A 235,377-nucleotide genomic window follows, 5' to 3' on the forward strand; every position below is an offset into this window, starting at 1 on the left:
TCATAGGCATTTCCCATGGGGTCTCTGAAACTGTTAGAGGACGCAGCCACCTTTTTATCCTAATTTCCAGGCTGCATTTCCCTTTCTCTTTCCCCATTGCCTGAGGTGCTTGAGAGGTACAGACTTGCCAAATCAACTAATAGATCCCCTTTCTAATGTGTTCTCCCACCCTTTATTCCTTGTGTCTCTGTTATTTTTCTCTAAATCCAGAGACATAGCAGTCTTGAGTAACAGTCTGTGTCAATTAGTGCAATTTCTATGGAATTTATGGTTCCCCCCATTGCTTCTATCACCTCTCCATATCTGGCCTTATCTACCATCAGGCCCACAGTTTGTTTGTAAAGACACCTCCTTGTCATTCCTTTCAATCCCTCCTCTTCTTATTTTCTCAGTAATTGTCTTTGCAAACCTTAGTTATCATTGACTTAACTTTCTGGTTTTGGGTCCTTTTTGGTTTTGCAATTATTTGCAGTAACATCATTTTCTGTCCTTTTGCAGCCATTTCTGGATCAGTAGGCATGGCTACTACTTGCATCCCCTTGATCACATGTTGAATAAATTGCACTAAGCGAGGGATCAAAGTCTATCTTTGACACCTCTATCTTTGCAGCCTGATCTACCTGCTTGTTGTTTCAGTGTTCCTCATTAGCCCTACTCTCGGGGACATGGGCATCTACATGGCACTTTTACAGATAGTTTCTCTACCTGGGCAGCGATGTCTTTCTACTCTTCAGCGGCCCAAATTGGTTTTCCCCTATGCTGCCAATTAGCCTTTTTCCACTTTTCCAGCTATTGCCATCAAGCACTGGCTACTATCCATGAATCAATGCTGAGGTAGAGCTTTGGCCACTTCTCTTTCAGCAATGTCCAGGGTCAGTTGAACGGCTTTGAGTTCAGCAGGTTGGCTGGATCCACCTTCCCCTTCAGTAGCTTCTGCAACCTGTCATGTTGGGCTCCATATGGCTGGTTTCCACTTTTGTTTCATCCCTACGATACAACAGGAATTATCAGTAAAAAGAGCGTAGTGTGTTTCTTCTGCTGGCAGTTGGTTGTACAATGGAGCTTCTTCAGCACGTGTCACTTGCTCTTGTTCCTTTTCATCTGTGAGACCAAAGTTTTCACCTTCAGGCCAATTTGTAATTATCTCCAAAATCCTAGGGTGATTCAGTTTTCCAATACGGGCGCTGTGTAATGAGAGCAATCCACTTACTCCATGTGGCATTGGTGGCATGGTGGGTAGAGGGAACCTCTGCTTTGAACATTCACCCCAGCATTGGTAGTTGGGGTGCCAGGAGGAGTTGTGCTTTAGTTCCTATTACCTCTGAGGTGGTTTGGACTCCTTCATAGGCTGCTAAAATTTCCTTCTCTGTTGGAGTGTATTTGGCTTCAGATTGTCTGTAGCTTCGACTCCAGAATCCTAGTGGTCGGCCTCGAGTTTCCCCAGGCACTTTCTGCCAAAGGCCTCAGGACAGACCATGGCTCCTGGCTGTAGAGTAGAGCATGTTCTTCACATCTGGTCCTGTCCTGACTGGGCCAAGGGCTACTGCATGAGCGATCTCCTGCTTGATCTGGGCAAAGGCGTGTTGCTGTTCAGGGCCCCACTGGAAAGTGTTCTTCTTGTGGGTGACCAGGTAGAGAGGGGTCACAATATGGCTGTACTTAGGAATATGCATTTTCCAAAAGCCTATGGCGCCTAGGAAAGCTTGTGTTTCCTTCTTGTTGGTTGGTGGAGACATTGCTGTGATCTTGTTGATTACATCAGTGGGAATCTGATGCTGTCCATCTTCCCACTTTACTTCTAGGAACTGGATCTCTCGAGCAGGTCCCTTAACTTTGCTCTTCTTGATGGTAAAACCGGCTTCCAGGAGAATCTGGATGACTTTCCTTTCTCAAACACTTCAGCTGCAATGTTCCCTCATACAATGATGCCCTCGATGTACTGCAGATGTTCTGGAGCCTCACCATTTTCCAGTGCAGCCTGGATCAGTCCATGGTAGATGGTAGGATTGTGCTTCCACCCCTGGGGCAGTCAGTTCCAGGTGTACTGCATGCCCCTCTAAGTAAAGGCAAGTGGAGGCCTGCATTCTGCTGTCAAAGAAATGGAGAAAAATGCATTAGCAATGTCAATAGTGGCATACCACTTTGCTGCCTTGGACTCCAGCTCATACTGGAGCTCCAACATGTCCAGCACAGCAGCGCTCAATGGTGGAGTCACTTCATTCAAGGCACGATTGTCCACAATCTCCATTCTTCTTCAGATTTGTGTACAGGCCAAATGGGGCTGTTGAAGGGTGAGTGGGTTTTGCTGACCACCCCTTGGCTCTCTAGCTCACGGATCACCTTGTGGATGGGAATTACAGCATCTCGAGTTGTTCTGTACTGTCAGCGGTGCACTGTTGAAGTGGCAATTGGTACTTGTTGCTCTTCCCCTTTCAGAAGGCCTACTGCAGATGGGTTTTCTGATAGCCTAGGCAAGGTGTTCAATTGCCTAATGCCCTCTGTCTCTAAAGAAGCCATCCCAAACACCCACCTGAGTCCCTTTGGATCTTTGAAATACCCATTTCAGAGGAAGTCTATGCCCAGAATGCATTGGGCCTCTGGGCCAGTCACAATGGGGTGTTTCTTCCACTCATTTCTAGTCAGGCTCACATCAGCTTCCACTAAGGTCAAATCCTGTGATCTCCCTGTCATGCCAGCAATAGAAACAAATTCTAGCCCCACAAGTCTTGATGGGATTAGTGTGCACTGTGCATCAGTGTTGACCAAGGCATCATATTTTTGTGGCTCTGATGTGCCAGGCCAACGAATCCACACAGTCCAAAAACCACGTTTTTTCCTAGCCTCTACCTGGATAGAGGCAGGGCCCCTCTAAACCTGGTTATCCTTCCTTCCCTGGGTGTACATTTTAGAAGTTCCTTCAAGGAAATTGGACATATCATCATCATATCTGGCAGTTCGGCTACAGGCAACTGGAGCTGCTTCCTTTTTGGTGGAACTTCCTCTCTGAGTCTCGCTCTCCTTTAATTTATGCACCCATTGCGCCAGAGCAGCAGTAGGTTTTCCATCCCACCTCTTCATCTTTTTCCCACAATCATGCAGGAAGAACCACAACTTACCTTGTGGGATGTACCTTCTCTCCCTATCTGGTGAACATCTGCATTTGGTACCAGAATCTCTCATCTGTACTGCTGAGATTTGGAGGTCCTCCTTAATCTCCTCTTTGAATTTCTTGTGATTCTCCTCTATCTTATTGTCCTCATTAAGGGCAAATTTGGGAGAAAACCTCTGAATAAGGTCTCTCTAGGAAGCAAATTTAAATGGCCCCTCCCCTAACCGGTCTGGGAGAAAATCTCCTCGGAGAAAATCTCCTCAGAGAAAAGTGGAAAAAACTATTTATTTAACAAAGTGCTCACAAGCACAAAAAATGAATAATGTGAAATAATAAAACCTCTCACTGCTCTGAAGAGAGATGGCAAAATTGAGGAAGTCCTAGTTGTGGGTGAAGCTCAGCTCGCTCAGTCTCTTATCAGTCCCAGTCTTTTCGGTGCTGGAAAATGCCGTCCTGGGCCCCAGTGGGTCACAGGTGTGAGCTCCCAGTGCTTTCTTGGGTTTTCAGTTTAGCACAGGTTTAAACAGTCCAAAGAAAAAAAAACCAAACAGTCCAGGGAGCTTCTCTGCCTCAGCTAGCTAAAACTAACTAAAAGCACAGGAGATCTCTGTCTTGCTGTCTCTCTGTGTTTCAGACGAACACAGTCCCGGAGGCAGAATGTGGAATGTGTAGGAGTGAATGCAGTTTTTGTAAACAAACTGTGCATTTCTTCTTCCCTCCCTTTGCTCTCAGAACCAGTCTTAAATGTACAGAACATAATATCTAACATAAACAAAACAGATGATTGGGGATACAAGCATCATAAAGTCACCCGAGGACACTTCTAATTCTTGCAGACGTGTTTCCACAGCTACAATTCTTGCATGTGTGTCAGAGTCCAGGGCATCCCTCTGGGCACCCTGGAAAGTCACAGACCACGGTAGAGAGGCCTGGGACCCGAGAAAGAGGGTCTGGGGTCTGTGCAGGGGGTTTGCCTGGCACAGAGCCAAGGAAGACACAGTCTTTGATTTTGGTCCATGAGAAAAACTTCTAACAGAGAGAAGAATTACAAGTCACAAATGTGTAACAGACAGTAGTGTAGTTTATCACTGTGTAGAAGATTTTGTAGTTTTGGGATTTTTAGAATGTAGATGCAAGGAGACAAGATGGTGGAATTAGGGTGGAACCCTGAGTCCTTCTTCTTCTCCCTTGGCATCTATCTTCTGCAGTGACGTGGGCACAAAGTAGTTTAAGGGGATTGGGTCAAAGTAGAAATGACCCCTCTAGTATAGTTACTAGGTATTGGTATGAAATTGTTAAAAATGGGCGGAGATAATATTTTTCTCCTTAAAATGCCTTTATTAATCAGCTCTTACAAGGGTGTCTCGAGGGGCCAGCTGCCGGGTTCGCCCTTGAGGAGGAGGGTCCTGGTCAGCTTTGCAGCAGGAAGTTTCTGCAGAGCTGGAGAACTCTACCCTCTCCGGGAGTCTCCAAGGAGTTCTGATTTCCCCGTTTGTTTGCCTCGGGGTCTCACCTTTTTTTTGGTATCTTTAGGTTACAGCGAGTTACAAAAATTGTATTAATCAGCTCTATTAATACTCTAGGGTATACACAGCTTAGTACTGTTTTTTTTGGGTTTAAATCTTACTTGGATTTATCTTTATAGGGGGTTTTTGGTGTTAAAAAGGGTCCCAGATTGCATTGGGATTCCTAATTTACATGTATTACGGGGTTGCCCGGGGTGGGGCAGGGGCTGCAGCAGCCTCATGGTGGAGTGGAGTTATTTCACAACTGGCATCAGCGAGATGGCCGCGCTACACAGGGAGCGGGTGCCTCGGGGGTCCCGCAGTTTCGATGGGGGGGGGAGGCGCCGGTGGCGGCGCCTCGGCGGCGATCCGCCGCAGCTCGGGAGCGGGTTTTTGGAGCGGGCCGGGGCGGGGCAGGCCGTCCCGTTGGTAGAGCTATGCTGTTGGCAGCAGCGGCGGCGGCCGCCCGGGATGGCCGTGCGGGCTAGGAGCCGCAGGCTGCCCCGTCGGCAGGGTCATGCCGGGGGGGGGGGGGCACATGGCATAGCTTCGGCGGCGGCGGGGGGGAAGGCGCGGGCAGCCGGCATTTCGCGGGGGTTGCAGGCTCTCTCAAGGTGGCGGGTGAGCCTACTCCGGGGTCTGGGGGGGGAGGTGCAGGCTTTCCCTGAGGTGGCGGGTAGCTCGTTCCGGTGTCGGGGGGGGCTGCGGGCGGCGGCAGGCTGCCCTCATCGGCGGTGCCATGGCAGGGGTTGGGGCCAGGACGGCCCACTTCGGTGTCTGTGCAGGCTTTCCCAAGGGGGGGGGCTGTGGGCGGCCTCCAGCGACCAAGCAGCCCCCCCTCACTGCCCCCTCCCAGGGGGACCACAGAGGTGGCTCCTTACTGTTACATTACAATTTAAAATTATTACATTTTAAAATATTAATACACTTATTTTATGACAAGGGTTTCAACTTTTCAAATTTTCAACATTCTAATTTTCATTTTTTTCAAAATGGTAAATAATAAGTACGTAGTTATCTGTATAAAAGCAGAGTGACCTCCCATCACGGAGGGAGTCACATCATGTCCGAGCTGCTGTGAACACCTTGGCCGGACACAAAGAACTTGCAAGATAAGAATTAATAAACAACGCGAGAAACCAAGAAAACCTAGACCTTGAGACTCCACATCATTCTCGCGCCGAGCACAGACACAGACCAAAAACCTTCAGAGGTCAGAGAGGGAAAAATACTCCCACGAGCCCACCAGAACCACCAGCCTGGAATCTCGGGTGAGAGAAAGAACCATAAAACCTGAGACGTGTTGGGCCATGCACGGTATGTGCATATGCTTGGAGCTTCTTCGCCATATCAAACATGGTCTCATTTCTTTCATCCCACTTTATCATTGCTAAAGCAGAAGAGTATTCTTGTGGCCCAAGTTGTACAAGTTTTCACTACATTATGGGTGTACATGTTACTAAGTTTGGATTCTTAGGCATTGTTTTGTCTTCTGAGAAAACAATCTCTGCCACCACCATTTCTCTCAAGCGTTGAATCCCTTGTTCTATGGTCTTCCACTGGGTTTGTTGCATATAGAGATCATCTGCACACAGATATCTTTGTCCCACACTTCCTAGGATCCATTCCCAGAGACTATGAGGGTCAGCCCCCCTTACCACTCCCTGGTTGATAACTGGATTATTTGACAGTGATCTCAAATGCCTCACTTCAGTACCATCCAGAATTGTAGCCTCACCTGTAGCATCTCAAAGACGGACTAACCAACTAATTGTAGATTTATCAGGTCGTCAAGTGTAATCCTTTCTTAGGCCACAAAGGTCCTTCAGGGAAAAGGACTCAATAATGACTTCTGATTTTGAGTCAGTTGCTGGAGCTGGCTTTGAAGGTCCTTCCGCTGGATCACCATCGTCCACTGCCCAATCAGTTTTGGTTTTGTGCTTCTTTCCCGCGGTAGCAACTGCCAGTCGCTTAGGCTCACTGTCTGGTTTAGCTGCAACTTGAATGACTGGGGTATCTGCTGCAGCAGGGATGCATGTCCTGGGGTGACTTTACGATGGTGGTATCTGAAACACTGCAGAAAGAACTCTACAACTAATAATAGTTCTTAGAGCGGTATGTATTTATCGACATCAAGATGCATGGGAAATAATTTCAACAAAGACATGCATACCCACCAGGAACTTGCCCCCTTATTATTCCCTGAGGTCTTACATATGCATGACATTCCATGGTCCCCCTGCATACACATTCATTCCTTGACACTGCCCATTCTCGCTTGGTATGGTAATTAACTCCACGTCCTTCTGGGCATTCTCAGTCCATTGTGGTGGTGGTCTTTGGGCGTTTACCTCTTCACCCTTATCTCTCCCATGGGTGCTTTGGCCCTCTTGGCACGTTTTCAAGGGAACATATCATCTTAGAGTCTGTGTTCTTTTCTTTATCTGCATCCTTAGCCCTGTTATTCTGCAGTTTAGGCTAGTTCTTCTTCTGATTATGCCAAAGGTTTCCCATACTTGTGGTGCTTAAAAATATACAAAAGGGTAACAGACACAGCATTCGGTGTTCACTAAATGCCATCTCATATATTCTAAAATACTACTTGGAATACATTCTAACATACAGTATATGTTCTTTAATTTACTATAAAGGATCAGCCGGGATTTTTCAAATCTATGTCTCAGTATCCCCATTGTCTGTCTTTTTGCTCAGAAATGGGTCCTGCAGTTTTAAGCTAGGCCCAGAGAGACAGAGAGGATGAAGAGGGGGGAGAAGTAGCACACAGTTTGTCTGCAGAACCTTCACTTTACTCCCCTGGAATTCTTCTGTCTCATGGACTATGCTGCCTAGTCTGGACAGCAAGAGAGAGATTAAGGCTCTCAGTGCTCTCGGAGTTCTCGGCTTTTGCAGACAGGGAGTTTTTCTTTGCTTTTTTCACTGGTTTTACTTGTTAGCTACGTCAAGAAAGGTTTTCCCTGGACTGTGCCTTCTTCTGAGACTGTTCAGCTTCTCTCCAGTCCAGGACATCAGGAGAATCGCCCGGGGGCCCTCCAAGCTCCACACCGGGCCTGCCCTGCCATTGGGCTGGGTCCGCTGGGCCCTGGGAGCGGCTCTAGCCGCACGCTGCTAAGTCACCTTGCTGAGGGGCTGTCCCGGTGCCACGGAGCCCCGACCAGGGCCGGAGTGGGGCCAGTGTGTGGCACAGGCCCACTGAGATACAGGCCTCTTGCTGCCACCGCTGGGTTCCTGCACAGCCCCCTGCCCCCAGCGTGGCTGCCAGAATCATGCTGCTAAAAAAACCCCCCAAAATCTGAGGGAAATTATGCAGTTGAAATCAACTCTGTGAGCCTCAGCGACCATTGCTCAGCAGAGATTATGTGACCAACAACAAAAGGCCATTTCCTAATGCAAGGCCTGGGTGTGAGAAATCAGGTTGTGATTTGTGTCAACAGAGACCATGGGATTATTATAAAGAAGAGTTTTAAATCAGCTAAGTAAGACATGGAAGTGAGGTTTAACAAGAGAACTATATAACAGTAGGCTTTTAGCTAACAGTTTGTTTTAACAACAAAATTGTAATTGTTTAATTACCTTGTATAAGTTTTTAACTGTCCTTAGTATAAGTATAGAATTTGTAATCATTTAAAGGGGAACTGGGACTAATATAAACTGAGAGGCTTTACAGAGATATTTTGAAACATGCTGATTTTGAGGTTTTGTAACTGAGAGAGGAGCCTCATGCAGACAGGTGTTGGGGCCCTGCTAGCTTTGGGTTGTGTAATGACTGAAAGGAGGCTTGAAAAATGTATGCTGACTAACAAAATATATATGCTTGCTTAAGCAAACTATATAACCAAAAATAATGCTAGTGGAAAAAGATATTTTAAAAGACGAATGGGGGTGGCTGGAGAGACATCAGAAGACCATCTCGGACCACCTCCCCAACAGACCTTCAAAAACCACAACCGCTGATTATGAAGAAAAGCAAGCAGAAAATAACTAAAAACTTGGGGAAGTGAAGTGCCAAGAATGGTATAAGACCACTGCTCGAGAGCTGAATTTGTGCATTGCTTGGGGTGGTGATCTCCACACACCCAGCACTGTAATTGCTCACTCTTTTATCAAACTAATTAATAAATTGGCTATATTGCTTGATGCATTGGCAAGTCTAGCTTTTCACTTATACAGGTAAGATTACCTCTTTCAGTGCTATAGAATTCCATTTAAGAACAGTAACAGATAAACCTGCGGACGCCAATTTTCTCCTGAGTCAGAGAAGTTTTCCTTGGACCGTGCCTTCTTCTTCTGAGACTGTTCAGCTTCTCTCCGGTCCAGGACATCAGGAGAATCGCCCGGGGGCCCCCTGAAATGCACGCCGGGCCTGGCACGCTGAGCTCAAGCCCCAGAGAGATTGAAAGACTGAGACATACCCACAGAATAACTCTTTCTGAATTTCCCATCTCTTCAGAACAGTGAGAGGTTTTATTGTTTAATATTATTAATTTTCCATGCTTGTGAATACTTTCCTTGCTAAATAAACAGGTTTCTTCTACTTCTCTCCAATGAGATTTTTCTCCCGAATCGGTGGGGGGGAGGGGCTGCTGAATTCTGCCCTTTAGGGAAACATCCCTTTGGAGGTTTCCTCCCAAATTTTTTCCCAAACCAGGACAATGGTAAAAAAATGAGTTGCTACAGCACGTAAGAGGAAAAAAAGCATTCGTTTAACCCATAGCCCACCAGGTAACCATGAAAACATGCCCCATTCCCATCCTTTCCACGTTTGGACTGGTACATGAGCTAATTTTCTTATTCCCTTTGCAATTTGTTTCACTACTTTTCCATTGTCATCTATTTGTCAACAGCAATTTGAGTCATTTAATTTTCTACACACTCCCCCTTCTGCTAATAGATAATCTAATACCATCTGATGCTGAAATATTGCATTCCTCATCTGAATGAATTGGTCAGCAAGAAGGTCAAGAGCTGTAGCTGTCTGGTTGGTTATTATTTCAAAGACAGCTTGTAACCTATCTGATTTAAATTATAAATGGGTTCTCTGGCACCTGATATTAATTCATTAGGATTCTATGTGGCTGGCCTGTAGTGTTGCATGATTCACTCAGGTGCCCATTCATCTTTTCCCCACTTTTGGGTGCTCCCTCCAGCCACAGATGTATGAACTGACCTCTTTTTTCTAATTAGATCATCATATACCTTGATTCCTAACCTATTTCCCTGAGCTTGTGGTAGCAAAAAAGAACAACAGTTTAATATACCCTACATAACATATCCCTGACCAGTTTGGAGGTAACCTGCAATAGGCATGTTGGCCACCTATGGCCTGTCGTCAGATCCTCCTGGCCTTCTGCAGACCCAACAATTGCTAAGGTTAAAGTGTTTTGCTACTCCTCCTAGGACTAAAAAAACAATTCTCCCACCTCTGGCCCAAACCTAACTGACAATATAAAGGTAAGATTATTAAGAAAAACATTCTAATGATGTAATCTAATTTCCTAATCTAATTCTCATGTTCTCTTCTGCACCATCTGTGGTGAGTGAAGGTGCAGAAACAACTTTAACATAAAGAAAACAATGACAGCGAGGATTAGCCCCCAATGACAGGAGATCCGAAAGGAGGGATGCTCATACAGACTATTTCAGCAGACAGTCTGTGGGTAGGCACACAAGGCTTTCCCCAATGTCGACGCACTGGTTACTGCTCCAGTCCACTCCTGCGGAGTGTCAGTCGTGCCCTCCCATCCTTCTCCTCCAGCTAAGATGCCCAAATCTCCAGGGCCTCAAAGACTTTGGTACAAGTGCGATGGGTCCACCCATGTTCAACTGACGTGATGGCTGTTTCTACGGTCAGTAACACCTGGAAAAGTCCACACCGGTGTCCCGGTTTAGGTTGAATTAGGGGAGAACCTCCAAAGGACTCCCCTAATCTACCACCCCTCCCCCAGCCCTGGGTTTGGGAAGGAATTTCTCAAACAAAGTGGAAAAAACCGGTTTATTAACAAATGAATAAACACCCCCCGACACAAGGGAAAAAAAAAAGAAAAAAAAGCTCAGGTTACTGTGAGGGGGAGGGCGCAGAGCTTCTTTCACGGGCCCCGGAGATCCTCGGACTTCTCCCGTCAGGTCAGCTCCGGTGCCGGTCCTAAATCTTAAAAAAAAAAGGGGGGGGGGGGGGGGGGGAAGGGAAGAAGGGAAAGAAAGGGGAAGAAAAAAAACCGGAAACACCGAAGATGAGCAGTGTAAGGAAAAATAGAGGGAGAAAGCGGCAAGCGGAAAAAGCAGTGAGCTAGCCCAGAGCAGCGTAAAGCCAAGAGAGTGAAAAAGGGGGGGCGCCCATGCCTGTCCAGCCAACAGGAAAACAAGGACAGCTGTTAGACATAACAAGGTAGTCCACAATATGGGATAGGAAGCACTGTCAACCCAGGACATTCCACCCCTTATCCCATATCGTGGACACACAATAAAAACTTGCATCTCACTTACTCAGACCTTCGACACTTACACATTTCCATTCATCTTACTTGCTCAGACCTTTGACACTTATACGTTTCCTTCTGTTTCATGTCTGAGTGATCTAATGTACAGACAATGATAGTAACATTCAGCACATATGAGTTTCACCCCACATTCAGATCTCCCTGAGGTACACATCGTGTTGTTCCATCTTTCTGCATTATCCACCACGTATGACCCGGTCCTTGAGCAGAGACAATTCCACGGATGGGTTTGCCGGTACTCGAGGCAGGGTTGATCCATACTGTCTTTCCCAACAAACCTCTAACATGGGCCACTGGAGCTTTATCTCCATCTACTCTATTAAGGAGCTGGGACTGAGCAGGACCCGCTCGGTTGGTAGAACCTCGGGTGTTAACTAGCCAGGTGGCCTTTGCTAAATGTTGCTCCCAGTTTTTTAAGGACCCCCCACCCAATGCTTTCAGGGTGGTTTTTAACAACCCATTGTACCTCTCCACTTTACCTGCAGCTGGTGCATGGTAGGGGATATGGTACACCCATTCAATGCCATGTTCCCTCGCCCAGGTTTTAATAAGATTATTTTTAAAATGAGTCCCGTTGTCTGACTCAATTCTCTCGGGAGTACCGTGCCTCCAAAGGACCTGCTTTTCAAGGCCCAGAATAGTATTGCGGGCTGTAGCATAAGACACAGGGTAGGGTTCCAACCATCCCGTGGTGGCTTCTACCATGGTCAGCACATGGCGCTTGCCTTGGCGGGTTTGAGGCAGTGTGATGTAATCAATCTGCCAGGCCTCCCCATACTTGTACTTAGACCACCGCCCTCCATACCAGAGGGGCTTCATCCACTTGGCTTGCTTAATGGCAGCGCACGTCTCACAGTCATGGATAACTTGAGAAATGCTGTCCATGGTTAGATCCACCCCTCGGTCTCGTGCCCACTTATAGGTGGCATCCCTACCTTGGTGACCTGAGGCATCATGGGCCCATCGTGCTAGGAACAACTCTCCCTTGTGCTCCCAGTCAAGGTCTATCTTCAACTCCCCTATTTTTGCAGCTTGATCTACCTGCTGATTGCTTTGCTGCTCCTCATTAGCTTTACTTCTGGGGACATGGGCATCTACATGGCGAATCTTCACAGGTAGTTTCTCTAACCAGGCAGCAATATCTTTCCACTCTTCAGCGGCCCAAATTGGTTTTCCTCTACGCTGCCAGTTGGCCTCTTTCCATTTCTTCAGCCATCCCCACAGAGCGTTGGCTACCATCCAAGAATCAGTATACAGATAGAGCCTTGGCCATTTCTCTCTCTCTGCAATATCTAGGGCCAGTTGAATGGCTTTGAGTTCAGCAAATTGACTGGATCCACCCTCTCCTTCAGTGGCCTCTGCGACCTGTCGTGTGGGGTTCCATACAGCTGCTTTCCACCTCCGACTCATCCCTATGACGCGGCAGGAACCGTCGATGAATAAAGCATAACGTGCTTCCTCTGCCGGCAGCTGGTTGTATGGCGGAGCTTCCTCAACCCGGGTCACTGGTTCTTGTTCTTCATCTGCGACACTGAAGCTTTCACCTTTGGGCCAGTTCGTAATTACTTCCAAAATTCCAGGGCGATTCAGTTTCCCAACTCGGGCGCCTTGTGTAATGAGGGCAATCCACTTGCTCCAGGTAGCACTGGTGGCGTGGTGGGTGGAGGGAACCTTTCCTCTAAACATCCACCCTAGCACTGGTAGTCGGGGTGCCAGGAGGAGTGGTGCTTCCATACCAATCACCTCTGAAGCAGCTTGGATTCCCTCATAGGCGGCCAAGATTTCCTTTTCTGTCGGGGTGTAGTTATCTTCAGACCCCCTGTAGCTCCGACTCCAAAATCCCAGTGGTCGGCCTCGGGTCTCACCAGGTACCTTTTGCCAAAGGCTCCAGGACAGACCATGACTCCCAGCTGCAGAGTAGAGCACATTCTTCACATCTGGTCCCGTTCTGACTGGGCCGAGGGCTACAGCATGAGCAATCTCCTGCTTGATCTGGGTGAAAGCTTGTTGCTGCTCAGGGCCCCAATAGAAATCGTTCTTCTTGCGGGTAACCAGATAAAGGGGGCTCACAATCTGACTGTGTTCCAGAATGTGCATCCTCCAGAAACCTATGGCACCTAAGAAAGCTTGTGTTTCCTTTTTATCCATTGGGGGGGACATAGCTGTGATTTTGTTAATAACATCCGTAGGAATCTGACGCTGTCCATCTTGCCACTTCACTCCTAGGAAGTGGATCTCCTGAGCAGGTCCCTTAACTTTACTTTTCTTAACAGCAAAGCCGGCTTCCAGGAGAATTTGGATGATTTTCTCTCCTTTTTCGAACACTTCTGCTGCTGTGTTTCCCCACACAATGATTTCATCAATATATTGTAGATGTTCTGGGGCCTTATCCTTTTCTAGTGTGGCCTGGATCAGCCCATGGCAGATGGTGGGGCTGTGTTTCCACCCCTGGGGCAGTCTGTTCCAGGTGTACTGCACTCCCCTCCATGTAAAGGCAAACTGAGGCCGGCATTCTGCTGCCAGAGGAATAGAGAAAAATGCGTTTGCGATGTCGATAGTGGCGTACCACTTTGCTGCCTTGGACTCCAGCTCATACTGCAGTTCCAGCATGTCTGGTACGGCTGCATTCAGAGGTGGAGTCACTTCATTCAAGGCACGATAATCCACAGTCAATCTCCATTCTCTGTCAGATTTCCGCACCGGCCAGATGGGGCTGTTAAACGGTGAGTGGGTTTTGCTGACCACCCCTTGGCTCTCCAGCTCTCGAATCATCTTGTGGATGGGGATCACAGCATCTCGAGTGGTTCTATATTGCCGCCGATGCACTATTGAAGTGGCAATTGGTACTATTTGTTCTTCTCCCTTCAAAAGTCCTACGGTGATCGGGTTCTCGGACAGTCCAGGCAAGGTGTTCAACTGTCGAATGCTTTCTGTCATCACAGTTGCTACTCCGAAGGCCCACCTGAACCCTTTCGGGTCTTTAAAATACCCACTCCGGAGGTAATCTATGCCCAAGATGCATGGGGCCTCTGGGCCAGTCGCAATAGGGTGTTTCTTCCACTCATTCTTAGTCAGGCTCACATCTGCCTCCACCAATGTATAGTCCTGTGATCCCCCGGTCACACCAGCAATAGAAACCAATTCTGCCCCTACATATCTCAATGGGATCAATGTACACTGTGAGCTAGTGTCAACCAAAGCCTTATAGTCTTGTGGCTTCAATGTGCCAGGCCAACGAACCCACACAGTCCAAAACACACGATTTTCCCTAACCTCTACCTGGCTAGAGGCAGGGCCCCTCTAAGCATGATTATCCTTCTTTCCTGGGGTATATGTCTTAGAGGTTCCTTCAAGGGGATCGGACATGTCATCATCGACATCATACTTGACATCCTGGCTGCGAATAACTGGAGCTGCTCTCTGTTTAGTGAGACTTCCTCTTTGAATCCTACCTTCCTTCAAATTACGTACCCGTTGTGCCAGAGCAGCAGTGGGCTTTCCATCCCATCTCCTCATGTTCTCTCCAGATTCACGCAAGAAGAACCACAACTCAGCTCGTGGGGTGTACCTTCTCTCCCCATCAAAGGAGCGCCTGCGTTGGATACCAGGGCCTCTAATTTGCACAGCCGAGATTTGGAGGAAGTCCTCCTTAATCTCTTCCCTGAGTTTCCTATGATTCTCCTCTATTTTGTCCTCTAATTTCTGCAGTCGTGTTTCCACAGCTGCAATTCTGGCATGAGTTGGGCCATGTACAGCGTCAGCATATGCTCGAAGCTTTTTCGCCATATCGAGCACAGTCTCATCTGTCTCCTCTCGCTTCATTATTGCTAGAGCAGAAGAGTATTCAGATGGCCCAAGTCGCACAAGTTTCCTCCACATTACAGGTGTACATGCTACCAGGTCTGGATTCCTAGTTGTTACATCATCTGAAAAAATGAGTTCTGCTACTGCCATCTCTCTCAGACGTTGGATCCCCTGTTCTATGGTCCTTCACTGTGTCTGCTGCAAATAAAGGTCATCTGCACACAGGTATCTTTGTGCTACACCGTCCAGAATCCGTTCCCAGAGGCTGTGAGGACTAGCCTCCCTCATCATGCCCTGATCAATAACAGGGTCAAGCGACAGAGATCCCAAATGCCTCGCTTCAGTGCCATCCAGAACTGTAGCCTCCCCTGCAGCATCCCAAAGGCGGACTAACCAACTTATTATAGATTCATCAGGTTGTCGCCTGTAATCCTTTCTCAGGCCTCAAAGGTCCTTTAGGGAAAAGGAGTCAATATTGGCTCCAGAATCTACACCCCTCGATGTGGTTTCTGATTTTGGTGAAGGTCCTTCTCCTGGATTATCATCATCATCCTCCACCTTGCGATCGGTCTTAGTTGTACACTTTCCGCCTCTTCTATTAGCAGCAACAGCCCTTGGTTGAGCCCTACTGTCTGATTCAGCTACTGGCCTGGGGCCTGGGATATTAGCTGCAGCCTGAGTGATTGGGATAGTAACTAGTTTATCTCCTTGTTCCCTGTCTTCTGTCTGCTGCCCTTTCAGTATCTAAGAGAGTACGATAAACATATGCCAGGGCCCAGCTCACTGTAATAATCCTTTTCTCCTTGGTATTACCCTGGCACTTCTCTTTCAAATACTTTGCCACCTCAGCTGGGTTCTGAATTTGTTCAGATGGAAAGTCCCAGACTATAGGATCAGAAAATTCCTTTAAAATTTGGCCCATATCTTCCCATTTCCCACTCCACTCAAGATTTCTCCTACTTGGCTTTGCCCCTAACTCAGAAGTCTCATTAGCCCTTTTGGAAATCTCAGCTTTCATTTTATATAAACTGCAGACAGTATAGAGAACACTTACTAAATTAAATGCCAGAAAGATGGTCTCTTTAACACTCAGGGGAAACTGAATATTTTCTAATAGAGATATAAACAATTCAAAGGAGAAGAGGGAAAACAGAGGCTGAAAAACCTCTTCCCCTGCTTCTCCCCTAACAAACTGAGTGCCCAACCATAACAACGAATCATCAAACATATTTACAACCTTCTTGTAAACAATCACAAACAATCCAAGCCCGGTCAAAATTCTGGTTAGTGCCTCACGGCTACATAAATTACGTATAAGGAGAAATGCCAAAGCTATCTCCGGGTAAGGAGATAACCCTAGACACCACAGAGGTAATAAAACCTCAAAAAACCCTAGGGACCAGAAATATTGGCAGGCTTTCACCCCGAATGCCATTATGAGTCCAGAAAAAAACATCCTGATACACCCACAAAACAATTAGAACCACCAATATTATTATTAAGGTTTTTTCCACTTTCTTTGACTCGGGTTCCCGGGCCAACGCACCAAAAGGTGTCCCGGTTTAGGTTGAATTAGGGGAGAACCTCCAAAGGACTCCCCTAATCTACCACCCCTCCCCCAGCCCTGGGTTTGGGAAGGAATTTCTCAAACAAAGTGGAAAAAAACGGTTTATTAACAAATGAATAAACACCCCCTGACACAAGGGAAAAAAAAAAGAAAAAAAAGCTCAGGTTACTGTGAGAGGGAGGGCGCAGAGCTTCTTTCGCGGGCCCCGGAGATCCTCGGACTTCTCCCGTCAGGTCAGCTCCGGTGCCGGTCCTAAATTTTAAAAAGGGGGAGGGGAGGGAAGGGAAGAAGGGAAAGAAAAAAAAACGGAAACACCGAAGATGAGCAGCATAAGGAAAAATAGAGGGAGAAAGCGGCAAGCGGAAAAAGCAGCGAGCTAGCCCAGAGCAGCGTAAAGCCAAGAGAGACCAAGGGGGGTGCAGCCCGTTGCCTGCCCAGCCAACAGGAAAACAAGGACAGCTGTTAGACATAACAAGGTAGTCCACAATATGGGATAGGAAGCACTGTCAACCCAGGACACCACTTTGCCACTAGTGGTGCTTTTCTTCACTCCTTAACTAGGACCCAATCTTCTGGTTGGATGTTATGAACAGCAAAGTCCAAAGACAGGGTCTGTGCCAGCTGAGTTTCCTGTTGAAGAGATTTCACAAGAGACAGTATCCTGGCCACATATTGTTTTAAATACACATCACTTATTTCCACTCCTCCACTAGGTTGAGAATTAAAAAGGAATGGAATTCCAAACATCAATTCAAAGGGAGATAATTGAATATCTCCCCTGGGTCTGGCCTTTATTTTTGCCAAAGCCAATGACAAAAGCCGTAGCCATGGCATCTTAGTTTCTATCACCAGCTTCAAAAGGTGTTTTTTTATTTCTCCATTCATTCTTTCAACTTGGCCTGAGCTCTGAGGGTGCCAGGGGGTATGGAGGTTCCATTGTATTCCTAAAGCAGTCGTAACTCCTTGAAGAATTTTTCCTGTAAAATGAGTTCCCCTATCTGGGTCTATTGCTTTCACAATCCCTTATCTTGGAATTATTTGTTCCAAAAATACTTTAATAATTTATCCCGTACTTGCTGAAACAGTTGGAAATGCTTCTGGCCACTCTGTTAGCTGACATACTATTACCAGAAGGTATCTAAACCTTGCCACTTGAGGCATTTTGGTAAAATCCACCTGGCATCTTTGGAAGGGATGTACAGCCCAAGGCCTCCCTCCCCTAGCAGTTTTCTTTGTAACTCTGTTATTGGTTTTAGCACAAATCAAACAACCCTCAATAGCTCGCTTTGCTAAAGTAAAAAGACCCACAGTAACATACATTTTGAGGAAGGCTTCTGCCAGTTCTTGAAAGTCCTAATAGCTCCCTTCATGAAGTTGTTTTAACAACTGTAAGACCAGAGCTTTTAGTATCCACTGCTTACCATCCTTTGTAAACCAATTATCCCCTCTTTCCTCTGCCCCACTCTTTTTAATTATCTCAAGCCCCTCTGATGGAAAAGAGTTTCTCTGGCAGTGGTGGGGTTACTAGGAGCAAAGGGAGGATCTTAGAGATTTCTGACAACGATGCAGCTTTCCAAGCTTCTTCGTCAGCCAGTTGGTTACCTATTGCCTCCTCTGAGCACCTTGCCTGGTGTCCCCTAACATGTATTATTGCCACCCCTTTTGGTAAATTCACCACTTCCAATAGGCAAGAAATTAAGCTCTCATGAGCTAATGTTTTTCCTCTGCAGGTTAATAAACCTCTTTCTTCCCATAATTTCCCAAATGCATGTATCGCCCCATATGCATATTTAGAATCAGTAAAAATATTCACTATCTTGTCCCGATATAATTCACAGGCTGTTACAATTGCATACAGCTCTGCTGTCTGAGCTGATCATGTGGATGGAAATCTCCCTCCTTCCTTTAATTCCTTTCCATTAATGATAGCATATTCTGTAAATTGCTTCCCTTCTACCACCCTTGAGGACCCATCAATAAACGCATTTTCTCCCTCAGGCCAGGGAGTGTCTCGTAAATCTTCTCTAGCCTGGGTCTGGAGATCTATCACTTGAATGCAGTTATGGTTTTCTTCCCCACCTCCCTCTTCAGAGGCTGGGTTAAACCCTTCCCCACTTTTCAATTCTAAGTCCTCCTGTTCCATTAAACAAGATTCATACTGTAATAACTGAGTGCTGGTCATCCACTTAGAGGTGCTTTCAGTTAACAAAGCTTTAACTTGATGTGAAACTTTAACAATCAGATATCCTCCTACTGTCAGTTTTTGGGCCTCAGTTACCATCGAGGCTATGGCTGCACAGTTCTGCAGACAATGAGGCCAGCCTCTGGACACTGGGCCTAAGAGCTTAGAAAAATAAGCAGTAGGCTGCTGTGTTCCCCTGTGCTCTTGTGTGACGGTTTTGGCTGTACTAAAATTCCTTTAGCATGGCCTTGTTTAACATCCACATATAATTCAAATTCCTTTTCTGAGTCTGGAAGAGCTAAGACTGGGGCATTAACCAATTTGTCTTTTAATTTTCTAAAGCTTTGCTCTCCTTCTGGTGTCCATAGCACAACATTAAGACTGTCTTGGGTTAAAAAGTCATATAAAGGTCTGGCTACAACAGAAAAATCCTCAACCCATGCTCTGCAGTACCGTACTAACTTTAAAAACTGACGTAACTTCTTGTCTGGAGTAATGGTACTTGTAAAATTCCTTGTATTCTTTCTGGATCAATACACTGTAATCTTCCAGTCAAAATGTGTCCCAAGTATTTAACCTTTTTCTCTACCAACTGCAGCTTCTTTCCAGACACTCTAAGCCCCTTTTTAGCAAGAAAATTAAGCAGCTTCACAGTAGCCTCTTCAACCACCTTTTCCTGTTTCCCTGATAGAAGCAAATCATCCACATACTGCAACAACCTAATTCCTGAGGGTGGAGTAAACTCTCTTAATATTTTCTGCAAGGTTTGCCCAAACAAAACTGATGACTATATCCCTTCAGGAGGATTGTCCATGTCAATTGTTGTTTTACCATCTTCCCTCCTTCCTCCTGCTCCCACTCAAAGGCAAAATACTGTTTACTGTCCTTAGTAATCGGATAGTCCCAGAAGCATCCTTCAAATCCAGTACTGAATAATACTGATGTGAAGAAGGGATTTGATTCAGGATGGTATAGGGATCAAGAACTGTGGGATGCCTTGGTTTGACAAATTCATTTATTATTTGATCCTGCACCATTCTGTAGGTTCCATCCTGTTTTTTAATCAGCAGGATAGAAGCGTTATAGGGAGACATCCATGACTCCAAAAGACCTGCCTTTAGCAGGGACTCAATGACAGGCTGTAACCCCTTCCTTCCTTCCCTTGAAATAGGGTATTGCTTTTTAGACACCACTTGTCCTGGTTGCTTCAAAGTAATTTGGAGAGGCTCTATAGCTAAGCTTACATATTTCCCTGGGGCTGCTCACATTTCTGGGTTTATTTCAGCATAAGCCTTCTCAGACACTTTACACAAAGTTACCACAGTGTTAGACTCTGTATCATTTTTCACAATACTAATTTGCATTCCCACTTTAGCCATCAAATCCCTTCCCAGTAAATTACAATCACAATTAGGAACAAGCAGGAATTCATGCATTTCAAATCTATCCCCCACATCTACTAAAAGCAGTTGAATAAATGTACTCTCTCATCCTTTCCACTCACCCATTGAATAATCAAAGATCTTTTGGACAATTTTTCCCCGTTAAAGATAAAATTCAAGGCAGACTGAGAGGCCCCTGTGTCTATCAGGAAACACACCTGCTCTTGATCTGGACCCACCTTAAAAGTTAGCAAGGGCTCCAGTGTGGTGGGTCCCTGGTATAATGGGAGCCCCTGACACCCCTAAAAATCTATCTCCATTATCCTATGGACTTCCTCCTCCTGAGGATCCTGCTATCTCTGTGGACATTCCTGCTTCCAGTGTCCCTCTGCCTTGCAGATAGCAGACTGATTCTTTCCCAACCATTGTTTGGGTTGGCTCTCCCCTGCTGAGGAGGGAATGTTTCTGCCACTTCCTTGTGGCTGACCCCATCCCTTCTATCCCGGGGGACCCCTTGGGTCCTACGGTTTATCCCTCTGGGGCCGTAAAAACTCTGCTATCACCTTTGCCTTTGCTTTCGCCTTTTCCTCATCCCTTCTTACATACACTTGTATCTTTCTAACCAGTTCATCCAGGGACTTATTCTGTTCTTCCTCTAGTCCCCCCCGCTACTGCCTGTGGGTACTCATTCTCCCACAGCTCAAAATCATTTGTTTCTCCAGTGAACCAAACAAAATCCTTAAAAGAAAATCCTAATCCTTTCATGCACAATCTGCATTTCCCAGATAGGTCCTCCTCCTCCTTGTGCTCACTCTCTTTATCACACAATGTATACCAGAGCCAGTCCCTGTCCTGCCGCAGTGTTCAAATGGTTCCTCTCCCCCGGCGCTCCTGGCGGGTAAGGCCGGCAGCACCACAGGCAGCCGGGGCGTCCCTCAGCCTCATGGGGGCCAGTAGCCACTGCCGCCCCTGCCCGGTGGTGGCGGGGTCAGGCACTGCCCGGCGCTGAGCCCCAGCTGCCCCACAGCCCCTATAGGCCCCCACTCCGTGCTCCCGGTTCCGCACTTTCGCGTCCACTCCTGCTGCTGCTTGCCTCAACCATGTCTCTACATTCCCCTTCAACTAATCTTTTCTCAACATATCAACACTATTTGTCTATCTCCTGTTGTCAAGACTCCTCGACTCCCCTTATTGCCCCCCCAGGCATGGATGGTCGAGACCCTTTTTCGACTTTCCCTTGTTGCCCCCTTTGGGCATCCATGTCTTTAATTACTTCTGGAAGAATGTGTAAAGAAACTCCACATTCTTCCAAGGGATTCTTTGGAGATATTTTGGGATCGTGATCCCTTTTGCTGGGGCCCCTTCCCAGCTTTACCTTTGCTACCCTCCATGGGTGCCCTCCCAGGTTTACTCCCCGAAGATCCCATTTTACTCACCGGTGAGATTTTCAGTGGTCCTTCCCTGTGGACTCTTCACAGACCCCTCTGGTCTGCCACTCGGTCTGTCTCCTGGACTGTCTCGGGAACCCAATCAGTCTCCCGGTGCCAGCCGCCACCAAGGGGAGCTGATCACCGAAACTGGGCAAGGCACGCCTTCAGCTCTGCTCGCTGCCTGCTGCCCCTGGATGATGGAAATATCCCGGACAAGAGCCCCCAAACTGTCAGGAAAATTAATCCAGAAACACAAGAGGTTTATGTCCAAAAAGGAGACAGAGGAGCTCTGTAACTTTATTTTAATAAAGAGAGAAGTCATGGGCATTTCCCATGAGGTCTCTGAAACTGTTAGAGGTTGCAGCCACCTTTTTATCCTAATTTCCTGGCTGCATTTCCCTTTCTCTTTCCCCATTGGCTGAGGTACTTGAGAGGTACAGAATTGCCGAATCAACTAATAGACCCCCATTCTAATGTGTCCTCCCCCCCTTTTTCTTTTTCCATGTGTCTCTGTTCTTTTTCTCTAAATCCAGAGATGTAGCACAGTCTTGAGTGAGTAACAGTCTGTGTCAATTAGTGGCATTCGTATGGAATTTATGGTTCATCCCATTGCTTCTATCACCTCTCCATATCTGGCCTTATCTACCATCAGGCCCACAGTTTGTTTGTAAAGACGCCTCCTCATTCCTTTCACTTCCAGCTGGAATGACTCTATTTATTTAATTTACATCGCCTGAATTTGAAACTTATTTATGTTTTATTCAAGTTGCTGCTTGGTTGTTTCCTGCTGGCATAATAAATTTCATCAGTTGTAACCATGTCAGAAAGGAAACACATTGGAAGGAGGCTTCTGTTTGACTTTAAATAATTCCTGTGATAGTTCTACAGTAGCTTGCTTGAAAAAGAGAAATTAGACAAGTAGCCAGATAGTTATCTCAAACAGATAATTGCTTCTTTAAAGTTACATTAAAGCAAAAGTGGTATTTGCATTTAAAGATATTAATTGAATATCAAGATCAGAATCAAGACATCATTCCTTCTTCAAATTCAGGTCAAGCAAACATCTAGCCACTTGATTTCTGAGGGTTCTTGATTCTACCATCAAATCAAGAGGGCCGAGGGTTTTTTCATCAGTTAAGGCTGTTTCTCTTTAGTTTGGAAGGATATCAAGAAAGCAAAATTTTCTGGGACCAGAGGGAACCTGGTTCTCACACAAAGCTACTCAATAGCATTCAAAGCTTCTGTAAGAGTTCAGCCATTTTATTTCTAACCAAACTAGGTGGTACTTTAAAGCATCCAAAAGGGCTAGGAAGTTTATGTACAGCTGTGACCAGTACCTCCTGATCTCTGGTAATATGGTTAGCATAACTAATGCCATTTTATAAGGTAAATGGCCATTCTCTGTGACTGAGCTGGTCACGTATCGGTCCCTTTTTGCCTCCTCAGGATCTTCACACCATGCAGACTTCTCCCCTTCCCTATTGGCCTCCAGATTTTTGGGCACCATGCTGACGTCTCCCTGCCTTACTGGCTTTGAAGGTCCCAAGGCACCTTGTCAAATCTTTATTTTCATTTCTAGTAGGCATGATATAAATTATTGAGACCACACAGTCAATAGGAGCTAAGAACATTATTAGTGTATAATTGCCAAATCATTATCTGGAGACCCAAGACACCTACTAAGGGCAAGTGATCAACTAAATTAATTTTTGCAAGAACAGAGGTTTCTTATTTGAAGGATCTATATGTAAGAGAATCATAAATTGCTGATGCCTAATAAATTTGCAGAAGTTAATGATGGAAATATCTGGATTAACAGATAAATCACAAGGATGCTGACAGATAATTATACTACACTACCTACAAAATACATTTTTGTAACATATGTTGTTATGCTGTACCACGTTTATGATTAGACAATTAGAAATCTGCATTAGTAGGTGGATGATTCATATCAAACCTCCTAAAAATCCCTTGTTTGGCTTAGACATCTCATGCACTTAAATAAATACATACCTTTGTAATTCTATACTTTGCGTCCTAGCCTCTCTCCTCAGTCGTCACGGGCCAAATTTGTAACAGGATATCCGTAGCTGATTTTTCTTTCTTATGATGGCTTACACATTTTCTTCCCTATGATGGCGAGAGGGCACTGTACAGCCACTGGCTCCCAAGGCCTGTTTAAGGAAGCGGTACCGCTGCCTTAAAGCACTGTGGTCACTTCATGAGGCAGCACTAGATCCACCGCGGTGGGTGGGCGGATGGGAGGGGAAAGAGGGACATTCACCACCCCAGAGCCTCGTGGCCTGAGTTTGGAGAAGGGCTAACAGCCAGCCAACTGGGGACAAGCCCACAGTACTCTCCGCTACGACGCCACTCCTCGACGGAGCGCCGAGAGACGGCAGTGGAGGAAAAGGAGCGCCTGCGCGGTAACGAGTAGCGGTGAACTAGGTGGAGAATTGCTTCCTGTGCTCCTGTCGCAGTTCGGAATTTGCAGTGCGCCTGCGTGTTGGTGGAAGGGAAGAGGGCGGTGTCCGGTCCCGTGTTTTGAACGTTTCGATACGGGTAGCTCACTATTTGGCAGGAAGGTGAGGAGGCCTCTATCCTGGTGGTGAAGTTCGTGTACGGAGAGGAGGATCCAAATGTAGCAGAGGCGAATTAGAGGCAGCAGTGTTGACTGCGGAATGAGACAAACGAAACGAGGGGAGCAGCTCCCCATACTGCTGCCGCAGAGAATCTGAGTGGCCTAGTGAGACAGGAGGACCTCTGCAGCTGCAGTGCTAACGCTTCTAGACTATCCTCCTGGCATTCCCAGGCGCCCATCCTCCCAGCAGGTGAGTAGTGAATGAGGGTGAAGGGGGAAGGGAAAGGAAAGCGCAGCCTAGGACCGGGTAGAACCGGAGGGAGTCGCTGTGGAACGAGCTCGGAGACGCTGTTCGTACCTTTACCTCCCCTCCTCCTTCCCTGCGGCTGATGTTATTTATATACTTGCGGTGTTCCGTCTTTGTTAACCCTTTCTTCTTCACTGTTTGCCTCAGCAACTCGCCTAAAAGACACGGGAGGCGGGCGAGAGTGGGGGCCCTTGGGCTTCCTTCCCACGTAGCACCCCGACTCCTTGGCAACCACCACTCTTTTGGGCTCCGGGGGACTGCTGCTCTCGTTTGGCATGGCCCCTCCTGGTATCTACCCCGCCCACATCGCGTCCCTTGCTGGAGAGAAGAGGTTGCAGCTGCACATTCCCCCTTCCTCTCTGTGGATCTATTGTACTGTGGGCTGGGGCCCGCTAAGGGGCTCCCAGCAGATAAGCCTCTCTGTCGATAGTGCACCTTGAGGGAGACAGGTATCTCTGACCTGTTATCTTTTGGCTCCCCTCATGAGGAAATGTGGTGAAGGGGATGTGAGGGTGGTGGCCGGGCTCGGCCGCGCCTCAGTAGCCAAAGGCTGGAGCTATGAAAGTTGCTAACGCGTCGGGCTGGCAGCACTGGAGTTGCACACGCCACCGCTGCTGTCCGGGACACCCAGAGTATGTGGACGTATGCGCGCGCTTTGCTCGCGCTTTTCTGGGTTCCTTTGTCTGCTACTGTCGCCGCTTTCCCCTCCTCCCTCGATTCCCTCTCTCTCCTCCCTCCTCTCCTTTCTTTCCCCCTCCCTTCTTTCCTCTCTCTTCCATACTCAAAACGCTGCTGCAGCTGCAGGTTTGTAAATACTGGACTAACACACACAACATGGCTGACGTTCGCCCTGCTCCTTCAACGGGCTCTCCTCTTTCTCCCTCTGTCTCCACTGCTTAGCCACTTCTCCATTTAGTCTTTTGTTTCTTTTCATTCATCTCCCATTAAAAAAAAAAAAAGAATTCACCCTCCTTATTGCGCCCATGGCGGGATTTCAAGGGTAAGGATCGTCACTTTGGAGGCTTTCTCCTTTCGTTTTGCCGTTTACAACAAAATCCAAACCTAAAATCAGAGGGGGTTTGGGAACCTAGCAAGGCCTGGAGGGAGGGCGAGAATTGGCTGAAACCTGCTGAGAGAGGCTCGGTTGGAATGCACGTATCTCTTTGGGGGGAGGGGGCTGGTGCACTTAAGTGCTGGCAGAGATGAAATACTGTATTATGCTTGCAAAATGATCTAGTAATTTCTTTCATTTTGGGCTGTAGCTCAGTATAAGAGATCAACTTGGCACAGTCTAATTAAAAAACCTGAGCTACTTATGTTAGACTAGGCATTGTGTAATGAAAAAACATAGCATAGGTTTTCTTGGCTTTCTCTATATCTCCTTGTCGATATCTTAAATAGCTCACAGATCACAGGATATAGAACTGAAATTAACACTTGCCAGGTCTCTTTGTGTCGCTAGTTTTCTGTCACGGAATTATTTGCCCTATTGATGACAATAGTATTAATAGAAGTGTGTCGTTTTTGTTGTTAATAAGAGCATTTTTTATTAAAAAGGAATGGTATTGTGAAGTGCAATACTGAACTACACAACAGCATATTTCTGACTTCTAACACAAGACAAATGTTCAGTTCAGCACCTACCAACCTCATTTATTCAGAGTACCCTCTTCTGACTTCAAAGAAAACACATATTTTATTGGGTGGTTGGGGGTTTTTAATAACATAAAGCCAAGATAACATTTTAATTTCTTGGGCATACCTAAAATGATCTGCTGGGGAACAGCATATCTAGGTTGTAAGGATGAGTACCCAAGGTGCAAAGGATATGATGCTTTCTATTGCTTTCTAAATGTGTTACTGTAACTCATAGTCAATGTTTCATTTTCAAAGATTATATTTAAAAGCACAATATGTTCAAAGTATGAACACATTGATAGCCATGGCTTCTATCAGAGCAGTGCCCTAAAGTAATGTCCTAACTTTTTTTGTTTGTTTGTTTTTGCTATTTTGCTTTAGAAGCTTCTAGTGGAGGAGCACTGGCATAGCATAATCATAGTTTTTATTGAGTTAGAAGTAGTTACTGCATTTTAATGCTAGAATTAAGTATCATATATTAATATGTTCTTTAATTTTTTTCCCCTCCTGCTTTTTCCCTCCACATTAACAAGTGTTGATTAACTGGAGAAGACAAATTATAGGATCGAGCTTGCCACAATGTAAAACTTAAGTGGAGTAATCCAAATTGCATTTTAAAATATGTATTCATGTCATGGCTCCCAAGCCAATTGTAATATTTCTAGATGTAAAAATTTGAGCAAAAGTCTGTAACTTGATATATCGGTGAATTTGTGCAGCACTCAGTTACTCTATCATTAAGTAATCAAAACATTAGTTAACTATTTTGTATTTTATCTATGAACAGTGTAAAGTGGGCCTGGCATTGCTAAAGTAATTTTCAAGTAAAGGTGAAATTATTTAATTGAATAATATACAGTACTTATTACTTTTTTTCACGTGACAGTGGTTGGATTTAACTTTCTCTTTTAATCTAAACTGTGAATTTGGTGATGACACACAGAAATGTAGGAGGTGAATTGATTTGACTATTTGAGAGGTTGAGGAGAATGTTTTCCTGTTCTTTGACCATGTTGTAGCTGATAGTCCCCTTGTATTAACAGTGCCAGCTACTTTAATTGAAGTGCTTTGGATTCAGTCCCTGCACTTCGATTTCCTGGGAGTGATGAGTGGTGTGTGGTAACCTGGCTAATCTTAATGTTCCTTTCTGGAGGTTTTGCCTTGTTTGATTTTGTGTCAGAGTTCTGGGGAGGCTATCTGGTTGCTTAAGACTGCTTGTATCTGCAAGTTTGGAAGTGCTTTAGGATAAAAGTGCTCCAATAAAATATATTGTTAATGTTTAAGCTCACTGGTTGATCTCTCATCCTTCTGTTTTCAGAGTCTTCCTAGTGGTTCAGAGGTAGTCCTGAATACCAAGTTCCCTATGTAACTTTGAGTATAGCCTATCAAGATTATAATTCCCTCTGAATGTGTACCTCAAAAGCTGTTTAATTCTATCCACTCTATTGCTTGGTGGGGTTTTTTTTTTGTTTTCCCCACATTACTATTAGGTCAGAACAAGTAATGAATATAGGGAACATGGATAACTATTCTCTTTTAAGATTACTATGATGACTAAGTTATAAAGTATAACCTTACCTAGCAAACTGATGTCTACCACTGGTGCTGCTTCTTAAGGTGATATTGCTTTGCCCAGATGTTGCCAGTCACTTTCTAAAATGAAGAAGTAAGCTTGATATTTTCAGTAATGTTCACTTGATTCCTTGGAGTGGCTACCTAGAAGAGAGGCTAGACAGAATTAAAAGAATAAAGTAGATATTTATTAAAGACCTTCAATAGATACACCTTGGGCAGTGCAAAAGCCTCGCAGAGACTACGCCCAAGATGGGGTTTACTGTTGTTAGGTGTTTACTGTTGTTAGATATTTACTGTTGTTAAATGCTTACCACTAGTGGATATTTAGTATAGACTTGACAAGGTAGAGGCCTTGTCAAGCCTCTAAAGGAGGGGAATGATGCCTTAAGTTTTAGCTTTTATATTTTTCAGATCCTGTACGGCATTAGTGTATAACTGAACTCCATATAGAGTGTTAGTAAGCTCTCTTCACATTTTGGTCAGACAAAGCAATCCTTATGAACCTGAGAACCAAGGACACCATCTGCCTCAGGCCCTGAAAAGTATAAACAAAAGTGAATGGGGGGAAGCAAACTGGGGGAATATGACTTCATTACCTGAAGCTATAATTGGACAATTAACCTCTGATATGCAAATAGACCAAACTTATATCCATCTGAGAAACTTGTGACCATCGTCCATCTTGGGCATAGTCTCTGGCTTTTGCACTGCCCAAGGTGTATCTATTGAAGGCCTTTAATAAATACCTACTTTATTCTTTTAACGCTGTCTAGCCTCTGTTCTAGGTAGCCACTCCAACAGTAAATATCTATTTGATCTAAAGCATACTAAGCTGCAATTATGCTAATTTCTGAAAAAAACCTTCATCTATCTACACCTTAAGTTGACCCCCTTTCAAAAATATAAATTACTTTTTTCTTTTTTTCTGAACCTGTCTTAATCATATTTAAATGTAAAAATGAACTTTACTAGATCATGACCTCTTACTCCAGGAAGCACAACTGAAAGATATATCAAACATCATATTTCTGGTCTGGTATGTGTTAAGATCAAATAATAATTTTCACAACACAAACAGTTTCCTAGTTTATTATGTATTTTCTTTATTAAAAATTCTTCCCTAGTATGTTCAAAAAAGGTAACTGCACTGTATAATTTCAAGCTTGCTGTTGAGATTTTTAAATCTGGAATTTCCCAGCAGCATAGAAGAAAGCATGTTCTAGAATAGTTCTCTTGTGATTTTTTTTTTAATTGGGTATAATTGGCAAAGTTGGGGTGTAGGGGGAGAGCAGAGTGTGGCTTCACGAGTGACCTCTGTGGGAGAAACTTGTTGACTGCCCTGTACTGGTTAGAGTTGGTTCTAGACAGCTCATCAGCAACCCCATTGCAAGTCAAAGATGAGCCAATCAGTAAACTTTGTGGTGCCTCTGTGAAAATAAAGCAAGGAAGGGTGGTAAATGCTGAGAAAAGGGAAGAAAAGAAATAACAGCAGAGCAGAAGAAAGAGGAGACAAGACCATGCTGGAACAGGAAGAGAATAGGAGCTCAATCGGTAGTCTGAGCAGGAGCTGAGAGGCCTGACTCTAAAGGGACTGCTACCAGTACAGGAACCACCACACACTGACCCAAATTTCCTGAGCTGTGTCTTGCCCCATCAAAGAGACTTTTATGTGTGATAATGGGATTGGAGAAAGAACAGAGGCAAGGAGAGATTGTGCAGAGACAATGCATGATGAAGTGGATTGAAAGCTGTCTGAATGGCTGGACCCAGAGAGTGATGATCAGTAGTACAAAGTCTAGTTGGAGGCCAGTAGCTAGTAGTGTAGCCCAGGGGTCAATACTGGATCCAGTTCTTTTCAACATCTTCATTAATGGCCTGGATAGATGGGGCAGTGTACCCTCAGCAAAGGAGAGAGTGACTAATATACCAGAGTTGTACTGCTACCCAGAGGGACCTGGGCAGGCTGGAGAAATGGACTGACAAAAACCTCATGAAAATCACTAAAGGAAAGTGTCAAGTTCTGCCCCTGAGGAACAACTTCATGTACAAGTACATGCGGGGAGCAACCCATCTGGAAAGTAGCTTTGCAGAAAAGGACCTGGAAATCCTGGTGAGCACCAGGTTGAACATGAGCAAGCAATGTGCCCTTGTGGCAAAGAAGCCTGATGTTATGCTTGGCTGCATTAGGCAAAGTATTGCCAGCAGGTCAAGGGAGGTGATCCTTCCCTTATATTAAGCACTCATGAGGTTTCACACGGAGTACCATGTCCAGTTCTGGGCTCCAGAGTACAGTAGAGATATGGACATACTGGACAGAGCCCAGTGAAGGGCAACTAAGATGATTAAGGGACTACAGCATCTCGCATCTGAGGAAAGACTGAGAGCTGGGAATGTTTAGCCTGAAGAAAAGAAGACTTGGGTAGAATCTTATTATCTAAATAGCTGAAGAGAGGCTGTAATGAAGATGGAGCCAGACTCTTTCCAGTGGTACACAGGGACAGGACCAGAGGGAATGAGCACACAATGAAACACAGGAGATTCCATCTGAGCATTAGAAAACACTTCTTTACTGTGAGGGTGACCAAGCACTGGGACAGGTTGCCCAGAGAGATGGTGGAGTCTCTGTCCTTGGAAATATTCAAAATCTGTCTGGACATAGTACTGGACAACTGGCTCTAGGTGGCCCTGCTTGAGCAGGGGGATTGAACCAGATGACCTCCAGATGTCCCTTCCAACCTCAACCATTATTATTTTGTGATTTCTGAGGGAGAATGAGCATGGCTTTTTGTTTATTTCAGTAAGAGAATTGGTAATTTGAAGTTTTTAATTGACAACAAGTTAAATTGATTGAAATTCCCAAAAAAACAGTAAACCTTTTTGCTCATAACACATTTATGTTGTTTTCCTGTTATCCTTTTTCAAATACTGTGTCAAACAGAACTAAAATTCAGTACAGTTCTTAGGTGTTGGAGTCCAGGGCATCCCTCTGGGCACCCTGGGAAGTCACAGACCTCGGTAGAGAGGCCTGGGACTCGAAAAAGAGGGTCTGGGGTCTGTGCAGGGGGGTTTGCCTGGCACAGAGCCCAGGAAGACACAATCTTTGATTTTGGTCCATGTGAAAATCATCTAACACAGAGAAGAATTGCAAGTCACAAAGGTGTTACTGAGAGTAGTGTAGTTATCACTGTGCAGAAGATTTTGTAGTTTTGGGTTTTTAGAATGTAGATGCAAAGGGACAAGATGGTGGTTTTAGGGCGGTGCCCTGGGTTCTTCTTCTTCTCCCTTGGCATCCATCTTCTGTAGTAACGTGGGCACAAAGTAGTTTCAGTGGATTGGATCAAAGTAGACATGACCCTGTTAGTATAGGTGATAGACATTGGCATAGAATTGTAAACAATGGGTACGTAGTTATCTGTATAAGAGGTAGCGACCTCCCATCACAGGGGGAGTCACCTCGTGTCCAGGCTGCTGTGAACACCATGGCCGGACACAGGAGGGGAGTCGCCTCGTGTCCAAGCTGCTGTGAACATCTTGGCTGGACACAGAGAATTGTAAGATAAGAACTAATAAACAACGCGAGAAACCAAGAAAACCAAGACCTTGAGACTCCTCATCATTCTCTCGCGCCGCACCAGACTCAGCACAGAACACAGAGACACAGAGTCAGACAACAGACCCTAAATCCTTCAGAGGTCAAGAAGGAAAATCACTCCGTTCGTGCCCACACGAACCACCAGACTTGGAATCTCGAGTGAGGAAACAACCAGATTAAAACCCTGAGACTTAGGTCTCTGGTATGCTTAGATAATGGACATCATCATACCGATGACCATTTTTTTTTTAGTTCTTCTGTACATCTGAAACTTATCTGGTCTTCTACTTGAATTGTAAAATGTTTGGAGAGTAAACTGACTTTAAATTTTCTAGGAATTATACAAATAATGAGAATAAGGCTTGAAAAATGTAGTTTTCCTAACACATCTTGTACTCAAAAGACAGCTACATCTATATGATTTGGGATGGTTGTTTGCCTATCCTGTTCCTTAATCTTCTGTATTTTGGGCAGTCATAAGATCTCTGTCTTAATGTTGAAAGAAGACACAAGGTTTCATTATTGGTTGATTTGCCATCAGTGGAACTGCAGTTATAGGATATCTGATCTGTCAAAATATCCACTGACAGGAGTGTCTTCAAAAAACAGCTTAAGAGAAAATTCTTTCTCTTGCGTGGTACAAATACTTTTCAAAAATTTGACTCTTAAATGCTTTTGGAGTTAGGGAATAGACAGGTGTTTGACATATTTGGAAACTGGAAATCATTGAGTACTTATTGCTTGATATTTAGTGAGTAGGGGGAGCATTCACAAAAACTGCCCTCAGGTCTCGTAGAGTCATCTCTACTAAGGAAAAGGCTTTTTCTAGAAGGGACTCAAAATAGAAATCTCTCTTGGTCCACTGACTGCTGAGGGCACCTCAGGTGACTACTGGCTTATTTTTATTTCTAGTATTTGTGAATGAAATCTCTTTTGATCTTTTATGTGTGTCCTCTGTCCCCCCCATTTTATAAGTATAAACATACTTTACTGTTAGGTGTTAACCATAAGACAGAGCAAGCAACCTCTTTTCTGGTTTATGCGCTGTCCTAATACCACTGAAATTGGCTGGAATAATCTTTCTTAACACAATTTGAAGCATTAGAAAGCAGGCATTCTTTATCTGAGTAGAACACACAGAGGATCTCTCCTTATTCTGTGTGTATGATGAGACTTTACAACAAAGTATTTATCCACCATCATCATCATACATATTTATTACAGTGTATCTCCTATCTGATACATAAACATCACTTTCCTAGAACTAATTTGCATGCATCTGCCTCCTACTGGAAGTCCTTTTATGGTCCTGGAGGGTCATCAAAAGGCATCTCTGGTGGTTGTATTCATGGAATGCTTCAATATTAAAGGTGACCATTCCTTGAACTTTTTCTTTGGGCATGTGCTGTTGCTTCTTGTTACATAACTTGCAAAAAAACCTACTGTAGGCCTCTTTATCTGGTTCTCCACTGGTTCCAGCTATGTTTACCATCCTGTGTGCATACCTTTACATCCTTTTATCTTTTTTTGCCAGTTAGTCTTGAAGCTCTATTCAGCAACTTCAGGGAAACTGAAAATTTCTATTCTCTTTTATTTATCACTAACAATTCACTTGTTTAAAGTTGAGGGGGAGAGAGGGAGGGATTGACTGACCCTCAGTTATAGCAGTGTTGGCTTGTATAGAGACGATGATGAGGCAAATTTAATTCATATGACTAGAGATGTAGCTATTAATGTTGTATGAAAAATATATTTTTTAATGGTAATGACTTGAGAGAGGATTCTTTGCTGCAAATAAACATCCTAGTTGTCAGTCATGCTGAGGCCTCTAATCACAATTCTGGGAGACTGTATGTTTGGGTGGGGGTAGAGGAAGTTTAAATATGAAGCAGGAATGTGATGAGAGAAAATAGGAAGAACAGGAGCAAGTTTTGTGCGTCAAAACAAAGACAAGGAGATCACTTGCCAATAAACTGCCATGAGCAAAACAGACAACTTGGGGAATTTAATCACCAGAGGAGTGAAGTTTTGAAAAAGCTTAATTTATTGCCAAGTCATATATATATATATATATATATATATATATATATATATATATATATATAATTACTAATCTAAATATTGGGAAACAGAATCAAAACAAACATTTAAAGACTTATGGAGAACACACTTAAGAAAACACTTTTCCTTCCCCTTTTCCCGGCCTCTGCTTTATTCCAAACTCTTCCCCTTGCCCCTTATCTCTGCAGGTTACACTCAGTCCCTTCAGTGATGCAGTGTGTGTATGTGTAAGTTGTTATGGTCAGCATATAGCAGCTTCTCTGCTGTTCATTCCTTGTCACTTTTTTTCTGTTCTGACATGGGCTCTCTACAGGCTATAGTCCTTTCAGGAATATCTGCTCTGGCATGGGTTCTCTGCAGACTTAAGTTCTTTGAGGAATGTTTGCTCTCCTATGAAGCTCTTTCTATTCTGACCTTGGTGTTTCCTCTGTTGTTTTTCACCTCTTTTTGATCCCTTCTCCCATTTTTAAATGTTTCCACAGAGGTGCTGCCAGCTTTGCTGATTGGTTCAACTTTGGCCTGTGATGGATTTGTTGCTGAGCAGGCTGGAACTGGGTGTGGCAAGTGCAAGGTAGTTCCTAACTTCTTGCCACATATACCCAATGGACTATGAAAGGCAGAGGGAGGTGTCTGTTCTTGTGCGTGCTCTATTTATCCATAGGATAGACTTCTAGGAAGCCTTACTTGTATATAAGGGGAGGGATACCCTGCTTTCTGAGATCCTAACTTTCTCCCTTTCTGTGAGTTTTTTTGTTTGTTATTGCCAATATATATATTTTTGCAAAATCTCAGGAAATCCAGGACATCATTAAGTGTTTGTGTTGTTGAATCCAGTTCAGGTCAGACATAAAGCTTTCTGCAAAATTTTTTCAAGCTAAGAGGAGGAGGATCTATCTCTTGTCCCTGCCAAAAGTTCTCACTCTGAAGTCCTATCTTGGTGAATGTACTTTCCCATTTCTTTTCCATTTGTGCCACATGTACAATAAATAAAATAATTTAGATGCAAGATTTTAAAATTAAAATCATTATCAAAGTAAGAAATTAATGCACATTTTTTGTAGGACAAACAAGGTATGCTAGGGAAAAAAAAGGTTTCAAGATGGTCTTTGTTATAAACGTAACGGCAAAAATCAGATTAACAAAGAAACAATTTATTAATAAAACGATCCCAATCACCGATAAAAAGAGAAAGACCACAAAAGGATTCACAGCGCAGCGCCGGGTGGAAGAGAAGACCGCACTCTCAGGCACGATTTTCCCAAATCCACACCGAGCAAGTCGCAGCTCGGGGTTTTATAGGGGTTTTCGTGTCCCGAGGTGGAACAGGTGCCCAGGATAGTCCAAATAGTCCAAATAATTTTCGGATGGGCTTCCCGGATTTGCCGGACTCTGCAGACCGTATTCCGGGAAAATCCTTTTCACATGCGGATGGAGCTCGCCGGCCCATGTTTATTTCAATGTGTATTCCTCGGCGGAGAATTCTCTTTTTCGTTCGGAGAGGAATTTCTCTGTCTGGGTGCGATGCCGATTCTTATCTGGGTTAGCTAGTGTCTTTGTTTCTCGTAATGGTCCTCGTCCTGTTCTTTTTGTCTCAGGACTGAGGACCGTGGAAACCTGGGGGGGAATAGTTTCTACGGACCATGCCTTTTTATATTAACACCAATCTAACATATCTTGCTATATTCTTTTATCACGAATTTTTACCCAATGTCACATTTATCACAGTCTTCATTCTTAGCGTCTTGGCTTCCTTCTTGCCATATCTTTTCACCTCTCTGCTAATACAGGACAAGAACTAAATGTTTGAGGCTTATATTTTGCTTGTCTGTAGAGGCAATTCCTCAAAGTCTAGTTACAGACAGTCCTTCCAGTTATATAATCTTTTGAAGTACAATAACATAAAATTACCTTCTTTCTCTGCTGAATTCTCACATCTGAAATTATTCTAGGTGTTGGTAAGTGCTATCAAATACTGGTCTGGTTCATAAGGGGAGTGTTGTTTTCCCCAAGATGCTAGGTATTTTGTGTTCTGAAAAAACATTCTAGCAAGAGGGGATAGGCATAGAATACAGTGTGAATTCTTGAGCTACAGGTTGGTTTTGACAGCTCAGTTAAAAGAAATTTAAACCAGTTTTGCTAATTTCTGAAGAAAAACTGTTCATATACTTACAAACTTATGCAGGTGTTCTCTGAAAGTACATTTTTTCATAGCCCAATATACAACTTTTCACCAAATAACTTGAAATGTTTATTCTTCCTCTTAAATACTTCCTTAAGATCTTCTGGTTTTCATTTATTTTCATGGATATGCAAATATGCATTAGTTTCACAGCCAGTTCTTTGTGCATTTTTCCTCCACTTCTTAAAGCACCAGCAGTATCATGATCACTGTTCTTTGTTGTTTCCTCGGGTTGTCAGTTTTACAACTTTATTCCCCCCTCATTCCTTTTTTCTTTCTTTTTTAATTATGCTGGATGTTACTTGTTTCCATGAAAAATCTGAAAGACCTGTATATAAATAGAAAATAACATACTGTGCTATGATGCTGAGGAGTAATCTTTGTGTGTGTATGGGGAAAAACCAAACTTACAACACACCAGTATAGTAAGCAGTTTAAGTTTTCATTTGCCCTTGCTGATGATTTCAGTGTTAATTACAGTATTTAAATTATCAGTATTACAGGGCTATGATTTCTTTTCTACAGCTGGGCTACTCTTCTACAATCAACACTTCACTTTAAATAACTATTTTTCACTGACCTTTCAAATTTATAAATTTATAGAATATTTAGCAGGGCTACTCTTAAGGAGTTTTTCTCCCAGTCAGTGCTCATGTCTGGGATTGTCCTGACCCAGATGGAACACCTTGCACTTGGATTTGTTGAAATTCATGAGGTTCTCATGGGCCCAATTCTCAGGTTTGACCAGGTCCCTCCGGTTGGCATCCTTTCCTTCTGTTGTGCCAGCTGCACTGCTCAGCTTGGTGTCATCTGCAAACTTGCTATAAAGATTAAAGAGCACAGGTCCCAAGAAAGAGCCCTGAGGGACATCACTCATCACTGGCCTCCACCTGAACATAGAGCCATTGACCGCAAGTCTCTGGCTGTGTCCATCCAGCAAATTCCTTATCCATTGAATAGTCCATACATCAAATCCATGTCTCTCCAATTGGGAGATAATGATGTCGCATGGGATTGTATCAATCCAAACTGAAATAAAACTATCTATGTGGAGGTGGAGATGGAGGGGGGAGGGAGGGAGGGAGGAGAAGGAGAAGAAGGAGAGACAAAAGGATAGAAAGGGTAACAATAAAAAGGAAGATGGCCTAAAGGCCCAACAGCACTTTAACTTAACAGCACTTTAACAGTATTTAACTTAACTTATAACTCAAACAATTTAGCAAACGATTCATATAGGATTTAGTGTACCACAACAGTAATTTACTTACAGGCCTAACTTAGAAATATAAAGTACTTAAGAATCTAGGAGAGCAGCATTTATCCCACATTTGATATAGCATATGCACACCTGCATGAACACATAAAGAGTCTGCACAATGTACCTGTGAAAAATTCCCCTTGAAGGTAGTGAGATACTCACTTCAGATGCCTTTGGATCTTCTCAACTGGTGAAGGGTTGAGCCTTGAGGAATGGGGGTATCAGCCCAGGATCTGTTGTCATTTGCTAGTCCTCAAGTATAGCAAACTTGAGAGTTCACTGACTCTGAGAGGTTCCACTCAGAGGGAGGTTGCTGGTTGCAGCTGCTGTGGTCCAGGAGAGCTCAAAAAGTCTCAGTTTGGACTGCTGTTTATAGGCTCGCAAGAGAGTGGGCTTTGGTCATAAGTGTTTCACCCTGGCCACACTTCAGGTCAGAAACTCTCTTTGAAAGTGTGAGAACAAAAATATTATTCCACTTGACTTGTTATTCAAGCAAAAAATTTTTTCAAGGCTGTTCATTAAAAAAAGAACAGGAGCTCATAAGCCAGCACTAGTTCCTGGGAGCAGACAGCGTTTCTGATAAGCTCAAGAGGAGCTGAGCCCATGTGCTGTTTGTCAAGCCCAAGGGCTAACAAACGTTTATGAGATCATAGTGCAGCCTGGTAGAGGTGGGGGATGCACCACAACAATGAGTAAGGACATAACACTTGCATTCTACTACTTGAAGTTCACTTGCATCTACCTATTATGGGTTGACCTTGACTTGCTGCCAGGTACCTACTAAGCCATTCTGTTACTCCCCCTTGTCAACAGGATGGGGAGAAAATAAGATGAAAAACTCATGGGGTGAGATAAAGGCATTTTATTGAAGAAAAGCAAAGGCTGTGCATAGGAGCAAAAAGTTTCATTTTCTACTTCCTATCAGCAGACAATGTCCAGAAACTTCCTAGGAAGTCCTCTCTAATTTGATATCATTCTATGATAAGGTCACCCACCTAGTGGATGAAGGGAAGGTGGTGGATGTAGGTTTTCTTGGATTTTAGTAAGGCTTTTGATACTGTCCCTCACAGCATCCTTTTGGACAAGTTGTCCAACTTTGAGCTGAGCAGGTTCATGGTACGCTGGGTGAAGAACTGGCTGAAGGGCAGAGCCCAAAGGATTGTAGTTAGTGGGGCGACATCAGGCTGGTGACTGATCACTAGCAGTGTTCCTCAGGGCTCAATTCTAGGGCCAGTTCTGCTCAATAGTTTGATCAGTGATCTGGAAGCAGGAGATGAATGCACCATCAGCAAGTCTGCAGAGGATACCAAACTGGGAGGGACTGCTGACTCTCTTGAGGGCCAAGAGGCCTTGCAGAGGTATATATATATAGATTGGAGCATTGGGCAGTCATTAATGGCATGAAAATTAGCAAAAAGAAATGCTGGATTCTGCATGAGGGACAAATATAAATTGGGAGAGGAGTTGCTGGAGAACAGCCCTGCAGGTAAGGATTAGAAGGTGCTGGTTGACAACAGGCTCAGCATAACTCAGCAGTGTACCCTGGCAGCCAAGAGGTCAAAATGTGTTCCAGGATGCATCAAACCCAGCATAACCAGCTGGTCAAAAGAGGTGATTATGCTTCTGTATTTAGCATTGGTGCAGTCTCACCTTAAGTATTGTGTGTAGTTCTGGGCCCCACAAAATGCTGGAGTCAGCAGAACTGCCACCCTGGACTTCTGTAGGGCAGACTTTGGCCTGTTTAGGAGACTGGTTGAGAATTCCTTGGAAGGCAGTCTTGAAGGGCAAAGGATTCCAGAAAGGGTGGACATGTTTTAAGAAAGAAATCTCAAAGGAGCAGGAGCAGGCCATTTCTATGCTGAAAGAAAAGCCAGCATAGAAGACAACTGGCATGGCAGAACAGAGAGCTTTAGCTCAAACTCAGGGAGAAAAAATGAGTTTATCACCTCTGGAAAAAGGGGCAGGCAGCTCAGGACTACAAGGATATCATGACATTATGCAGGGAGAAAATTAGAAGGGCCAAAAAGCCCAGCTAGAACTTAATCTGGCCACTGCTGTAAAAGACAACAAAAAGTATTTCTACAAATACATCAGCAACAAAATCAGGAACAAGGAGAATCTCCATCCTTTTTTGGATGTGGGGAGAAAAATAGTAACAAAGGATGAGGAAAAGGCCAAGGTATTGCATGTCATCTTTGCCTCAGTCTTTAGTAAGACCAGTTTTCCTCAGGTGTCTTAGTTTGGAAAGACAGGTGTCTGCCAGGGAAAAGCCAGAGCTTCCCTTGGAATGGAGAATGTAAACCCCTTCCCTCTGAATTATTATAATTTTGAAATTAAGGGGCTTTCAGGCAAAGATATGGGAATAGGAATAACAGTTCTTTACTAGGAATATTAAAATTAAAAATGTAATAGTACAAAAAAAGTAAACAAACAAAAAAAGAAAACACTGACAGAGTCAGAATACAACCTGACACCCTACTGGTCAGGGTATCGGTAGCAGTCCAATTAAGTCCTCCTGGAGTGATAGATGTGGTTCTGTTGGAGCAGAGATGATCCTGTAAAAGGGTGTAGTTTTCCTCTGAAGGTCCAGTGGTAGTGAGATGGGTCCGGTCTTCCTCTGGAAATCCAGTAGAAACAGGCTGTCCTGGTGTTCTGGATCTCAGGTTTTATCCAGGCAGAAATGCTTGCCTCCTCCTGCTGGGTGGAACATCTCACAATGGGATGATGTAATTTTAGCAGTCATGTAGTGAGCCTTAATGGCCCATTAACAGAAAATATCCCTCTGGTGGGAGAATGGGTCCTGGAAGAGCTAGAGTACTGCTCCACCTGGTTTTAACAACTGGCCCATTAATAGAAGACAACTGCCCCCTCCCCCCCAGAGTCACAAGGAATGGGTCATAGAAGAGAAAAAACACTTCCCCAACCAGTTTCAACAGACAGTAATATAATACATACTTTTGGTTGCATCTTCCGTTTCAACCCAAGATATCAGGGTACCCAGCCTCCTGAGCTGGAAGACAGAGACAGGGAGAAGAATAAAGCCCCTGTAATCCAGGAGGGAATGGTCAGTGACCTGCAGTGTCACTTAGACCTACACAAGTTGATGGGGTAGATGGGATTCACCCAAGGGTACTGAGGGAGCTGGCCGAAGTGCTTATCAAGCCACTTTCAATCATTTACCAGCAGTCCTGGTCAACCAGGGAGGTCCCAGGTGACTGGAAATTAGCAAATGTGACACCTATCTATAAGAAGGGTCGAAAGGGGGATCTGGAGAACAACAGGCCTGTCAGCCTGACCTCAGTGCTGGGAAGGGCACGGAGCAGATCATCTTGAGTGCCATCATGTGACACATACAGGACAACCAAGAGATCAGGCCCAGCCAGCAAGGGTTTATGAAAGGCAGGACCTGCTTGACAAACCTGATCTCCTCCTATGACAGTGACCTGCTTAGTAGATGACAGAAAAGCTGTAGGTATTTTCTACCTAGACTCCAGTAAAGCCTTTGCCACCATTTCCTACAGCATTCTCTTGGAGAAATTGGCTTCCCATGGCTTGGACAGGTGACATCTTCACTGGGTAAAAAACTGGCTGGACGGCTGGACCCAGAGAGTGGTGGTGAATGGAGTTACAACCAGCTGGCAGTCAGTCATGAGTGGTGTTCCCCAGGGCTCACTACTGGTGACAGTTCTATTTAACATCTTAATTGATGACCTAGTGTCAAGGCTGGTGAAGGGTCTGGAACACAAGTCCTCACAAGTCCTATGAGGAAAAGCTGAGGAAGCTGGGGTTGTTTAGCCTGGAGAAGAGGAGGCTCAGGGGAGACCCTATCACTCTCTACAACTACCTGAAAGTTGGTTTTAGCCAGGTGAGGGTTGGTCTCTTCTCCCAGGTAACTAGCAATTGGACAAGAGGACACAGTCTTAAGCTATGCTAAGGGATGTTTAGGTGGGACATGAGGAAGAAATTCTTCACAGAAAGGGTGATTGGGCATTGAAATGGGCCGCCCAGGGAGGTGGTGGAGTCACTGTCCCTGGATGTGTTTAAGAAAAGACTGGATGCGGCACTTAGTGTCATGGTCTAGTTGACATGGTGGTGTTAGGGCATAAGTTGGACTTGGTGATCTCAAAGGTCTTTTCCAACCAGATTGATTCTGTTTAACCTCATCTAGCAGCCAAGCCCCATGCAGCTGCTTGCTCACTCTCCCACCAGCAGGATTGGTGAGACAATCGGAAGGTTACAAGCTAGAAAACTCATGGGTTAAGATAAAGACAGTTTAATAGGGAAAGCAAAAGCCATGCACACAAACAAAGCAAACCAAGAAATTAATTCATTGCCATCCCATGGAACATGCCTGTGAAACATGGGAACACAGGGATTCCACCCCTTATTCCATACCATTTACATTATGCTCAGGTCTGTTATGAATGGAGAGGGGAAAGCTTAGACAAATCTCTGCCTTTCCAGGTTTCTGGCAGTAGCCAGTGGCTTTATTGAGGCAGCCAGCACCCCAAAACCCACTCTCACAAGTTCTTAATAATGACTGATCAGGCCTATTACAACATGAATTATTTATTTGAATAGGCCAAGGAAACACACATAAGACTTAAACAGATTACTTACTACACAGGATAATACAAAAGAGCTACTGGCAGATAAAAAATACAGTGCACGATAATAATAATAAAGGTACCATATGTTACAGCTAGCGAAGGAATAGCATAGATTAGGAGTCAATGTCACTTACCAACGAATGATAGCAGTGTGCAGAGAATCTCCTAATTTCTCCCAATCCCAGGGAAGTAACTCAATGTCAATGTCTTAACATCGAGGAGGTCTCCACACACTCAGAGTGTGTATAAGTGATTTCTGATTTCATGAAAATCATAGTGGTCTTTTATAGTTGTAAAAATGCTTTTGTTCTGCAGTCACTAGTCATTTTAGGTTTTCCTTTCTCACCATTCAAGACAGGATGTGTATTGCTGGCTAAGGTAGTTCTCAGCCAAGATAATTCATCATATCACAAATCATTCTGGCCTAACCTAGCCATATGTTATGGGGAAATAAGCTTTTGCTGTATCAGGGGTGAAAGGTCCTGCCACATGGTCCCACCCTATCCAATACAACCTCATTACCCAACACCCCCTTCCCATTCTTTGATATGCTATACAGATATTGGTTTTTTAGTCTATGGACCACCCCTGAAAAATGTCCATAAAATGTCCACAAAATGTCTGTTGAATTAATCTTATTCATGACTTTGAGCTCCATCTGTTCTGGTGGCCACTTGGGGCAGGAGAGGTGTTGTGCTGCTTGGAGTTACTGGGCACCAAAGACAGCTCAGGTCAGGCCACTGCTGCACCTGCACTGCTTCTTGTAAGGCTTCTCCTCCATTCGTTTGGGTGGTTCCTGCTGTAGTAATTCCTGTAGGATCCAACTCAAATCATGGCTTACAACAATTTAGAGGCATATTGTCTTGGTTTGAAAGACAGGTGTCTGCTAAGGAAGACAGAAGCCTCTCTTGGAATAGAAAATGTAAACCCCTTCCTCTCTGTATTATTATAATTTTGAAATTAAGGGGCCTTCAGGCAAAGATATGAGAAAAGGAATAACAGTTCTGTATATGTGTGCGTATGTATAACGAGGTAAACAACAATGGTAACAACAACAAAGAATACAAAACCCAATAAATAGTCTCTTCCTGCTATTTAAGCACTTTCCCCTTTGGTGTAGTTACGGTCACAGCCTGCAGGAGCACTGGTGACTCCCCAGCCGGGCAGGGTGGGTGCGATGACTCCCCCTCAGCTGCAGGGGACAATGTGGCGCAGGTCCGGTGGTCTTTCTCCACGTGGAGGATGTGAGACGCAGCTGGCAAGAACGGATGGAGGACAGATTTCCTTTACGAACCCCTAGGGGCAGCTGATCCTGGTGCCTCTTCTGGGGAGCAAAACAAGCTGTAGCAGGAACCTCAGGAGAAGCAAGCTGGAATGGCAGAATTTCCCAGTAGGCAGAGGGTGAAAAGCTGAAGTGTAGCACAAACCTAGAGTAATGGTAGAGGTACGGTGGTGGTTGGGCAGCAGCAGTCCAGCTCCCGAATGCAGTAAAAGGCTCTTTGGGATGTTCTCACTGGCGCTGGCTGGTCCTTCAGGTCCAGGCTGTGTGGAGGGTGGGGGGGCAGCCCCCCGGTGGGAAACGAGGGCGGTCCCGGGTCCTGGTGGGACACACACTGGCTCTGAGCTTCCTGACAACAGAGCAGCAAAAGAAGCCCAGCCGGCAAGCTCAGTCACAGTGCCGAAGCAAAAAAACCCAAAAACCGAAATGAAGCAGGCAAAACCCACAGAAGCAGCAGGATCCCTGGTCAGAGATACAGGCCACGTGTGTCTAGTCGAACAGCCCACCGAAAAGGAAGGAGCTTCCCCTCTTCCCGTCCCCAGCTCTCCCCAGAAACCCCAGCTGGGCTCTCATCACTGTAGTCCCAGAGCCAGGGAGGATGGAGGGGGGGAGGGGGGGCAGCCCCAGGAAACAAAACAAAACAAAACAGAACACCCCCCCCCCCCCCCTCCCAAATGATATGGGATAATAAACCATCCCCAAGACACATATCCATTACAATCTCCACCCTGGTCTTTTTGAGGACAGGTTATAGGGTTTGACATTGCAGCAATCTCCTCCCCTTGTCCCCAGCCTGGCTGCAACAAGGGGTTCCTGTGATAGTCCACCATTAGTATAGTCACATCCTAGTCCTCCATGGACTGCAGGGGAACAGCTGCTTTACCATGATCTGCACCATGGGCTGCAAGGGAATCTTTGCTTCCCCTGCTCCAGTGTGGGGTCTCACCCATGGGACACAGTCCTCCTTGAACTTCTTCAATGTGGGGTCTTCCTACAGGCTGCAGTTCTTGATGAACTTCTCCAGCATGTATCCCCTGTGACATCACAAGTCCTGCCAGCAAACCTGCTCCAGCACAGGCTTCTCAGCATGTCTCCTCCTCCTTCAGGCATCCACCTGCTACAGTGTGGGCTCCTCCACAAGCTGCAGGTAGATCTCTGCTCCATCACGGACTCATCATGTGTCATAGTTCCTTCAACTTAAGTTCACACTAGAGTTCCAACCTGTTTGGTACAGGAGCACAGAAAACAGCAGCACTGCCCTGGCCATCTGCCAGCCCAGGCACATCGCCCTGGCTGTTATCAAAATGTTCCCAAGCACAATTCGGTAAGGTGATAAACAGTACAGCACTACAACAAGCAGCAAAAGCAAAAAGCAACCACTAACAAGCACAAGACTTTAATATACAATCAAGAAAATGAGTCCCAATGCAAGTTCAGGAGCCTGCTCATTGCTATCTAAACAGCACTAACAGATATAAATTCAATCTAGCATAACCCCATCAAATCTGTTGTTATCTTGAACCCTTTGAGCTCCACATTGGGTGCCAAAAAGGACTGTAGTGGTTTGACACTAGCCAGCGATTAAGTACTGTGCAGCTTCTCACTCCCCTACCAGTGGGATCGGGGAGAGAATCAGAAGTGTAAAAGCTGGAGAACTCAGTGTGTTAAGACAGTTTAATAGGGAAATCAAAGCCATGCATACAAGCAAAGCAAAGCAAGGAATTAATTCACTGCCTCCCATGGACAGGCACGTGTTCAGCCATCTCCAGGAGAGCAGGGCCCCATCACACATAATGGTTATTTGGGAAGACAAACGCCATCACTCCAAACCTCCCCCCGTCCCCCCCCTTCCTCCTTCTTCCCCCCACTTTATATACTGAACATGATGTCATATGGTCTGGAATATCCCTTTGGTCAGTTTGGGTCACCTGTCCTAGCTGTGTCTCTTCCCAACATCCCATGCACCCCCAACTTCCTCACCAACATGGCAGTATGAAAAGCAGGAAAGGCCTTGGCTCTGTGTAAGCCCTGCTCAGCAATTGTTACGTGAGGTCTTGGGTTGGAGACAGGCACACGACACAGTACACACAAAAGGGTCATCAGCAAACAACCTGTTTTATTGTTCGGAACCTTCTTATATAGTGGGTTCAAAACTCCTGGGTCCAGACAACTGATTGGTCTGGGTTTATATACTGTCCAGCTCCCTGACCAGTGATATGTCTGTCCTCTGAACTGAACATGATTGGCTGAGGTCCCTGTATGTGTTCACTTAGGGACTTGTTTATCGAACTAGGAGAGCTGAATTTGGTTTGTTATGGCCAGATTTATCTGTCCAGCTACAGACTAGTGTACTGTGACAAGCAATAGCAAAACCATCTTTATAGTATTAACTGTGTTCAGCAGAAACCCAAAACACAGCCCCATACCAGTCACTGGGAAGAAAATGAACTTTACCCCAGCCAAAATCAGTACATCTGGATGAGGGGATCAAGTCCAGCCTAAGCAAGTTCTCAAATGACACAAAGTTGTAGTGTTGGTTACAGCTGGCTGAATGGTAGCCAGTATGGGCCCAGGTGGGCAAGAAGGCCAATGGCATCCTGGCTTGTATCAGCAATAGTGTGGCCAGCAGAATGAGGGAAGTGATCATTCCCCTGTAGTCAGCACTGGTTAGGCTGTACCTCGAGTACTGTGTTCAGTTCTGGCCCCCTCACTTCACAGAGGTCACTGTGGGGCTGAAGCATGTCCAGAGAAGGGCAACAAAGCTGGTGAAGTGTCTGGAGCACGTCTTATGAGGAATGACTGAGGCAACTGGGGTTGTTTATCCTGGAGAAAAGGAGGCTCAGAGGAGACCTTATTGCTCTCTACAAGTACCTGAAAAGAGGTTGTAGCAAGGTAGATGTTGGCCTATTCTCAGGTAACAAGTGTGTCTTGGTTTATAAGACAGGTGTCTGCCAAAGAAGGTGGGAACCTCCCTTGGAATGGAAAATATGACCCTCTTCCCTCCAAATTATAATAACTTTGAAATTACAGGGCTTTCAGGCAAAGATATGGGAAAAGGAATAAAAGTTCTTTACTAGAATATATATATAAAACAAGGCAAATGAACATCAACAACAGCAACAACAACAAACAAAACCAGAAACCCAATAATGGTGTTCTCTCAGCTGTCAAGCACTTTCCCCTTTGGTGTAGTTATGGTCACAGCCAGCAGGGGTGCTATTGGCTCCCAGCCAGGCAGGGCAGGTGCAATGATTTCCCCCTGCCTGCAAGGGGCACTGTGGCACAAGCTCAGCTACCTCTCTCCACATGGGTAATGGCGGCTCAGCTGGCGGGGGAGAGAGAAAGGGCTTTCTTTGCAAACTCATGGAGGGGCAGCTGGTCTCAGTGCCACTCGGGAAGCTGAATGGACTATAGCAGGAAACCTCAGAGCAACAGGCTGGAACAGCAGAGGCAGGCACACCTGGGTTGACAAAGTGTAGCAAAGACTCTGGGGCCATGCCAGAAGCCGCAGGGTGTTCAAGTGTCAGGTTAAAGTGTAGCAAGAAGCTCTGACCCAGCAGCAGAAAACAGCAGGGCTGGGTGGGGAATCACTCCCCTGGATAGCTCACTGTAGACGGCTCGTCCTGGAGTTGGGCTGTGCAGAGGGAGTGGCCCCAGTGGGGGACGGTGGGCTCCCAGTGCAGCACGCACTGGCTCTGGGCTCCCAAGCAAGCAGAGGAGCAGAAAAACAAGCCAGCAAGCCCCAGTCACAGTGCCAAAGGAAAAGAAAAAAAGAAACAGGCAAAAACCACAAGACAACAGGATATCCAGTCAGAGGCACTGTGCCACAGGGACGCACGAGACAATCGCCCCACTGGAAAAGGGAGCAGCAGCCCCCTACCCTCACCCCTTGCAGGATCCTGGGTTGGTTCCCACTCATTGCAATACTCCTGGAGCTGGGGGAGGGGGTGCGGGGGGGGGCTGGCTGTGAGGGAGTGACCATTCCAGACAAAACAAAAAAATGGATATGCTATAAAAAATGGATATGCTATAAAAAATGGATATGCTATAAAAACCATCCACAAGACACAGTTACAGGACAAGAGGAAGTGGCCCCAAGTTGCACCAGGGGAAGTTCAAATTGGATATTAGGAAATATTTCTCCACAGAAGGGGTTTTCTTGCATTGGAACAGGCTGCCTGGGGAAGTGGTTCAGTCACCATCCCTGGAAGTGTTAAAAAAATGTGTGGACATGGTACTTGGGGACATGGTTTAGTGGTGAATATGGTAGTGGTGCTAAGTTGGCAGTTGGACTTGATCTCAGAAGGCTTTTCCAACCTTAATGGTTCTGTGATTTAAAAAGTGTCTTAAGGTCCTTGAATGCATCCAGAGGTGGGAAAGAAGGCTGGTGAAGGAACTGGAGAGCGTTTCCTATGAGAAAGACCTAAGGACACTGAGTTTGTCTAGATTACAGAATATGGTGAGTTAGAAGGAACCCACAAGGATCATTGAGTATAACTCAGCCCTGCACAGGACAGCCACAGGATTCACACTATGTGCCTGAAAGCATTGTACAAACATTTCTTGAGCTCTGTCAGGCTTGCTGCTGTGACCACTTCCCTGGGGAGCCCGTTCCAGTGCCTCCTTTGGGTAAAGAACCTTTTTCTAATATCTAACCTAAACTTCCCCTAACATAACTATAGGCCATTCCCTTGGGTCCTGTCACTGGTCACCTGTAGTGGGTTGACCTTGGCTAGATGCCAGGTGACCACCAAGCTGCTCTATCACTCCCCTTCCCAGTGGACTGGAGAGAAAAGTAAGATGGAAAACAACTAGTAGGTTGAAAAAAGGCAGTTTACTAAAGCAAGAAAAAAGTGAAAGTTTGCACATGCATAAGCAAAGGGGGAAAAAAATTAATCTCTACTTCCCATCAGCAAGTGATGTTCAGCCACTTCCCAGGAAGCAGGGCTTCAGCACACGTAGTGGTTGCTCCAGAAGGCAAACACTGTAAAAAAATGAATGACCCCCTGTTCCTCCTCCCTCTCTTACCTTTTATATCTGAGCTGATGTCAGATGGTATGGAATATCCTTTTGGTTAATCCCCTCCCAGGATCTTGCCCACTCCAAGCCTACTCATGAGGGGGGGAGTGTTGAGAGAGTGCTGATGCTGTGGCAGCACTGCTCAGCGGTAGCCAAAACACTGGTGTGTTATCAACATCTTCTAGCTCCCAATGCAAAGCACAGCACTGTGAAGGCTGCTAAGGGAAAATGAACTCCAGCTCACCCAGACCCAATGCATCACCACAGAGAAGAGATCAGTGTCTGCCTCTCCTCTTCCCCTCACAAGGAAGTGGTAGACTGCAATGAGGTCATGAGGTCTCCCCTCAGTCTCCTCTTCTCCAGGCTGAACACACTAAGTGACCTCAGCTGCTCCTCATATGGCTTCACCTCAAGGCCCTTCACCATCTTTGTTGCCCTCCTTTCTTATATTGTGGTGCCCAAAACTGCACACAGTACTCATCTGGGTTTAGGACAATTTACAGGGTGGGCACTCCAAAATGAGTTACCTCTCCTTTTAGTTTTAACCACTCCCCTTTCACCAATAAGGAGAGATGAATTTGAGAAGATTTAAGTGGAAAAAAGTTTACTAAAAAGACAAAACAGTAACGGGCAAAATAACAGTAATAATCACTAGATACAAAGGTCTCGAGTCCTGTGGACTCCCTGGAAACAAAGAAAACAAAATGGCAGAGAAGCCCCTTCTCCCACCATGGCACCATCCTTAGACAAACACGTAGTCCAAGGAATAAAAGCAACATGGCAGATAAGCCCCTCCCCTAAAATGGAAGCTTCAGTAAAAGACTGTTGTCCAAGGGAGAAAGGCAAAATGGCAGAGAAGCCCCCTTCTGATCACATGGTTGAGAGAAAGAACAAAGAGAAAAAATCCCACAGCAACTGAACCTCCATGATTATAAAACTCCATCTTCCCCTAAACAACAACCAATAGGGAACAAGGACAAAACAAAAAGAAACCTGGAGTCCAAAAACATATAAATGCCCCTCAAGCCATTTGCTTCATGCCACCCAACAGTGCCTCTCCTGATGGTGGCAGCTCCATCAACAGTGGTGGCTGGAATTCGGGCAGCTGCTGGAACTTGGGAATTTGGGCAGCAGTGAACCTGCAGTGTCAATTTCTCTGCTTCTATTTTTGCCAGCTGGACCCAGTTTGTGTTGGCATGTTAAATGTGTTAGGGTGGGGAAAGAAACGGTCTTCCTGGACAATGAAACCAGCACCCCCTGACTGATGGCTCCAGCTTCAGAGATGGGGGTTGCCCCTGGCAACCACAGACAAAAAGATGTTGATAACTATTCTAAAGGTACAGGAAAAATGAAAGTGAGCCTCTGTCTAATGGTGGGAATGAAAGAGAGACTCATCCTGAGTGTCTTGTCTCTGAAAGGCACCCTGGCATCCCCTGCCTCCATGATTCTGTTTCTGGCCCCTGGGTCTTAAAGGGACAGTAACAATCTTGGGCAAATGGCATAGCATAAATATGGAATACAATGCACATTTTTTGGGTTACCTAGGACAGCACTCAAGGTGAGGCTGTACCAGTGCAGCGTAGAGCAGGACAATCATCTCCCTTGACCGGCTGGCAATGCTGTGCCTGATGCACCCCAGGACACAGTTGGCCCTCCTGGCTGCCAGGGCACTGCTGACTCATATTCAACTTGCCTTCAACCAGGACCTTCAGGTCCTTTTCTGGGGCACTGCTTTCCAGCATCTCATTCCTCAGTCTGTATGTACATCCAGGGTTGCCCTGTCCCAGGTGCAGAATCTGGCACTTTCCCTTGTTGAACTTCATATGGTTTGTGATTGCCCAGTCCTCTGATTTGTTGAGGTCTCTGTAGGGCCTCTATGCCTTCAAGGAAGTCAACAGACTCTCCCAGTTTTGTATCGTCTGTGAACTTGTTTACTATCCCTTCCAGTCCTTCATCCAAGTCATTTATGAAGATGTTGAAGAGCACAGGGCCTAAGATGGAGCCCTGTGGAACCCCACTAGTGACAGGTCACCAGTCTGATGTCACTCCATTCACTATAAGCTTTTGCACCTGACCTGTGAGCCAGTTACCCACCACATGATGTGTTTATCCAGAAGGATCTGTGAGAGACAGTATTGAAATATTTACTGAAATCTAAAAAGATTACATCAACTGGCTTTCCTAGATCAACTAGGTGGGTTGCAATGTTGTAGAAGGAAATCAAGTTTGACAAGCAGGACTTTCCAACTCATTCAGCTGTGCTGGCTGTGCCTGATGACTGTGTTGTCCTTCAGGTGTTTTCAATACCCTCCAGAATAATCTAGCTGTGCTGGCTGTGCCTGATGACTGTGTTGTCCTTCAGGTGTTTTCAATACCCTCCAGAATAATCTTTTCCATGATTTTACCGTGCAGTGAAGTGAGACTGACAGGTCTGTAGTTTCTCTCTTTGAATATCAGGACATTTGGCAGCTTCCAGTCATCTGAGACCTCTCCAGATTCCCAAGATTTCAAAAATTGAGAGAGGTTTTGCGATGATATCAGCCAGATCTTTGAGGATTCCCATCAGGCCCCATAGATTTCTAGGGATTGGAGAAAAGGAGACTGAGGGAGTGCCCTCATTGCTCTCTACAGCTTTCTGATGAGGGGAAGTGGAGAGGGAGATGCTGATCTCTTCTCCCTGGTTTCCAGTGATAGGACGCATGGGAGTATCTCAAAGCTGCATCAGGGGAGGTTCAGGCTTTATATAAGGAAAGATTTTTTTACTGAGAGGGTGATCAAACCCTGGAACCAGGTTTCCTAGAGGGGTGGCTGAGGTTTGGAGGCAAACCTGTCAGTGTTTAAGAGGCTTTTGGGCAATGCCCTTAATACTGTGCTTGAAGTTTTGGTCTGCAGTTGGAGGCCACGCAGTTGGACTAGATGATTGTTATAGTTTCCTTTTCAGTTGGAAATACTCTATCCTAAGTAGGGCCCCAGTATGTCTAGTGGGTGCTTTGGAGACAAATGCCTTAATAATGTTACATACCCGTGTAAGGCCCCAAAAACCTCACTCAATGAGACACTTAAAAGGGCTTACAGTTTTTCATGTACTCTGAGTTAGATGCATGGGAGAAATACTGACAAGATATTCTCAAGAGGTCAAGAACAACAAAAATCTTTACTGGTAACTTTAGAAAATCAGAGAACTTTGGCAAAAGGTTTAGAGCAGCATTTAATCAACATAAAACATTCCAGAAAGCATTAACTTAGCCCATTCAACATAGCAAACTCTAAGCCTGTCTAAATTAAAGTTACTCAAAATGTTACTCAAAACTCCGAGGGAATTAGAAGAAAAAGACAGAAAAAATATAGAAAAGAACAAATATAGCTACCACTCCTGGTTCCAGCAGTGTTCAGCTGATAGAAATTCCAAGAGGAGGTAGGGTCAAGATGTACTCACTGCATGTCCTGGGTTAAATACCCTTTGGCTTTCCTGGGTTTTTCCCCCGGGTGGGACTTCTGGTCATCGGGCCACTTAAGAGCTGGTTTAGGAGCTCCAGAGGTGGGGTGTGGAGCATTGCCTCTGGTGTGCCAGTGATTGTCAGCCACTGCAGGGCTGGGATACAGGCTCAGGAGGGGTGAGGTGTATGAGGCAGTACATTGCCTCTCCAAAGGCAAGGCCCAACCTGCTCTTTCCCCTCACACCTCCACCCCTCCGAAATGCTTCAAGCCAGAAATCTCCTCCAGTCTCTCACAGCCCCCATACCCCCTTTCACTCAGCTTTTATTGCTGAGCATGATGTCATATGGTATAAAATATCCCTTTGGTCAGTTTTGGTTGGCTATCCTGACCTTTAGGGTTGGTGGGTGAGGGGGGTAAGAGAGAGCCTTGAAGCTGTGCAAGTACTAGTCAACAGTAGCCAAAAGATTGGTTATCTACAAATACAAAGCACAGCACTGAGGACTTCTATGAGGAAAGTTAACTCCATCCCAGCCAGACCCAACACAATCTTCACCCTTTTTTTTCGTACCATTTGCATTGTGCTTAGGTCCTACATAATTTCATACATTTACATATCTTCTTATTATCCCCTTATATCTATTTCACAAAATCACAAAATGGATAAGATCGGAAGGAACCACAGTAGGGTAATCTGCCCCAGCCTCCCTGCTCAAGCAGGGTCTTCTCATTCTGGAGGTAATTCTCATTCTGGAAATCCACTCTTACTGATATTTTCAATTTATGCTATATGCTTAATCCATCTTTGTATCCAACATACAGATTTATACATTCCCATTAACTACTATTCCCTGTTTCTTAAGAGATAGGTAGATATCATTTTCCCAATCTACAAGCTTCTGCCATTCCCCCAACTGTTCATAAGAACTGACTATGACTTGGGCCCCATCTGTCAAGGTGGTCTCAGCACAGGAGAAGCAGCATGTTCGATTGTTGGGTGCAAACACCAGCTTGGTTTGAGTCATCACTTCACTCACCCAGTTCCTTGTGAAGCTCACTCTTGGTTGGTTGAAGTAGTCCTTGATATGTTACTTCCTACAACATACAACTTGCATCACAGATTATTATCCCCCAAGGTTAAATCTCCTTGAGGCACACACTGGATCTTCCCATGCTTCTGCATTACCCACCAATTACACCCAGATCCATGAATGGGTTTGCCTTTTTCCAAGGGAGAAGTCCACATTGCCTTCCCCAGCTAATTGCCTTCTGTTGTGGTTTGAAAAACAAAATGAATGTGAGGCTCCAAGTCAGAGATATAATTTAATAAGAAGAAAGGTAAAAAGGTAAAAGTAAAATAAAATAAATACAATAACACAAAGGATCACTGACAGAGTCAGAATACAACCTGAGCAGGATGGTGGAAGCAGTCCAGGTGAGGTGCTCTTCCTGAAGCAGTGATCCTGTAGAAAGGTCTGATAGTTCTGGTCCTCTGGGAATCCAGTGGATAAGTGCCCCTTGCACTGTCCCAAATCCCAGCTTATATCCAGGTGGGAATGCTTGGCTCTTCCCCCTGGGCAGAGCATCTCACAATAGCATGAGAAGTGTGAAATGGGTCCTTGATGGCCCATTAACAGAGATAATCCCTGGAGGGAGTTACCTGTGACTCATGGGCCATTAGCAGGAGACACCCCAAAAGTCATTAGCAGAAAACACCCCAAAGGCGTTAATGGGCCATTAGCAGAAAAGGCAGGGGGCTTGGGAAAACACTAGCCCACCTGGTTTCAACAGTTCATGAAGATGGTGATAGAATAAATACTTTGTGTACATCCTACACTGCAACCCAGGACACCTTCTTCCTCAAATTCTGCTAAATTTAGAACCCAGTGCCCAATGCTCTCAGTATAGTGTTTAACAGTCTATTATGTTTCTCAGTCTTTCTGGAGGCTTGTGGATGATAGGGCATGTGATAAGAGCATTCAGTGCCATGTTCCTTGGCCCAGGAGTTTATGAGGCTATTTCAAAAATGAGTTCCACTGTCCGACACTTCTCTCTGGGGTGTCTCAGAATCCTAGAATGGTTTCAGTTGGAAGAGACCTTAAAGACCATCTAGTTGCAACCTCCCTGCCATGGACAGGGACAACTTCCACTAGACCAGGTTGCTCATAGTCCCATCCAACCTGGCCTTGAACACCTTCAGGAATGGGGCATCCACAACCTCTTGGCAACCTGTGCCAGTGTCTCACCACCCTCTGAGGAAAGAATTTCTTCTGAATATCTAATCTTAAACCTGCTGTCTTTTAGTTTAAAATCATTGCCCCCTGTCCTGTCACTATCTGCCCATATAAAAGTCCCTCTCTCTCCTTTTTATAAGCCCCCTTAAGGTGCTGCAAGGCTGCTGTAAGGTGTCCCCAAAGCCTCTTCTCCTGGCTGAAAAACCCCAGCTCTCTCAGCCTATCTTTGTTGGAGAGGTGCCAAATCCCTTGTATCATCTTTGTGGCTCTCCTCTGAACCTGCTCTAACAAGTCAGCATCTTTCTTGTGCTGAGAACCCCAGAGCTGGATGCAGTACTCCAGGTGGGGTCTCACAAGGGCAGAGTAGAGGGGGAAAAATCACCTCATTCAACCTGCTGGCCACACCTCTTTTGATTCAGCCCAGGATGCAGTTGGCCTTCTGGCCTGCAAGTGCACACTGCTGGCTCATGTACAGCTCTTCCTCCATGAGAACTCCCAAGTCCTTCTCCACAGGGCTGCTCTCAATGAGTTCTCCCAGTCAGTGCTCATGTCTGGGATTGTCCTGACCCAGATGCAGCACCTTGCACGTGGACTTGTTGAACTTCATGAGGTTTGCATGGGCCCAACTCTCGGGTTTGACCAGGTCCCTCTAGCTAGCATCCCTTCCTTCTGTTGTCAGCTGCACTGCTCAGCTCTGTTATCTGCAAACTTGCTGAGGATGCACTCAATCCCATTGTCTATGTCACTGATAAAGATTAAAGAGCACAGGTCCCAAGACAGACCCCTGAGGGACATCACCCATCACTGGCCTCCACCTGAACATAGAGCCATTGACTGCAAGTCTCTGGCTGTGTCCATCCAGCGAATTCCTTATCCACTGAATAGTCCCTACATCAAATCTATGTCTCTCCAATTTGGAGATAATGATGTCATGTGGGAGTGTATCAAATGCCTTAAAGAAATCTGGATAGATGACATCAGTCATTCTTCCCTTGTTGGCCATTGCTGTCACTGTCATAGAAGGCCACCTTATTGGTCATGCACGATCTGCCCTTAGTGAAGTCATGCTGGCTGTCTTGGATCACTTCCTTGTCTCTCATATGCCTTAACATTGCTTCCATGAGGATCTGCTCCATGATCTTCCCAGGCACAGAGGTGAGACTCACCAGTCTATAGTTCCCTGAATCTTCTTTTCTTCCCTTTTTAAAAATGGGAGCAATGTTTCCCTTTTTCCAGTCATGGGGGACTTTGTCTGACTGCCATGACTTTTCAAATATCATGCAGAGTGGCTTGGCAACATCATCAGACAGTTCCCTCAGGACCCTGGAATGCATGTCATCAGGCCCCATAGACTTGTGGCTATTCAGCTTCATTGAGTGGTTCTGAACCTGCTCTTTACATACAGTGGGAGGGACTTTGCTCCCCCAACCTCCACCTAGAAGTTCAGGAACTTGAGAGATGTGGAAAGCCTGACTGCCAGTAAAGACTGTTACATATTCTTATTCCACTGGCTGTGCATTTCCTTCTTACTCCTCAGTTTGAGGAGCAGATCCCTGCTTAGCCATGGAGGTTTCCAGCCTGCTGTGGTGGGTTGACTTTGACTGGATTCCAGGTGCCCTTCAAGCCACTCTACCACTCCCCTTCCCAGATGGACAAGGAAAAGAAAATAATATAGAAAAAACCTCTTAAATTGAGATAAGGCAGTTTATTTAGTAAAATAAACTTTCGCAAAAGGGAAAGTTTGGGCAAACAAGCAAAGAAAAAAAAGTGAATTCTTTACTTTCCATCAGCGGGCAACATTCAGCCACTTTCTGAGAAGCAGGGCTTCACCATGGGGATCAGTTATTCCAGAAGACAAAAACTGAAAATAATTAATCCCCCCCCCCCATTCCTCCTACTTCCCTTAGCTTTTATATCTGAGCTGACATCATATGGAATGCAATATCCCTTTGGTAAATTTTAATTGGCTGTCCTGTTTGTGTCCTCTCCCAGGATCTTGCCCATCCCCATCCCCTTGATGGAGGGGAAATGTTGAGAGACAGCATTGATGCTGTGCCAGTGCTGCTCAGCAGTAACCAAAACACTGGTGTGTTTTCAACACCTTTCCAGCTCCCAATGCAAAACACAGCACTGTGAGGGCTGCTATGGGGAAATGAACTCCAGCTCAGCCAGACCCAATACAATCTCAACCCCTTATTCCACAGCATTTGCATCATACTCAGAACTCATATATCTTATAAATCTTCTAACTATTCCATTGTATTTATTTCTCATTACGGGAATCCCTTCTTACTCACATATACAGCTTAAACTACATCCTTAAACCATCTCTTTACCCAACATACAGATTTGTACATTTTAATTAACTACTATCCCCTGTCCTTTCACAGATAGGTATTATTTTCCCATTTCATGGGCTTCCTCCACCCCACCAGATCCATGACTTGGGCTCCATTTCATCAGGATGGGTACTCAGGACAGGAGAAGAGAACAATCGAGTGTTGAGCACTGAGACTGGCCCTGCCCAGGTCATCATCACACTCTCCTTGCTCCTTGCAAAATTCATTCTTTATCGGCTCATGTTGATTTGCAGAAAAAAGACTCCACAACCACTAAGAGTTAGTTGAAGACTAGGTATGTATTTTTATCGGCGCCAGGCATGATGCAGGATAGTTCTCAAAGGCATGCGCAACTCCTAAGAGTCACCTTCTCTACTTATTCTCTAAAATGTTACATATTTATTATGTTGCTTATACATATTTACTACCTAGCTCTGCCTAGTTTTGCTTCGTATTAAAATGAACTTGTCAGTCTTTTGTGCTTGCACAATGCCCTCTGGTGGTCGTCGGTGGTCTCCATGATGAAGTAATACAAGTCTTCCTCGGGTGAACTTTTTACCCTCTCCTCCCGCGCATGCTCATTGGCTTCTTGGTCACAGTTCGAGCTGCAAGGCTAGTCTTGGTCATAACAGTCTTTCTTATCACCACTTCAAGCAGACAGTTTCTTTCTTATCCGCTAGCCTTGCATTCTTTTCATCTTACTTTTGCAAGCAATGGCCTTGCCTGCTCTTGCAAGCACAGCAAATGTTGAGCGAGATACATTGTTCAGACTATTACCCCTAATTAATCATCCTTTTACTTTTAGCCCCTTTGTTTCAATGTCATTCCTGCTACTTTACATCCTGCAACATACAACTCACACCACAGATAATTTTCCCCCAAGGTTAAATCTCCTTGAGGCACACACCAGGTCTCCCCATCCTTCTGCATTACCCACAAAGTACATCCTGGTCCTTGGGCAAAGGCAATCCCATGAATGGGTCTGTCTTTTCCCATGGGAAGAGAAATCCACACCAACTTCCTCAGTCACTTTGCTATATGCACTACAAGGGCCTTATCTCCTCCCACAGGGTGTAGGGGTTTTGTTTGGGCAGGACCAGGGCAGTTAGCAGATCCTCTGGTGTTAGCCAGCCAAGTGGCTTCTGCTAAATTTACATCGCAGTGCTTCCATGCCCTATTGCTCAGCAGTCTCAACATAGTCTTCAGCAGTCCATTAAACCTCTCAGTCTTTCCAGAGGCTTGTGGGTGGTAAGGGATGTGATATATCCACTCAATACCATGTTTCTTTGCCCAAGAGGTTATGAGGTTATTTTGAAAATGAGTCCCATTGTGTGATTCAATTTTCTCTGGGATACCATGTCACCACAAAATTTCTCTTTTAAGACCTAAGATGGTGTTTTGAGCAGTGGCATTTTTTACAGGATGTGTTTCCAGCCAATCAGTAGATGCCTTCACCATGGTGAGTATGTAGCTCTTGCCTTGGCATGTTCATGTCAGTGGTCCAATATAGTCAATTTTCCAGGCCTCGGCATATCGGAAACCCAGCCACTTCCCTCTGTTCCAAGGAGATTATACTCATGTGGCTTGCTTGATTGCAGCACATGTTTCACATTTTTGAATTGACGCTGTAGTACACCACAACGACACAAAGACTCCGACTTCAAAAGGCTGAAAATTACTCCTTTATTCTCGGGAAACGTCTCCCCTTTTATCCCATTCTACACAGACCAATTTGATTGGTGACAAGAAGACAAACCTCTTCAATCACATTGGTCAGACCAGAGGGACATCAAGAAGAAGCCCCTCCTAGGGGAAATATGTAAACAATGTGGCCATTACCAAAACATGTCTCTTGTTTATAGAAAATTCCCTGGGAAAGGAATTTCAGAAACCAAAACATGTTAGGCATGAACCAGGGCTACATCTCACCCTTTTCTGTTAAAAAAAAAAAATAAAAAGAAAAGAAAAATGCAAAGCGTTCAGTGTCTGCTTGTGGAGGGACCATCTGAGTGATCACTCACATCATCTGCATCTGAGTCATCACTCGAAGATTCCTCCGCTTGATGACTTTCATTTTGGTCACCGTTTTCAGGTTGCCTGTCATCCCGATTCTGCCTTTGCAGTTGCAGGTCAGGATGAACACACTTCGCAGGTACCCAGTGTACCCCAGTATCTGTGGAGACACATGCATACCCATGACCTGAAGCGATAAGCTCAAATGGGCCTTCCCAATGCTTGGTGGTTAAATTTCATACCCGAACCTTCACTCGAGGCTGATGTGTCTCATCCGAAGCCTGCAACAAAAGGTGATGGTTCAAAATAACAGGATTATTTGAATTCTGAGGCACCATAAGGTGATTGATCATATACAAAGCTTTTTCCAACCAACTGTGCAGGATTTCACCCTGCAGTGAATAACCTGTGTGATGGCCTCCATGGTCAGGTACATCCCCTGATCACAGGCCCATCTGTATCTAGAATCCCTTCCTAGATGCCGTGATGTTTCATGAGCCCATTGGGCAATAAATAGCTCACCCTTTTGCTCCCAGTCTAGGTCAACCTGAACTGTTCAAGTCTTGGCAGCCTTATCTACCTGTTCATTTATTGGATGCTTTTCAGTGGCATGATTTTGGGCATTTGACCATCTACATGATGTACCTTTAGAGCCATGTTTTCTACCTGTGTACAGATGTCCTGCCACAATGCAGCAGGCCAGATGGGTTTACCACTGCATTGCCAATTGATCTTCTTCCATTGCTGCAGCCATCCCCATAGGGCATTAGCCACCATCCAAGAGTCAATATAGAGATGGAGTGCAGGCCACTTTTCTTGCTCAGCAATCTCTAGGGCTAGTTGAATGGCTTTCACCACTGCAAATTGACTTGATTCACCTTCCCCTTCAGCAGCCTCAATGACTTATCATGTAGGACTCCATACAGCAGTTTTCCACCTCTGATGGTTTCCTATCACATGGCAGGATCCATCAGTAAACAGAGCATAGCGTCTTTTGTTTTCTGCTAACTTGTTATGTGGTAGTGCTTCTTGGACATGAGCCACCTCCTCAGGCAATGCTTCAAAATCTCTGCCTTCTGGCCAGTCCATTTTCTATTCCAGGATTACTGGGCAATTGGGTTTTCCAAGTTGGGCTCGTGTAATCAATGCTACCCACGTACTCCATGTAATGCTGGTTGCATGAGCATGTTGAGGGGATGTTTCCTTTGAACATCCAGTGTAGCATGGGCAATCGTGGTGCCGAGACGAGACATACTTCTGTCCCAACCACTTCTGACACTGCTTGAACCCCCTCATAGGCTGCTAATATCTTTTTTTTAAGTTGGAGTATAGTGAGCTTCCAATCCTTGGTAACCCTGGCTCCAAAACCCTGATGGTCAACCTCGAGTTTCTCCTGAGGTCCTTTGCCAGAGGGTCTAGGTGAGGCCTTGCTCCCCAGCTGCAGTGTAGAGTACATTTTGCACAAGGCCTGTCTGAACAGGCCTAAGAGCTACTGCATGAGGTATTTCCTGTTTGATCTGCTCAAAGACCTCTTGTTGCTCAAGACCCCACTTGTGATATAATTAACCCTCCGCCCACCTCCAGGAGCTTTGGCTGGCTCAGTCCTTAGAGGCTTTGGAGGGAAATATACCAGGAACAAGACAAAAGATATCAGAAGAGGCTCTTTCCCGGGACCTTTGTCCCAGGCGTTTATTCTTCAAGGTTTCCAGGGGGGAAAGAGACAGAACAAGGAAAAGCGGGGGTTTATATAATTTTCTTCACAGGAAGGGATGTCTGGACCCCAGCCAATTAGGGAGAGAAAGGAAGGAAGGGTTAAACTATAAGGTAGGAGGTTCCAGGGGTCCTGGGGGGGGGGGGAAACCATTACCCCAGAGAATTACAACACACTTAAAATGCTTCTTTCGGGTCACTTGATGGAGGGGCTTACAAGCTGGCTATAACCTGGAATATGCATTTCCCAGAACCCCACAAGGCCTAAGAAATCTTTTGTTTCCTTCTTGTTAGCCAGTGGAGACATAGCTACTATTTTATTAACCATCTCCATAGGCACATGATGGTGTCCATCCTGCCATTTTATTCCCAAGGACTGGATCTCTTGTGCAGGTCCCTTTACTTTTTTATGTCAAGACCAGCTTTCAGAAGAATTTGGATTATTTTCTTCCCTTTCTCAAAAACTTCTGCTATATTGCCATACACAGTCATAGCATCAATGTATTGCAGGGATTTCGGAGCTTCACCCTGTTCCAGTGCAATCTGGATCAATCCATGGCAAATAGTGGGGCTGTGTTTCCACTTCTGGGACAGTCAATTCTAGGTGTACTGGACACCCCTACAAGTGAAAGCAAACTGTGGCCTGCACTCTTCTAACAGAGGAATTGAGAAAAATGCATTAGTAATATCAGTTGTAGCACCATTTGGCTGCCTTTGACTCCAGCTCATCTTGGAGTTCCAACATGTCTGGTATGGCAGCACTCAGGTGGCGTGACTTCGTTCAGGCCCCGATTGTTTACTGTCAGCCTCCATTCTCTATTAGACTTTTGTACTGGCCATATGGGGCTGTTAAAGGGTGAGCGGGTCCTACTGATCACTCCTTGGCTTTCCAGTCAATTAATTAGTTTATGGATGGGAATTACGGAGACTCGGTTGGTGCAATATTGCCACCAGTGCACCTGTGTGTTAGCAATTGTCACTTCCTGGTCTTCAACTTGCAACAACCCCATGATGAATGGATCTTCTGAGAGGCCAGGCAGGGTGGATAACTGATCTTTTCTGTATTCACAGTAGCTACACCAAAAGCCCATTGATGCCCTTTTGGATCCTTGAAGTACCCTCTCCTGAGGTAGTCAGTGCCAAGGATACAAGGGGGCTCTGGGCTAGACACAATGGGATGCTTTTCCCACTTGTCCCCTTTTAAACTCACCTTGGCCTTTAATACAGACAACTCTTGGCATCCTCCTGGAACTTCAGAGATCCAGATCCCAGGTTTCAGCACCAAAAAAGACTCTACTGGGTAGACCCTGTCTGGATGCCAAGCACCCACCAAACCCACTCTATCACTCCCCTCAGGAGCTGGACAGGGAGGAGAAAATATGACAAAGGGTTCATGAGGTTAGATAAGGACAGAGATCATTCACCAAACACTGTCACCATCACCACAGGCTCAAAATAAAGATATTAATTCAATTTATTGCTAACAGATAGCAAGATGATGAGAAGTAAAATAAACCCTTAAAAACACCTTCCCCTCACCCCTCTTCTTCCCAGCTCTTCCTCCTCCTCCCCAGCAGCACAGGGAGACAGGGAATGGGGGTTACTGTCAGTTCATCACAGGTTGTTTCTGCTGTTGCTCAGGGAGAGGAGTCATTCCTCTGCTCCAGCATGGGATCCCTCCCATGGGAGAAAGTTCTCCATGAACTTCTCCAATGTGAGTCCATCCCATGGGCAACGGTCCTCCCCAAACTGCTGCAATGTGGGTCCCTTTCCATGGGCTGCAGTCCTTCAGGAACAGGCTGCTCCAGCATGGGTCCCTCACAGGATCACAAGTCCTACCAGGAAACCTGCTCCAGTGTGAGCTCCTCTCTCCATGGGTCTGCAGGTCTCTGCCAGGACCCTGCTCCAGCACAGGTTTCCTATGGATTCACAGCCTTCTTTCAGGCATTTGCCTGCTCTGGCATGGGTCTCCTTCATGGGCTGCAGGTGGATCTCTGCACCCCCAGGATCCTCCATGGGCTGCAGGGAGACAGCCTGCTTCACCATGGTCTGCACTATGGGCTGCAGGGAAATCTCAGATCTGGCACCTGGAGCACCTCCTGCCTCTCCTTCTGCACTGACCTGGGTGTCTGCAGAACTGTTCGTCTCACATATTCTCACTCCTCTCTTCTCTCGCTGCAATTACAAGTGCACAGTAACTTTTTTCCCCTTCTTCTTAAATATGTTATCACAGAGGCATTACCACCATTTCTAATTGGCCCAGCCTTTTTAGTAGCACATCCATCTTGGAGCCGTCTGGTATTGGCTCTGCTGGAAATGGAGGAAGCTTTTGGCAGATCCTTACAGAAGCCATCCCTGTAGCCTCCTCTGCTACCAAAACCTGGCCATGCAAACCCAATACATTCCACCCCTCTCCTCTGTGAATTACATATTTAAGAATTATCACTAAAATCCACATTCATCACATAACCTGCTCTCACATCAACAAAATCAACCAAAGAAAGCCAGACAAATATTCCCCCCACAAAAACCAAAATAACATTATCACAACACAGAACCAAAGTGAAAAATTTACACAAAATCCACCCCTTGTCCCTTTACCAGAATTACTACAAAAGCTCCCCATGATCATTCTGCTCTCTAAGATTGTCCATGGAGGACCACAGGCATGCAGACTGCACCCTGTGGAAGAGTGACCCATGGACCCATGTTGCAGCAATTTGTAGAGAATTCTTGCCTGTGGGATGGACTTACATTGAGAAGTTCATGGAGAACTGTCTCCCATGGGGGGGGACCACGTGCTGGAGCAGGGGAAGGACTCCTCTACCTGAGCAGCAGAAGAAACAACCTGTGATGAACTGAATGTAATCCCTGTTCCCTATCTCTCTGCACCACTTGGGAGGAGGAGGTGGAGCTTGGGAAGCAGGGAGGGGTGTGGGGAAGGTGTTTTTAACATCTTATGTTACTTCTTATTATCTTGCTCTGATTTTGTTAGTAATAAATTAAATTAATATCTATAATTTGAGTCTGTTTTGCCCATGATGGTAATCGGTGACTGAGCTCTTTATGTCCTTGTCTCACTCCATGAACCTTTTGTTATATTTTCTCTCCCCTGCCCAGCTGAGAAAGGGGGTGATAGGGAGGGTTTGGTGGGTTTCTGGCATCCAGCCAGGGTCTACCCACTACACCTGCCTTGCTTGATTTCCTACACACTGCGATGAGAGCTCTTTCCTTCTGAGAAAAGTGGCCTTTAAGAGCTGCCAGCTCTAGTCAGCTCCTCTGTCCTTAAGGACAGTTTCCCAGGAGCTCTCATTCACCAACTCCTTAAACATCTGGAAGTTTTCTCTTCCAAAGTTCAGGGTCCTAACTTTGCTTCTGATCAGCCTCACACTTCTTGAGGTCACAAGCTCAATCAGGGCATTGTTGCTACAGCCCAGGCTGCCTCAAATCTTAACTCCTTTAATGAGCTCATCTGCTTTTCTGAGTACCAGGTCCAGTAATGCCTCACCTCAGGTTGGTTTGTCTAATATCTGGGCCGGGAAGTTGTCCTCTACACATTCCAGGAGTCTCCTGGATTGCTTACAGCCAACTGTATTGCTTTCCCAGCAGATGTCTGGGTGGCTGAAATCTCCCATCAGGACAAGAGCCTGTGAGTGTTATGATTCCTGTAGCTGGAGCAAGAAGGCCTTGTCAACAGGCTCCCCTTGATTGGGTAGCCTATAGTAGACCCCAACCACAAGGTGTCTTTTATTGGTCTGGTCCTTGATTTTTACCCAGAAGCTCTCAACCTGTCTGTGGCTGTTTCTCAGAGGCAGCTCTTCACAATCTATCCATTCCTTACCATAGAGGGCAACACATCCACCCTTCCTTCCCAGCCTTTTCTGAAAAGCTTGTAGCCCTAAATTACAGTGTTCCGGTTGAGTGATTCATCCTACCATGTTTCTGTGATAGAAATTAGGTCATCGTTTTCTAATTGCACTATGGTTTCTTACTCCTCTTGCTTGTTTCCCATGCTGTGTGCATTGGTGCAGAGACACTTCAGCTGGCCTATTAACCTCTTCAGATTTTCAGGGGTGCCCTCTCATTTCTGTGGCATGTTGACACAGAAATTGCTTTTCAAGACCTAAGATGGTGTTTTGAGCAGTGGAATTGTTTACAGGGTGTTTCTGTTCAACCAGTAGTTGCTTCCACCATGGTGAGTATGTAGCAGTTGCCTTGTCATGTTTGTAGCAGTGGTCCAATGTAGTCAATTTGCCAGGCCTCACCATGTTGAAAATCCAGCCACTGCTCTGTATTCCAGGGAGACTTTACTCATGTGGCTGGCTTGATTGTGGTGCATGTTTCATATTCATGAGTGACCTGTGTGATGGCCTCAATGGTCAGGCCCACCTCTCTCCCATTTGTGTTGCATGTCTCCCTAGCTTTCCCAATGTTTCATGGGCCTATTGAGCTACAAATAGTTCATTCTTCTGCTCCCAGTTTAGGTCCACCTGAGCCATTTCAATTTTTACAGTCTTCTCTACCTGTTTTTTGTTTTGATGTTCTTCGGTGGCATGGGTTTGGGGCATGTGAGCACTGACATGCTGTACCTTCACAGCAATATTTTCTACTTGAGCAGCCATGTCTTGTCACAGTGTGTCACGGTCCCTCTGGATCTCTCAAATTTTCAGAACAATATACTCAGTAAATTAAGTTTTATTTTATTTGCTTATAAAAGAAATATAACAAATCTGACAAAAAAGGGGTCAATCCCCTTTGCACAAACTAGTTTATCATGTGAATTCACTTATTTGCCATCATAAGGTTTCATAACTTATAACCCATAACTCTTAACTCATGCACCTATGAGCAAGATGGTTACTTAGCTGATGGTGGGAGTGCTCATCCTTCTCGTTCCATCAGTGTCCCATCCCCTGTATCACACCAGGAAGCATGAAAGCCTCAGGAGTCCAGCTGCTGTTGAATCCACTTCAAAATCTTTTTGGATAAGCTGATGTATTTATAACTTCTAACTTAGAATCATAGAATATGCTGAGTTGGAAGGGACTCATGATCATCAAGTCCAACTCCTGGCCCTGCACAGGACACCTCAAGAATAACACCATATGCTTGAGAGCATTCTCCAAACACTTCTTTAACTCTGTCAGGCTTGGTGCTGTGACCACTTCCCCAGGGAGCCTGTTCCAGTGCTCAACTACCCTCTGGGTGAAAAAATTTTTCCCTGATATCCAACCTAAACATCCCCGACTCAGCTTCATGCCATTTCCTTGAGTCCTGCCACTGGTCATGAGAGCGAAGAGATTGGCACCTGCCCTTCCACTTCCCCTCGTGAGGATGTTGACAACTGCAATGAGGTCTTCCCTCAGTCTCGTCCAGGCTGAACAGACTAAGTGACCTCAGTCGCTCTTCATATGGTTTCCCCTCCAGACCTTTCACCATTCTCATGGCTCTCCTTTGGATGCTCTCTAATAGTTTATTGCCTTTTTTTATATCGTGGTGCCCAAAACTGCACACAGTACTCGAGGTGAAGCCACACCAGTTTTCTTTGTTTGAGACAATTTAAAGAAGAATGCTCTGGAATGAGTTGTCTCCTCTAAGGGTTCCAACAATCCCTCTCCACCAATAAGAAATGAATACTAATAGATGAAAGTGAAACAACAAATGGTTTATTAACAAATAGCATGCCAACAGACAGGGGAAAACATAAATAAAAAATAACTGCTAGGTATCAAACTGCTAGACCTCACCACCCCACTGGAACAAAGAGATCTGAAATGCTGGAGAATACCTGTTCTCAATACGCGATATAAGATGGCGTCAGATCCCTCTCAGGAAGGTAGAAGCTTCATGGAGCAGTTCCAGCAACAGACAAAGGCCCGATGGCTCATCCAGCATCAACCGCCTTCCCATGGCAAGGCACAGCAGAGTGGTCATGGCAGGCAAAGCAACTGGACTGGAGCCACTTGGTGTCATCCTCTCCCCAGCCTGATACGGTTAACAGTGGCTTGGGCTGGACTGGGACATCTCCGCTCCACTTCTCTTGGCACAATGCCTCCAGCTTCAGACCAGCAGCTGCAGAATTCACCTCAAGGCAGCCCAAGGATTGCTACTGCAGCTTCTCTGAGCCGAGGAAAGGAAGATTTTTTGCCTGGGCAAAGACCAAGCCAGCAAAGCAAATACCATGCCTGAAAAACCCAGGCGGGGATCTTTTAAAAAGCGCACCTTGCAAAAGCAAACTCTACCTCACCCCCACAAGGTCCTGGGCTGCAGTCTTAGATACAGTAACAATTTTTGGGCACAGATAATTACAGAATACACTATCATTATGAATCACCCCAAGACAAGAGTGGGACAATCACCTCCTTTGACCTTGGAACCTTGGTCTATACCATTTCCATAAGCTAGCAGATACTGATGAAACTGTCAGACAATCAGTATGCAAAGATAATGATTGCAGGAGACAGCAAGCAAAATGGTTATATAATGGCCTTTTAGCTCTTTCTGGCCACCTGTCCTGCCCACGTGATACTCTCCCTTTGACCTAATGTCGCTTCTCTCAGCATGCATCAGGCCTTAGCACGAGCTATGATAGCCAAAATCTGAGCAATTGTTGAGCAGTCATTCAGTACAACAGCCCAGATGGTTTTATCTCCACACTGCTACCAATTGGTCCTCTTTCATTGCTGCAGCCACCCCCACAGGGCATTAGCCACTATCCAGGAGTCAGTACAGAGATGGAATACTGGCCACTTTTCTTGTTGAACAATCTCTAGGGTTAGTTGGATGGTTTTCACTTTGGCAAATGGTCATGTTCTCCTTCAGTGGCTTTGACATCTTGTCATATTGGACTCCATACAGCAGCTTTCCACTTCTGATGGTTTCCTAAAATACAATAGGATACATCAGTAAACAGAGCATAATGACTTTTATCTTCTGACAAGTCATTATATGGCATGAGCCACCTCCTCAGACAATGCTCCAAAATCTCTGCCTTCTGTCCAGTCCATGATCTCTTTCAGGATTTTGGGGTGGATGGGTTTCTGCAGTCAAGTATGTTGTGTGATCAAGTATGTTGTGTGATCAAGTATATTGTGTAATCAATGTTACCCACTTACTCCATGTAGCACTGATTGCATGATGTGTCATGGGGATGGTTTCCTTTGAACATCTGGTATAGTACAAGCAATCATGGTGCCAAGAGGTGTGCCTCTGTCCCAACAACTTCTGAAGCAGCTCAAACCCCCTTAAATCCTTGAGCTCAACCTTTTGTTTCTCCTAATGCTCTTTGCCAGAGGGTCTAGGTGAGACCCTGCTCCCCACCTGCAGTGTAGAGTATATTTTGCATGGCTGGTCCTGCCTGAACAGGCCCAAGAGTTACCACACAAGCTATTTCCTGTTTGATCTGCTCAAAGGCTTGTTGTTGCTCAGGGCCTCGGTTCTGGTTTTGGCTGGGATAGAGTTGATTTGCTTTACAATAGCTGGTATGTGGGTCTGTGTTGGATTTGTGCTGGAAACACTGACAATAATTCAGGGATGTTTTAGTTATTGCTGGGCAGTGTTTGCACAGAGTCAAGGCCATTTCTGCTTCTTGCACTACCCTATGAATGGCCGTGGGAGGTCTGTTGGTCCGACCTGGAAGGCCGCAACCTTCCCAGAGAGTGGTCTCGCGAGAGACAACCTTCTAGGGGTCTTGGGCAGTCCTCTGGCCACTGGGTTACCTCTGCAAGGCGCAGCCTGTGGGTGCAAGTGATCAGCTCTTAGCAGTGATTTCAGCTCTGCCTTGCGAGACTCTCCCAGGCCAACACAGAGACAGAGAGAGGAGAGTGGTGTGGCCATTCCACAGGGATAGCCTTTATTATCCAGCACCCTGTGAAGGAGGCCAGGGACAACAGCTCCCCGCTGAATTGGGCAGAAGCTGGGGTATTTATGGGGAAAGCGAGAGTAGTACCAAAGGGGAAAAACCAATGGGTTAGAAAGAATCTACATGGGTATATCAGTGTGTCCGCTATTTTGGGACACACAGAGAACAGCAGGCAGCAGCAGGTCAGACAAGGGAAAGCTTCTCTTTATTTTCTGACTCCATCAACTTACATACACTTTTTACAAAAGCCAAGGATTGGCTAAAAAGGTTGCAACCTCATGAACCTCGTTGGTCACCATCACCATCAATCAAGTTCCTCCTCCCAGAGGAGAACTATGTAAACACAGATAAATTCTAAAAATACATATAGTTTACATGAACCTGCATGAGAATCATGCTGCGAAGATTCAAACATTCGAAAGCAAGAAAATTCAGGGCGACATCTCACCTTTTACCATTAAAAAAGAAAAAAGGAAAAAAGAAAATTAACATCGTTCAATTTCTTCTCATGGAAGGGCCATCGGAGTGATCACCCGTGTCATCGACATCAGAGTGATCACTCAGTGTTTCCTCCACTGTTGACCTTCATTTAGGTCATGGTTTCTTGCTTTCAACATGGCAGGGTTAATAAAATTCTGTGGCACCTGTAAGGTGCTCAATGGCATGCAAAGCCTTTGCCAATTAAGTTTGCGGGGTTTTCACCCTGCATTCCCCATTTTTGTTTTGAAGAACCAGGCCTCTGTGGCACAACACAGGTTCCTCAGCAAATGGAACAAAACAACATTGCTGACTCCCTTCAAAATTGAACAACCCACGGAATCTGTGACTAAATGAAAAGGTTCCTGGGAAAACTTTGGAAATGCCATGACAGCAGCCCTTATTTCAATCAAATGGGCTGCCCATCCTCATGCACTTCCAAAACTTGCCCCTCGAAACCATCCTTCCAAGCAACAATGGCCTACCTTGTCCTCCCCAAATCGTCTGTAAAGACGGTGGGTCCTTGCACTAACTTCTGACTATTTTTGGGCCGCAAAAAAATTTCAAAGAATTTTGCCACTTGCAACAGCTCATGGCCCCAGAGCATTTGGCAGAGAAACACTGCTTACAAAGCTCCACTCAAATTTCTCCCAAATACCGAGAGTATGAATTTTGCGAAAATCTGCACCCATCAAATTTGCAAGCACTGTTGCCTGCATTTATTATCAATCGAGCAATGAGCTCAAACAAAATGATTGCCATCTTTTGCGGCTGAAATTGAGCAATTAGCTCAAACAAAGTAATTTTTTTTTTCGAACAATGTTTTTGCTGTCTTATGGCAGATGGGGCAGAATGACCCAGTCCAGAATGTGCAAGGAATCGGGCATTCTTCAGCCAATGATACCTGCAGGATACAAATGAATCACAATAAAACAATCATTCAGATTCACAATTGAGGATTGGCCTTTTGGAGGCCTTATGACAACCTCCATTCCCCAGAGTTCTGTTTCGATGCAGAACACAGGAAAGTCCCAGGACTGGTTGAAGATTCCAGATGATCCTGGTCCAATAGCTCCTGAACCAAGTCACGAAGGGCGACAAATGGGTCTTGAAAGAGAGTCACCTTAACACCCGTGGTGCCCATTCTCACACAGGCCTCGGCCATCTGCAAGAGTGAGGGATTGCCTGGCAGGGCCTCGATGATCCTCCTGCACTCTGCATTACAATTGCTCCTTGCCAAAGTCTTGAGCAACAAAGTTCTGGCAGCAAAATCATCCACCTGTCGCTCAACTGAAGCTGTCAGCCTCTCTGCAAACCTCAGGAAGGGTTCGTCTGTCCTCTGGACAATTGTGGCAAACGATTGCTCCGGTGCAGACATCTCCATTGTCTGTACCAATGCTGCCATGCCAGTTTTTTGGCACTGCTCCAATACCAAGGAGTCATAGGGGACTTGCTTATTTTAATCTGCAAATTCACCTATACCCAGAAGCATGTCTGGCCTGACCCCATACCTAGGGTCATCTTGATGAGCCATCCAATTCTGTGCTGCAGTGTTTTCAGCCAATTGAGTCCACTTAGACTCAAAAATATCATATTTGACCAGCTGAAAAAGAATTTTGGCCAAACACCGGATATCATAGGGAGGTAACATGTCTGTGTCTACCAGTCGTAGCACTTGCATCATCTCAGGAGACACCAGACTGTGTTTACCAAGCCTATCACGAAGATCAATCAGTGCCTGCCACGACAAATGGGCATGTTTTTTTCGACCAGCATCCCTTATTACAGGGAAAGCTTTCAGACTGGCTGTCGAAACATCATCGTCCTCCGAATCCTGTCCCGTTTTCTCCACAGAGACAGAAGCGAGAGCGTGTCTCACAGCATCTGCAGAGCTAGGGAATCCATCCCTGCCCTGCAGGGGGCGCCGTGCCAAACCATGGCCGCCCACTGCATCAGCCTTGGCTCGGACATCATCCGGAGATTAAGGAGACCTGGCACGCCGGGACCCTTTGCCACGGGGGAACACCTGCCTGTCGCCGTCTGCACCGTGCCGTCCCTTAAAAATGTACAGCGCAGAGCCGGCAGCCGCTTTCGGATCGGTGGCAGCTGCCCGCACAGTGCTGGCCCGGCGCCGCGCAGGAGGAGATCGCAGCACTGGGGGGGGGGTGTGTCCCACAGCGCCGCGGCACTGCCAAGCGCCATTCTCAGAGGCGCGGGCAATTCGGGGGGAGAGGAGACCACGGAGGAGGTGCCGCAATCGTCACAGGGAGGGGGAGGGCTGAGGGGGTGTGACGAGCTCCCAGAAGAACCAGCTCGCCAAGCTCAGAGGCCGCCCGAGAGCCACCCCACCCCAGCATTCCTCTCAGATGGAGCTGTGGCCACAGGTGGGGGTGCGGGAACTGCCCCCAACGAGGTCCCTTCGGCGACGCGGACTCCAATGGCGGCGGTCTGTGCCACTCACCCAGGGTTGATTCCTCCACTCTCCAGGACTGCGCCGCCCTCCCACGCGGGCTCAGCCGGCTGCCGTGGGGGAGATCTCTCAAGCTCCAGGGCCGCGCCCCCTTGCATGGGCTCGGCGGGCCGCCACCGTAAGGCCCGTGGCTGCTCGCCAGGCTGCCCGGAGCTATGTGCACACTAGGGGTCCCCGCCGGCCACGCGAGCCCGGAGCCGCCTCACTCAGCACCCCGGGATGGCTCGCTCTCGTGCCGTCCTGTTCCACAGAATATCTTGTCGAAATCCCACAGTGTTGGCAGTCCACCATGACGACCCCCCATCCCGATCCAAGAGCGCTCTTGGCACTTCCAATGCTGGGAAAGCATGGAGGGGGAAGCGGAGGGGCAACCCCTCGCTGCCGTCTCCGCCGCCGCTGCGGCACGGGACTCAGCGGCGCTGATGGCGCCGGTCCCACGGGGCTTCCGCAAGCCCCAAATTCTCCCACACCCCAGCGCCGACGTGGCGTGGGTGCGGGCGGGGTCTGCTCTACAGACTCTGTGCCCACCTCAGCTGCTGTGCTGAAGGCAGGCAGGCTTTCCACACTGCGCCTGCGAGGGAGAGGGGTCGGCTGTCCCGCCGACATCGCGGGCCCAAGGGAGGGGGCTGATAAAGCCTCCGCACTCCAGCAGCACTTCTGTGGGACAGGGACAGGAGCAACGACTCCAACATCTCCCCTGGCATCCAGCACGATCAGGCTGGAGCCATCCTCAGAGACCTCAAAACTGGGAGGCTGCGATTTATGCGGCACCTTCTCCAGCCTTTTCCAGGTCATTAACAATTCCAAAAACTCCACACTGCGATCTGCAATGAAAAACTGAAGCAAATGGTCACCCAGGGACTTCCACTCTGCTGTAGAAAAAGCTTTTTTAAGGCTGAAAAAAACCCCAAGAGTTCTAGCATAATAGAACAATTTTTGGAGAGCACCTCTGAGAACAGAGGCTCCCTCCCTCTGTAGGACCTCAAGCCAAAGGTCCAACATGAGGGCCTCATCATCTTCTGAGGAGGGGTTAGAGATCATTATCTCTTACCACTACTACCTCAGGCACACAGCAGGCTGCAGTCTCACACTGGGCACAGATGCAGTCCAGACACGGAGAGGTCCACCCGACATGCAGTTCAGACATGGACGGGGTCACCAAATGTGTCCACTATTTTGGGATACACGGAGGACAGCAGGCAGCAGCAGGTCAGACATGGAAAGCTTCTCTATTTTCTGACTCCTATAACTTATATACACTTTTTACAAAAGCCAAGGATTGGCTAAAAAGGTTGCAACCTCATGAACCTCGTTGGTCACCATCACCATCAATCAAGTTCCTCCTCCCAGAGGAGAACTATGTAAACACATAGATAAATTCTAAAAACACATATAGTTTAGATGAAGCTGCATGAGAATCATGCTGCGAAGATTCAAACATTCGAAAGCAAGAAAATTCAGGGTGACATATAAGAGCATGATGGGATGCCGCCATGACCAGGGAGAACAGCCTCATCTAAGGGTTATCTCTCCTGGGAAGGGTTGAGATGAGCTTATCATAGCCCATTCAAGGGACATCCCTCCAGGACAGAGGCTTGGCAAGCTTATTTGCCTCCACACTACCCTTCCAGTGAGTAGGCTGGGTGTGCACAAGAAATTGGGAGGGGACACAGCCAGGATAGCTGGCCCCAACTGACCACAGGTGTTACCAAAAATTGGTAAAAATAAAAAAAACTCCTTAACACAAATGTAGTATTAAGAAGCAGGCATTATTTATTCAGTTGGATGCATGAGGGGATATCTCCTCAAAAATAATGTGCAGGCTGAATACAGAAAAGCTCCTGTTTATAGACTATATTTTACATACATATTTATTTATTTTCCCACAATCAACATACATATGATAATAATTTCCCCAAAATTATTAACATATTTTCCCTCCCCTTTATGCATGCATTCTTCTGTCCTGGAGGTCTCTTCGGTGGTCCCTGGTGGTTGGTGGCTCCAAAGTCATACCTGACCGCCCAGCAAACTGGTAAAAGTTGGCACAACTGGGCTTGTTGCTTTTCAGTTCTTCTTACAGAATGGACATTGTGCAGTTCCATAGGCCAGTGGTTTTTGAAGAATAAGCATTGTGTTAGCCCTCCAGGTGCAGATGATTTTTCATCTGGGAACACAAGAATATTCCATACCATATGACATTATGCTCAGTAATAAAGTTAGGGGAGAGGTTGGCAGGGGGGAGCTGCTATGGGACTGGGCATCCATCAGTCGGTTGGGGGGAGCAGTTGTTTTTATTTTCATCACTTGTCTTTCTTGGATTTTATTTTTCTGTCTTTGTTGTTATTTATTATTATTATTTTATTTCAGTTATTAAACTTTTTATCTCAACCCATGAGTTTTCTCACTTTTACTCTTCTGATTCTCTCCCCTATCCCCTTGGGTGAGAGCGAGTGAGTGGGCAGCTGTGTGGTACTTGCTTGTGGAATCCTCCCATGAAAGAAGCAGCTGAAATCTGATCTTACTCTCCTTATGTTATCTCCTCCCTTGACCCAAACCCTAGACTCCTCCCCTGCAATACTCGATAAAACCCCACCACCCTGCCCCTGCGGCCCCATTTCGCCTTCTCCTCCCTCCTCAGCTCAGGGCAGGGGGGAAATAAAATGGACTCTTGAGCTTAACAAAACAGAGACTTGTTTCGTCTATTTCTCTGCTGGCGGCTGTACCTCCCTGGACACGATGATCACTGTAGCCACGCGGTGCTACACTTGCTGGTTATGGTTAAACCATGACACTCTTACTCAAAATAGTTCTTCTTTCAGGTTACTTTATAGTGAAGGCTTAAAAGCTGACTATAACCTGGAATATGCATTCTCCAGAATCTTACCAGGCCTAGGAAATCTTGATTCTTCCTTGTTAGGTGGTGAGGACATAGTTCCTATTTTATTGTTCACATTCATAGGGACGTGAGGATGTCAATCCTGCCATTTTGCTCCCAAGAAATGGATTTTCTGTGCAGGTCCATTGACATGGCTTTTTTTTTTTTAATGACAAAACCAACTTACAGAAGAATCTGAATTATTCTTTTTCTCTTCTTAAAATGCTTCTACTTTGTTGCCCCACACACTGATTTTTTTGGTGTATTGTAAATGTTCAGAGGCATCAACCTTTTGCAGAGCAGTTTGGATTAGTTCATCACAAATGGAAGGGCTGTGCTTCCACCCCTGGGGCAGTTGATTCCAGGTGTATTTGATACTCCTCTATGTGAAAGTAAACTGTAACCTGCAATCTGCTGCCAAAGGAGTTGAGAAAAAACCCAAACATATCACCTGTCTAGCTTTGACTCCAGTTCATATTGGAGTTCTGGTGTGTCTGGTATGGCAGCACTCAGTGGTGGTGTGACTTCATTTAGGCTGTACTAGTCTGCCTTCATCAGACTTTGGCACTGGCCATATGGGACTATTAAAGGATGAGTGAGTCTTGCTGATCATTTCTTGGTTCTCCAATTGATGAATTGGCTTATGTATGGGAGCCAGGGTGTTTCGGTTTGTGTGATACTGTCACCAGTGCACTGTCCTGGTTGCAATTGATTCCTACTGTTCTTTGACCTGCAGCAACCCCTCAACAGAAGGATTGCTTGAGAGGACAGACAGGGTAGACAGCTGTTTAACTTTGTGTCTTAATGGCAGCTACACCAAAAGCCCACTGGTACCCTTTTAGGTCCTTGAAGTACCCTCTCTTGGGGTGGTCTATGTTATGTATACATAAAGCATCCAACCCAGTCAGAATAGGATGCATTTGCACTTGTCTCCTGTACACTGATGTTTACCAAAGCCTTGTACTTTTGTAGGTCTGATGTTTCAGGCCATCAAATCTACACATACTGTATACCCAGTCATCCCTTTCCTCCTTCTGGCTGAAGACAGGGGCCCTTTCTGTTTCTGGATGGAGTATTCACTATCTGACCATTGCATTGCCAGATGAGAAGTCCCCTCACCAGAATCAAGCAAAGAGATTGCAGTCTTTCTTCTATGTGTGGGAGATTGACAATTGCCTTCTTGTGTCTCAACAGCAATTAAACTGATGGCCTTCTTAGATGGTGCCCTGTATTGGTTTGGCATGGCCTGGTTTTTGGTAGCAGAGGGGGCACAAAGATGGCTCCTGTGAGAAGCTGCTGGAAGCTTCCCACCATGTCCAGCAGAGCCAATGACTGATGGCTCTGAAGATGGACATACTGCTGGCCAAAACTGGGCCAATGAGAGAGGTTGGTAATACTCGTGATGACATATTTAAGAAAGAAATCAAAACAAAGTCACAAGGTTTTGCTTCCAGTCAGAGAGGAGGAGGAGGTGAGAACATGTGAGGGAAAACAACATGATGACACTAAGATCAGTGGATAAGGAGGGGGAGGAGGTGCTCCAGACATCAGAGCCAAGATTCCTCTGCAGGCCGTGGTGAAGATCATGGTGAAGAAGGTTGTCCCCTTGCAGCCTATGGGTCCACAGGGGATGCCGTGACCCACCTGCAACCTGTGGGGGAGGTGTCCATGCCTGAGCAGGTGGATGCCTGGAGGAGGCTGCGATCCACTGGGAGACCAGGTGGAGAGAGGGAGCCCCTGCTTCCAGGCTGGAGCAGCCTGTCCTTGGAGGACTGCACCCTGTGGAAAGAGAGACCCATGTGTTGTGGTTTGAAAGTAAAACGAATGAGAGGCTCTAAGTCAGAGATATAATTTAATAAGAAGAAATGTGAAAAGGTAAAAATAAAATAAAATAAAATAAATGCAATAACACAAAGGACCACTGACAGTGTCAGAATACAACCTGAGCAGGATGGTGGAAGCAGTCCAGGTGAGGTACTCTTCTTGAAGCAGTGATCCTGTAGAAAGGTCTGGTAGCTCTGGTCCTTTGGGAATCCAGTAGGTAAGTGCTGCTTGCACTGTCCCACATACCAGCTTATATCCAGGTGAGAATGCTTGGCTCTTCCCCCTGGGCAGAGCATTTCATGATGGGATGATGAGTGTGAAGTGGGTCCTTGATGGCCCATTAAACAGAGATAACTCCTAGAGGGAGTTACCTGTGAGTCATGGGCAGGGCGTTAATGGGCCATTAGCAGAAGACACCCCAAAGGCAGGGACTTGGGAAAACACTAGCCTACCTGGTTTCAAGAGTTCATGAAGATGGTGATAGAATAAATACTTTGTGTGCATCTTACACTGCAACCTAGGACATAATCCACCCCTTATTCTATTACTATCTACATCATATCCAAATCAATACATTCTTATAAAGACATGTATACACATAGAGAATAAAATGTTACACACTGTTTTCACTTAAAATTAGGTTTCCTTGTGGTACACAATGGGTTTTTCTATCTTTCTGCATTACTTACCAAGTGTGACTAGGTCTTTGAGCAAACACAATCCTACGGATGGGTTTGCCTTTTTTTGAGGTGGGATTAATCTAAACAGTCTTCTTTAAAATGCCTTTCATATGTACTGCAGGGACTTTATCTTTATTCACTGTGTGCAAGGGTTCAGACTGGGCAGGACTACCTTGACTGATAGATTTTTGGGTGTTGACTATTCAAGTAGCTTTGGCTAAATTCATTTTTTAATTCTTGAAGGTTTTTCTGCTAAGTGCCTTCAGGGCAGTTTTTAGTAGTCTATTGCACTGTTCAACTTTTTTGGCAGCTGGTGCGTGATAAGGAATGTGATATATCTATTTAATACTATGTTCTCTGGCCTAGGTGTTTATAAGGCTGTTTTTGAAATGGGTCCCATTGTTTGACTTAATTCTTTCAGGGGTGCTGTGTCTTCACAGGACTTGTTTTTTCAGGCTCAAGATGGTGTTCTGGGCAGTGGCATGAGGCACAAGGTAGGTTTCTAGTTATTTAGTGGTGACTTCCACCATGGTTAGCACGTAGTGCTTTCCTTGGCGGGTTTGGGGAAGGGTGATGTAGTCAATTTGCCAGGCTTTCTCATACTTGTACTTTAGCTATTGTCTACCATACTACAGAGGCTTCATTCTCTTGGCCTGTTTGATTGCAGCGCAGGTCTCACAGTTGTGGATGACTTGGGAGATGCTGTCCATAGTAAGGTCTACTCCTTGGTTACAGGCCCATTGGTATGTTGCATCTCTTCCCTGATGACCAGAGGCATCATGGGCCCAACGAGCTAGGAACAGTTCTCCCTTGTGCTGCCAGTCCAGATCCACCTGTGATACTTTCACCTTGGCAGCTTTGTTCACCTGCTCATTGTTGCGATGCTCTTCATTAGCCCGGCTCTTGGGTACGTGCGTGTCTATGTGTCGAACTTTCACGGTCAGTCTCTCTACTCGGGCAGCGATGTCCTGCCAAATGTCAGCGGCCCAGATGGGTTTTCCTCTGCGCTGCCAGTTGGCCTTTTTCCAGCGATTCAGCCATCCCCACAGAGCATTAGCTACTATCTACAAGTCAGTGTAGAGATAGAGCTTTGGCCATTTCTCTTGTTTAGCAATATCCAAAGCCAGCTGGACAGCTTTAAGCTCTGCAACTTGACTCAACCCACCTTGTCTCTTGGTAGCCTGTGCAACTTGTTGTGTGGGGCTTCAAACTGCAGCCTTCTACTTCCGGTTAGCACCTATAATTTGGCCGGAGTCATCAGTGAAGAGAGCGTATTGTCTTTTAGTCTTTGGTAGCTCATTATATGGTGGGGTTTCTTTGGCACGTGTTACTTGCTTTTCTTTTTTTTCAGATGATAATCCAAAATTTTCACCTTCTGGCCAGTTTGTGATAACTTCTAGAATTTTAGGGTGATTTGGGTTTCCAATACGGGCGCACTGTGTGATGAGAGCAATCCATTTGCTCCATGTGGTACTAGTGGCGTGATGCGTGGAAGGAACTTTTTTTTTAAACATCTACTTCAATACTGGTAATCAGGGTGCTAGAAGCAGCTGTGTTTCAGTGCTAATCACTTTTGAGGCAGCTTGAACTCCTTCATAGGCAGCCAAGATCTCCTTCTTTGTGGGAGTGTAGTTGGCTTCGGACCTTCTGTAACTTTGGCTCTAGAATCCTAATGGTCAGCCTCGAGTTTCCCCAGGCACCTTCTGCCAAAGGCTCCAGGACAGACTATTGTTTCTGGCTGCAGAGTAAAGCACATTTTTCACATCTGGTCTTGTCCTGACTGGGCCAAGGGCTACTGTGTGAGCAATCTCTTGTTTGATTTGAACAAAGGCTTGTTGCTGTTTAGGGCCCCAGCGGAAATTGTTCTTCTTGCGGGTAACTAGATAGAGAGGGCTCACAATCTGACTGTACTCAGGAATGTGCATCCTCCAGAAGCCTATGGCACTTAGGAAAGCTTGTGTTTTTTTCTTGTTGGTAGGTGGGGACAGGGCAGTGATCTTGTTTATTATCTCTGTGGGGATTTGGCGATGTCCATCTTGCTACTTGACTCTTAGGAACTGGATTTCTTGAGCCGGTCTCTTAACTTTACTTTGTTTAATGGCAAAACTAGTTTTCAATAGAGTTTGGAGAATCTTTTCTTTTTTCTCGAAGACTTCTCCTGGGGTGTTCCCCTATATGATGATGTCGTCAATGTACTGCAGATGGTCCGGAGCCTCACTCTTCTCCAGTGTAGCCTGGATCAGCCCATGGCAGATGGTGGGGCTGTGTTTTCACCCCTGGGGCAGTCGGTTCCAGGTGTACTGCACGCCTCTTCAGGTGAAAGCAAACTGGGGCCTGCACTGTGCTGCCAAAGGAATGGAGAAGAAGGCATTGGCAATGTCAGTGGTTGCATACCACTTTGTTGCCTTGGACTCCAGTTTGTATTGAAGCTTTAACATGTCTGGCACGGCAGCGCTCAGTGGTGGCGTGACTTCATTCAAAGCACGGTAATCCACTGTCAGTCTCCATTCTCCACTGGACTTACACACAGGCCATATTGGGCTGTTGAAAGGTGAATGAGTCTTACTGACCACCCCTTGGCTCTCCAGTTTACGAATCATCTCATGTATGGGAATCACAGAGTCTCTGTCAGTGCGGTATTTGCAGTGGTGTACTGTTGTTGTGGCGGTTGGTACTTGTTCTTTGACTCTCAGCAGTCCCACAGCAGAGGGATCATCTGAGAGACCAGGCAAAGTATTCAACTGTCTGATTTTTTTTTTTTCAACTGCGGCTATCTCAAAAGCTCAACGATATCTTTTTGGATCTTTGAAATATCCATTCCTGAGACAGTCTATGCTGAGAATGCATGGGGCTTCTGGGCCAGTTGTGATGGGGTGTTTTTGCCACTCGTTCCCAGTTAAACTTATTTTAGCCTTTAATATAGTTAGTTTTTGGGACTTTCTTGTCACCTTAGAAATAGAGATGGATTTTTTTCTTACATACTTTGATGGCATCATGGTACATTGGGCCTTAGTGTCAAGTAATGCTGTATATTCTTGTGGGTCAGATGTGCCAGGCCATCGGATCCACACAGTCCAGTAGATCTGATTGTTTCTTTCCTCTTCCTGGCTAGAGGCAGGGCCCCCCTATTCCTGGTCATGGCATACATTGTTCTTTTTTTGTATGTATGTTTTTGAGGTCTCTTCAAGAGGATCAGTCATATCATCATTCCTATACCATCTGGAGTTTTGAGAGACTGGGGCAACTTTGATTCTAGATGGGCTTCTTGTGGTAGGTGTTCTTCTTTTTAGTTCACGTACCCGGGCTGCTAAGGAGGAAGTGGGTTTTCCATCCCACTTCTTCATGTCTTCTCCATGCTCTCGAAGAAAAGACCAGAGGTTACTCTGTGGTGTGTATCCTCTCTCCCTGGCTGGGGGACGCCTGCTCCTAATGGCAGAGACTCTCGTCATCTCTGGTTAGATATGGTAAATTTCTTCCTTAAGTTCTTTTACTTTCTGATGGCCTTCTTCAATCAAGCTCCGGACTTGCTCCGCCAGTCTTGTTTCCACAGACGAGACATGGGTACGAACTGGGGCGGTGACAGTGTCCTCATAAATTCTTAATTTGTTAGCCAAGACACCCACCTTGTCCTCACCTTCCCTCCATTGCAGTGTTGCCGGGTAACATGAGTACATCTCTGGTCCAAGCCATGCAAATCTCAACCACATCCGTGATGTGCACTGGACATCATCTGGGCTTTTAGGAAATCTCTCGTTTTCTGAAAAAATGATCTCCAGCACAGCCAATTCTTTCAGGTGTTGGATACTTTGTTCTACTGTGCTCCATTTTTCTTGGTGCACTTGGAGGTTTTCTTTACAAAGGTTTTTGTCTTTCACACTTGTCAGCAGTCGCTGCCAGAGGCTGAGAGGTTCTTGGGTTTTCCCAATCCCCTGGTCAATGACCACATCCCGGGACAGCGATCCCAGTTGTCTGGCCTCAATTCTATTCAGAATAGTGTCATTGGCTGCAGTGTCCCAGATGCGGAGCAGCCAGGTCAAGATGGACTCGTTGGTCTGGTGGGTGAATTCCTTTCGCAGGTCACGCAACTCACCCAGGGATAGAGACCGAGTGATGATCTCTATCTCTGTCTCTTCTGCTGGCTGTGAAGGTCCTGCTGCATTCTCGTCAGTCACTACGTGGACTGATTTGCTCTTTGACTTTTTCTTTTGAGTGGTGGCAACTGCTACTGGTTTAGGTGGTTCTAGTTCAGTGACGGTTTGTGTGGAGATGCTGACGGCACCTTTGTTTTCTTTCTCCTCTATGACAGTCTGCGTAGATGTGGACACTGTTGCCTTACTTTTGGCTTCTTTCTCCTCTTTAATGGTCTGTGTAGATGAGGACACTGCTGTCTTGCTTTTGGTTTTTTTCTTTTTTGTGATGGTCTGTGTATATGCTGATGCTGTTGTTTTGCTTCTCTTTTTGTCTTTTTCTTCCTTAAGAACACGCTGTATCACACTAGGTAGTGTTTTGATCTTAAGCATGGTACGGGTTGTGCAGAGAAGACAAAGCAGGACTAACAACAACATCATACTGTCCTTGGTATCTAGAGGGTACTCAATATTTTCCAAAACTGCTGTGTTATGCTTGAAAAGCTGGAAAAAATAATTCTTTACTCTTTCCCACAGGGGCTGGTTAAGATTGTTGAGGCCCCAGATGTAGCATCCTAGACCAGAAAACAAATCCAAAACTGGGTATATATTCTGAATGCTGTTCATTGCCTCGGAGTTTATCAAGCAATGGACATAATAGACCAATAAGGCAATTTTAGTACCATACCCTGGTCTATGCAGGAGCATTAAGACTGGCAGATAGTGCCCCATGTGTGGAAAAATATAGAGAGATAGGTATAAGACACATGTAAGCATGTTGAGCATCATAGCAAACAGGTGTCTTCTTCAATACAAAACTGTAGTTCTGACTTTTCTTAGTGCCTCTGTCCCACGTTGGGCACCAAAAAATGTTGTGGTTTGAAAAGCAAAATGAATGAGAGGCTCCAAGTCAGAGATATAATTTAATAAAGAAGAAAGGTAAAAAGGTAAAAATAAAATAAATGCAATAACACAAAGGACCACTGACAGTGTCAGAATACAACCTGAGCAGGATGGTGGAAGCAGTCCAGGTGAGGTACTCTTCTTGAAGCAGTGATCCTGTAGAAAGGTCTGGTAGCTCTGGTCCTTTGGGAATCCAGTAGGTAAGTGCTGCTTGCACTGTCCCACATACCAGCTTATATCCAGGTGAGAATGCTTGGCTCTTCCCCCTGGGCAGAGCATTTCATGATGGGATGATGAGTGTGAAGTGGGTCCTTGATGGCCCATTAAACAGAGATAACTCCTAGAGGGAGTTACCTGTGAGTCATGGGCAGGGCGTTAATGGGCCATTAGCAGAAGACACCCCAAAGGCAGGGGCTTGGGAAAAACACTAGCCCACCTGGTTTCAACAGTTCATGAAGATGGTGATAGAATAAATATTTTGTGTACATCTTACACTGCAACCCAGGACACCATGTCACAGCAGTTTTGGGAGGACTGTCTGCCCATGGGGGGAGTTCATGCTGCAGCAGGTGTGATATGGCTGCTGCTCGTGAGAGTGAACCCATGCCAGAGAAGTTCACGGAGAACTGTCTCCTGTGGGAGGGACCCCATGGTCTCACAGGGGAAGGACTCCTTTCCCAGAGCAGAGGAAGAAAATCTCAGTGATGAACTGACTGAAACCTCCATGCCCTGTCTCCCTGTGCTGTCAGTGGGAAGGAGGGAGGGGCTGGGCGGGGAAAATGGTGTTTTAAGGGCTTATTTTACTTCTTATTATCCTCCTCTGATTCTGTTAGTAATAAATTTCACTTTGCAACTTCAAGTTGAGCCTGTTTTGCCCTTGAAGTGTTTTCTCCCTGTCTTTATCTCAACTTGTGAAGCCTTTAACTGTTTTGTCCTTCTCCTCTGCTCAACTGTGGTAGGGGAGGGTGAGCAAGCGACTCTCGTGGGTGCCTGGTGTTGGACCAGCGTCAGACCACGACACTCTCTTCTTAGCATCTGTCTTTCCTCAACCAAATACTAGCATGCTCACTCTCAACCATATCACGAAGTGCCACGTCTACTTGTTTTTTGAACATCTCCAGGGATGGTGACTCCACCAGTTTCCTGGTGAGTCTGTTCCAATGCATAACCACTCTTTCAGTGAATAATTTTTTCCTAATATCCAACCTGAACATCCACTGCTGCAACTTGAGGACATTTCCCCTTTTCTTATCACTAGTTGCCTGGGAGAAGAGTCTGACCTCCACCTTGCCACAACGTCCTTTCAGATAATTGTAGAGAGTGATAAGATCTCCCCTGAGACTTCTTTTCCCCAGAATAAAAAACCCCAGTTCCCTCAGCTGCTCCAGACCCTCTATCAACTTTGTTGCCTTTCTCTGGACATGCTTCAGCACCTCAATGTCCTTCGTGCAGTGAAGGGCCCAGAACTGGACACGGTTTTTGAGGTGCAGCCCCACCAGTGCCAAGTACATGGGGACAATCAGTTCCCTCGTTCTGCTGGCCACACTATTTCTGATACAAGCCAGGATGTCATTGGCCTCCTTGGCCGCCTGGGCACACACTGGCTCATGTTTAGCTGCTGTCAACCAACATCCCTCAGGTCCTTTTCTGCTGAGCAGCTTTCCAGTCACTCTTCCCCAAGCCTGTAGCCCTGCATGGGGTTGTTGTGACTCAAGTGCACAACTGAATGGTAGCAAACACGTAAGTTTTATAGTAATAAGATGCTGCTATCATATCCTGGGTAGTGGTTATCTTTTTGCACATGTTGGTTTCAGAGGAAGGTGAATGTGGTTAGCTGTTTTTAGTGAGAAGCTAAGCTGCTTCATATTTGCAAAAATGTGCAGATTAAGGCAGTTTATTGGGTTTAAATAAATAGTAAATCTCTTAAGTTGTTGATGAAAGCATTATTTTTAAAGAATCTTTTAAAATACGGATGACTGAATTTATTAAATGAACAGTTATTAAGGTGTAACATATGCAAAGTTGACTCAACAAGCAGATTTTTATTACCTCTAAGTATGTGAATGCTTTAAAAATTCATTGTTTTTTATAGAGTTCTGTCAAGAAAAGTTGTAGCAAAAGGATGAATACAAATTAAGTCACATCTTTTATATTTCCAAATAAGCAATAAACTTTTAGAAAGCTGGTTGGCTAAGCTGTTATTGATGTTTAGTGGTTCCATAGATGGTAGAATACTGAAATTGAACTGTTTAATTCCTGCTTTCCTAATCTTTGTTCTTTTGTCATAGACAGATCATTTCAGAGTAAATATGCATCCATGCTGCATGAGGAAGTAGAGCTCTGAAAGAATTCTTTAAAAATATTCTATGCATATGTTTTTAGTGTCCTAGTACCTAAAGTATAAATAATTCTGCAATGAATGACTTTTAAAGGTTTGTGTATAGATAGATGCTTCACTAGATCTTCACAAGTGTTGGGAGGGAAATTACTAGAAATTGGAGTTTTAGTTTAAATTATATGTAGCTAAAAGCACATTTTACTTTTTTAATTAAGTTGTTGCAAGCTCAGTTGGCACTAGCCAATTCTCCTATTCTTCCTATAGCCTGATTCCTTTTTAGTGAAATAGAGGAAGTGTGTGTTTTTAACACTAAACTTCAGATTCAACTTTCATTTCAATTTTAGTATGTGTCTTTTGAAATAATAATGGAAACAAAAAATTCTTCATAGGGCAAGTATATGGCAAAATGTCATTCAGGCCATTAGACAAATATTATTGAATCTGGTTGTAATGTTGCTAATGTGGAATGCAGATCAAATAAGCAGTATTTATATTATTTTAATTTTAGACTAATGGTTAATAGCTGGCATTGCTATTTATGAACCCTCCAAACCTGACCAAAACTGCAAGGTTTTTCTAAATGCATTATCTTGAAGAACCTAAATTTCTTCTAGTTTTAGGGTTAGTTTTAAAAATTGCAAGCATGGTACTTTTTTTTCCCCCAAAACCTGGAGGGAATTTCAGAAAGCTAATTTAGCATCAGACTAAATTTAAAATCTATAATGAAAATGATCTGTTTTGTTCCCTCCCCCTCATCTTTCTGCATATGGTATGCATGTGTAGTTTCCCATTGCCATCTCTATTACCTTCATTTTTCTGTAGTTTTCATCACTTCCGTTTTGTATTCATGCTTTTAATTTTTGCCTCTGTGTTGATAAACAGGTTTTTTATTCATTTTGGCAGAATATTATGCCTATAGCTAATTGTAAGCATCAGTTGACATATTGATAGTTTGTCCGGTTTAGTGAACATGTAGTGTTATCATTGTCATTTATTTTATAATTAGCCTTCATGTCTTCAGGTTTAGTGTTTTAAGTCTGGAATGACTAGTATGGTTCCTTCAGTAGTGGGATATAGGACTTTCTTGGTCTTTTTTTTTTTTTTTTTTTTTTTTTTTTTTTTTCCTTTCTTTCTGTGAACAGTTGCGGGGAGATATTGAGCAGCATACAGTTAAATAGAATGAAGAAGATTGATCAGATGTTCCAGTAGTGTTTTCAGCTTATTCAAAGCTCAGTACAGTGGGAGAAGCTATAATTTGTGAACTATTGAACAAGACCAGCTAAGATGATCATCCTTTTTGCAGGCACTTCTAACTATTCATCAAAGAAAGATTAAGCGCTTTGAAAAGCTCTGGACAGAGATCATCTAATTTCTACACTACAATACTGGTGTGAATGCTATATCATCAATGGTTATATTCCTAATAAATTCTTTCTGAATTTTATATGAAAAGCAAAGGATGAAAAATAAATAAAATATTATAAAAGCACACCATTCTTTTGATGAAAGTGGTTAGCCACCCCTTTTCCCCTTTTCTATTTTTTTTTTTTTAGCAATTCCTCAAATGGAAAAATTAACTGGCTCCAATTAGTTTATTTGCTTGGGGAGGGGAAGGAATTAGTCTGGAATTTTTTTGTACATCTACATTTCTAGTACATCTACATTTTGGGAGGGGGAGGAGAAAGCAGGGGAGCAAAAGAGAGTGGCATGTGGTTTGGAGTCTTGGCAGGGGCACTGAATTGGGAAGTACCATTCCTAAACCACGACAACCTGGCAGAGGCTGGTGTCACTGGCAGCATTTTGGGTTCTTTGATCATGGGTTGGTCTACACCATGCCAGGCCTGTTGGCAACAGACAACATACACCTGTGTCCTAGTTACAGCTAAAGTAGAGTTAATTTCTTCTCAGTAGCTGTTACAGTGCTGTGTTTTGGATCCGTAGTGAGAGTGATGTTGATAAAATGATGTTTTGTGTTTTTGCTAAGTCATGTTTCTCCTAAGCCAAGGACTTTTTCCTTGTCTCATGCTCTGCCAGTGAGGAGGTTTACAAAAAAAACTGTGAGAGAGCATAGCTGGGAAGAGTGATCCAAACTGACCAAAGGGATATTCCACACCATAGAACATCATGCCCAGTATATAAACTAGGGGAAGGTAGCTGGAAGAGGAGCCAATCTGGGTTTGGGAAGGGGGGTCTGGAATTGGTCAGCAGGTGGTGAGCAATTGCATTATATATCACTTGTTTTTCCCCTTTTTATTATCATTATTATTTACCATTATTATTGCATTTTACTTTATTTTCAATTAATAAACTGTTTGTATCTCAACATGCAAGTTTTACTTTGATTTTCCTCCCCATTCCACTGGGAGGAGACCATGGGGGATGGAGGAGAAAGAGGGGCATTGAGCAAGTGGCTTCATGGTTTTTTAGCTCCAGCTGGCCTATAAAACCATGACAACCTGTCTCAAATGGGGAACAGGATCTTTGTGCAGCAGTTAGCAGGGCTCATTAAAAAAGCTTTAAACTAGATTTGATGAGGGAAAGGGATGAAACCAGTCTCCCTTGAGAAAAGCCTGGTGGCAGGACTTCAATATTTAAGGGACAGTGTGTTAGCAAGGTCCTTTGGACTACTCCACTGTGCTGAGTGCACTAGAGCACATTTTAAATGCCCCAGTCCTAATGAGCGCAATGCCCTAGCCATCCCAGTGGAGATAGTGGATGGGGATCTATGCATCAGCAAAGACACTAGGGTTATTGATGTGGTAGAAACCACAGAGGCACCTGAGAATGGTCACATAGGAATTAGGACATCTCCCCCCAAAAAGGTGGTGGGATCAATAGCCCAACTGAAGTGCATTTGCACCAATGCACACAGCATGGACAACAAACAGAAGGAGCTAGAAGCCACTGCATATCAGGAAAACTATGACAGTTGCCATCACATAAACATGGTGGGATGACCCCCACAACTGAAGTACTGCAATGGATGGCTAAAAACTCTTCAGAAGGGACAGGTAAGGAAGCAGAGGGAGTGGGGTAGCCCTATATATTAGGGAGTGTTTTGACTGTCTAGAGCTTGATGACAGTGATAAAAGGGTTGAGTGTTTATGGGTAAGAATCAGGGAGAAGGCCAACAAGACAGGTATCCTGGTGGGAGTCAGTTATAGAGCACCCAACCAGAGTGAAGAGACAGACAAAATATTCTATGAACAGCTTGAAGAAGTCTTGTGATCACTGGCCCTTGTTGTCATGGGGGACTTCAACCTACCACATGTCTGCTGGAAATACAACAGAGCAGACAGGAAATGGTCTAGGAGGTTTTGGGAGTGTGTCAAAGGTATATTCCTGACACAGTTCATGACTGAGCCAACTAGGGAAGGTATTGTGATCTGATTAGTGAGAGATGCCTCTGCCTGAATTAAGGTGCAAACAAGATCATATGCCGAAGTCAATAGTACAGATTTAACAGTAAATGTGAGGTAGAGAGATAGAAAGAAATACAAATGGGAGGGGGGGGGGAGGAGAGAGAGAGAGAGGAGTCAAGCAGAAGACAGTCACTACCCATGAATCCAGCAGTATCCCATTGGTCCTTCTTCACCCTGGGCTTCTCAGTGGTGGGGGTCCCAGAGTTGTTCTTCTGGGGATATCACCTTTATACAGTCCAAGTTCTGAGTATCCACAGGGTAGTCACAGATGCTGTTCCCATAACTTGAGGTGATATGTGTATGAGCAGTTGCTTCCTTTCCCACAGCAATTTGCTACATTGGGATTTTTTGTCAAGATGTGTTAACCAGGATGTGCTAACCAGGATGTGCTAACCAGATCTCACCTCTACCAGGCTTGGAATTAGTGCCTTCCTGTTGTAAATTCCTGCCTTCTGTGCTTATCTCAAGTTCCTGCTGTGATGGCTTATCTTATGGCAAGTTCCTCCTGTGGCCTTGACAGTGTTTGAGGCAGGCAACTGTGCTCTTAAAGTCCTTACAGAAGGTTCTTGATCTGTTGTTTGTGAACAAAGAAAGACTTGTGGGTGATGTGATGGTTGGAGACAGTCTTATGAAATTATAGTTTTCAATTATCAGAGGGATAAGGAGTTGAGTCAGCAGTACTGCTATCCCAGAATTCAGTGGCCGGTTTAGGAGACTGTTTGAGAAAGTCCTTTGGGAGGCAGTCCTGAAAGGCAAAGGAGTCCAGGAAGCCTTGACATGATATAAGAAAGAAAACTTAAAGGAGCAGAAGCAGGCTGTCCCCATGTGCTGAAAGGTGAGCTTGTATGGAAGATGACTGGCCAAGCTAAACCGAGCTTTGTCCGGAACTCAGGGAGAAAAAGAGAGTTTATCACCTTTGGAAGAAGGGGTAGTCAATTCAGGAGGACTACAAGGATGTTGGGAGGTTGTGCAAGGAGAAAATTAGAAGGGCCTAAGCCCAACTAGAGCTTAATCTGAATAGTGCAATAAAAGACAATAGAATCTGTTTCTATAAATACATTAGCAACAAAAGGAGGGCTAGAGAATCTCCATCCTTTATTGGATGTGAAGGGAAACTGACAAAAGATGAGGAAAAGGTTGAGGTACTGTCTTGGTTTAGAAAGACAGGTGTCTGCCAGGGAAAGCTGGAGCTTCCCTTGAAATGGAGAATGTAAACTCCCTCCGTCCAAATTATTATAATTTTGCAATTAGGGGCTTTCAGTCAAAGATATGGAAATAGGAATAGCAGTTCTTTACTATTATGTATAACAAAGCAAAATGAACAACCACAACTACAGCATTAATAACAAAACAGAACCAGGAACCTCGAGAGCTTTGCTTCACAAAACCTGGGGTAGTTTGATCTCAGTGCCGCTGCAGGACTCTCAGAGCACCAAGCTGGAACGGTGGAAAATCCCAGGCTGGTGGATGAGATAAATCAGAAGCTCTGTGGTGGTAACTGGAATGGCAGGATGTCCCCCACAGGCAGGGGTGGGATGTCCCGGCAGGGCAGGGAGGGGTGCGGGGCCACACCGTAGCAAAAAGAGCAGTGCCAAAGAAGCTGCAATGGCGGGACAGGGCTGGCCCAGCTCCAGCAGGGCAGGAAGAGGAGCTCAGAATTCCTGGGCACACAAGCAGATGATGGTAGATTTCCCAGGACCAGACTTGATGGTGACAGTGAACTCCTCTCGCAGCAAGCAAACAGCCTGACCGTCCTCCCTCCAATGCTGAGAGCAAGAGAAGTAGCTGCCTCTCGCCCCATCCTTTACCTGCTCCAAAAACGCGTGATCTCCCGACTTTTGGTCACCTCTTTGTTTTGGTCAAGTACCTATAAGTACCCAGTAGTTAGTCTCCTAGCAACTTATGGGAAAAAATTCTATAAGTAAAAAAGAGACAAATCTAACCCCCAACAGATATTTAATGCTGCTTTTTCCTCAGTCTTGAATAAGAAGACCTGCTGTTCTCAGGCTACCCAGCCCATTGACCTGGAAGACAGAGACAGGGAGCAGAGTAGGACCCTCATAATCCAAGGGGAAATGGTTAGAGACCTGCTATACCTCTTAGATATGCACTAGTCTATGGGACAAGATGGCATTCACACAAGGGTACTGAGGGAACTGGCTGCTCACCAAGCCACTTCCAAACATTTATCAACAGTCCTGGCTAACCAGGGAGGTCACAGTTGACTGAAGGTTAACAAACAAAAGAAGGGCTGGAAGGAGGATCCAAGGATCTATAGGCATGTCAGCCTGACCTTGGTGCCAGGGAATGTTATGGAACAGATAATCTTGAGTGCCATTATGTGACATGTACAGGCCACCACTTGATCAGGTCCAGTCAGTTTGGGTTTATGAAAGGCAGGTCCTACTTGACTGACCTTATCTCCTTCTCTGACAAGGTGACCCACTTATTGGAAAAGGGAAAGGCTGTGGATGTTGTCTACCTGAACTTCAGTAAATCCTTTGACACCATTTCCCACAGCATTCTCCTGGAGAAACTGTTCATGGCTTGGACAGGTGTCATCTTTGGTGGGTAGAAAAGCATCTGAATATCCGGGCCCAGAGTGGTGGTGAATGGCGTTAAATCCAGTTGGCTTCTGGTTGCAAGTGGGGTTCCCCAGGGCTCAGTATTGGGACCCGTTTTATTTAATTTGTTTATTGATGATCTAGATGATGGGATCAAGTGCATCCTTAGTAAGTTTGCAGGTGACAGTTGGACAGGAGTGTTGATGTGCTTGAGGGTAGGAAGGCTCTACAGGGGTAATCTGGACAGTCTGGATCAATGGGCCAAGGCCATTTGTATGAGGTTCAATAAGGCAAAGTGCCAGGTCCTGCACTTGGATCACAACAATCCCATGCAACACTACAGGCATGAGGAAGAGTGTCTAGAAAGCTTCCTGGCAGAAAAGGATGTGGGAGTGTTGGTTGACAGTGGCTGAATATAAGCCAGCATGTGCCCAGGTGGGCAAGAAGGCCTCCCAGCTTATATCAGAAATAGTGTGGCCTGCAGGACTAGGGAAGTAATTGTCCCTTTGTACTCAGCACTGGTGATACTTCATCTCCAATACTATGTGCAGTTTTGGGCCCCTAAGTACAAGAAAGACATTGAGATACTAGGGTGTGTCCAAAGAAGGGCAATGAGGCTGGTGAAGTGTCAAGAGCACAAGTCTTATGAAGAGTGGCTGAGGGAACAAAGGTTTTTTAGTCTGAAAGAACAGGGGGCTCAGGGGATCTTAAAGGACTCTACAAGGACCTGAAAGGAGGTTGTAGCAAGGTGAGTGTCAGTCTCTTTTCTGAGGTAAGAAGTGATATGACAAAAGTAAATGGCCTCAAGTTTTGCCAGGGGAGGTTTCTATTGGAAAAAATTTCTTCACATAAAGGGCTATAAAGCATTGGAACAGGCTGCCCAGGGAAGTGGTTGAGTCACTAACCCTGGAGGCATTGAAAAGACCTGTAGATGTGGTACTCAGAGACATGGTTTAGTGGTTGCCTTGACAGCGTTATTTTTGCACTTGGACTCCATCTTAAAGGTCTTTTATAACCCGAATGATTTTATGGTTGCAACAATAAAGCTTTTACTTTTAAGATACTAGGACATTTGGGAAAGGCCAGTAAAATATTTACCTGTATTGACTGGTTTTGGTGGATGGTAGGTGCTGAATAAATAGGAAGATGCTATGAGTCAATTTCTCACAATATTAGCAGGAAGGAAAACTTTTTTGGTTATCTTGTGCTATATCTAAATTAAACAGCAATGCATCTCTTGGGTTGATCTAAAAAGGAATAAATTTACTTTGTTTCTTTGGTCGGCTGCCCTTATTCATGCCGGAAACCTTGCTTACTTTAACATTTATGGAAGCTGTAATATAAAAACAAGCAAATTATGGGTTCACACTGAGAGGTAGTTTTCATTAGAAAGATTAGTTTGTTCTACCTAGAAGGATAATCTACAGCTGAACTTCTTGCATGCTCTACTAGGGAGTTCTGATAAACCATACTTGGCATGTCCTTGGATTAGTTTTCATTCAAATCCCATTAGTGATTTGAAAGATAAAATATAAGTATGCTTACAAAATTTGAAAGCATTTTGGGGTGCATGCTTTTTCAAAAATAATTGGAAAGTACAGAAATATAATAAACAGAAAACACAATGTGACAACTATAATGAGCTTATCCTTCTGTCAAGAAAACCATTTAAAGTAGATGTTAATTTTGAGGACTCTTCCAGGCCTACTTATTAATGATGCTATTTCATTGTACATATTACCGAGAGGGGGAATGCACTTTGCATCTTTCTCTGAAGCCTTCAGCATACAGAATAGTTCAGGAATAACTGGAAAACCTGCAGACTGACAATATGGACATTTTAATGCAAACTGTTGCTTTCTTTTTTGTATGAGTTAGCAATCTTTTTCCCAGAAATGTTAGTAAAATAAAATGCTGGAAAAAGCTCAAATATGCTTGAGAGTTTAGTTAAAGCATAATTTTGCATAACCATTTAAAATAATGATTTGGGATTGTATGGATAATGTTGTTTACTGCTGAGTAACATGTGTTATTCTCCAAAAGAAGCTAGAATAACATGTTTCTTAAAATGTATGAAGAGAATTGAACAGTGTGATAAATTCTTCTTGCTTCTGAGGGCTATGGTTAGCATACTTCATTAGGGGATTGGACTATCTACATTGTAGCATAATTAAGTGTTAAGGCTCCCAATGGAAGAAATAAAATTCACCATCTTGTCAGTGAAGTTGTAACTTAATTGCTGATGTCCTGGGAAACCAAGGTAATAGAAAGAAGAGGTTTCTTTTCTACCAAATCTTGTTCACCTTTTTTTATGTCACTGCAGAAGAGACATGTACTGAGTTAGTCCATAACTTTATAAATACAGAAAAAACCCCATTCCTGTAACACTTCTCACAGAAACAACATTGCATTAAATCCCAGTGTTATCTTTTCCTCTTTAAAAATTATACTGGATTAGTAAGAAAACTCAGACAGTATTTGCATTAGTTATGGAACTTGAGTCAAGTTCATCAGATGGACAGATCTTACATGTGACAGAAACTAGGAGTTTTAGTTCTTGGATATGACTCCACAAGGTGTTAAAATGGATGGTCCAGGGGCCTTTTCAACTTTGACAATAATAGGAGGAAAAGTTAACTTGTTTTAGAGGACAGGCAAGATTCAACCTTATGTCTGACTACTTTAGGAGGTGCAACTCTCATGCCCAAAGCTGAATTACTATAATTTTTCATTTTTCCAAAAAGGAAAAAGCAATGCATTGTTAGTGATGCTAGCTGCTTGTGTTGCTTCTAAAGGTCTTCTAGAAATAGCTTTGCTTGTAGAGAAACCAGAGAACAGTTTTTAAATGCTTAGGTCCTAGAAAAAACAACAGCATGAAAGGCAGATGTTTAGTTTCTGGAAAATCTGTCCAGATGTTCAGTGTATTCTTTTCAGCTGGAACATTCTGCCTATAGAAGGGTATTGACAACATCTGAAGCATTTTTAATACCAGTAGTTCTTGTTGCAGGTTGTCCTCTATGTAGAGGGGAAAAAAGTCGTGTCTCAAACTTGAAGAAAAGTACTATTGGAAATGAGAAAATACTAAAGGAACAAATTCTCCTCTGAAAACTTCAGCTGCAGAGAACAGGGAAGAGAGTAATGTGTAGTTAGTAGCCATGTGCTTACATATATGCTGTTTCAACTAAGCAATAAGTGGTAAGGAGATCTGAAAGAAGGCTATTATATGGTTGCCTCCCCATAGAAGGGAAATGGTGTCTATCTTCCTCACTTTCTTATTAAAAAATCAATGTGTACTTGGAATAGGAATGTATTTCCTTTCTGGCTATCTATAATTGGCAGTCTAATTTACTAGCTTTAAATATAAAATAGGAAAACTTGTTTGTTTGTGTTTTCTACGAATATTGGTGATTCTATTCATTCTGTATACCTTGAAATTCTCAATTGTTTAATGTATGTAAAAGCTTATGTGTCATATTTGTTACTAATAGTTTAACTTGCTTTCAACTGTACTAGATAAAGTTCTTGGTGATTATAAAATGTATTTCAGCTTTTAGATTCATAAGGTAAAATGCCCATCTGAATTGCTGGTATAGTTCTTTCTCTTCTGCTGTAAACAGTTGTGTATGCATGGAGGATACATCTACTCTAGCACCCAGAAGACCTTCTCCCCGTCCTTCACTGACCTTGATCTCTGCAGGGCTGTTTCTCTTATATATTCTCACTCCTCTCTTTCAGCTGCTGCTGTGCAGCATTTTTTCCCCTTCTGTCAGACATATGAGCAGCTTCTGGTATCTTCTCACAAAAACCATCCCTGCAGTACCCCCCTCCAAAACCCAGTACAACAGTTTGCTGTTCATTCTCTGTGTTTTCACTAGTGACCCACTGATTGAAGTCTGATACTTATAAATGCAGTGCTGTTCGTAGTCATCCCTTGGAATTGCATGTCATATGCTACTTATGGAGGCTACCACTCTTTAAGGATAAAATCCCACATTTATGTTGGATATGGAATTTCCACCGTATTCTTAAGGCTAACAAAATATTAAGCCAGTCAGATGGAGATTAGGTGTCATGGCCATAATTTGTAGGGTACTAGAATATTTGGAATAATCCTTTGATTGCAGTAGGATTTATAAGTGCATGAAAAAGTTCCTTCTTTGCATACTTCCAAGAAGTAGAGGTTCAATTCTAGATACGAACAAAGTAGTTCTTGATATCTGGGAAAAAATTGCCCCCTTCAGTGCTTAATTTCCAAACAGCTGAACTTTGGCAGTCAATTTCAGTGATATGGCACTAGTCTTCTTGAGCTGTTAAACCTTTGGGAAATTTCACTTTATGGTTGTTTTCATATGTGGATTTTATTTATTTTAAGAATACCATGTATACTTCTGTGAATGTTTGAGACAAAGATTACCTTTCATTGTAGGGTGCATAGGGTTCACTTCAAAATTGATCTCTCTCCCAGTAATACAAAGCTTTTGAAGATGCAAGTGCTAGCGAAATATCTCCAAACTCTGGGTCCTTGAATTGGATATAGTGTGATATTCCTGTAATTTAGACTCTTTGTCCAGGATCACAGTGTCAAATGTAATAACTCTGTATTTGAGTTTTTTTTTCCTTAGAATCATAGAATCATTAAGGTTGGAAAAGACCTCTAAGACCACAAGTCCAACCTACCACTAGCACCATGTTTTACCACATAACCATGTCCTCAAGTGCCATATCCACGTTTTTTTGAACACTTTCAAGGATGGTGACTTGAACACTTTCCTGGGCAGCCTATTATAATGCTTGACAACTCTTTCACTGAAAAAGTTTTTTTCTCATATCTAATCTAAACTTGCCCTGGTGCAACTTGAGTCTATTTCCTGTTGTCTTGTCACTTGTTACCTGGGAGAAGAGACCAACACCCACCTCATACCACCACCTTTCAGGAAGTTGTAGAGAACAATAAGGTTTCCTCTGAGCTTCCTTTTCTCCAGGCTAAACAACAGAATCACAGAATATGCTGAGTTGGAAGGGACTCACAAGGATCATCAAGTCCAATACCTGGCCCTGCACAGGACCATCCCCAAGAGTCACACCATATGCCTGAGAGTATTGTCTAAAACCTTCTTGTAATCTAGCTGGCTTGGTACTGTGACCACTTCCCTGGGGAGCCTTTTCCAGTACTCAACCATCCTCTGGGTGAAGAACCTTTTCCTAATATACAACCTAAACCTCCCCTGACACAACTTGAGGCCATTCCCCTGGGTCTTGTCACTGGTCACCAGAGAGAAGAGATCAGTGTCTGCCCTTCCTCTTCCCCTGTCAAACTATTCATGGGTTTAGGTCTTAAAGGGCCAAGAGCAGTTTTTGGTTAATATTAAAAGGCAGAGAGTTCTAAATGTGGTCCTACTGAAAGCCATGAGTCTTGAGATCCCAGCGGGGCAAAACAGCAGCCTGATAGAGAGTCCTAGCCATGAGAACAGGGGCAGTTTCCTGGCCCACAGAAGAGAGGGAAAGAGTGTCCCGGCCACAGAATCAAGGCAGTTTCCCAAACTACAGGAGAGAGGGAGTCCCAGCCACGGAACAAAGGCAGTTTCCTGGCGCAAAGAGAGACTCGTTCCCAAGCAGTGTTCTCAGCAGCAGTGACCGCAACAGCAAAAGCCCCGGCAGCAACCCAAGCAATATAATACCTGACAAAGTTCTGGCAGCAGTTCCCTGGCAAAGCCCCATTCTCTCTTGTTGTAAATGGTGAAAAGGATGGACCGATTAATTGAAGGATCGACGAATAGATGCCATTGCCCCAGAAACAGGGGCGTTTTATCCATAAATCCTAAATGCATATTCATATCCCTATCTATAGTCACCCAATCAACTAAGGACACAATTCTAAAACAGTCTTTCTACACCAATCTAAACCTAATTTTGAAAGTACATAAAACTATGAAAAACTACGAAGGATAGTATCAATCTTTACACAAAACCTACACATATAGTATATCTATTAACATAAAAAGCTCTATCATATAGTATATCTATTAACGTAAAAAGTTCTATCTCATTCATGTAAAAATTGTACCTGCTCTATCTAGTACTGTGAGTGATGTTTTTGTTATGTCTAAAGCTAAGTTATCTGGCCTTAGGGCTCTGGGCTCTGTGCTAGCTAGCAAATTCTTAAGGCACTTAGTGTCTGCTTGCTTAAAACTAAAGTCTATACTTCTACTTCATATTTATGTGGCTTAATATATTTTAATTTCTCTAAAGGCTTTAATTCAATCTCTACATCTTTCTCTCTCCCTGGGGAACTCAGGGAGGGATGCATTCTGACATTCCCCTCATGAGGAAGTTGTAGACTGCAGTAAGGTCTCCCCTCAGTCTCCTCTTCTCCAGGCTGAACAGACCAAGTGATCTCAGCTGCTCCTCTTATGGCTTCCCCTCAAGACCAAGACATGCTCCAGACACTTCACCAGCTTTGTTGCCCTTCTCTGGACATACTTCAGCACCTCAATGACCTTTTTGAAGTGAGAGGCCCAGAACTGAACACAGTAGTCTGGGTGTGGCCCCACCAGTGCCAACTACAAAGGGACAATCACTTCCCTAGTCCTGCTGGCTTCTATTTCAATACAAGTCAGGATGTCATTTGCCTTCTTGGAACCTTGGCACATTGCCGGGTCATGTTCAGCCAGCTGTCAACCAACACTCCCACATCTTTTTCTGCTGGCCAGCTCTCCAGACACTCATCCCCAACCCTGTAGCACTGCATGGGGTTGTCATGATCCAAGTGTAGGACTTGGCACTTCACCTTATTGAACTCCATATGGTCAGCCTCAGCTCATCAATCTAGCCAATTGTTATGAACAAGAGTGTTTAAGATGGCTTAAAAAATCATTGGCAAGTGTATGAGCAAAAGCAAGATCCCTCTGAAGAGTGTTCCTATTCTCCAGCAAATCAACACTCTTGCCCAACTTTGTGTCATCTGTGAACTTGCTTAGGGTACACTTGATCCCCTCATCCAGGTCATCAGTAAACATGTTAAACAGAACTGTCCCCAATACTGAGCCCTGGGGAATACCACTCATGACTGACCACCAGCTGGTTGTAACTCCATTCACTACCACTCACTGGGCCCGACCATCCACAGTTTTTTACCCAGTGAAGATGTCACCTGTCCAAGCCATGGGAAGCCAATTTCTCCAAGAGAATGCTGTAGGAAATGGTGGCAAAGGCTTTACTGGAGTCTAGGTAGAAAATACCTACAGCTTTTCTGTCATCTACTAAGCAGGTCACTGTCATAGGAGGAGATCAGGTTTGTCAAGCAGGTCCTGCCTTTCATAAACCCTTGCTGGCTGGGCCTGATCTCTTGGTTGTCCTGTATGTGTCACATGATGGCACTCAAGATGATCTGCTCCATGCCCTTCCCCAGCACTGAGGTCAGGCTGACAGGCCTGTTGTTCCCCAGATCCCCCTTTTGACCCTTCTTATAGATAGGTGTCACATTTGCTAATTTCCAGTCACTCAGTGTAGTAATGGGGAACAAAGAGACATGGACCCCCTTATGTATCTGAAGGAGAGCTCTTTATTGTAGAAATCACCCCCCTTTTATACCTTTATTCTCAACCAGACAAAACCAAAACTTAACAGAAGGACACAGTCTGCTGTCCACGAGGCATAACTATCTCTCACCCCCCCAACCAACTAACCGTAACAACTTAACAATTATAAACCCCAATCCCACATCCTCCCCCCCTCCTTTTTTTTTTTTATTAAGCAGCTCTTAAAACATGAATAACAGTGGCAACAATAATAATCATAACAACTTTTCAAAAACTGTAACATATGCCTTTAACATAGCAACTACATCAGGACGGTGTGACAAAAGATCGCACACACTGTGCTGGAACTCACTTCACATGGTGGCCTGTGGACATGCAGGCATAACCTCTTCCCCATGTTAATAAGTCTAGGGGTCCTTTCCATTGTCCAGTTAGTAAGTCCTTTACCATTACTGGAGATCTTGGATGAGCCTTTGTGTTGAAGGAATACTGTCTCTCGCATGCAGTCTGTCCCATCTCGTCCCAATTTAAAAAATTGAGGACATATAGGGCTTTAGCTGGTCTGTCGTGCGGGCACCCCAACTTCTCCCCTTTTTGTTTTTCAAACATGGTCTTTAGGGTTCTATGGGCATGCTCAACAATAGCTTGCCCTGTGAGATAGCAGGGAATGCCCATATTGAGAGACATACCCCATTGCTGCAAGAAGTTACAAACTCGTTCTGAGGTGTAGGCAGGTCCATTGTCTGTTTTGATGGTGTTGGGAAGGCCTAGAGTGGCAAAACAGGTAAGCCAATGCCGGATAGCATCACAGGCCTTCTCTCCGGTGTGAGCGGTTGCCATTAGAAAATGAGAATAGGTGTCAATAGATACATGAACATATTTTAAATGACCAAACTCTGGGATATGGGTAACATCAGTTTGCCAAATGAAGTTTGATAGAGGTTAGCATGTGTTCAGAGTGTAATGAACCACGTGTAAATGTATCAGTCTCTGAGGGTCCAGCCTTTGCAGACAAGTGGCTAAAATTAATTTCAGCGAGATCGCTCTTCAGAGGTGTTTCGTAAAGCAAAAGATTTAATAAAGAAAAATACCAAAATAACAAACGTTATAGAAAACAAAAGAAAAGCCCCACACAGGTGTCTGAGAAAACCTCTGACACCTTGCTAAAACACTCCAAAAAGCCTTTTTCTTCCTTAGTGCTCCTTCCTAAATACTGAATGTTCCAGGAGGGACAATTTGGCTTGCAGCCAATAGAGAGAGAGAGATACAAGGTTTGAAGAATGGTGACAAGGTCCAATAGATGCTTATCTCTTGGCCCTGAGCCAATTACTGCCAGGAGGGTATGGAAAAATCTAGACAAACTTCCTAAAATGTCTAGAGGTAAACTGAAACTCTTTCCCTATTTGGAAACACTTGCTGGGGGTGTGGGAAATGCATTCCAACAGAAGTTAGCAGTTAAACCTTGGGGGTTAGTGCCTTCTGCTAAAGGAGCAGGAGCAACCCCATGACAGGAAGGACAATGCAACAGGATAACTTGGCTTGTGCAAAAGCATTTGGTACCACACCAGTCACTGCAGTGATATCTGCATAGTTGTTGCCTTCTGCAATAGGGCTGGGTAAACCTGTGTGGGAGCAAATATGCAACACATAAAAATCATGCTGGCGGCTGTTAATCAAAGTCCATAGTGTTCTTAGCTCTGTAAACAAAAGATGGTTAGTAGCATGCTTCAAATAGGAAGATTCTAAATGGAATACAACACTGGCAGCATATGAGGAATCAGTTATGATGTTAAGTGGTTCCTGTGAAAAAAACTGGAAGGCGTATCGAATAGCAGCCAATTCTAAAATTTGCACGGAAGCATCCTTTAACATTAATACCCTCTTATGCCACTGGACAGTCACCTGCACACCAAACCACTGCAGCTTTGTTGTTTTTTCTGGATGCGTCTGTAAAAACAGTTGGTCTGTTGGCAGGGGTCATGCTGCAGTGGCGTTTTGCATACAAGGGGAGTGTCTTAGTTTGGAAAGACAGGTGTCTGCCAGGGAAAAGCCAGAGCTTCCCTTGGAATGGAGAATGTAAACTCCCTCCCTCTGAATTATAATTTTGAAATTAAGGGGCTTTCAGGCAAAGATATGGGAATAGGAATAACAGCTCTTTACTAGGAATATTAAAAATGTAGTAGTACAAAAAAGCAAATGAACAAAAAAAGAAAAAAAACACTGACAGAGACAAAACATGACCTGACACCCTGTTGGTCAGGGAGTTGGTTGCAGTCCAATTAAGTCCTCCTAGAGTGACAGATGTGATTCTGTTGGAGCAGAGATGATCCTGTAGAAGGGTCCAGTAGTGGCGAGATGGGTTTGGTCTTCCTCTGGGAATCCAGTGGAAAACAGGCTGTCCTGGTGTTCTGATTCTCAGGTTTTATCCAGGTAGGAATGCTTGGCTCCTCCCACTGGGTGGAGTATCTCACAATGGGTTGATGTAATTTTATCAGTCATGCAGAGAGCCTTAATGGCCCATTAACAGCAGATATCCCCCGGAGAGAGGATGGGTTGTGGAAGAGATAAAGAAACACTGCCCGACCTGATTTTAACAGCTGGCCGATTAACAGAAAGACACCTGCCCCCTCCCCCCTGGAGTTGAGATAAAGAAAAACACCTCTTCAACCAGTTTCAACAGATGAGAATAGAATACATCTTGCATTGCAACCCAAGACAGGGAGGTTACCCATCTCCATCCATAAATGATGTGAGGGATAATGGATGGATAATTTTCCAGAAAAATCTGCAAGTGCAATTTGAAAATTAGTATTTTTTTAATAGCAACTATGACAAATTATCTTTACTTGCAGGTATGTAGATGGTATGCAGATCTTGGTCGTTGAGAGTCTGCAGTGACTCTCTGCCTCTCTTAAATAATACAAGGATATATCATTAACAGTCCACACAGTCTTTGTTGCTGTGTGTGGTAAGAATAACCATTCTAACACATGTAAAGGGTCTTTATTATTAACAAACCATTGAAACAGAACAGCAAAAGATTGAAACTTGCTAGCAATTATGGCAAAGTTCACATTTATCAGGATCCCATCTCCAATTTTTTCAGTTTTCTAGTGCTTGAACACAGTGTGCAAGGGCAGTTTTAGCTTCTGGGGTCAGCTGTCAAAACGAATGCAGGTGGGGATTTCCTCTAAGTCAAAAGGTGTAAAAGTTCTATAGATAGACCCAAAACAGGACACAGCCAATTCAAAGAACCTAGCAGTTTCTGTAAACTCATTTAGAGTGTTTTTAACACAGAGCCTTAAAGGCTGAGGGCTGATGGTCTGTTGAGTAATTCTCCACCCCAGATAATGCCACGGGGACTCACGCTGCACCTTTTCAGGTGCCGCGATTAGTCCTGCATTCTGAATTGCCTGCATGACAGCTACCTGAATAGAACATAAGATGGATTGATCATGAGCTTCAAGTAAAATGTCATCCATATAATGATATATGGTTGCAGCAGGAAATTTACGACAGACAGGCTGCAGAGCAAGATTAACTACCCTTTTGCATATAGTTGGACTGTTACACATGCCTTGTGGCAACACTGTCCAATGAAATCTCTTCATTGGTTCTGCATGATTCAAGGTAGGCACAGAAAAGGCAAACCGAGCTGCATCATCAGGATGTAGAGGAATGGTGAAAAAGCAGTCTTTTAGGTCTAAAATTACTAAGGGCCAATTGAGGGGAATCATTGTGGGTGATGGAAGCCCAGGTTGCAGAGCACCCATAGGTTCAATAACTGCATTTACTGCCCATAAATCCTGCAGTAATCACCACTTGCCATTTTGCTTAGGTATACAGAATATAGGGGTGTTCCAGGGGCTAGAAGATTGACGGATATGGCCTAAGGACAATTGTTCTTCTACAAGCTGTTTTAAATTTAGTAGCTGTTCCTTTTGTAGGGGCCATTGGTTGACCCACACTGGGTCTTGAGTCCTCCATGTGAGTTTACATATGCCCAATATTTGGTTTTGGAATGACTGATCAATGGCCCCTATGAAAAAGGTTTTCTGGTGAGGTCGAGTCTATTTGTATGGTTGTTCCAAATTGTCCCAGAACATCTCTTCCCCATAATGTGCATGGTATAGAGGCAACAAATGGAGCAATCCGGGCAGTTTGCCAATCAGGGCCAAGGACAAGCCAGAGGAGAGCACTCTGTCTAGGGCACTGCATTCCTCCCGCCTCAATTAGGGTTGATGTAGGGCTGGTTGTAGGCTAATTGCTAGGCCGTTCACTGCTTTTAATAATAGAGACATTAGCTCCAGTATCAACAAGCCCTTTAAATTTTTTGCCATCTATACTGCATGTCAAGATTGACTGAGATGTTGTAATAGAGCTTGTCCAGAATACCTGTGGCTGACCGGTGTTACCAAAGTTATTTGTGCCACGTTTACCCTTGCCACTAAGGGTTTTGTTGGAAAAAGGAATAAGTTGTCCAATACATTGACCTGCAGGTATAAAGCAGGGTGGCATGGGAGTCTACAGCATAATTTGTATTTCCCCTTCATAATCTGAGTCAGTAACTCCAGGTAGCACAAAAAACCCCAATTTAGTAGCAGATGAACACCCTATTAGCAAGACATGTATATTACTACCAAGGGGTCCCCACACTCCAGTAGGAACCAAGTGCACTGAAGATGTCATAAGAGTTACTGATTCTTTGGAGGTAAGGTCCAGCCCTGCACTGCCTGTGGTTACAGGCAGGAACTCGCTTTGCCAAATGTTTTGCCTTGCATTTTTTTGATTCTCCAGAGCGCGTGGACTTGCCTCCCGCTGGAAGTTTCCCAGCTGTGTAGCCTTCCCTTTTACAGGGTTCTGGGAGTGGCAATCAGCAGCTCAATGTTTCCCTCTTCCACACTGGGGACCAATCTCTAGGTGGTAGTTTTCTCTCTTCCCTTTGTGGAGGGCAATCCTTTTTAAAATGAACCCTTGAACTGCATTTAAAACAACCCCCTGCCCGCGTGTCCAAAACCTGGAAGCAAGCAGCAGGAGATGTAGCAAGGAAGATATAGTCTGTTGCTGGTCCCAAGTCCAGGCTGGAGTCGTTGAGATCTTCCCAGAAGTACTGTGGGGGCTGCAAGATCTTAGACTCCTCATTCTCCTCGCTGGCTAAGCCTGACCCTGGAGCAGCATGCAGAGAGCCAGGGGCAAGATCCAGCTGTGCAGCCTCCAGGCTAGTTTGCTCATGGGAATTCATGGCCTCCAGGTGGGACATCATAGCAAATTCCAGCAGGGAAGTTGATTTGAGGCCATCGGCAGTTGGGTCCTCTGAGGAGGCAAGGCAGAAGCAACAGCAATGCTGGGGCCCGGTGCAAGGGCTGCATGGCGGTGCCGCAGCACAGTCCCTCCGGCTTCTCTAGCCATGGCAGTGACATTCCTGCCGCCCTGCCTGGGCCACCCAGCAACAGCCACGGTATGGCCTTGGCAGCACCCACACCAGGGGAGCAGCCCACACGCCGCTCCCATGTGGATCAGCCCAAAGGGACCATGGCAGGACCTGCGTCCAGAGCCACGGCGGGACCGGTGTTGGGAGCCTCAGGCTCTGCACTGTCAGCCTTGGTGGGCACGGGCACAGCCACCACTGGCGGGCACGCTCCATGGCTGAAGTGGTGACAAACTGGAACCTGCTCACATCCTCCTGGTTGCACACCTACGTGTTCCAGACCACCTGGCACTTAGGCACCTTTGCTGCTGTGCTGAGCACCTACACAGCCAGTGCCCTGCTGCACAGCCTCAGTTTCCACCTGGCCACTGTCCTGCTGTCCCTGGGCCTCATCACCTACACTGAGCATGCCCTGAGGCAGAGCTTGGCTGCCATCTTTGACACTTGTGTCCTGTCCAAGTGCTGCCCTCCTCGCTGCAGCCACCACCACAAAGATGTGCTATGGATGCAGGCGCAGAGTGGGGCCAGGGCAGTTGTGCCCGAGGGCGTGCAGGGGCCCCGGGCTGTGATTATAGTCCAGTTCTCTGTATGCTGGGCACTGGCTCGGTGCATACACAACTGGGCAGGCAGCAACAACTGCCAATTCGCCCTCCTTCATGGCAGCTTCCCTGCATTTTCGCCAACGCTGGATTACAATGTTGCCATTTTGGGCAGGAAGCGAGCCCACCGCCTGCTCGTAACGCGGGAACTCCATGCTGAGGGGATCAACTGCACAGGGATTTCCATTGGGGTAAGGCAATTTCTCAGGGCACGGATTAATCTCGGCATTGGATACGGGTTTCAGTGGCACTGAGGACTCAGGAGAATTACCTTCTGAAGCCGCATAATGGCTATCAATCACGTGGTTTCCTTTAATGGCTGCCATGATAGCCCCCCACATGGCGAGATGCCTGCAGGCTTCAGCATAGCTGTCCCTGGCAGTATCAAAAAGTCTCTCCCCTATTGCCTGCCAGACTTCTAATTGAAGAGGGCCATTAAAGGGAAAATCTCTAACATAATTAGACACCTGGTCCAACAGGGTGCTTAATTTCGCATCAACAGTATTAATAATTTGCTGATGTAGGAGCCGCTGTATCTGGTCCAAGCTCCTCCTTTGTTCCAGGGATATTCTACCTCCCATATTGTTCCCACTTGGTTACTCACCTACACTAGGTAAGGTGTGCACACTTTTGATTCCTTGAGTTCCTTCCCGAACTCTTCCCAGATCCTTCCCCGCATCCTTTTCCTGGACTCTTCCTAGCCGGCTGACTCCTTAACTCAGTAGAAGTTGCTACCAGAACAATGCACACCCTGCACTGCTTTAGAGGTCCCAATTCAGGCCAGCCATTTGTAGCAATGAGGAACAAAGAGACATGGACCCCCTTACGCATCTGAAGGAGATCTCTTTATTGAAGAAATCACCTCCCTTTTATACCTTTAATCTCAACCAGACAAAACCAAAATTTAACAGAAGAAGGACACCCATTGGCTGGCTCAGCTGCAGTCTGCTGTCCACAAGTCATAACTATCTCTCACTCTCCCAACTGACTTCTAATCATAATAACTTTAACAATTATAACTCCATATCCCACAATGTGGCACCTCCCTGGTTGACAAGTACTGCTGGTAAATGATTGAAAGTGGCTTGATAGGCACTTCGGCCAGCTCCCTCAGTCCCTTTGAGTGAATCCCATCCATCCCCATTGACTTGTGGAGGTCTAAGTGGCACTGCAGGTCACTGACCATTCCCTCCTGGATTATGGAGGCTTTATTCTGCTCCCCATCTCTGTCTTCCAGCTCAGGAGGCTGGGTACCCTGAGGACAACTGATCTTACCAAAGATTGAGACAAAGAAGACAAGCAGTACCTTGGCCTTTTCCTCATCCTTTGTTACTATGTTTCCCCCTACATCAAAAAAAGGATGGAGATTCTCCTTGTTCCCGCTTTTGTTGCTGATGTATTTTTAGAAACATTTTTTGTTGTCTTTTACAGCAGTGACCAGAGCCAAAGCTCTCTGTTCTGCCATGCCAGTTGTCTTCTGTGCTGGCTCATCTTTCAGCATGGGGACAGCCTGCTCCTGCTCCTTTAATATTTCCTTCTTAAAGCATATTCAGCCTTCCTGGACTATTTTGCCCTTCAGGACTGCCTCCCAAGGGACTCTCTCAACCAGTCTCCTAAATAGGCCAAAGTCTGCCCTCCAGAAGTCTAAGGTAGCAGTTATTCTGACCTCTCTTCTTATTTTTTTGATAATTGAAAACTATAATTTCTTGATTGCTTTGCCCAAGACAGCCTCTGACTTTCACTCTGAGCAGTCCTTCTCTATTTACAAACAGCAGGTCCAGCAGGGCACCCTCCCTGGTTATCTCATTTACCAGCTGTGTCAGGAAGTTCTCTTCCATGCACTTCAGGAACCTCCTGGACTGTTTCCTGTCTGCTCTGTTGTATTTCCAGTAGACATCTGGTAGGTTGAAGTCCCCCATGAGAATAAGGTCCAGCAATCACAAGATTACCCCCAGCTGCTTATAGAATATTTCATCTGCCTCTTCATCCTAGTTGGGTGGTCTATAACAGTCTCACTGGGATATCTTCCTTGTTAGCCTTCTCCCTGATTCTTTGTGTAATGGGTTGACCCTGCCTGGATGCCAGACATCCACCAAAGACACTCTATGACTCCCCTCTGTAATTGGACAGGAGACACAAAATATAACAAAAGGATTCATGGGTTAGAGAAAAGGTCTGAGGGAGATTACTCACCAAATACTCTCATGGGCAAAACAGACTCAAATTTGAGGTATTGATTTAATTTATTGCTAACAAAATCAGAGCAGGACAATGAGAAGTAAAATAAGACCTTAAAAATACCTTTGCCACACCCCTCCCTGCTTCCCAAGCTCTATCTCCTCTCCCCAAGCTGTGCAGGGAGACAGGGAATGAGGATTATACTCAGTTCATCACAAATTGTTTCTGCTGCTGCTCAGGGAGAGGAGCCCTTCTCTTGCTCCAATGTGGGGTCTCTCCTACAGGAAACAGTTCTCCATTAACTTCTCCAGTGTGAGTCCATCCCACGGACAACAGTCCTCCCCAAATTGCTGCAATGTGGGTCACTCTTCCATGGGGTGCAGTCATTCAGGCACAGCTTCTTCAGTGTGGATCTCCCACAGGGTCACAAGTCCTACCAGGAAATCTGCACCAGCATGGGCTTCTCCACGGGTCTGTAGATCCCTGCCAGGAGCTACCAAAACCTGGCCATAAAAACCCAGTACACTTACATTAAACACTCAACTCTATAACTACCATCATGTGAGAGACTGAAATGGTAAAGGTTAATGACTCAATCGATCATTTGCAAAAGCAGCAGGGTGCTTTGCTGAGGGCAGATTTGCATCCCCCAACCAAAGGGAAGGAGGAGAGTTTTTGGGTATGCGGTGGCAAAGCTGTCTCAATGAGCCCTGCTAACTCCTGAGCTAAAATCCTTTTTTTCCCCCTTTGAGATGGATGGACCCCATCTGTTGCCAGCAGGCTCGGTGTCACATAAACTGACCCATGATCAAAACCCCCAAAATTCTAATGGTAACACCAGTCTCAAAGCCAAATGTTCATCTGCATGATTTTCCTGTTTATTGCCCCATCATTCCTTGCAGGGAACTGACAGGACAGAAGAGAACACAACTTGTGCTCCAGATCCTTCAACCAGTTGTCCCAAGGCCCTGAGGTCCCTCTTGGTTGTCTGCAGCCTTCTTGCTGGGACTTTGTCACTGCCCACCTGAAAAAGCAGTAGCAGGTAATAGTGTGGCATACCAGACTGGGAAGTTTCTTGGTGGTGTCCCTTACCCAGGCCCCAGGAAGGCAGCATACTTCCCTATGGGTTGGGTCCAGTCAGCATACTGGGCCCTTTGTTCCTTTCAAGAGAATCACCAATGACTACTACTTCTTTACTACTACAACTTTTCTTTTTTTCTTAACTGAGGAGGTCATGATGCAGTGGGTAGGCTGCCCTGCCCTAGGCAACCCCTCCAGCCTGGATGGATTTTCATCCACATTCTCATTTCCCTGATCCTCAGATTCCAGGGTTTGTAACTATTGTATAAGGGCACCTGGGAAGGTGAAGTAGGTTGAGAGGGGATTTGCCTGCCACCCTCAGTAGAAACCCATTTCTACACCCCTCCATCTCTACAGTCTCCTCCTTCTTCCTGACAGGGAGAGGGTAGGAGATCTATTGTTTCTATTGCTTCTTGTGAAGTAAATGGCAGGTCATTTGTCTAAGTCATGGTAGAGTGCGGCTCCACTGGTCAATCTCCTCAGAGTCCTTGATACTTCTTAGTCTTTCTACTTCTTTCAGCTCTGCCACTGGGCTGAGCATTTTGTTGACCTGATTGCACTTCACATAGCTGTTTTCTCTGTTGTTCTCTGAGAGCAGTGCCAGACTGGCACTTCTTGCAGCCTAAGACCTGGATGGTTGTGTGTTTTTGTGGACACTCCATCTGGGTTGCCACATCCTTTCTGGTGCGCACAGAGGAAACAGCTTCTGTCCAAGTGGAAACTATATCTGAGCTCCCTTGATGAGGGCAATGGCCATCAACTCAGCTAACTACTTCAGCTGCAGAGCCTCAGTGCTCTCCCTTCATACCCTTCCTCGTGATCTGCCATGCAAACTGCCACACCATGCCGCACACTGTTTGTGGGGTTTTTTTCACAGAAGGTGGAAAAATCCCACTTGGCTTTTTTTTTTGTTCAAGTCTATTGGCAGATGGGTTCTGCAATGCAGACAAGAATGTTTGAGTGCCTTGCATGTCTCACAGTAACCATCTGTGTAAGCATAAGGGTGGTACAGACTAAGCTAAAAACTATTATAGAAGCTTTCAGAGGAAATATGGGGTTTTCTCCCTGAAATACAATAAATTTTTTGAAACAGGAATAGCTGCTTTGTGACTTGGGGAGGGTGAGAATTCTATGCTTTCATGCTCTCTCTACTGGTGTTTCCATTATGATTTTCAAATGTAGTATGGGAGTTCTGAAAATTAGTGTTACGAGATTATATTCTTCAGAAGTTAGGAGTATGGTCATCGAACCCCTAAAATTTAAAATACTGAGCAACTTCATTAAAATATTATTTTATAATATTAACTCTAATGAAGTTCTTACTGCTGCCTTTAATGCTGAGTTAAGTATGCACTCCGTGATTATTTAAAAATATCTATTGCAAAAATAAGACCCCTTAAATGCTAAATTGAATTAAGTGAGAGAGTGCTTTAACAATGTACATCATGAGAAAAATCCAGAGGAAAGAGAGAACAAGCTATACTGCTTGTTTCATTAACAACTGTATCTTGCTAATTCAAGGGAAAGAACAAGTATGGCAGAAAACATCAGAAATGGTACTTTCAGGATTTCTGTCTCCTTTTTTTTTTAATGAACTTTAAATGCAGTGTTTCTGTTCTCATAAAACTGCACTAATGCTTCAATTCCATGAACCTCATGTTTCACCTGAAATACTATGCCTCAGTGTCACTAAGCTAAAGATGTGCTGAAAGGTGATTTAGACAAAACTTGTTTAAACTATTGGCTCAGAAGGTTTCTGAAAGATTAAAATCCTTTGTAAAGCTACCTACATAGTTCTGAACATTTGGAGTGTTACCTAAGGGGTAGGAAATATTTGGATTATTGCTCAACTGAATATTGCTCTTAACTCTTCTTCCAATGTTTTTTTAAATTTTTTAGAACTCCTAAATTATATTGACTTCTATAGTTTTATGCTATAATAGGGAGTTCTTTCCTCTAGACCTTCTTAAAAAACTTTTTTCTGCTCTATAGTATGGTAAAATCCTCATCTAATTTATCCATTTGCTTATGCTGATATTGTTATTAAAAATAAACTGCAACATGCTTTCTCTTGCATTTGATGTTGTTGAAACAAAGTTGAAAGAGAAAAGTTTACAAAAAGATCAAAAACATTTTAATTCAGTTCCAGATTCATTATAAAATATTGTAATCTGATCCTAGAATTCATTGAGTACATGCACGTAGCGAAGATAAAATTCTGTATTTACCCAAATATAACCTGATCTGTTTTGCTTCACTTTTTAAGGTATATTAACTGTGGTGGTGGCATTAGAATGTATTTTGTTATGCTAGTTTTTACTGAAAAACCTCTATATAGTACATTGTTTTTCTAGATATTCTGATATTAAAAAGGGAAAGAAAATCTGGTGAACTTTAGGTAGCACTTCTTTTTTTTCCCTTTAACAGTAATGGTACAGCATTTATAGTTCCATTGTCTACAACAGCCACTTATATAGACACCCAACAAGGAATGGTTTGTACACATTTCAGATTATTTCAATCTTCAGTTAAATAATCAATGGTAGCATCAATATAGCATTTTAGAGAAAATTTAATTAGCAATTTTATTTTATATAGAAATATTAAATATATTTATATGTTTTAAATATGTATACACACACATGCACGGTTTATATGACAGTACTTCTTGTTTTGCAAGCTAATTGCTTCCTATTGTTTCTTCAAATGTGTTTTAAACCTCGACTATTGTTCTTCTGGTACTGTACACCATTACTGTGTATATAATGGCTAGATTTCAGAAAGAGGTGAAATATGGAAAAACTAAGCTTCTCTAAATGGTACTTAAATTTATTTTCACAAATTCTTATTGCTTCCAGACTGAATGTCTAAAAAGTTAGTTCTTCCAAATATAGTGCAGATCTTTCCAAAAACTACAAATTGCCAAATACTTGTTTAAACTAGAAATACAAGAAACTAGTATTTAATTTTGTTTGTCTCTCTACTAGTAGCAGCTGCAGTAGCATCAACAACAGCGGCATTTGATCAGTGTTTTTCATGAGCCTCGTAGCATTCTCAAAGTAGTGCATTTTATTCTATTTTTGGCCAACCAGGTTATAACACAAATTTTCTACATCCTTGCTGGGCCTATCCTAAGCTAAGATTGATGTGTGACAATATTCGTAATTTCTTGCAAAAATTCTAGGCATATAGCTCTATCTGTTCTATCTAGGAATGTTTAGCAAGGTTACATTGCTTTTGTTATGTCTAGGACTTAACTATCTTTGCAAAAGGCAATGCCAATTGAACTTTAAACTAGACTTCAGGGCTTCTCTTACTGTATTAGTATACAGGCTCTTATTTGTTTAAGGCACTCTACTTATTTAAAACTAAGCCTGCATTTCTACCTCATGTCTGTGTGGATTTATGTATCTTAGTTTCTCTGAAGGTTCTAATTCAGTCCTCACATTTCTGGACACTCCTGGGCCTGTATGAATGATGCCCAGAGGGATTTTGCATCCCAACATCTACTACTCTTTATTTCTAGGAATATCCCTCTGCATTGATCTAATATTCCTAGTAGTTAGCAAATGTGATTCATGGAAGAAGTGGCAGTGTTAGTAGATGGAAATGCAAGTTTCAGCAGAGCACTTATACTATACCTCAAAGCATATGCTTGTATATTCAGTTATTCAGTAAGGCATGAACATAAGATGCACCTTTTTCCACTGCTGGATTAGAGACATTCCTCTGTTTTTTACCATTTGTCAAAATTAACAGCAGGTTCCAAAGCTGCTGATGGGAAGAAAAAAAGTGAAAGGGAGAAGGCTACTGATGATTGACAAATTGTAGAGGATATGATTACAGCAATCACATTTCTTAAGGAAACCAGGCTAAAAGGATGAGCTGACCTGTTGTTTTAGCTGTGTGCAACATTGAAATAAATGGATTAATTAGGAGAGATGTTTGCTGTCCAGAAACATTAGTCTGAAGTAATTGATCTGTAATGCTTCAAAATTTTAGGTGATAACAAGTGTCTGTAATTTAAATCTTGGAAAACACTTAAAAGAGTTGCCCTCCCAAATCTCTCTAATCTAGAGAAATGTGACTACTAAATGTTTCAGGAATCAGAATTTAGGTGTAGTGAATCAGCAATGACTTTTGCAAATCTTCCATAAACTAATGACTTCACAAATTTGTAGTTTGCATATTGCAATAGAAGCTGTGGGAGGTTTTACCTTTTACATGTTAAGATTTTTTTTTTCTACATTTTTAAATGTGTCCATAGAGAAAGAATTCTGATATGTGAGTGTGAAGCATTTTGTTTTGTTTTCTAACAAATGGAAGTAGTTGGATTTTGCTTTGTCGGGTGAATGTAGTACAGTTTGTTCTGTTTTCAAGCAGGGTTTTTAAAGTACTAGTCATTCTTTCCTATACTAACTGGTGGGGTTTGGGTTTTTTTTTTTACTAGTTTTTTTCAATGAGTTCCTGTGGATGACTGATCTGATACAGAACTTGCATTGAGAATATGAGGAAAAGTGTGAGCCTTAATATTTGGCTGTCTTCTTGCCTAACCATCCTCTGTTTACTGAATGCATCCAGAATAACAGAATATGAAAAGACTTCTCATTGAACATGAAAGAAAAAATATTTTGTTTCACTTCATTGTTTATTTTAACCAAGTCTCAAATCAGACTATATTTTCTGATTTGTTTTTCAGAGTGATATAACTGAAAGTGCTTCTCCTATATTTGAGGAAGAACAAATTGATGATTGGATGGTATATTAATAAGTAGCTGTTGTATTACAAGAATAAGAAGATATTTGGGGAGTTGGGAAGAACTGGATTTTCACCCTAGTCTAGCAGCTTTGCTGCTCACTTAAACACAGATGAATGAAGACCCCATTTGGAAAATCACCAGGTCAGCGGTCCAGAGCTGATGCAGGTGAGATGCTATTGAATTTGAGGGTTGTTGTTTTTCAGTGGGTAAAAAAGTGTCCTTATAGATTTTTCTTATGTACTCATGGTTTTATGAAACTGTTACTGTTTGGTATTGATTCGAAGGATTGATGGTTGTTGGGTTTTTTGGGTTTTTTTAAGATAAGAATTATTGGAACAGTGGAATTGAAAGGATATACATAAATTTAAACTGAACAAAATTATGTTTATGAAGTACTGGTTTTGGCTAGGATTGAGTTAAATTTCTTTGTAGTAGCTGGCATGGTGATATGTTTTGGATTTCTGCTGAAAACAGTATTGATAACACACTGATGTTACTGCTGAACAGTGCTTACACAGTGTCAAGGCCTTCTCTTTTTCATGCTGCAAGAGAAAGATAAACATAGATGGTGATGGAATTATTTGCTGCATGTTTCCTAATTTCAGTTGTAGATTAGGAAAGTGTACCAGGTAGTCATTATTAGAAGACTGCAAAACCAACCTGTCTTAGTTTAAGACAATTTTATGGGGTGCAGACTTTGAAATGTTATCTCCCCTTAGTTTTAACCATTCCCCTTTCAACAATAAGGAGAGATAAACATGAAGAGATAAGTGAAAAGGAGAGATAAACATGAAGAGATAAGTGAAAAAATAACAGTTTACTAAAAGAAAAACAGCAATAACCACTAGATACAAAAGTGCTGAGTTACATGGCCCACTCCCCAAGAACAAAGAAAACAATATGGCCACCACCTGGACAGACTAGTGGTCCAGAGGACAAAGACAAGATGGTGGAGAAGCTCTCTTTTCTGAAGATGGCGGCCGCCATGGCAGCCCATGTGGCCCAGAGGACAAAGACAAGATAGCAGAGAAGCCCTTTTCTCCAGACCATGCAGCCAAGAGAGAGAACAAAGGAAAACAACACAGCAACCAGGCCTCTGCAGTTGCAGAACTCCCTCCCTGCCCCTAAACAACAACAGGAGCAGAAAAAAAGAAAACCTGGAAAAAACTATTTTTGTCCAAAAGGCTCCAATGCTGCCAAAACACTGGAAAAAACTTCCTGGCAGTTGCAGACCCAACCCTCCCCTCAGTGGCCTGAAACTCATGGAGTGTGGCTCCAATGCTGCTGAAATGCTGATTCCTATGAGTCAGGGGCTCTCTTGCTCTTTTCTTGCTGAAAGACCTTGCAATGTGATATAAATTAAAATTATAGTGAGTTTGTTGTATTTTATTAAAATAAATTGCTTAAAAAACAACTGGGAGAAAAAAAGCTATCAAAAGCACAACTAGGTCAAGTGACAAGAAGCTGGAATTAGAAATCCAAATCAGTAGTAAAGACTTAGAAGTGGTGGCTTCGTTGAAAAAGCTTGTTTTCCTCTGTCCCGCCTGTCTGCCTACAAAGGTGCAAAGAGCACAGTTGCCTGTCTCAAAAACTGTCAAGGTGTCCTGGTTCCAGCCAGGACAGAGTTAATTTTTTTCAGTAGCTGAGAGGGGGCATGACTGGGGTCTGGAGGTTATTCTATACCACCTCATGTCATTACTGGGGGCAGGGGAAAGGGCTCTTTTACAAGGAGAAGGGGCTCCTTCCGGAAGAGAAAATATGGCAGAGGGAGCCTTCTGATATTGTCTGTTATTGTGGAGTTTTTCCATGTGAATAATTTCTTTTCTTGTACACTCTGTTAATAATATTGTTGCTGTTACTGTTCATTTTCTTATCTTATTGCTGTTTCCAGTAAATTGTTCCTATCTCAACCCATGATCTTTGCCTTTTGTGCCTCCAACTCTCCTCTCCAGCCATACACAGTGGGGAGGAAGAGGTGAAAACAGGGGAGCAAGAGACCACAGTGTGTGATTTGGAGAGTCGGTGGGGGCACTGAATTGGGGAGCACCATTCCTAAAGCACAACACAAGACCACAGAAGGAACTTGCCATAAGATAAATCACCACAGCGGGAACTTGAGATAAGCACAGAAGGGAGGAATTTGTAACAGGAAGGCTCTAATTCCAGGCCTGGTGAGGCAAAATCTGGTTAGCACATCCTGGTTAATGCATCTGTACAATAATTCCCACTTTGGAAAAGGGAGCAACTGCTCATACACATATCACCCGAAGTTATGGGAACAGCATCTGTGACCACTCTGTGATACTAGGAACTTGGACTGTATAAAGGTGGCACCCTCAGAAGAACAACTCCAAGACCCCCATCACTGAGAAGCCTGGAGTGAAGAAGGACCAATGGGATGCCTCTGTATTCATGGGTGGTGACTGTCTTCTGCTTGATCTGTCTCCACTCTTTACTCTTTTTTATTTCTTTCTATCTCTCTACCTCACATTTATTGTAAAATAAAATCCGTATTGCATATGGTGTCATTTGCTACTCGGTCAGAGGCATCTCTCAGTAATCAGATCTTACCAAAACAAAAAACTTTTGTTTGCTTTAAAGTAGGTTTAAAAAAAGAGAAAAATATATTTGACTGAAGTATCCAGGTTTTTGAAGTTTGCCTCTACTGGGAAACAGAATTAATAGTTCCATCTTGAGAAATAAAGGATAACACCCAAAATGGAGAAACAAAGGAAAGCCAAACTTGTTTCTTATTTATTCACAACAGTAGAGCGTGTGTCTGCAGTCTCAGTAATTTTGTTAAAATATAGAGCAGCCTCCCAGGATATAGTTTTGGTAGATCAATCAGCTCCTTAGTGCTTGGCATTGTGCGTGTGCTTCTAATTAGAGCATGTTTCTCTTCAATATAGGTGAATCCTGATTTTTTTTTTTTTTTTTTACTAACATAATCCAGTTTAAATGTCTGTGAGGTAAGTTGTGATTACCCTGGTGTCCTGGTTATAAGTATTGTCGTTGCTGTTCGTTTTTCTTATTTCGTTGGTGTTTACAGTAAATTGTTCTTATCTCAAGCTGTAATCTTGACCGGTTTTTGCCTCCCATTCTCCTCTCCATCCTGTCATGGAGGGGGAGAGAGAAGTGAGCCAGTGGCATGTGATCTGGGGTGTTTTTGGTGGGAACACTAAATTGGGGAATACCATTCCTAAACCATGACACCTTGTATTTATATTTATATTTCAACTTTTTGAGCCTAGTGATCACTTGTTTTATGCTGTACAAATGTAATGCATGGTCCTTTACAATCCTTCTTAGCTGTTACTAGTACTATCCTTGGGAATTTTGAAGAGTTCCCACTCCCAGATTTGACTACTTTAAGATGCAATGAAATCTTTTGGAAGAGTCAGGAATTCATTTTACCACTCTTCCCCTTGTCCGGTTTCCCAAACTCTTAGAGTTGACATTGGGCAGGCAATATTAGGTGTGGATAAACACACCTCTGAAATTTTCAGGTCACTCAAAGTAATTCTGAAAGACATAAAACCAAGATTTATTCTCATGTGATTGTATGGTGTTTCCACAGCAGATAATGAAATATAATTTGAAAATGTCCAGCTTTTCCTGCCTGTCATACAGATGGAATATTCTGAGAAATAAGCAGCTGTGGTGTGTTTTGAAGAGTCCATCTAATTTTGATAGACTGAATGGAGAGTACCATCTGATATGATGACAATTAAAAACATTGCTAGTAGCTTTCTCCCATCCCTCTGCCTTTTCTCTCCTCCTACCGGCCCCATTTGAAATGTGTGTAGTTCCTCTACAGTCCACACCCCCAAAGAATGTTTATTTTATTTCTGTGTTGTCTCACCCTTTTTATTTCTCTGTAAGGCAGAAGCATTCAGAAACATGGGTCTCAGTTTTGCTATTGAATTTAACAGTATTTTAAGGATACATTAGGTAGAATTAATCCAGGCTCAAAAAGCAAAGGCCAACTGGCAATTAAATGCTTAATTATTTCATTCTTGACTTTTTATTATTGAAAATTTTTAGGGTTTTAGTCATGAGAGATTGAGCCATATATATTTTTTTCTTCCTCAGATCTATCCAAGTTCCAAGTTTGACTCTTTACTGCTTATTATAAAGAAGCATAAAACAAATCACTTTGTGTTTTTGTTTTTTGGGTTTGTTGGTTTTTTGGTTTTTTTGTTGGTTTGTTTTGTTTTGTTTTGTTTTGGTTTGGAGTTTTTTTGTTTTGGTTTTTTTTTGGTTTTTTTTTGCTGATATTCAGTATTAACTTCCAGTTTTATATTCATGGCAAATTATATCAACACTGTCTATTTTTAATGATGTCTAAAACATGGAATTTCATGGAATGTGCAAGTTGAAACAGTAGCACTTGTCATTCCATAGTCAGGACAAGGTAAAGGATATGAACTTAAATACATTCAATGACATTCATTCATAGAATCTGATAACTCTCCATTATTGTTTTCTAATTACTGTTAACATCTTTGAAGTCACATTATTCCTTGAGACCAAACCAAATATGACCCCAAAATACTTGATACACCAATTTTTCACTTTAAATATTTATCTGAATGTACTGCTGTACTGGGTTTGCGTGGCAAGGTTTTGGTAGCAGGGAGCTACAGGGGTGGCTCCTGTGAGATGCTGCTGGAAGCTTCACCTTATGTCTGGCAGAGCCAATGCCAAGCGGCTCCAAGACAGACCCACCACTGGCCAATGTTGAGCCAATCAGCAATGGAAGCAATGTATCTGGAGTAATATATTTAAGGGAAAAAAAGTTATTGCATAGAAGTAATTGTGGCCAGAGAAGAGAGGAGAATATGGGAGAGGAACAAGTCTGCAGACACCAAGGTCAATGCAGAAGGAGGGGGAGGATGTGCTCCAGGTGCCAGAGCTGAGATTCCTCTGCATCCTATGGTGAAGACCATAGTGATGTCACTGTCCCCCTGCAGCCCATGGAGGCCCTGGGGGGTGCAGAGATCTACCTGAAGCCTGTGGAGGAGACCCACTATGGAGCAGGCAGATGCCTGAAAGAAGGCTGTGAACCTGTGGGAAGCCCGTGCTGGAGCAAACTGTTCCTGAAGGACTGCACCCCATGGAAGGGACCCATGCTGGAGCAGTTTATGAAGAACTGTAACCTGTGGGAGAGACTCATGTTGGAGAAGTTTGTGGAGGACTGGCTCCTGTGGGAGGGACCCCACACTGAAGGTGGGGAACGACTCCTCTCCCTGAGGGGGAAGCAGCAGCAAAAGCAACGTGTGATGAACTGACCCTAACCCCCATTCCCTGTCTCCCTGCACCACTGGGGGGAAGGAAGTAGAGAATCAGGAATAAAGTAAAGCCTGGGAAGGAGGGAGGAGTGGGAGGAAAATGTTTTTAAGATTTGGTTTTACTTCTCATTATCTTTCTCTGATTTGATTGGTAATAAATTCAATTAATATCCACAAGTTGAGTATTTTTTGCCTGTGATGGCAATCGGTGAATAATCTCTCCCTGTCCTTATCTCAACTTATGAACCTTTCATTGTATTTTCTCTCTCCTATCCAGTTGAGGAGGGAAGTGAGAAAGTGGCTTTGGTGGGCACCTGACATTCAGCCAAGGTCAAACCACCACAATTGCCCTTGAAATTGTTGGCAAATTTTTAAATTACTTCCTTTGAATTGGACACTTGACAGTGAATGAGTAATGCCAATTATGCTTCTGTCAGAAGCCATTTAGGTGGTACTAGACATTTCAGGATGATTTGTGTAAGCAAAGTTTCTGCTTTGCTTGTTATGTTTGGCATTCTCTGATAAAGCTGACTATCAACATCATCAGCTAATTGTGCTTGATGTATTTGGTGGCCTTCAATGACAGAATTACAGAGGCAGTGGATGAGGGAAGAGCGACTGACATCACCTACCTGGACTTGTGCAAAGCATTTGACATCCTGGTCTAAACTGGAGAGACGTGGATTTGATGGGTGGACCAGTCAGTGGATAAGAGATTGACTGGATGGTCGCTCTCAGACTATTGGTCAACAGCTCAATGTCCAAGTGGAGATTAATGACAATTGGTGTTGTTCAGGGGTCATTATTGGGAAGGGCACTCTTTACCATCTTTTTCAGTGACATGGACAATGGGATCAAGTGCACCCTCAGCAAGTTTGCCAACAACATCAAGCTGTGTGGTGTGGTTGACACACTGGAATGAAGGGATGCTATCCAGAGGGACCTTGACAGGTTTGAGAGGTGGGTCTCTGCAAACCTCATGAAGTTCAACAAGGCCAAGTGCAAGGCCCTGCACCTGGGTCAGGACAATCCCAAGCACAAATACTTGCTAAATGGAAAATGGATTGAGAGCAGCCCTGAGGAGAAGGATGTGGAGGTGTTAGTGGATAAGGAGCTTGATATGAGCCATCAATGTGTGCTTGCAGCCCAGAAAGCCAATTGTATCCTGGGCTACATCAAAAGAAGTGCAGCCAGTAAGTTGAGGGAAGTGATTATCCCCCTCTGCTCCATTCTGGTGAGACCCTACCTGGAGTACTACTTTCAGATCTTGGACCCTGAACATAAGAAGAACATGGATCAACTAGAGCGAGTCCAGAGAAGGGTCACAAAAGTGATCAGAGGGATGGAACACTTCTCCTAGGATGACAGGCTGAGAGAGTTGGGGTTGTTCAAAATGGAGAAGAGAAGGCTTCAAGGAGACCTTATAGCAGTCTTCCAGTACCTAAAGGGGGCCTACAAGCAAGACGGAGAGGGTCTTTTCACAAAGGCATGGAGTGATAGGACTGAATGAAGGTACATTTAGATTGGATATTAGGAAGAAATTCTTTACTGTGAGGATGAGACACCAGAGCAGGTTGCCCAGAGAAGTTGTGGATGCCCCATCCCTGGAAGTGTTCAAGGTGAGGTTGGATATGAAGGTGTCTCTTCCCATGGCAGGAAGGTTGGAACTAGATGATCTTAAAGGTCCCTTCCAACCCAAATCATTACATGATTTTATTATATGTTAAACATTAATGTATTAAAACATTTTTATTTGCTTTCAATAAAACATAGTAATATTTACATCATGTATTTACAAATAAATATTTTTGTAAAGAAACTGTACAAGCTGTTTGGAATTTTAAAAGTCTTTTGCACAGCTGATTTGTTGCCTTAGTGTAAGATAAGATTTATGTCTACCTTATGCTGTGACAGTTTTTTTTCCCCCGTTAATACCCAGGGGAAAAAAGTAAAATATACAGAATGAAAAGTATCCTAAAGCATCAGAAGTTTAGTATTCCTATTCCTGTAGGAAAAACAAAAACAGAAAGGCATTTCTATTGTGAATTTGTTCTAATGAGCTTTACCACTTGTCATGGTTTGACACTGGCCAAACACCAAGCACCCACAAAAGCTACTCACTCACCGTCCCCTGCTACAGCTGGACAGAGGAAAGAAAAAAAATTAGTGAAGGGTTCATGAGTTCAGATAAGGACCAGGAGAAAACACTCCAAGGGCAAAACAGGCTCAACTTAGAAGTACAAAGTGAATTTATTACTAACAAAGTCAGAGGAGGACAATGAGAAGTAAAATAAGCCCTTAAAAACACCTTTTTTCCCCCAACCCCCTCCCTCCTTCCCACCAACAGTGCAGGGAGACAGGGAATGGGAGTTTTGGTCAGTTCATCACCCGAGATCTTCCACTGCTCAGGGACAGAAGTCCTTCCCCTGCTGTGCTGTGGAGTCCCTCCCATGGGAGACAGTTCTCTATGAACTTCTCCAACGTGGTTTCAATTTCACGAGCAGCAGTCCTCCCAAAACTACTGCAATGTGAATTCCCCCCATGGGCAAACAGTCCTCCCAAAACTGCTGCAGCCTGGGTCACTTGCAAGGGGTGCAGTCCTCCAAGGACAGGCTGCTCCAGCCTGGAAGCAGGGACTTATCTCTCTGTATTTAGCATTGGTGCAGCCTCACCTTGAGTATTGTGTGCACTTTTTGGCCCCCCAATTAAAAAAGGATGTGAAGGTCCTTGAACTGCCCCCAGAGGAGGGCAACAATGCTGTTGACAGGACTGGAAGGAATGTCTTATGAGGAATGGCAAAGGACTTTGGACTTATCTAGCATGGAAGAAAAAAGGCTCAACTGTGATCTCATTGCCCTCTACAGTTTCCTGAGTAGGGGAACTGGAAAGGGAGGTGCTGAGCTCTTCTCTCTCTTATCCAGTGCTAGGACATGTAGGAATGGCTCAAAGCTGCATTGGGGAGGTTTAGACTTGACATTAGGAAGCATTTCTTTGCCGAGAGGGTGGTCAAACTCTGGAACAGGCTTCCTAGAGAGGCACTTGATCCCCCAAGCCTGTCAGTGTTTAAGAGGCATTTGGACATAGCTTTTGTGGCCTTCCTCTGGGCTCAATCTAGCAGGTCCATGTCTTTCTTGTGCTCAGTTCTTCATGTACCTTGTTACCATCTCTTCTTGTAAGTAGGCTATATTCACATTCTTCATCTAAATGCTGTAACTTTTTATTAAACTGGGCACTACCTTAAGCTACCAACACAAGAAACCGAGCAGTACTCAGTTTGCTTAGTTGGTTTTTCTCTAGAGCTAGGTATACAAACAAGCAAGTTCTTGAAATCAGTCAGGACTCATCAAGCAACATAAAAAAAAGATATGTTGTAAATATTTGTTAGTTTGGTACATGTAATTTCATTCATGGACATTGTGCATGAATAGTCAAGAAATTTTGTATGTAAGCGAATTTGAGAGAAAAAAAGACATCTGGCAGTAGAACTTGAGTTTTATCAAAAATAAGAGGTGCCTAAGGTGAACAGTTACTCAACAGGGCAAACATTCTGAGTAGAGTGCATAGCTTCTCCTTTGTATTTTTTGCAGCTTCTGTAATAGATCTTCCTTCTGTGTATCTTTAGGGCTACTTTTGTTTTAGGCAGTGTGGTGGTTTAGCATGAATGTGAATTTTTTTTCCCTAAGGAAATTATAGCATAGATTGACAGCTTGGCTGACGAATAAGAGTGTTGTACACACCTCTGGAGACCCAGTCTTAAATCAAAGGTCTCAAGTGACCCGGCCCTTTTTTTCCTTTTCAGGCTGGCAAAGAGCTAACATCACCTCGTAAGTCAGAAGTATGGGCTAGGCCTCCCCGGGGCCAGGCCCGGCCAGGCCTCGGGAGGGTCCACTGCCTGTGGGAGAGCTGCCCCGGCCAGCAGTGTCCCCTTGCTCCTCCAGCTCCTCTGATGGGTAGAGGAGGAAGATTGCAGATCAGCAGTGCTGACCCTGCGCCAGGGGCCGCGGCAGCCGTTCTCTTGGCTTGGCTGCCGGAGCCTCTGGTCCGAGGGAGGAGAGAATCTTGAGAACCTTTCTCCAGAGCTCCAGGGAGCTGATCCAAGTTTGAATTACTTTAGATCTGACCAAGGGTGGAAGAGGGTCATCCATCAGCGCTCCTGAGCATGCTCCCTCTCCCCCTTCTCCCACACACACCCCTCCCCCCTCCCCCCCCCACCATCACCTGCGGCCTTGAAGTTCCGGGAGTCAGATGGAGAAGGAAAAAAAGACTCTGAGCAAAAACATTAACCCTTTTCCCTCCTCCATAGAAGACAGAGTAATTTGAAATGTAGAGGGACAGCATTGAGACAAAATCAGTGAAAGAACTGATAAAGACTATTGGAAGAAAAGATGGAGGAAGTGGACATTTATGACCAGACTTCTCTAGATGTGAATTATGAAGAAATAAACTATCATAATGCTGTTTAGAAGAATGCAAGTTCTAGTCAAAGAGTTGCGTATACTGATATAAATGAAATTTAATTGAATAAAGTATGTCCCTGGCTCCTGGGCATAAAAGGAGGTCTCTATTTCTTTTGAGATAGAAACAATTTTAGAGATAGAAGAAAAGAATCCTTGCTTTATACTAAAAAAACATTCTTAAAATAGTACCCCAAACATTCAGAGACCCATAAACAGCTTGGGAAACTGTTATATGGGTGAGACTGCACAGAATCTACAAAATTCCAGGTGGTTGCAGATTTGTAACATTGAGAACCACTAGACCTTTTCTTGTGGTGTGTATCTTCATAAACTCTAGAGAGGCTCCTCTCTGAAAGTAATGCAAGATTGTGTTTAAATAGTAGTGACCAACTAAAAATCATAGTTTTCTATCTGTGTTGAGTGAGAAAGTAAACAGTTTGAAGTAGGGGGAAAGGTGTTTGAATGTCTCATTTTTCTTTTTCCTCTTTCCTTAGTGTATGTAAATAAAATCTATGTTTTTTACTTTTAAGTTAAGCCTGTTTTGCCTTTTTCTCCCAAAATCCTATCTCCCAGTTAGTAAACAAAATTCTGAAAATGTGAAACCACCACAGGCGACTAAATGTGTTGCACTATATAGTAAGATTCAGAGTCTCTGAGCAGAGGACAGAAAACAAGTTTTGTGTTGAATCATCCTGCTAAATACGTGGGTATGCTTTTTATAGTTTTTTAACTACTTGAAATGATTTAGTTAAACCTTGCTTTTTCTCATCAACCGGTAATTGGAAACATGAAATATGTGTGTTTGTGTTTTTTTACTTTGTGAGAATAGATTTTTTTTTTTAATAAGTATGTTTTTAAACTTGTTTCCTCATATAACAAAGAGGTGGCTAATGGCAGGGTGAAAATGCTTGTTCATTTGGTGCAGTCAAGTTTCAAAAGTCTTTTGGGTTTCTATTCACACTTTTTGAGAGATCTTTAAATTTCTAGCTGTTCTTATAAACATGTTTAAAGGAAGTTCTATTTACTTGGTCTTTATTGCAAATAGCATCTTTACTGTAGCTATTTGCCTGGAGGACTTAATTTTTGAAAACCAAATTCCAGCTGTTGTTAAAACTGGAGATGCATCTTTCCATGGGTTCAGTACAAGCTTGAGTGTTGGAAACAAAATATATGTAATCTTATTTTAATTCTGTCATGTGATATATGTCCTTTTATTTCTCCATAGGAAAATCCAAATATTAAAATATTTATGAAAACTGTTAAGGTTAATCGCACTTTCAGTGCTTAACTCTTGTGTGACACTATTGCTATTATAAAAATTAATTTTCCAAATACATATGCCAAAGCTATGCTTGGAACCTGCACATAATGTTTAAGAATTTGTTTGGATCTGTAGAGAAACCTCAACTAAGTATTTCTCTGTAGGTATGAATTTAAATGTCCATAGATTAAATTCTGAACATTTCTACAGATATGAGGGGTTTTTTTTATTGATAACATGCATGTGTCCCACACTTTCTGACTGTGTTCTTTTAGATATTCCATGTGTAGATGGTTTAATGCTTTAATGCCAATGTTAGTTTTTTGAAGTGTGGCAGGTTGACCCTGGGTGTATGCCAGGTACCCACCAAGCTGCTCTGTCACTCTCCTCTGCAACTGGACATGAGAGAAAACATAGTGAAAGGCTCATGGGTTAAGGATCAGAAGAGATCACTCACTGATTACCATCATGGGCAAAACAGACTTAGCTTAGGGATATTAATTGAATTTATTGCTAACAAAATCAGAGCAGGATAGTGAGAAGTAAAATAAATCTTAAAAACACCTTCCCCCCATCTCTCCCTCCTTCCTGAGCTCTACCTCCTCCCTGCCAGCAGTGCAGAGAGATGGGGAAGGAGGGTTACAGTCAGTTCATCACAAGTTGCTTCTGCCATTGCTCAGGCAGAGGAGTCCTTTACCTGCGCCAGCATGTGGCCCCTCCCATGGGAGACAATTCTCCACAAACTTCTCCAGTGGTAGTCCTTCCCATGGGCTGCAGTTCTTCATAAACTGCTTCCATGAGGTGCAGTCTTTTGGGAACAGGCTGCTCCAGCATGGGTCCCTCATGGGGTCAGAAGTCCTACCAGGAAACCTGCTCTAGCGTGGACTCCTCTCTCCATGGGTCTGCAGGTCCTGCTCCAGCACAGGTTTCCTACAGATTCACAGCCTTCTTTCATGCATTTGCCTGCTCTGGCATGGGTCTCCTCCATGGGCTGCAGGGGGACAGTCTGATATCACCATGGTCTGTACTATGGGCTCCAGCACCCGGAGCACCTCCTTTTCTCCTGCACTGATCTGGGAGTCTGCAGTTGTTCATCTCACAAATTCTTACTCCTCTCTTCTCTCGCTGCAATTACATCTGCACAATAACTTTTTCTTTCCTTCTTAAATATGTAATCACAGAGCCGTTACTACCATTTCTGATTGTCTCAGCCTTAGCCAGCAACAAATCCATCCTGGAACCAACTGGCATTGGCTCTGTCGGACATGTGTTGAGGTGTCTGTCTCTGCCTTGGCTAGCCCTGACACCTCGACAGTATGAGGGTACGGCTCGGTAGCAGGATGAACCTCACCGACCCCTGTGAGTTCTTGTCTTGCTTGAAGGAGTGAAGCAACGACAGCAGGAAAAAAGAGGAGGCTATTCAGCGTTAACTGCTGGCTTTATTCATCAGGATATCTGCCCCAGCAGACACCCCTCAGCAGAAGCAGCGGGGGAAAAGCGAGGGAAAAAAAAGGCCTTCGGGAACCCCCGAATGCAACACCTTTTATTGGGGGGAGGAACTCAGGGATGGGTCTAACTGGGGACAAATCAGGGGCAAAAGGGTATGGGTCTCTGGATAAATGACATACATAGTAACAAATTAATAACTCAGGTGGGGAGACAGCTGAAGTCTTGTCCAATCACTTGGGGTTTTTCCTGGAACTTTCCAGACTTTTGGGAGAGACCCCAAAGTGACAGACAAGGCCCAGGGGCTGGATAACTTCTGACTGACATATAACTGGGGTTGGGATGAAACCAATGAGAGTGGAACATGGGTGCATGGGGGAAACCATTATAACTTATAAAAATGGACTTAATACAAGGAACAAATAAATACATAAAACTGATAAAACCAAAACCACACCACTACAGACATGGGAGAAGCTTCTAGCAGCTTCTCATGGAAGCCACCCCTGTAGTCCCCCCTGCTGCTATAACCAGGCCATACAAACCCAATACATGAATTTATTTATTTGACATTACATGGAATTTTGATTTAGCAGAATGATACAGCAATTTACTGAAATCACAGGGCAAGTACAAGTTACATTTAGCAGAGTATAGCAGTTGCAATGTACAGTTGTATCAGAATACAAATGTGTTTGTCATTATTGGTCTCCATCACAATGCTGGGCATCCCCAGTTGATGGGAAGAAATATGTAGATTGAAACCAACTCAAGCCTGTTGCTCTACTCAATGTTCTGTCTGTTAGTTGTACAGTTTTTATACTGTATATGCTATACTTAGTTTTTATACTTGGTTTTGGCTCTATACTAAGTTTTTATAATGAGTTTGGCTGAGTCATGTATACACCCACCCATTCTGGCCTCACTAACACAGGAATATATGTATTTGATGATATTATCAACTCAAGGGCAGATACACAGCAAATTTAATCCCTTAACTGTTGTAGCCATTTATCTATAACAAAGACTACCTTCAGTCTCCTTTGTGTTAAGTTCAGCTTTTTGTAACAGTTGTCATCCCTAATTCTTCACTTAGCTTCATAAGTACATAGTCCTTACCTGTCTCTTCAGCCTTCTTCCATTGTAGAAACTCATTGATAAATCACATCATGATGTGTTTAAGCTTTTTTACTTGAAAAAGAGAACTTTTCTATAAGATACCTTTTTGACATTGTGTATAAACACAATTTTTTGTTCAGTAATTCCATCATTTTTATTGTAGGTCATGCAGGAGTCTCTGCGAGCATGATGAAGAAAAGAACTTCCCACAAGTAAGTTCCTAATACTTCCTCAAGTGTAGTTATCAATAACTGGCAGTATCATTCTAGAAATGTATCTATATTGTTCCAGTCATTTTGAAAAACATCTGGAGCAGTATTCAAATGGTGTATGTGTGTAGAATCAGACTTTAATTCTTTTGAGAGGAAAATGGTAAAGAATGCTCCATTGGTACAGTTCTAAACATCATTTTGAATGTTATTCTGAGAGAAATTATTCTGTCAATAAAATTCTGTAACTTATAATTCAGAAACAAGAGATTGCAAGCCAGAAATTTGGCATATGTACTCTAGGATCCATTACAGCTTTAGTTTTTGAAAAGGATTTTTTACCTTTTAAAAAAAATAATCAATGTACTGTGGTATGGCTACTATTTGTGTGAAGGTTACTTGCTTATCCTATACATTCATCACATTTATTATTCACTACTAGAATTTGAGATAATAGTTAGCTAAATGTTGCTATGAGTAAATGTGAGAAGATATAGGTAGTAACTTAGACAAAATTTACCTTCATTTCTAACAGCTAGATGTTGTATCTGGCTGCATCTCTGGTGGGTGAACTCTAAAATAAGCTGGAAAAAGGTGAAATTTATTGAAATGCTATTAGTTATATTTTGAGTATGAAGTCCTATAATGCTGATATACAGCAGGCATCAATCCAAAACAATTTGTCTGGCAGAAATATCTTCCATGTTTAACATTTGAATTAGTATAACTATTTCCCAGACACAACACCTGATATAAAACTACTCTTAATTCCTTCCACCAACTCTTCACTAATCAGTCTTGTTTATCTCCTTACAAGGCAGAGATAAACATTTATTTGTCTAGAGACAGGTAGAGTTAAAATTTAATTTCTCTTGTTCTTTTTCAACCGCTCAGAGAAAGGAGTGTATGATGGGAAGACTATCAGAGGTGGGTTGCCTTTTGTACTTGAGGGTGGCTAGATTTGTCTTTATTGTTGTTTTGATATACAGTTATTTAAATACCTAAATAGGTTGTATATTTTTTAGCATAAAGGCTTTTATGGGGCATATTAAGTCATGATCCTAAGTCATGTGATTTTGAGGCATTTAACTTAAGCGCCCAACTGAGTTTTATATTGATTTAGCCTAGTTTAATTGTTTAAGAATTGTTTGGCAAAGGTTTTATTTTGTACCAAACCAAGATGACTTTGTGTGCTGCTCAATTACTTCTCTGCAAATGGCAGACACTAGTATAGAGTTGTTTTTATTTGATATTCATTGCTTATGTTTTTGAAATGAACAGTAAGTAGCACTGTAGACATGTTTATAATAAACAAGTGAGATATGAATCACTGTTTAAAAATGTATGCTGATACTACTCTGAGCTGTTACAGCAGACCATGAATTAATAATGCATACTTTGTCATTGATTTAGTTATGATGACTTATACATTCCTCATTAAAAGAGAAAGAGGAACAAGTTACTGGCACTTGAAGATCATAGGGTAGATTCTAAACTCAGTTTGTAAGTTCATAGGGGAGGGAAGAGCCAACAGGATAGAACAAGACAGAGTCCAGTAACTGAGGAAGGGATAAAATGAGCTGCGTGGATTAGTCTTCTAAATTCTTCTTAACCAAAATGTTAGTTAACCATCGACCTTTTTGGAAGGGAGTCCCATGGTCAGCTACAAAAGGGCAGTTCTTCTGAATGTTCTGTCAGTGTCAATGTGTAGCGATGATTTTTGTGAATAAAAAATTGACTCTATTTATGTCAGATCAGTCAGTAGTCTCTTGGCTCTTATCCTTTCCACCCTTGGTGCATAAGGAAATAGTGCACAGCGTAAGTATAACATCTTACTGGTTTCTCATAGTTGGCAGTTCAAGGACTTTGAGGTGGAGGTTCTATCTGCCACTTAACTATCACTGTACTTATCCCTTGTGAAACTAATTTGTTGTGGTGGATTATACTTGACTATGAGCCAAACTCCCGCCCACCTGCTTACTTCCCTTCCTCAGTGAGGCAGAGGGAGAAAATAGAATGAGAAAGTTCATGGGTCAAGATAAAGACAGAAAGATTGCTTACTGTTACCAATTGAATGGGAGCTTCAGACAAGCCCTGCCTTAGCCTCAGATTTTTGGCAGCAGCCTAAATTTAGGTGGCCTGCAACTAAAATCACTCTGGCCTGCAAGTTCTAAGAATGGCAGATCAGGTCTATTATAAAATGAGTTATTTATGGAATAAACAGGAGGTAGCAGACAAAAGGCCTTAAACAGAGTTACTTATTACACAGTATAAAAGAAAAAGAACTACTAGTAGATTACATAAAACAGTGTATGACATTAAGGTACCTATATTAAAGCTAGAAAAGAAATAGTATAGATTAGGAGTCAATGTAAATTACCACCGAAATGACAATGGTGTACACAGGTTCCCTTCCCTTAACTTCTGGGAGAATAACCACAAAGCAGGTGTCCCAACTTTGGAGAGAAAGCCCCACATATTTCCAAGGTATGTGCAGAAGATTTCTGCTTTGTGAAAGTTTTGTGTAGCTTTTATACTTTGTAAAGTGAAGTGTCTGTCAGTCAGAAATTCCAGCTTATCTTTCCACACCTCACTTCCACAGCAAGATGTTTATTGTCAGCTGAAATCCTTACTGCCATGGCACCAAAATAACTCACTACAAGATAAGCTGTCCTGATTGAATTATTTCTCCAAAGCTCATGTGAAGCTCATGTGAGGGGCAAGATGCCCTGAGTTATTTCACCAGCTAACAAGCAACAGATAAGGTCTTGTGGTGGGGGAGATGCCCTGCTACACTTACCAGGCACTATCACAGGCAAAACAGGCTTGACTTGTGGAAAATTAATTTATTGCAAATTTAAATAAATTCAGGTGGTAAGAAACAGGAAGACAAACACTAAAACAAGACCTTTCCTCCTTTCCCATGTTTAAATACATTCCTTCACTCCAGACTCACCACCAGCTGCGAGGTGCAGGGGAAATGAGGGAAGGGAGTTTACAGTTCATACATAATGGTTACTCTCTGCCACTCCTTTCCTCTTGTACTTAATTTCCTCCTGCTCTGGCATAAGTTCTCTACAGGTCACAGTTCCTGTCAGGAAAGTCTGCTTCAGCATGGTCTCTTCTAGGGGAGACAGTCCTGTCAGTTAAACTCTGCTCTGGCATGGATTCTCTGTGGCTTCTCCATCAGCCTCAGTTCCTTCATTAAATACCTAACTGCTCCAGCATGGGTCCTTTTCTTCCCCTCCTTCTCTGCCTGTCCAGTGGTGGTTTTTTTGCTCTTTGTTAAATATGTTTTCACAAAGGCACCATAAACTTTGCCGATTGTCTCCACTTTAGCTGTCAGTGGGATCATTGCCAAACCAGATAGAACCAACTGTGTCCGGCACAGGGTAGCCTGACTTCTCATAGAGGCTACTCCTGCAGATGTTGTCATGTCTGTATGTGTATGTGTGTCCATTACCAGAACCTTGCCATGTATGCCCAATACACCTGTAATCCTAAGAAAATTAATTTCACAACTGAATTATGGCTTTTGAAGGAGTACAGAAAGTACTTTACAAATTCTGTCTTTAGTAATGTGCCTCACAGTCTGAATATTAAGGAAAAATAGTTTATAACAATTCTCTGATCATATGATCCCCCTTTAGTGACAGTCTGTAATAGTATCAAAATTCTAATTCAGGCCCTATTTTTAATAATTTTTCTACATGGTTCCATGAAATATAGAAATTTTACTGACCATTGCTCCTCTGCTTCATTTGTACTCTTTTCTAAATTTCTTTGAACTTTCCATGATCTGGTTCTGCTAATAAAACTTTTTCTTGTAACAAGACCTTGCTTATCAGCTTAGTATCTTCAAGATAAATACTTAGTCACTGAGATGAGCAGCTCTGGTGCCAGCACGATCCATAGCATAGGGGGGATTCCCAAACCTGGGAGAGCCACAAGAGCTGCCCAGAGCCCTCACTTGTGCTACAGCTGCTGACAAGACCTTAGTGGGGCCAGGAGCAATGGTGGTCAACCCCCCCACCACTTCCATATGAAAGAAGCCCGTAGGGAGTGCTACTGATCAGGGCAGGCCAACAGGGCAGTTTGCAGGGAAGGGTATGCAAAAAAGATGCTGTAGCTCTGCTAACACAACCAGGGAGCAATGGTATCCAGCTGGCAGAAGGCTATGAACACTCTAAACTCTGCACCCACAATGAATGGCACAGCTTTCCAGACAGAGCTCTGGTGGGAAGATGCTGCTACCCAAGTGTGGGGCTGCAGGGCATATCCTACTCTTAATGCCAGTACTGGACAGAGGCAGTGAGCACAACTGGAGGAGGTGCACCCAGGTAGAGGAACTCTTCCACTTAGCGACAGAGCTCTAGGATGTGGTGAGTATGTTGTTAAGGAGTATCAGGGAGAGTGAAAGAGAGACTACTGGAATTGCCCGCTACCTTCCCTGGGATAGGGCTGTCAGGCAGACAGGACATATGATATGGAAGATTTCCTATCCTGTCTCTGCTTGGCAGAATGTGGTGACTTAAGCGATAGGGGACAATGGTGGCAAGTTCCTGCTTTGTGTAGCAGAAGTAAGGAGGGGAGTCAGCAGAACTGCCACCTTGGACTTGTGGAGGGCACACTTCAGCCTGTTTAGGGGCCTGGTTGAAACAGTCCCTTGAGAGGCAGTCCTGAAGGGCAAAGGAGTCCGGGAAGGCTGAACATTCTTCAAGAAGGAAATCTTAAAGGCTCAGGCCATCCCAGTGTGATGAAAGATAAGCTGACAGAAGAAGACCAGCCTGGCTGAACAGAGAGCTTTGGCTGGAATTCAGGGAAAAAAGGAGAGTTTATGACCTTTGGAAGAAGGGGCAGTCAATTTAGGAGGACTGCAAGGATGTTGAGAGGTTGTACAGGGAGAAAATTAGAAAGGCCAAAGCCCAACTAGAACTTAATCTGACTACTGCTGTAAAAGACAATAAAAACTATTTCTATAAATACATTAGCAACAAAAGGAATGCTAAGGAGAATCTCCATCCTTTATTGGAAATGGAGGATAACATAATGACAAAAGATGAGGAAAAGGCCAAGGTACTGAATGTCTTCTTTGCCTCAGCCTTTAATAGGAAAACCAGTTGTTTTCAGGGTACCCAGCACACTGACCTGGAAGACAGGCAGGGAGCAGAATGAGGCCCCCATAATCAAAGGGGAAATGGTCAGCGACCTGCTACACCTCTTAGACATGCACTAGTCTATGGAGCAGGACAGGATCCATCCAAGGGTACTGAGGGAGCTGGTGAAAGTACTCATTAAGCCACTTTCAATCATTTACCTTCAGTCCCAGTTAACTGAGGAGGTCTCAGTTAACTGGAAGTTCACAAATGGAATGTCCATCTACAAGAAGGGCTGGAAGGAGGATCCAGGGAACTACAGGACTGTCAGCCTGACCTTGATCCTTGGGACTGTTAATGGAACAGATTATCTTAAGTGCCATCATGCAGCACATATAGGTCAACCAATTGATCATATCCAGTCAGCTTGGGTTTATGAAAGGCAGGTCCTGTTTAACTGACCTTATCTCCTTCTATGACAAGGCTACCCACTTAGTGGACAAGGGAAAGGCTGTGGATGTTTTCTACCTGAACTTCATTTAAGCTTTTGACACCATTTACCACAACATTCTCCTGGAGAAACTGGCTTCCTATGACTTAGACAGGTATGCTCTTCACTGAGTGGAAGACCAGCTGAATGACCAGGCCCAGAGAGTGGTGGTGAATGGCATTAAATCCAGTTGGTGGCCAGTCACTAGTAGAGATCCCTGATGCCTTTTCGCTGGTCCTAAAATCATGAGCCAGACACAGTTAGGTGATAAAAAGGGATTACCTTTATAAGGATCCTTAGGTGCACAATTCTCCAGGTGGAAAACGCCAAAGATGCACATGTAGCATAATGTGTATATAATTTTTATATGTTCAGCAAATTACCATATATGAGAAAAATCTCCAATTAGAGACATAAATGGTGAGGTAATTCTCCACGGTTCAACCCTCTTTGAATTCCCTCTCTTTTAGACAGGAACTAAACTTTGTTTATGAAAATGCATCTCAGAGAGCTAGTTTCAACCTTGGCTTCCCAGAGAATCTAACCTTGGACCCCCAGCTTGGAGCTGCTCAGAAATTTATTTTGTCTTTCTGTCTAATAGAGTAGGTAAAATCCTAGCTACAAATACTATGATAGACTACAGAGCTACAAATATACATGTAAAGAATATAGAAAATATATAAAAGAAAAAAAGGCAAAAATCAAATCGGCATCATCCACAGGGCTCAGTATTGGGACCAGTCCTGTTTAATATCTTTATCAATGATCTGGATGAAGGGATCAAGTGTATGCTCACCAAGTTTGCAGATGTCACCAAGTTGGCTGGGAGTGTTGATCTGCTGGACGGTAGAAAGACTCTACAGTGGGATCTGGACAGATTAGATCAATGGGTCAAGGCTAATTGTTTGAGTTTCAACAAGACCAAGTGTCGGGTTTCCTCCCAAATTTGCCCTAAACCGGGACATGCACTTAGGTCCCAATAAACTCCATGCAATGCTACAGGTTAGGGGAAAAGTGTCTGAAAAGATGCCTGGCAGAAAAGGATGTGGGAGTGTTGGTTGACAGCCAGCTGAACATGAGCCAGCAAGTGCCCAGGTGGCCAAGAAGGCCAATGGCATCCTGGCTTATATCAGCAATAGTGCGGCCAGCAGGACTAGGGAAGTGATTGTCCTCTTGTACTCTGCACTGGTGAGGCTACACCTCAAGCACTGTGGTCAGTTTTTGGCACCTCACTACAAAAAACACATTGAAACATTGGAGTGTGTCCAGGGAAGGGCAAAAAAGCTGGGGAAGTGTCTAGAGCACTAGTCTTATGAGGAGCAGCTGAGGGAACTGGGGTTGTTTAGCCTAGAGAAAAGGAGGCTCAGAGGGACCTTCTAGCTCTCTACAGCTAGCTGGAAAGAGGTTGTAGTGATGTGGGTGTTGGTCTTTTCTCCAAAATAACAAGCAATAGTTGAGCCAAGGGATGTTTAAAATGGATATTAGGAAAAATATCTTCAGTGAAAGGGTTTTCAAGCATTGGAACAGAATGCCCAGGGAAGTGTTGGAGTCAGCATTCTTGGAGGTATTGAATACGTGTGTAGATGTGTTGCTTAGGGATGTGGTTTAGGTGTTAGGTTTGCAGGTGAACTCAATGATCTTAAAGGTCTTTTCCAACCTAAATGATTCTATAATTTCTTTGAAATAAGAGGATCTGAAACTAAGTTGAATTGAAGGGCCTTTTACAATGAGTGCATAACTGAAGCATCAGGAATTGTTTTCAGGACTTGACTTTATTTGCTTTTCTTGGCTCTGTGTGTTTTATGTATGTATGATGACTTAAAATTTGAATGTCTAGGGCTTTGAAATGTTATTCCAGTCTTTACTAAAAAAACTTTGTGAAATTTTAAGGATAATTCTAATAAAACAGAAGGGAAGCTATTGACGATTGAGGAGAGACGAGAAGACTGATTTGGTGATCAGAATTTGATTTTACTCAGTTTTTTTAAAAGCTTATATACCATTTCAGGAAGGTTAATAATTTCCACTACAATAATTAGGTTGAAAGAACATACAAACAGCTTATGCATTTTACAACATCTTTCTTGTAGGAGGTTGATTGAATCTCTCCTCTTCCCGTAAGCGGGTTTAATCCCATCTTCTGTAATTTCAGAGCTGTTTGTTTCTGCCATGGCATCGTAGTTATCAAACCATCTATGCTAATTAAGTCTGTCTCACTCTGTCTTGTGTATTCCCACATCTCCTCCTTCTGTATTAACCAAAACCACTCTCTTAATGGCCTTATTAATTCATCTCTGCACACACTGAAGCAAGCAAGGTATCATAACATAATTATTATTAGAATCATCACATGCATTCCTATCCTAAAAAAATCCTTTAGCCAAGGTCTCAAACCCCAGCCACTAAACAGGTTATCTAGCCAAGATCTAGATTCTACCTTTAGTTTAAACACACTATCCTTTAGCTGCTGTATGCTTTTATGGATAGATTCTGAGTGATCAAAAAGATTCTTATACACAAGATGATAGGAAGAAACATCCCCAGCTTTAGACTGATTTTTTCCTGCGTAATTAAAATTAACACAAAAATCCATTTTTACAGAACCCAGGCTATGTCTGAGCACTAGAAACATTTCTTAGTAAATACCATAATATTCGGGAATTCATAAGTTATCCTTATTCTCAGTAGCAGTAAGCCACTGCTCCGGAGTAATTTCCAGTTGTTCAAGAAGACCAAACTTATACCCATACATTATTAGTTGAATTTGTGCATTTTTTCTGCTGCTTCTCAATGGATCATATTGACAGCAAGTACCTCGTCTTTTATGAGATGCACAGTACCGCAGTATCTCACATTCAACACATTTGCATTCAACCCAGGTTTGATGACAAACTAAGCAAAAGAAGGAAAGAAGCAGTCCTGCATTAAGTTCTCACTCAAAGGCTGTAACTTTTTTGGTTAGGGTCTGTCACAATTGTACACTACAACGACACAAAGACTATGACTTCAGAAGGCTGAAAGAGTGATTGCTTTATTTCCAGGGACGTTTTCCTTTTTATAGCATTTTACACAGACCAATTTGATTGATGACAAGAAGACAAACCTCTTCAATCACATTGGTCAGACCAGAGGGACATCAAGAGAAGCCCCTCCTAGGTAAAAATATGTAACATTTTTGCCGTTACCAAAACATGTCTCTTGTTTACAGAAATTTCCCTGGGAAAGGAATTTCAGAAACCAAAACATGTCAGGCACGAACCAGGGCTACAAGGGTCCATCAAAGAACGATTCAAAAAATTGAAAATATAAAAGGGCTTTCTGCATTCTTCTCAGCAAGGCTATCATCCCTGGCTCCTCCTTTCCTGTTAAGAACTTAAGAGACATTAATCCACTAAACTGGTTTTTTTGCTTTTTAGGTTAGTTTTAAAATGTCACACGCTTCAATGACTTTTTCACAAAATTTGATTGAATTTTAAAACTTTACTGTGTTAAGAGATTCTTCTTTCACAAAACCAGGGGGACAGACAGTACAAAAGGTTTGACTAGCAATTTGCATTAAGTGTTTTCTGCAGGCTTTGACTATTTCTACTCACACTTGAGAGTACCTGAGGCACAGTGTTAATTGGGTGATTACTAGGCCCTTGGCTTTTTGAGATAGCAATCAGGCCTGCACTAGTATCAATGAGACTTGTTAAAATTAATGCCTTTGCCTTTCAGAGTCACTTTGTTATTGGCATGTGGGATGCGGTTATTGGTTGATATGTTTAGGCTTGCGGTTTTTGGAGTGATTGCACGTAAGTTGGAGACAGTCCGGTAGGTGCGGGGCTGGCTAGAAGCTGAAGGTTGCTTTTGGTCACTGTGTCAGCTGCTGTGGGCTGTAGGATTTGTGTCTGCACTTGTTGCAGTCCTGTGCTGTGAGATGCTTCTCTGTAATAGCTGGCTATTCTGGTGAAACTTGAAGTGATTTATTAAAAAACTATGGACATTGATCTAATACCAATATCCAACTATGACGGACAAAGACTCTCTAACAGTTTAAAGTTAGAAAGTGTATGTTTATTACGACACCGGGCAGCGTGCGGGATAGCTCCCAGAAACACACGCGCAATTTACAGATCATCACAGGGTCTTTTATCTACAGGAGTATTGAATACACAAACTACAAATGCAAATTCATAGCTCTGATACCTCCCATTCCCCGCTTCGTATGGTAATTAGCCCAAAAAGCCACCAAGCATGCGTAGTTTGTTCTTTGAAATGGGTCGGTGGTCTTTTTATGGGGTGGGGTCCCAAAATGATGAAGTAAGATTGTCTTCCTCAGCTCTGACTTTTTAACCTTTAGTGTTCGTGACAGCTAAATCCTGTTTTTCCCAGGACTGTCTGATTTATGATTGTATTGTGTTCATAGGGTCTATTGATTATTCAGGATGCAGAAGCCTAGTTTGACAGCTCCTCTGATTGATCGGTTCCTTCCAAGGATTATCAGTTCCTTCAGTCTGGCTTCTGTTAGCAAAAGGGAAGTCCTAGCTACATTATCTCAGCACTATCTATTTTGACTACAGTCTTTAATTCTTCTAAATCAATGCCTCATTTTCCCCACTTCTCCTTTTAAAGTGAGTAAATTCTTTTACTCAAAAGTGTCTTTCTCATCAATCCAATCTGTACAGCTAGTGTCTCTCAAGACCAAGCCATACGCTTTTGATAATGAGGTTAAGGCTGCTATTCGTCGTAGCATCCTCCAATTCCAAACAAGCATCGCAACAGATAAAACTAAACTTATACTAACCAGAATAAGCAACACAACTATAGGGTGGAGTAAGGCATTTAGTATACCAGTTGCTGTTGGAGACCACCCAAAAAGCACATCCCACCAGTGATGGGACAAATGTTCCTCAAGCCTCTTAAATACTCCTTTGATGGTTTCTGTGTCATGGTGAATTGTAATTAATATCCTTCTTCCTTAATTTCCTTTAAGATTTCTTTCACTCTGGGATGTTCCTATGGGTACAGGCAGTATCTTACAGGAGCCCGATAGGAAAAATCACATCCCTTAATTCTAACAAAATTGCAAACACACAAATTGAATTGGGTTACAACTTGGTTGTCTATTTCTATAATGCAGCATGCTGTCTTTGGACAGACACAACCTTGCCCTGTATACACCAGTGAAGTTTTCTGTTTGTCTCAAAGTGACAGATCCTAACTGTCTTCTTGCAGTACAGGGCTCTAGATTAACAGTTTGCCATTTTCCTTCAATTTCTTGTGCTCACATTCGGTGTTCAGAAGGGTACAATACAGTTCCCTCATGATTTAATCTTTAGGGGACTATTGGCATGTATAGTTACAACAAAGGCTGTCACTGTACTAGTCACAGGATTATAGGTGAAATACTCCCAACCCTGTTCCTAGCACCCCAGTGAGAGATCTCTAGATGGCACCTGGGGATCACAGCCTTTCTATTACAGGTATTTGAGTCATACTCTTTTATTGCACACCCCTCTATTTTGAGTCTAAATGGAGGACATTTCCTTCCCATAACCCTTAGCATCTTGTTTAAAGCCTTACGAGAGTAAGCATCATAAGCTTTTCTTTGGCACCTGTTTATCTCAGTCACATTGTACCTACGCAGTATTGCATTGACCCTTGTTATGGTTAAGCTTATTACAGCAATAATTACAACTTTCCACATAATGTCCATAATAATTATTAGTCCTTCTATTCGTGGTTCCGAGTGAGCTTCAGTTTCAGTTCGTCGTCACCTGGTGTGATCTTTCAGATTCCTTCTGGGGCTTTCTTCACTCGGGAGTGATGGATCCAGGCCTTTTTTTCTTTGATCTTGATTGTAGTGAAAGTAGTAAGAAGCATCTGGAATGCTCCTTCTCGCTGTGGTTCCAAGAACCTTTCTGCAAAAGACTTAATTTCTAGGTTGTCTAATTTTTGTTTTGAGCTCCAGCCACATATTTCTTAATTTCTCTATTTAGGGCCACCATATACTTGTGGTCCTTTATCTGGGGATATGGTGGCTGGAACTCTACCTCCGGTACTCTTTTTTTTTTTTTTTTTTGCAACCGTGCTTTGGTTACTTCTCAGGCTTTAGCCATTCTAATAGGCAAGGCTTCTGGCCATCCTGAAAAGGTATCAGTTAACACCAATAGGTAACGATATCCTCCCTTCCTGGGCAGCTCTGTAAAATCAATTTGTTATTGTTGCCCAGGTCCACAGCCTTTCCCAGTTTGTCCCATTTTAGGCTTTGGTGTATTTTTGGGATTAGTTTGGAGGCAAAGACTACACTAACGGGTTACCTGTATCACTGTACCTTGTAACATTCTGGCCACAATTCTTTCAAATAACTATACAAGATGTCTATTCCCCAGTGTGTTTTCCCATGTTCTCTTTGCACTAATGGCCATAACAAATAGGATGGTACTACAAGCTTCTTTTTCTCTGTCATGGCCCACCCTTCCTGATTATAACTTGCTTTTTTCTGCTTTAATAAGTTTCTTACCCTTTATATTATATACTGGCTTACCTTTAATTGAATTTTTTTTCATCTGGGATAAGTGCTGCCTCAATTGTCTTATCGGGTACCTCACCTTTAGCTGCGTCTTTTGCCTCTCTGTCCGCCAGCATATTCTCTTCTTCCAATTAGAGCTCACTTTTTGATGCGATCTGTGCCATTCTCTCAAGTAGCTGCACAGCATCTAGCAGCTTTAGGATTTTTTTCCAAATGGCTCTGTGTGCAAGGACTACCTCAAAGGCATACCTTGAGTAGATGTCCAGCCTTCTGTGCAGAGGTGTTGGTGGGCAATGGTCTGGACTCTATTACCTCTCTGCTGATGGTAACTGCATACCCAGCATGCCTCTTTTCCACTGACAACGTAGCTGCTTCTGTCAGTAAACCAGGTCTCAGCATCCTCAATCGGAGTGTCCTTCAGATCCGGGTGACTGGAGTAGGTGGTTTCGATGGTCTCCTGGCAGTCGTGGATCACTGGTTCTCCTATACTCCCGCTGAGGAAGGAAGCTGGGTTCACAATGTTAGTTACCACAATCTTAACATCGTCTTGTTCTACCAGTATAGCTTGGTAAATTAGGAATCTCTGTGGGGAGATCTAATGTCCTTCTTTTCTTCAAGGACTGCAGACATTGTATGGGACACTAGCACAGGCATCTTCTGGCCTAGAGTGAATTCTGAGGCACTCTGGCCATCCTTTAGGAGCTGTGTACTCACGTCTGGAAGTCCGAGGGCTGGAGCTGACATGATGGCCTTCTTTAGCTGGTCAAAGGCCTGAATAGCTTTCTTAACCCAGGTAAATGACTGTTTGCCTCTGGGATCTGCAAGCCCAAAAAGTTTAGGAGGCTTACCGTCCGGTCCACTCATGTTCTCTGGATCTGGGTAGCTATTAGGAGGTCTTCTGCATACTGGAGCAACTGTTTGCAAGCTGCTCCCCAAATATCTTCCATCCAGTTTGAGGTTCTCCTGTGCAAGGACCACCTCAAAGGACTCAAATGAAAATATTTTCTGGCTGGCTTTATGGAGAGGGAGGCAAAAGAAAGCATCTGCACATCTAAAACAGTAAGTGAGTTAACAAGATATAAGGGTTAGCAACTACTGAATACAAGCCTTCAGTTATCCTGTTAACAGCTAAGTTATGACTTGTCAGGCTTCTTTACTGGCACGATAGGAGTGTTGAAATTAAACTGACACTCCTTCAGTAGTTTTATCTTTAAAAAGTTTTCTTTGCCCTGCCAGCATGTCAGGAGCCTACACTCCAGGAAACACCTAATCTATTTTCTTTTTTTTTTTTTTTTTTTTTTTCAATTTTTTTTTTTTTGTTCTCTACATTAAACTTAACAGTTTTACATATTGTTGATTCTTTACCTCCAAAATAATTTTTCTATTTTTAAATATTACTTTTGCCTCCAGCTGCTTTAGCAGATTTCTGCCCAAAAGTGCAGATGGAGCATTAAGCATATAAAAATCGATGGATTCTCTATTGTTTCCCCAATTTAAACTTCAATGGTTTGTAAATGTAAGCCTTTTTTTAGGTTGGCCAGCCGCTTCTTTTACTATTACATAGTTACTGGTTACAGGTGTTAGGGTTTTATTGCCCCTGTGTCTTATCAAGAATTTTATTTCTTTTTTTTTTTTTTTTCTGTTATGGCATCAAGCAGCAATTGGAATCGGGTAAATGCTGCTTGATTACAAACTTCCCCTATTGGATCACTTCGATAGCCTTTAGCACCCTTTTCCCAAATCTCTAAATCACTCTCTATCAGAGGTACTTAAAAGAAAAACCCCATACAATTGCCTAGACACTTAATCCAAATTACTGGTTATTAATTTTTAGGGTTTCTGAAATTCCATTTCTGGGCAGGGGAACTCTTTGAACCAGCTTTTCAATTCTTGTTCCTTCTATTCTTAGAACAAAAAGTTAGCAATATGTATTCTTTAAAACAAGGCTCGAAGCACCAGCTGTTGAAGAAAGAATTTGTGTTTACATAAAAAAGGAAAAATTCTTTTTATTTAAAAGAAAAAAACCACGCGATTACCCAGACACATAATTCAAATTACTGGGTATTAATTTTTAGGGTTTCTGAAATTCCATCCCTGGGCAGGGGAACTCTTTGAACCAGCTTTCCAATTCTTGTGTCTCCTATTCTTGGGCATATAGTTTAACCAGAAAAAGGAAAAAAAACCAGCTTGGTAATCTTAAAAAAAAATAGCAATATGTAAACAAGGCTCGAAGCACCAGCTGTTAAAGAAAGAATTTTATGTTTACATAAAATTAAAAAAAATTATTTTTATTTAAAAGAAAAACCCTTCACAATTACCCAGACACTTAATTCAAATTCTGCCGGCATTAGACATAAGTTCTGGGTTCTCTGCTTTTCTTGCACAAAACTACCAGACAAAAGTCCTTTCCCCCTTCACCAAAACCTGTTTATGTGATAACAATTTTTTAGGCTCACAAAACAATGGGTTCTGAAGACTTTAAACTCACTTAGTTAAAGATTTTAACACAGCGTCTCCGATCAAAAACACTCCAGAAATTTTCTGCACTGAGGAAAAAGCGGGGGAGTTTCTCGATCAGGCAGTTTTGGTTCTTTTTACAATTAAAACTGCATTCTACAAACAAACAATAGTTAAAACAAGCACATCAGGCTTTTTCAGAATTTCAAAGACTCAGCCGGAGGCAACAAATCCCGGCTCCCTGCCGGTTACCGGGACAACCCAGATTCCTGTCCGATCACTGTGATATGTCACAAAAAAACCACCCAAAACTTTTTTTTTTTTTTTTACACTTGCTTGTTTTTCTAATAAACAATAAACAGTTTATCCACCCACAGATGTTTTTCTATTGAACAGCACACTGATTAAAATCACACTATCAGTTATGCAGTCAGAAATTACAGCGCCCTCCGTGACACCCTCCAGTCACGGCTCAAGCACATCTTCCCCTCGAATTCCTCTGCTTTTCAGCAGAGATATCCTTCCACGGATCGGCGGGGGTTTTAAAATCTCTTAAAAACAAAAACACTTACAACACAAACTTAAAAACAAAAACACTTACAACACAAACTTTCACAATTCACACACATACGGTACACAAATTAAGCACTCAATCACAAAGAAAACCCAAACAGACACGAATACACACACATCCAGCGTTCGCGACCGCAACTCAAAACGGGACCCTGTTCACCTCAAAAATTCAGGCTAGCCTCTCAGATTATGAATTACCAAAGTGCACCTTTAAACTACAAGCCAAATTGGAACCAGTACAATAGCTCTGTGCTGCCGCTGCTTTCCCCCTGGAATGCAGCCAACAGTGACCAGCATTACCTGGACAAACCAAAGATGGAGCCACTACGCCCCCAATACCAGCATCTCTATGCTGCTGCTGCTTTCCCTTCTGAAATGCAGCCAACAAGTGACCAGCTTTACCTGGAACACAACAACTGTTACAGTACTCCTCGGAGATTCCAAAACCCAGGCCTCTGCTTTGCATAAGACGTCTCTTATGACTTATAAGCCGCCTCTATTCAAAGGTACCTGCATTCAATACATTTTTCTTTAAACATACCTTTTGTCCGTAGTTCCAGGAGGTTCAGGTCTTTCCCCGGGTGGACGGTAAGGTCTGAGGAGCCCTCACCCCGAAAACTTCCGGGTGGACGTCCTGAGGGGTCCTAGACCCCACCGGCCCCACGGCCAGAAAGAGCAGTTCTCCTGGCTGGCTCGCCAAAATGATTTATTAAAAAAACTATGGACATTGATCTAATACCAATATCCAACTATGACGGACAAAGACTCTCTAACAGTTTAAAGTTAGAAAGTGTATGTTTATTACGACACCGGGCAGCATGCGGGATCGCTCCCAGAAACACACGCGCAATTTACAGATCATCACAGGGTCTTTTATCTACAGGAGTATTGAATACACAAACTACAAATGCATATTCATAGCTCTGATACCTCCCATTCCCCGCTTCGTATGGTAATTAGCCCAAAAAGCCACCAAGCATGCGTAGTTTGTTCTTTGAAATGGGTCGGTGGTCTTTTTATGGGGTGGGGTCCCAAAATGATGAAGTAAGATTGTCTTCCTCAGCTCTGACTTTTTAACCTTTAGTGTTCGTGACAGCTAAATCCTGTTTTTCCCAGGACTGTCTGATTTATGATTGTATTGTGTTCATAGGGTCTATTGATTATTCAGGATGCAGAAGCCTAGTTTGACAGCTCCTCTGATTGATCGGTTCCTTCCAAGGATTATCAGTTCCTTCAGTCTGGCTTCTGTTAGCAAAAGGGAAGTCCTAGCTACATTATCTCAGCACTATCTATTTTGACTACAGTCTTTAATTCTTCTAAATCAATGCCTCAGAAGCAGCATTGATTAGTGAAATAAAGGTAAAGTTTTTGTCTTTAAGGGCTTTCTTTCTTATTTGTAACTAATTGTTATGCGCATCCAAAGGGAATAAGTCTAGATCTTTTTCGGGGTCGGGGTCAAAAGGCTCTTCATCACTGTTAAAGTCTGTGTTTGCATAATTGATTAGCATTTGGCTGCTCTGCGGTCACTGATGGGATAGCGGTGGGGCTACAGGTAGCGTTTGTGCTCTGTCTTTGGCGTTTGTCGGGGAGGGGGTGCGGACGGGGGACAGGGAGCGGGACCTGGGCAGATCTGGGTTTAGCATGGCCGCAGGGGCCCTCTCTGTGGTAGCCTCACAGGTTGCCTCACCTCCCCCCTCTCTTTTAATCTTGTCCATGACCGCCCTCCAAGCAGGAAGCAGGTGAAGCTCTGGCTCATGGCCAGGCAGCGTAGCCAGGTCGTAGAGTTTTACGCCGACTTTATCCCAGTTGAGGAGAGTAAAAATAGAAGAAGGAGTGGTATTGGGGAACATGTGTGACACCCATCGTAGGAGCGACTTAAGGTCCCGCTTAAGGATGGGGGATCCATGCTTTCTCAGGAGACGTAGCATGATTTCATAGATGTCTCTCTCGGCGGACATTCCCTGTCCCATATTTTTAGTTCTCTTGGCCCACCTGTTACATTGCAGAGTACAGGCGATTGTGGGCCCAAACGAGGTTCTTTTACTGCTACAATCAGTTTTAGGGGCGTTGTCAATTGCCGTTAGCTAGCCAGTCGTTCTTCCTCACATGGGGCACCAATTATTGACGATTGAGGAGAGACAAGAAGACTGATTCGGTCATCAGAATTCAATTTTACTCAGGTTTTTTAAAAGCTTATATACCATTTCAGGAAGGTTAATAATTTCCACTACAATAATTAGGTTAAAAGAACATGCAAACAACTTATGCATTTTACAACATCTTTCTCGTAGGGGGTTGATTGAATCTCTCCTCTTCCCATAAGCAGATTTAATCCCATCTTCTGTAATTTCAGAGCTGTGTTTTTTCCTGCCATGGCATCCTGGTTATCAAACCAGCTATACTAATTAAGTCTGTCTCACTCTCTGTCTTGTGTATTCCCACAGGAAGCATTTTGGATTTTCTCATTATACCATCTCAGAATTTACATACTTATGTGTTCCTGTGCTTATCACAGAAACAACATACTATTGATGTAAAAAGAGGTTTGAGAAAGTTGACTATTATCATATATGGAAGTATACTGGTCACAATTATTACACATCCATTTTTAAAAAGGGTAGTACAGAGCTTCCTGGGAACTACTGACTAGTCAGTCTTACCTCTATGCCTGGTAAGATCGTGGAACATATCTGCCTGGAAGACATATTTTAAACATATGTAAAACAGGGAGGTGATTAGAGACAGCCAACATGGCTTCAGCAAGGGCAAGTCATGCCTGACTAATCTAGTGGCCTTCTATGACGGGGTGACTGCATCAGTGGACAAGGGAAGAGCAACTGATGTTAGCTATTGTGGACTTATTCTTGCTTCTAAATTGGAGAGACATGGGTTTGATAGATGGGCTGTTAGATGGATAAGGAATTGGCTAATGGATGCATTCAAAGTCAACAGCTCAGTGTCCAAGTAGAAACCAGTAATGAGTGGTGTCCCTTAAGGGTCTATACTGGGACCAATAGTGTTCATTATGTTTATCAACAACATAGTGCTGTTGACACACCTGAGGGATGGGAGGCCATCCAGAGGGACCTAGACAGGCTCAAGAAGGGGGCTCATAGGAATCTCATGGGATTTAACATGACCAAGTACAAGGTGCTGCACCTGGGTCAGGGCAAACCCCAGTATTAATACAGACTGGGGGATGAATGGATTGAGAGCAGCCCTGCAGAGAAGGACTTGGGGGTACTGGTGGATGAAAAATTGAATATGAGCTGACAATGTGTGCTTGCAGCCCAGAAAGCCAATTGTATCCTGGGCTAAATCAAAGAAGTGTGTCCAGCAGGTCAGGAGAGGTGATTCTGCCCCTCTCCTCTAATGAGACCCCCACCTAGAGTACTGCATCCAGCTCTGAGGTCTCCAGTACAAGAAAGATATTGACCTGCTGGAGTGGGTCCAGAGGAGGGCCATGAAAATGAAATCAGAGGACTGGAATACCTCTCCTATGATGACAGGCTGAGAGAGCTGGGGTTGTTCAGCCTGGAGAAGAGAAGGCTCTGGGGAGACCTTGTTTCTGCTTTTCAATATATAAAAGGGGTTTCTATGAAAAGACAAAGATACTTTTTACCAGGGTCTGTATTGACAGGACTAGGACAATGGTTTTAAACTGAAAGAGGGTAGGTTTAGATTTAATATAAGAAAGAAATTTCCTATGATGAGGGTTGTGAGGCACTGGAACAGGTTGCCCAGAGAAGCTGTAGATTCCCCATCATTGAAAAGTATTCATGGTCAGTTTGGATGGGACTTTGAGTAACCTGATTTAATGAAAGATTTCCATAGCAAGGCGTAGAAGAATTGGATCTAAATGATCTTTAAAGGCTGATCATTCAATGATTCTGTTGTTTGTAGTCAGTTAGAAATGTTTTCTTTCTTATGACATGTTCAGTAGCAAGCAAAAATAGTTCCTTTGGCAATTTATTTGTTTGAAAATCATATTTCCTGCTATAAAAATAACAATACAAATGACAATGAGTGTCTGTCCAGTAGTACCAGCCTTCAAACAAAGGAAAACTTGAACTGCAAGTACACCTAGCTGCTCCTTTATTTGTAATTGCATTTATGATGCTTTTTACTCTCTCCAAGGTGTTTTAAAAGGTAGTGACCAAATTGAACTGTATTGTGTAGCACTTTTTTGTCATTTTTTTTTTAAGTGACTGAAGATTTTCACTTAATTGTGTAAATTTAAATGTTATGATTTATAAGCAGAAAGTGAAATTAACTGTGTGGTTAAACATGAACAGTATTATTTTATCTTTTTCAACTTTAACTTTTTAGCTTCACTAGCAGTTGGTTTTATTCTGTGATAATGCCTTAAAATGGAATTGTGATTCATTAAATTAAATAGATTAATTTCATGCAAAATAAAGTAATTTTCATTGTGTCCAAGAACCAGATCTCTCATCTCATTTATTCAGAATAAAACTTTTCAGAGACTATTATAAATTTTTTAATATATATTTTTTTTTTTAAGTATGAGTATTTGAACATATGTTCAAGTTTCTGTGGAAAATTAGAACCACCTCCTCAGAGGCATTCCTCTTAACCGGAAGAGATTAGGATTTCTATAATACTACTGACTTTGACAGGATAAATTGTGAATGCAGACTGACCGCCTTAATCAAGTTAAATCATCACAGAAGTTAAATTTGACAAAAGATACTGTGGAACGCTGCTAAGACTTTCATGGAGAATGAAAGTCTTGAGGTGAGACAAGCTGTTGAAGGAATTATACAACTTGTTTTTAATAGAGTTATGATTACATCTTCAGCATCAGTAATTTTATGTACTGTTTTTATTGGTTTTTAAGACTCATTATGAGTCTTCATTGATAAGATTTCTATTTGTGTCTTTTGGATCTCTATCATACATGGGCTGTTCTTTGAGCTTTCATTGTTACTAGAGACATTTTTCTTTGGTCACTGTCACTAATCTAAGGACAGATGTTGTTTTCTGCCACTGATTTTTCTTTTTTTAGATGTTGCTTTTAAGCATGCTTCTAATGTGTATATTGCCATTTAAATGAAGAGTACTATAACTGGTAATTAATCCAAAAATTTGGTTTGGAATTACCTAACATTCATGAGAATTTTAATCAGGCAACCCACTAAGTATCACTCTAGGAATTAATATGCATATTTTAACATGCTAAAATAAAGATGATAATATATATTTATCACCAATGTAATGCTGTAATGTTCACGTTTCTTCATATGCTGTATTCACAGATGTCAAGCTACTGTTTGGGATTATTTAACTCAATAGAATAAAACTTGTATAACACTGTTTTAGTGGGTTGAACCTGTCAAATAGCTTACATGACTGTTTATCAGAGCAACTGCCATTTACCCGAAAGAATCTTCCCATGCAAGTTAGACTACAAAAACAAGGAAGAGTAAAAAGTATATTTAATCTATTATCTGCTTTAAAGACTATCACTTCTCTTGCTGTGAGCTTTACATATAATTTTTCTTGTGTTGTACTAAAAAGGAATGTTAGAAAAATGTTGTTGCTACCACGTGCCTTTAAAAACACTTGAAATCAAAGATACCTGTAAGTGCAGAGGGAAGTGAAATTTCCTTCAGGTGACAAGACAAGTTAGGGAAAACAAATGCTCTGAAGTATTTTAATCAGCCACCACTAATGTTTCCACTGAATTCTTCCTACTGGGGTGAGGGAATTACGTTTACCATTCTGCGGAGAGCAACAAGGTAGCAAAAGTATATACTATTAGGTGACATTTGCTCTTTCAGAGCTGTTTTAGGGTTTTAACAAGCAAGTTTTACTTTTGATGTTCTGTGTAGCAATGCCTAAAGTAGTTCTTTTGGCTTAAGCAAACTAGTTTTAGAAACTACTATTATGAAAGCAACCTTACAAAAAAAATTGAAAGTATTCCACTACTTATCAGTGTGGATTTTTTCTTTTTCCAGGGCAATGTAGTATCCTTTATACCCTAATTTGAATAAGGTGCACTAAGCTGTATAAATTAATGTATCTTTTATTAATATATAATAATAAAATATTGCTTTCCTGAAGCATGCAGCTCTGGTCCAGAGTAGAATTTTGAGTATGTACTTGTTTAATGTTATGTTTGTATCTGTGTACAGAAAGCATAGAAACAATGTTGGACCAAGCAAACCTATTTCTCAGCCACGAAGAAACATTGTAGGCTGCAGAATACAACATGGCTGGAGAGAAGGGACTGGACCTGTAACACAATGGAAGGGCACAGTTCTTGATCAAGTTCCTGTAAATCCCTCCCTCTATCTTATAAAGTATGATGGATTTGATTGTGTGTATGGACTAGAACTGCACAAAGACGAAAGAGTTTCAGCACTTGAAGTCCTTCCAGACAGAGTTGGTAAGAGGTTTTTTCCTATATGTGCATATGTTGTCAGAACATTTAAATTTTATTAAATTACTTTTCAGTACATGGCAGATAATCTAAATGCTCTGTTCAATTTTTTAATTTTTTTTTAGTTCACAAAGTTTTGATGATAGCAGAGAGATTAGTGCTGTCTTTTGTCTTTAAATGGTATGCAGAAAATTCCGTGGGTTTTCTTTTTGAGAGTCTTATCCTTAACAAGCTTATGTACATGTAACATCGATATTTCTATTAAAATTTAAACTCTGAGCCAGCTGAGAAATGTCCTGGCTATGCTGTCTTGCATGTGTTTGAAATTAATTATGTGTTTGGTTGGAGTTTTTTTCTCATGTGCTTTCAATAGGTATTAATACAAGCAGAGGGGGGAAAAAAGCATTTTCTAAGTGAAATATCTTAGCAACTAGTAACAAGGATTTATTGTTTTTTATAATTAGCACAGAATTCTTAAACTGCAGGTGTTTCCAAACTGTAAAGTTCAAAGTTTGACCTAATAATGATTTTTTTCTGAATGGAATCAATTCTTGGATTTCCTGACTGCAAAGAAATCAGTAGCAGTCTCTAGAATGGGGTTTGGAGGAACCAAATCTAACACCTTCATTAAGAACTTCATACAGCTGCTCTGTGATTTAGCCTCTCTTCCTCCCCTCCTTCCTCTCTTCAGTATAAATATTTAAAATACAGATGGTATTCCTTGCTGTGGCTTATATTGGTCTCCCTTTACCTTGCATTATGATAGCGTGATTGGGAGGGATGCAATGATGGAAAATGTCAATAAAGAGTTTTAATATGTTAATATGTTTAATTCTTCAAGTTCTGCTGTTCTTTGGTCTTCAGCTCTCTGAAATGGGCATTATTTGTTTTTATGTGAATTGACTAACTTTCAAATTAATTAATTCATTAATCTGGATAAAGATTATTTTTTGTAAAGATTTATTTCTGTACTTTTTGAATGGACATACTTATGAACTGCTACCATTTCAGCTTCATCTCGAATTAGTGATGCCCACCTGGCAGACACAATGATTGGCAAAGCTGTGGAACATATGTTTGAGACAGAGGATGGCTCAAAAGATGAATGGAGGGGGATGGTCTTGGCTCGAGCTCCTATTATGAACACATGGTTTTATATTACCTACGAGAAAGATCCTGTGTTGTATATGTACCAACTCTTAGATGACTATAAAGAAGGTGACCTTCGCATTATGCCTGATTCCAGTAAGTAGACTGGTTACTTTTTTCTTCTGAAAAGTTACATCTCTCTGTAGTATTATACAGCTAATGGGTTATGTATGGAAAAGAGAGTTGACAAACAAGTATCTTTTAAAGTATCAAAACTAGCAAGGGTTACCGCACAACTGAAAAAAACATCTGTATTAAACAATTTCTGAAATGTTTTCCTTGAGTCAGTGATGAAATATTCAATAAATACTAGAAAATCCTTTTCCGTTATAATTCCTAATTCTGATAAAGATATACATACTGTTATTAAGAGATTACACTTAGATTTTTTTCACATGGACAAACAAGAACCATTCCATTGTTATTTTCTTATAGAAGTGTCAGAAATCAAGGAGTTGTATTTTTGAATCAGTTGTTATAAAAATAATGTTTTGGGGCTAACTAAAATAGGTTAATTGAGTTTGGGTAAGCATCATCAGTTTGGAAAGCTTTTGAATAGTTTCTTGGAGGAAAGAAGCACTAATCTTTTGAAAACTCATTTTCTCTCACATGTTTAAACATCTAAACAGGAAAAAAAAATCAGTAGGTTAGGAAGAATATTTTTTCTTCCTTTTTTAAAGTGAAAGTTATTGGCTTTTTTCCTATAAATATTTTTTGCAGAATCAGTGTTGCTCAAGGGATTTTAGCTAATATAAAAAAAAGAAGAAAAAAGATTGTCAATAATATTGTACTTTCACTTTTGTCTTGTGCCTCAAAAGTGCTTTTCTGACAGAGAGGCGATTTCAGCTTTAAAGTAAATCATTAATTTGATAGTCAAACAGTAATTATGCAATGCACTACATAAATATTATTTTAAATTAATTGAGTTTCCGAGACTGTCTTCCTTCAGTTCTAGCACTGGCTGAGTAAAAAAGTGGCACTTATTTGCATAACCTCTGTAGTAATCCTATGGTTTTAGATTTTTTTCCAGCCTAACAGAGTTGGCACCCTGAAATATCTTGCAATTACTTTTTAAATTCTGTTTTGCTTTCTTCTTTCTTAGAAAAATAAAAGACTCATGCTTTTCATATTTAAGAATTAAGTTTTTAATGTGTTGTTTTCTCCTATCTATTGTGGGTCCCTTCCAGTTCAGGATAGTCTACGATTCTATGATTCCTTACCTCTGTTTCTAAGACACTTCAAACTATGAGCTACTTTCCCTGAATTTGGGTCCTTTACAGACAATGTGAATTGTGTCTTTAAGGATACTTCTGGGTAGATTTTGCTAGAAAAGCAAATAATAAGATTAAATTTCTCAACAGTATCCATTCTAGTGTAAAACTGAAAGCTCCTTTCTACAGCATTATTGATTAAGGAAGTTACACTTAGCTTGGAAGATGTGGTTTTGTTGCAATAACATATTTGCATTGACATTTTGGATAGTGAGTTCTAGTACACCTGCCTTTCTGTTAAATATACTCAGTGCCTTGTTCTGCTGGGGGCTCAAATTCAATTATCTACAAACATTTTTTGTAATTGGTGTGTAAACCTTCATGTCAAAAGATCTACTTTTCTAACCAATTGAAGTGCTAATTTTTAATTCATAAAAGTGAAGATGGTATTACTTAAAAAAATAAAATCTGTGACTACTCTAGAAGCATGGCAATAGGCGCTTGTCTAAACAACGTGTTTTAGACATACTTTGCATTTTGAACTTGTGATTGTTTCTTAACTTATAAAGAACTCCGCAGTTTTGTATATTGGAAAAAATCCATAAATGTCTACCAAAGTACATTGTATTTTCATATTACAGATGATTCACCTCCTGCAGAACGAGAACCAGGTGAAGTTGTAGACAGCCTGGTAGGCAAACAAGTGGAATATGCCAAAGAAGATGGCTCAAAACGGACTGGCATGGTCATTCATCAAGTTGAAGCCAAACCATCTGTCTATTTCATCAAGTTTGATGATGATTTCCATATTTATGTCTATGATTTGGTGAAGACATCCTAGACGTCATCATGAACTTCTGCCAAATTTGTGGAACTATTAAATGTAAAATTTGTAGACACAGACTTGACTGTTTTTCAGTTGAATGAAAGCTTAGATGTCCCTGCGAACCCACAATCTCTGTCAGCAACTGTTTTGTTCTGAGTAATGCAAATTTATGTGAACATGACACATCTTGTGTAAGAGGGCTCCTTTACTTGAAGGAAATCAACACATTTGGGTGGTATGGAGTTAAAAAGCAAAGAACAGTTGCAAATTCAAGGTGTGTGAAGTCAATCTAGTATTGTAATCTAGATTTTTTTCTTAGATTAACTTTTTCTTCAACCTTGCATCACCCGTTCAACTGCCACATGCAAGTGTAATTTGCTATTTTCCATATGGCTTCTTTTGCAACATTAAATTTCATTTCTTGGCTACTGGCAGTCCTTGTTTTCTGGGTTGGGACAGAGATGACTTTTCTGAAAGGTTTAAACAGTTTGTGCAGCAGTAAGGAGTGTCTAACCCAAGTAACATCAATTTACTGTGTTTCTACTCTGTTTCAAATTAAGTTTTTTAAGAACTTGCAGTACATGGAAATACTTGTGTGTTTTTACTAGTCACACGGCAGTAGAATATCGTGTTTGACTTATGCACCTTTCAGTGAAAAGGCTTTAAACTATAAAAATATATTTAATCTGTATATCCAGTTAATTAGAAAATGAAGGTTAAGGGCCTGTGTTTACAAGTTGCAGGAACCAGTAAAATACACACAACAAAGCTGCCTTTAATCCTAAATGTTGTGCTCTGTTTTGTTATACACCTTTCATAGCAAAATACAAGTGCTTGGTGCCACAAGTTTAACAGTATATAATGCTACTTAAGCAGACTTTGGACTACACATTGACAATCTGTAGTCTCTCATGTAATATCAGAACCTAGCAACCTGGATGTTTGTGTGTGGACTTAGAAACTTAGTATTAGTTAATCTTTTACATGGTAAATACAAGTTTATGGGGGAGGGGGTCCTTTTACACAGAGGACCTTTAGAGAAGGAGAAGCATTTGTTGCCTTCTCCTCAGTCTGCCGTATTCCTTTGCTTTGTTTTGTGTTGGGGTTTGCTATTGTTTTTAACCATTTTGGTTCAAGAAGGCATCATTTCAATGTATTCTATTTTTGGCTTTTCCACGTAAGGAGTGTCCAGACAAATCTACAGTTTAAACCTGTTGTTGCCTTTTGTGGTGTACTTGTTTGAGGTATGCCATTAACATGAATTTAATTCAGTGAACACTAGAGTTTTGCATGCCAGTGGTGTAATATCTAATGGGAGCTATAGGCTGTCTCAGTGGTTCAGTCATCTGCATTAGATTGTGGATGTAAATAACAGCCCGCAACAGCAGAATCCTTTCACAGTTTTAATCTTGCAAGATAATTGTAAATCAAGGTTAGGGTATTTGGGATTTTTTAAGAATAGCACCTTTTAAAAGCATTGTAATTGTAATGAGGATCAGCACAGCAACAAAATTTTCATGTTGAAGCAGAGCTCTACAAGCTTCAAACCACTGCTTCACAGAAATACAGTATGTGAAGAATGTGAATACAGTCAATGCTATTGATGGAAAGAAGGAATACATAGATATCCAACCTTATGATGTTAGTGGAAGGATGCAGGAGAGATACTGCTAATCAGAGATCAGGGATCTGACCTCTATTGTGGGTTTTCTTAATATCAGAGATTCAGTGGCTTAAGTCCTTTTCTGTCCTTTTTTTTTTTTTTTCCTGATTTCATGCTTTAGCCTTAAGGCTTGTGCCTCATTATGCTGTTAAATGGTAATACTGTATAAATATGGTATCAATTCTTTGTCCCTTGCTACTATATTGCATTATGTCCTGTATTTCATCATAGGCAACATAAGACAAGCTATTGTCTTTCAGTTCACAACTTCTCAATCCAGTCTTTAAGCACCAAGTATCTGAGTCAGTAAATTTTCATTGTGTTTTGAACAAAATGAGCAGATTTGCAACACAGTGCTTTCATCCTGCAGATCTGTTATGTGCTTTCTATTGACTCTTAAGAGTCCTGCATGTAAATCTCAAAGCTGAGCCTGGCTCCATGAGCCCAAGTTGATATTTGTGGGACAAGAATGAGTGTATTGATTACACACAAAATACACTAATAACTTAGTACAATGAATTTTGGGCTTTACATCTAAGGATGTAACAACAAGGTTTGTTGTGAAATATTTGAGGTTTAGCTCTACTGGAACATTTTTAACATTTGGCTTGCATTTGTGGGGTTTTATGTAAGCCACTCTAATACACCACATATTTTGCTAATTAGAATATAATCTATACAGTATATACTGTCAAATTTTATGGTTGTTTTTAGATGTCCCCATTGTCTGTTGCATGGATTTTTTCTTTTCATCTTTTTTTTTTCTTAAGGTTTGTGTGGAGGGGTGTTTTTGGTTTTGTGGTTGGTTTTTTTAATAGCTTAAACCACCTTTTTGAGACTTGAGACTTATTCCACTCCCTGCCATCTGTTTTGGGCTTATTTTAGGCTCATGTTTCAGATCTGCATGCAGTTCTTGCATTACCCTAGTAACTACATGTTGGTCCCTTGTTCTAGGGGTTCAACATTACTTTCCAAATTTATCATAGGTCTTGTGATGACACAAGCCATGGATCTTTGTATAAAAGTTATTGGCCTCTCATTTACCTGCTGTAGTATTGTTGTATCTTGTGTGTGCATGATGTTGAGCTGCCATGGAAAACTTTTTAAAAGGAAAAAAAAAAAAACCTTAAATGCAGACCATCCTTTTTTGCATGCTTAGAAGGTTAGAACATTCAATGTAACAAACGGAAGTTGCATGTTAAAATGTTTAGGTTTGGAGTTTGTTCTGTTTTTATTTTGTGTTCAGTTTTTTGTGAATTTCCTTATTGTGCTGTTTGAATGGTTGTTAATAGGATTAAATGCACTGGTGAGGCAAACATAGTTCAAACAAAAGGTAATTTTCCAGTCGTATGTGTCATACAGCATTTGAAGGGACCATGTATTCTGTTCAAGAATAAATAAAAACATAATTGATAAGTAAAACAATGATTTTTTTTTTCTTTTGAATGCCAAACCCTAAACTAAGTGGGACTACATAAAGACTGAAATACTTTGGGAAAAATCCTATTTATTACAATAGGTATACATCTTCTTTAAATTAATTCTTTAAAATGGAGGATTTATCTTCAAATAGAATAAATTGCAGTTGCTTCAGGGAAAAATAATTATGGTAAAAAACAGTTTCTGGTTCCTTGAAAATGTTGTGCATTTTGTATTTTATATCATTAGTGCAATTTGGATGGTTCTTGGTATGTGTATAGTTCAAAGGTCTTCGTGTTCACATTTTAAAATTAGGTAGCAATTTCATCTTTAGAGTTTGGTTTCATTATTTTTATTTTCTTTGCATTTAGAAGTATGAACACTTTAAATCTGTTACTTAATTCTGTAAGTAATTTTTATAATTATGATGTAACTCTATCCTTAAAACATTTAAAATAAATCCTTTATGTGCAACTCATGACTTTAAATTTTATTCTCATGAGCAAAATGTAGTGATGTGACTTCAGATTGCAAATAAGCAGTTTCTTCAGTATTTTAATTTAAAAAGGCTTAGTATTTTAAAGTTGGGCCATGTGTGCTGGTATAATACTTTCCCCTATGAAATACATTTGCTTGCAAAGTCAATTTTTTTTTCCCATGTAAGTATGAATGTCAGTAAGATGGAATTTCACTGAGATAAAGCATAATGCTTAAATTGTATTTCACCAAAAAAAAAAAGAAAAATTTCTCTTCAGGGGGTTATGCAAGTCTGTGAGGAAGCATCTTATTTCCAGAACACAGTAGCTCACACTGTAGGCAGTAGTTCAGAAGGGAACAGCAGAAGTGTTTGTCAGTGTTTAGCTGATAGATTTGACTACTTTGCATTAATGGGCTTAACTAAAATTGGAATTTTATTTTGCTCACTAAATTAAAAAAAAAAAAAGAGTAGAATTTATCCAAAACTGGACATGATGAGCAGTGAAGAGAATAATAACACAGTGCTGTGAATTTCCTTGAGGCACATTAAGTATTTCATACTAATGCATGAACACTTAATTATTTTATATTGTTTAAGGTAAATTACCAAGCTTGACTTTGAATACTGAAATCTGATTATAGGGGGAAAAATCTTATAGGAATAAGCCAAAATATATTTTTGACACCAAGTTGCCAACACCTCTGGACAGTGGGAAAGAGTGCACCCTCAGCAAGTGCATAGATGATGAAAAACTGGCAGGAATGGCTGATACACCAGAGGATTGTGCTACCATCAAGAGGTACGTTGACAGGCTGGAGAAATGGACTGTCAGGAACCTCATGAATTTCAACAAGAGAAAGTGCCAAGTCCCACACCTGGGAAAAAGCAACCCCATGCACGAGTACATGATGGGGAGTCACCAACTGGAAAGGAGCTTTGCAGTAAAGGACTGTGTGTTTGAGGTGTCCTAGTGGACACCAAGCTAAACATGAACCAGCAATGTGTCCTTGTGGCAAAGAAGGCAAGGAAGGTGATCCTTCCCCTTTACTCAGCACTGGTGAGGTTGCATCTAAAGTACCATGTCCAGTTCTGGGCCCTCCAGTACGAGAGTCATGGACATTATGGAGAGACACCAGTGAAGAGTCACAAAGATGATTAAAGGATTGGAGCAACTCTTATGAGGAAAGGCTGTCACCTGACTTTATGGAGACAGACAGGCTCTTTAGGAAATCCTTGGCAGAATGATGATGAAACTAAGTTGTAGTTACAATTAAAGTTTTAATTTTTACCAGACTTTTATGATCAGCATAGAATTATATGATCAGAGTAGAACAGGTGTCTTAATAAACAGAATCAGTGTAGCACAATTTTATAAGTAGCATAGCACACAATTTCAAGGCATAGCTTAGCTTATGGCTTCTAATCACCTGGATCCTATGCATGTCAGGTCAAATCTTAATACATGACTTTCCATATCAATATAACAATCATAATCTATGCTTGAAAGATGTAAAAGATTTTGAGTCACTAAATCCTCATTAGAAGCAGATGATGTTGGAGGCATCCCTGACCACTGTAGGATCACAAGCCTTGCTGTCCAGCAGCTGTTTCAGTCCAAGTTCCACTTAAGACTTTTAACTGCTTGATTCTTCAGGCAGCAACTAACAGAACGAGAAGACACAGTCTTAAGTTGGGCCAAGGGAAATATAGGCTGGATATTAGGAAAAAGTTTTTTACAGAAAGGGTAATAAAGTAATGGAATGGTCTACCTGCAGAGGTGGTGGATTCACCATCTCTGGATGTGTTTAAGAAAAGACTAGATATGGCACTTGGTGCCATGGTTTAGTTGAGGTTAGGGTTGGGTTGGACTTGATGATCTTGGAGGTCTCTTCCAACCCAGTGATTCTGTGATTTTATAAGCAGTGCTATCTGTACTGCTAAGCTTCCTTGTTCTGTATCAGAGTCACAACCACCTGATTGGCCAGGTGCCTGGGACCTTCAAGGCCAGTAAGGAGGAGAGTAGTTAGCCTGGCACCTGGGAACCTGGAGACTGATAGGAAAGGGGAGAAGTCTGCCTAGTGCACCGGACCTTCAAGGCCTGTTGAGGGAAAATGGGACTGATATGTGCCCAGTTGAGTCACAGAGAATGGCTATTTGCCTAATGGCATTAGTTATGTTAACCATATTACCAGGGGTCAGGTGTAGGTGGTCACACAGAGAGCTGGGAGTGTTTAGCCTGGAGAAGAGTCAGAGAGGTTCTCATCAATATGTACAAATACCTGATGGGAAGGAATGAAGAAGAGGGAAACATGTTCTTCTCAGTAGTGCCTAGTGACAGGTCGAGAACCAATGGGCACAAGCTAAAACACAGGAGTTTCCATCTCAACATCAGAAAACTATTTTTTTACTGTGAAGGTGACTGAGTGCTGCAACATTTTGCCCAGAGAGGTTGTGGAGTCTCCCTCCTTGAAGAACTGTCTGGACATGGTCCTGAGCAACTGGGTCTGGATGACTCTGCTGGGGATGGAAGGGGGGGGGGAAGGTGTGGACTAGATTCCAGTCTCAACCATTCTGTGATTTTTAGGATTGACAGCCTGGGAAAAGTTATCAAACTTCTAAGCATTCTTTTCAGGCTTTACTCTTCTCATTTTACTAGTTTACTTCTCTGAATTCCTCGGTTCTTCTTCTAGATTTGGAGTATAGCAGCAGTATATGTGCAACAATGTAGCTGAGGTCCCAGTGGTATCAATAAGCTGGTGTATATATGTAACACAGCTATTCCACTTGGATGTTAATTACTGCTTTCTGTTGCATGTCCCTCTTAATCATTCTCATGATTTACATAACTTCAGTTGCGCAAAAAATGTAAATGGCTTTTGTACTCTGACAATTTAAATACCTATATATTTTGGTGCCTTTTTCTCCAAATAATCCTTAAGTTTACTTGTGAAAGTCACTCCATTGAATACAAATCCTTTTTTTGAACATCTCCATGCTTTTTGGTGTTGCACTTACTCAGGTCTATACACCAGACTACCCTGTTCAAAGTTGACTCTCATAATGAATACTGACATGTATGAACCTCAGTTTGAGCAACATTCTGTTTTTTTCTTTAGTGTGTTTCTGTCTTCGTTTGAAAGACAGGTGTCTGCTAAGGAAGGCAGGAGCCTCCCTTGGAATGGAAAATGTAACCCCCCTCCCTCCAAATTACTATAATTTTGAAATTAAGGGGCTTTCAGGCAAAGGTATGAGGATAGGAATAACAGTTCTTTACTAGTATGTATAACAAGGCAAACAAACAATACCTATAGCAGTTACAACAAATACAACCAGAAACCAAGTATCAGCCTTCTCAGCCGAAGGCACTTTTCCCTTTGGTGTAGTGATGGTCACAGCCAGCAGAGGTGCTGGTGGCTCCCAGTGGGCAGGGCAGGTGCGATGATTCACCAGTGGCTGCAGGGGGAGCTGTGACCTGAGCTCGGGGAGCATGTGGTAATGGCAGCTTGACCAAGACGGGAAGGGCTGGAAGAGAGACTTGCTTCACAAACCCCCTGGGGCAGTTGATCCCCATGCCTCATCAGGACTCTGGGAAGCAGCAAGCTGGAATGGCAGGAATGAGCAAAAAATCCTAGGGTAGTGGATGAGATGTATCAGAAGCTCCGCAGCTGTAGGTGGAAGGATGGGACGTCTTGGCAGGCAGGGGGTATGGGGCTACAGTGTAGCAAAAGCTCAGAGCAGTGCCAAAGAAGCAGAGGGAGTGGGGCAGCAGCTGCCCAGCACCAAGCACAGCAGGGAGAGGCAGGCTCAGGACCCCAGGCACCCAAACAGATGGTGAAAAGTCCCTTTTTTAGTAAAGTAGGTGTTAATAAGGTCCCAGTTCAGTTGCTGTTCTTAAGAACAGACGGTCACCCCATAGCAGAAGAAGCAGGACCAGGCACCAGCAGCGAATTCCCTCCCCCAAGTGGTAGCTCTTCTTTTGTTTTAAGTACCCAGTCATTACTGTTTCCTATCAACTCATGGGACAAAATTCCCTAAGTAAAAATAAACAAAAGGAAAGAACCTAACCACCAACAGTGTTCCACTTGGAGCTGACATTTGAGAAACATTTTTGTTAAATTAAGATAAACTCCACAAGTTAAAGCACACTTTACCTTACTTTAAATGCACATTCAAGTTATATCAGTGGAAATTTACATAGCCACTATTTGAGGAGTGGAGAGATCTAATAACACCTGAGTGGAAGACAGCTCTGAAAGGGGATCTAATTCTTTAAATATGTATAAGGAAATATAAGATCCTTATGCATTTTACACAAAGAGTTTGAACTGCTGATTTTTAATTCTGCAGAACTGTCTACATGTGGTATATACTCACGTTTGAACTGAATTCTGAGATGTCTTTTTAAATTACCCTTATGAACATTGTTGTGTTCTCCACAAAAGTTCTAATTATTGGGTTTTGCAGTACTGACTTCCAGCAATTTTTAACTTAGAAAAGCAGGTATCTAACTTAAATGTTTATGAATTTAATGATTTAGAAAACAAAGTAACATTTTAAGCTATAACAGCAAACAATGTTAATAGAAACAGTACAAAACAAATCTATTATATTATTCAGAGATCATTCTCATAAGCATTGACAAATAGGGCAACAGCAAGTTATGCAAGTATCTGTTTTTGCTACATTACCCCACATTTAGTTGGAGAAGGATGAAACTGTCTTTATGGGGATCCTCACTAATCTCAGGTTTTGTACACCCATTCTACATTTGCCAGTGTAAGGCCTCAAAATAACTTGCTTGACAATGTGAGAAATGAGCCTCACTTTTTCAAAATTTTAAAGAGCTAAAAGGAACAGTATCCACTGCTGGGGTGCCTGGAAGACTGCCAGAAGCACCCTGTTAGCTTAAAACAATTTTCTTATATGCTTTTTTTCATTACACTGGTTACATACATATTGATAAGGTTATACATAATCAAACATTCCTGTGAGTTCTTGTTCCAGGAATTCTTTTAGCTTTGTTTGCCTCTTGACCAGTTGTACAATAGTGTAGATTTGATTTTTGGGAGTCATGTATGTCATTTCCTCACAATGTGCATGCCATTTCCTCACAACAACAGACAGGGAATTATTGATGGCCACAGGGTTAGAAGCAGGAGTTTTTTCGCATCCTTTTTGGATGTTATCTGTGTGGTTCCTTCAATGTTATCTAATCATACAGACAGTTTTAGCTATTTTTAAGTTATTCTCACTATTGTCAGCTAGTTACAAAATAAAAGTATCCTGCAAAAGTTAACATATTTTGTGAAAACCTAAACTAATGTATATATTTATCACACTACTATTTATATGCATATGAAAGCTGACATATACTATATTGAAGCTGTTAAAAGGGGTTACAAATAGTACTACATCAAAATTGTTGTGATTAATAATGTTAGGAAAATTAATCCACAAACGCCAGAGGTTTATGTCCAAAAAGGAGACAGAGGAGTTCTTTTACTTTATTCGAATAAAGAGAGAGGTCATGGGGCATTTCCCATGGGGTCTTTCAAATTTTTTGAGGATGCAGCTTCCTATTTTTCCTAATTTCCTGGACACATTTCCCTCTCTCCCCATTGTCTGAGGTACTTGAGAGTTACAAACTTCCCGGAGTGCCCAAGATTCCCCTTTAATATATAACTCCCCTTTTAATTTTTAATTCTTATGGAATTTATGGGTTTTCCACATTGTTTCTTTCATCTTTCAATATCCAGTTTCATTTATCAGCAAACCTACAGTTTGTTTGTAAAGGCAAATATCTTGTTTTCCATTCATCAATCAGTGGAATCCTTCCCATTGTTTCTTTTATCTCTCAGTGCTAGTTTTATCTACCAGCAGACCCACTGCTTGTTTGTAAAGACAAATCTGTCATTCCTCTCAATAATAATTTGCAAATGTCAACACAACAGCGAAAGCCAATAATTCCACAGTTACTTATAACAACTTCCCCCTTTTGTTTTTTCTTACTGTATTTGGCTTGAGCTACAGTTTTAAACCACTGTACTTGTGGCACACTGATACTTTTTGTAGATCATAAGTGCCTTTTTTAGGATTTTATTATTGTTTGTTTTCTTTAACATCATGACTCTCTGCGTTCCTCTTGAGGTTGCCAACTTGGGATGGGTGGGCATCATTATTACCTGCATGTTGTGAACCACATGAGTAATTAAGCTGATAAGACATGGAATCAAACATGGATGAAAAATTAAACTTGTTATTCCACATAGCATTATAAATCCCACCTTTTCCACCAGGATATTCCAAAAAATTTTCACACCATCCTTTATTAATTATAGATTCCTACTTTTGGACTGGTACATGGGCTATTTTCTGCATCTCCATTATCATCAATCTGTAGACAACAATCAGATGTATTGATTTTCCACAGACATCTCCTTCTTCTGCTAATAAATAGTCTAGCACCAACTGATTTTGATACACTACAGCTCTGGTTTGCCTTTGCTGGCTGGTTATTAATTCCAAGGCCCAAGCTGTTTCATTAGTTATGATTTCTACAACTGCTTGGAGTCTTATGATACAATTTAACGTATGTATTGGGGTACAATATCCCCAACTCTCATCCTGTGCCCAGGTGGCTGGTCCATATGTTTGTATTATTCATTCAGGAGGCCACTTCTCATTACCTCAGTTTTTCTGATCAATTCTCTTTTGTTTCTTTTTAAGCCATTGTAGACTGGTATTCCTAATTTATCTCCATCTTGGTTTGGTAACAGAAAAAATCCTGGTTGCATAATTCCTAGAATACAACTTCCTTTCCATATGGGAGGGAGTTTTGGATAAGCCCTTTTTCCACATATCCAAAACAAACCATCTAGTGCTTTCCAGTACTCTTTTCTTTGGTTATTCATGTTTTCCCAAACTTTAGATATTTCAGGAATCCCATAATAGGGGTTTTTCTCAGTGTCATTACATAAAAGAAGTTTAATTTCTTTCTCATATTTACAGTTCTTTTTTCTTTCCTAGGTCAAATATTGTGTCGATTTTTCAGGGATCCGCCACATGGAAGTTCCATTATAGACTTTATATCTTTTACAGGAGGTTTGTCCTACATTATCCAAGAATTTTCTTCCCTATACGCCAGAGGCACTCCTCTCTTGTTGTAATGCACTCCCACACCCAAGCAGATGTTTCTATCTAAGGAAAAGAGTTTCAACTAACCTTTGAACATGTAAGGAAATTAAGCTAGAATTTTCCATAGCCTTCTCATTGTAATTGGCCCAGAGCCAGCACAGGGGCACTGGTTGGGCTTTAGAAATGTCTCTCAATATCTGTACCTGCTTCTATTGGCAGCAGGCCAAGTTGTCCCTCCTGAAATATTAAGTATTTAGGAAGGTGTACAAAGGAACTCAGGGTTTTTTTTAAGGTGTCTTAGCAAGGTGTCAGAGACTTCTCTGACACCTGTGCTCAGCTTTTGCTTCTGTATCGTTTGTTATTTTTGTCTTTTATTAAAACTTTTAGTTTAGAAAACATACTTGAAGATCTGTCTCGCAAGATTATTTTAAGCCATTTCTCTGAAAAGGCTGGCACCTCAGAGGTGACAAACCTTCGAGGGGTTTATCACATCCGACCCCATGCAAGATTCCATCACTCTCCTATTATTTCTGAACTTAATATCCATCTCTCTGGGCTGTTTTCTTCCTTCATGTAGGTTCTGTTCCATCTGAGAAGTTCAACTGGGCCTAGGTTACTATCTTTCCATGGCCACTCTTTGGTCATTAAAGCCCTCCCACATACCCAGCAGTTGGTAACATTTAGTTCTTTACTGATTCCTTCCCCCAAATCTACAAACAAGTTCTTTCCTAACCTTGGGATTTTTATTTCATTTTCTGTTTGTTGTTTGAGTTTTGTATATAAATCTCCAAGTGGGGTTGGCTCTGGGTTGGATTGCTGTATCTGCCCTTTATTCTTGTTTATTATTCATTCCTGTATTAAATCTTGTATTCAATCCTGGCCTCCTTTCCATTCTCGGGTCTTATCTATAGGAAAACAAACCCATTGTTCTCCTTGTGGGCATCCACAGTTTGATCCTAGGTTTTCTGCAACACAGAATCTTCGCCCATTCTGTATGCAAGTGTCTAACTTTGATGAATTATAACAGTGTTGGCTGATGAAGGTATGAGTGGCAAAATAAGAACCTTGAACCATGGTACAGCAGTCTAGCACTTGTGACATGGATCATTGAAATTCCCAAGAGGGAAAAGATTAACAAGGAGTAATAGGAGTCCAGTATAACATCTACCTTCACCTTCCATGCCTTATGGGATTGCTGCCCATGGCATGTATGTTCTTCTTGATAGCGAGTATAGTGGTTAATCTGGTCTTTCCTCCTTATCTCCTTACCATGAAATTATCTGTCACCTGCTTTTCTTATATTGTGGTTCTTCACTATTCCTTAGTCAGCCAGCACTTATTAATTTCATTCACAGAATAGGGTCTTATTACATTCCTATCATATGGAGTTGTTGTCTGCACTCAAAATATGGTCTCTGTTTTTGATATAAAACTGCTTCCCACTCAGCTTCTAATAGCTTGTGAGTATTGGGGAACATCCATTCAACTCCACAGCAGAGGGTAAAAATTGGTAGTTGCCCTTGATTTGTGTTTGAATTTTTCCCTTTCTCTCAACAGATTTTGCAACACGCTTACCATTTGGGGGAGCTACACCACCAGAGCTGGCCAGTTTTCACACTGACATTGAACCCAACTTGACTATCTCACCCTAAGGTGCTTTAGGCAGGGTATGCGACCAGGAATAAATCTGGGAGATGTCTCATCAGGGAGAGTTGATGATTTTTCTATTTGTAGGTCACAGGCAAGAGCAAAAAACTTTAGAATCACCTATGACCCTGGTGTCTTTTAGTTTATATAACCCTGATCCACTTGATTGGGGAGGAAGTAAATTACTGCCCCAGAAGTTGTGTCAGAGTTTGGAGAGCCTCTGACCTTTGGGAATACAAAAAAACTCATAAAGCCTCTAGGGAACTCCCTCTCAGTCTGGATTGATGTGTGGTTGCCCATCGTTTACTGGCCAGATTGAGCACACGCATTTCGTTCTAGAGTAATTTTTAGTCCTCCTGTGGAAGTGACAATTTTCCAGTCGTTGGGTTCTTCTACAGGTCCTTTTATTTTGCTAGCATGAGTCTATCTTCATTCCACTGTTCGTACAGTCGATCCAGTGGTTAGCAGCACCTGAAAGGGATCTTCCCATTGTGGGGTTAAAGGTTGGTCTTTACATGATTTAACCATTACCCAGTCCCCAGGATTAATATTATGGATTTTGAAATCTAGGGTCTGAGGGATTATCCCTTTTTCTCGTAGTCCCCCTAGGGTTTGTGCTATAGACAGGACATATTTCTTGACACTGTCCTCCCCTTTTTCATAAGTTGCAATCCTATTCGGCAATATCAGAAAAGGTAACCCAAACATCATTTCATAAGGTGAAATCCCAAAATCTGACTGTCCTAGGGTTACTATGATGCCTCTATCCCCAATCATCTGTTCTGTGTGTGCTGTGTGTTCTGTACCTTTAAGACTGGTTCTGAGAGTGAGCAGGGAAAGGAGAAGCATGGAGTTTGTTTTGAAAACTGTTCACTCCTCTGCATCTTCTTCGACTCTGGGACTGTGTGTTCATCGGATGCATGGACAGCGGCCAGAGAGGTTTTTTTTCCTTTTAGTTAGTCTAGATAGCTGAGGAAAAGAAACTTCCTAGACTATTTTGGGGTTTTTTTCCTTTTTCTTGAGACTGTTTAAATCTGCTCTAAACTGAAAAACCCAGAGGAGCACCAGGAGCTGCACCTGTGGCCCACCGGGGCCTGGACCTCGGCATTTTCCAGCGCCAAAGGGACTGGGACTGATAAGAGGCTGAGAGAGCTGAGCCAACTCATGGCAAGGACTTCTCTCAGTTTTGCCATCTCTCCTTGGAGCAGCAAGAGGTTTTATTGTTTCATATTATTCATTCCTTATGCTTGTGGGCAGTTTTTTTGTTACATAAATAGTTTTTTCCACTTTTCTCAGAGGAAGTTCTTTTCCTGGACCGGCTGGGGGGGAGGGGCCATTTGGGTTTGCTCTCCAGAGGAACCCCATTTGGAGGTTTCCTCCCAAATTTGCCCTAAACCAGGACACTGACCTAGGTTGAGTTCTAATTCTTAATAAGGCTAGGGGTAGGCATTTTACCCACAATATTTGAGTTTCAATCATCAGTTTAGAGTTCTTTTAAGAGTTTGATTCATCCTTTCAACTCATCCTGAACTTTGTGGATGCCATGGAGTGTGTAATTCCCAGTCTATACTCAGAACTTGGATCACCTGTCATAGTATTTTTGATGTGAAATGGATTTCTCAGTCTGAGTTGATGTTGTTCACTATTCCATACTGAGAAATAAATAATTCCAGAAGTTTTGCATACAACATTGACAGTAGCTTTAACAATTGGTACTGCCTGTACCCAATGAGTTAAATGGTCTGCTATTACTAGCAAAAATTTCCACCATTGCACTTGGGGAAGTTCAGTAAAATCTACTTGGATACTTTGAAAGGATTGTAAAGCTAATTCTTGCCCTCCTTGGTGTGTTTTTCTCATAACGTTTCTGTTTACTTTTTGGCATATCACACTGTACTGGTTTGAAAGCAAAACCAGTGAGACACTCCAAGTAAGAAATACAATTTAATGGGGGGGGGGTGTCACGGTCAGCCTCTCTACTTGGGCGGCGATGTCCTGCCACATATCATCAGCCCAGATGGATTTCCCTCTGAGCTGCCAGTTGGCCTTTTTCCAGTGATTCAGCCATCCCCACAGAGCATTAGCTACCATCCATGAGTCAGTGTAGAGATAGAGCCTCAGCCGCTTCTCTCGTTCGGCAATATCCAAAGCCAGCTGGACAGCTTTAAGTTCTGCAATTTGACTCAATCCACCTTGGCCCTCTGTAGCTTGTGCAGCTCTTCATGTGGGGCTCCATACTGCAGCTTTCCATTTTCGACTAGCACCTACAATTCAGCAGGAACCATCAGTGAAGAGGGCATATTGTCTTTCAGTCACCGGTAGCTTGTTGTATGGTGGGGCTTCCTTGGCATGTCACTTACTCTTCTTCTTCTTCAGATGATAATCCAAAATTCTCACCTTCAGGCCAGTTTGTTATAACTTCCAGAATCCCAGGGCAATTTGGGTTTCCAATACAGGCATGTTGTGTAATGAGGGCAGTCTATTTGCTCCATGTGGTGTCAGTGGTGTGATGCATGGAAGGAACCTTTCTGTTGAACATCCACCCCAGCACCAGTAGTCGAGATGCCAGAAGCAGCTGAGTTTCAGTGCCAATCACTTCTGAGGCAGCTTGAACTCCTTCATAGGCAGCCAAGATTTCCTTCTCTGTGAGAGTGTAGTTGGCTTCAGACCCTCAGTAACTTTGGCTCCAGAATCCCAGTGATCAACCCCGAGTCTCACCAGGTACTTTCTGCCAAAGGCTCCAGGATAGACCATGGCTCCTGGCTGTGGAGTAGAGCACGTTCTTCACATCTGGTCCCGTCCTGACTGGGCCAAGGGCTACTGCATGAATGATCTCCTGCTCAATCTGGGTGAAGGCTCATTGCTGTTCAGGGCCCCAGTGGAAATTGTTCTTCTTGCAGGTTACTAGGTAGAGAGGGCGCACAATCTGGCTGTACTTGGGAATGTGCCTTCTCCAAAAGTCTATGGCACCTAGGAAAGCTTGTGTTTCCTTCTTGTTGGTAGGTGGGGACATGGCGGTGATCTTGTTGATTACCTCTGTGGGGATCTGGCAATGTCCATCTTGCCACTTGACTCCCAGAAACTGGATTTCTTGAGCCAGTCTGTTGCAGTACATTTTGAGTTTTCTAAAGTTCTGTATGGTTTTTGTTATTGAGTTTCTGTAATGGTTCATCCCTACCCCCACCCCCCTTTCCCAAATACCTGTCGTTACCCTCTCAATAGCCCTATCCCAGCCCATTGTACCTCCCTTTGTATCTTATCTATTGACACACCCTAATACTTGATTGCTCTGGCAGAGCCAGGTGGCTCAGCCATGGCTTCAGGTATCCCCACACTCCTTTTGCCCCAAAATAGCCATGTCAATGCCCCCTGTACCTAAGCCACTCCCCTTCATTTCCAAAGGTAACGCCCCTGTACTTAGGGGCAGGTAAGAGCCCCAAATCCTCACTCATGCTCTCGGACACCAGGGCCATCGGCCTGAATAAACCTTTCTAATTACCACCAAGTGTGAGTTCGCTCCTTTTCTCCAAGCCAAGGACATGTCTCTGTCTGAAATCTGGACCCAAAGGAATAACTCATTTATATGGTATCTGAAGAGCAGAGCTGGCCGGGAGATCAGCTAGGAAGATCCATACCAGTCCCTTAACCTTACTTTGCTTAATGGCAAAACCAGCTTTCAGCAGAATCTGGATAATCTCTCCTTTCTCAAAGACTTCCCCTGTGGCGTTCCCCCACACAATGATGTTATCAATGTACGGTAGATGTTTGGGAGCCTCACCTTTCTCCAGTGCAGCCTGGATCAGTCCATGACAGATGGTGGGACTGTGCTTCCACCCCTGGGGATGTGGGTTCCAGGTGTACTGCACGCCCCTCCAGGTGAAAGTAAACTGGGGCCTGCACTCTGCTGCCAAAGGAATGGAGAAGAAGGCATTGGCAATATCAATGGTTGCGTACCACTTTGCTGCCTTGGACTCCAGCTCGTACTGAAGCTCCAACATGTTTGGCACAGCATCGCTCAGTGCTGGCGTGACTTCATTCAGACCACAGTAATCCACCATCAGTCTCCGTTCTCCACTGGACTTACGCACAGGCCATATAGGGCTGTTGAAAGGTGAACGAGCCTTACTGACCACCCCTTGGCTCTCCAGTTTACGAATCATCTCATTTATGGGAATCACAGAGTCTCTGTTGGTGCGGTATTGCGGATGATGTACTGTTGCTGTGGCGATTGTTACCTGTAGTTCTTCAGCTCTCAGCAGTCCCACAGCAGAGGGATCATCTGAGAGACCAGGCAAGGTCTTCAGTTGTCTGATGTCTTCTGTCTGTACAGCAACAATCCCAAAAGCCCAATGATATCCTTTTGGGTCTTTGAAATATCCATTTCTGAGACAGTCTATGCCAAGGATGCATGGGGCCTCTGGGCCAGTCACGATGGGGTGTTTTTGCCACCCATTCCCAGTTAAACTCACTTCAGCCTCTAATACAGTCAGCTGCTGGGACCCTCCTGTCACCCCAGAAATAGAAATGGATTCTGTTCCTACATACCTTGATGGCATCAGGGTACATTAGGCCCCAGTGTCAACCAAAGCCGTATATTTTTGTAGGTCAGATGTACCAGGCCATCAGATCCACATAGTCCAATAGATCCAATTGTCCCTTTCCTCTACCTGGCTAGAGGCAGGGCCCCTCTATTCCTGGTCATGGTATATGTTGCTCTCTTCCTGTGAATATGTTTCTGAGGTCCCTTCAAGAGAATCAGTCATATCATCATTCCTGTACCGTCTGGAGTTCTGTGCATGAGAGACTGGAGCCGCATTGACTCTAGATGAGCTTCTTGTGATAGGCGTCTCTCTTTTCAGTTCACGTACCCGAGCTGCTAAGGAGGAGGTGGGTTTTCCATCCCACTTTTTCATGTCTTCTCCATGCTCCCAAAGAAAAGACCAGAGGTTACCTCGTGGCGTGTATCCTCTCTCCCTGGCTGGGGGATGCCTGCTCCTAATGGCAGAGACTCTCATTGGCTCTGGTGAGATATGGTAATTTTCTTCCTTAAGTTCTTTTTTCAGTTTCTGATGGCCTTCTTCAATCAAGCTCTGGACTTGCTCAGCCAGTCTTGTTTCCACAGGGTACAAAATAGGGTGGTAACAGTGTCCTTGTAAATTCTTAGTTTATTAGCCAAGACGCCCACCCTGTCTTCGCCTTCCCTCCATTGCAGTGTTGCCAGGTAACATGAGTACATCTCTGGTCCAAGCCGTGTGAATCTCAACCACATCTGCAATGTGCACTGGACACCATCTGGTCTTTTAGGAAATCTCTCATCTTCTGAGAAAATGATCTCCAGCATAGCCAATTCCCTCAGGCATCCGATACCTTGTTCCATTGTGTTCCATTTTCCGTGGTGCACTTGGAGGTCTTCTTTACAAAGGTATCTGTCTTTCACACTTGTTAGCAGTCGCTGCCAGAGGCTGAGGTTCTTGGGTTTTCCCGATCCCCTGGTCAATGACCACATCCCAGGACAGCGATCCCAGTTGCCCGGCCTCAGTTCCATCCAGAATGGTGTCATTGGCTGCAGTGTCCCAGATGCGGAGCAGCCAGGTCAGGATGGACTCATTGGTCTGGCAGGTGAATTTCCTCCGCAGGTCACGCAGCTCACCCAGGGATAGAGAGCAAGCGATGATCTCTGTCTCTTCTGCTGGCTGCGAAGGTCCTGCTGCATCCTCGTCAGTCACTATGCGGACTGATTTGCTCCTTGATTTCTTCTTCTGAGTGGTGGCAACTGCTACTGGTTTAGGTTGTTCCAGTTCAGTGATAGTTTGTGTGGAGATGCTGACAGCACCTTTGGTTCCTTTCTCCTCTGTGACAGTCTGCATAGATGTGGACACTGTTGCCTCACTTTTGGCTTCTTTCTCTTCTACGATGGTCTGTGTAGATGAGGACACTGTTGCCTTGCCTTTGGTTCCCTTCTCCTCTGTGACAGTCTGTGTAGATGCGGATGCTGTTGCTTTGCTTCTTTTTCCCTCTTCCTTAAGAACACGCTACATCACACTATGTAGTGTTTTAATTCTAAGCATGGTACGGGCTGTTCAGAGAAGACAAAGTAGAACTAACAACAACATCATACTGTCCTTGGCATCTAGAGGGTACTCAATATTTTCAAAAACTGCTGTGTCATGCCTGAAAAGCTGAAAAAAATCATTCTTTGCCCCTCCCCACAGGGGCTGGGTGAGATTGTTGAGGCCCCAGATGTAGCATCCTAGACCAGAACACTAATACAAAACTGGATATATATTCTGAATTATGTTCATTGCCTCAGAGTTTATCAAGCAATAGACATAATAGACAAATAAGGCAATTTTAGTACCATACCCTGGTCTGTGCAGGAGCATTAAGACTGGCAGATAGTGCCCCATGTGTGGAAAAATATAGAGAGATAGGTATAAGACACATGTAAGCCTGTTGAGCATCATAGAGAACAGGTATCTTCTTCAATACAAAATTGTAATTCTGACTTTTCTTAGTGCCTCTGCCCCACGTTGGGCACCAAAAATATGTCATGGTTTGAAAGCAAAACGAGTGAGACACTCCAAGTCAGAAATATAATTTAATAAGAAGAAAGGAACAAAAGTAAAATAAAATAAAATAAAAGCAGTAATACAAAAGACCACTGACAGAGTCAGAATACAACCTGAGCAGGGTAGTGGAAGCAGTCCAGGTGAGGTGGTCTTCCTGAAGCAATGATCCCATAGAAAGGTCTGGTAGCTCTGCTCCACTGGGAATCCAGTAGGTAAGGGCTACTCATACTGTCCCAAATCCCAGATTATATCCAAGTGAGAATGCTTGGTCCCTCCCCCTGGGCAGAGCATCTCACAATGGGCTGATGAGTCGTGAAGTGGGTCCTTGATGGCCCATTAAACAGAGATAGCTCCTGGAGGGAGTTACCTATGAGTAAGGCATTGATGGACCATTAGCAGAAGATAGCACAAAGGAAGGGGGCCTGGGAGGAACACTGCCCCCACCTGCTCTCAACAGTTCATGAAGATACACCTTAGCAATAAAGTTCGCAATTTCATTTTATCCTGTTTTATCTCCTGTTAGCTCAATATAAGTGTGCACACATATATTATCACTTTTTCATAAGCTGAAATTCATGATTTAAGATTCCCCATATTTTACTCCTTTTTAATCTCACAGTTTGGACGTTACCCTTCGGCCACGCTTCTTCACGCGTGCATCCATTCATGCATATACGCTCCCTGCCAGGAGTCTTCCACAGCATGTTTTTCACTACTCTTTTTGGCAGCTGTCTCCCTGGCTCAAGGCCGTAGGTCTCCCATGATTCTTGAATGTGGCTTGCTTGATTGTATTACCACGATTCTTCAGACCGGGCTCCCTGTCTCCTCTCTCCTCGGACGCAATATATTTTCTGGCTCTCGGCCATTCTCCCCAGTCTCAGTGGATGTAACGTGTTTCCTGGTCTGTGGCCTGCTCACTCACCACTGTTCTTGAGACTGCTGTCTCCCCAGAATTTGAGATCGCATTGTGTTCAACTGGTTTGTGACTGCCTGCTCTCCCCCGTGAGGCACCTTCCCAGAAGCTGTGTTTGCTTCTATGTGTTACATGCCATCCACGGCCCCATGCACTCACTACTTGGGTCCCACTCTACCGGTTGGTTCTTGTCTTTGTGTGAAAAATGAGGTTCACTTTTCCGATAAAATTTAAAAAGTTTAATAAAAGAACAATAGGAGACAGAGACAATAAAGCAAAGGGTTAAAACGGCCGGGTGCTTGGCACTCAGCCAAGAGCACACCTCCTATCTTCAGAAACATTCCTTAAATATTTTTTCTATTACATCAGCCTGTTGCGTATTTATAGACCATTATGCATATTCATACTTTTCCACAAAAGAGTTTACATATTCCAGGAGCAGTTTAGCATGGCCACTCCTTGGGTCTGCCTTTTTAGAACATGGGTGTTTCTTGGCTGTGGTTTTAGTCCGTTCTCTTTATCACTTCTAGTTTGGGCCTTGGTCTATATTTTCTTCAGACAGCAGATGCTGATAATTGGCATATCAGTAACCGGGTCTTCATCATATGTTTACTGGATGTTATCTCGGCCAAACAGACAGTTCACTCATAACTATATCAGCTCCCACTATTACCATGTCTAAGTTTTGTTATTAGTAGAAATAAAAGCAAAGTTATTTTAACATTATACATATAGCATTCATCTTAATATTTGCAAAAAGCCAATGGTATAATATGTATTTATAACATTTGCTTGTTTTTTGCCGTCCCATGGCTGGCTGTAGACAGTCTTGTAATTTGTTTCACTGCAGGCTGTTCGTTCATGACTTGTGTATTCCGTCTTTCGAGTCTCATCTCGGCTTGGCTTGCGTGCTTTTTCATGGCAGGCTCGGCCATCGCCTCCTGTGATCACATCGGGTCATCAGAAGTTAAAATAAATTTTCTGTGACTCCATTATTTTCATGCAGGAAAAGCCAATTCTTTATTATCACAACTCATTTTATACAGTTTTTACAGACCTCTTGTGCAACTTTAATTGGTTAATACCTTTCTTGCCTGTTAGGGGTTAAGTTTGTTCCCTTTTTACCCTAAAGATTTTTTTCCCCATAAGTTACTAAGGAGACTAAGTACTGGGTGCTTAAGGGTGCTTGACCAAAGCAAAGAGGCAGCTGAAAGTTCAGACAGGGAGATAATGCGAGTTTTGGGGCAGGTAAAGGACAGAGCTGAGGGCAGCTTCACTCTCTTGCTCTCGGCATCGCATTGGAGACGACACAGCCAGGCTGCTGCTTGCTGTGGGAGGAGTTCACTGTCACCAGAAAGTCTGGCCCTGGGAAATCTACCATCATCTGCTTGCATGCCCTGGAATTCTGAGCTCCTCTGCCTGCCCTGCTGGAGCTGGGTCCAGCCCTGCTCTGCCATTGTGGTTTCTTCAGCACTGCTCTTTTTGCTACAGTGTGACCCTGCACCCCCCTGCCCTGCTGGGACACCCTGCCCCTGCCTGCTGGGGACATCCTGCCATTCCAGCTATCAGCCCAGGACTTTCCACTGTTTCCAGCTTGGTGCTCTGAGGGTCCTGCAGGGGCACCGATACCAAACTGCCCTGGGTTTTGTGAAGCAAAACCCTCAAGGTTCTTGGTACTGCTTTGTTATTAATACTGGAGTTGCTGTTTTTCTTTGCTTTGTTATACATACTAGTAAAGAACTGCTATTCCTATCCCCAAATCTTTGCGTGAAAGCCTCTAACTGCAAATTTATAATTGGAAAAGGGGAGGTGTGGTTTGCATTCTCCATTCCAAGGAAAACTCCAGCTTTGCCTGTCAGATACTTTTCTTCCCAAACCAAGACATTGCCAATTACTCTATTGATTCATGTTATGTGTAATATCTATATAAAATAATTCATGCTTGGGAATTAAGAAATCTAAAATTAAGAAACTCACAAGCAGCTACCGGAGAAGGCTAATTTGCAACTGTAAAAGCACAGGCGGCTCCTAGGAGGAACTGCAAATTTACAACAAAAAAAGAGCTGCTGCTGACAAAGATAGGCCGTTACCAGTGTTAAGCCAGGCTACACCTAGGTGATTGATACCAGATATGCATCTGGGACACAACGCCCAGAGTCATCAAGAGTGTGCATTCCAATGCCAGCTTCTAAGAAATCTAATCAATCTCTCGAACCTGCCCAAAAAGCTCTCAGAGAACAAAAGTCCCAAAAGAAGACGCGTGAATATGCGATCTGAGCAGAAGTGAACAAAGAAACTCTGCCTTAGGGAAAATAAACTGTATATAAACTGCACCTTTGGTGGCGGGATTTGTGAATGAGGGGGGACTGGTGCGATAGAGGCCAGTCTGAGGTTCACCCAGCTCTGACCCTGGGATTGGAGTTGCCCTTTTTGTTGTGGCTTTTCTGAGATTGCTGTTAGGTGAAATAAATTTTATTTTTGATTATCAATCTGTCTATTTTATTTATAACATTTATGGTGACCCTGACGTGATGCAGTTTTGGGGTTCATGGGCTCCCCTTCCCACTCAGGAGGTGCCCCGCTGATTTTTTGCAGCCTGACGGTGTGGGAAACCCCATGGAACCGATTGCATCTCGAGCAAATTTAGGCCACAGCCACAAAAAAAGGGGATATTAGTTCAGAACTCTCTGAGAACTCAGGGGAGACCCAGGAGAGGGGTCTTCAGAAGCCGCGGCAATTTTTCACTCATAAAATTCTACATGCACGAAGACCCCATGCGAGAAAAGGAACTGTAAGTATAGCGTGGTTGAGTGAGAGTGACTGAGTGTCTGAAACGTGATACTATCACGAAGCGACTGCGGTCCTTGTGGCTGAAGTTCCATTCTCCCACGAGGGAGATGGTCGACCAATAGGGAAGTGAGCATAATGGGATAAAACTCCTTTCAAGCGTAAAACCCGAAACTCATGGCGTTTTTGGGGATCAGTCACAGGAGAGCTAAAAGGGGAGGTATGTTCTTTTGAGTTCGGGAACTGGTAAACCTTTTAGCTTAGGACTTGGTAAGTCCAAGAGAAAAGAAAAGAGAGGTGATAAAGAGTACATTGTCAGTCGAAAGCCCACAGATCAGTTCACTGCAGGGTCAGTAGTCTGGCAGTACCAGTCAAAGGTAAGCACATTTTGGTACCAGTAGAAAAGAAACCGAGGTTTGTGTGAAGAGTTAACACCGAATTGCAAGAAGGAGTTGTTGGTAAGTAAAAAGGACTGAAATCCTTAGCAAAATGGGACAGAGAAAAAGCAAAGCCCAGAAAAAGGCCCTGGAAAAACATGAGTCAGAAAAGGACAGCAGTGCTCTCAGAATCCCGAGGGATAGCCTGTTGGGAAGTGTCACTATTCACGACACACAAAGAACAAAGCAGGCAGCAGCAGATCAAGCAAGGAAAGACTCTGACTTTATTTTTCTGACTCCATCTTTTATACATTTTGGTCAGAGCGCCAAAAATTGGCTGTACAGGTTGCCACCCCTCTGACCTAATTGGTGAATATCACCATCAATCATGTTTCTCCTCCCAGAGAACAAATATGTAAACACAAGTAGATAAATTCTAAAAATATGCATTGTTGTCATGAAGCTGCGTGAGAACCTTACTGCAAAGATTCAAAGACTCAAAAGCAAGAAAATTCAGGGCGACAGGGATGAGTGCTGGAAAATTGGGAAAATTGCCCTAGAAGAAGGAAATTATCCAAGGAGAAAATGATATACTATTGTGTAGAAGTGTGGGGAGGTAAGGAAATTAGAGAACATCTGATCTGGCCCGTGTTTGGCACATTTGAAACATAGACTTGCTGAGCATTAAATAAGTTTGTGGATAGCAAAATGCCGGAGGATTGGGAGGAAAATGGTTATGCAAGGATATGGGAAGAACCAATGATAAGGATATTCCCGATGAAAACTAAGAAGGGGACCGAGACCCAGAATGAGACATGGGAACCCCTAGACAATCTCCCTCCCCCATATCTAGTATCCATGTCTGCCCAAGCCCAGGCATCCCCGCCTGCGCCTCCAGAACCCATGCCTCAGCCTGCGCAGGCTCAAGCCCCTCCATTGGAGGTTTCAGCACTCCTGCCAGCACAAGCCTCTGCATTGCCCCTGCTGCAGGCTGTGCAGGCTGTCCCATTGTTCCCACCTCCCCCTCCATCACAGTCCCTAGAACTCCATCCATCACAGGCTTCTGTGGTACAGCCCCCGCAGATTTTCGGACCGCCATACACCCAGGTAAGTTCTCAGCCTCGCCCCTGTTACCCTCCCAACCCACCGAGGCCCCACCTCTGCTGGCATAGACTCCCGTGTCCCAGCCCACACAGCCCTGTTCACAGCCTCAGCCCACACATGCTCCACAGCCAGCCAGAGCCAAAAAGCAAACCGCACGCACTGAAATAACATACTCTCCCCTGAGAACATGGCGAAAAGCAAAGAAGACCAATGAGGAAGACAGTGAGAGTGAAGAAGACAGTCACCATCTACTTCCCTTAAGAGAAGTGCCAACGGCACCGGGGGTCATAGGCTACGTGAATGTACCTATTAATACAGGGGATGTTAGAGCATTTAAAAAGGAAATGGGGATGCTGATGGATGATCCTTTTGGAGTGGCTGATAGATTAGATGAATTCTTAGGCACGAGTATTTTCAGTTTTGAGGATATTAGCTTGATATTAAGGTCACTATTTAATACCGATGAGAGGGAAATGATCAGACAAGCAGGAATATGGGACTGGGGACGCTGGAATCCACAAAGGAGTGTCAGGGGAACAGAAATGGCCAAGCCAGAACCCAGGATGGAATGCTCAATCTGAGGAAGGTAGGCAAAATATGATAGATTTAAGGAATATTGTGATACAAGGCATACGGGAGGTGGTACCAAGGGGACAAAGCATCAGCAAGGTATTCGGGGAGTGCCAAGGGAGGGATGAAACCCCGACAGAGTGGCTGGATCAACTGCGAAAGTGTTTGCAGGTATATTCAGGTACAGATCCTAACTCCCCAATTGGGGAAGTATTACTAAAAACTCAGTTTGTAGCCAAATCATGGGAGAACATCCGGAGGAAGCTTAAGAAATTGGAAAATTGGCAGGAAAAAGGGTTGCAAGAGTTACTGAGAGAGGCTCAGAAGGTTTACATGAGGAGGGATGAAGAAAAACAGAAAATACAGGCTAAGGTGTTGGTGGCAGCAGTCAGAAAAGTCCAGAAACAGGAACGCACCCGGGACCCGGTAAAACCGACCCAAAACCCCGAGGTTCAGAGGAGGCAGTCTGCCACCGCAGGGAAGAATTCAAATAGCCAGAGGGAAGTCCCGGAATGTTACTATTGTAAAAAGAAGGGACACCTCAAGAGGGATTGTAAGAAGAGGATGAAAGACGAACAGGTCTTTCAAGAAGATTAGGGGTGTTGGGAGCTTTTCATTTTGGGGACCAGAACATCTAATGAGCCCTTGATAAAATTAAGAATAGGTCCCCAGAAAAAAATAGTTTCCTTTTTGGTTGATACGGATGGGGAAAAATCTACAGAGGTTACCACCAGAGTGCGCTAAAAGCAAGGAAACAATGCTGGTGATAGGCGTGAAAGGCGAGCTGTTCAACGTGCCAGTGATAAAAAAATGTGGAAATTGAATCAGAAACTAAGATTTGCTTGGGGAATATGTTGTTAGTGGAAGAAGCAGATTATAACCTATTGGGAAGAGATATGATTATAGCTCTTGGCATAAATCTAATGGTGAAAGAATCCCAGCTAGTGGTGAGCTTGTGTAAGTTGACCACAGAAGACGAAGGTAAGATAGATTCTAAGGTTTGGCATGCTCAAGGAGAAGCAGGAAAGTTGTAAATAGAACCTATTCACATTGAAATAGAAAGACCTGAAGAGCCAATTAGAATTAAACAATATCCTATTTCCATGGAGGGAAGAAGGGGGTTGAACCAAATTTCCTGTTGTAGCAAATCCATATACCCTTTTAAATCGAGTTTCCCCTGAGGATATCTGACACAGTGTGATAGATCTAAAAGATGCCTTTTGGACCTGCCCCCTAGCAAAGGAAAGCCAAGATTATTTTGCTTTCCAATGGTAGGACCCTGAGACAAACAGAAAACAGCAATTTAGGTGGACGTCTCTACCTTAGGGTTTTGTTGATTCATCGAATCTATTTGGACAAGCTCTAGAACAACTATTAAGTAAATTCATGCCCATAGAGGGAACAAAATTGTTGCAATATGTTGATGATTTGTTGGTGGCAGGTCCAAAGGAGGAGGATGTGAGGACAAGTACCATTGCCTTACTGAATTTCTTTGGAGATAAGGGATTGAAGGTCTCTAAACCCAAATTACAGTTTACAGAACCAGAGGTAAGATATTTGAGTCATTGGATAACCAAAGGTAAGAAGAAATTGGACCCTGAGAGGACAGCAGGCATTATTGCATTACCTTCTCCAAGGACAAAAAGGGAAATCAGACAATTATTGGGATTCTTGGGATACTGTAGACAGTGGATTGAGGGGTACAGTGAGAAAGTAAAATTCCTTTATGAGAAACTCACTACTGATAGGTTGAAATGGACAGAATAGGATGAAGAGGGTTTGAAAGAACTGAAGGAGGCCCTTATAGCAGCCCCGGTATTAAGCCTCTCTGATGTAAAAAGGGAATTTCAGTTATTTGTGGATATCAGTAACCATACTGTCCATGGGGTACTAACCCAGGACTGGGCAGGGGCTAGGAAGCCTGTAGGATATGTATCAAAGCTTTTAGATCCTGTAAGCAGAGGATGGCCTACTTGTTTGCAGGCAGTTGTGGCAGTTGCTTTGTTGGTGGAGGAGGCTAAGAAAGTCACCTTCAGAGCTCTACTGGTAGTATACACTCCACAAAATGTGAGGGGCATTTTGCAGCAGAAAGCAGACAAGTGGCTCACAGATGCTAGACTTCTTAAATATGAGGCTATATTGATTCACTCGCAGGAGTTGGAATTACGAACAACCACAGCTCAAAATCCAGATCAGTTTTTATTTGGAGAGGCATTAGAGGAGTTTACTTATAATTGTGCAGACGTGGTAGAGCTGCAGACAAAAAAATACCATTTTTGGAGGAAGAAGAGCTGGTAGAGGGAGAGAAATGGTTTGTGGATGGATCAGCAAGGGTGGTGGAAGGGAAAAGGAAGTCTGGATATGCAATTGTGTATGGCAAATCAGGAAAGGTAGTGGAGTCAGGATCTCTCAGTGCCAGTTGGTCTGCTCAGTCTTGTGAGCTATATGCAGTGCTACGAGCACTTAAGAGGCTGAAAGGAAAGAAAGAAACCATTTTCACAGATTTGAAATATGCTTGTGGTGTGGTTCACACATTTGGGAAAATCTGGGAGGAGAGAGGTCTGGTTAGCACCCCTGGAAGGGGATTGGTTCATGGAGAAATCATAAAACAAATCCTCAAAGCTATTAGGGTTCATGGAGAAATCTTAAAACAAATCCTCAAAGCTAATTGTGCATGTCAGGGGACATCAGGTAGGGATGCAGTTCAGAACTTGAGGAAATAACCTGGCAGATAGAGAAGCTAAGAATGCTGCACTGTTGGTGGTAAGTACACCAGAAATAGAAGGGAGTGAGGTTCAAGAATACGCCCCTCGCCCCTCTCAGAAGGAAATTGAAGGATATGAGAAAATAGGAGGAAAACTGGAGGGAGGCAGGTGGAAATTGCCAGATGGGAGAGAATTGTTGTCTAAGGAATATACTAGGAGAATCTTAAAAAGACTCCATCAGCAGACTCACTGGGGAGCACAAGCTCTCGTGGAACAATTTCTCCAATTTTTTGGGTGCAAAGGGATTTATGAATTGGCAAAACAAGAAGTACAGGGATGCATGATTTGTCAGAAGATTAATCAGGCTAGGTCAAGGCAAACACTTTTGGGGGAACACCCTTTAGCCTATCGCCTGTTTGAAAGGGTTCAGATAGACTTCACTGAATTACCCAAGGTAGGTAGGTACAAATATTTATTGGTAATAGTAGATAAATTGACCCATTGGGTAGAGGCCTTTCCAAGTGCCAAGGCCACAGCACAGACCGTATCAAAAATATTATTAGAAGTTATACCTCGATATGGGGTGGTGGATCATATAGATTCTGATCACGGGACACATTTTACCTCAAAAATCATCAAACAATTAGTAGATGCTCTAGGAATTTGGTGGAAATTCCATACCTCCTGGCACCCTCAGAGTTCAGGACAGGTGGAAAGAATGAATCAGACTCTGAAGGCACAGCTATTTAAATTGATGCTGGAGACCAAGATGTCCTGGGTGAAGTGCCTCCCCTTAGCACTACTGAACATAAGGACTATGCCTCACTCTGAGACTGGAATTTCACCTTTTGAAATGCTTTATGGAATGCCATATGAACATGGGATGCCTGTGGGGCACCCCCGTATAGAAGATGGCCAAATTCAACCCTACATAATTGCCGTAAATAAGAACATGCAGGAGCTGCGAAAACAGGGACTGGTAACCCAAAGCACTTCAATGGGGTTTGCTATTCACAAGATACGACTCAGTGATGAAGTACTGATCAAAATCTGGAGAGAAATCCTGCTGGCACCTCACTGGGAGGGTCCCTTTCTTGTCCTTCTCACCATAGATACAGCCATTTGGACTGCAGAAAAAGGGTGGACACATGCATCTCGAGTAAAGAAGGTGGAACATTGAGAAGAGACACACGAATGGAAAGTGACTTCTTCCCCAGGGGATTTAAGGATAAAACTGCAGCGTCACAGTAAATGAACAACAGGGACCAGATAAGTTGTTTGGTGCCCGGATGCGGATGTTTTCCTTTTATCCATTTTAAGTGTGTATATTGTGATGAGGTTTGGGTTACCCACTGCAGAGGGGGGGACAGGCCTAGGGGTCTGTGTTTCAAGTGCCTAGAGGAAGAGCTGAGCCTGACTAACTGTGCCTTAGTGCTTGCCACAAATTTGGGTATGTTGGAGCTAGACTCCCCAGAGTGGTATCTATTATACCAGAAGGGAGTAGGGGGAGAATTGGATGCAAAGGCAGAAGTCCTTGCAGTCGAGTGCCAAAGGTCAAATAAAGTACCCTGCAGGGCTGACCCTGTCAAGTTATCGAGGTGGGGCACTTTTAAAAGGAGGTTTGCAGTTCGGACTAGCTGTGGGACCCCTGAAGAATACATTTGCTGCAGAGAAGATGGTTTACCTCGCCGTTGGTGGCAACCCAACGGGCGAAGGCAAAGGCAGAGGGGTATGCCGGTGGGGAATCCTGATAGTCCTGAGCCTAGCCGTGTGTGAGATATCCGGGGTGCACACAGAGGATTGATTTAGCACTGAAAGGCAGAGCTTAACGGATGAATGTGAGCAGTGCTTGCAGGCGATCCTGAAGGGATGAGAAGCCCCTAAAGGCATAACAAACAGAGCCCAGTATGACTGTCAGAATGACAGGGAGAGAGGGTACTGCACCTACAATGACACTCAATACAATATGTGTGAATTGGAGGGGGAAATAATATGCCATGACCCAAGAGCGAAATCTAAAAACGGGCAGTCAGAAGCTTCTTTTTCTCATGCAATACACAAAAGAGATACAGAAGGAATAACTACTATCCCTATTTGTAACCAATGCAATCAAACAGTATGGGTAGGAGGTAAAACAAAATCAAATTTTGTGGGATATTTTCAGGTTAATAATTTTTGTTATGACAGCAGTCAATTAGAAAAGTGCAGAATGGGTGGGAGGACATACTGGGTGGGTAAGAATTTGAAACACCATGAAAGGTCCTTGCTTAACAATGAGCCCATCATGCTTGACCTCCTTGGAAAGGATGATGACCAAATTTGCTTGCAGTATGACAAAACATTCTGCTTTTCAAGGAACAAAGAGGGATAAGACCCAGAGAATAAAATGAAGCAAATATCTCAGGAATTGAAAAGGCAGGAATCAGAGGCCAGGAAACAGAGGATGGAACAGGAAAGACTGAAAACCTTAAGTGAACATTATGAGCAATTGGAAAAACAATACAGTGATTTGGGTCTGCCAGCTTCTAATCAAAATTTGTTCATAAATTTAATGCAGGAGATCGCAACCGAACTAGGTTTGTCTAATTGTTGCATTTGTGGTGGACTTAAGTCAGCTGAGAAGTGGCCCTGGAAAGGTGAGAGTTTGTCTCCAGAACAACTGCTAAAATGGGATGATGGTCAAATCTCTAAAATAATGCAGAGACCTGAAGGGTGGATCATAGACCAAAGAATAATTGGGATAATCTGTATTAGTAGAGAAGGCAGAGAGTACACTGAAGTAGTTGGGTACACTTCCTGTATATCCACCTTGGCAGTGAATTCAAACGACAGAACTAAAATTTGGCAACCTGAACCCCCAACGGGGTATTGGAGTCGGATAAAAATAGAGGGGTGTGAGTGGATTGACTCAATTGGACTGTGCTGGCATAAAAGTTCTGGAGTCAACCCTTACCAATCTTTGGAAAACTTGAGAGATTACTGAAAGGATCCTGGGAATGTGAATATAAGATGGAAGGCTCCTGATGGGATATATTGGATCTGTGGTAAAAAAGCTTATAGTGAGTTACCCTGAAGATGGAAAGGATCCTGTACTCTGGGAATGATCCAACCTTTTTTTCTTCACCCTACCCAGGTCAGAGAGTGGTTTATTGGGAGCACCTCTTTATGAGACATTAAATAGGAAGAAAAGAGGATTGAAGAAGGAACTTCCCATAGCAGGGAGGAGTCAAAGGTGGGGAGAGGAGGAATGGCCAGCAGAGAGAATAATAGAATATTATGGCCCAGCAACTTGGGCCCATGATGGGAGTTGGGGATACAGGACTCCCATCTATCTGTTGAATAGACTAATTAGACTTCAGGCTGTGGTGGAGATTGGGTCAAATCACACATCAGATGCTCTTGAATTATTAGCCAGACAACATTCCCAAATGTGGGCCTATGTGTATCAAAACCGCATAGCTTTAGACTATCTGTTAGCTGAAGAGGGGTGTGTGTGTGGAAAGTTCAACGAGTCCGAGTGTTGCATAGAAATTGATGATTATGGAGAGACCGTCAGAGGTCTGGCGGCTGAAATAAAAAAGGTAGCCCATGTACCAGTAGAAAAGTGGAACTCCATACTCAAAGCCTCCTGGTGGGATCAATTATTTGGGGAAGGAGCTTGGTGGAAAAAGGTAGCATTCTTCATCTTATACTCCATCGCTGGGGTTGTATTTCTACCCTGTCTAATACCCCACTTCATTCGGTTAATATACTCTGTGGTACAAGGCATGCAAATAGCAACCTTGCCCATGGATCCAGAACTTGCATTAGAAAGAGGTGGCCAAACCTCTAAGACATCAAAGATATTAGCACTAGGAGAAAAAGAAAAGAAAAGTAAAGCTGCTGAGGCCTTAGCTAAATTTGAAGAAAAAGTGAAGGACGAAAGCATAACCTATCGAGAGTACTGTGAGATGTCCCAAGAGGAATGGGATGATTTAGACAGGTGGGAAGATGATTAGGGAGATTCCAATAAATGTTTTTCTTTTTTGTTGTTTTTGTTGTTCTGTTGTGGTAATGGTTTGTCACTGAAAGGTGTGGGGAGCACTGTGGGTGTAAAGGAGGAATTGGTTAAGGTAACTAGAGAGTAGAAATAGCTGTCTAGAATAATCCACTAGAAACATCTTGCTCAGAAGGGACACAGGCAAAAGACTGATCAATAAAAGCACGAATTAATGTGTTTATATAGAAGGGGAGGGCCTGTTATGTGTAATGTCTGTATAAAATAATTTGTGCCTGGGAATTAAGAAATATAGAATTGAGAACTCACAAGTGGCTACTGGGGAAGGCTAATTTGCAACTGTAAAAGGACGGATGGCTCCGAGGAGGAACCACAAATTTACAACAGAAAAAGAGCTGCACCCCGACGATGATGGGCCATCAGCGGTGGTGAGCCAGGTTAGGCCTAGGTGATTGATAGCAGATATGCATCTAAGACACACCCAGAGTCGTCAGGAGTGTGCATCCCAATGATACTATAGGGTTAAAATGATTTCTGAGGTAGCAGGGCCCAGAGAATGCACCAGGATGTTACTCCATGGTATTATTTTAACCAAATCAAGTATAACTTTGCTTAGGTAGTGGGGGAGAAAGGGGGGACGATGGTGATTCTTAAAGTACAGAGGCCTTGAGAATAAAGTTAGGTCAGGAGGATCTGTACTTGTACAATCATCAGTACAATAAGTTATATTATTGTTAATTGTAAGGTTAGTTTGATAACTAAATATGATTATTTTCTCAAACCAGAATCTTAAGCAAGAATCATGAAGACCATTTTTACTTGGGTAGAATCAATGGAACAATGGGAATTTAATGATTAACATGAATCCTTATGTAACAAGAAAGGTATAAAATTGTATCCATTTTGAACGTTGGACGAAGCCAAGATCTGAGTTGTGGGGACCTCTGGCTTCCAGAGCTCTCAATAAAGCACCGCACGCAACGCTGTGATTGTATGTTCTTTCCTACGCTAACACCAATACCAGCTTCTTGGAAATCTAATCAATTCCGCGCCCCTGCCCGAAAAGTAATCTCGGAGAACAAAAGTCCCAAAAGAAGACGCGTGAATATGCGATCTGAGCAGAAGTGCACAAAGAAACCCTGCCTTAGGGAAAATAAACTGCATATAACCTGCACCTTTGGTGGCGGGATTTGTGAACGAGGGGGGACTGGTGCTGAAGCATTGATTTAGAAAAATTAAGGACTTTAGTTAAAATAGATATTGCTGAGGTAAGGTAGCTAAGCTTCCCTTTTGTTAACAGAAGCCGGATTGAAGGAACTGATAAATCATGAAACCTGTCAAACTAGGCTTTTACATCCTGAATAATCGATAGACTTCATGAATACAATACAAACATAAATCAAACAGTCCTGGAAAAACAGGATTCAGTTGCCACGTAACACTAAAGGTTAAAAAGTCAGAGCTGAGGAAGACATTCTTACTTCATCATTTTGGTACCCTACCCCATAAAAAAGACCACTGACCATTTCAAAGAACAAACTACGCATATGTCCTGGGTTGCAGTGTAAGATGTACACAAAGTATTTATTCTATCACCATCTTCATGAACTGTTGAAACCAGGTGGGCTAGTGTTTTTCCCAAGCCCCTGCCTCTTCTGCTAATGGCCCATCAACGCCTGGCCCATGAGTCACAGGTAACTCCCTCCAGGGGTTATCTCTGTTTAATGGGCCATCAAAGACCCACTTCACAACTCCTCATCCTATTGTGAGATGCTCTGCCCAGGGGGAGGAGCAAAGCATTCTCACCTGCATATAAGCTGGTATGTGGTACAGTGCAAGTGGCACTTACCCACTGGATTCCCAAAGGAGCAAGGCTACCTGACCTTTCTACAGGATTACTGCTTCAGGAAGACCACCTCACCTGAACTGCTTCCACCATCCTGCTCAGGTTGTATTCTGACTCTGTCAGTGATCCTTTGTGTTATTGCATTTATTTTATTTTATTTTTACCCTTTTACCTTTTTTTTCTTATTAAATTATATTTCTCAATTGAAGCCTCTCATTTGTTTGGCTTTCAAACCACAACATTTTTTGGTGCCCAACGTGGGGCCAGAGGCACTAAGAAAAGTCAGAACTACAGTTTTGTATTGAAGAAGAAACCTGTTTGCTATGATGCTCAACATGCTTACATGTGTCTTATACCTATCTCTCTATATTTTTCCACACATGAGGTACTATCTGCCAGTCTTAATGCTCCTGCACAGACCAGAGTATGGTACTAAAATTGCCTTATTGGTCTATTATGTCCATTGCTTGATAAACTCTGAGGCAATGAACAGCATTCAGAATATATACCCAGTTTTGGATTCGTGTCCTGGTCTAGGATGCTACATCTGGGGCCTCAACAATCTTACCCAGCCCCTGTGGGGAGGAGTAAAGAATGATTTTTTTCAGCTTTTCAGGCATAACACAGCAGTTTTTGAAAATATTGAGTACCCTCTAGATACCAAGGACAGTATGATGTTGTTGTTAGTCCTTCTTGGTCTTCTCTGCACAGCCCGTACCATGCATAGGATCAAAACACTACATGGTGTGATGCAGCGTGTTCTTAAGGAAGAGGAAGAGGGAAAGAGAAGCAAAGCAAAAGCATCAGTGTCTACACAGACCATCACAAAAAAAGAAGAGAACTAAAGGCAAGGCAACAGTGTCCTCATCTACACAGACCATCGTAGAAGAGAAAGAAGCCAAAAGTGAGGCAACAGTGTCCACATCTATGCAGACTGTCACAGAGGAGAAAGGAACCAAAGGTGCTGTCAGCATCTCCACACAAACTATCACTGAACTGGAACAACCTAAACCAGTAGCAGTTGCCACCACTCAGAAAAAGAAGTCAAGGAGCAAATCAGTCCACGTAGTGACTGACGAGAATGCAGCAGGACCTTCACAGCCAGCAGAAGAGACAGAGATAGAGATCATCACTCGCTCTCTATCCCTGGGTGAGTTGCGTGACCTGCAAAGGGAATTCACCCGCCAGACCAACGAGTCCATCCTGACCTGGCTGCTCCGCATCTGGGACGCTGCAGCCAATGACACCATTCTGGATGGAATTGAGGCCAGGCAACTGGGATCGCTCTCCCGGGATGTGGTCATTGACCAGGGGATCGGGAAAACCCAAGAACCTCTCAGCCTCTGGCAGCGACTGCTAACAAGTGTGAAAGACAGATACCTTTGTAAAGAAGACCTCCAAGTGCACCAAGGCAAATGGAGCACAATAGAACAAGGTATCCAACGCCTGAGGGAATTGGCTGTACTGGAGATAATTTTTTCAGAAGACGAGAGATTTCCTAAAAGCCCAGATGATGTCCAGTGCATGTCATGGATGTGGTTGAGAATTGTACGGCTTGGACCAGAGATGCACTCACGTTACCTGGCAACACTGCAATAGAGGGAAGGTGAGGACAAGGTGAGTGTCTTGGCTAATAAATTAAGAATTTACGAGGACACTATCACTGCCCCAGTTCGTACCCATGTCTCGTCTGTGGAAACAAGACTGGCTGAGCAAGTCCAGAGTTTGATTGAAGAAGGCCACCAGAAATTGAAAAAAGAACTTAAGGAAGAAATTTACCATATATCACCAGAGCCAACAAGAGTCTCTGCCATTAGGAGCAGGCGTCCTTCAGCCAGAGAGAGAGGATACACACCACGGGGTAACCTCTGGTCTTTTCTTTGGGAGCATGGAGAAGACATGAAGAAGTGGGATGGAAAATCCACCTCCTCCTTAGCAGCCCAGGTACGTGAACTGAAAAGAGGAACACCTACCACAAGAAGCCTATCTAGAATCAAGGTTGCCCTAGTCTCTCAGAACTCCAGACGGTACAGGAATGATGATATGACTGATCCTCTGGAAGGGACCTCAGAAACATACGTACAGGAGGAGAACAATGTATGCCATGACCAGGAATAGGGGGGCCCTGCCTCTAGCCAGGAAGAGGAAAGGGATAATCGGATCTACTGGACTGTGTGGATCCGATGGCCTGGCACATCTGACCCACAAGAATATACGGCGTTGGTTGACACTGGGGCCCAATGTACCATGATGCCATCAAGGTATGTAGGAACAGAATCCATCTCTATTTCTGGGGTGACAGGAGGGTCCCAGGAACTGACTGTATTAGAGGCTGAAGTGAGTTTAACTGGGAACGAGTGGCAAAAACACCCCATCGCGACTGGCCCAGAGGCCCCATGCATTCTCGGCATAGACTATCTCAGGAATGGATATTTCAAAGACCTGAAAGGATATCGTTGGGCTTTTGGGATTGCCGCAGTTAAGAAAGTAAACATCAGACAGTTGAATACTTTGCCTGGTCTCTCAGATGACCCCTCCACTGTGGGACTGCTGAGAGTCGAAGAACAACAAGTACCAGTTGCCACAGAAACAGTACACCGCCGCCAATACCGCACTGACAGAGACTCTGTGATTCCCATACATGAGATGATTCGTAAACTGGAGAGCCAAGCGGTGGTCAGTAAGACTCATTCACCTTTCAACAGCCCAATATGGCCCGTGCGTAAGTCCAGTGGAGAATGGAGACTGACGGTGGATTACCGTGCTTTGAATGAAGTCACACCACCACTGAGCGCTGCTGTGCCAGACATGTTAGAGCTTCAGTATGAGCTGGAGTCCAAGGCAGCAAAGTGGTATGCGACCATTGACATTGCCAATGCCTTCTTCTCCATTCCTTTGGCAGCAGAGTGCAGGCCCCAGTTTGCTTTCACCTGGAGGGGCGTGCAGTACACCTGGAACCCACATCCCCAGGGGTGGAAACACAGCCCCACCATCTGCCATGGGCTGATCCAGGCTGCACTGGAGAAAGGTGAGGCTCTGGAACATCTGCAGTACATCAACAACATCATCGTATAGGGGAACACCACAGGGGAGGTCTTTGAGAAAGGAGAGAAGATTATCCAAATTCTGTTGAAAGCTGGTTTTGCCATTAAACGAAGTAAGGTTAAGGGACCAGCTCAAGAAATCCAGTTCCTGGGAGTCAAGTGGCAAGATGGATGTCGCCAAATCCCCACAGAGATAATAAACAAGATCACCGCCATGTCCCCACCTACCAACAAGAAGGAAACACAAGCTTTCCTAGGTGCCATAGGCTTCTGGAGGATGCACATTCCTGAGTACAGTCAGATTGTGAGCCCTCTCTATCTGGTTACCCGCAAGAAGAACAATTTCCGCTGGGGCCCTGAACATCAACAAGTCTTTGTTCAAATCAAACAAGAGATTGCTCACGCAGTAGCCCTTGGCCCAGTCAGGACGGGACCAGATGTGAAAAATGTGCTTTACTCTTCAGCCAGAAACAACAGTCTTTCCTGGAGCCTGTGGCAGAAGGTGCCTGGGGAGACTCGAAGCCGACCATTAGGATTCTGGAGCCGAAGTTACAAAGGCTCCAAAGACAACTACACTCCCACAGAGAAGGAGATCTTGGCCGCCTATGAAGGAGTTCAAGCTGCCTCAGAAGTGATTGGCACTGAAACACAGCTGCTTCTGGCACCCCGATTACCAGTGCTGGGGTGGATGTTTAAGGGAAAGGTTCCCTCCACACATCACGCCACTGACACCACATGGAGCAAATGGATTGCTCTCATCACACAGCGCGCCCGTATTGGAAACCCAAATCGCCCTGGGATTCTGGAAGTTATAACAAACTGGCCAGAAGGTGAGAATTTTGGATTATCGTCTGAAGAAGAAGAAAAGCAAGCAACACGTGCTGAGGAAGCCCCACCATATAATGAGCTACCAAAAACTGAAAGACAATACGCTCTCTTCACTGATGGCTCCTGCCAAATTGTAGGCGCTAATCGGAAATGGAAAGCTGCAGTTTGGAACCCCACACAACAAGTTGCACAGGCTACCGAGGGACAAGGTGGGTCGAGTCAGGTTGCAGAGCTTAAAGCTGTCCAGCTGGCTTTGGATATTGCTGAACGAGAGAAATGGCCGAGGCTCTATCTCTACACTGACTCGTGGATGGTAGCTAATGCTCTGTGGGGATGGCTGAATCGCTGGAAAAAGGCCAACTGGCAATGCAGAGGAAAACCCATCTGGGCCGCTGACATTTGGCAGGACATCGCTGCCTGAATAGAGAAACTGACCGTGAAAGTTCGTCACGTAAACGCGCACGTACCCAAGAGCCGGGCTAATGAGAATCATCACAACAACGAGCAAGTGGACAAAGCTGCCAAAGTGAAAGTATCACAGGTGGATCTGAACTGGCTGCACAAGGGAGAACTGTTCTTAGCTCGTTGGGCCCATGATGCCTCTGGTCATCAAAGAAGAGATGTGACATACCGATGGGCCCGTGACCGAGGGGTGGACCTTACTATGGACAGCATCTCACAGGTCATCCACAACTGTGAGACTTGTGCTGCAATCAAACAGGCCAAGCGAGTGAAGCCTCTGTGGTATGGTGGACGATGGCTGAAGTACAGGTATGGGGAAGCCTGGCAAATTGACTACATCCCCTTTCCCCAAACCTGCCAAAGAAAGCCCTACGTGCTGACCATGGTGGAAGCCACCACTGGATGGCTGAAAACCTACCCTGTACCTCATGCCACTGCCCAGAACACCATCCTAGGCCTGGAAAAACAAGTCCTGTGGAGACACGGCACCCCTGAGAAAATTGAGTCAGACAATGAGACCCATTTCAAAAACAGCCTTATAAACACCTGGGCTAGAGAACATGGTATTGAATGGATATATCACATTCCTTATCACGCACCAGCTGCTGGAAAAGTTGAACAGTGCAATGGACTACTAAAAACTACCCTGAAGGCACTTGGCAGAAGGACCTTCAAAAATTGGGAAATGAACTTAGCCAAAGCTACCTGGATAGTCAACACCCAAGGGTCTATCAATCGAGGTGGTCCTGCCCAGTCTGAACCCTTGCACACAGTAGATGAAGGTAAAGTCCCTGCAGTACATATAAAAAGCATTTTAGAGAAGACTGTTTGGATTAATCCCGCCTCAGGAAAAGGCAGACCCATCCGTGAGACTGTCTTTGCTCAAAGACCTAGTCACACTTGGTAGGTAATGCAGAAAAATGAGGAAACCCATTGTGTACCACAAGGAGACTTAATTTTAAGTGAGAACAGTGTGTAACATTTTATTCTCTATGTGTATGCATATCTTTGTAAGAATGTATTGATTTGGATATGATGTAGATGGTAATAGAATAAGGGGTGGATTATGTCCTGGATTGCAGTGTAAGATGTACACAAAGTATTTATTCTATCACCATCTTCATGAACTGTTGAAACCAGGTGGGCTAGTGTTTTTCCCAAGCCCCTGCCTCTTCTGCTAATGGCCCATCAACGCCTGGCCCATGAGTCACAGGTAACTCCCTCCAGGGGTTATCTCTGTTTAATGGGCCATCAAAGACCCACTTCACAACTCCTCATCCTATTGTGAGATGCTCTGCCCAGGGGGAGGAGCCAAGCATTCTCACCTGCATATAAGCTGGTATGTGGTACAGTGCAAGTGGCACTTACCCACTAGATTCCCAAAGGAGCAGGGCTACCTGACCTTTCTACAGGATTACTGCTTCAGGAAGACCACCTCACCTGAACTGCTTCCACCATCCTGCTCAGGTTGTATTCTGACTCTGTCAGTGATCCTTTGGTTTTGCATTTATTTTTTTTATTTTATTTTTACTCTTTTACCTTTTTTTTCTTATTAAATTATATTTCTGAATTGGAGCCTCTCACTCGTTTTGCTTTCAAACCACAACAGCATGCTTAATGGCTTTTTGGCTAATTACCATACGAAGCGGGGAATGGGATGTACCAGAGTTATGAATATGCATTTGTGTTTTGGGTATTCAATACTCCTGTACATAAAAAGACCCTGTAATCATCTGTAAATTGTGCGTATGTATTTGGGAGCTATCCCGCTTGGTGCCCGGCGTCGTAATAAACATACATTTTCTAACTTTAAACTGTTAGAGAGTCTTTGTCCGTCATAATTGAATATTGGTATTAGATCAATATCTATATTTTTTAATAATTCAGTGCGATAGAGGCCAGTCTGAGGTTCACCCAGCTCCAACCCTGGGATTGGAGTTGTCCTTTTTTTTGTGGCTTTTTCGAGATCACTGTTATGCAAAATAAATTTTATATTCGCTTATCAATACAGCTATTTCGTTTATAACAGTAAAAGGTGTTCTACTTGTCTATCATATCTCTGTATTCTTGCATTGTTTACATATTTTCTTTACTGATTCTCATGAGACAAATCCCTTGTTACTACAGGTGCATTTGTTTCCCAACCTAGGAATAGGTTTTTATGCTAACAAGTTTTCACACCAAGATTGTTTTTGCATGGGAACTTGCAAATTGCTTAACTATACTTAGAAGAGATGACAGGCTAGCTATTAATTTAATTGAGCAGGCCTGATTTTATGAGGCCTTTCTTTTATAATTCTTTTACCTGTCTATGTCATCTGCTGATTTATCTCCCTGCATCCCTGCCTCTATCTGTTGCCCTACAGTATCTAGCAGCGTACAATAAGCATATGCCAGGGCCCAGCTTATTCCAATGAGCTTTTTTTCATTAGAATCATCATGGCACATCTCTTCTAGATTTTTCCCCACTTCATTTGGGTTCTGAATTTTTTTCTTGTGAGAATTCCCAGGCTGGAGGATCAGAAAATTCTTTCAGGGTTTGGCCCATTCTTTCTTCTTCTCCACACCACTCAGGATTTTGCATGCCTGGGTCTACTCCTGGGTCAGGGATCTCATCGGTTCCTCTAAACATACCAGCCTTCACTCTAGACAAGCTGCAGACCATATACAGGAAGCTTACCAGATAAAATACCAGGAAAGTGGTTTCTTTAACATTCAGGGGAAACGGAACATTCTCAAAAAGTGATGTAACAGATTCAAAGGAGAAGAAGGAAAGGCTGAAAAGCCTCATCCCCGACTCCTCCTTTAACAAACTGGGTGTAATTCCTAATAAACTCCCAAAATATGCTACTGAAATTAGGATGCAGGGTAGGACAAAGTAACAATAAACCATATATCTTGAACAAACCTCAGTATCTTTGTTAACTCTCTATAAATCACTATCACCATGCCCAGTAAAATGAAAATCTGGACTCGTGCCCCTCTACTGCAAAAACTATGTGTTAGGGACAATGCTGGAGCTATCTGTGAATAAGAAAACAAACTTAGGGACCAGAAGGATATTACCTCAGAAAAGACTAGGTACCAGAGAGACATGAAGGACTCCACCCAGAGAGACATTATGAATTCAAGCAGCATGGTTACTGACTGCTTTGTCCCAATACAGAGTAAGTGAAACCAAAATGCAATCAGTACAGGTTTTTTCCACTTTCTTGAGCCCCATACGCTGGACGCCAAAATATATTTGTGTTGGTTTAGGGTAAATTTTGGGAGGAAAGTTTTGAAGTCATGGCTTCTAGAAAGCAAATTCACGTGACTCTTCTCCTAATTGGTTTGGGAGGTAAATGTCTTTCGAGAAAAGTGGAAAAAACTGTTTATTTAACAAGCAAAGTATCCACAAACATGAAAAAATTAATAATATTAAACAATGAAACCTCTCGTTTTTCTGAGGAGATGGTAAATTCAGAAAGTTTTTCTGTGCATCTGAGAGAGTCCTTTTTGTGGGTGTGTCCTCGGCTTTCTCTCAGTCTCTCTGGGGCTTGGGTCTCTCTCCAGAGGCTTGAATCTGGTGTGTGGGCCACAGTGCAGACTGGGGGACCCCCGGATGATAGTCTTGGTGTTCCTGGACCGAACAATAGCTGAACAGTTCCAAAAAACTTTTGGCCTCGCTATATTAAAAAAAAAAAGCTAACTAAAAGCAAAGGAGAGCTCTCTCCCGCTATCTATGCTGCACACAACACAGTCTGTGAGAAAGAATGCGGGGGAGCAAGTGCAGTTTCTGCAGACAAACTGCACGTTTCTTCTCCCCCCCTTCACTCTCAGAACCAGTCTTTAAGGGAAAGAACTCAATATCTGGCATAAGCAGATGGAGAGGATACTATATAGCATCATAAAGTCACCCTAGGAGATATGTTCTCATTGAGCTAGCTCCCAGAGGATCAGGGGTTGTGACTACAAACTGGTTTGCTGGTGTAACAGCCCATCCACTTTCTGTGATCTCAGCCTTAAGGAACTTAATTAACTTGTAGTCTGCCTAATGATACTTTGGGGTGAACTCTGACAAGGTCTTTTTGTGGAATTACTGCAAGAATACCTTTTTCTGCAATCCCTCTTGCTGCTTCACCAGCAAAGCGGTTTCCCAATTCTGGAGTGGTTTTCCCTTTTTGGTGACCCCTACAGGACATGATAGCTACTTCTGCAGGTTTTTTTATGATGCTCTCTAAGAGGGGGAGTATTTGCTCAGCATGTTTGATTTGATTACCTTGAGCATTCAGAAGTCCTCTCTCCTTCCAGATGGCTCCGTGGGTGTGGGCAACACTAAATGCATATTTAGAGTCAGTCTGTATATTGACCTTCTTTCCTTCACTCAGGTCTAGTGTTCTCATCAGTGCAATCAGTTCAGCTTTCTGTGATGACACATCTGCTGGCAGGGCCTTTGCCTAGATCACCTTATTCTGCACGGTCACTGCATTCTTTTGCTATTTTTCATGAAGCTACTCCCATCTGTAAAAAAGCTCCCAATCTGTTTTTTCCAGGGGCATGTCCTTCAGGTCAGGTTGGCTGGAACAGACCTCTTCAATTGTCTGCAAACAGTCATGCTCAGGAACATAATAAATTAAGGTGGAGGACAGAAACATGGCAGGGTTAAAAACAGAAGTTGTTTTCAAGGTAACATCATCCTGTTCTAACAACAGTGATTGATATTTAAGCATCTGGTTACCAGATAGCCAATGTCCCCCCTTTTGTTCCAGTACAGCTGTTATGGCATGGGGTGCATATACTACAATGTGTTGACCAAGTGTCAGTTTTCAGGCTTCCTGGATCAAGATGACAGTAGCCACCACAGCTTTCAAGCACCCTGGCCAGCCTTGGACAACATTATCTAGCTGTTTGGAAAAGTAGGGCACAGCCCTCCACTGGTTTCCAAGGCGCTGTGCTAGTACCCCCAAAGCCACATTCAGTCTCTCATATGTAAAAAGTTCAAAAGGTTTAGTTAAGTCTGCCAGTCCCAATGCTGGAGCTGACATTAGAGAGTGTTTCAGCTGTTTAAAAGCTGCTCTAGTATTTTCTGTCCATATGATAATTCCCTATTCGGCTGCTTTTAATGTTCCATTCAGGGGTTTTACCAGCAGTCCATAAGTTGCTATGCACAAACAACACCAACATACCATTCCCAGGAAAGTCTTGCATTTCTCAGACAGTATGGGGGTCTGGGAGTTGAGAGATGGCTTCTTTCCATTCTTTCCTGAGCTGTCAATGTCCATGGAAGATCTCAAGTCCCAAGTAAACTACTGCTTCTTTGGCAATCTGTGCTTTGTCTTTGGCAACTCTGTACCCACTCAGTCCCAAGAAGTTTAAAACCCTTACGGTAAATCATATACAATCATCTCTAGTTCTGGCTGCAATCAGGATGTCATCAACATATTGAAGAATAACCCCTCCTGGCTCTTCTCTCCTCCAGTCTTCCAATTCCTTCCAATTTCATCTGTTAGTGTGGTCAAAAGGGTGTAGAGATTGCCTACCACTGGGCGTATGTCCTCTGTAATTTTGTTAATTGCTCTTAAATCTTGTACTAATCAATAACCCTTACCATCTGCTTTCTTAATGGCAAATATGGGGGGTTTGTATTTGGACTCACATTGCACTAATAACCCATGTTGGAGGAATTTTTCAATTATAAATGCAAATCCCTTACGACTCTATATTTCAAAGGGTATTGTTTTTTCCTCACTGGTATGGATCCTGGTTTGAGTGCAATACTCACTGTTTCTGCCCGTTTGGATCTTCCTGGGATATCACTGGCCCACACTATTGGGTTGACAGCATTTTCAACTTCAGTGGGAATTTCACCACATTTGTCCTGTATAAAAAGTGCAGCAACTTCAACAAATTTAGATTCAGGAATTACAATTCATACATCCCATTTTAAATTTAATCTCTGCTTCCAATTTCTCTAGCAAATCTCTACCCAGCAGTGGTTTGCAGGAGTTAGGTATATAAAGGAATCGATGAGTTACCCAGTGCTTCCCCAGTTTGAAATTTAAAGGTTGGAAGAAAGGCCATGTTTCACTTACCCCTATCACCCCAGCAACATATATAGTATCTTGACTTAGTTTCCCTTAAGTATTTAATACAGAATACGCTGCTCCAGTATCTACAAAAATTCCGTATTGTCTTTTCTCAGCTTAGCTATAACTGAAGGCTCTTCTAGGGGAGAAGCCTTTGGTCCCCATCATTTTGAGCATGAGTCTTGTCCCACTGTGAGTTGGGGAACTGGGGATTTTTGCTTCAACATTGGACAGTCATTTTTGCAATGTCCCTATTTCTTACAATAGGCACACTGATCTTTGTCCATAAGGGAAGTTTTCTTGGATTACTTCTTGAGTCACCTTCTTATCAGGTTGGTGTCTAACTCTGTCTCTTGGGCCCCTGTCTCAAAACACCTTCCAGGCCACTTCTAGCAATTTATCTATGTCTCAAACCCTGTCTAGCTTTTCCAGCTTTTTTCTTTTATCATTTGTAGCTTCACCCATAAACAAGAGAACTAGATGTGCTTTACAGTCAGCTAATTCAGGATCTAGGTCTGTATATTTGATGGCAGTTTCTCTTAACCTATTTAAAACATCAGTGGGAGATTCATTGTAATTTTGCTTTACTTGGTAAAGCTTTGACCAATTTAGAGCTTTAGGGACACCATGTCTTAACCTATACACTATGAAATTCTGATATCATTTTAACCTCGGCATCTGTTTTGGCACATTAGGGTCCCATCCAGGGTGGCTTGATAGATATACCTCTGCAACTGTGCCCTGGATTGATCCACCTGCTATCTGTACTTCTACAGAAGTTGTAATAGCTTTATTAACTATTTGTGTCTCAGTGGGATCAAGGAATGTGTCTATCACAGATTTCAAATCAGCCCAGTCAGGGTTTTGTGTGTTAGTTGCCCTTTCTACCAAATTGGCTACTTTATCTGGATTTTCTTGTTGGAACCCTGGTCACTGAGAATTTTAGAGTTTCTATGCTGACAGGCACTGACCCCCAAGAAAACACTGCATTTGACCTGAGGCTGTGAAGAAGGCTTCCAAAATTGAATGATAGAACTGGGATTATGGGTGTGTAGTTTGAATAGAAGCATGTAATATCACATGGTGGAAAACTTAAGAGTTTAAGGGTTTAGAATACAGTAATATATATAAAGCAAGATGGAGGGTTTAGGGCAGAGGCTAGTCCTTTTTCACCTTCTTCTTCATGGGTCTAGGTGGTATTTTGTAATTGGATAGAAAAGTCCGCATTGCGGGCCACGGGTGGTTAGTTATTGGGTTAAAAATAATTTAGGTGTCATTTCCTAATTGAACAGTTTATCCTTAAAAGGCCTTGTAGAGAGAGAGAGAGAGAGATATGGCTCCATTTTTCATTTTTTAGCTAGAAGGGCTGTAGAACTCACAGTTTGTGAGACTGTGATATAGATAAGAATTAATAAACATCTGAGTCCGAACAAGAAATACCATCTCATGCATTTAATCCCGATCCTGGCAAAAAGAAGATAAACCACAACATTTTCTTTATATTTTCACACAGTGGTTTTCTACTGTTCTAACTCGACAAGGGAGTATGGAACCTTTATATATATTGACCCCTGGTTGTTGACTGCTTGCCGTAAGGGGGCTTGCAGAACCGGTTCTTCCCTTTTTACCCTTTTTGACCTAGTACATTTGGCTATTGGACTACGTTCCCTTATGGCTCTTCTGGCTATCTTTCCCCTCCTTTGCCTGTTCAGGGCAGCTGTGGTCTCATCTTCCTCTTTGGAAGAGCTGCCTGAGCGAGAGCTTTCTGATTCTGTTGAATTTGCTGTGTTGGATCTACATCGACCAGTCCCGGTACTAGGAATCGCCATCCAGGATTTGCTCTGATGTAGGGATCATCTCCTGAACCAGCTCCCCGGCGCGCGATGTTGCTATGGAAACTCAAAGGCCTGAGAGTGGGAGGGGCACAACTCCATCTATGGGAGGTCCCCTCTCCGCCCTCTCAGTGGAAGGCTCTGCCCCCCAGCTTCACCCCTAGGGGCAGTGTCGTCAGCTGCACACGCTGGCTGTCCCCTCCCCCTCCCATGCAGGAGCGTGTGGGGATGGGAGGGGGGGCGCAGGCGGGTATGGTGTCCATGGCTGCGGCGGCGGTGGCAAAATGACCAGAGCCGCCGCCGAAGCTGCGAACGTCTACCGCAGCCGGAGGTGGGGGAGAAGCACAGGCGGGGACGGTGTCCAGCTGGAAGTCGACAAAGGCGCCTGCGCTGTCCCCAGCTGCCAAAGCCAGTTTCCCCCCTCCTTTACTGGGAGTGGTCCAGCCAGAGCCATGTCCCCTACCGCAGCTGCCTCCACCCATGGTTGTACCGGTGGCGGCTGTAGAGAAGCTGGGGCCGGGACCACGGCGACTGGAGGCGCGCCTGGCGGATGAAGGGGAAGCAGAGACGGTGTTTAACCGGAAGCTGGCATGGGCACCTTCGCCATTACCAGCTGCCAGGACCAGTTTTCTTCTTGTTTGATCGGCAGAGGTTTTGCCGAAACTGTGTCCTCCTCCCTAGCCACTCCAACCCATGGCTGTAGGAGCGGTTGTGGCAGTAGAGTAGGGGGAGCTATGGTCGGGGCCGCTGCAAGCGCAGGCGAGGACACTTTTGGTGCAGCAGGCGTAAGCGCGGCCGCCGGCACAGGCGGAAACGGCATGAGCAGGGGCGGAAGTGGAGGGGCCAGGGCCACGGATGGTCCAGGTCCCAGAGCGGGAGCTACTAGGTTTGACTCCACCTGACTCCACCTCCTCCCTGCTTTCACAGCCGGGGTCTAATTTGGGCTGTTTCTTCTCATTATTTTTCTCTTTTTTCATTAAAAGCAGTACATGCTGTCCCTTTTTAGATGCTAATAGGCTTTGCTTACATTGTAAAAGCATAAAAAGCCTACAAAATGCCTGTCTTCGCATATGCGATATATAAAATTTGACATTAATTTATCTAAACTGCCAAATTCATGCCACGCCTCATTGTTATCTAATTCATAATGTTATAAATGAAAGGCTAGACTTGCCAATACATCAAGCAATATAGCCAATGTATTAATTTGTTCAATAAAAGGGTGAGCAAGTGACAGTGCTGGGTGCACAGGGGTCTCTGCCCCAAGAAACGCACACCTTCAGGTCTCAAACGGTGGTCTCATACCATTCTAGGCACTTCACTTCCCCAAATTTTCCAGTTATTTTTTTTACTTGCTTTTATTCATAATCAGCAGTTGTGGTTTTTGAAGATCTGCTGGGGAGATGGTCCGAGATTGTCTTCTGATGTCCCTCCAGCCTCACATTCTTCTTTTAAAATATCTTTTTCCACTAGCATTATTTTTGGTTATATAGTTTGCTTAAGCAAGCATATATATTCTGTTAGTCAGCCTACATTTTGCAAGCCTCCTCTCAGTCATTACACAACTTAAAGCTAGCATGCCTCAATATATGTCTACAGAGACCCCCTCTCTCAGTTATTACAAAACCTTAAAGTCAGCATGTTTCAAAATATCTTTGTAGAGACTCTTGGCTTATGTTAGTCCTACATCCCCTTGTTAAATGATTGCAAAATCTTCTATACTCAAAAAAACCAAAACAATTTATAACTTGTACGAAGGATAGTTTAAAACTTATACTGCAAGGTAGTTTAAAGCTTATATTAATTACTTGCAAACAGTTACAATTTTGTTGCTAAAACAAACTGTTAGCTAAAAAACTACTGTTGTATAGTTGCCTTGTTAAACTCCACTTCCATGCCTTACTTAGCTGTTTTTTTTTAAACTCTTCTTTATAATAATCCCATGGTCTCTGTCCACATTGCCTGCAGACGCACATGCTATTTGATTGACATGAATCAGAACCTGATTTCTCACAATAAGTTGGCCACATTGTTCCTGAGAATCTGATAAGTTTGGATATTTTGAAAGCAATGAATCTTTGCTGGTTAGCTCTCACCAGTTTTTCAGTATTAGACCCAAAGGTCTGTCTCTCAGGATATCAGTTATATTTTCAAGGGATAATGCACACCCCATGTCTTAGCATCTACAAATAAGAAAGTTTGCAGAAATAAAGCAAAAATAAGCAGGGAGAGAGAGAACAAGAACAAGGAAGACAGGGGACTAGAACTCAATACCTTTGCAGCAACAGTGTGGGACTTAGCCAACTACACTACCACTGGCCCTAGGTAAAGACTTACCACTGCAGTCCTAAAACTCTGCTCTTTTGGTGGGCATCCCCTCCCTAGCAGACAGGATGGGGAGCAACAAATGAAGGAAAAGCACCTCCTGCCTGGATCCACTAGGATCCTTCCACACTAAACAAAACTGTAAGAGAGATCTTAACACCCAACTCAGGTGCTAAAACAAAGAAAGTACCACCTTTATTCACTTACTCACGTGCCTCTGTGTCAGATCCAAGGATTCCTGGGCTCTGATAGCCTCTGAACTGCAGCTGCGGCCCCACTTGGAGTGCCACCGAAGGTGTGGGGGCAGGAGCTTGATGTTCCTCTGGTACAGGGGGTTTTCCAGATGCCTTCCTCTCTCGGTGGGGTCTGCCAAAAACTTATGCCTTGGAGAGGCTATCTAGAACAGACACTAGACAGAGTTAGAAAATAAAGTTGGTATTTATTGAAAGCCCTTCAAAGGGTACACCTTGGGCAGTGCAAGAGCCTCGCAGAGACTACACCCAAGATGTATCGGCGATTGAAGGAGAGACGGGGAGACTGACCATGATCAGAATCTGATTTTACTCAGGTTTTCCAAGAATTTATATACCATTTCAGTAAGGTTAATAATTTCTACTACAATAATTAGGTTAAAAGATCATACAAACAACTCATACATTTTTCAACATATCCGTGTAGGGGGTTGATTGAATCTTCTTCTCTTAAGCAGATTTCTAATCCCATCTTCTCATGAGCTCAAAGTTCTGTTTGTTCTTTCCAGGGCATCCTAGTCACCAGACTAGATATGCTAATTGAGTCTGTCTTACTCTCGCGAATCCCCACAATTTTCCCTTCTGTATTAACTAAAAACACTCTTTTAACAGCCTTATTAATCAATTTCTGCACACATTGAAGCAAGCAAGGTATCATAACTAACATAATTATTATTAAAATCATAACATACATTCTTATTTTAAGAAAATCTTTTAGCCAAGGTGTCAAACTCCAGCTACTAAACAAGTTATCTAGTCATGATCTAGATTCTACTTTTAATTTAAACACACTATTCTTCAGCAACTGAATGCTTTTATGGATAGATTTTGAATGGTCAGAAAGGTTCATACAACACATGCCATTGAAATCTTCACATTCATGGCCTTGCGCAAGGAGGATGAAGGCAATAGCGGCCCGGTTTTGCAAACTGGCATGCCTTATGCTATCAACATCTGTTAATAAATTTGACAGGGCAGAGCTGGTGGCATTCGTTTGTTTTGCCAGCCAGCAGGCTGCTTTATTTAATTGGCTCAAGGCCTTCTTTGCAGCCAGTCCTGGCAAAAGCAAAGAGGCCCAGTTCATCTGGGTCACAGACCACAAAGACAATTCATCATCACAATATTCATCAAATGCATGCAAGCTGCACCTTATTCTGCGGGGATACTTGTGCTGTAAAATCACAGATGCATTAGGTGTCAGCACAGTCAGCCGTCCTAAACTACAGGGACCTCCCTTGATGTGTGAAGGGATTGCTGCCCAGGCCCGATCTCCATATACCAGGAACATTCCCGGCGGTAGCCACAGGGGGGCGTTACTGGACTTAGAAGGACTGCTAGAAGTGTAGTTACACCAATAGGTCTGGTTCCTATACACGGGATGATAGGCAGAAACATCCCAAGCTTTAGACTGATTTTTTCCTGTGTAATCAAAATTGATACAAAAATCCATTTTTACGGAACCCAGGAGTTCTAATTCTTGTGGCTCCAAGGGAGTTATTGGAAGGTAGGGAGTTCACTGATCTCATGTGTTAACAGGATTTGAGCTTTGTACAATGCTTTTAGTAGTTTTTGGTATTGGCCAGCCATCTAATGGCAAGCCAACTAAGCAAGTTGAAAATGGATTTTCTGGGGATGCAGTAGCTAGGCATAAGGTTTTTGATTGGTTGCATTAGCCAGGGTTACCCAAACATTTGTTTTGGGTTGGTTGACAGGCCATGCTGTACTACTATGGGCAAGCAATGCTAAAAGGCATAACATTTGATTCAATCCCGTTTTTGCTTGTTTGTTTTGATCTATGTTGTGGAGAGAAAAAAGATTTCTTTCAGCGTATCCCCCTTTTAAAAATCAGTTAAATATAAGGCACCTTATTGTTTGTCTGCATTCCAGTTTGCAAATGTGGCTGTGCTTTGTTATAATTAAAAATTTCAATGGCTGTATACCTGAATTACACCAAAAGAACTCTGTAATAGCTCTAGTTTTCCCACCTTTTGTACTGACATAAAGCTCAAAGTTCAGTTTCCTAGATAGGACAAAAGATCATCAGCTGCAGTCTGGGCGGGATTCCTCTTCTGTCTCTTCTCCTGTGGACTCGGAGGTGTCAGCTGCTGGCAGAGGTTCCCGGAATGGCTTCACATTCTTGGCTGGGATCCAGCGGGGGGCCGCTTTCTGAGGAGATACAAGCAAAGCCCCTCCCCCAAGTGATCAATGGGTACGGGCTCAGAATTTTACCAGATTCTGGGTCACGAATTAGTACTGGTGGTTTTTCCTTGCAGGAAAGCAATTTGGATGAAGCAAAATATCTAGTCATGGGAGGATTTAAATTTTTTATTGAACAGTTTAAAAATTTGAAAACATATAAGGCTTTATACAGTCGTTCATCAGGGGTGTCTCCAGCTCCCCCTTTTTGTTATATTAAAAGGCGTTTGAGGGTGCCGTGGGCACGCTCTATAATGGACTGCCCTGTGGGTGAGTGTGGTATGCCTCTTTTGTGGGTGATACTTTATAAGGAGAAAAAATCTGCAACTTTAAGGGAAATTTATGCAGGTCTATTGTTTGTTTTAATCTGTTGGGGGATTTCTAATGTAGCAAAGGCAGGAGCGAAGTGGCGGCAGATGTTTTTTGCTGACTCTTTTGTGTGGGCTGAGGCAAACAAGGCACCTGAATATGTGTCAATGGACGCATGCACGAACTTTAGGCGGCTGAATTTAGAAAAGTGTGTTACATTTGTTTGCCAAATCTGTAGGTTTTGCAAAGTTCTTGGGTTAACTCCTGTGTTCACATTAGGAAGACTGCAACGCTGACAGTCGGGATATGTAGCTATAATACTCGAGGCTTGAGTTGGAGTCAATTCAAAAAGTTTTGCTAGAGCTCTAGTGTATTGATGAAAGAAGGAGTGGCTCAGTCTTGCTTGCTTTATTTTGTTAGGTAAAACATGCTGTACTGGTAAAGTTAACAAGTCTGCTTGGGCGTTACTTTCAGTGAGATAGCTTGGGAGATTGGAATGTGATCTAATATGCATTGCAAAGTAAAGAGCAGTTTTTTTGTCTAACAGACTAACTAACAGTTTTAACTAGGAAAACAAAGTGTCATTTTTAACATTTTTTAAAATAGAATATTTTGCTTTTTGAACAATGCTAGAAACATACGCAGAGTCAGTAATCAGATTAAAAGGTTCACTGAACTTTTGAAACACTCTCACTACAGCGGCTAATTCCCCTATCTGTGGAGACTTTTCAACAACAGCAATATTAGATTGCCAAGTTCTAGTTTTAGAATCTTTTTACACAATTACTGATTTTTTGCTTTTCTCAGAACCATTTGTGAATATTGTTATGATTTATTAAAAAACTATGGACATTGATCTAATACCAATATCCAACTATGACGGACAAAGACTCTCTAACAGTTTAAAGTTAGAAAGTGTATGTTTATTATGACGCCGGGCAGCGTGGGGGATAGCTCCCGAATACACACGCGCAATTTACAGATCATCACAGGGTCTTTTATCTACAGGAGTATTGAATACACAAACTACAAATGCATATTCATAGCTCTGATACCTCCCATTCCCCGCTTCGTATGGTAATTAGCCCAAAAAGCCATCAAGCATGCGTAGTTTGTTCTTTGAAATGGGTCAGTGGTCTTTTTATAGGGTGGGGTCCCAAAATGATGAAGTAAGATTGTCTTCCTCAGCTCTGACTTTTTAACCTTTAGTGTTCGTGACAGCTAAATCCTGTTTTTCCCAGGACTGTTTGATTTATGATTGTATTGTGTTCATGGGGTCTATTGATTATTCAGGATGCAGAAGCCTAGTTTGACAGCTCCCATGATTTATCAGTTCCTTATCAGTTCCTTCAGTCTGGCTTCTGTTAGCAAAAGGGAAGTCCTAGCTACATTATCTCAGCACTATCTATTTTGACTACAGTCTTCAATGCCTCAGTTATAGCTCGCAAAGAGGTCTCACTTTTTTTTTGGCTTAGGAAGTAAGTTAAATGAAGAACTTAACAATTTGTGTTTAGGCGGATAAATGGATATTTGTCTTGGGTAACTTGCTAAAGCAATTTGCAGTTTTTCAGACATTTGCAGCAGCCAATTCAAATAAAACATGGTGAGAGGCAGAAAAATGCAATCAAAATCTTTCCTAGCTAAGGAGGTCAGCCTTTGATGAGCCTTGATAATTAACATGGCCATAAGTTTATCTTGCATGGAAATAGTTTTGGGCATGTTATTAGGCAAAAATACTCATTCGACGATTAGTAAAGAATTTGCCTTTTTTGTGTCCCACTGAAACATTAAAGCATATGGCTGTTTACTAGGATTCAGAATAATTAGCCACATTGGTAATTTAGGTGCCCAGCAGGCCAATTGCCTCTGAGAGATAGCATCAGCCACTTTTTGAAGTGCAATTTGCGCTTCTTTGTTTAAATGCCTAGGTGATAAGAGATCGGGCTCTCCCCCCAGCAAGGCAAAGAATGGTTCCAAATCTGCATTTGAAATTCCAAGCACGGGATGAACCCAATTGATAGTCCCCAGTAATTTTTGTGCATCACGTAAGGTTTTGATGTCAGTAGAGATTTGCAGGGGTTGTGTTGAGATAGAATGCATAGTTATCTTCTAGCCTAAATATTTCTAAGGAGGTGTCTTTTGAACTTTTTCAGAAGCAATGGTCAAGCCTGCTGCTGTAACAGCTTGGCAGACTGCTCGCATTCCTTCTTTTACACGAATTACAGTTTTTGCAGAGATTAAAATGCCATCCATATAATGAAGCAATAGAATATCAGGCATTTTTTCTTGTATTGGACTCAGAATTTTTGCCACATACCACTGGCATATGCTTGGATTATTTTGTAGCCCTTGGGGCAAAACTAGCCAATGATATCGATCTAATGGACATTGCATATTTATACTTGGTATGGAGAAGCTAAATCTGGGTGCATCATTTGGATGCAGCAGAATATTATAAAAGCAATCTTTTAAATCAATCACTATTAGATGCTAGTTTCTAGGGATCATGGAAGGAGAAGGAAGCCCCGGCTGTAGAGGTCCTATTCTTTCAATTACTTCATTTATTTTTCTTAAATCATGTAAAAGCCTCCACTCTCTAGATCGCTTTCTAATTACAAAAACAGGTGAATTTTAAGGATTATTAGATGGGATTATATGCCTCTTTTTCAGCTGCTCTTGTACTAATTCTTGTAAAATGCGCAGTTTTTCTAATGACATGGGCCATTGGTCCACCCAAATTGGATCAGATGTTTTTTACTTCAGTTTGGGTGTATTGTGCGTTCTAATGACTCTCAAACAAAATTTGACTGTATAAAAATTCCTCACTGAGATAAAACATCTTTCCCCCACAAGATCAGAGGTGCTGAGACTACAGATGGTTTAACAGAAGCAACTTTTCCTTCAGGCTTTGTAATTTGCACTAGATGCTGGCTCTGATAACTTTGGCTGTTCCTACCCACCCCCGAAAGGACCTGGGGAACTGGCATCAAAGGCCAATCACTGGGCCATTGTCTCCGGGAGATAAGACTAATGCCTGCCCCGATGTCAATAAGTTCGGTTAAAATTAACTCCTTGCCTTTCAGAGACACTTTACATTGGCATGTGGGATGCTGAGAAGTGATACCTTGTGTCCAAAAAATTTGTGGTAGCCCACTGGAACCAAACTTGCCCCTCCTCCGTGCAGCTATTGGGGGTGCTAACAAAGGACTTGTCAGGAAAAGTATTAGCTGAGCAATTTTGCTACTTGCGGGGACCATGCAAGGGGGGTGTGGGGTCTAAGCTATGATTTTTATTTTTTTAACTGTATCAGAGTCAATGACTCTTGGCAAAACAAACAGTTTTATAACAGAGGTAGAAGATCTACTTAATAGCAAGGCATGATACCCCTGTGGTAAAGGACCACAGATTCTTGTGGGGAGACAAAACACAGAGGAATTTGTTAATGTTACTGTGTTACTGGTTGATATGTCTAACTCAGCGCTTCTTGGAGTGGTTGTACATAATTCTGCGACGGTGGAGGCAGAGCCGGCTGGAAACTGTAAGTTGGTTTTGGGAGCTGTGGCTGTGAAGGTTGTGGAGTTTGTGTTTTTACGCTTCGCCATCCCACGCTGCGAGACGAGTTTCTCTGCAAAGGCTGGCTATTTTTGTGAAATTTAGAACGACAGGAATTAGCAAAGTGAGGATTTTTTTGGCAACGAGGGCATAAACTCGGTGGTTTTGCTTTTTGCACTTTTCGGCAGTTTTTTTTTAATGTGCCTAGGCTCTTCATAGCCAAAACAAACACTGTTTCTCAGGCAGTATTTTTAAAGCAGCAAAAGCTTCAGCTATACCTTGCCCCATAGCTTGGGAGGTCACAGCAGTAGTATAATGCAATGTCTCCAGGCGGTTACAAGTCTCAACCATTTGAAGTAGTGTGGGTTCTGGTTCTGGGGGAAGAGTTTTCAAAAGGCATTTGCAATTTTCATTTGCATTTTCAATAGCAAGTTTTAGCAGAACCACTTTTCTTGTGTGGTCATTATCGATTTGTCTTTCCAGAGTTTGTTTCAGTCTGTCCACAAACTGCATATAGGGTTTTTGTGGAGCTTGCTTAATATTTATGAATGATTGTTGTGGGGTTTTTGCATCAGGCACTTTGAGAAATGCATATCTAGCTGCCTCAGTAACCTCCTCCAGGACTTCCCTCGGCAAAGCAGCCTGTGCATTTGGATCGGTATGCACACCCTCGCCAGCCAATTGGTTAGTAGTTAAGGCAGCCAAGGCTTGGTTTGCATGCTTTGCATATGTTAAAATTAAGTTTTCCAGTCTTTTTTTCCACTGTGCCATGAATATTGCATATTGTGTTGGGGTAAGCAAAAGGTTTGCCAGGAATTTAACATCATGAGAGGTCATCAGGTGAGTAGTGAAGATTGCTCTTAGTAAATTGCTGAAGTAAGGGGACCCCAGACCATATTTTGTCGCTGTTCTTTAATCTCTGAATTACTTAGGGGCTCTCATCTCGGATTCTCCTCCCTCGGGCCGAGTTGCACAGGAGCTACAAAGATTTCTGCTGCAGTTTCAAAGTCTCTGTCTTTAAGGGATTTTTTTTTTAATCTGTAGCCAATTGTTATGCGTTTTTGGAGGGAATGGGTCCGGATCTTTTTCGAGGCTGGGGTCGAAAGGCTCTTCGTCGCTACTAGAGTTACTGTCTGCATATTCAATTAACATTTGGCGGCTCTGAAGTTGCTGGTGGGATAGTGGCAAGGCTACAGGTGGCGTCTGTGCTCTGTCTCTGGTTTTTGTCGGGGACGGGGTGCGGACGGGAGAGGGAGAGTGGGACCCGGGCTGATCGGGTTTTAACACGGCTGCAGGGACTGTCTCCGCAGTTACTTCACAGGTCACCTCACCTCCCCCCTCTTTTTTAATTGTGTTCATGACCGCCCTCCAAGCAGGGAGCAGGCGAAGCTCTGGCTCGTGGCCAGGCAGCGTAGCCAGGTCGTAGAGTTTTACACTGACTTTGTTTTAGTAGCAGAAAGTAAAAATAGAAGAAGGAGTGGTGTTGGGGAATATACGTGACACTTATTGTAGAAGTGACTTAAGTTTTTTTTTAGGGATGGGGGATTTATGCTTGTTTAGAAGGCGTAGCATGGTTTTATAGACGTCTCTCTCAGTGGACATTCTTTGTCTTATATTTTAGTTTTTCTGGTTTACTTGTTACGTCGCAGCGTGCAGGGATTGTAGGCTCAGATGCGTTTTTTTTACTGTCACGATTAGTTTTAGGGGTGTCGCCGATTGCCGTCAGATAGCCGGTTCTTCTCTCCTCACACGGAGCACCAATTATCAGCGATTGAAGGAGAGACGGGGAGACTGACCATGATCAGAATATGATTTTACTCAAGTTTTCCAAAAAGTTATATACTATTTCAGTAAAGTTAATAATTTCTACTACAATAATTAGGTTAAAAGATCATACAAACAACTCATACATTTTTCAAAATATTCATGTAGGGAGTTGATTGAATCTTCTTCTCTTAAGCAGACTTCTAATCCCATCTTCTCATGAGCTCAAAGTTCTGTTTGTTCTTTCCAGGGCATCCTAGTCACCAGACTAGATATGCTAATTGAGTCTGTCTTACTCTCATGAATCCCCACAAAGATGGATGATGGTCATGAGTTTTTCAGACATATAAATTTGGTCTATTTGCACATCAGTGGTTAATTGTCCAATTACAGCTTCAGGTAATGAAGTTATTTACTCCAAGCTTGCCCCCCCCCCAATTCACTGTTGTTTACATTTTTCAGGGCCTGAGACAGTAAGGTGTCCTTGAGTTTCAGGCCCAGAGTGAAATTGTTTTGTCTGAATAAAATGGGAGAAAGGTAGCTGACAGGCTGTGGAGTTTTAAAGTTACGTACTAAAGCATTACTGATGTTAAAAATATAAAAGCTAAAACTTAAGGCATCAATACAAGCAAAAGAGTAGTGCTAGGAGTGACAAAGGCTGGAGACCTTCCTGGAGATGATGCCATTTGGTTTTTTCCTTTCTTTCTATGTTCCCTGTATGTTCCTTTATATTAGGGAGGCTTTTGATGCCATGGGTATTGAAACTAATGATGATGAAGTTGAATGTCTATGGGTAAGAATTAAGGGGAAGGCCAACAAAGTTGACATCCTACTGGGAGTCTGTTATCATCCACCCAACCAGGTGGACAACTTAGTCTATAAGCAGCTGGAGAATCTTTCAGGATCACCAACCCTTGTTGTTGTAGGTGACCTTAACCTACCAGACATCTGCTGGGAACTTAATATACCAGAAAAGAGGCAGTCCAGGAAGTTCTTAGAGTGTGTGAAGGACAACTTTTTGTTGCAACTGGTGAGTGAGCACACCAGGGGAGGGACTAGGTTAGACCAGTTGTTTGCAAATAGAGATGGGCTGGTGGGAGATGTGGTGGTTGGAGGCTGCTTGGGGCATAGTGATCATGAAATTATAGAGTTCTCGATATTTGGTGAAATCAAGAGGAACATCAATAAGACTTTTACATTGGACTTGCAGAGTGCAGACTTAGGCCTATTTAGGAGACTTATTCAGAGAGTTCCTTGGGAAGCAGCCCTTAAAAAAAAAAAAAAAAAAAAAGGAGTCCAGGAAAGGTGGGCATGCTTCAAAACAGATCTTGAGGGCACAGAAACAGACTGTCCCTGCGTGCCGAAAGATGAGTTGACAAGGCAAATGTCCAGCCTGGATGGGCAATGAGGTTTTAAAGGAACTTAGGTGATGCTTTAAGTTTTAGCTTTCATGTTTTTCAGATTCTGTGCTGCACAGGGGTGTAGTTCTGAGCCTCATATTAAGTGCTGGTAAGTTCTCTTCACAGAGTAGGTTGACAAAACAAATAATTTTCCTGCTGAAGACCAAGGACAACTTTCTGGCCCAAAAGCATAAACAATGGTGAACTGAAGGGAGGAACAAGAAGGATGGGACCTCACAACCTGAAGCTGTAATTGGACAATTAAACCCCAATATGCAAATGGACCAAAACTTATAAAATTGTAAGACAGGTTGTCTATTTTGTGACCATTCTAAGTCTCCCTTGGATGTAGCCCTGGTCAGGCTCATGTCCTGCCCAAGGTGTATCGTAAAGGCCTTTCAATAAATACCTACTTTATTCTCTAGCTCTGTCCAGTCTCTGTTTCAGGTCAGCCTTCCTAAGGCATTAAATTTTGGTGACCCAGATGGGACAGTGAGGCATCTGGAAAACACCCCTAGACCCGAGGAACACCCACCTCCTGCCCCCACTGCTGCCAGCACTCCAAGGGGGGGGCAGCTCCAGCTGTGGCCCAGGACGTATCAGAGCCCAAGAATCTAAAGTTCTGTGGACCTGGCAGAGGTGCATGAGTAACTGAATAAAAGGGGTATTTTGTTTAGCACCTGAGTTAGGTGTTAGTGAAAGGTCATACAGAGTGCTCTTGGTCTCCCCCACTGGTAGCAAGAGAGGACCCTCTCTGAAAGCAAAGTTAGATTGCAATGCTGTTGGTGTGAGGCCAGCAGTGGTGTAATGGGTTAGCTCCTGTGCTGGGGCTTTGAAGGTCCTGAGTTAAATTCCTGTCTCTTGCTTGCTCTCTCTCCTGGGTAACTTTCTTACTTGTAACTGTTGAGATATGAGGTATATATTTTCTTGTGAATACTGTAATAATAATATCCCAATAAATAGTCCCCTGGGGTTAGTATTGAAAACCTGTGGTAATTTAATTGGGCGGTGTCGCCCCCGATTTTCTTGCTTTCAAGTGTTTGAGTCTTTGCAGCCTGATTCTCACGCTGCTTCATGTAAACAATGTGTATTCTTAGAATTTATTTGTATATTTTGCATAGTTGTTCTCTGAGAGAGAATTTGACTGATGGTCATAGTGACCAATGGAGTCAGGAGGTTGTAACCTCCTTGGGCCAATCTTGGCCCTCTGTAAAAATGTATATAAGTAGAATTGGAGTCAGATAATAAAGAGCCTTCCATGTTTGACCCTGCTGCTGCCTGCTGTCCTCTGTGAGGGTCCACACCCACGTCGCAACTTGTTACCCCTCTAAGTGCAGGGGTAACAGGGGGACATTCCTTATTCTTTAAATCTAAACTTATTAGAGTCTCAGAAAAATCTGGCCGACTTATGAACTAGATAATGACCAGACATGGCCTGAATTTGGGAGTCTTGATAAGAAGTTAATATCAAGTTTAATCTCCTGCATACACGACTGATATTTCGGTGAGCTAGAATATGCTAGGTTCTTTATGGTGTTGGCTTGTCGCCAAGGGCCAAAGAAAAAAGAGCATATATTGGTCTTAAAGAAAAAACAGGGGAAAAGTAAGAAAGATGATGAGTTGTAGGAGCATCCGTGGACGGCATGGAGAAGGAACTCTGCAGACCTGAGATATTCTAGAAACACGTGGTTTTATTGCAAGGGTCATGGGTAAAAAGGGCCTGCCTTCAGCCACCAGCCTCGGCTGAAGCGAAGCCCCAAAGAGAGAGGGAGAGAGGGTATGAGGTAAGGGAGGTAAAAGAGCTAAGAGAGCTAAGAGAGGTAAGAGAGGCAAGAAGAGTGCAGGGGTCAGAGTGGTGAAAGAGAGGTAAGAGAGACAGCGAGGACCTTATTACAATACATTATATCTCCTTTTTTGTTGAATATTCTAATTTACAGTGACCAACCAGCGCAAGATACAAAACCTACAAACTTTGCATGCAGCCTATGAGAACTATTATATTACCATATCATCCTATATTCTAAACTCTAAAGACTACTTTTTTTATCTACTTTTTCCCTGATGCCTTCGCAGGGTGGAGAGGGGGTACATTCTTGGGTCCTTTTGTTTTCTATCCTTCAACCTATTTCCAGCTAATCACCATCTTCCTGCCTGCCATGATCACATCTTAAAGCTGGCCTTCATTTCTATTTCACTCACAGGTTTTACATCTCTAGTATTTCTTACTAGGCAATCATATTCGCAAGCCCTTCCTGTCCCATCTTTCCCAACAATGAGTCAATATGGGATAGCAAATGTAAAAACAAGGAGGAGGCAAAGTTCAACCTCATAATGCCTGATCTGAGGGTGGACCTGAGCCCCGGTCTGGGCAGGGCCCCTCCACCCTCAGTCCCACCGGTGCCACCCCCAGTGGAGACATTGGCCCCTCCACCCCCAGTCCCACCCCTGCCAGTGCCACCCCCGATGGTTCTTCTGGCCTCTCCACTCCCGATCCTGCCCCCGCCGGCACGTCACAGCAGCCAGGGAGGAAGGGCTTTTGCTGCTACTCTTGTTGCCCCCAGTTGGGTTGGCCCCCCTGCTCCCACTGCCACCCCTGGCCAGGCCACTGCAACCGCTATCCAAGCAGGGTGGGGTGGAGTGTGCCCCTGGCGGGCTCCCAGCCAGTGAAAGAGGAGGGGAGAAGGGCCAGCCAGTGTGTACGGCCCATGGCACTGCCCCTAGAGGAGGAGCCGAGGGGCAGAGCCTTCTATAAAGAGGGTGGAGAGGGAACTTCCCATGGGGGGAGTGATTCTTCCTCTGCTCTCAGGCCTGTGATTTTCCATGGCAACCCCAAATGCCAGGGAGCTGCCTCAGATGATGTCATCCATGCGTGTAGGTACACAGCCTGGAACCAGCAATGTACTAAGTCCTGTATGGCCCTTCTTATGGTCGGGACTAGGAGAAGCAGATTATATGCTGATGACGATTGACAGGGAGACATGGCCTCCATGGGTTGTATGCATGAAGCTGTTTATTGATACACCTAGCTGAGTTTATATACCTTTGTCCTGGGTTGCAGTGTAGGATGTACACAAAGTATTTATTCTATCACCATCTTCATGAACTGTTGAAACCAGGTGGGCTAGTGTTTTCCCAAGCCCCCTGCCTTTTCTGCTAATGGCCCATTAACGCCTTTGGGGTGTTTTCTGCTAATGACTTTTGGGGTGTTTTCTGCTAATGACCCATGAGTCACAGGTAACTCCCTCCAGGGGTTATCTCTGTTAATGGGCCATCAAGGACCCATTTCACACTTCTCATGCTATTGTGAGATGCTCTGCCCAGGGGGAGGAGCCAAGCATTCCCACCTGGATATAAGCTGGGATTTGGGACAGTGCAAGTAGCACTTATCCACTGGATTCCCAAAGGAGCAGAGCTACCAGACCTTTCTACAGGATTACTGCTTCAGGAAGAGCACCTCACCTAGACTGCTACCACCATCCTGCTCAGGTTGTATTCTGACTCTGTCAGTGATCCTTTGTGTTATTGTATTTATTTTATTTTACTTTTACCTTTTTCCTTTCTTCCCAATAAATTATATCTCTGACTTGGAGCCTCACATTCATTTTGCTTTCAAACCACAACATTTTTTGGTGCCCAACGTGGGGCAGAGGCACTGAGAAAAGTCAGAACTACAGTTTTGTATTTGAGAAGACACCTGTTTGCTATGATGCTCAACATGCTTACATGTGTCTTATACCTATCTCTCTATATTTTTCCACACATGGGGTACTATCTGCCGGTCGTAATGCTCCTGCGCAGACCAGGGTATGGTACTAAAATTGCCTTATTGGTCTTCTATGTCCATTGCTTGATAAACTCCGAGGCAATGGACAGCATTCAGAATATATACCCAGTTTTGGATTCGTGTCCTGGTCTAGGATGCTACATCTGGGGCCTCAACAATCTCACTCAGCCCCTGTGGGGAGGAGTAAAGAATGATTTTTTCCAGCTTTTTAGGCACCACACAGCAGTTTTTGAAAATATTGAGTACCTTCTGGATGCCAAGGACAGTATTATGTTATTGTCATCCCTGCTTTCTCTTCTCTGCACAACCCTTTGTTTTTTCTGCACCATACTTAGGAACAAAACACTACCTGGTGTGATACAGTGTGTTCCTAAGGAAGAGGAAGAGGGAAAGAGAAGCAAAGCAACATCATCAGCATCTACACAGACTATTGCAGAGGAGAAAGAAGCCAAAGGTGAGGCAACAGTGTCCACATCTATGCAGACTGTCACAGAGGAGAAAGGAACCAAAGGTGCCGTCAGCATCTCCACACAAACCGTCACTGAACTGGAACAACCTAAACCAGTAGCAGTTGCCACCACTCAGAAAAAGAAGTCAAGGAGCAAATCAGTCCGTGTAGTGATTGACGAGGATGCAGCAGGACCTTCGCAGCCAGCAGAGGAGACAGAGATAGGGATCATCACTCGCTCTCTATCCCTGGGTGAGCTGCGTGACCTGCAAAGGGAATTCACCCGCCAGACCAACGAGTCCATCCTGACCTGGCTGCTCCGCATCTGGGACGCTGCAGCCAATGACACCATTCTGGATGGAATTGAGGCCAGGCAACTGGGATCGCTGTCCCGGGATGTGGTCATTGACCAGGGGATTGGGAAAACCCAAGAACCTCTCAGCCTCTGGCAGCGACTGCTGACAAGTGTGAAAGACAGATACCTTTGTAAAGAAGACCTCCAAGTGCACCAAGGCAAATGGAGCACAATAGAACAAGGTATCCAACGCCTGAGGGAATTGGCTGTGCTGGAGATCATTTTTTCAGAAAACGAGAGATTTCCTAAAAGCCCAGATGATGTCCAGTGCACATCACGGATGTGGCTGAGACTTGCACGGCTTGGACCAGAGATGCACTCACGTTACCTGGCAACACTGCAATGGAAGGAAGGTGAGGACAAGGTGGGTGTCTTGGCTAATAAATTAAGAATTTACGAGGACACTGTCATCGCCGCAGTTCGCACCCATGTCTCATCTGTGGAAACAAGACTGGCTGAGCAAGTCCGGAGCTTGATTGAAGAAGGCCATCAGAAAGTAAAAGAACTTAAGGAAGAAATTTACCATATCTCACCAGAGCTGATGAGAGTCTCTGCCATTAGGAGCAGGGTTCCCCCAGCCAGGGAGAGAGGATACACACCACGGGGTAACCTCTGGTCTTTCCTTAGAGAGCATGGAGAAGACATGAAGAAGTGGGATGGAAAACCCACTTCTGCCTTAGCAGCCCGGATACGTGAACTGAAAAGAGGAACACCTACCACAAGAAGCCCATCTAGAATCAAGGTTGCCCCAGTCTCTCAGAACTCCAGACGGTACAGGAATGATGATATGACTGATCCTCTGGAAGGGACCTCAGAAACATACGTACAGGAGGAGAACAATGCATGCCATGACCAGGAATAGGGGTGCCCTGCCTCTAGCCAGGAAGAGGAAAGGGATAATCGGATCTACTGGACTGTGTGGATCCGATGGCCTGGCACATCTGACCCACAAGAATATACGGCGTTGGTTGACACTGGGGCCCAATGTACCATGATGCCATCAAGGTATGTAGGAACAGAATCCATCTCTATTTCTGGGGTGACAGGAGGGTCCCAGGAACTGACTGTATTAGAGGCTGAAGTGAGTTTAACTGGGAACGAGTGGCAAAAACACCCCATCGCGACTGGCCCAGAGGCCCCATGCATTCTTGGCATAGACTATCTCAGGAATGGATATTTCAAAGACCCGAAAGGATATCGTTGGGCTTTTGGAATAGCTGCAGTTGAGAAAGAAAACATCAGACAGTTGAATACTTTGCCTGGTCTCTCAGATGACCCCTCTGCTGTGGGACTGCTGAGAGTCGAAGAACAACAGGTACCAACTGCCACAACAACAGTACACTGCCGCCAATACCGCACTAACAGAGACTCTGTGATTCCCATACATGAGATGATTCGTAAACTGGAGAGCCAAGCGGTGGTCAGTAAGACTCATTCACCTTTCAACAGCCCAATATGGCCCGTGCGTAAGTCCAGTGGAGAATGGAGACTGACGGTGGATTACCGTGCTTTGAATGAAGTCACGCCACCACTGAGCGCTGCTGTGCCAGACATGTTAGAGCTTCAATATGAGCTGGAGTCCAAGGCAGCAAAGTGGTATGCGACCATTGATATTGCCAATGCCTTCTTCTCCATTCCTTTGGCAGCACAGTGCAGGCCCCAGTTTGCTTTCACCTGGAAGGGCGTGCAGTACACCTGGAACCGACTGCCCCAGGGGTGGAAACACAGCCCCACCATCTGCCATGGGCTGATCCAGGCTGCACTGGAGAAAGGTGAGGCTCCGGAATATCTGCAGTACATCGACGACATCATTGTATGGGGAAACGCCCCAGGGGAGGTCTTTGAGAAAGGAGAGAAGATTATCCAAATTCTGTTGAAAGCTGGTTTTGCCATTAAACGAAGTAAGGTTAAGGGACCGGCTCAAGAAATCCAGTTCCTGGGAGTCAAGTGGCAAGATGGACGTCGCCAAATCCCCACAGAGATAATAAACAGGATCACTGCCATGTCCCCACCTATCAACAAGAAGGAAACACAAGCTTTCCTAGGTGCCATAGGCTTCTGGAGGATGCACATTCCTGAGTACAGTCAGATTGTGAGCCCTCTCTATCTGGTTACTCGCAAGAAGAACGATTTCCACTGGGGCCTTGAACAGCAACAAGCCTTTTTTCAGATCAAACAAGAGATTGCTCACGCAGTAGCCCTTGGCCCAGTCAGGACGGGACCAGATGTGAAGAATGTGCTTTACTCTGCAGCCGGGTACAACGGTCTTTCCTGGGGCCTGTGGCAGAAGGTGCCTGGGGAGACTCGAGGCCGACCATTAGGATTCTGGAGCCGAAGTTACAGAGGCTCCGAAGCCAACTACACTCCCACAGAGAAGGAGATCTTGGCCGCCTATGAAGGAGTTCAAGCTGCCTCAGAAGTGATTGGCACTGAAACACAGCTGCTTCTGGCACCCCGATTACCAGTGCTGGGGTGGATGTTTAAGGGAAAGGTTCCCTCCACACATCACGCCACTGACACCACATGGAGCAAATGGATTGCTCTCATCACACAGTGCGCCTGTATTGGAAACCGAAATCGCCCTGGGATTCTGGAAGTTATAACAAACTGGCCAGAAGGTGAGAATTTTGGATTATCGTCTGAAGAAGAAGAAAACCAAGTAACGTGTGCCGAGGAAGCCCCACCATACAATGAGCTACCGGAGACTGAAAGACGATATGCTCTCTTCACTGATGGCTCCTGTCGAATTGTAGGCGCTAACCGGAAATGGAAAGCTGCAGTTTGGAACCCCACACGACAAGTTGCACAGGCTACCAAAGGACAAGGTGGGTCGAGTCAGGTTGCAGAGCTTAAAGCTGTCCAGCTGGCTTTGGATATTGCTGAACGAGAGAAATGGCCGAGGCTCTATCTCTACACTGACTCATGGATGGTAGCTAATGCTCTGTGGGGATGGCTGAATCACTGGAAAAAGGCCAACTGGCAGCGCAGAGGAAAACCCATCTGGGCCGCTGACATTTGGCAGGACATCGCTGCCCGAGTAGAGAGACTGACCGTGAAAGTTCGACATGTGGACGCACACGTACCCAAGAGCCGGGCTAATGAGGAGCATCACAACAACGAGCAGGTGGACAAAGCTGCCAAGGTGAAAGTATCACAGGTGGATCTGGACTGGCAGCACAAGGGAGAACTGTTCTTAGCTCGTTGGGCCCATGATGCCTCTGGTCATCAAGGAAGAGATGCGACATACCGATGGGCCCGTGACCCAGGGGTGGACCTTACTATGGACAGCATCTCACAGGTCATCCACAACTGTGAGACCTGCGCTGCAATCAAACAGGCCAAGCGAGTGAAGCCTCTGTGGTATGGTGGACGATGGCTGAAGTACAGGTATGGGGAAGCCTGGCAAATCGACTACATCACCCTTCCCCAAACCCGCCAAGGAAAGCGCTACGTGCTGACCATGGTGGAAGCCACCACTGGATGGCTGGAAACCTACCCTGTGCCTCATGCCACTGCCCGGAACACCATCCTGGGCCTGGAAAAACAAGTCCTGTGGAGACGCGGCACCCCTGAGAGAATTGAGTCGGACAATGGGACCCATTTCAAAAACAGCCTTATAAACACCTGGGCTAGAGAACATGGTTCTGAATGGATATATCACATTCCTTATCACGCACCAGCTGCTGGAAAAGTTGAACGGTGCAATAGATTACTAAAAACTGCCATTGATCTACCCAGCAAGATGTTTCAGTTTTCCAGGTTAGTTTCAGGGTGTCACACGCCACAATGGCCCCTATTAAAAATCAACCTGAATTTTGAATCCCCATTGAGAAAGCACATCTCATCCCCACAACACCATAGGCATGGGCAAAACAAACAGCTTCACAGAGGCTAGGTGACCTTCAGGTCCTATCACTTGAATTAGATGGAGACTTTGGTAACTGCTACTGCTCCCGCCAATCCCAGTGAGGATTTTGGGTACTTCTGTGAGGGGCCAAGTGAGAGGCCACTTGGCTTGAGAGACGACGCTCACATCTGCTCCTGTATCTAAGATACCAGTGTCACCTGTTGTCCCTGTAGTGACAGGGTACACTTGCAAGTGGGACATTTCTCAGAAATTTCTTGCACCCATAATACTTGTGGGGTTCCTGTGGAACCAAATCCTCCCACTCTTGTATCACACTCTGCAGAAAGGGGTGACAAATGGCGTGAAAAGGGAATCAATTGTGCAATGCGTGTACCTTGAGAAACAGTACAGGGTGGAAAAGGGAATCCAAGCCATAATTTTTATTTCCCCAACAGAGTCCAAGTCTATAACTCCTGGCAAAACAAAAAGCCCTAAAAGGGTAGTTGAAGACCTTCCTATCAGTAGAGCACTTATCTGGGGCCCTAGTGGGCCAAAAATTCCTGTAGGGAGTAAATGAACAGAAGAGTCAAGCAACGTTTTTGTGATTGAGGTTGCCAGGTCCAGTCCGGCACTCCCTGCAGTTGCTGGGCGAAGACTTGAGGCTGTCCTCCCCTGGGCATTCTCGGTGGCTGCACTTGTGCGGCTGGCATCTGCGGTAGCTGAGTCTGCATCGGCGGCTGAGGAATTTGTGTCAGGGCATGGCGCCAGTCCGCGCTCTGGCTCCAGTTTCCCTGGATCGGACGACCTTCAGAATTATACTTAGAATGACACTGATTAGCAAAATGACCACCTTTGAGGCACCGTGGACATATATCAGGGGCTTTTAGCTTAGCTCTCTTCCGAGCAAGGCAGTCTTTTTTTAAGGTGGCCTGGCTTGCCACAGCCATAACAAACTGCTGCACTTCCGAAAGTGCCTTTGGCGGCAGCAAAAGCTACAGCCATGGCCTCATATTGATGTTCTATTGTCCCAATTCGGTTGCATGCTTCAATCATTTTGACAAGACTTGGTTCTTGGTTAGGCAGGGACTTAAGGAGTTTTTTACAGTCTGTGTTTGCATTTTCAACAGTAAGTTTTAAAAGCAAAATTTCACGGGCATCTGCATTATCAATTTGACGCTCTAATGCTTGTTTAAGGTGATCAATGAATTGCATGTAGGGCTCTTGGGGCCCCTGGACAATGGTTGTGAATGCTTTCTGAGGTGTTTTGGCATCTGGGACTTTAAGAAAGGCTTGGCGAGCTGCATCTTGAGCTCCATCAAGGGCTTCTTTCAGGCAATCTCTCACCTTAACAGCACGATCTGTATATAGTCCCATTCCCATAAGCTGTCTGATTGTGAGGGCAGCCAGGGCCTGATTAGTGTGGCCCATGTAAGTTAAAAGCAGGTTTTGCAAACCTTTTCCCTACTCTTTCTCCTATAAGCTGTATTGCATGGGAGATAACAGCAGCAGGGCAAGAGTTTTTAAATCATATGGAGTCATTGCGTGGGCAGCAAACACAGAGTCCAGCAAGCTTACAAATTGTGGCGAGCCAATACCATGCTCTGTAGCTGCTCGCCAGAGCTCTTTAATTTCTGAGAAGGACAGCTGTTCCCAAAGGGGAGTTCGCCATTGCGTTCCCTTATATATTACTGGAGATACAATTCTTTCAGCAATTTCAAAGTCTCCCTCTTTTAGTGCTTGTTGTTTTAACTGCACCCAGTTGTCATGAGGGTCGAGGGGATATAATTTAGGTTCTCTGTCAGGATCAATAGGTCCAGGATCAAAGGGATCCTCCTCCGGACCATCTTGATCACTTTCCTCGCTGTCATAGTCGGCAGCAAAAACCTTCACGGAGCATGGAGGGCCCCCCTCCCTTCTCCCCGCAATAGCTGGTGCCGGGGCTGTGGGTAGTGTTTGCTGTGGTGTGGGAGACAGAGATACAGTCTCTTCAGTTAAGGATTTATTAGATTCCACTGCAAAGGAGGGAGAAGCGGCAGTTTGTTTAGCTTTAGCAGCAGTCTCTTAAGTTTTTAGAGCATTGAGAATCTGCCATAGAAGAACAGGCATTTTATGTATCTTGGGAGTTTTCTTGAGCCTTTAAGGTCTCAAAAGTCACCCTCCACAAGGGTAGCATTTCTGCAGCTGCTTTATTTCCCTTGGTTGCAAGATCCCATAGCTTAACTCCTGCTTTATCCCACAGATCTGATGTTAAGATTGTGGAGTCGGTGACTCCTGGAATCTCCACTGCTACCCAACGTAATAAAGCTTTTAAATCATGCAAAGGCAAAGTTTTATCATGCTGTCGCAACAGCCTGTACATAAGCTCAAAAATGCTTTTTTACTGGGCAGACATTCCTTGACCCATTGTCCCCTGCAGTGGCTAACCTCCAAAATCCCAGAGTGTTAGCTCACATCCTATTTCCCAGAGGGGTTCCTTTTGCCGGCCGGCGTTCCTGCTTCTTTCAGCAGCACTTTGTTCTGCAGGGCTCATCGTCTGTCGTCCAGCTAGGCGATTGTCGCTCCGTCACACGGGGCACCATTTGGCGATTGCCAGGGAGACATGGCCTCCATGGGTTGTATGCATGAAGCTGTTTATTGATACACCTAGCTGAGTTTATATACCTTTCCATTATATAACAAGTAATATTGTCAAGTACATTGCTTAAGTCATGCCTCACACTAACTAACACAGGTATATGCTGTCTTATCTAAGTTCTGCTTGCTAAGCACGTATCGTACCAAGCACATCGCTGTCTCTTGCATTCCTTTCTCAAACTTCTGCTTTCAGTTGCCAAGGCTTGCAACCTACTAATGCTAACATGTCCAGTTCTGTCATGAGCTGAACAGTGCTCCCAACTTTGCTCTCTAGTTGTATTCCCACAATATGCTACAACAGAGACAACAGTCAGACATCTCCAGGGAGGAGGATGAGATGGATTCCAAGGAGAAGGATGAGATTGATCAGATCATTGCTGTCCTAAGCAGGTGAAGGAGAGGAAAAATAGCAAGACAAACCATCAGGGAACGTAGCCCAATTGCCAAATGTACCAGGGAAAAAAGACCAGAACCAGTTTTACAAGCCACATTGAGGCAAGTAGTCCGCATTCAGGGGTCAATATCTGTGAAAGGTCCGTACTCCTTTATTGAGTTAAAACAGTGGAAAACTACTGTGGGGAAATATAGAGAACCCTGATAAAGTAGCCACATTAGTAGAACAGGCAATTAACTCACAAAACCCTGACTGGGCTGATTTGAACTCTATGTTAGACACATTACTTGACCCTACTGAGAGAAGAATGGTCAACAAAGCCATCACAACATCAGTTGAGGGGGGCACTGCAAATGGATTACTTCAAGGCACTGTCCCACAGATATTCCCCCTTGAAAACCTGGGATGGGATCCCAATATACCAGAACACATAGCAAGGTTAAAACAATATCAAAGCCTGGTGGTATATGGGTTAAAACATGATGTCCCTAAAGCCATAAATTGGTCAAAGATTTACGAAGTAAAGCAAAATTATGATGAATCACTCACTGATTTTTTGAACAGGCTAAGAGAAACTGACATCAAATATACAGATTTAGATCCAGAATCAACTGATGGCAAAGCACATCTAGTACTTTTGTTCATGGGTCAGCCTTCAAATGATATAAGGAGAAAGCTGAAACAGATAGAGGGAGTTTAAGAGATAGATAAACTGCTAGAGGTTGTCTGGAAGGTGTTTAGAGACAGAGGCCTAACTGAAAAAGTTAAATCCCACCTAGTAAGAAAGCAACTCAAGAAAATTCATTCAAGAAAACTCCTACAGAGAATGACCAGAGTGCATACTGCAAGAAGTGGGGACATTGAAAGAAAGACTGTCCAGCATTGAAAGAAAAAGCTCAGTTCCCCAACTTCCAGTAGTGCAAACCTCAAGCAACTCAAGTTCTGAGTGACAGGGACCAAAGGCTTCTTCCCAGGCAGAACCTTTGGCTGTAGCTAAGCTGGGGAAAGAGGACATTGAATTTTTGGTAGATATCGGAGCTGCTTATTCTGTGTTAAATGCCTTGGAAGGGAAACTGAGTCACGATACTGTACATGTTGTTGGGGCCACTGGGGTAGCCGAAACTTGGCCTTTCTTCCAACCCTTAAAATTTAAGCTGGGGAAGCACTGGATAACCCATCAGTTCCTCTATATGCCTAACTCCCCATAACCATTGCTGGGGAGGGATTTGCTAGAGAAATTGGAAGCAGAAATTAAATTTAAAAAGGGGAAGGGTGTACAAGTTGTAATTCCTGAATCTAAACTTGTCCAAGTTTCTGCACTTTTTATACAGGAAAAATATGAGGAAATCCCTGCCAAAGTTAAAAAGGTGGCAAATCCAATAGTGTGGGCCAGTGATATCCCAGGAAGATCCAAATGAGCAGAACCAGTGAGTATTGCACTCAAACCAGGGGCCACACTGGAAAGGCAAAAGCAATACCCTTTGAAATTAGAGAACCATAAGGGATTGACACCTGTAATTGAAAAATTCCTGCAAAGTGGTTTATTAGTATAATGTGAGTCCAAATTCAACACCTCAATTTTAGCTGTTAAGAAAGCAGATGGTAAGAGTTATTGATTAGTACAAGATTTAAGAGCAATTAACAAAATTACAGAGGACATACACCCAGTGGTAGCAAATCCCTACACCCTTTTGACCACACTGACAGATGAATTAGGGTGGTTTACTGTTGTAGACCTGAAGGATGCCTTTTTCTGCATTCCTGTGCATAAAAACATCCAGGAGCTCTTTGCTTTTGAGTAGGAAAATCCCAAGACAGGGAGGAAAACTCAGCTGACTTGGTCAGTCTTACTACAAGGTTTCAAGAACAGTCCAACAATATTTGGAAACCAGTTATCAAAGGAATTAGAGGACTGGAGAAGACAGGAGCCAGAAGGAGTTACACTTCAATATGTGGATGACATCCTGATTGCAGCCAGAACTAGAGATGATTGTATATGACTTACCCTAAGGTTATTAAACTTCTTGGGACTGAGTGGGTACAGAGTTGCCAAAGACAAAGCACAGATTGCCAAAGAAGCAGTAGCTTACTTGGGACTTGAGATCTTTTGTGGACACTGACAGCTCAGGAAAGAACAGAAAGAAGCCATGTCAACTCCCAGAGCCCCATACTGTGAGAGAGATGCAAACTTTCCTGGGAATGGCAGATTGGTGTTGTTTGTGCATAGCAAATTATGGACTGCTGGTAAAACCCCTACATGGGGCATTAAAAGCAGCCGAATAGGGAATTATCATATGGACAGAAAACACTAGAGCAGCTTTTAAACAGCTGAAACACTCTCTAAAGTCAGCTCCAGCACTGGGACTACCAGACTTAACTAAGCTTTTTGAACTTTTTACATATGAGAGACTGAATATGGCTTCGGGGGTACTAGCACAGCACCTCGGGAATGAACAGAGGGCTGTGGCCTACTTTTCCAAACAGCTAGACAATGTTTCCCAGAGCTGTCCAGGGTGCCTGAAAGCTGTGGCAGCCACTGTCCTCCTGATTCAGGAAACCCTGAAAACTCACACTTGGTCAACACATTGTAGTGTATGTACCCCATGCCATAGCAGCTGTACTGGAAAAAAAGAGGGGACATTGGCTATCTGGTAACTGGATACTTAAATATCAAGCACTGATTGTAGAACAGGATGATGTTAACCTGAAAACAACTTCTTTTGTTAATCCTGCCATATTTTTGTCCTCTACCTTAATTGACAATGAGCCTGAACATAACTGTTTACAGACAGTTGAAGAAGTCTATTCCAGCCAACCTGACCTGAAAGACATGCCCCTGGAAAATCCAGATTGGGAGTTTTTTTACAGATGGGAGCAACTGTATGAAAAATGGCAAAAGGATGACAGGCTATGCAGTAACCACACAAGAGGGGTTGCAGAAAAAAGTATTCTTGCAGTAATTCCACAAAAAGAGATTGATTTGTCTAGGTTCACCCCAAAATATGACCAAATAGACCACAAACTAATCAAGTTTCTTAAAGCTGAGATCACAGAAAGTGGGTGGGCTGTTACACCAGTAAATCAGGTTGTAGTCCCAACCGTGATCCTTTGAGAGCTAGCTCAAAGAGAACACGAAAACACACATTTCGGGGTTGAAAATCTTCTGAAACATCTAAAAAAGGTAGTAATAGGAAAGGGAGTGACTGACATTCTATCAGTAGTGAGAAAATGTGATATTCTGCTGTAAAAACAACCCTGACATGAGGAAAAGAGTTGTATTAGAAGTAACAAAAGCAGGGCATCTTCCTGGAGATTACTGGCAAATAGAGTTTGCAGAGTTAACACGCAAGGAGGTATACCAGTACATACTGGCATTAGTTGATACCTTCAGTGGATAGCCAGAGGCTTGCCTCGTCACACTAATACTGTCACTGTTTCACGACACACAGAGGACAAGCAGGCAGCAGCAGGTCAAACAAGGAAAGCTCCTACTTTATTTTCTGACTCCATCAACTTATATACACTTTGTACAAAGGCCAAGGACTGGTTAAAAAGATTGTCACCTCATGGACCTTGTTGGTCACCATCACCATCAATCATGTTCTCCTCCCAGAGGAGAACTATGTAAACACGTAGATAAATTCTAAAAATAGATATAGTTTACATCAAGCTGTGTGAGAATCTTGCTGCAAAGATTCAAACATTCGAAAGCAAGAAAATTCAGGGCGACAAATACAGCCAAGGAAGTGCTAAAAGTTTTACTCAATCATATAATTACGAGGTTCAGGGTCCCCTTGGGATGTCATCAGATAGGAGACCACACTTTGTTGCAACAGATTTTAGCCAGATTTTGGGAATTACTTGGGAACTGCATACACCTTATAGACCCCAAGTGAGTGGCAAAGTTGAACGTATGAATGGGACTCTCAAAACACAAATTAGCAAAAATTTTCAGGAAACTTCTATGACATGGGTTCAGGCCTTGCCTATGGCTTTACTGAGAATCCACATACAACCAAGGTGAAGGGATAACATGAGTCCCTATGAAATACTGTATGTCAGACCATATCAGATCCCACATATTCCAGGTGAAATTCACATGAAGAGGAAACTTGATTTACAGAGATATCTTGTCGTCCCTGCATTTCTTGGTTTCAAGTGTTTGAGTCTTTGCAGCAGATTCTCACGCTACTTCATGTAAACAATATTGTATTCTTACAAATTATCTGTATGTTTTGCATTCTTGTTCTCTGAGAGAGAACTTGACTGATGGTCATATTGACCAATGGAGTCAGGAGGTTGTAACCTCTTTGGGCCAATCTTGGCCCTCTGTACAAAATGTATATAAGCCTTTGGAGTCAGATAATAAAGAGCTTTCCATGATTAACCAAGCTGCTGCCTGCTGTCCTCTGTCAAGGTCCACTCCCACGTCTCAACGTGTTGCCCCTCTAAAGGCAGGGGTAACATTTATATATACCTGGGTGTTCAGCTCTGCTCTTAGGGTGTGATTTTCTGGCAGCTCTAGAGGCAGCGATTGTCTTTGAGAATGGTGAACTTGTAATGAGGATACCTGAGTCTAAAGCAGGAAAGATTTTAACAGTAAAAGAGAAACTAACTCCTAATATTCCTAAAGAAGTAGAAAAAGCAGTGATTCCCTCTGTGTGGGAAACAGATATACTAAGAAAATCTAAATTGGCACAGCCAGTACATGTAGAATTGAAGGAAGGGGCAAGTGCCATGTGAATTAAACAGTATCCTATCAAGACAGAAGCATGACAGGGAATAGCAAAAATCATTGATAAATTCCTAAAGTACCAAATTCTAGAAGAATGTGAATTAAAATACAATACTGCAATATTCCCAGTAAAGAAATCTAATAGTGAGTATAGACTTGTACAAGATTTAAGGGGCATAAATGAGATAACTAAAGACATTCATCTAGTAGTTGCTAATCCTTATACATTGCTAGCATCTGTGAAAGAGATATACAAATGGTTTACTGTAATTGATTTAAAATATGCCTTTTTCTGCATACCCCTTGACCAAGATAGTAGGAAACTATTTGCCTTTGGGTGGGAACATCCAGAAAGTGGAAGAAAGACCCAGCTCACCTGGACTCAATTACTGATGAAGTACAAGAACTCCCCCACCCTATTTGGGAGTCAATTGGAGAAGGAACTGGAAATCTGGACTAAAGGACAGGTGCCAAGAGACCAATACCTAATACTTCAGTATGTATATGAAGTTTTGATTGCAACTGAGGAAGAAGCAACTTGCATAAAGGTAACAACTGAGATTTTAAATTCATTGGGAATGGGAGGATATAAGGTGTCCAGAGAAAAAGCACAAATTGCCCGACAGACTGTGATCTATTTGGGATGCAAAATCTCACAAGGGCAAAGAAAACTAGGTACTAATCGTATCCAAGCTCTTTGTGCCATTCCAGAACCCCACAATCTACATGAGCTGCGGATTTTCCTTGGGATGACTGGGTGGTGTCATCTGTGGATAATGGACTATGGACTGATTGCGAAATCTTTGTACAAGGCTCAGAAGATGCAGTCATTCACCTGGGGAAAACCACAGAGAGAGGCCTTCCAGAAACTGAAGGAAGCACTGACGACTGCTCCTGCTCTAGGGTTACCTGATCTGTCCAAAGACTTTCAGCTGTATGTACATGAAAGGCAGCAACTGGCACTGGGAGCCCTGACCCAACGACTGGGAAGCTGGAAAAGGCCGGTGGGTTACTTTTCCAAACAACTTGACAACGTAAGTGCTGGATGGCCTTCATGTCTACGGGCAGTGGCAGCTACTGTGCTGCTGATACAAGAAGCCAGGGAGCTCATGATGCAAAGACACATAGATGTCTTCGTGCCGCATATGATGACCACGGTTTTGGAGCAAAAAGGGGGCCACTGGCTCTCTTCAAGCAGGATGATGAAATTCCAGGTAACCCTGACTGAGCAGGATGACGTGACTCTGAAAACCACTAACCTTTGAATCCAGCCTTGTTTCTAGGTACCACAGCTGAGGAAGGTCCACTAGAACATGACTGTGTGGAGGTAATTGAGTACACCTATGCAGCAAGAGCAGACCTGAAAGACATCCCTCTAGAACAACCAGAATGGGAACTCTTCACAGATGGAAGCAGCTTCGTGGAAAATGGAATCAGATATGCTGGATATGCGGTAACCTCAGTTGATAGGGTAGTGGAGGCAAAAGCATTACCACCAAGTACTTCAGCTCAGAGGGCAGAACTGGTTGCACTAACCAGAGCCCTAGAATTGAGCCAAGGAAAGACAGTCAACATATGGACTGACTCAAAATATGCCTTTGGAGTAGTACATGTACATGGTGCCTTATAGAAGGAGTGGGTACTGCTATCCTCTCAAGGCACATGGATTAAACAGGATGCAGTCCTGCAACTAATAAGTGCAGTACAGAAACCTGAACAGGTAGAGATTATGCACTGCAAAGCACATCAGCCAGGTAACTCCAGAATCTGTGAGGGAAATTGAAAAGCAGATTGTACAGCCCGCCAGGTGGCACGAGAAGTACAGACAACAATGGCACTAATATCGTTGAAATTTAATGTATCTCAATTCAATTTGCCTCCCCAGCCAAAGTACACGGTGGAAGACGACAGGTTAGCATGTCTGCTGGAAGCACAGAAGAACTCAGAAGGGTGGTATGTAACTGCACAAGGGCAAATAGTGGTACCCCCCTTGGTAATGAGAGAAATTTTACAAATAAAACATAATGAGTGTCACTGGGGTGCAGAGGCATTGGTAGCGTTGGTAAAACAACACCTAATCTCCTCACAGATGCAAACAATGGCAAAACCAATAATGTCAAAGTGTGAGATATGCTTAAAGAACAATCCAGTGGCTAGACGACAGGCATGGTTAGGGAAAATTCAGATAGGAATAGAACCAAGAAATTATTGGCAGGTAGATTTTGCAGAACTACCCAGAGCTCGGGGATATAAACATCTGTTAGTAGGGCTTGACACATTTTCTGGATGGCCAGAAGTCCTTCCCTGTCGCACCAGTCAAGCAAAAGAAATAGTTAAGTGGTTACTGCAGGAGATCATTTCTAGATTTGGGGTGCCCCTAGAAATATCATCAGACAGAAGTTTACATTTTATAGCTACAGTGGTACAGGAAGTAAGTAGATTATTAGGAATATCTTGGGACTTCCACACGCCATATGAACCTCCTAACCCTAATGCAAATGTACATATCATGATGTGTATAATTATGTTCTGTCTCTTGGGAGAACTTTAGCTCAGCTCCAAAGTGTCTTTGTGTAGAATAAGCCACTGACTCTCGAGAATCCAGTCCATGATATCGAAACCAGGAGATGAGGTATACACCAGAGCCCAGAAGGAAGAACCATTGAAAGAGAGGTGGACTGGCCCTCATCAGGTACTGCTAACCACCTTTACAGCAGTCAAAGTGGCTGGAGTGGAACCCTGGATACACTACACTCGAGTGAAGAAGGTCCTTTGAGGAGTTCAATCATGAGCTGTGCAAACTGTGGAACCAACGAAGCTGAGGATAAAATATCTGTAACTGTTTTTAATGGTATCAGTAACTATGCTCATGCTCATGCTTATATTGTGGTTAATGTTAATTCTATGGATTCTAATGTCACCAGTAGGGAATGCTGTTGCTTTGGGATATGGAATGCAACAAGGTCAATCAACCGCTCTTCATTCTAGGATGAAGAGAGAAGTGCAAACAGAGACACAGGTAATAGAAGCTCCTAATACAATTCGGGCTGAAAATGTGATGATTGGATTGGTTAAAGACTTTGCCAAAATGCAAAATACTAGTAGAATAACAGCCTGCCTGCCAATACCAATGGCAACAGGGGACCCTATAAGTTGGGGAATTATAACATCAAATTTACCTGATATAAAAGGGAACAAAACAGTTAGATGTAAACAAGTGCCAGAGTCAAAGATTGTGCTTAAAGAGTACTAGAAGATAACAAAGAGAGCTTATATGAAAACCTTGAGGAAAAAGGACTGTAAGTTAAGTCATGGACAGCTGGGAAAACTGGTAGAATGGTGGGTTAAGGATGAAGACCTTGCAAAGTGGGAATGCTGGTTACCACACTACCAAAAGGCTAAAGAGAATGCTACAGAGAGCACTGTGGTATGGAGGTGCGAAGAAAAAGAATGGAAAGGCCTAGAGCCCTGGGACAGTGCATGGACTGTAAGCATACTCCAGAAATTCCAATATATGGCAGACACTCCCTGGTGTATTAAATGGAAAGGCCCCAAGAATGACACAGACCTAGCAGTAACAAATACTGAAACTAGCAGTAGAAGGGAAGCAAATAAAGTAGATTGGTGGGCATGTGATAAGATTTATGACTGCACTTCTGATGACCTGGAGATAAAACAATGGTCACCATTGGCAGTAGCCTTACGAATTGGTTGTGGTTGCAGAGGGATCAGACATAAACAAGGTAAGATAGAATCTAGGATTGTAGTGGGATGTAGCAGGAGTACAATCCGGAGTCTGGTGCAATTTGTATGGGCAACAAGTGATGGTAGATGGATGACACACCTGCCAGTGGACGGGGAAGTAAAAGAAATTACCATGGGTCTCCCTACTTTATGTCCCATTTGGAAAAGGTCCCCATTTAATGGGAGCCATGAGCTCCTGCAAATCAGAACAAAGCAGGATGTCCCAGATAGTGAAGATCAAGATGATACCTGGCAGGAACCCTCTAGCGGAGTAAAGCTTAGGTGGGCCCTGGAGTCTTTGTTTGGTCCTGTTGCAAACTATCAAAATAGGGAAATGTTATATAGGCTCACAGGTCAGGTAGATAGACTAGCCAGAGTTAGGAGAGAAGGATTCAGAGAACTCAATATGCAATTACAAGCCACTACCAAAATGACCCTACAAAATTGATTGGCTCTGGACATGCTACTTTTAAAAGAGCATGGACTGTGTGGATATTTAAAAGGACAATTTGACCACTGCTGCGTCCACATCCCAAATGTAACTGCAGATGTAGAATATGATATTAGTCAAATAAAACATATAGAACATGAGGTACAAGACGAGCAAAAGGATTTAGCTATTACTTGGTTAGACAAAATCTTTAACAAGTTGGGATGGAATGTGAGTTCATGGGTAAAATCTATCCTTGAGAACTTGATAACTTTACTAATCATATTTCTAGTGATTTGGTTAGCTTTTAGAATCCTGAAGAGAGAAATACAGAAAAGGACATCCTGGAACAGAACAATAATGAAGACACTAACACGAGACAAGACCCCACATCCAGCGCCTGCAATCCATAACAACTTCCACCATGGGGCCCACATCAACCATGGATTTGAAGACGAACATCCAGTATAGACACAAAAGATGAATGGACTGTAATTCTGTGAAAGCATTTGCATAGTAGAATGAAAATACTTTCAAAGGGGGGAATGATAACATAGGGTTAAATTGATTTCTAAAATAGCAAGGGCCCAAAAACAGGGATTGGCTCCACTTGTAACCAGGATGTTATTCCGTGCTATTGTTTTAATTAAATGAAGTATAAAGCATAACTTTGCACAGGTGGTAGGGGGAGAGAAAGGGGGAACCTTGGTAGAACGCACAGGCCCTAAAAGAATAAAGTTAGGTCAGGAGGATCTGTACCAATATAATCATCAGCAAGACGCATGCCAGAATTGTCAATTGTAATATCAGTTTGGTAATTAAATATGATTATTTTCTCTAACCAGAATCTTGAGCAAGAATCACACAGACTATTGTTCCTTGGGATGGAATCAATGGAACAATGGGGTTTAATGATTAACACGAATCCTTATGTAACAAGAAAGGTATGAAATTGTAACCATAAAGCATGTTGGACAAGTCAAGATCTGGGTCTGGACCCCCGGCTTCCAGAGCTCTGAAATAAAGCACTGCATACAATTTCGCGATTGTGTGTTCTTTCCTCGGCTAACACTCCAAGATGTTGATTCTGGGTTTGCCTGAGGAGTGCATCCTCGATTCTCTGCACAACTCCAACCACGTACAAAGAATCAGACACAACGTTGAGTGGTTCCTTGTTCCAGGTCTGCAAAGCCCAACAGACAGCCTTCAATTCAAGGGTTTGCAGGGTATCTCCTGCTTCACCCTTAATCACATGTTGCAGCCATTCTCCTTTTTGCTGCCAGACACACGCGGCCTTTTTCATTTTTCGGCCAGCATCTGTGAACACCGTCCTGCCCTTCACTGGTCTCAGTGAACACAAAGGTCTCTCCAACCAACGGTGTCGCGTAATCAGATGCCACATTGGACCTTTTGGCTGTCTCTTGTGAACCACACCTGCAAATCCCAACAATGCTTCCTGCAATGCAACTGAGTGCCTCAACAACCATTCCAAGTCTTCATCTCTTGCGGGAATGCTGATGTCTGCTGGTTCTTTCCAGTCTATTTCAATGATTCTGTCTCTGCCTTTCTTTATCAAGGCAGCAAAAGCGTCCGTCCTGCTCATGACACGACACTTTGGCTGCACAGGCAGAAACACCCACTCAATAACAATTGCTGTAGAATCAGAGACTATTTTTTGGTCAGAGTCAAATTTTCTTTCAGGTTTTTGTTCAGAGCGGTTCTCCCCCTTTTTCTTTTGCCATTGAAAGACAATGGCAAGCGGACAAGCTTCAGCGTTGGACAGAAAAAGCGACAACGGAAGAAGTTCCACACGACGTGCACTCCAACCACGTTGAAGCTTTTCTGACACCGTCAGCAAAGCTTTCCGTTGCTCAGGGGTACAAACTTGCAAACTGTCAGCATCACTGCCACGAAGCCATGGCAGAAACGGTTGCAAGTCATCATTGGTGATGCCAACAATGGTTCTAACCCATTTCAGGTCACCAAAAAGCTTCTGAGCATCATGCAAGGTGGAAATGTTGTCATGTAAAGTGATCTTTTGGGGACGAATTTGCGCATCCGTGATCAGCCATCCTAGATATTTCCAAGGAGCTGATCGTTGTATCTTTTCAGGCGCAACTTTCAGTCCTTGATGCTCTAATTGTGAAATCAACCAGTCAATCTTTGTCTTCGGCAATGGGCGCCTTGACGCAATCAAAATGTCGTCCATGTAATGATAGATCAATGTGTCAGAGAGTTGCTGACGAATTGGTCGCAAGGCCCAGTCAACAAACAACTGACACATGCATGGAGAATTTCGCATTCCTTGCGGCAAAACGACCCATTCATATCTTTTTGTTGGAGCCATTCGATTCGTGGACGGAACTGTGAAAGCAAAATGTTGAGTGTCCTGTGGGTGGAGTGGAATGGTAAAGAAACAGTCCTTCAAATCAATGACAACAATGCTCCATCCCTGTGGAATCATAGTTGGTGCTGGCAGGCCTGGTTGCAAAGCACCCATAGCCTGCATCTGCGCGTTCGCTTTCCGCAAGTCATGCAGCAGTCTCCACTTGCCTGACTTTTTTGGGATGACAAAAATCGGAGTGTTCCACGGACTAACAGATTGTCGAATGTGTCCAGCATCCAGTTGTTCCTGGATCAGTTGTTCTGCAATTTGCAGCCTTGTGTCAGTCATGGGCCACTGCTCGACCCATACAGGGTTGTCAGTCAACCAGGTGATCTTCAGGATGGGTGGCTGCTCTGCAGTGGCCACTAAGAAAAATGCGGGTCCGTGGTCAACATCAAGCCAAGCTGGGACAGTACGTCTCTGCCCAACAGTCCTCGAATCCTAGGATCCAAGGGCATGACGTACGGTCGTGCTACAATTACTTGACCATCTTTGAAAGTGATGCGAATGGGATCTGCGCTGATTGAAGGAATCCTCATTCCGCCCACTCTGATGATGTGATTGGTCGGAGCTTGCAAAGGCCAGTCAGAAGGCCAATACAATTGGTTCAAAATCGAAACGTCCGACCCTGTGTCAAGAAGAAGCTGTCGCTGAAGTTGTTCAGCATCGCGCTGTAAAATCACAGTTCTGACTGGACGATCATTCAAATCCACAGTAAAAAAAACTTCATGGCCAGTGGAGCCAAAACCTCCATTCAGTCTCTCTTTTTGGTGTGGCTCCTTTGGTTGCCAGACGATGCGACGCTGGCTCTCCCCCCGCGGGGGACGGGAACTGCGCCGTGTTGCCAGGCACCGCCGCGCGCCGAGGAATGACGTTGATTTCCGGGTCGCTATGCGCCCGCGCGCACTGACAGTAGATTGGCTTCGCCTGCACTGCCACGTCATGTCGGGACTCCGCCTGCACCGCCACGTCATTTTGGTCTCCGCCTCTCGTTCCGCCCTGAACTCTGCCTCGGCTCTGCGTCACTTGGGTCTGCCCATACCCGCCCTCAGCTCCACCTGAGTCTCCGCCTGTCTCCACGCCCACCGAGTGAGGCGACGGCACCACTTCCGGCTGGCTCTCAGTCTGTGCCGGAGGTGAAGGAGACAAGTCCTGTGCCTGGGTCACCTGATCAATGACGTCCTGGGGGGTAGGGCTGACGGACGCGCTCAAACCATGGATTGGCCGATTACAAAGACCGAAAATTTTCGCGGTTTTCGCGGTTTTGGGCTTTTGCGGCTTCTGCGGCAGGGGGAGCTCTGGTTTTACCTGCTCTGCCCCCTCAAAAGCTTCAATTGCTGCCGTGGCCGCTTTTTTCTCTGCTGAGACAAGTTGCAAGGTACGGAACACCTTTTCCCACATTATACCAAGCTCCTGTGCAATCTTCCCTTCTTTCCCTCCGGATATTACTGTTCTCCAGAGTAAATCATCGATCTCTCTCCATTCGGTTGTACTAAACATCAGGGAAGGTTTTTGCAAATGCCCTTTCTTTCTCGCCCATAGGGCCAACTGCTCTAGTTCGCATTCTTTAAATTTTTCACCTCTCTTAGAGAGAATATTGTAAAGCAGCCGCACCGCAGCGCCCAAATCAATATCCATATTTTTTCGTCTTTCTCTCTTTCCTTGATGCGGCTTACCTTCGTCCACGGGGTGGCACTGATGCGACAACCACCACGGCTCCAGTCCCCCTGCTCCGTTCCGCTCGGACTGTCCCGGCTCGGTCTCGTCCCGGTCTGCGCTGACCGCACTGCTTTCACGTCGATTCCGAGGCAGGTCCAAGCACGGAGTCTTCAAGGAAGTCCACCCGCGTCTAGGCTAGGACCGAAGACGGTTTATCTGCGTTTAGGCTAAAACCGTCTGGAGGATTTATATGCATTTAAGCTAAAATCCCCCGCTGCACGTCTGCAGCAAAACTTTGTCGCGACGACAAAAAAGAAATCCCCTCGAAGGGAAAACCCATTTAAGGAGAGGCTGTCCCTGTGATCCGGGCGCCAGATCTAGCCAGGGAAACCTTGATAGAAAAAGGGAGGACTGGACAGATGCAACGCAGGTCCGATCAGTGTGATTAAAACTGCGCAACCCCTTTATTTCAGCAGAAATGGCGTCTTTTATACATTCTACTTGGTTTACAATTTCAGACAGCTCAGTCATTGGCATACAGCGAGAGAAAGAATGCAAACACACATTATTTTAGTTACAATTAAGGTGGCCCAACACATGCTTATTAACTACTTCACCCAGTGACCTTCAAACCTTAATACTTTTCCCAAACACCTTAAGAACTCTTTCTAACTGCGCCACAACCCTAAAAGAATTTTATCTGCGTCATGGCTCCAAGGCCCTGACAAGGCCTCAAACCAGGCCTTGACCAGGCCTCAGGTCAGGGTAGTTCAACATTCTGGCATAAATCATGACCTCCTACCCTGAGGAGATTAGCAACAAGATGTCAGTGATGTATTTAGGTCAGATTCTCTCTTTGTAGTTGTTGGGTTAAATTTTAGAACCACTCTGAATCCTTGAGGCATTTAAATCTCCACCTGCTCTGGATGGCCTCCTTTCTGCTTGAATGCTAGTTACAGACTGTACTCCCGACAGTCATCTCTGATTTCCCCATCCTTCATTTCCACTCTCTTCACATTTCATTTGTCTTCCCGAACTCCTAAGATTTGGATCAATTGTAACCTAAATGTTCTCTCTTTTTTTTTATTCCACATGATGAATTTTAATGCTCAGTGGCCAAAATAACTCTCCCTTCCTACACATTTTAATATTTTAACTATGTCTCTCCAGTGAGATGCTCCATTTACATTGGAAATGTTTCTCTGAGAGTAGCAATGCTGTTTATGCTGATTTCTTCCCTGTTCTGCAGTGAGCTTTCCTGGTAGAGAAGGGCAGGCTGTCCAAGCTGTCTGTGATTCTCTGCTGCCCCAGTAATTGCCATTTCAGTGGTGGGTGACTGTGTGGAGGGCAAAGAGAGACAAAACATTAAGAGGGCAAAGAGAGATGAGGCATTCAAAGTGGTATCAAGAAAAATTAATCTTTAGGTTGTTGTTTAGCCCTCATTTTTACATTTGTGAAAATGGCTGTGGATGCTGAAAAAAGATTGAAAATCAAGGCTTGCGTATGCAGGATTTATCGGTATTATAATTTAATTTAGAATGTTTTTGTGTGCCAGCACATACCAAGAAGCTATTTTTTCTTCCAAGCACTGGGAACTACTCTAATATCTGGTACTTTTGTAATGCAAAGGCACTGACTGTGCAAGGAGAGACATTTCAAATATCTTTTTGATAAAGCTTTAATATATATTTTAGTGTCACTTGCTTTTGAGGGCTGCCTGCAGCTGTCTGGGGAGGCATGGCTGTGTCTCTGTGCACCTCAACTGGCTCTGATCTAACCAGTGCTCGGGTGGTGAGGAAGCTAATATCCATTTCTCTGCCCTAAAGCATGAGGCTGGAAGGTGAAATTTCCATTTTTCATGCTGGGTACCAAAAGTATCTCATGTTTGCATCTCAGGACAGGGAGAGAAGCTGCCAGGCTGCCTTTCTTACAGGAAATATCTGAGAAATTGGGAGGCTTTCCTTGCTGATGTTCCTGGAAACTGGCTGGTGTCTCCTGGGTGCTGTTGAAAGTGGAGATGGAGTAGGACAATGCTGTAGAGCACTGCTCTGCCCTCTAGGGATTTTTATTTTGATAACCTTCTTAGGGAAATTTCCAATTCACACCACAGGGAAACACCAAGAACAGGGTGTAGGTACACTCCACTCTGAATGAAGACTTTTTATGAGGCTTCACCAGCCTCAGCAAATGTGGTGTATTTCTGCTGAGATCCCTCTCTCTCTGCTGGAGGCTGTGCTCACAGAGCCCCTCCAGATGGTCAGTGCCGAGCTATTCCATCTGCATGTCCTGGCCTTTGGAATGGGATGGCAGCCTGCAGGAACAGCCAGGAGCTCAGAACTGCCTATACTCAGCAGATGTTCCTTTCTTCTTCAGCTCCATAGGATTTGTTGTGCATTAGCGGGAGCCAGAATTGTCAGTGAACTTTGGAAGTGCACCATGCATAGCTGGAATCAAGCTGTCTTGAGGGGGAAAGTCAGCTTTAAAAACACTTAAAATGAATGATTTTTTACCACAAAACATTTTCAATGTTTACTGCTTGAGAAATACACACTTCACCTCTCATTTTAGAATGGTTTTAATTTTGTGAGGCTGTTACTGTGGCATGAATATGCAGATCTATCCTACACAGAACATTTTTGTTACAGAAAAGGTATAAATCCTGAAAGTGACTTTTCTAAATTGTGGAATAAAGAAACTAAGGAATTAAAAAGCATTCATGCAGCAGAGGAGCTTGTTTCACATCTGGAAGCACATAGATGCATCTCCACCTGTAGCCGTGCACTTGGAGAAGGGGTCATGGATGTTATAGTTCACTTTGGCAGGCAATGCTGGTTGAAAGAGCTGCAGAAATGCTGCCTTAAACACGTGTGGGTACTCACTACATGTGAGCTGCAGCTCCTCATGCTCAAATCAAGTTCAACAGTAACTACCTGCAGAATTGCAAATAGTGAATCAATGTTGCCACAAGCAATTGAAACTTAATAGAGCTTAGTTTCTCCTCTACCCAAGTTCTATGTTCTGTTTTGTGACAGAGTCTGTTACAACTTATGGCAAATGCTCAGAGTGATTTTTTTCAAGCTCAGGTGGTGGTGGGTATGTGTTTTCTTTTGAGATACAATCGAGTTGTATAATTTCTGAACAGAAAATACTGCTGCTTAATGGATATTGCTCTCTCTAATCTGTAATATCAATGCAAAATGATTGTGAGGTGGATATAAACCTGCTCTGCCTGAACTGGTAACTGCTTATTTTTATACTGTTCTTAGATGCTGTAAACATGTATTATCACGCCAAATTATGTTCAGTATAATTATCAAATTGTATCAGATTTGTCAGCATAAATACTTAGAATGCTGTTTTGAAAGGAACTATTTTGTAAGTAGACATATAGGAAATGTTTGTGAATATTGTCTTGCTGTAATATATGTAATATATATTATAATTACATTTAAAACTTACTTTGTAAATTGCTTTGTATTAGTAATTTTGTGTATTTGTCTTGTGCTGTGTTTATACTTTGAGATGCCTGACAGAGAGTCTACAGCAAATTTCAGGTGGATTTCTTGCAGAAAAAATACATGACAGGCATCAAAGTTTTGTAGGGAAGTATGCCTAGAACAAGTTTTTAAATGACAATATAATATCTAAGCAACCCTAGTACATGTATTTTCAAGAACTCCTTAGTGAGAAAGCCTAGGTCTGCTGAACAGAGCTTTGCAGCCCTTCCCTGCACAGCTGGGCTCCCGGGGGCTTCCAGGTGCATGCTGGAATTTGGTGCTGAGAGGTCCCAGGTAAAGACCAGGAAAACTTGCCTGGTTTTCAAGGTGGAACTGTTGGAAAAACACTGGAACACTATGAGCACTCAATTAATTTGCCAAGTCCTTCATAAAAAAGAAAAAAGGAATATCCAACTGTGAAACGAGATGGAACCTGGGCTGTAAAAAAACACCTTTCACCAGGTAAATGAGCAAAGTGGATCAGAAAGTTTCTGTGCAGTTGGAAGTGTAGGCTTGAACTTGGGCAAGAGCCCATGTTAAATGTGAATTGGAGGCATTACCTTGCCTTGTGATAGAAAAGAGCAGTAGGAAAAAAAGCGCAATATCTGGAGTGGCATGTGTTTTATAGCTACTGCCCATCTAAATGGCAAATTTCACTTCCTTTTCTAATGGAAAGAAAGAAGCAAAATGGTGAAGAACTCACTGTTGCAACCTTTCTGTAAAATGTTGTGACTGAGCACATTCATATACTGGAGTTATTCTATTTGGGAACATTTGTGTAATATGCAGTGTGTCACTCTGTCCATGTCTTTTCTTAGCAGAGGTAAATTCTTCCTTAAGTTTTGTAAAGATAAGTTGAGACTGGCACTGGCTTATGCAAGAGGTCATTTTCAAGGACAGGAGTTGGAAAAATACACACAAAAATTGCTTTCTTCTGCAACTGAGATACTGATTTTCTTGTCAGCTTCAAAGTACAAGTGAATTGGTTCCCTGTGCCTGAACTTGCTTCAGTTGCTCTCAGTGATGTGAGGAGAACAGAAGTAAACCCGAAACTTCCCATAGCAAAATATGTTAGAGAGTTACTCAACCAGGATATCTTTTGCTCTGAGATTCATGGTGCACTGGCTTTGATAAGCCAATGCAAAAAATGTCCAGAAAAAAAAAGAGCTTTAAAAGCAAGTGCTGTTGGACATACACAACTCTCAAATAGTGTGTTATGGTCTCATAGGCTGTTCAACTTTTCCTCCAGGGTTTAAAGAATGAGG

General features: G+C 43.5%; 1 protein-coding gene and 1 long non-coding RNA gene across 6 annotated transcripts; one reads left to right on the plus strand and one right to left on the minus strand.

Annotated features, from left to right (window-relative positions):
* Positions 1 to 9,094: 9,094 nt before the first annotated feature.
* LOC310922018 lies at positions 9,095 to 23,852 on the minus strand. The gene is made up of 3 exons (XR_014592270.1): positions 23,511 to 23,852; positions 21,501 to 21,721; positions 9,095 to 10,489 (listed from the first exon to the last, which is right to left on the minus strand). It is a non-coding gene; the product is annotated as an uncharacterized lncRNA (long non-coding RNA).
* A 142-nt stretch (positions 23,853 to 23,994) lies between these two features.
* On the plus strand, positions 23,995 to 152,495 carry LOC310922015 (spindlin-Z-like). Of its 5 annotated transcripts, XM_083882301.1 has the most exons (7): positions 23,995 to 24,328; positions 105,517 to 105,656; positions 110,394 to 110,619; positions 124,192 to 124,240; positions 145,526 to 145,779; positions 146,785 to 147,018; positions 148,775 to 152,495. In XM_083882301.1, the coding sequence occupies exons 3-7, from the start codon at positions 110,568 to 110,570 to the stop codon at positions 148,972 to 148,974; spliced, it is 789 nt and encodes a 262-aa protein (XP_083738427.1). In that variant the 5' UTR covers positions 23,995 to 24,328; positions 105,517 to 105,656; positions 110,394 to 110,567; the 3' UTR covers positions 148,975 to 152,495. The 5 variants fall into 5 exon arrangements, with proteins under 5 accessions (XP_083738427.1, XP_083738426.1, XP_083738428.1 ...); XM_083882300.1 differs by lacking the exon at positions 105,517 to 105,656; XM_083882302.1 differs by lacking the exons at positions 23,995 to 24,328; positions 105,517 to 105,656 and adding an exon at positions 24,563 to 24,834.
* Positions 152,496 to 235,377: the final 82,882 nt, after the last annotated feature.

The sequence above is a fragment of the Zosterops lateralis genome (genome assembly GCF_965231275.1).
Source record: "Zosterops lateralis genome assembly, chromosome: W".
Lineage (NCBI taxonomy): Eukaryota > Metazoa > Chordata > Aves > Passeriformes > Zosteropidae > Zosterops > Zosterops lateralis.

Excerpts from the sequence above, each read along its gene's own strand:
- LOC310922015 (XM_083882301.1), top strand. The coding sequence starts at position 110,568 with ATGAAGACCCCATTTGGAAAATCACCAGGTCAGCGGTCCAGAGCTGAT. Across the intron at positions 124,241-145,525 it reads AAGAAAAGAACTTCCCACAA|AAAGCATAGAAACAATGTTG; the intron begins GTAAGTTCCTAA and ends ATCTGTGTACAG. Across the intron at positions 145,780-146,784 it reads AGTCCTTCCAGACAGAGTTG|CTTCATCTCGAATTAGTGAT; the intron begins GTAAGAGGTTTT and ends CTACCATTTCAG.